General features: G+C 39.3%; 8 protein-coding genes across 12 annotated transcripts; 5 read left to right on the top strand and 3 right to left on the bottom strand.

The window, feature by feature from the left end:
• Positions 1–50,645: 50,645 nt before the first annotated feature.
• Positions 50,646–60,105, top strand: LOC117289018. 2 transcript variants are annotated; one of them, XM_033769920.1, is made up of 3 exons: positions 50,646–50,838; positions 56,441–56,634; positions 58,518–60,105. In XM_033769920.1, exons 1-3 carry the CDS (start codon positions 50,805–50,807, stop codon positions 59,226–59,228), a joined length of 939 nt encoding a protein of 312 aa, XP_033625811.1. In that variant the 5' UTR covers positions 50,646–50,804; the 3' UTR covers positions 59,229–60,105. The 2 variants fall into 2 exon arrangements, with proteins under 2 accessions (XP_033625811.1, XP_033625812.1); XM_033769921.1 differs by lacking the exon at positions 50,646–50,838 and adding an exon at positions 54,027–54,482 and having other exon boundaries at positions 58,518–60,103.
• A 22,390-nt stretch (positions 60,106–82,495) lies between these two features.
• LOC117289272 (U3 small nucleolar RNA-associated protein 4 homolog) lies at positions 82,496–137,072 on the bottom strand. Its single transcript, XM_033770317.1, has 17 exons — positions 136,983–137,072; positions 134,722–134,907; positions 133,653–133,772; positions 132,747–132,812; positions 132,025–132,199; positions 131,639–131,808; positions 127,950–128,187; positions 126,273–126,382; positions 125,319–125,418; positions 124,605–124,669; positions 105,085–105,198; positions 103,082–103,180; positions 102,530–102,685; positions 98,940–99,035; positions 97,011–97,196; positions 86,487–86,588; positions 82,496–83,600 (listed from the first exon to the last, which is right to left on the bottom strand). The coding sequence occupies exons 2-17, from the start codon at positions 134,890–134,892 to the stop codon at positions 83,481–83,483; spliced, it is 2,088 nt and encodes a 695-aa protein (XP_033626208.1). The 5' UTR covers positions 134,893–134,907; positions 136,983–137,072; the 3' UTR covers positions 82,496–83,480.
• Positions 137,073–137,207: 135 nt separating this feature from the next.
• LOC117289523 (chromosome transmission fidelity protein 8 homolog) lies at positions 137,208–139,175 on the top strand. The gene is made up of 3 exons (XM_033770667.1): positions 137,208–137,327; positions 138,065–138,185; positions 138,394–139,175. Exons 1-3 carry the CDS (start codon positions 137,305–137,307, stop codon positions 138,670–138,672), a joined length of 423 nt encoding a protein of 140 aa, XP_033626558.1. The 5' UTR covers positions 137,208–137,304; the 3' UTR covers positions 138,673–139,175.
• A 3,225-nt stretch (positions 139,176–142,400) lies between these two features.
• LOC117289534 lies at positions 142,401–152,442 on the top strand. 2 transcript variants are annotated; one of them, XM_033770677.1, is made up of 6 exons: positions 142,401–142,730; positions 144,593–145,362; positions 146,826–146,921; positions 147,888–148,043; positions 149,921–149,970; positions 150,914–152,442. In XM_033770677.1, exons 2-6 carry the CDS (start codon positions 144,708–144,710, stop codon positions 150,992–150,994), a joined length of 1,038 nt encoding a protein of 345 aa, XP_033626568.1. In that variant the 5' UTR covers positions 142,401–142,730; positions 144,593–144,707; the 3' UTR covers positions 150,995–152,442. The 2 variants fall into 2 exon arrangements, with proteins under 2 accessions (XP_033626568.1, XP_033626569.1); XM_033770678.1 differs by lacking the exon at positions 142,401–142,730 and adding an exon at positions 142,752–142,957.
• Positions 152,443–153,208: 766 nt separating this feature from the next.
• On the top strand, positions 153,209–155,924 carry LOC117288800 (triple QxxK/R motif-containing protein-like). Its single transcript, XM_033769644.1, has 3 exons — positions 153,209–153,287; positions 154,010–154,168; positions 155,622–155,924. The coding sequence occupies exons 2-3, from the start codon at positions 154,022–154,024 to the stop codon at positions 155,706–155,708; spliced, it is 234 nt and encodes a 77-aa protein (XP_033625535.1). The 5' UTR covers positions 153,209–153,287; positions 154,010–154,021; the 3' UTR covers positions 155,709–155,924.
• A 5,024-nt stretch (positions 155,925–160,948) lies between these two features.
• Positions 160,949–173,359, bottom strand: LOC117289131 (UDP-glucuronosyltransferase 2C1-like). Of its 2 annotated transcripts, XM_033770110.1 has the most exons (6): positions 173,218–173,359; positions 170,567–171,032; positions 169,516–170,080; positions 163,815–164,037; positions 162,647–162,872; positions 160,949–161,699 (listed from the first exon to the last, which is right to left on the bottom strand). In XM_033770110.1, the coding sequence occupies exons 2-6, from the start codon at positions 171,007–171,009 to the stop codon at positions 161,423–161,425; spliced, it is 1,734 nt and encodes a 577-aa protein (XP_033626001.1). In that variant the 5' UTR covers positions 171,010–171,032; positions 173,218–173,359; the 3' UTR covers positions 160,949–161,422. The 2 variants fall into 2 exon arrangements, with proteins under 2 accessions (XP_033626001.1, XP_033626000.1); XM_033770109.1 differs by lacking the exon at positions 173,218–173,359 and having other exon boundaries at positions 170,567–171,255.
• A 32-nt stretch (positions 173,360–173,391) lies between these two features.
• LOC117289132 lies at positions 173,392–219,101 on the bottom strand. Of its 2 annotated transcripts, XM_033770111.1 has the most exons (9): positions 218,778–219,101; positions 210,545–210,684; positions 197,707–197,766; positions 187,255–188,264; positions 185,201–185,312; positions 183,450–183,512; positions 182,309–182,442; positions 181,414–181,520; positions 173,392–173,430 (listed from the first exon to the last, which is right to left on the bottom strand). In XM_033770111.1, exons 1-8 carry the CDS (start codon positions 218,896–218,898, stop codon positions 181,415–181,417), a joined length of 1,746 nt encoding a protein of 581 aa, XP_033626002.1. In that variant the 5' UTR covers positions 218,899–219,101; the 3' UTR covers positions 173,392–173,430; position 181,414. The 2 variants fall into 2 exon arrangements, with proteins under 2 accessions (XP_033626002.1, XP_033626003.1); XM_033770112.1 differs by lacking the exons at positions 173,392–173,430; positions 197,707–197,766 and having other exon boundaries at positions 181,316–181,520.
• A 2,787-nt stretch (positions 219,102–221,888) lies between these two features.
• On the top strand, positions 221,889–229,048 carry LOC117288767 (UDP-glucuronosyltransferase 2C1-like). The gene is made up of 6 exons (XM_033769604.1): positions 221,889–221,970; positions 222,947–223,131; positions 223,962–224,734; positions 225,970–226,192; positions 227,296–227,521; positions 228,431–229,048. The coding sequence occupies exons 2-6, from the start codon at positions 222,969–222,971 to the stop codon at positions 228,681–228,683; spliced, it is 1,638 nt and encodes a 545-aa protein (XP_033625495.1). The 5' UTR covers positions 221,889–221,970; positions 222,947–222,968; the 3' UTR covers positions 228,684–229,048.
• Positions 229,049–266,330: the final 37,282 nt, after the last annotated feature.

Below are 266,330 nucleotides of genomic sequence, written 5' to 3' on the forward strand. Positions count from 1 at the left end.
TTTTTAAAAACGGATGGATTTTGTTGTTTAAGTTGTGAAATATTTGCTACGCAAATCTGCACACAAACATTGTATTGGTTAGATGGGACAAACATACTTGTTATGCATTTTGTTATTTATTATTCAAACCTTAGTACTGTATGATTATCAAAACCCTTGAGTCCTGTAATTTAATATCCACTGTTGCCCCTCATTGTGTTACTCCAATTGCAAATAAAAAACATCAAACTGATGTGATTTGATTAAGTATTTCACCAGATCTTAAACATGTTTCTTTACATTTCAGAAAGAGTAACTTGAAAATTGCATATAATTTAACGATATTTGTTTGACTCTACAAACATTGAAATCCATTGTCTGTTTCGATAGAGTGAAATAACGCCTTCTTTAAAAGTTTAATTTTCAATAAATTAATTTACTGACAAAATAATAATCGTTCCATCCTTTGTGATAAATGAAGCAAACTTTACCCGGGCTAAAAATGTAAAATTTGCTTACTCTAATTTATATCACAATCTGTACCTTCCCAATCCAAGGATGGAAACACACAAAACTAAAACATAAAATAAAAGCACAAATTCTTCTAGGTATATTACAATACTTTGAACTTCATATTTATAGGGCTTGTCTTGATATTAAACCAAGCTAAGGATGATCCAAACACAAGACAGAGAGACGAGGGGAAAAAAATAAATAAATAACATAATTGGTTTAAGCTGTCAGAACAGCGTACATGGAAATGTAGGCCATGCTGCAGGGGCACAGTTGAGGGGCCCCATAAATTTGTAGACTGACGTATGTGTAGCACAGGTGTACAGCACTCACTGCACCTATTTTGTGACTTACACTTTACTTAAATTTGTGCAAGAACAGATAATCTGTTGTGATTTACACTGTATTTTTTATAAAGGAGGTCAGAACTTAACCACATTTATAGAAAACATTTTTAGTTTTTAATTTTTATACAAAGTTGAGATTGGGGAGCTGCTCTAAATTCATGGGTAGTCAGGAAACATCCAAGAAATTTTTAGCATAAAAACAGGGTATAATTTTTTTTTTTTTATCCACAATGATTCATAAGTAAATCTCTTTCATGTATTTGGGCAGTTAAAGAGCCGTTAATTGGTAATTGAGCGTTTGAGAGAAACCTATCAAAAAAAAATAAAATAATTTTTTTTTTAAAGATGCTATTTCAGATTTTTTGCCGATTTGACCAAATATTTTTGATTTAAAATTCAATAGGTATTTTGATGGGGGTCGAGAAAGTTACAAGCTTTCATTTGAGCCATTGCTCGAAAAAATCCGCCAATTATTAGTAGCAGTGAAATAAAGTGCTCAAAATTAGTTTTTGTCGGGATCCCGACAATATATCACATGACCAATTCTTATGTGTTTTATAAGAAACGTTTTAAATTTTTGTCATGGTTTCTGACCATTAAAAGTAAAAGGTAAACTTTTTTTCGCTAAAGGGGGTGATGCTCTTTGAAATACCATTCACTCAAACAAATCAAATCTAATTTTTCATGTTTGGGACCAAAAATCTGACATAGCATCTGTAATGTGACTTCTACATAATTTGCACAATGTCTCTTTTGATATCAAATATTCTTTGGTGAAATATTTAAATATATATATTATATTCATACATGTAGTGGTTTTTTCTCTCTCAAAGGAACCTACCGAATATACAGGAATGTTACTCAAAATTGCTGCACAAAATAGTTTTTGGAAAATTTGTGAAATAGTTAATCTGTTTGTCGGTTTATCGTCGGGACTTTTGAAGCTAGAAAACGTTCTGCATTGGACTTGCATTATCTGCTTTCGTAATATACAGTCCAAAACATGTTCCTACTTGTTTTAGAGCACTTTCATGCAGGGCAGCATTCTGAGCTGTGTAACCTGCATCATCTGAAGAATGCTTTTTCTTTACATTCACAACGGATGGTGTAAAGCACCAAACATGAATGTAGTGGCATAGTTTGCAGTCTAAAGGACTTTTGTACTAGCATTGCCAAATCGACTTTCAAATTAGTTAATTACTGATGCATATGATAATTTGTGTGTTGTTGAATTTTCATACTTGTTAGAGCCATTGGACACTTTCATTCAGTAAACAGTATTGTTCAAAGGCCCACACTTCGTGTATCACAACTTGTATAAAATAACAAACCTGCAAAAATTTAGGCTCAATCGGTTATTGGAGTCAATGGAAAATATCAGGAAAACCCACCCTTGTTTCCGCATGTTTCGCCGTGTCATGACATGTGTTAAAATAAATCCGTAATTCTCGATATCGAGAATTGATAATTGTTTTAATGTTTTCTCAAAAAGCAAATAATTTCATGGAATAATATTTCAAGAGAAGTCTTTCACCATTACCTTCTGTAAACCCTGTAAGTTATTTGTAAATCTGTGAACTTTGTTTCCCTTTTTTCTCCAGAAGTGTCCAATGGCTTTAACATTTATGAATAATAATATGGTTCTTTGTTTATGTTTAAAACTTTTAACTATTGGACTAATTCAATCAAGCAGAGAGGATTTCAACCTTATTAACGTGTTCATTTCTCTACTGCGACCACAAATCTGGTCTCAGTTGGCCAGCGGCGTACTACCATTACAAAGTCATAAAATGTGCACATCTCTTTTGACGTGTTTTGATTTCCATGTCACCGTTCCTGGTCAGAATGAGTAAATGTTCACAGTGTTTTAATTTTGTCAGTCAGAGCATTCCATTGAGTTTGAGTGGTGAAAAGAGTATTTTGTAGTTTTGTTTTATTTTATTTATATATGATTACTTAATATTTTTTTAGGGAGATTGGGGGAGGGGGATGGGGTTCCAAAAATATGCTGTATAAAGATGATTTACTGGCACATGGAAAAATTACAGTTCCACATTTTGTAATGTTTAAAGGCAGTGGACACTATTGGTAACTACTCAACATACAGTGTAGCTACTAGCATAAAAACTTACTTGATAAACGAGTAATGGGGAGAGGTTGATAGCACAAAACATTGTGAGAAACGGCTCCCTCTGCAGGAACGTAGTTTTTGAGAAAGAAGTAATTTTCCAATAATTTGATTTTGAGACCTCAGATTAAGAAGTTGAGGTCTCGAAATCAAGCATCTGGAAGCACACAACTTTGTGTAACAAGGGTGTTTTTTCTTTCATTATTATCGTGCAACTCCGATGACCGATTGAGCTCATATTTTCTGCATAAGATGTTGAGATACACCAAGTAGAGGACTGGTCTTTGACAATTACCAATAGGTTCCATCGCTTTAACACTACTTGATCTATTTTGTAACAATAACAATATATAAGTAATTGACGTTCCTACAAAAAAAAAAAACTTAGTTAAATTAATTTTTATTTGTTTTGTTTCTCAGATTCCTTGATTTTAAAACTCTAGGTAAATACCCTGGCAGTACCGAATACTGTGTTGATTCATTGGCGATTTATAATCTTTTGTGTTCCTAAACCCACATGTTATACAAAATAAACGGTCACATTGTTGTTAGCACATTTAAGCACATGTTGTGGTTTTTTGTCACATTCATTTGTAATTCCCGTCGCCCGCGGATTTCATGTATGATTGCATGGTGCAATGATTTCTGGGCTTGTCTTGCAGGGTGTTCATCCGTATTGAAACAGCTGTTGATTCTGAGAACAATGATACTCAAAATATTTGGTTTGCGGTAAACCGCAGAAATGTGGCTGTAAAACCGCAAGAATTTGATTAAGGAGAGAGAGGCCTCTTTCTGGAGGTGAGGGGGGGGTTGCGAGGGGATGCGTGACAGCTCTGAGATGGAGGGAGACAAACATGTGAAGAAGAAGAAGAAAAAAAAAACGGTCTGTAGATTTTCCGATTTCTTTCGTGTTCTGACATGTCTGGGGAGAGGTTAAATGATTATGTGAACATTTGAAAGGCTGAACATGTAGATTGTATGTCATTTGCACAGGGACTGTTTGAATCATGTCAGACTTCAACTTGTTTTTTCCCCATGTGTATTTTTCCCCCACATTATTGTAGTGAATTCTTTGACGTCTTAACTTGATGACTGCATTTGCACATGAGGTTTTAAGGGAGTGTGTGGGTGCGTCTTATGGACACCATGTCTGAATTCGATCGTTTCAGCTTAGCATTTTAAATTCCTGTATTACTGTCTACAACACAAGTAAAAGTGAGCTGTTACCAATCTAATTTTGGAGGTTAGATACATTATTTAAGTATTGTGTTAAACCCTTGTTACAAAACCCGTTTTTCAGGACTTTTGTTTTTGGGATTATGTTGGGTAGGTCACTCTCCCTACATGTACATATGGGATTTGAACCATGGACTGCATTGACATGTATTGAGCCAATAGCACATGCTCCCTTTATATATACATGTAAGTCAGGAATGAGGAAAGCTGAACACATCCCTTGTAGGATTCGAACCCAGAACTTACTTTGCAATTTACACTTTAGGATGTAAATGACAAATGTTGAAACTTATGTGTTTACAGCATTAAACATACTTTATTAAATTCTAGTTAAGAAACCTAGCCCTGCCAAAATGGTATGTAAAGACCAGGGCCCAAATTCATAGAGCTGCTAATCATGAAATATTTCCTAAGCATGAAAATTTTACCTTTACAATTAAAACAGGAAATCCAACCAAATATCCCTGTGATTTTCAGGATAAGCAAACAACAGCTGAATACTAGAAACAAGCAATATGCAATAAATGGACATTTTGGTTGGTAATCCTGTTTTTATCAAGGAAGAAATTTCACGGTAAGCAAATTTTTGTGCTTAGCAGCTCTATGAAATTGGGCCCTGATACTTCAAAAAAATAAAAGCAACAGAGGCAATTACCTCCACGCCTGGCTGTACCCTACTGCTCTAAAGAATGTCCCTGAAAAGTTGTCATGTCTTTTGGTGGAGATATGATATATATAACTATATCAGTATGTTTACTGACGGCTTATATATTGACTTTTTTTATGGAGGGTATGTGATAAATGATTTACAGAAAGGAATGTGAACCTTGAACATTATTTTGTTTGTTCCTGAAAAGAGTTTACCTGCCAGTATTTTTTTTACCCATTGGAAGTTGTTTGAAGAAGGGGGATAGACAACAAATGAAAGTCATTTGATCGTCAGCATTGGCCTAGATTTCATTTCCCCTCCCCCCTGCTTTTTTCCCCTTCAAACGAGAACACTTATTGAATAAGGAAATCCAAGACAGATAACAATATTAGGAAATGAGTTCTTGAACACATGTATTAGATAATAATGATTGTTATCAAGGGGAGACAGTTCAACCAGTCAAGTGTTCAAGGCGGGGTTTGGTTTCTTTCAGGAGAAACAAACGGAGGAGTGGAAGAAACTGGAACGACAAGATTTTCCCTGCTTTTTCTTCCGGAAGAAACAACCGAAAGATAGATAGATAGCTTAGATACATAAATAAAATGGTATTTATTAAACTTTCCTCGCAGCAGAAAGTCTGAATTTCAACAATTGGAAAAGAGAAAACAAAAATTGGAATGGTTAAGCCACATTTTTACATTCTAAAACATTGCACAGAGCAATTAAAATTAACCTAAATCAAATAGGGTGTGGCAATAACTATTTATCATTAGACAAGAAGAGTAGAAGTCGGACGACACAGGAAAGATGAATTTTTTTCCTGCTTTCTTCAGGAACAAAACAACTGGAAGTGTGGAACAGGAATAAGGCAAGATTTCCTTGCTCTCTTCCGGAAGAAACAACCGGAAGAGTAAGAGAAACATTTTTCTTCTAGATCACATTGGTTTTTTTCTTCAGAAATACAACAAAACTACAAAAAATGCTGTATAATTCTCTTGTGACACACGCTTTGAAATTTGAAATTCAAAACAGTAAAGGGACAAGTTGGCAATTACAAATTTCATCTTAGCACTTTTCTCACTAGATAGTTATTTCCCGGGAAATAACTTATTTTCTCTGAAATAATTAACGCAGGATAAAACGTTAGTCCCGGGGAAAAAAAAAACGGTTTTACTTTACCCAACTTTTGCGTCCACTGTGTTGAGACCTCCTCGTGGGCTGACATGTTTACAACATTTCCTGGGGTTTGATCATAAAGTGTGAAACAACCATGCATATTCCTGGGAAAGTACTCCCGGGGGTTACCATCATTGGGAAAGTGAGAACGGTTGCTGAGGTTGCGGTGGGGTTAAAAAAACTCCCTGAATTTTCCCAGGAGTTCAGTTTAACTCCCAGAAAATAGGTATGAAGTAAGAAAAGGGCAATTGTCAGTTGTGTAATTACATGTCTTTGTTCAAAACCACGGGTCTGGTTGGTGAGGAGGGGGGGGGGGGTACTTTAACTGATATTGTTGTATTTTCGTGGCCTTTGATAAGCATTTATATAATTTATTTTCAGAGGATATTAGTTTTAATACTTCCTAGTCCTTGAGAGATATATGTACATGTACATCTAGGTGTTGTTGGTGAATGCTCCAAGTTATCTAGAATCCCAAACAATAAAAATAAATCATGTTATCTATAAATTTGATAGGCCTACTGATTAAAGACAGTGGACACTATTGGTAATTATCAAAGACCAGTCTTCTCACTTAGTGTATCTCATCATATATATATGCATAAAATAACAAACCTGTGGAAATTTGAGCTCAATTGGTTGTCGAAGTTGAGAGATAATAATGAAAGAAAAAACACCCTTGTCACACGTAGTCATGTGTGCTTTCCGATGCTTGATTTTGAGACCTGAAATTCTAAATCTGAGGTCTCAAAATCAAATTTGTGGAAAGTTACTTCTTTCTCGAAAACTAGTCACTTTCAGAGGGAGAAGTTTCTCACAATGTTATACTACCAACCTCTCCCCAATACTCGTTACCAAGTAAGGTTTAATGCTAATTAATGTTTTGAATAATTACCAATAGTGTCCACTGCCTTTAAATTATCAGCCATGATTTGTATTATTCGTGTGGATTTAGGTACTTACAATAAATATTTGAAAAACTTTGGGAAAACTGCTGAAGTCAATGTGGTCCCCTGTCTGTATTGGTAGTTGTGGGCCTGTTGGATGGAAGCAGCTTTTAAGTATTGGTTGTGTAGTTTGTGTTTATTTGTTTGTATACGTACAATCAGACTTGAAACAATGTAGGACCGGTTGTTAAAAGCAGTGAGTGCTGTAATTATTTGCAATGTTAACACACTTGACTGCTCTGCAAAGACTGTGCAAAGGTTGGTGTGTCTGTCATGACTGCTCATTGTGAATGCAGACAACATTATTTAGGGAGAGAGAAAATGGAGGGGGGTCGCAAAAAAATAAATAAATAACAATCTGTGCCTACATGCATTGTGCAACTGCAAGAGCTGTGCCAGTTCATTAGTGTTATATGCATATGTCATGCCCTAGTAGCAGGGGAGTAGTTTGCCTGTATAATAATTCAGTTGGTTACCAGTGTGTGTTGAATACATACCGAGCAGGCCTACAGCACTCAGCACTCTGGCCTACTAGACCTTTGCAATCTGTGACCTTGGTGTTGAGGTCACCGTCTAGACAGCCAACTCTTTTGTTCCGTTTTTTTTTTTTGGCACTTGTCAATGGTTTTTTTTTTTTTTTTACCTACTCCTTTCTTATTGAGAAAGCTTTCTATTCTGTGCCCTGAAACCTTTGAAGCAAAAACATTTATGTACAGACAGTGTACAGACAGTGTACAGACAGTGTACAGACAGTGTACAGACAGTGTACAGACAGTGTACAGACAGTGTACAGACAGTGTACAGACAGTGTACAGACAGTGTACATAAATGTATAATGGTGATCAAGGATTGCACTGGCTGGTTTACCAAAAGAATGGAAATTGTCTGATTTTAATCTTTAATGACAGGCTGAAACAAAGAAAAGAATTTGTTCAACTTTCAGGTGATCTATTAGTTACACAAACAAAACGTGTTCCGGTTGCTAACTCAACAAAGTTGGTGTCTTCATTCATTATATAGGTGCATGAACAAAATATTTGCTGTGACTATTCATTTACATGTAGGCCTACCCGAAATAAAAAACCTGTGAAAATTTGGGCTTTATTGTCCGTTGAGTGAGTCAAGAGAAAAAAAGTGAATACGTTGTCCTAGGTTTTTGGTTGTCCTAATCGAAATCAGCTGTTATGTTTTGTTAAATTAATAATCGCTAAATCATAATAATTGACCATGCCTATGAAGTGCATTTATACTCAGACTCAATTTGCTACAGACACCATTTATAGGCAGTGGACACTATTGGTAATTACTCAAAATAAATATTAGCATAAAACCTTTCTTGGTAACGAGTAATTGGGGGAGGTTGATAATATAAAACATTGTGAGAAACGGCTCCCCCCCTCTGAAGTACAATGTCGTTTTCGAGAACGAAGTTATTTCCCCGAATTTGATTTTGAGACCTCAGATTTAGGATTGAGGTCTCAAAATGCATCTGAAAGCACACAACTTTATGTGACAATGGTGTTTTTCTTTCATTATTATCTCGCAACCTCCACGACCAATTGAGTTCAAATTTTCACAGGTTTGTTATTTTATGCATTTGTTGAGATACACCAAGTGAGAAGACTGAAAGTCTTTGACAATTACTAATAGTGTCCAGTGTCTTTAACACGTAGTAAACAAACATGTTATGCGCTGTTTATAGGTTTTCAGATGCAGTTTTCTCAAGTTTGACTTCATTTCAGAGGAAAATATTTCACAGATTATTTTTTTCTTCTTTCTAGTATGAACTTCATAATCATTTAGCTTTCAGACGAAAATAAACAATAATGCTCATTATCATAACCAAGCTGTCCTTAAACTTAGCCGTGAACATTTCCCTGAATTAGGCCAATTGTATTTTCTGAGGAATCAGTTCATTTTACATACACATTTTACATGCATGTAATATTTTATGCACAGTCACATTTGCATCTCTTTGCCTGAGCTCTCCAGAGAAAGAAATTTGTCATGCAAAATTTCTTGGAAGAGGTTTTACTGTAGGTAGGTGTGCATTGAGACTCGCACGGTTTTCAGGAAACAGACACACAGTTTGCCCATCATAATATATTTACTCATATCTTTTTCTCATTTCTCAGTTTATTGGAAGGCGTAGGTGTTAAAATTGACAATAAGAATTTCTTTCAGTGTTTTTCCTTTTATTGTGGAGGAAATGGATGTTTGGGACTACTTTGTGCGTCATAATAAATACATTTTCTGTCATGTTTTTCTCTTGCCTCAAGAAAATTTAACTAATTCGAACGCAATTTCTTATTGGAAGCTAAAATTAAAAAATGGGAAGTTCTTTGAATTCACTTCCTTTTGTTAAAGGCACTGTACACGTTTGGTTATTGTCAAAGACCAGTGTTCTCACTTGGTGTATCCCATCATTTAAGCATTTAAAATAACAAGCCTGTGAAAATTTGGGCTCAATTGGTCATCGCAGTTGTGAGAAAATTTTGAAAGAAAAAAAAACACACCCTTGTTTGACGAATTTGTGTGGTTTCAGATAAGAATAAAAGACTTTTAGCTAGAAGTCTTTTATTATTTTAGTGAGAAATTACCTCTTTCTCAAAAACTGAGTTACTTCAGAGGGAGTCGTTTCCGACAATGTTTTATACTAGCAACAGCTCTCCAATGCTCGTTACCAAGTCAGTTTTTGAGTTAATATTTGATTTGAGTATCAACCAGACGTGTACCTTCCCTTTAAGGAAACGATTGTATGCTTTTGGGAACACTCTGCGCATCATTATACATCTTGTTTTTCTCATGTCTCAATTTCATGGAAGGGGTAGTTGCTAAAATTGATAAGTTCATATTTCTTTGAATTGACTTCCTTTTTGTTGTTGTTAGGGAACCGGATATGGGACTACTGAGTGCGTACTCATTCACTGTCATGTTTTTCTCACATCTCGAGAGAACAATTTATTTGAACACAATTTCTTGAATGGCCTTGGCCTACATGTTTTAATTTACAAGGTTTTTCTTTGATTTTTTTGGGTGCATATATATTTAAAGGGAAGGTACAGGTTTGGTAATTACTCAAAACAAATATTAACTTAAAAACTGACTTTGAAACAAGCATTGGAGAGCTGTTGATAGTATAAAACTTTGTGGGAAATGACTCCCTCTGAAGTAACGTAGTTTTTGAGAAAATAATCAAAGACTTCTAGCTAGAAGATTTTTATTTTTATCTGAAAGCACACAAATTCGTCTGAACAAGGGTGTTTTTTCTTTCATCATTTTGTCACAACTTCGATGATCAATTGAGCCCAAATTTTCACAGGCTTGTTATATTATGGTTATGAGGGGATACACCAAGTGATAAGACTGGTCTTTGAAAATTACCATACATGTACCTTCCCTTTAAGGGTCATTTGTTCACAAGTTCACAGAGTCGGTGTGACTGGAGATTCTGTTCTGCCGACAAGTTAACTGTGTACAAAAGAGCGCCCTCTTTTGAATCGTCCCTCTTCAGCCCATGTTAATTTCCCAGATGGGGGACAGATTTCCATATGACACCAATCTATCACCACAACATGACCAATCAGAGTGCACTAACTCTCCAAGGTGATTCTTAAAGGAACACGTTGCCTTGGATCGCTCGAGTTGGTCTTTGAAAAGCGTTTGTAACCGTTTGTTATAAAATGCATGTAGAGTACAATGATCCACACAAATTTGCCTCGAAATTGCGTGGTTTTCCTTTTACTTTGCAAACTAACACGGTCGGCCATTTATGGGAGTCAAAAATTTGACTCACATAAATGGCCGACCGTGTTAGTCGACGGGGTAACAGGAAAACCACGCAATTTCGAGTGATACTTGAGTGGATCATTATATTCTACTTTTAAAATATCTTTCTAATCATATGCATTTTATAACAAACGGTTATAAATGCTTTTCAAAGACCATCTCGTCCGATCCAAGGCAACGTGTTCCTTTAATGGTCAGACTATTATTTAAAATTGTTATCACTTTCTGGAAGGTGTTTTTTTGATATCCAAATGATGAGGTATATCAAGCAATGTCCATCATTGTATTACACAGCATTTATTTCACCATGAGGATAAAACGACAGCCACTCTGAGCCCTAATCCCAATAGAACGGGATACAACAACTACATTTAGGTAGCTTAAAGTCACTGAGTTTAGTATACAAACCAACTGCTGGCAGATCAATAATTGCTACCCACTGCCCAACTACACACACCCTTATCTGCATTTCTGTACAGTCTACTGATTGGGACCTTCAGTAGAACATTGTACTACTAGTACTAGCCAGACAAAAATCAACCTCCTTCACACATGATAATACACATGCTCCCAACATGGGTGCTTATCTCTTCAGTACCCTTGCTTTAAAGGCCAAACGTCTAGACGGACTGGCATTCATTTGCATTTAAGTCCAGGTCATGCCACTAGCATTATGCATAATAATTTGGTTGGGGCAGGAGTAGGGGAGCTGCTATATGATTAATCAATATTTTATCAAAATGGTTTTTATGATGATGCTATATTGCTACTGTGGAGTAGTGCTAATGTGGGGTAGACCCCTGTGTATAGGGGGAGGCAGGCAGTGGTGGTGGGGCGTTGTCAGCTGAATCACTTATCATGGGCTTATCACACAAATGTACTAAAGGAACACATTGCCTTGGATCGGTCGAGTTTTTCTTTGAAAAGCGTTTTTAACCGTTTGTTATAAAATGCATTTATGGGTAGAAAGATGCTGTAGAAGTAGAATACAATGATCCACACAAACATGCCTCGAAATTGCACGGTTTTCCTTTTACCTCCACGACTAACAACACTGTCGGCCATTTATGGGAGTGACTCCCATGTAAATGGCCGACCGTGTTAGTTCGCAAAGTAAAAGGAAAACCATGCAATTTCGAGGCAAACTTGTGTGGATCATTGTATTCTACTGTTAAAACATCTTTCCAACTAATAACAAGCGGTACCTAATGCTTTTTATAGACCAGCTTGTCCGATTCCAAGGCAACGTGTTCTTTTAAATCTCGTGCAGTAGTTTGCTGTGTTTTTTTCTAACATAGACACGTATGTGGACTCATGTTGGGTACAGTGCTTTTAAAATGCCTTTGAGAGTTCAAACAAAATGCCTGCTTGCCCTGTTCTCATTAATGGCGTATTCCTCTTGTTTGATTACCTGTGCTAGTTTTGGTTTTTACAAAGGTCTAGCATTTTTATTTGGACCCGGAAAAGGGGCTAATTATTGAAATAAATGTCTGAATGAGTTCATACTCGAGTAAACCTACACAGTTCTATTTGCAGGTGAATTTTTTATGCACAATGTAAGTGAACATGTTGTCATATTCTCTGATATAATACACTGCCATAAATTTGAACCATAAAAATGTGGAGTTCCTGCGTTGAGTAATTAATCACACTCGAATGGGCGCATCAAAATGATCATTCATTTTTTATAGGTTTGTAGAGCTTTGGATGTTATGCTTTAAATATGAGAAGCTCCTTAAAAATGCGGGTTTCCAAAGTAATCATAAAAATGTGGAGTTCCTGTGTTGAGTCCTTTATCACACTTGAATGAGCGCATCAAAAGGTTCATTTATTTTTTTGATAGGTTTGTAGAGCTTTGTATGAATGTTTTAAAGATGCTACATGTATGTCAGATTTTTGGCCCCAAACATTAAACAATAATTTTTTTTTGAGTGAATGGTATTTCAAAGAGTATCACCTGCTCTAACGAAAAAAAGTTTAACTTTGACTTTTAATGGTCAAAACGTTTTCTTATAAAACACATAAGAATTGGTCACGGGATCCCGACTAAAAACTAATTTTGAGCACTTTATTTCACTGCTACTAATTGGCGGACTTTTTCGTGCAATGGCTCAAATGAAAGCTTGTAACTTTCTTGACACCCATCAAATACCTATTGAATTTTAAATCAAAACTTTGGGTCAAATCGGCCAAAAATCTGACATAGCATCTTTAATGATGAGGAACTCCTTATGAATGCGGGTTTGCTAAGATATCATGTGACCTTCGATCTGCTTCATGTATCAACCATGCCAGAAATAAGTTACTAAAGGCCTTTATGGTAATATGTCTTGCTCATGGAAGTGCCATTATGCCACGACACTGAGCCCTAGACCCCTTGAGTCTCGGGCACTAGATCAGCGACCGATTTCTTGAAATGCTAGGATAAATCCTAATTTGACTTGGGACGAGCAACTCTCGTCCTTCCTTTGGATGGGTTCAATGCGTCATAACGTCCATGTTAAAGGCACTACTTAACTCGTCCTAAGTCTTTAGAATAGTCCTTCTAAGTTAGAAAGAGTTTGGTGAAATAATAACAATGGGAGACTTTCTGGGACGATAGAGGGCAGCAGACTTACCGGGTAAATCCATTGTTCTCAGAATTATGCGCATGTTCAGAACTACGTAAACAATGGAAATTTACCCGGTATGTCTGCTGCCACCTAGTGTTGGAAAGTCTCCTATTGTGGCTTCTTATATAGCCCTCATAGAATATCCGTCACTCAGTGACGCTCCTGGCGCTGTAACATAAAGTATTTCCTGCAAGAATGGGACTGTTTTTAATTATGAGACCTTATCCTGATAGCACCATGTTATGTTTTTTCAAGGTGCTGTGGGGCAATTTGCTGCCATTCAGACCAGGACCACCGGGGCGAACCCCTTCTCCTTTCGATAAGTGCACTGGGTTCTTGAACGCGCTACGTAACACATGGAACCAATGGCTTAAACGTCCCATCTGTAGGACGAAGCAAATGGTGAAGTGTCTTGCTTTTAAGCACACAAGTGTCTGGCTGGGGATTCAAACCCACACTCTGCTGATCAGAAACACCTGAGTTTGAATTGGGTGTTCTTAACCGCTCGGTCAAGACACTTTCATAGGCAGCTGATCCACAAGACGACACTCCACATGGGGTAGTCTACCTGTACTGTTTTTATTTGAGCAAGTTATATTTGATTGTCATGTTTTTTAATGTTTGTAGCGGAATAGGAAATGCAATTTATCATCTATTTATACAAGACATTTTTACTGGTACTTTCAAGGAGCCTGTAAATTTTACTGCTACTTCCATGGACTTGTTGCGCAGTCATTAAATGTCTGTCGTGTTGATAATAGTTGGCCTTCTTTCACACAATAGACCACTTGAACTGACGTCACTCGCGCATAACTTACTCTGAGCCCAACGTCTGCCAATTTCGGAGTTTATAACATGCAGGTCAGGATGTGATGTGCGTCTAAGTGCGTGCTTTGCCTAAAAAGAAAAATACAGGATAACAAAACATGTTTGACCATATATAAAATGTGGGCAGTTGAGTTAGCTGAGTGGGCTGTTCCCTGCCTTTCACCTCTGTGGACCCAGGTTCGATTCCTGGATTGGATCCTTGCTTGTGGATTGGGTTTTCAGTCCCTACCTGACTAAGTTGGTTTTCCCTGTTAGGGGTTTTCCATAGAGTTATATATAAGAACTAGAAGGCGCACTGGCCTATATACGCGCCCCGGCATGCACGCAGGCAGCCATTTTCTAAGTTTAACAAACAGGCATTGCTTAGCGTGTGTTTGTGCGGCAATTTTGTAAGTTGACAAAACAGCATCGCGTCGGCATTCAATAAACACAAACTCCAACGTGTACTTCGTATTCGACGCGCGTGCAGAATGGCGCGCATGTTTCCTCACGGTCCCGTCGCGTTTGTGCAAGAAGCATCACCAGTGCACCCTCTAGTTCTTATATATAACTCTATGGGGTTTTCCTACCACATCCTAAACATTTCTTCATTGTCATCTAAAAAAAAAGAGAGATTTGGTTCGAACCAGGGTCCTGGAGGTGGAATGCGAGAAAAGATACCCTTACGCCAACCTCACCACCTTGTTAATAATTTGGTTTAAAACAAAAATATAAAAAAATATTGCCTTTTCTTTCTTTCCAGAATGTTCAGAAACTTTCACCAATGCCCCCGGCACGTTGAACCGACTGATAAATGCCACTAGTCTTTGGTCGACCTGCAAGTTTCACTTCCGCGCCCCGACAGATTCCTCCGTGCTCCTTAGTTTAACTTCCCTGCGGGGCTTCTCGTCCGTAGGATCAGGGGGGCGTTGCCTCCCCAGACTTATCTTCAAGAACGTTGGCCCGTCAGGGACGACCCATCTCCGGACTATTGGCGATAGCCAGGAGAATATTTTGCCCGTTGTTGTGCAATCTTTGGATAACGAACTAAAAGTGGTTTTCAGGGGACATACGTGCAGTCAACAGATGAGTGGCTTTGACGCAACTTTTATTTTCCACACTAAAACCGGTAAGTTTAGTTTTTGTTCACAACAGGAAATATCATTGGAAAAGGTTCTTTTCCAATTTGATATGTTGCATTCGTCAGTTTTCAACGCACATTTGTTGGTAAAGTAAGTAAACTGTATGTACTTTAAATGGACATGGGTCAGGAATATCAGCTGATATTTCAAGAAAGCAATGGGGGACAAAATTGAGGACACCACTCGACAAAGCAAGTAAAGCAAAATATATGGTTCATGTAGATTCTCAATAAGACTTTTTTACTAGCCTCCTCTTTTTTCAAAAAGAGTGAACTGGTTGTCAAAGGGAGAAAGAAACTGTCCACATTTACCCAAATCTGTAGCTTTTGTATTTCTGTCGCTGCACAGATTGATTATTTGACAAAAGAGTTGTCATTGTGACGCCTTCAAACTTCTCAGAATTTTCTCATTAGACTTCCCTGAATCCTCTGACTGTTTACAGCATGGTTTTCTTTACTTGAACTGTTGCAGTTTGCGCGTACACCAAACGTTGTGCTTGCATAATACCTCAGTGAGTCTAACAGTGGTGTGGTGCACATTACGTTAAGTGCACTTGTAACTGTCCATCAAGTAGGGAACAATACCTCTATGCTCTAGATACTGCATTGCGTGGACGTGTTGCACTGTATTTAGAGATACTATTAAAAAATAGATTTTTGTGAGTGAATGGTATTTCAAGGAGTATCACCCGCTCTAACGAAAAAAAAGTTTAGCTTTAACTTTTAATGGTCAGGAACCATGACAAAAATTTAAAACGTTTCTTATAAAACACATAAAATTTGTCACGTGGTATTTTGTCGGGATCTGGACAAAAACAAATTTTGAGCACTTTATTTCACTGCTACTAATAATTGGCAGACTTTTTTGAGCAGTGGCTCAATTGAAAGCTTGTAACTTTCTCGACCATCATCAAAATACCTATTGAATTTTAAATCAAAATGTTTGGGTCAAATCGGCCAAAAATCTGACATAGCATCTTTAAGCAAGTACATGTAGTAATTTCTCCAGTTTGTGTCTTTCCTCTTTTAAAAAAATGTTGGTAAAAAGGTAAATTTGGGGCAATTGTGCTCAGTTTCCAGGCTGGGGGGGGGGGGTCTAAAGCCACCACTGCCTGCCTAAAACCTTCAGCTGAGCCCGAACACTATTGGAACAAATTGCCTACATTGTAGGTACGATGAATGTTCATTTTTGGTTTAATTGTATTTTTATATATTTTTTTAAAATAAAATCTGGAAAGAATTTAGGATTTTTGAGACAGTCATTTTTGATATTTACATTTTGACCATTTAAAAAATTTACACTTAGCAGTCACATGTAGTTATAAAGACGATGCTACATGGCTATAAAAACAGAATCATACTGTTTGTCATGCAATAGCATTTATGATCTTTGGTTTGTTTCTGGACACACTAACAAGATAACAAATAGCAAAACGCATCACACAAAAACGAACCAGTCTATATTTCCTCCCAGCCTCGGTTTGGCTACACTGATTCAAAATAGACTGATGGGTATAGCTGCAACGTGTTCCTTTAAAATAATATATTGGGTAGAAGGTGAAAGTACACGTCGGTGTGGAGGCAGGTCTCTGGCGATATTCACAAGCCTCAAAGTGTGACGTCAGATGTGCAGGCTGGGTAGAAACCGGCATTCTTTTTACAAATCCCTGCCATTGGAAACTGGACACATTTCACCACTAGAGGGATTTGACTTACCTGGCCACAGCCATTATTAATGCATTTGTAGTCGGCATCATATAGTTAATACCCAGGTCTAGCCGTCCTATTCAGTTTCCTCATCTGAAGGTCATGGCTAGTCAGACCCCTTGTTGGTTTAACAAGATGTGCATTCATCATCACTCTATAGCATCCGGGGAACATGACACAGACTGACAACAAGGGGGTATTCATGATGGGGTTAGCCCAGGTCATGTGCTGTAGTCCTACACTTTTTAAAAGCACTGGGGTGGATTTCACAAAGGTAGTCCTAACTTAGGACTAGTCCTAGGCAATGCTAAGAGTCTCTTAATTAATAATAATTGTGGCTTCTCATATAGCACACATGGTGACGCTCCTGGTGCTGAACATACAGTATTTCTTGCCAAATGTGGGACTATGTTTGAATTATGAGACATAATTCTGATAGCAGTATGTAATGCGTTACAAGGTGCCGAGGCGCAATATCCTGCCAATCCGACCAGGAACACCGGGGCGAACCCCTTCTCTTTTCGATAAGTGCACTGGGTTCTTTTACATGCGTTACACTACACATTGGACCAACAGCTTTACGTCCCATCCGGACAAAGCAATGGTTAAGCGTCTTGCTTAAGGACACAAGTGTCACGGCTGGGGATTCAAACCCACACTCTGCTGATCAGAAACACCAGAGTTTGAATTCGGTGCTCTTAACCGCTCAGCCACGACACTTACAAGTTCCACTCTTCCACACTTCCACTCTTTACCAAGTAATGTTTTATGCTAAAAATTATTTTGAGTAATTTCCGATAGCGTCCACTGCCTTTGAATTAATTCTCTTTCAATGAGCTGCACTTTTTTAATTTCCAGCTAGTTCACATCAAAATGTAAATTCTGAAAGGCATTGATAGGATTGTTGTCCATTAATTAATTTATTTATTTTTTAATCCTTACCATTGGCGACTTTTGTTAACTGCACTAATGCCCCCCCCCCCCCTCACCTTGACATATTATTGTTTATTGTGTCATAGTAGCATCCCTTTCTTATTTTACCATGATTGAAATCTCCATTCTCTTGCCAACCATTGCATTCTTAGGTGGCTGGAGTGGCTTTTTTTTTTTTTTTTTTTTTTTTTTTTTTTTTTTGGGGGGGGGGGAGCAGAAAAGTGGTCAATGGTAAAGAGGGGGGGGGGGAGCGGAGAAATATTTTGTTAAAAACTGTGTTCAATGATTAAAAAAACAAAAAGTGCAAACCAACTTTTAATCATGCCAGCACTACACTTTCAGAACTTTAATAACCAATTTTAAAAAAACAAAACAAATTTGAAAAATTAATTGCTTGGTACTGTATGAATGTAACAGATGTTCACAATAAGATGCAATCAATTGAACTTTACAGGGTAACCCATAAGCCAATCATGTTTGACATTTGGTTAGTAGCTTTTGCCCTGCCTTTAAAGGGGGCAGATTTCATATATAATCATTACGTGACATTGTGATCATCATGTACTGGCCCCCATCTCATCCCACCCAACTCCTGTACCTGGACCCCCGCCCCTCACTTACGATACTACTCAGGAAACATGACAAATAAAGACCCCGTAATGTTCTCTCGTGACTGTTCACAGTAATCTGTTACGCAGCCCTTAAAAGTACACCTGAACCCTACCCTCGACGGAGGATGGCCTCTGCTCGGGAGCACCTCTGCTCAGGAGCATCTGTTCCGTCAAAAGGGAAGAGTGGGGGGGGGGTATCATCTTCCCAGGCCTGCGCACATCGCAATCTGACTCATTAAAACCACTGGTGAACATTGCAGCAGCATTGTGTGGCAAAATGATGATCGTTTTTGGAGAGCTATCCAAGAAATGGATTTCTTTTTAGACGAGAGATTTTCATTAAGAGTCATCAATCAGTAACTTTATATATTTTTAATGGTTTTGGTAAACTGCTATGGCCATTATATGGAGCTTATTTGGGGTAACAGGCACTTTCAATGCCATAATTGTCAAAGTATCGTAAGTTATTAAACATTATAGATTGCATCAAGGGTTTACTGGAATGCAAACGTTAATTAGTTCAACGTGAACATTGCACCGGAACACACTCAGAGGATTAAAAACAAAGGGACTGTTCAGTGTTACCTTTTATTGTTCTGTCCAATTTTCACAAATTTTTGGTCTTCTTTTTTAATTTTTATTTATTTATGTTTGACAGATGATGTACATTCGTGTATATTGACAATTTTACCAGACTTGTAATTACTGTGATGCAAACAGCTTTGAACAGCTACTTGAGCGAAAAATGTTAACGAGAAAGCTGTTTATAACGTGTTTGGTTTCAAATATTATCAAATTATGCTCCAACCTGAAGTAAGGTTTTGAAAGATTAGCTAGCTACAGTTCGCCATTGGTGGTTTGGTCAAAATGACTATATTTGACCTCATTTGTGGGATGTTGCTTTGTAATTGAGTGAAACATAGTTCTTTAGTTTCATTAGAAGCCAGAAAGAACCTCTCATTCATTGTGTGTATATGTTTTGTTTTCATAATGTTTCATGTGTAAACCGCTGTGATGTTTTGTGGATCTGGTTTTACACATCTTTTGATGACAGTTTTTATACTTTTGGTTTAACGTTGACAGACCCTGTCCAACTTAAAATCATTGTGCATGTCTGAAGATTTAAAACAAGTAAATTAATAAAAACAAAATAGCGCTATACAAGCCCTGTATATTATTATTATTATTTCACATGGAGATTCGCAGTCAAATCCTACGTACTGTACATGGATTTATAAGTAAAAAATACAACAAGCACTACATGCGAAATTGCAATGTAGATTAAATGCACTATGCATGCAGACAACCGAAAGTACTGGTGACAAACATAACCTTCTTTTTCTACCTCCATGATTGTACCAATCAAAAACATATGGAAAGCTTAAAGGCTGGGGACACTATTGGTAATTACTCAAAACAATTATTAGCATAAAACCTTTCTTGGAAACGAGTAATGGGGAGGGGTTGATAGTATAAAACGTTGTGAGAAACGGCTCCCTCTGAAGTGGAGTAGTTTTCGAGAAAGAAGTAATTTTCCACTAATTTGATCTTGAGACCTCAGATTAAGAACTTGAGGTCACGAAATCAAGCATCTGAAAGCACACAACTTTGGGTGAAAAGGGTGTTTTTTTGTTTCATTCATATCTTGCCACTTTGACGACAAATTGAGCTCAAATGTTCACAGGTTTGTTATTTTATGCATATGTTGAGATACACCAAGTGAAAAGACTGGTCTTTGACAATTACCATTAGGGTCCAGTGTCTTTGAATGCACTGTACGTTTATACAATGAAATTATTGTATCAAATAAAATCATTGGGTCTTTTCCTGCAAGGAGTAGCCTGATACATGATAATGACGACAGTGAATAGCGCCCCCATTTTCCCTTCTCAAACATACAAAAAACAATATGTTTTCATTCAAGCATTAATTTCTGTTTTATTCACCAAATAAAGAAGCCAAGGATTGGAAACTGTTTGGTTTTTAAATGCTTTCTTAACTCTACACACGATTAATGAGATTGACAATTAAAAAAATGTGGGAAATGTAAAACTCCCATTATCAAAACAAAAAAAATAATTGAATGGTATTAAAGGCATGGGTACTTTTGGTAGGTGCTCCAAAAATTAGCATAAATACTGATGGTATAAAGAGCTGTTGATCATACAGCAAAGTTAGAAATGACCCTATTGAAGTTTGGTTATTCTAGAGAAAAAAGTTTTTTTTTTTCCACCCCAAAAATTGAAATTGAGTAAATCTTCAAGGATGAGACCTTTCTTGGGCATCTGACCAAAACTTTTTAACAAAAGTTTTTTTTTTTTTTATCATTATTTTTCTTGCAAGTGTGCTGAGCAATTGAGCCAAGTATTCACAGGTTTTGTTTCATAATAATGGAATCTATGTGTGGTGAAGAGGTTTTCAACTAGTGGGTTAAACCCAACAAGGCCTGGTTCTTGATCATTTTACCGAGACGAAGTCGTATGCGTTATTTATATTGATTTCGAGACCTCAAAATCTAAATCTGAGGTCTCAAAATCGAATCCATGGAAAATAACTTCTTTCTTCGAAAACTTGGTCACTTCAGAAAGAGCCGTTTCTCACAATGTTTTATACTATCAACCTTTCCCCAATTACTCATAATCCAGAAAGGTTTTATGATAATAATTATTTTGAATGAATGAATGAATGAATGAATGCATGAATGAATGAATGAATGAATGAATGAATAAATAAATAAATAAATGAATGAGTATTTACCAATAGTGTCCACTGCCTTTAACACCCAACTGTAATGCCTCTGTAATTACAGGGAACATGGTATCTTGCGTCTGGTTTACAATTTGGTTTGGCCTCGGACTTGTTTCAGAAAATCTATTTTTATAACCAGTCTGAAACTGCTGTAAAACCTATACTCATTATAATCAATGAAATGTTGTTTTTTTTCCAATGGCTGCATGTCATGCCTTTGGGGGAAAAAAATTCAGTGCCATTTGTAGAAAGTGTGGGCGGGCTGTTGTTGATGATACATCACTCATGCGCATTCATGAACATTGTGTATGCCTACATGGGACCTGCACAATACAATGTGATCGTTATGTTGGTGATATTCATTGCATTGCTCATGTGCATTCATGAATACCAGACCATTGTACAGTGTGTAGTAGGCCTACAGTGTACTTGTACATATCAATTGTACGTACATGTACGTACATGTAGGTACATGTTGGTACATGTGCGTATAGTGGTACAGTACATGTATATGCAAGGCCCGGGGAAACATGCTGTGCAGATGGTAACTAACCCTCCTTGAACTATTGAGGGCTCTGCTGAAAATTGTGAAAATTTAATGCATCTTAGCCATTTATATGTGTTTCTGGTCAAACTGTGGATCAGCAATGGATTTGGCTCCCGATATCCCTTGGCAGTTTTTTTTTTTTTTTATAGATCCCTTGCCTTTTTGTTTGAATTCAATGTGGATTTTTTTTTTTTTTTTTTTAAGTAAATATAGACCTTTGGCATCCAGTGCGTAAAACTGTCTGGCAATGTGGGTTGTGCAATAAGCTCAAATTGTTATTGATGTTTGCAAAGTATGCTCAACCTTCTTCTTTGTGGTCGTTTTTTTTTTCCCCTTTTTTTTTTCTGCCCTGAACAGTAAAAGTGTTGTAAAAAATTGGTGTCAACAAACATGTCATTCTTAGTCTGAAAGCTTACTGATTAGGAAGTTTCACTAGAGCAATTTCTTCTGTAATTTATTTCACTCTGAAATATTTGAGAAAATTAGTAAAATCTCCTAACCAAATTTAGTTGATAGCTGAAATTGTGCAAGGTTTTGTCACAATTTTTGTCTTTCTCCAGAAGACGATCAGGGCATACTGAATGAAACGTCGAGTTGAAACCAACGTCTATATCAATTCTTTCTCCTTCATTCACATTTTTTTTTCTTTTTTTTCTCTAAGATGATTTTAAAGACAGTGGACACTATTGGTAATTGTCAAAGACCAGTCTTCTCGCTTTGTGTATTTCAACATACATAAAATAACCAACCTGTGAAAAATTGAGCTCGATTGGTTGTCGGAGTTTTGAAAATTTGAGCTCAAGTTGCGAGAAAATAATAAAAGAAAAAAACACCCTTGTCACGTGAAGTTGTGTGCTTTCAGATGCTTGATTTCGAGACCTCAAATTCTAAACTTGAGGTCTCGAAATCAAATTGGGGGAAAATTACTTCTTTCTCAAAAACTACGTCACTTCAGAGGGAGCCGTTTCTCACAATGTTTTATACTATCAACCTCTCCCCATTACTCGTTACCAAGCGAGGTTTTATGCTGATTATTATTTTGAGTAATTACCAATAGTGACGGCCTTTCCTCCTATGACATTAAGAATGTGGTAGAGATTAGGAGATTAGTACAAGGAGGCAACCGACTACCCCTCCCAGAGTTCAACGTGCCCAGCAACAAACGGCTCACTCTGTGTTTTAGCACACTATATTTTCATTGTTAAAATCAAAGGTCGTTGTCTGAAGGAAACTTGAAGGAGCTTTCTGTATTTTACCATTCAACCTTGTATGTCTAGACAAGTAGAAGGCTGGGTTACGCGATGTTAAATGCATTATGCCTAGGTTAAAAGTCTTATGGTTGCCAGCCTCATCTTTGTAAACATCCCCCGCTGAGTACAAATCCCTGAATGTTTTCTACTTGGAGCTAAGTAATTCCGGTCCAGGTAAAAGGTAATATTTTGTGTGTGTGTTCATTGCATCATTATAGACCAATTATTGCATTTTTTGTTTAGCTGTCCTTGCTCACAACATAACCAATGCAATTTTATTAATAACTTCGGAATAAGACCCGAAAAACAAAGTTAAAGACGAGGTCATTAAGTTGGTTAATTATAATTGTGTATCCAATGGTTAAAGTGTGGTTTTGTATTGTTAGAGTTTGTCATAGAGTTGGATCCCAAGCATGATGTGCACGCAAGGCACGCCTACTATTTCCACCTTTTGGAGAGTCAAAAACTGACTAGAGTGGGACTTGAACCCACATCTAAAACTGAAAAAAAAATTCTCCCTCCTTTAAATTTTTTTTGTTACCCTTGCACTGATGTGTATCTAAAAATCACTTTTTACTTGGTACTTTCCTGAGTTCTGTAAAAAAAAAAAAGGAAGATCCACAGGCAAATCACTGGGGCGGGATTTCAACCCACAGCGTCTATTGCTAGAGCTTACCACTAGATTACTGAGCTCGTCCGATGGCTAGAGGCAGTTTGAATCCTTAAAGAGTGGAGACCGCAATGATTTAATATGGGGACATGTTAACTTTTGCATCTAGGATAAAGAATACAATTTGGTTTTTACTTTTACATTGGCAATTTTTTCGAGGTCTCCTTTCAAACTTATCTGGTTATCTTTGATGTGTAAGAAAATAAATAAATAAACAAACACTGAGACCCTTGTTTCAAAATGTATTTTATGGGGAATGGGCTTAACTTTAAAAGTGGTTATGACATGTGTTTTTTGGTATGTACAAAATATTTAGTTGATTGCTTGGTGCCCTCATTCTCTCGCACTGTCTCTAAAACAGACACAGACTCCCAGGACTCTTGCAATTTGTTTGCTCTCTGTTACCTGCCCTAAAATATCTGAACACTTTGGAGAACTCCTAGTGTCATGGTCAGTTTTGTGTTTTTTATTTCTTGTAATTTATTTGTGACCAAATTGTACATCTCAAAAGTTGTATAAAAAAAAAATTAACAGCGAAAAAAAAAAAAAGAAAAAAAAAAAAGGAGGACACACATACCTGTATGTCTGATATTGCGTAACCCGAAACAAGCTATAAACACCTCTTTGAGAACTGGCTAATTATTGTACATGTATGGGTGGCGCTGTTTGGGTTTCCTTGTAGCGGATGGTGACCGAGTTGTATAGGTACGTCAATATCTGTCTAACCGCACTATCGGAAGTGCCTGGAGAGCCGTGAAACCTCAGCCATTTGTCTTTGTGTGGTTTGCCTCTCATTGGAGTGGTACAAATTCCCATTGGAATGGTACAAATTCCTGGTTACAAAGAATGAGTGGGGGAGGGTGGGGGGGATGTGTGCCTCTTGACTAAGCCAGGGCCCGCTTGATGGTTCCAATGAATTCCCTAGACACTCCTTAGTGGTTTTAAATTCTTTAGGGGCTTACAATTGTGACTTATTCAACATGGTCAAGGTACAATATTGATTTGGGCGATCTTTGAAAATATGACTTGAAGGCAGTGGACACTATTGGTAATTACTCAAAATAATTATGAGCATAAAACCTTACTTGCTAAAGAGTAATGGGGAGAGGTTGATAGTATAAAACGTTGTGAGAAACGGCTCCCTCTGAAGTGACGTAGTTTTCGAGAAAGAAGTAATTTTCCAAGATTTTGATTTCGAAACAAGGGTGTTTTTTTCTTTCATAGTTATCTCGCAACTCCGACGACCAACCGAGCTCAAATTTTCACAGGTTTTTTATTTTATGCGTACGCTAAGATACGCCAAGTGAGAGGACTTGTCTTTGACAATTACCAAAAGTGTCCAGTGTCTTTATTTTTTTCGGCATTAAGTTGGCACTTCTCCATCTATGTACGTCCAATTAACCATTTCCAGAATTTCAAATTGCTTTACCTGAATGTACCTACTTACTAACTTAGTGTAGCTACATAAAACTGGGTGTCTAGTGGCCTCCTTGGAAAACCGTCACCATTCAGGTATATTTCTAGCTAAGTGCTCTGCCTCATCAAGTGGAATGTTGGCATCATCCCGAATTTGCACCTTCCAGTGCAATGGTGGGCGTCCTCGTTGGCGTGGAGTGTTGAAGTCTTAGTAGTAGACCTGGTTGGGTACCCTGTAGGCTGGCATTCTGATTGTACCATTGTTTTCAAAAGTAAAATACATGTACAACTAAAAAATTAATTGCAATCTCATAAATATTTACCATTGTAATATTAGGTCTATAAGTTGTAATTAGAATTTCTCCAATCCAACTCCCCCCCCCCCCAACCTGTCCCTGCCTGAATGCTAAAAATAAATATGAAAAAAACTTTCATACAATTCCTAATCACAATCAAATATTTCAGATAATTAACAACGGCATTAAATAGAAATTCCATTTGGTATGCACGCCCAATCCCCCAGACACTAATCTTCTGGTCAGCCAGTCTGGTATGCTATAATCGATAGGATGAGAACAGCATCTTAAAGGCACCGGCCACTATTGGTAATTACTCAAAATAATTATTAGCATAAAACCTTACTTGGTAACGTGAAATTGGGAGAGGTTGATGGTATAAAAGGATGTGAGAATCGGCTCCCTCTGAAGTAACGTAGTTTTCAAAAAAGAAGAAATTTTCCACAGATTTTATTTTGAAATAAAGCATCTGAAGGCACACAACTTTGTGTGACAAGGGTGTTTTTTCTGCATTATTATCTCGCAACTTTGACGACCAACTCGGCTCATATATGTACAGGTTTGTTATTTTATGCATTTGCATGTTGAGAAACACCAAGCATGCATGCACCAAGTGAGACGAGTTGTCTTTGACAACTACCAATAGTGTCCAGTGCCTTTAAAACACTCATTACGACATCCCGCTAATCGGCTAGAGTTTCCTGCTCTCCCGGTGTGGCAGTGACCCCCACTATCCTCAAACCCAGTCTGGACCACCAGATTATGATGAGCATTTTCCTGGAATACTGTCTGGTTTGTGGTTTGTGTTAGTTTTGTGGGTCAAGTCAAGCGGCTGGCTATTATGTTGAAATCCTAAACAGTGTGGGTACAACTCAACTGTCAGATTAGGCTCATTTCTCCATGGGCTAATGGCGTGATGACACAAGTTAAGGTGTGGGATATAACATTGCAGTATCGTTTTTATTCAGTTTGATTTTTTGTACTCCTATTAAAAAGTGTATTAATAAATAGGATTTGAGGCATTGCATGGTGAGGTATCAATATATATTTGGTTCTACTTGCCAGGTAGAGTTTGTTTTCCTGACAGACTCCTGACGATGACTAGAGCAAGCTAGTCGAAACATTGCGACCAAGTTAAGAACTGACTCCGTGGTACTACAGTTAATGACGATCCTATAAGCTAAAGTAGTAGTCCCAGCCTATTTTCTATGCCATATGCCCGGGTAATAGTTAAAAAAAAGCAGCTTTTAAGAACTGAAAAGTCTCCCGAACCCTGATTGATAAAATGATAGCAATTGAAACTGATTCTTCAGAGACCTTTTCTCAGGAAAAAAAAAGGCTCTGAACGTTAGAGTAGTATTGATGTCAACTGTATGCCGACATCATCAGCACATTACACTGCCTCTCACAGTTCGGCCTACATTCATACTGACAAATCTATAGAAGTTTGAGACCGATTGTCCATCTGGGTCACGAGAGAATAGTGAAAAACCGATTACAAATTTTGCATTGTATCAATGCCAAAACAAAAATGAATACCTGCTCTCTAAACGCGAAATCAGATTATTTATTTCTCATTAAATATGAAATTTCAAACGGAAGCATTTCATGGGATGTTTTCTACTATCACCATCATTAGACCATGTAAGGTTTATTTTAATCTGTGATCAGGGTGCTAAATTAACGGTTGCCCGGTTGCCCGGGGCAACCAAAAAATCATCCGGCAACCTGTGATTGTGTCGCCGTTGCCCGACGGGCAACCTTATGAAAAACAACAATTTAGGCCTAACCTGCTTATATTGTGCCAGCTCCAAAGATCGTTTGAATTTTCCACACACAAAAAATATTTATGATGTTCAACCATTTTTGTATATTCCACGACGTCAACCGGACCGCGAGCCATGTGAGAACTTTCCAGCATCATCATTCACGTATTAAATAATATGCGATGGCACAGCGGGGTTAAAATTGCAGTGCTGTGTGGGGGTAATAGCGGGACAGTAATGCACGTGCGTAGGGTACACGTACAGCATTTACAATTGGAATTCACGTTCTTGTTCTGTCCCAACTATAGAATCACCCTAACTGCAGATATATGGGCCTTTACTTACCATCTTTGCTGTGTAGCAAAACACATAGTTGGGTCATTTCTATAGTTGGGACTGAACGTTTGCACCGCTGATCCTGGTCGCACACGCGCTTTCCAGCAACCGCTGGTGCCGCGCAGTTGTCATGCTGCACAGTGTGCCGCGCGCGGGACCAGCTTGCAAATGATAAACACGATTAAATGGAGGCTGCGGGCACACGCGCTTTCTAGAAATTGCGCTTTTCCGGGGATCACTGGTGCCACACGTGTTATGCTGCACGCGCACATAACAAGCGTGTGGGAACAGCTAGCGAGCATGTGTGAGCGCAGATCCACTCGCTACTTTAATTTGCGTGGTTGACACTGACAGTTCTAATATTTACGAAAGTTGCATGACACAAAGAATAACAATGAGCCTCCTAAAGTTTGGTTTCACGTTGGGTAAAAACCCAAAACATGTAAGAAGTGATACCGACGCTGGTTTTGTCAAGAGTTAGAGTAAGACTTACCTTATCTCTTTTTTTTCGGGCAACCTTTTTTTCTTGTGGGCAACCTATTTTCAGTTGCTGGTTGCCCTGGGGGCAACCAGCAAATTTTCTTAATTTCGTACCCTGGTGATCTTCACGATTTTTGTTTCTTACCAATTCTGTCGCGTTCCTTTAAAGTAGTGTATTGAACTGGAAATAATCATTTTGATAGGCAGTTCTTTGATAGTGCTTTTCACACTAAAGGGGGTCCTGAAGTGTTTTTAACATGTTTTTATGGATGTGTGGAGCTGCTTTCGGGATTATGTGACCCATTCACCCATTTTACAGGTAGCACCTTGTGGTGCTTTAGAAGGTGCTTTGGTGCAAACAAAATGCTGCCACTCATGCCAGAACAGATCAGGGCAATCTTTTTCTTAAAGGCAGTGGACACTATTGGTAATTACACCAGAGTTTGAATTCGGTGCTCTTGACCGCTCGGCCACGGCACTACATGTACCTTTCTTGGTAACGAGTGATAGAGAGAGGTTGATAGCATAAAACATTGTGAGAAACAGCTCCCTCTGAAGTGACATAGTTTTCGAGAAAGAAGGAATTTTCCACAAACTTGATTTCGAGACCTCAGATTTAGAATTTTAAGTCTCGAAATCAAGCATCTGAAGCACACAATTTCGTGTGACTTTGTCTTTTCGTTCATTATTATCTCGCAACATCGGCGACCGATTGAGCTCAAATTTTCACAGGTTTATTATTTTGTGCATATGTTGAGATACACCATATGAGGAGACTGGTCTACGACAATTACCAATAGTGTCCATTGTCTTTAAAGAGGTTGGGTACTTTTTATATAACACAAATATCACAAACATCGCCAGGTTTTATACATTTTAAAACTTATCAGATTTTAAAGATAAGGATGCATGCATCTTTATGAATTAGGGTGTACTGTTCTCGACTGCGCATGCGACAAAGTCTTATTTTACAATAAATTTTGACTTCATTATTGTGGATCATCTTGCAACGAAATGACGTCAGAAAATAGACACGGCATTCTTCAACGCGTGCCTCAAATGAGCTGTAGTTTACCAGTGTAAAATGCGGCGCAAAAATGCGCACAAGGGACTATTGTTACTGCCCGGGAAGTTCAACCTCATTTTGTGGTCCTTTCTCTATGGCTAGACCAAGACACCAAGTTGTTATTTGATGGAAAATTAATTGGTCTCTTTTGTGTATCTTTGAACTTTTTTTATTTTAGCAGCGCATCAATAGAACTCTGATCCATAAGTGCTATATTTAAATTCTATTTTAGTATTATTATTGTAAATAATGTCTGACAGAGTTATCTATATCAGTATAATTATATCAGTTACAATTATTTACTGTTGAGTGTTTTCCTTTTGAAAAAAATTAAATAAAAAAAACCCTGAAAAAACATTTCCTGCACGTTTTCTAAAATTGTTTTTAGACCATTGTTGAATGTGGACTTCAGCACCAGACTATTTCAATCATTTATGTTAGCGGCCTGTTTACAAAACATAAGCCAATGAACCTCTAATCATGGATCACGTGTTGAGGTTTATGTTCCCAGACGGCCATCGCAGCCAGTAATTTGTTGTGGGGGTTTGTTTGGCGTCACACTCATGACACAACAATTTTGTGGAGTAAACACCGGAAGATGTACTTACAGTGATCTTCAAGTATGTATTCAACAATGTACCATGTATTGCTTTTTGTGTTCTAATGATGATCAAAATGTAAACACGCTGATGTGAAAGCAGTGAACTTTCTTGGATTTTGCAGAGCCTCTGATCATGAATGAATTGGCAAAAGATTGGCTGGTTATACTAAATGAAAATGCCAGTTTTGAAGTGACGCGTCATTGTGACAATTTAAATTCTGTGATTTGGTGGCCTGGGTTTCCAGTGATCGAGGTTTGCTGTGACACCATGAACCCCCTTCGAGGTTGTGGCGGCTCTGAGAAGAAGCAGTGGTTTGACAAGTCAACAATGATTCAGCATCCAGCAACAGAGTCCAGCATTCTCCTGTAAAGATGATCAGAACACACTGATTGAAATGTCTTGAGTTGTCAAACCGCTGATTCTGAGAAGATGTTGTCACTGCGAACCTCTCCCACCATGACGCAAAGTTTCAAGTCCTACACAGCATGGTTGGTTATCAGCATCTAGGTCATCAATATTTGTCAGTGTTTTTTTTCCAACACGTTAAAAGCATGTTTTACGCTGATGACACACTAGTCTAAACATTCTCAGCTTCAGGAAACTGTTCTCAGCGTACAGAGTTGCATAATGGACATCAAGCAGTGGTCATGTAGCAATAGTCTCAAGTTAAATGAGAATAAAACGGAACTCCTTCACATCACATCTCTTTTTCGCAACAGAATCCCACTATCTTCTATTCAAATTGATTGTATACCAGTTCATTCTGTTGACAAAGCAAGAAACCTTGGTGTGACATTTGACAAATCTTTTGCCATGGATAAGTTTGTCAATACAAAATGCCGTTCCGCCTCATTTGCGCTACACAAGATCGGTAAAATTCGCCAGTTCATAAAAAAAACAACAGCAGAAAAGCTCATCTATAGATGCTTTTGTAATTTGTCATCTCGATTACTGCAATAGTCTCATCTATGGATTGCCCGACTCACAGCTCAGAAAACTCCAACTCATTCAAAACTCAGCGGCTCGTCTCATCATCCGGTTAAGAAAACGCGATTCAATTACTCCAGCTTTGCAATCTCTCCATTGGCTTCCTATTCATTCTCGCATCATCTTCAAAATTCTCTTTCAAACATTTCAATGCAGTCGTGGAAGTGGACCAACTTATACCTGAAAGGTCTATTAACTCCATACACTCCTACTAGAAACCTCCGTTCTGCTAACAAAGACACCCTCGTTATTCCTAAAGTTACCACCAAAGCATATGGTCAACGTAGTTATCAGTTTGCTGCTCCTCACTTATGGAACAATCTCCCTCTATACATCAAACAAGCCACCACGATCTCAAGTTTCAAGACTCTTCTCAAAACATATCCATTCAAATCATCATATATACATAATTATTCGTTTGTTTCCTCTGAGCGCTTAGAGACTTTCTTTTGGAGGTGTTAGGCGCTATAGGAATGCGGTTGTTATTATTATTATTATTATTGTTATTATTATTATTATTATTATTATTATTATTATTATTATTATTATTATTATTATTATTATTATTATTATTATTATTATTATTATTATTATTATTATTATAAGACTGAATTAAAATCTACTTGATTTTGTAATTGACTTGTTCGAAAGGTACCTCCTTATGACTGAACCACCCCTTTGTCAATAAATGTGTACTCTTTTTTCTTACAATTAACTGTATATTGATTTGCTTCTTTCATTTTTCTCCAGGACAAAAGTCGAAATACCAAGAGCCCTACCCCCTTGTGAGAGATGTCCGCAAGACGTCCGATCTTTATATTATGATAACCACACCAGGTACTGAAGACATTACGAAAACGACTCTACATAGAAATACCACAGAGCCAAGCAGTAAGTAGTCGATCCATTTTCCTTACTCTGTATTCCTTCAAATGGTTTTCTGCAAGATTCATTGACTCCGAGCAGTTATTGCATTTAAAGGCAGGGTGTAATTTGGGTTATTACTCCACAAGTTGATGACTGTTAAAACACGGCACTGAAGAGCTTTTGAAAATATAAAACATTACTAGAAATTACCCTCTATGAATTAGAGTTGTTTGAGAGTAAGAAGTAAGATTTCAGGCTGCAGGTCTTCCCCGGCATCTTAAAACATCCAATTCCATGCAACAAGGGTGTTTTTTCCCCCATTCATCGCTTTCTTGCAACTTCGATGACCAACTGAGCTAATACTGTAAGAGTTTTGTTGTTTTATGCATTTGTTGTGATACACGAAGTGAGGATACTGGTCTTTGACAATTACCGAAAATATACCCTGCCGTTAAGCGAGGAAGCTCTTAGGCGGGAGTTCTTCTTAACAGTCTTCTTTCGGTGGATCTGATGAACAGTACACGCTGGGGATCCAGGGGCCAAGCATGCACTGTGCATCAAATCCACTACCGACCCACATTTGTTGGTCTCCTGGACCTAGCACGGCCCCCTCAAGTTACCATTTTGTCACAGTAGGTTGTAAAAATTGAGCAGTTTCGTCATTCATTCCATCGCATCCATCGGACAATTGTAATGGCTTTCTAAACATTTCTGTTCAGCATTTAGATGCCGACATGTATTTCCGTATGTGTTGGAGTCTTCACATCGGCCCTTTTTTGAACCGCTGCTTCGGCTCCAGATTCGGCTCAGGCTAGCTTGACCCATCCAGCGGTTGTTTTGACAATTGCACAAGCTTTGTGTACGTGCTCAGGGCTTAAGACGAGAGAACGGAGCCAGAAGCCGAATCCTAAAGCCGAAGCCGTGGATTTGAAAAGGACCACAGTTGGTTGATGTATGTCTTGAAAGGCCTTTTATCGGCTCCATTAAAGTTTTGATGTTGGCTGAGGCATGCTGAATTAAACCAGGGTTTTCGGAATGGTTTCTACTTGGTTGTAAAAGCCCAGCTTCGCAATTTGGAACATTGTTGTTTCCTCTTGATGATTTTTTGTTTGCGCGTATGGGCACGCAATTCCCGATATGGTACATGTAGCTTGTGCTTGGTAGAACCCTGGGCTACATGTAGAAAGGTTCAACTCTGGTTTATGTCAACAGCATTTGTCTTTAATCAGAGACGCTTCCTGCATAAAGGTGTCAGACTAAACACAATGGGTCAAGTTGGACAAACTGTTTAAGGTCGGAGCTTGTGTGTTTCCTGGGAAATTGGGACGTTGTCTATTTGTGTTGTACTACATGTACATGTAAATGGATCGATTAGATTGACAGTTTCTGTCCCACTGCCAGCTTTGAAAAAAAAAAAAAAGGGGACATCTCACTACTTGAAGAGTCGGAACTGCTGGTCGAGGGAAGAAGGACACAGAGAAAAAAGAAATATCGCACCGCACATCTGTTGGCAACGAAAATATGTAATGTCCCCCCCCCCCCCCATTGTAATTACTAGTATGTATCGCTGCGCACATAACGTAACTTTATCTCTGGCAATCGGTGTTTGGTAGTCGCGGACACTTCGAGTTTCACATTGGCGCTGCTTCGGTGAAAGAAAATTACGACAATGTGAGCTGTCTTAAAACATTGCCGACTTGATTATTAGTTTTGACTTTTGGAGTTCAAGGAAGGGATTAGTTACCGAACCTGTTCCAAGGTGTAGCTGGTCGGTTTGTTTTTGTTTCTTTTTCAAATGAAAACAAAAACAAACTGGGAATCAAGATTGAATCATTTCTAAATTTTCATAAAGTGCAGTAGGTGGATATCTGTTATCTGTCATCCTGTGTAGTGACTTGACCCAAAAAGAGTGTATCATTTTGGAAGAATAAATTAATGAAGGTTTATAGGATTTGAGGCATTGCATGGTGAGGTATCAATATATATTTGGTATGCGGTAACACCATGTGTGTATTTACTTGCCAGGTAGAGTTTGTTCTTAAAAAACTGTCTTGCTTAATTCTACTACCTCGGAGTAGATTGTTCTTGTGTTGGTCTCTGAGACCAACCCAAGAACTTACTCCGCGGTAGTACAGTTAATTACGATCCTATAAGCTAAAGTAGTAGTCCCAGCCTATTTCTATACCATCCGCCCAGGTAATAGTTTATAAGCAGAAGTCTCCCGAACACCCGAACAATCTGCTCCTCGGTAGTAGAATTAAAGCAAGACAGTTCTCTAAGAACAAACTCTACCTGGCAAGTAGATACACACATGGTGTTACCGCAAACCAAATATATATCAATGAAGGTTGTCCCTCATGAATGTTTAAACTGAAGTTTACGATTAAACAACTTGTAATCAGGAGCACACTGTAAGAAACTTTAACATTTTTAAGACTCTTTTTTAAAGGAGTATGTTGCCTTGGATCGGTCGAGTTGGTCTTTGAAAAGCGTTTCGAACCGTTTATTATAAAATGCATATGATTAGAAAGATAATTTAAAAGTAGAAAAAGAATAAATAAGTTCAAAGGTTGAGTTTGAGTCAATAAACACAATAAATTCTCTGCCGTGTGTCCCCATGAGGACAGACTGGAGTAAAAAGTCATGCTTGTTTAAAGGCAGTGGTCACTATTGGTAATTACTCAAAATAATTATTGGATTAAAACCTTACTTGGTAACGGGTAATGGGGAGAGGTTGATAGTATAAAACATTGTGAAAAACGGCTTCCTCTAAAGTGACGTAGTTTTCGAGAAAGAAGTACTTTTCCACGAATTTGATTTCGAGACCTCAAGTTTAGAAATTGAGGTCTCGAAATCAACCATCCCAAAGCACACAACTTTGTGTGAAAAGGGTGTTTTTTTCTTTTGTTATTTTCTCGCAACTTGAGCTCAAATTTTCACAGGTTGGTTATTTTATGTATATGTTGAGATACACCAAGTGAGAAGACTGGTCTTTGACAATTACCAATAGTGTCCACTGTCTTTAAACAGAAATAGATGCATGTTGAACTGTTCTGGTCACGTGAAGCCCGGTTCATACTTCCTGCGAATGCCAATTTGATGTGAATTTGATGTCACAACTCTTTTTTCGGAGCGATATTCGCATAAGAGTTGAGCACCACTCAACCGCTGTGATATATGTACGTTGCGAATATGTGCCGTCAACATTCATTTGGCATTCGCAGGAAGTATGAACCGGGCTTCAGAACAATTACAAGTTTTGGCCTGTAATTTCTTTTAGCAACAAGCCCTTGGCAGTGGTCTGGTGGACTTTCCTCCCAAATTGGATCCAGTGTTCCATAGTGGGGTTGAAAGAACTAGGTCTTCAAAATCCATGTGACACTAAAGTGTGGTGCAATGATTTGGTGAGGGGGGGGGGAGATGGGAGTGTGGGCTCAGAACAAAACAAATAAAGCAGTGTTTGTGGATTGTCTGGCCGCAATGTAGACATGGCAAGAACATGGCAAAAGTAACCAACACTATTTGCTTTGATCACAGGTGAAGTGAAGCTGTTTGTTGGAAGGGGGGTGTGGCTCAAACCTTTTTATGATGTAATATTATGTACTGTCTGTCTGGCTGTTGTTGATAGGGTACTCATTTGTAAATAAGCTTGAGAACATGTAACGACATGGTGTTGTTTGGATTGGCTGGTAGGGTAGTTATACAGCACATTGCAGTGCCTTGGATGAATGCGGGGCCTTTTCTTCATGTATCACCTTTGTTTGCATGGCTTATAGACCTTTATCGTAAACACACATGTGCATACACATGTATGTGGGCTACTGTCATTGTAATGTGTCACGTTTCCCTGTCCACAGCAGCAGTAATGAACAGTAATTCTCAGTATCCAAAAAGTGGTCAGACTTTTCTGTTTCCTGAGATTGCAGGAGTGCACTAAATTCTTTGTACAAAAATGTACAGAAAATATTTCAACAATTTGATTTGGACACAAATTGCACTTCAAAATAAAATACAGTGGCATTTGACACCGCTTGAATGTCGGGTTAGGGACATTTTAACAATTTTTTATAAGAACTCTACTTGTATCAAATAGAAAATGAGCTGATCACTCAACTGAGTTTCACCTGTGAACCTCACTTTACCAAACTTTGAACACCGTTTAAATGTCTGGTTAGGGACATTTTAACCATTTATATAAGGACTCTACATGTATCAAATGGAAATTGAGCTGCAGATCACTAAAAAACTGGAGCCCCACTTAACCAAACTTTGAACACCAACTAAAATTAGTCCACAAAATTATTTTTAGCTACATGTACAATACAAACAAAGTGAGCATTCTAACCCTGCTGAACAGACATCATTAGCATCTTTCAAGCATTTGAACAATCGGGTCCAAAGGGTTTTTATTTATGTTACAAAACGGTAATCGTGCAATGTCCATGTTGTTTCAGAATGATCTAAAATTAAATCGTCCCAAAGATTAATCAAATATTGCCTTGATGTTTCTGTTAATCATTGTTGTCTGGGAGATCTTGTTATTATTGATTGAATTATTGTCTGTGTACAAAGAACCTCATAAACATTTATTAATTGGACATATTTATTTGAAAAAGAAGCAACAACAAGTTAGAGGTGTGATGTTTTGCCCCTGGCAGAGTCGTTCTCGAAGGGTGAAATGACAACACAACACACATGAAAAGGTAGGCCCTGTATAAGCCCTATGGCACGACCTACTTTTGATCTGTGTAATTGGCAACCCTGTCTTCTACACAGATTAAAAGAGACCCGGAGATCCCATTCACACTACAGCAACTAACCAAGACAAAAGTTATCCCAGCTCCAAAACCGTAACACCGAGATCGGTGGGTTAACTCAGTCCTGGGAAGGGTTTTATAAAATCTTCATAAGGCAGTGGACACTATTGGTAATTACTCAAAGTAATTATTAGCATTAAAACCTTACTTGATAACGAGTAATGGGCAGAGGTTGATAGTAAAAAACATTGTGAGAAACGGCTCCCTCTGAAGTAATGTAGTTTTTCGAGAAAGAAGTTATTTCCCACAAATTTGATTTTGAGACCTCAGAAATAGATTTTCTGAAAGCACACAACTTCGTGTGACGAGGGTGTTTATTTCTTTCATTATTATCTAGCAACTTCTCGGGATTAACAAACCCAAAACTGACTTAATACGGCTAAAAATTGACAGTGCCCAGGACTTAGGGTTAACCAACACAGTAAGGAACTGTGTTAACTTTTCTCTGGGTTAGATATTGTAGTGTGAAAAGTCCCCTTTGACAGTCCACTTAAATCCGGAGAATCTCCAGACAAATTTAACACAGAGATTCACGCAGATTCTCTGAATTAAAGACACCGGACACTGTTGGTAAATGTCTTCTCACTTGGTGTATCTCAACATATGCATAAAATAACAAACTTGTAAAAATTTGAGCGCAATTTGTCGGCGAAGTTGTGAGATAATAAGGAAAGAAAAAACAACATTGTCACACAAAGTTGTGTGCTTTCAGATGCTTGATTTCGGGACCTCAAAATCTAATTTTCTAAGTTGAGGTCTCAAAATCAAATTTAAATAATGTTAGTTAGTGGAAAATTACTTCTCTCCCAAAAACTATGTTACTTCAAAGGGAGCCGTTTCTTACAATGTTTTATACTATCAACAGCTCAACAGGTAATAATTGTTTTTATGGCCTACCAATAGTGTCCAGTGCCCTTAAAGTGTTTCCTTGACACTAGAGATTCTCTGGATTAAAGCGTACTTGTGTGAAAGGGGTTATAAATCAGTCATCTCTTTCCACTTGACCCCATATGTTTGTTTGTTTATATGTAGGTCACGACAAGCCACTAATTATTTTATTTTTTGAATATATACCATTGCTGTTAGTCCTTTTGGTTGGTCCGCAGATCATGTACCAGCAGCTAGTTTTAATATAAATTATAATGTGAACTACTCAACGTTAATTGAACCGACACACATCTACAGTGTTAATTTACATGGTATTAATAAACCACAAAGCTCACAGAGACCTTACAAACTTTGTTATCTCCCTTTTCTCTCCTCCTCCAGTTGCGGGCCTATTTATAGCATAGACCCAGACGTGTTTATCTCGTCTGTGTTGAATGTCAGCACAGGCTTGATACAACACTCATTGCTACCAATCCAATGTCCTTGAACTTTTTAAAGGGGGGGGGGGGACTTGACAATCATGTTTCCACACAAGCTGGTGCAATATAGGACCGAGTGTGACATTCATTTTACCTGTGAGGCCAGCTTTACAAGTGCTAGCTGTTCAACACTACAAAATGATAACCCAATAATATGATAAAACCAAGAAGTTGATGACAACTCCTTAAAAAAAGACAACAAAACCATTTACACAGTAATGCATTTTTGATGAAGTGATGGCAAGCAGAAACGGCTCCCTCTGAAGTAGCATAAATTTTAAAATAGAGGTACTTTCTCACTAAAATCATAAAAGACTTCTAGCTAGAAGTCTTTTATTCCTATCTGAAAGCACACAAATTCGTCCAACTAGGGTGTTTTTTTCTTTCATCATTTTCTCCCAACTCCGATGACCAATTGAGCTCAAATTTTCACAGGTTTGTTATTTTATGCACATATGTGAGATACACCAAGTGAGAAGACTAGTCTTTGACAATTACCAGCCCTACAATGTATGAAAATGGGCCCTTCGCTTTGTTTTGGATGAATGCCTCAATGAATGTTGCTGACGGACTAATGTTGCTGTGTATAATACTTGGGTAGCAGCATTAGACAAAACATAATTGGAATGTTGGGTAACACCAGGTGGTCCAATTACAATAGGGTACAATTGAGTTATGTCACACCTGTTGTACAGCGAAGTTAAAGAGACAAACATTCACGCTAAAAGTCTCAGTCAGCCGTATGTTTGACCGTGTGAGGGTGCTCTAAAATAATACCATAAATTCCGGGGTTATACCACAACTGTTACAAACGCTTTTTATAGACCATCTCGTCTGATCCAAGGCAACGGGTTCCTTTAATGTTTTAATGGATAATTTTCCAATTGGCCACTTAAGAACAACACATCTTTTTGTGTATGTAATTATTTTGTCTAGATGGTTTAGTAGCCATGTATTGTTTCTGTAATTTAACAGATGGTTTATTTGTATTTAATTGTTCCTCTCTGTATTTTACTATTTGCGATTGATCACATTATTTTTGTTTAAAAAAATATGTATATAGCAAGTAGACTCGACAACAAAACTAAGGAATTTTTAGGGGTGTGCACAAAAGAACTTGGGAGTAAAGTTTGGGTTATAGATTGGTTTCTTCACTGTAATCAGGAAACCTAATAAAGAAAGATCTAATTTACAAGTCACGCGACACGTGAAATATTCTACAGTACTTCCCGAGAAAACAAAGAAAAGAAGAAAAAAACGTCACAGCAAAAACTAAAATTCATTGTTCATACACATCACCGATTCCATAAAGTGACAAATCTGCACCAGAGCAAAATTCCCTGTTTGGATTTAAAAAAAAAACTTTATAAAAAAACGCATACGAAGTTGGGCTACATGTATTTTTGAAACCATTAAGAAGATTGCTCACTCTTATTTTGTGTGAAGTTGTATATTACTACTATTATTATTAGTATTATTTTGGACTGGCCTACAGTGTGTGGGTTATATATTAGTCGGAATATTTTCAGAGTACCCTCAATGTATTGGTTCATGGAAGCAGAATCAACAACAGTTCAAGCCGGCTGATCACTCAGCTACAAAGCAAAGGGTTCTTTTTGTGTCATACCTTTGTAGATTTATAAAACAAACCTGCAAGACATCCTTCACAATCACACACTGGCTTTTTTTTAAGCAAATGTGCTGTTGATAAATATCTTAGAACTATGTCTCAATTTCATGTCTAATCTGTGGAGAGATTTGATTTGTCTGCGTCAGGAAGTATTTGTTTGGGTACTACTATACTGTATGACATTGCATAGTTTTAAAATGTTTCAATTTCAAGCTGAAACAAACAAGGAAGCGGCATGAAGGAATGTTTCCCGATTGATAGAGAAATCCTTTCTTGTTTGTGTGTGTTTTTGTTATATTTCTTGTACATGCCAATGTAGATGTAGTCCCTGATTTCGAGACAGTTGATAAATATTCCCCCCGATGTTGAGACTAGCTACACAAGAATGTGTACGCACCGAGACAAAACTATCTCTTGACTCTCTGAGACTCGTATATTTCGGTCACATTCACTTCCTTGTTTTATAGGCTGCTAGAATTCAGCAACCCCCCCCCCCCCCCCCAATATGATAGTAAATGTTTTACACCAATAATAATCAAACGAATAGTTAGTTTTTATAAAGCGTTTTTCACGCCGCGTCCTTCATGTCGCATCCCAAAGCGCTTCACTATAAACTACCCCAGTATACCCCTGGTCACTGGGCCTTAAATCATTCCAAAAACCATCTCAGCTCCATGGGGGGTAATATAGCCTTGTGCAACAAATGCGCTTCTCGGCTAAATCAATTACAAGAACCATCTCTTCCCTCACAGGTACCCAGTTAACCACTGGGTGGAGAGAAGCTTATGGTTGAGTGTCTTGCTTTTAAAAGGACACAAGTGTGTCAACCGGTATTTGAACCCACACTCTGCTGATTAAACACCAGAGCTTGAATCCGGCGCTTTGAACCACTCGGCCACAACACCCCATTATACACTGTACCTCTTTGTTTGTGATGCGAGCAGGCTAAATAAGTCTAGTCCACCCAGGTAGTTTTGTATATGTTTTACAAATAAATTTGAAAAACTGTGCGCACTGTTAAATCACATGATGATTACCACCTTTGGTTCAAAGCTTGAAACACTAGAGATGCGATATTATAATAAAATTTAGAAAAAGGGGTTTAAAGTTTTTTATTGAGAATTTTCCATGGCACATTTAATTTCATCCCTTTTTGATTTTAATTATGAGGAAGGCAGTTGTCAATATTAAATAAGATATATTTTGGTTGAAAAAAAAATAGCGCCCTCTATTGAAAAAAAATAACAACTGCGGTGTCTTTTTGTGCATAATCTAGGCACTGAAGTCACCGCAGCAAATAGTGCGCATGAGTGCTCAACACTTGCGTGTGTGCCCCGATTGGTGTATAGCTTGATCCCATCACATTAGTTTGTCATCACATCCAATGATGGTTGATAACGTTGAAAAGGCTCATTCCCTGGCAAAGGCAATGAACCCAACAATGTGCAGTAATCGTGGAAACATTCTGTGTACTCGATAAGTTTATTGACTTTTCTTTTACATGTGGAGGGGGGGGGGGGTGTCATTAATGCATGTCAGCAACATCTCTTGCAAACAGCAACATCTCTGAATAATTTGAATGACAGTTTGACCTGAATTATTTGAGGTCATCAGACACCCACTGGATGGTCTCACCCCAGTGGCAATCTGGTGACCCCATTAAGACCAAGGTCCAGCTCTAATGCAGTCTGGTCATGTACAATGTACATGTACATTGTCCACAATCTAATCTGTTCCCACTGGGTGATGTACTCAAATCCAGGGGGATAATTGATATAAATACATGTAATGAATGATGAGAGTATACATGGTACATGTCATTGTGATGTAGTTTTAAGAATAATCATGTACTTGAATTAATGATTGAAATGTGCATTCAGGGGAGCACCTACCCCCCCCCCCCAAAAAAAAAAAAAAAAATAAGAGTAATAATAAAGAAATAAAAATAACCCTCCCTAAAGAATTTCGGACTTTTCAATTTGATGGGTGAACTTGGCTCTGTATTTGACACAGTGTATTGGACCATGGAGGTATAGAAATAGATTGGTCCATCATAGATTGGTCTATCATCATAGATTGGTCTATTATCATAGATTGGTCTATCATAATTAAATGTCAACCACACCCCCTCTACCCCTGGCCCCTCTTGTCTGCTTGCCATCACTTCATTAAAAATGCATTACTGTGTAAATGGGTTTTGTTGTCATTGGTGGGCTGAAGAGAGGAGAATAGCAATGCCCACACCAACCCTCCACTCTTCAATCTATAATAATGAGTTATGTGCAATGCCAATACTAATTACCTCCTGTGAACTCAAGGGGGGTGAACATATTGTCAGACAGATTTTCTCTCATGATCCCTAAGTCACTTAGGAACGTCTAGACTTGGGGAAGCTGTATAATTTATATTGTGCAATGCTGGCTAGAGTAAGGCCAGTCTGAAACTTAGTGGTGTTTCTCTTGCATTGGGTTTCCTTGTTTTATTTTTTTATCTGTGAGTGTTTTTCTCCCTTTTTGGGGGGTTCGGTGAGGATATGTTTTTTCCCTGTGGGTTAGCGATCAGTCACTCGTGGTTAACTGGTCATCTATTAGAGCTCTTTGCTATTTAACTGGTGTGTACTCGTGCCATGTACTCCGGATGATTTATACCAGACTTGTCGTTTTATGGAATAGTGGTATGTACTTTGTTTCTTTTAGGTTTTTTTTTTATACTAAGGGGTGGTGGTGGTGGTGGGGGGGGGGGGGGATGGGTCAGGTAATTGGTTTTAGAACATTGCCCATACATGTAAATGTACCATGTATGTTTGTTTTAATGTGGTTTGTAGAAAAAGAAACGCAGCTCAACACAAACCACAATGTAGTTAAAAAACAATTTTGCTACTTTTGTAAAACTAGTAAACCAGAGAGCTCTGTGTCCTTCCTTTTCTATTTTATTGTTTTCAATCAAATAGTTTTACTGATATGATTTTACTGTAAAACATGGGTTTACTATGTTAACTGCATGCCCTGTTGCTTGTGCTAGTGGTTAAGTGGTCTAGAATGCAGGGATGGTGGGTTCGAATCCCACCCAAGTAGTATGCCAGCGGATTTTCTTTTTCATACGCTTAATTGAACTAGTATGACGACAATTGAGTCAGACTAAAGCTTCGGAGTATGTTTGTTTGTTCGTTTGTTTGAATGATCTTCCCATCAAGGGAACTCGGCAAACTCCTAGAAGTACAAGGGATATAAACACCAAGCTGGCAATAGCTAATCTCTCTCTCACAAACATTGGTTTAAGTCTATGATTAAGAATTGCACAAATCAGGAAACTGTGATTCATTAACTAGACGACAATATTTGGTTCTAGTCAGTGTTAAATCAGTGGTTAGCTGGGGGATTCGAACCCAGTAGAAAGAGAATGCGCTCTGAATCAGCATGTGGGAAGGCAGGCTGTAGGAGTTTGGGAGTCTTTTGTAGTGTGCGTTTGGGCTATTGTTTAACAAATCAATCAATGTATCACAGGGAATTAACAAATATAGCGCCAAAAATGCTTTGTTTTTTGTTCAGCGCCTTGTGTGTTCGATTGCAATGGAATTGCGCATTGTCAGAAATTATCATTGTTTTTGGTTTGTAGAATAGGGTAGTCGCGTTGGCGTAGTATTATCTTTCGCGCCTTAAATTTCTGGGATCTCAGTTGAAATCACACCGAGATGAGGGGCACTATGTGGATTGGGTTTCGGTCCCTACCTGACTGCGTGGGTTTTCCCTGGAATAACTCTCTAGGGTTTTTCCTCCCACATCTAAAAAGAAAAACCCTGACACTTTCTTCCTTGTCTTCTCTTCATTGGGTTTCTTTCTCACAATGTTACCATCAACCTCAAGACTTCAAGCCAGAAGTTAGAAGTCTTTACTTAATTTAGTTAGAAAGTACCTCCTTTTCAATCACTACGTTACTTCGGAGGGAGTCGTTTCCCACAATGTTTTATTCTATCAACAGCTCTCCAGTGCTCGTTACCAAGTTGGTTTTATATTTGTTTTGAGTACTTACCAAACGTGTACCTTCCCTTTTATGTGAAAGGGACCCTAGTCTAGTCTTAGTCAGGGTTAAATTTTACCAGGATGTCGGGCCAGTTTTGAGTTTTGTTAAGCCGGAGAAATTTTAGCCCTAAAAAATGTAGTGTAAATGCTCCACTTCATCCGAAGAATCTCTGTGTTCCATTTTTCCTTAGCACGGAGATTCTCCTGGTTAAAGCATAGTGTGAAAGGGGCAAAAGATGTGTCTGACCGACAGGGTTCCTGCAGAGGCCAATGTTGTGTTCTTTGCAGAGAATGTTGGCTATTTCACAAGTAGTAGGAATGATTTAAGGCGCAGCAAATGGGAGTCCGCATACTGTGCTACATTGAGCTTCGGCAAGGGGGGACCCTAGTAGGTTGACATGTTGCTCGCAAGGAAATTTATCTTGTGTTAGGGAAGGTTGGAATTCTTCTTGTTAAATGTTTGCGCCTGTCATAAAAAAAAAAATTGATTGATGGTCTTGTTGTTCAGATATTGATGTTAATGTTCACAGGCACAATGCGTCGTGTCTAAACACCGGGGTGCTATTTTTGTCTCCAGATTTATCTTCGCTCCTTTCGGTTCACCCCGTGTTAAGCTCCCGCAAACGGCACTTGTGGACTGGACATCACCATCGCCTAGTAATTAATTTAAATTAGTGTTTTGTTTGGGGTGAGTGTTGCCCATTGGGCAGAAATGAATAAAAAAGGTCTGCTCATATTTTGATGTGAAAAAAGTACTAAATAAAAACAATTCTGAGGGGGTTGTAAAATGATGACTCCAGTGACTGGAAACAATTTTTTATTTTGTGTTCAGACTGGGTTTCCAGTCATTTTTGTATGAGCAGACAGTCACATGGCCCTAGTGCTTTTTTCTGAGAAGCCTCAGCGAATTGCATTGTATTTATGGATGTTGGCTGGCTGAGGACTCCCCCCCCCCCCCCCCCCCCCTCATTGAAGAGGAAAATAAGGACGCTTGCAATTATTGTACTGTTATTGTATTGTGTAAGTTTCTTCTAGTGCAGTAAGGTCTTGGCATATACTGTTATTGTATTGTGAAAGTTTCTTCTAGTGCAGTAAGGTCTTGGACTGAATGTCTCCCTTGATGAATGAGGTTTTCAACAATGTTTATCTCTATGATATAAATGTAGATGAGTTTTTTAATATGTAAGGAGTGTGCAAAATGGGGTGGGGTGGTGAGCTTTGAAAAATCTCACGCATACATGTAGCTGGCCTCTTGACTTGGCATCTCTGAATAAGCGTTACTGTAATGTAAAGCTCATTGATACGGTTATTGTGAAATGCAATATACAAGAGTTAATATTATTATTATTACTGTTAAGTTGGGAACTCCCTCCCCCCCCCCATCCCTACTTTATCCATTCATTTAAAGGCACTGGACATTATTGGTGATTTATCAAAATAATTGTTGGCATAAAAAAACTGACTGGTTAATGATCAATGGAGTGCTGTTGTTGGTATAATGTATGGTCCCCCCGAAATAACTCAAATTTTGAGAAAGAAGTAATTTTCCCCTAAAATATTTGAATTTGATTTCAAGACCTCAGATTTAGAATTTCAGGTCTCGGAATCGAGCATCTGAAAGCATCCACACAACTTCAAGTGACAAGGGTGTTTTTCTTCCATTGTTATCTCGCAACTTCAACAACAAATTGAGTTCAAATTTTCACAGATTTTATGCATATGTTGGGATACACCCAGTGAGCAGACTGGTCTTTGACAACAACCAAAGGTGTCCAGTGTCTTTTATATTTACTATGGTGTCTTCTCTTAACAGCAGTGGACACTATTGGTAATTGTCAAAGACTAGCCTTCACAGTTGGTGTATCTCAACAGATGCATAAAATAACAAACCTGTGAAAACTTGAGCTCAATCGGTCATCGAACTTGCGAGATAATACTGAAAGAAAAAACACCCTTGTAACACGAAGTTGTGTGCGTTTAGATGGTTGATTTCGAAACATCAAGTTCTAAATCTGAGGTCTCGAAATCACATTCGTGGAAAATTACTTCTTTCTCGAAAACTATGGCACTTCAGAGGGAGCCGTTTCTCACAATATTTTATATTATCAACCTCTCTCCATTACTTGCTACCAATTAAAGGAACACGTTGCCTTGGATCGGACGAGTTGGTCTTTAAAAAGCGTTTGTAACCGTTTTTTATAAAATGCATATGGTTGGAAAGATGTTGAAAAGTAGAATACAACGATCCACACAAGTTTGCCTTGAAATTGCGTGGTTTTCCTTTTACTGCGCGAACTAACGAGGTCGGCCATTTATGGGAGTCAAAAATTTGACTCCCATAAATGGCCGACCGTGTTAGTCGATGAGGTAAAATGAAAACCGTGCAATTTCGAGGCATGTTTGTGTGGATCATTGTATTCTACTTTTACAACATCTTTCTACCCATATGCATTTTATAACAAACGGTTACAAACGCTTTTCAAAGACCAACTCGACCGATCCAAGGCAACGTGTTCCTTTAAGGTTTTATTCTAATAATTATTTTGAGTAATTACCAATAGTGTCCACTGCCTTTCAGTAGGAGGCCTATAATCCTTACGGGTGGTTTTAGGACAAACTAAATAAGTGAGTGTGGATTAGTTCTTTATTCAGCGCCAACTCCCCCCCCCCCCCCCCCCCCTCCACCCCCTCCCCAAATCGTCACCCAATATCATTGTTCAATTTTCAAAGCCGCCTTTTTTGTTGACATGTTAAGAATTGCTTCTGGAAATATCTCGGCTTTTCAGCTTTTCAGCTTTTCAATTCGGATTATAAAAATGATGAAATCTCGATAATGTTGCTTGAATCATAGAAAGCCTATTGTTGAGTGCATTATTCCTGGGTTAAATGTTAGTACATGTGGAGCCATAGGCCTAAATGTAACTTCAGGCTGAAGTCACAACAATACCTCAGTTGTACAGGAGGTTTGAAAATGGTTCACCTTTCCATGACCCTTATTTCCTCCTAGCAAAACAAGTGAACAGCCTACATGTTTATATCCAAAATTGAAATTTAGATTGTGTTGTCGTTGTTTGTAAAACCATTTAGAATTCAGTGAATTAGATTATAACTGTTCAGTTGTGGTATATGAGTACTTGACACAACCTAGCTCTTTCCAAAGTGACCGCAATTCTTTTCGAAGAGGTCTTGATGGGACCGCAGACCTCTTCAGCTCGAGGTGATGATCTAGAACCTTTTATAACAATAATGGCTCTTAAACTGGAAGAGTTGATAAATCATCAACTTTGCCAAATTATAGTGATTTGGGGTTGAACAAAGGCAAATTGACTAAAGCGCGGTTTGAACCACGGCCTCCAGATTAATGGGCCAGTGCTCTACTAACCGAGACATCTTTAGCTCTATTTTTTTCGATCTCCCTACTTTGTCAATATCTTTGTCAGGGCTGGGGGTGCCTGGTGCCTGAGGGATCACACCCACAGTTGAGATACAATCTGGGAAGCGGCAGGGTTCAATTAAAAAATTAAAAAATAAAATATAAATAAAAAACAGCAAATCAGGTTACAGAGTTCTGCCCCATGATTTGTCAAAAGTGTAGGCCATTTTTGACCCAATTTATTTCTGTATGTTTGGCCAAAGCACCCTGAATGAACAAGGTCCGTGGAATGTTTTCTACTTGGCATTAATCTTGGTTTTAAAAGCCCTACATGTATGCTACTCTGCAAAAGTTTTGTGAAGTTATATTACATGTATACATGTACCTATTATTTTCTTGTGTGTGTGTTGGATGAAATAAGCAGTTCAAGTGAAACGGCTGCTCGATATGGTAGCTTGTGCATATCGAAAACTCTGGATTTACAAAGAATTGATCCATTGTGGTCTGGTTGATTGACTCACGCCCTTAGATTGACTTTAGGTAACAGAAAATAGTATATTTTTTTGTCTGCAACCCAAAAGGTCCTCCCTAAATGTAGGTGGTTTCAACGTTCTTTTTTCCTTATTCTCAATAAGTAGACACTGTATTCAGCTGGAACTTTTACAGAGGACTTTAATTGTATCCTTATTGAGAATGGGGATATAAATCAGCTACATTGAAATAAAAAACGGAACAATCTATGACCCTACATTTACCTTTAAACAGCAAACTGACAAAGCTTTGTACGTGCCTTGTTGCACGTACACCAGCCCCAACCCCTCCTGTGAAAGGTTGGTTTGTTACATGTTAACAAAATAAACACATTTTGAAGTCGCTATTTTTTTAAATTTTAAACTTGCTACCATTGCCACATTTTCTGAGGATATTTATCATCTGAAATACCAGGCATGCAACTTTATCAGCTGATTTGTCGATTTTTTTTTTTTTTTTTTTTTTTTCTCAGCTCAGTCTTTGAGAACCAAAACTTGAAATACATGATTGAGAGATCAAGGCCCTTTTCATTTTGCAAAGGGCACTTCAATTTGAAAATCTTCAAGTCTATTAGAGACTATGATTTGTTTTTACCCTTGCAGTACACCGATGTGTCTTAAAGGATTTGGTAACTTTGTTTGTAACACAAAACACGATGACCACAGATTTACATTAAACTTACCATCACGGTTTGAAGGTAATGGTGGTAGAATATTATTTGCTGAGGTGCTGTAGTTGTTGAGAAACTAGTAAAACAATGTCGCAAAAATAGTTTTCGTCTTAGGAGATGAATATTATTTTAGCAGTACTATGTGACCATGAGAATGGGTATTCAAACCATGTAAGTTGAAATGAAAATCGGTGAACGTTGGGTTTTGTGTCATGAGTACAAAAAGTACCCAACCACTTTAAAGGCAGTGGACACTATTGGTAATTACTTACAGTATTGATTACACATGTAGTATACAACCATACTTGATAAAGAGTAAAGGAAAGCTGTCGATTTTATAAAACATTGTGAGAAACGGCTCCCTCTGAAGTGGAGCAGTTTTCGAGCAAGAAGTCATAATTGTACACGAATTTGATTTTGAGACCCCAGGTTTAGTATTTGAGGTCTCAAAATCAAGCATCTGAAAGCACACAAACTTTGTGTGACAAGGGTGATTTTTCATTCACTATTATCTCGCAACTCCAACGTCCGATTGAGCTCAAATTTTCACAGGTTTGTTATTTTATGCATATGTCGAGATACAGCAAGTGAGAAGACTGGTCTTTGACAATTACCAATAGCGTCCAATGTATTTAAGCACTGTACATTCCAAACTTTCTTGAGCAGAGACACTCAGTACTTTCTTGAGCAGAGACCTTATTGAAGTTGCACCAAGGCCAACACTAGGGCAACAGAGGCCACTCTAGCCTTTGTGTAATCCAAGGCCTGACAAACTGAACAACATTGTGCAGTCTTGAGTCTTGAGTTGACTCGCCCAGACACTAAAATCTTTGGCCTCTGGTCTGCAATTTCAGTGTCAATTTTGAGACCATAGAAACAAGGACGAATGCCTCAGAAATTTAAAATATGAAGTTTTGTCAAATATTGTTTAAAATTGTTCTGAAAAGCAAAACTAAACCTGACTGTCAGTTACAATTTTGTACATGTACTAATTTATTCTGGTGCAGGTAACATTATTCTGATATTAAAGGCAGTGCACACTACTGGTTATAACTCAAAATAATTATTAGCATAAAACCTTACTTGTTAAAGAGTAATGGGATAGGTTGGTAGTATAAAACGTGAGAAACGGCTCCCTCTGAAGTGGAGTGGTTTTCGAGAAAGAAGTAATTTTCCACGAATTTGATTTCGAGACCTGAGATTTGAAATTTGAGGTCTCGAACTCAAGCATCTGAACGCACACAACTTTGTGTGACAAGGGTGTTTTTTCTTTCATTAATATCTCCCAACTTCGACGATCGATTGAGCTCAAATTTTCAGTGTCCAGTGTCGTTTAAGCTTCATTTTTTTGGTGCTTAATTAGTTTTTATGATTTGGCATGTAACGGTTCCTGGTGATGTTCAAGTTTGTCTGACCATGACTGCTGTTATGAATGAAACGCATTTATTTGTTCTCTTTTCTTTTCCTCCTCCCCTTTTTTTATTACACAAAATACAATCAATACCTGTGTAGCAAGCAATTAAAAAATCAACTTATTGAAGAAAATGTTTTGCTGGTTGTGTTGTGTTTACTAGTCATTTGGTGCTGTCCTTGTACAGTAGGCTTCCTGAGTGTATCTCTTTAAATCAGAGGCCAAGCCTTTCATGTTTTGTCCCCCCCCCCCCCTGTCCGTTTGCCGTCATAACAGCTTCTTGTGCCCGTTCACCCATGTCTGATGCATTCATGTGAAGAAAGGGCCCCTGTCTGGCAGGATGCACGGGTCCCACGGTCACGCAATGCATTCAGGAACGAGAAAAAAAAATTTACTGGCTGCTATGGTATGCGATATCGGACAGTAGTTGATAATATCATTACCACAACAGAACTAATGGTCTGGATCGGTGGGGTATCGGTTCTCGTTATTTTTATTTTTTCTCTATGGTTAATAGACGACAAATAAAAACCCATTGTACGTGATCATCTCCCAAAAGGATTTGGGTACCTTTTCAAAATTGCCTTAGATTTACATTAAACTTACAGGGTTTGAAGATGATGATAGTGGAAAGCTTCCCTTCAAATTATTACTTACTGAGGTGCTGTAGTTTTTGAGAAATGAGTAAAACAATGTCATGAAAATACGTTTGTAAAATGATTAATAATCTTTGTCTACTGAGATGAAAATAATTTTCATGACATTGTTTTACTAATTTTCCCAAAACTACAGCACCTCAGCACGTAAGGGAAGCTTTCTACTCTCATTATCTTCAAACTGTGTAAGTTTGGTGTAAATCTGTGGACATTGTGTTTTTTGTCCTACAAAAGTTACATACACCCTTTAATATGAGCACTGTGGGGATTTCATTACCTACACATCCTCCTCCTTGTGTCAAATTAGGAAAAAAAAATGTGAATCATGGATAGGTGTCTGTGAATCATGTATTTTTTTATTTTTATTTTTTGGTGGGTTTTTGATGGATGAGGCTCTCCATACAGCCTGTGTGCAAAGCGCACGTGTCCAGACAGAAGATTGTCTGGTTTTGGCAGTGGGATATTTACGCAGTGTCTGTGTATAGAGGTGTATGAACGGTGTACATTTGTATAGAGTGGACAAGCCAGAGCAACACACACTCATAGACAGACGTATATACATAACATTGCACAGTGTGTTATAGTATGCCAGTTATCTGCCAGTGTCACTCCAGGAAGGTGTTATCAGTGGCATTATGACAAATGCTGCATGACGTTGGTTCCCACACAGTGCGCCAGCAGACTGACGTTGGGACTACGGTCTGTCTAGAAGTTCGTCGTTATAATGAACCCTTTGGATTCAATTCTCTGCGCATCAGGTGAAGTATTTTGTTTTGGGCTTGTGCTCGAGTAGGCCTATTGCTTGTTGTCGAGCCAACTGTTAATGTGATTTGCTGACGAGAATCGATTGGTACTGAATATCTAGGTTGCTTGTCTATCGTAACACAACCTCATTGTACGTGAGGTGTTGTTATCGTTAGAAGTCTAGGTATGATGTGAGTGGCTGATAGTCTGGTACTTCATGATGGGTTTCCCGGGATCATTGATGTGTGAATAATAATATTAATAATAGCAATGTAGTCTTGTATAGTTCATGTATCCACCAATTAGGTACTCAATGTGCTTGAACAAAAAGAGACACTTTAAAAAAAAAAAAATGTTTTTTATTATTATGAATTACTACATGTAGGGATTTTCAATGTGCTGGGACACATTGGCAGCCACTGCTAGAGAGGATTAGTGTAAATGGGTTCTTCTCACTGCATTCCATGACACAGAGGACCAATGGATTTACATTCCATCTGAAGGACACCTCATTTAAATGGTCATGGCCGGGACTCATAAAGTACACAATCTGCTGACCAGAAACCCCAACGCTTGAGTCCGGTGTGCTTGCATGACACCGCTTGGCTACGTCATGTTGGTGGACTCCATGGTACATGAATGCTGCCATTTAACATGTACACGTGTCTGAGCTAGAGAGCGAAATCGTTAGAAAATATTTGACAACGAGCCCATCACGTACTTCTGCCTGACTGACTGCTTAGATATCATTTTGGGGTGCACAATGGATTCATTGAAACAATGCGTGTTGTTTTCTGATGATTTTTTTTTTTAATTTAGTTATTTTTTTTTTATATTAAATACCTTACAAATATGAACAACTTAGATTTTGCCTTTTATAATTGTGAACTTTTTACAAACTTTTATTTGTTTGTTCAGGTTTTATGTCCCCATTCCAAATTCCGGTACAGGAATAGAATTGATGACAATTGGATTTGGGTCCCCATAGCTTAAAAAAAAAGAACAGTGGACTCTGCTTTTCATTGTGATGTAAATGATAACGATTATCTTTGCCATTCTGAATGACCCCAATGCCCAATAGGAGACTTTCCAACGCTAGGTGGCAGCAGACATACCGGGTAAATTTCCATTGTTTACGTAGTTCTGAACATGCGCATAATTCTGAGAACAATGGATTTACCCGGTAAGTCTGCTGCCCTCTATCGTCCCAGAAAGTCTCCCATTTTGTAGAGCAACTCGAAGCCTAAAAAGTAGCTACTCGCAACACTACAATGGGAGACTTTCTGGGACGATAGAGGGCAGCAGACTTACCGGGTAAATCCATTGTTCTCAGAATTATGCGCATCTTCAGAACTACGTAAACAATGGAAATTTACCCGGTATGTCTGCTGCCGCCTAGCGTTGGAAAGTCTCCCATTATGCTTGCGAGAATAAGCTGACCAGCCAGTTTACCGTGTCGTAACGCACCATCTTCGATTGATATCCTGTATTGCTTAGCAGAAAATTTTTCATCTAAATTGTTTGCTTAAAGGCAGGTTTACACTTTTGGTAATTGTCAACGACAAGTAGCCTCCATTGGTGTTTCCGAACATATGCAGAAAGTAGCACAGTGAACATTTAGGCTCAATTGGTCGTCAAAGTTGCAAGAAGATAATGAAAGAAAGAACGAATATTCTTGTTGCATACAATTGTGTGCTTTCAGATGCCTACCAAGGCTTGAAGCCCACGATCCAAATTTGGAGGATTAAACAAAATTACCCTTTTTCTCTAAAACTCTACTAATTTTCATTATTGCAGTTTTTAAAGACACTGGACACTATTGGTAATTGTCAAAGACCTGGTCTTATCACCTGGTGTATCTCAACATATGCATAAAATAACAAACCTGTGAAAATTTGAGCTCAATTGGTTGTAGGAGTTGCGAGAAAATAATGAAAGAAAGAACACCCTTGTCACACGAAGTTGTGTGCGTTTAGATGGTTGATTTCGAGACCTCAAATTCTAAATCTGAGGTCTCGAAATCAAATTCGTGAAAAATTACTTTCTCGGAAACTACATGTACGTCACTTCAGAGAGAGCCTGTTTTATACTACCACCCTCTTACTCATTACCAAGTGAGGTTTTATGCTAATAATTATGTTTTAATACTTATACCATTAGTGTCCACTGCCTTTAACTCGCAAAGTAATGCCAAAAGTATACCCTACATGTACATACCTTTGAGCAGCTGTATGAATTTAGGCTTTGCTAATGATTTTTTTCCAAATTGTGACGTATTTTCAAATCATCACCATTATTAAATTACAGTGTACTTCGAGGCAATTTTCACAATGCAGTTTCAGGTTATAAAATAGAAATGGTAAGTGGATCAGAAGAATGAATAACCACATAACTCAATGCTTTAGCAACTCATTCTTAAATAGAGAGAGGGAGAGAGAGAGAGAGGGAGAGATGTCAATGTAACCAAGATAAAAAACTTCAGTGTGAACGGAATGACTAAAATCAACTCATTATGAACAGAGCGCTTTCCTTCGATAAGTTGCATGGTCTGTACAAAAATAGTTTGGGTTGATTTGAGAAATTGTTGCTCTGTTCTACTAAAAGCTTGGATACAGCGCCCTCTTGTTTGTGGAGATGCGTGAGGAACTTGAGGTTCGAAAATAGAGAGAGGGAGAGAGAGAGAGAGGGAGAGATGTCAATGCAACCAAGATAAAAAACTTCAGTGTGAACGGAATGACTAAAATCAACTCATTATGAACAGAGCGCTTTCCTTCGATAAGTTGCATGGTCTGTACAAAAATAGTTTGGGTTGATTTGAGAAATTGTTGCTCTGTTCTACTAAAAGCTTGGATACAGCGCCCTCTTGTTTGTGGAGATGCGTGAGGAACTTGAGGTTCGAGTGGAAAAGCATATAGGGCCGGATGTGGCACCAGCATCAAACATCGATAAGGGTCAGTAATGTCACTTTTGAAGATGGAAGACCTTATTTTCATGTGCTCAAGAGTTGCACCTGTTTGGACCCTATTGGAATGTATACAAAACTGTTGATATAACAACATTGTGCTTCCTATGTAATATTGGATTATACAGACATGTTGATAGTCAGGACAAGTACATGCGTATAAGACACGTTGTTTAATTCCTGTCAAAACACGATAACAGGGAACTGCTTTTCTCGGATGCGCATCACCACATTTTCTCGTCTAGTATTACTAGTTCCTGATGCGATTGTTTTCCCGATACACACAATGCGTTGTACGGTCGTCTATGCCACATCGTAGTTTACAAGAGAGTTGAAGATACACAGGATATATGACAGACGATGTGATTTCTGCCAGCCTCCTGTGACAATCCTGACCAGCTTCCTTGGTCTGGTTTGCCGTTGTCGGTCGATTGGTCGGTGGACCGTCCAGGTCGAGATTTCTTCTGTTTGCAGTGTGACTTTGTTCGGTGAGGATCAGGGAGTGCTGACAATGTTGGGATGGTGAAGTCTCCTGGTAGTTGACACCTCGACTGATTCTGCTGGACATCTTACTTTCTTGTTGTTTTGTTAACTCTTGATGTGGCGGTGGTTACTATTGACAAGACGGCTGTCATCTTAAGGAGTATTCTGCAGTGCTCGTTGGCCAACAACACATTTTCTGAGTGATTTTCTTGGGTGAAGAACTTGTTTTTCCTGTACAATTCTAAACGTCTATTTATTATGCTGGGCTAGTTTGCATTGTAACATTTTATGTTAATATGATTTGTCTAGCGTGTCTAGAAGGTTTTTTTTTTTGCTGTATATTGTCAAACCCTTTTTTTTTTTTCTTGGGGTTTTTCCCGAACTGATGACTTTCCAGGTGAAGAAACTCTTTTTTGTCTGTAATACTGTCAATTCTGTATAATGCAAATTATTTTATTTGTGAGAATTCTAAACCTTTTGTTCTGGTTTGTGAAGTAAATGCAGTTCTTTCAAACTGAAGCCATTTCATGACTGCACATTGTTGTTTAGAATGTGCTATATTGCTACCCGGAACCCTTTTGACAGAAAAGTAAAACCCATTTATTATTCTATGGTGGGGAATGAGTGTAGTTCGAGAGGGGTGGTTGAGAGTTCAATTTTTATTACCCCCGGTGAAAATTGGTTACGCTCTGTAGTGCATGTATACTGGTTGCCGACGCGCAATGGGATTTCGTCAAACCTATTGTTCGCGCAGACAGTTCTGTATTGAAAGCAGGAGCGCCGGGCTTTGTTTCATTAGGCATTGAGGTATTCTCTATTGACTAGTTTGCTTAGAAATGACCTCGCAAGAATTCTGAGATTGGGATGTCAGCTAGACCGCATTTACACTAGATCCAGAAAGGTGGATTGTCATTCTGCATTTTTTTACGACCGCAGATCACGATCCATTGTCGCGTTTACACCAGTATCCGGCTCCGATCACACTTTTGAACAGGCTGTTATTGGCACTGACGTCGCCGCTCCTCGGAAAGAGCTCAAGGGTCACGATTTTAGCGCGCCATATTTTTTTCTAGGTTCTTCGGGTCTGATCCGGCTTTTGGGATCTAGTGTAAACGGGGTCCTAGTCAAGTCTAGGTTTGAATGGGGGGGGGGGGGGGGGGGTGTCGGTCGGGGGTAGGGTGATGATTACTGAACTACTTATAGTCAACATGTTAATCAAGTGAAATGTTGCTGGTTGTTGAGCGTAATTTGTCATCATTATATCCAATGTGAAGTAAGTAAGTAAGGTTTGTGGTGACTCCATGTAAATATCTTAGTAAGTAGTGGTGGGTCTGCGAAGAGCCATTTTGCGGTACTGCTTGACGTTTTGGTCTATGTGCTCCGACCGTCTTCTGGTGAATTATCTAATGTGCACCTAGTCTTGATTGTCATTGTATGATGCTCTCGTCAGTCGATGATTGGACTTCATACATTAATGAGTTGCCAGCATTGTCACTTATGTAAGCGTGTCAGTTTTTCAAACTGCTTTCTCAAGAAGACAATCATAGCATTCTGAGTAGGATTTGAAACTTTGCATGGTGGAAATATGATATAGAAAGGTTTGCGGTAAACTCCATGTAATGACTATCTCTAATGAGTTGGGATGGTTCTGAAAAGAACCGTTTCGATCAGTATGCTCTTATCCGCCTCTTTCCTGCCTCTATTTCCCGCCTTCGTGCATCACCAATCCACCTCCTCAGTACTTATTCATGCTGCATCAGAGTCCAGCATTCTCCAGAAGACGATCAGAGCATACTGATCGAAACGTCGAGTTGAAACCAACGGTTCTTTTCCGAACCACCCCAACTCATTAGAGATAGTCATTACATGGTGTTACCGCAAACCTATCTATATCGTAGCATACTGATTGTGACGTTGAGCTGAAACCAGTGGTTCTTCTCAGAACCACCCCAACTCAAATAGAGATTATTATTACATGGTGTTACCACGAACCTTACTAAATCATATTTCCACTATGCAAGGTTTCACATCCTACATATTGTTGTTAAATCCTTTTTGTTAGAAACAGCTATGAATAAAATTCTTTTTTTTTCTCAATTCATGTAGAGGATAAAAACAAACAATATAATAATTTCTTGTATTTTTTCTTCTCTTTTAACTTGTTTCTGCAGATGACAACAAAAGTGAAGACAACAACAGTAGTATACATCTTTTCTTTCTAGCAATCCTAGCTCCAATAACGCTAATCTGCTTGCTATGCTGTGTAATGTACATACGCCAACGCAGCGATCATCTCCTAATGCCGCCGTTACATCACCGGTCACAGAGACTATCCATGTCTACTCCATCTGATACAACGCCACCAGTAAGTACCCATTTCCTATTTCTCCGCCCCACCCACCATCCCCACACCCCACCTTCCCCAAAGGGGCCAGAACCTCGTCTAAAACTTGCCTAGTTTCGTATTGAGTGCATAGCGCAGAGTAAAAATATCCCATCTTACCAGTGAAATATGTTTGACTAGCGCGGAATTCCCTGCTTCCATGGCACACTGCAGACATACATGTAGCATTAAAACACAACCCAAATGATCAGGGCTGCCGCTTCCACAAAGCAATAAAATTCATTGCTAGAACAACAACAAAAAACATTGCAGGGAGCATTGTACTATTGTTAAAATAACCCTGTATAAGTTTGTGTATTAAAGGCAGTGGACACTATTGGTAATTACTCAAAATAATTATTAGCATAAAACCTTTCTCGATATTGAGTAATGGGGAGCTGTTGATAGTATAAAACATTGTTAGAAGCGGCTCCCTCTGAAGTAACGTAGTTTTCGAGAAAGAAGTCATTTTCCACGAATTTGATTTCGAGACCTCAGATTAGGAAGTTGAGGTCTCGAAATCAAGCGTCTGAGAGCACACAACTTTGTGTGACAAGGGTGTTTTTTTCTTTTTTTTATTATCTCGTAACTTCGAAGACTGATTGAACTCAAATTTTCACAGGTATGTTATTGTATGCATATGTTGAGATACACCAACTGTGAAGGCTAGTCTTTGACAATTACCAATAGTGTTAAGTGTCTTTAAAGGGCATACACACACATTTGTACCTATTTATGCTCCTTTGTCTGACAGATAACATGAATAATTTGAATATTATATGAAACAGCTAGGTTGGGCATTTTTCAGTAGCCTTTACCAGGCAAGTGAAATTTGTATTTGCTAGTGTGCATTTAGCCAGTGTTGAGGGCTAGCACTAAATTGGTTACTACTGAAGCCAGACAGGCATTGCACTATCGGGGAACCGTTCCACCATGATTGCAATCCCCTCTTTGAACCAGGCTTTGCCAGACAGCCATAAATCATAAAACTAACATTTGTTCTTCTTTAGGCACGTTTCAAAAGGATGATGGCTCAGCGATAAAGATTTTCCCACGGCCATTGTTTACAACAATGAGTTTCTTTTTGTTTCACATCGGTCTGTTTTTCTTTCATTTCGCTGTTGTCTTTGCATATTCCCCCCCCCCCCCTGTATTTTTCTAGCAAGCAGCTTCCCACCTCAGTGCCTGTTATTTCCGTCTGATTGGTTATTTTAATTCACAATTTGTTTCCAGTCTATTTTTTGTTGTATTTTCTTTCTCTACTTGTTTTGATTTTTTATGCTCACGGAGAGCGATTTTTAAACCCAAGAATGAAATGATTGCCAACTCGAATTGTGGCCGTTCTGGATGTTGTTGCATCATATTTGTAATAGCCAGTTTGTTTTTTAAATGTTTATTTAGACGATATAAATGGTTAAGAGTGTAAAAGGCAAAATTGCCAGAAGCGCTGTTTGTGATTAAAAAAAAAAACGAAAACAAAAAACATGGAGAGTCATCCATTGTTTTGTTACTATCATACTATGAAGGTGAACAATGCGAGAATCGTTTCTCAGATTCAAATGTTTTAGTTTGAAAAATTATCCCAACCATTTCACTTTGATTTTCTTAAAATAGTTGATACAACCTACAGCTGCAGTTTTGTCACTTTTTTATAAACAACCTGTAAATCCTGCACTTGTGGAAACTTGCTTCTTAACAACCAACAAAACAACTTGTTTCTGCTTGATATTTCATTAGCTCCATCCCCTTTTGAAAGATTCTTCTTTGATTTTGAATTGGTTTTTACTACCATACATTCATGATCTATTGATTGATTTTGTTGTAAGGTATTTTATTAATAATTTTCTCTTGTTTGCTTTTGCCAGATGAGCCAGCTGCCGCTAATGCAAGGCAGGCAATTTTCTAGTGAGCGCCAGCAGGAGATGCTGCGCCAACAGCGAGAGACTGTTTGCCGTCGCAGTGAATCCACGGAGGAGTATCCCTCCACAGTTGTCCATTACGACGAGGAAGCGCAGCCCTTCAGACTCTTCACAGAGGACGCGTGTCGGTCGGGGATTAGAGCCCCACCCAATCGGACTGTCTTTGACAGCATAGATAGTAACCCAAATATGAAAAAAGCACCCAAACTGGACACGAAACAAAGTGCCGTTCATCGAACAGATTCCTCCACACAAGCTGGCTCCCTAAAGGGCAAGTCAGGGTTACAAGTGCTAGATAGTGAGACCAAAACTCCTCTCAAGTTATTAGATCCGGATTCGGAAGGCCCTCCCCCGTATACGGCGGTGATAAAGAAGCAGCACCAACAACAACGTAGACCCTCCTCGGAGGTCATCAATGTGTGTGATACATCTGACCATAGCCACCTTGTGGCCGCTCTAAGCGAACCCAGCATGCAGGGGTCGATTGTGGAGCAGACGTGGCTCCTGCCTCACCGACCGCACGACGCTGCCACACCGCCCTCGACGCTGTCACAGCATCCTCGACCTAGCAGTAGACACTCCCCGCTCCCTCCGCTGCCCAGGAGGGAAAAAGACATCCACAGAAGATGTGAATCCAGTGAGTCTCATATCGCATGACATGGCTGAAACGTAGTTCCCACTACTCCAAGTTCACCCCCCAAGCACCAAGACATGCTAGGAATCTATATGCAGCCTTATTATGTAAAACAAGTAAAACTAAAGGTGCCTGCCACAGGCACGTTGGTATGGCGCTATTCATATTTTAAAAAAAATGTCATGATGAGCAGATTCAACTATTTGGCATTGTGGCGATCATATTTCTGAGGAGGATGGTAAGAGAATCAGAACAAGAGCTCTAGAGAGATCCTTAGCTTGATCCCAACCCCCCTTCCCCCTCCTTGCCCCTTTATCTTTACATCCAGTCATAAATAATCCTGAAACCAAATCAGGACATTGTTAAGACATTAAGTTTTAACTCAAGTTTCCATATCTGGTGAAAATACCTTGTACATGTACATGTAGTTCATTTACTGCATGAGCATTCTGCTCACCTTTAACCATTGCCATTGAAACATAAGAGCAAAGGCTTTTTTTCTTCTTTTTTTTCTTTTTTTTTCTTCTTGCGAACAGGGTATCAAATATTTAATCTTGTAGAGATGTTTGACTCAGCAATAACAACTGGATGGGGTGGCTTTTGTGTGTATTTATATATCCCAACCATCTCAGCTGATGGCAGGTCAGAGTTCATGACCCCTAGCCTAACCCCCTTTAACATTCCAATATAACAATGAGGAAATAAGAGCAAAGTGCACCCAAGCCAGCACAATGAATGTTTGAACTTTTTCCTATCAACGAACATGGGCGATTCACTTAACATGAACGCAGCATTGCCTTTCACAACGATGTACATGGGTACAGGAAGTTTTTTTTCTTTGGGGGGGGGGGGGGGGTGTTAGCCCTCAAACTCTTCACCAAAAATGATTCATTGTGTGTTCATCCCTTTCCAGAAAACTCTTCTTTTTTTTTTCTTTTTTTTTGGGGGGGGGAGGTTAACGGCACTATTAGAACATCAGTCTTAGATTGTAAGAACACCAAACCGGATGTGTAGCTGTTTGGGGGGATTTACTGAGTTATTGGCCGTCTATTTAAATGTCAAAGTGTCTCCCTTCTCCCCCAAAAAACAAAAGCCTCATGTTTTAGAGTGCAACCTTTTTCCTTTGTGTTCGCGGTTCGATCAAAAACTGCCACTTGTTAAAAGAGAAACTACTGAACGACAAAAATAAAACGCAAAACAAACTACCTGTGTATTCCCTTTGCTCATTTATCACTCTGCATTCAAAGGCTAGTGTGCTCCTTTCAACCATGTTTTCAAAAAAAAAGCAAAACAACAACAATAATACCTTGTACCAACCTCTAAAGAACCCAAACCCCGAAACAGATGTCCCAAGTGTTTGTAGATTATTTTTTAATGGTAGCAAATCCAGTTTTTGTACGTATAAATATTTGTCATGCGAAACCATGTGACGATTCAATTCCCATTTGTTTTGAAACCAAATACTACCTAATTACATTTGTATGTTGTTGTTTCTCGGACCTATGATTTTTTTTGTTTTCATCCTCTGTAATTCAGTTGGGAGTAGCATAACAACATCCTTCACATTTTCTCTAGGGCAAAGCGATACAAAACCAAACTTGATACTCCGGGAAAATGTTCCCAATCACCACAGCTGCTAAACGAATCAAACTTCTAGCGTCATTCTCAATGCAAAAACTAGATCTCTAAATTTTAAATTCATCTTACTGTCAAAATGTAGAGCTTCTTTTCCCCCATCTTACTTTCAAGTCCCTTCGGACCTTTCACATGTTTTTGGAAAGGAAGCACCGTGCATCAAATATGAATAAGAGGAAAGAGGGAGAGGAATAGTGTCAGCCAGAGGGTCTGGGTGGCTTTTGGACACCCTGTTTATATAATCGGTCATTGACGTGTGAATTTATTGTAAGTGAACAATTTATACACCCAGTTATAAAATTTCTAACGAAACAACTATAAGGAAATCAAAAAACATCATCACAAAAAATGGCAAATATTTTTTTATTTGAGGGGTCGGATGGGTGGTTTAAGACCCAAAGATGAACTTTTATTACTGTAGGTCATAGCCTATTAGTCTCCAATTTCATAGAGGGTTGATATCGAAAGACCATGTGGGTTTTCTTGCCTTCGTTTCTAGTTAGTGAACTTTGGCTGATTTGTTGCCTCCCCACCCCACCCCCACCTATTACTCCCCTCAACTGTGGTTTATAGCGTCGGTTTTTACATATTAGGGTACCTACTCACAATCTTCAGAGGGTTGCTGTTCTCTGTTGTTTTCCGAGACCAACCCTGGAGTGAGTTTAGCCCTCCAAGGGACGTCATGTTCCAGTCGAGGCTCATGTTGATCTTGTGCCAAACATGAGTGTGGATACCCTGGATCGGCCCCTGCCTGATCCCAGCCCATTAAAGGATCCTTTATTCATCATGGAGATCATAAATTGGGAATTTCACTTATTCCTTTGAGCCATCCCCACAAAATTTTCTTCTTTACTCACCGTCCTAACTTTGGGTAAATCTGTCAGTCGGAATTCATAAATTTATTTCAAATGGATGAAATGTGTTCACCCACGATCCAAGAGTTTGTAGAAACTTGACTATAGTTTAATACCATTCCTTCAAGCTTGATTTCATCTGAATGAAAAAAAAAATGTACTTTGAGAACCAAAATGCCACCTGCCAGTTTGTGTTTTTCTTTACCAGGGTACCCCTTCAAACAATTTAAAGGCCTAAAACCCACCATGCGTTGTGTGTGACGCGCAGTGCGAAGTCCTGATAAATAAAACTACATCCCTATGTACGCAGTATGCTAAACAGACACATGAACTTATGCGCGTTGCTTGGCGTGTGTACTTTCATTTTGACGCATTGCCTGCGACTTGTTAGCGCACAATACGGACAAACACACAGACATCCAGCCCAAGTTTCTTGTGGTGGCTTTAAGCTTAGGAACAATTAGACTCTCATGAATGATGAGATTAAAGTGATGTTTATTTCAGGTTGAGCAACTTTCAGCTCAGTCTTGTCGATCCCCCCCCCCCCCCCCCCCCTTAACAGTGTCAGGGGATTCTAAGGACCCCTCTATACTGACATCAGCACAGCTGCCACATTCATCAGAGCTATCCATGTGGCGATTTACTTTTTTTTTTTCTAAACCCATCTCCCTTTATCTCTTTCCTTTCACTTGCACAACACTCAATTTGCATGTCACTTGGGTCAGTTGCGGCTGGCACCGCTGCCGAAGTGCATGTAGGAATGTAACAGGCCACGTGGAGGCTAATCGAATGATGAACAACCCATTGGTCTTTAGGGGGGCACATTCTTAGTGCTTAACAAAAATTAGCGGGGAACCAGTCAAAAACCAGTGCACCGTGCATAGTATTCTAGTCGGTTATCTCATCTTGCTAAGCACGGTCTGTGCTTCTCAAATGTACACACTAAGCATTGTTTTTTAACAAGTTTTTTTTTTTTTTTTTGGGGGGGGGGGGTAATGCATTTCAGCTTTGCAAGTACATACATGTACAGAGTTGTCTGGCACAGAGTGTGCTAAACAGGGAACTGCTTAAAGTCCAAAATACATACATGCATGTACATGACTGGCTGCCTGATGCTTGTTTTTGCTTCTATTTTAGTGAGCAATTTTCTCAGCTTTCCGGGCTTTGTAACCCCCTCAATGTAAAACAGTCGTGAGATCAAGGGGCATGAGCATGGGGGTCATTGTTTCAGTGGAGAGGTAAAACCAAGGGTTGTACATAAAAGAGTTGATATGCTCTTGATGCAGTGGGGGCTTTCTTGAAGACAGACTGGAGTGTAATGTTTTGTTTAACTTTTTTTATTTCAACTTACATGTACACTAGTATTCCCCCCTCCCCCCCCCCCTCACCTCAATGTAATTTTTGTGAGAGAAAATATTCTGAGAATTGCATACACATGTAAAACAGGGTTTTATAAATAAGCCAAGCATGTTGATTGAATGAAGTCTCCAGTTAAGCCGTGAATTTGGCAATTTAGAGACCTCATGCTCAGGAACCACCAGCACAAAATATAAAGTGGATTTCGGGCTCGACTTAACAAAGAGCTAAGATTGATCCAAAGTGCAAATCAGTCTCAATTGCTAAGTAAAGTGTGATGTCACAATACAAATCACTGTGGTAATACTGACAACTTATCTTAAAGACACTGGACACTTTGGTAATTGTCAAAGACTAGTCTTGTCACTTGGTGTATTTCAACATATGCATAAAATTAACAAACCTGTGAAAATTTGAGCTCAATCGTTTGTTGAAGTTGCGAGATATTAATGAAAGAAAAAAACACCCTTGTCGCACCATGGTCACACAAAGTTCTGTGGTTTCAGATGCTTTCAAAATTTAAATCCGAAGTCTCAAAATCAAATTCGCGGAAAATTACTTCTTTCTCAAAAACTTCGTCACTTCAGAGGGAGCTGTTTCTCACAAAAGGAGCTGTTTCTCCCCATTACTTGTAATCATGAAAGGTTTTTATGCTAATAATTCTTTTGAGTAATTACCAATAGTGTCCACTGTCTGTAAGTGCAAATCTGTCTTAATTGCTAAGCAAAGTGTGATGTCACAATACAAATCGCAACTCATCTTAAGCTGCATCTTAGTGCTTTGTGAAGTCGAGCCGATCTCTCTCTTTTTTGGCTCTCTACTCTCTTGTTCTGATTCGAGTCCTCATCCCAATGTTTCTCCAGTATTTACCATTCCTCTCGGAAAAGAAACCCAACTACAATCGTCATGTGCATCGCTTGAAAGGTCATGAAAAAAACAAATCTGTAGAAAGGTGGAAAACGTAAATCATTGTTGCATGTACAAAAAAATCAAAAAACAAATGTCATATTATCCTGTATGTGTGTGAAACTGCTGTTATTTTTTTTGGTTCACTTTCATGTGCTAGCAATATATATAATTATTTCCCTGAATAAAATGCTGTTGTTTATGTGTATATTAAATATTATAAATACAACATTTCCTTTGGCTTTTTTTTTTTTCCATTTTTTTTTTCATCTTTTTTTTTTTGTCTTCCCCCTTTTTTTTCGGGGTTGTATATCATCAAAGATGGTACTATTATTATGGGAGATAATGTAACTAAAGCTTTGACTGTGCAGAGATTATTTGTTTTGGAATTATTTATATTCATAAAAAGGATCAAAGAATCCACTTCCTGATGAGTTTTGAGCTTGGCACAACTTGGTAACCCCATTGTCCAATTTGTTCCCTCGAAACAAAACAAACAAGTCCCAAAATGTACGCTGTGATATATCTAGCAGAGTCGAGCAAACTTTCAATCAAAGTGTGAGTTAACCCTTATTATGCATAAAGAAGTTGTGAGAATTTCCCGGTTGCACTAAAAATGAAGAGTTGTGTGTTGAAAATTCATGAGGTATACCTCTTGTATATTCATCAAGCCCACCCTTGACCAATGAGAACTGATTATGTAGATTTGGGTGAGGTTTACCTGGTCTGAAAGGACCGCCTTTTCATTCCAATCGAGTGCAAATCGTGTCCCAACAGGTGGCGTTCATACATGTAGGTAATTAATTATTCATGATGTTTCCTCATGTTTATTCATGTCCAGTGAAGAGTCACCAATGTTGATGCCACATGCTCATAATGTAATTAGCATAATTAATGAGGTGTTAAGCCTTTGCCCTATAAAAAGTGCCTGTGATGTTTTTACTCCCATATCGGGAGAGGGCAAAATGATTTTTAAAAATTAAAAAACACTTGTGCCTTTGTGCTGGTATTTTTTCTTTTTTCTTCTCAACTTTATGTGTGGAAATGGAACACATTTCATGAATTTTGTAAGCATTTGGTATATCAAGTGATTTGTAAACGTTGAAGAGTTCTGAAGAGGGGTTCACTTTTGGTAAAATTTATGTTAATTTGTTTAGATAATTTGGAGTATTGATTCGTTTGGTCTTCAAATGCTTTATTACCTCAACTTGGATAGGAATACTTCTGTGGCTGATTAGTACTGGTATTCACTTGGTTATCAGTTAGCCTTCACATTGCAACTGATCAAGTTTGTTGATAATTACCGCTACTGTACGTAGCATCGAACTGATAGTTCTAACTCGTCAAACATGGACAAGTTTGGTGGGAAATTTGAAGTTACATGAAGGTGACTTGAAACATGAAAGCAAAGTTGTTGAAATATTTATCTCATATCCATAGTTGAAGATTTTTACCTTGGAACGATGGACTATCTCAAGTCGAAATGTTCTCGATGCTAAAAGTGTTGGTTCTTTCTGGACATCATTCGGAAATTCCATCGTGTTCTTGTGCAAATGCAGACTTGAGTCTACCAGTCTGTGATAATACATGTAGTTCACATAATGCCAGGGTGCATATCATCCACTCGGTGCTGTAAGGTTTGAGTAAAATTTCATTCTCAAAACAATCAAAAGGACGCTGAGTGAAAAATGCGGACAAGTTTGAAGTATGAATCAAAATCCACATTTTTTTTTTTATTAATCTGAATGTTTCTTTTTGCCAACAAATACTTTGAAGTCCACTCTTGATTGCGTAACCTCCATTTACCAGTAGCTCAAAAATATGCATAAGCAATTTGATGAAATTCTTACGAACTACACTAACAACCTTATAGTTCTGAGCCGACGCTATGACATCGGAGGTGGATTCCATGTTGTCAGTTTTCTTGAGAACCATTTTACATTTTGGTTTCTCCTTGAAACCTTTGACTACAAAGTTGTGATGACTACTTTTGTCATTAGTTTTAATTGTAAAAAAAATGTTACCATTTGTGAACACCTCGTAACAGTCGCTGATTCCGATTTTTGTTTTGTTATTTTAAGGTCATTTTGGGGTTTCAATCTGTTTTCTGTTTTTCCTCACTTTTTGGTGAGATGTCTTTTATTTTTACAGAAAGCAATTCACAAAAAGGTGACAGCTTAAAAGTCAATTTCAAAGACCACAACAGGGAAAAAAAACATTTTTAAGGGGTAAATGGTCAGTTGTTTTGTGTTAATGCTTATTTATGTGTGGTGAATTATTTGCTTTGTTCTGTTTCGGAAGAAAAAAATAATTTTCAAATTTTAACCCTAACTTGACCTCTAAAATAATGGAAACAAATGGAACAGGTGTCTGTAGAAAAAAAGGCCAGTGAGTTGTGATGGAAGTGTATTTGATATAGGATTTGAATTGTACAAATTATATGGCTTACTCCACCATTTCAAGAATAACGCTGCTTTTCATCAGAGGTGAGTTATTGCATAGTCAACCAGAATATTACAAATTACCTATCTTTGTTTCGGTGGTGTTGTTTTGTTGGGGTTTGCGCGTAGAGCGTAACCCACAAGTGTTGAACATTGTTGGGAAACTATCTTCCAACTGATTTGGAGAACCAAAAATAATTAAACTTTTGGAAATGAGATAAATTGACAGCTGATTTTGTTGATGGAGTAAGCCATAGATTTATTAAACTTGTAATAATTGGGGTAGGATTTATCAAATGGCATATTGAGTTTTAGAGAATTGAATATTGAGAATTGGTACTTATATAGGATGCCCTGCTTGTATTTTTTTTTTGTACCACGTGCTGGTAAAGGGGTCAACAGTGAAGGGATCCGGGAAAGCACCCATACCTTATGCGTGTATGCGATAGTCAGTGTATGGTACGGAAACAAAAATTGAGCCCTGCTTTCCTTATATTTATGCACGAGTGAAACTTGCCTCCCAAAACCATCTTTTCGATTCTGATTTTGTACAGCCTTGCATATGTATTGTCAGAAAGGCAAGATCTCATTGTTTATATGTAACATCAAATGCAATTTATACCTTTTTCTTTCTATATCCTCATTTTCAGTTACTCTCCTGCATAAATATCAGGGATGATCTTTTCCTATTTAAAGGCATTGTACACATTTGGTAATTGTCAAAGACCGGTGTTCTCACTTGGTGTATCCCATCATGAGCATAAAATAACAAGCCTGTGAAAATTTGAGCTCAATTTGTCATTGACGTCGCATGATGAAAGAAAAAAACACCCTTGTTGGACGAATTTGTGTGCTTTCATCTAGGAGTAGAAAGACTTCTAGCTAGAAATATTCTAGTGAGAAATTACCTCTTTCTCAAAAACTACGTTATTTCAGAGAGAGTCGTTTCCCACAATGTTGTACGTGTATACTATCAACAGCTCTACAATGCTCGTTACCAAGTCAGTTTTTAAGTTAGTATTGTTTTGAGTAGTTACCAAATGTGTACCTTCACTTTAAGTCTGATTTCTGATTTGCTGTACCTCAGAAAAATCAGGGTTTTTCTTAATTTTATTTAAAAGCCTGAAAAGTCTACGAATGGTGGAGGCTTGTACTCAATGAAATTTCATGCCTTTGTCTAAGGGCCAAATACCATGCCTGATGTATTTAGGTACTTGCTGTGAAAGGGGGGGGGGGGCGGCTTTTTTGCTGTTTCGTCTGAGTAATTGTTGAAGCAGGACTGGAATTTCATCTGTGAGAGAGCAAGGTCTTTTTATCTTTTCATAGTAAAGAACACTTCCATTTGAAAATATTGGACCCTTTTTAATAGGCACCAAGGCCAGAGGCAACAGTGGGCAATGGGCCCAGTGGCGTCGGTGTAATTTTAGGCATAGACCAACGCTGGTTCCATTCTTATGTTGAACAATAAATACCAAAAGGAGGTTATGTTTTAACTTACATGTACGACCTTACCGCACTGATGTGGCATTTTTTAGTGTGTAGGGGTGAGGGCACCAGTGAAAGTGCAATCGTATCAAACTCAATATGCCATCTGATTACAATGGTCTTCCTTTTCCACACACAAAAACAATACTTACTTTTTTTCTCTAATTTCTATTTATTTATGTGACATGTTTCTTTTTATGCTCTCTGCTCAGTGTACAAGTAAGATGGAAACAAATGTATATCAACATGAAGGAAAAAAATGTTGAAAAGAAGAATTTATTATTATATCTATGTGCTGGATTGTAGTCAAAGAAAGTCTTCTTTGTGAAGAAATAAAACTACACACTGCAAAAAATGTTGAATATAATGTTCATCGTGTAACCTTAAATATAAAGTATAAAACAGAAAGAAAAAAATCATTGCAAGAATGTGACATGTTCTTTGGACAATCTGGTTGTTTTGGTTACCCCTAAACCCCGCCCTCGCCTGACCCAAGTTTCATTCTCTTCAGGGAACACACAACCGGCTTAGCACAGTTCTTCAATGCTAAGCTGACTTTGTGTGCTTGCCGACACGATGCTCAAAAGTATCTCGGCATCTTTTTACACATACATCTCAAAATTTTATGGCGTAACAGCTTATCTCATTACTTGCTTTTCTCAAAATGTAACTTTTTTTAGTTGAACTGTTCTGCCATGGAATTGCCACTTGGCTAGGACTACACACACAGTTTTACAAACCTGGGCCCAATTTTAAAGAGCTATTCAAACAGAAAATACTGCTTGACAGCTTTTTGCTCAGCAAAAATAAGGCGGATACCAGTTATAGATTCTACACATGGAACGGTATATAATGTCTTCTGGCTGGTAAGCATAATTTTGTGTTGTGCTGAGTTACTTGTTGTGCAAAATGAATTTGACCATTTACATCACATTATGAAGCAGAGTAACACATGCTTTGTATAAAATAAGGCCCTGGGCCTAACGTCATGGCCGATTACTTTATTCTGGTAAACATTTGGTTGTTGGGCTTAGCTCCTGTTTGTGTTTTAAAGACAGTGGACACTATTGGTAGTTGTCAAAGACCAGTCTTCTCACTTCGTGTATCTCAACATATGCTCAATCGGTCTCCCAAGTTGCGAGATAATAATGAAAGAAAAAAACACCCTTGTCACACGAACTTAAGCATTTTCAGATGCTCGATTTATAGACCTCAAATTCTAAATCTGAGGTCTCGAACATCAAATTCGTGGAAAATTCATTCTTTCTCGAAAACTACATTACTTCAGAGGGAGCCGTTTCTCACAATGTTTTATACTATCGACCTCTCCCCATTACTCGTTACCGAAAAAGGTTTTATGCTGATAATTATTTTGAGTAACTACCAGTAGTGTCCACAGTGTCTTTAAATAGCTCAGTAAAAATGGGCACTTTGATCATTCAGCATGGCAAAGATGAATTGTATTATTTACATCACAATATGAAGCTGAGCCCACATGTGTTCAATGAAATTAGGCCATGTGCCTTGTGTCATGGCTCAATACCTTATTCTGGTTAAGATAATTATGTTGTGGATAATTATGGTGTGTTGCTTAGCTATGGACCCTGGGCCGCAATTTGCTCTGCTTATAATACTTTTAGCACGATCGAACCAATGTGATTTTCCTGATCACTTTTTTGTTCTTTGTTCTAATTCTCTAGACAAAGCTTTTATCTTAAAAAAAACAACTTTGTTTTAGCCTTAAAGGCAGTGGTATACTCACTTAAAATAATTATTAGCATAAAACCTTACTTGGTATTGAGTAATGGGGAGAGGTTGTACAAAACATTGTGATAAACAGCTCCCTCTGAAGTGGAGTAGTACGAGAAAGAAGTAAATTTCCACAATTTGATTTTGATACCTCGGGTTTAGAACTTGAGGTCTCAAAATCAAGTATCTGAAAGCACACAACTTTGTGTGACAAGGTTTGTTTTTTCTTTCATTATTTTCGGACAACTTTGATGACTAATTGAGCTCAAATTTTCATAGGTTTGTAATTTTATGTACATGTTGAGATGCACCAAGTGAGAAGACTGGTCTTTGACAATTACCAATAGTGTCCACTGGCTTTAAGCTTCAGTTCCAAATCAGAATCCATGATGTTGATAATTGCAAAACTGAAATACACTATTTACTTTTGTTGGTGCACCAAAATGGCACCACTCGCAATTGTGGTGTCAATTTGATGTACACCAGCTTTTGGAAAACACCTTCATCCAATAACACAGATTGTACCCCCTGCACTTCGATTGTGTGAGGGTTTATTTAAATGCCTCAAATTTCTGTTGTGTGACAACAAGAAAATTTTGGAAATGTATATTTGCTGCTATGAAATACTTTACAAAGGGCCACCTGCTCAAGGACGTTTGAATGCCCACCCCCCCCCCCCTTCTCTCCACAAAATAAATAAGTTATTGAAGCTTTGCCAAAAAAGTCGCCTGTTGGAATTGTTAATTTTTTTCAATCAATCAAAAACACATCAAAGAAGTGTCCATGCCCTCCCGTACAATTTTTTCTTTTTCAACGTTTGCTTTGGCGCACTCATGACAAAGATCAAAGTCAATATTTAAACTTCGGAATGCTCACACTTTTTTGGGGCAACATTAATTATTTCTCCCCAAATAGATAATGAATGAGCATGACTAATACCATCAACTCACATTTTGTTTGTGTTTTCAACAAATGCTAAAATGTAGCCAATGTTGATTAATATGACTATAAAATCTGTCATGCCAGCATGACAATTGTATTCATTTCTATTTTTAATAATCTGGCCCAGCTGTTAAGATCCATATGTGGAATGATTTATGCGCTTTGTCATAAAAACATGAAACATCACATCGTGATCAAATTAAAGATGCTATGTCAGATTTTTGGCCGATTTTACCCAAAAATTTTGACTTAAAATTCAATAGGTATTTTGATGGGGTTGAGAAAGTTACAAGCCATTGCTCGAAAAAGTCCGCCAATTATTAGTAGCAGTGAAATAAATTGCTCTTAATTAGTTTTTGTTGGGATCCCGACAATATATTACGTGACCAATTCTTATGTGTTTTATAAGAAACGTTTTAATTTTTTAATTTTTTTCATGGTTCCTGACCATTAAAAGTAAGTTAAACTTTTTTTTCGTTAGAGCGGGTATACTCTTTGAAATACCATTCACTCAAAAAAATCGAAATAGCAGGCAAGTTCTTGCTTGTTTTAGGGTTGACTAGACATTTTCTGTACAAACCTCTGTAATTTGCAGGGTCCAAATATAAAGTAAAGGCATTCACTGAATACAACAAAGTCCAGTACAGAGTGGCAAAGTTAACATTCACTGTCATCACTATTTGAATGGCCATTGTCCAATATCGAAACAGTAAAGTTAACATTCACTGTGCAAACCTGTTTGAATGTCCAATGTCCAATATCAAAACAGTAAAGTTAACACTCACTGTGCAAACCTATTTGAATGTCCATTGTCCAATATCGAAACAGCAAAGTTTACATCCACTGTACAAACCTATTTGAATGTCCATTGTCCAATATCCAAACAGCAAAGTTAACATTCACTGTACAAATCTACTTGAATGTCCATTGTCCAATATGAAATAACAAAGTTTACATCCACTGTACAAACCAATTTGAATGTCCAATGTGCAATATCAATTTAACTTCACTGTCATCACTTAGTTTTGTGGTGTCTTTCTTGCAGGCTTTTTGTGTAAATTTTACAATTTATTACGCCCTCATACGATTAACTTTGTTAAAGACACTGGACACTATTGGTAATTGTCAAAGACCAGTCTTCTCACTTGGTGTATCTCAACAAATGCATACCGGTAAAATAACAACAAACCTGTGAAAATTTGAGCTCGATTGGTTGTTGAAGTTGCGAGATGCATAGTTTTTGAGAAATAAGTAATTTCTCACTAAAATATTTGAATTAAGTTCAGCTGAGGTCTTGAATTCAAGCATCGGAAAGCACACAACTAGTGCAACAAAGGTGTTTTTTTCTTCCATTATTCTCTTGCAACTTCTACGACCAATTGAGCTCTTTCACATATATGTTGAGATACCCCAAGTAAGAAGACTGGTCTTTGACAACAACCAAAGGTGTCCAGTGCATTAAAATCGAAGAGGGGCCTGACTATTTGCCCCTCAAGACTCCAGTCGGTCATAATGATTTCAATTGAAGATAAGAAAGATAAATTTGTATAGTCTATTGATAACCACATCACCTTTACTATAAAGTGTAAGAAGGAGCAGTCTGTAACATTTTATAAACAATCCAAAACAGAAGTCTATTGTATTAAGAGACATCACATTTGTGCGCTTCCAGTAGAGGTCACAAGCATTTGTAAACTATGTCAGATCTATAAACTGTATAGTTACGGCAACTTTTGGGTCGTGAAGGAATTCCTTGTGCCAGACAAGACAATAAGCCTAGTGTTGTGACATGCCAGCACAAACATATAGTTAATATTCACACCCCGGACAAAAGTTGGCAAAAGGCACAACAAGTAAAGATCGGTTATGTGCATTTTTAAGAGCTGATGTGGACTCTACATGTGCTACACACATTTGCAGAAGATAATGTTACAAATTTTTTGGATCTGAAGTCAAGTTTTGACTTTTTAAAAAGACATAGTTGTGTACTATTGTTTAGTTACCCTGATCTCATGTTAAGAAAACAATATTACATGTATCTCAAAAACTTTCGGTCCATTTCCTACTGTTTGAAATGCTGTCATATTTGACAGGCCTCTTTACGCTCATACATGTATGTATGTAATGTTAACGAACGGTCTAGACTCAGTTAGTACTCTAAAAAAAAACATGGCTATGGCATCCATTAATGTAAAGTCATTTCTTCGATTTTTCTTTTGGTTTTCCAACACAAGGTCAGCACAGACAAAAAATGCAAGTTCGAAATATTTTGGAGGCTAATGCAAGCTGGATGTCGGCCCTTTTTATTTCATACATCAACAAGTAATGATGTTTCTGGAGGAGTAACCTTTTATTTTATCCATATTATGATCGATGGTAATTTTACTGTCTGGTCACAGAAGAAATCAGACAAACAGTGACTTGAGTTTGTCGCTGGTAAAAATATATCCAACCAGACGACCGGGGTCTGCATAGCGTTCACCCGGCAGTCTATCTCTGGACTGGTCGCTATTTTTATCCCGTTGTCACCGTTGTCCGCTCCTCTTTGAACCCAAATGTTAACTCTCAAGCTGTGTGCATCCCGCGCCCTGCAGCGTTCAGGACGCATCAAGAAATCTTACACAAGACTGCCCCAGGGGGGCGTCTACACATGAAAATTGAATTGCTTGCCGTTGCCTAAAAATGGCTCAGCTGGGGAAATGGAAATTTGATATTGGAAGTCTGGTTTGACAGTGGTATGGGGGACATAATATACCTGTATGTTTTTTTGTTCCACTTCTTTCTTTTGTGTGTTTGGAGTAGAGAGAATAAGTATATTGATGCTTTAGGCAGGGTGTTCTAGAATACACAGTTCATTCATTCAGTTGGACTTTTATGTTGGGTTGATATTGGTTCAAGTTGTAAGGAGTGATGAGTACATCGGATAGGCACGACGAAAGAGTATCGTGTTATCGAAATCAGAAGAGAAAAATCACTCAAGTGTATTTTCATCAGTACCTTTGCACTTCATCCCAAGGCATTAAAGATGAATTCTGAAATAATTCGCATATTTGTCACAATTCCAAACAGATTCATATTTCTTCTTACTTTTGTGATTGAACATCACTTGTTGCTGGTTTATCTGTTCATATAAAACAAATTTGTATAGATTGATTGATCTGTTGCAGGAATTCACATACATGTAGCCCAAGTTCTAAACAACTTGTCCTAATAAGACGTTCTGTAAAATGTGACATATTGACCATGTGACATGTGTGACGTCACATTTTTACAAAAGAACCCCAGAGCCTGGTCACCCTGCAGGCACAATTGGTACACAACCCAAGTGCCCAACACAGAAAATCTTATAATTTATTGAGATTACAGTGTAAATTTTTGTCTACACATTTGATACAGTGAAAGGGGCACATCACAAATCTTGCTAAACTGTTAACTGATCGATCTTGTCTTTGTACCGCAAAATTCAAGTCTCTTTTAAAAACTTATCTCATGTCACAGGTTTTCAATGACTAATTTTGTTGTGTCTGTTTTTCTTTGTGTTGTGTTTTGTTTTTGGTTTTACTGCGCCTTGAACACCCAGCAGGGTGGATATGTGCGCATTACAAGTCTTATTATTATTATTATTTATTATTTAATTTTGATCGCTCATTTGTGTTGAATTTTGTCATATGCCCAATGTATACATGTACATGTACCTTGCCTGCTCCAAAGGGCCTGGAATAGTCGAGGCCTAAAAACTAGGTCACAGGTTTTTGTCAATAGGGTCAAACATACACCTTTGCACGATGTGACGGGGTCCATGGCGTTTTGTACACCCGAGGGGGAAAATGGTTCAAGAGGCAAAGCCAAAGGCGCCATTTGCCACCGATAGTGTACATCAAAACCCACGGATCCCAGTCACATCGTGCAACAATTGTTTTGTTATACATGTACCTTTGCCACATTGTTATTCCTCTTCTCGAAGTTCTGTTGTTATCTTCAAACATTATTACGACAGAGTATTCACAAGAAACAATTCCTCACTGGTCCCTCGAACCCGCAGGTGTTTCGTACACAGCGCTGGAAATCGACCAACACTGGGAACGATCATGGTGATACACCCGTGTACATCACTTTTCATGTTACCCAGCCCCCAAGGCACATAACATGTGTATTTGTTGCACATCACGTGATCGGTTCTCAACCAATCAAACTTCACAGTTTGTTACCGAGGTATAACAAACAAGTTTGAAGTGACCATGTATCTACAAACATTAGGATGCTTCACATGGGTGTAGAGTCAAAGTTATGCATCTATTTGTTGGGTCCAACGGTTAAGAGCACCAAATTCAAACTCTTGTGTTTCTGATCAGCAGAGTTTGGGTTTGAATCCCCAGCCGTGACACTTGTGTCCTGAAGTTAGTAAATGCATGTAAAATAACCCAGTGCACTTACCAAATAGAGAAGGGGTTAACTCCGGTGTTCCTGGCTGTGGCTGCTGTATGCGCCTTAGCACCCTGTAACCCTTATAAGGTGCTATATAATTGTGTCTGAGAATTCATCACTGCAATAACCTATCTTTCTTAAAGTTTGTATCCATGTATACACTCAGCAGTTTGAGTAGGCTTACCATGTTTGGTACATGTAGATGCGTATGCTTGTTTGGAAAAACAAACTGTAACAAGATCGCATGAGGCTACACATGGGTGTAGCGGCATCATTTTGGCTAATATGTACAAGGGGTAAGCCTTGCTGCTCATTTTATTTTGATGTTTCATGTCATTTGAGCCTAAATGACAAGGGGTAAGCCTTGCTGCTCATTCCTTTTGATGTTTCATGTCATTTGAGCCTAAACGACAAGAGGTAAGCCTTGCTGCCCATTCCTATTGTTGTTTCATGTCATTTGAGCCTAAATGACAAGGGGTAAGCCTTGCTGCTCATTCCTTTTGATGTTTCATGTCATTTGAGCCTAAACGACAAGAGGTAAGCCTTGCTGCCCATTCCTATTGTTGTTTCAGGTCATTTGAGCCTAAATGACAAGGGGTAAGCCTTGCTGCTCATTCCTTTTGATGTTTCATGTAATTTGAGCCTAAATGACAAGAGGTAAGCCTTACTGCTCATTCCATTTCATGTTTCATGTCATTTGAGCCTAAATGACAAGGGGTAAGCCTTACTGCTCATTCCTGTTGATGTTTCATGTCATTTGAGCCTAAATGACAAGGGGTAAGCCTTGCTGCTCATTTTATTTTGATGTTTCATGTCATTTGAGCCTAAATGACAAGGGGTAAGCCTTGCTGCTCATTCCTTTTGATGTTTCATGTCATTAGAGCCTAAACGACAAGAGGTAAGCCTTGCTGCCCATTCCTATTGATGTTTCATGTCATTTGAGCCTAAATGACAAGGGGTAAGCCTTGCTGCTCATTCCATTTCATGTTTCATGTCATTTGAGCCTAAATGACAAGGGGGTAAGCCTTGCTGCTCATTCCATTTCATGTTTCATGTCATTTGAGCCTAAATGACAAGAGGTAAGCCTTGCTGCTCATTCCTTTTGATGTTTCATGTCATTAGAGCCTAAACGACAAGAGGTAAGCCTTGCTGCCCATTCCTATTGATGTTTCATGTCATTTGAGCCTAAATGACAAGGGGTAAGCCTTGCTGCTCATTCCATTTCATGTTTCATGTCATTTGAGCCTAAATGACAAGGGGGTAAGCCTTGCTGCTCATTCCATTTCATGTTTCATGTCATTTGAGCCTAAATGACAAAAGGTAAGCCTTGCTACTCATTTCATTTTATGTTTCATGTCATTTGAGCCTAAATGACAAGGGGTAAGCCTTGCTGCTCATTCCTTTTCATGTTTCTAGTCATTTGAGGCTAAATGACAAGGGGTAAGCCTTGCTGCTCGTTCCTTTTAATGTTTCTATGTCATTTGAGCCTAAACGACAAGAGGTAAGCCTTGCTGCCCATTCCTTTTGATGTTTCATGTCATTTGAGCCTAAATGACAAGGGGTAAGCCTTGCTGCTCATTCCTTTTGATGTTTCATGTCATTTGAGCCTAAATGACAAGAGGTAAGCCTTGCTGCTCATTCCATTTCATGTTTCATGTCATTTGAGCCTAAATGACAAGGGGTAAGCCTTACTGCTCATTCCTGTTGATGTTTCATGTCATTTGAGCCTAAATGACAAGGGGTAAGCCTTGCTGCTCATTCCTTTTGATGTTTCATGTCATTTGAGCCTAAACGACAAGAGGTAAGCCTTGCTGCCCATTCCTATTGATGTTTCATGTCATTTGAGCCTAAATGACAAGGGGTAAGCTTGCTGCTCATTCCATTTCATGTTTCATGTCATTTGAGCCTAAATGACAAGGGGTAAGCCTTGCTGCCCATTCCTATTGATGTTTCATGTCATTTGAGCCTAAATGACAAGGGGTAAGCCTTGCTGCTCATTCCTTTTGATGTTTTATGTCATTTGAGCCTAAATGACAAGGGGTAAGCCTTGCTGCTCATTCCTTTTAATGTTTCTATGTCATTTGAGCCTCAATGACAAGGGGTAAGCCTTGCTGCTCATTTCTTTTGATGTTTCATGTCATTTGAGCCTAAATGACAAGGGGTCAGCCTTGCTGCTCATTCCTTTTGATGTTTCATGTCATTTGAGCCTAAATGACAAGGGGTAAGCCTTGCTGCTCGTTCCTTTTGATGTTTCATGTCATTTGAGCCTAAATGACAAGAGGTAAGCCTTGCTGCTCATTCCTTTTGATGTTTCTATGTCATTTGAGCCTAAATGACAAGGGGTAAGCCTCGCTGCTCATTCCTTTTCATGTTTCATGTCATTTGAGCCTAAATGACAAGAGGTAAGCCTTGCTACTCATTCCATTTCATGTTTCATGTCATTTGAGCCTAAATGACAAGGGGGTAAGCCTTGCTGCTCATTCCATTTCAGGTTTCATGTCATTTGAGCCTAAATGACAAGAGGTAAGCCTTGCTGCTCATTCCATTTCATGTTTCATGTCATTTGAGCCTAAACGACAAGAGGTAAGCCTTGCTGCCCATTCCTATTGTTGTTTCATGTCATTTGAGCCTAAATGACAAGGGGTAAGCCTTGCTGCTCATTCCTTTTGATGTTTCATGTCATTTGAGCCTAAATGACAAGGGGTAAGCCTTGCTGCTCATTCCTTTTGATGTTTCATGTCATTTGAGCCTAAATGACAAGAGGTAAGCCTTGCTGCTCATTCCATTTCATGTTTCATGTCATTTGAGCCTAAATGACAAGGGGTAAGCCTTACTGCTCATTCCTGTTGATGTTTCATGTCATTTGAGCCTAAATGACAAGGGGTAAGCCTTGCTGCTCATTCCTTTTGATGTTTCATGTCATTTGAGCCTAAACGACAAGAGGTAAGCCTTGCTGCCCATTCCTATTGATGTTTCATGTCATTTGAGCCTAAATGACAAGGGGTAAGCTTGCTGCTCATTCCATTTCATGTTTCATGTCATTTGAGCCTAAATGACAAGGGGTAAGCCTTGCTGCCCATTCCTATTGATGTTTCTTGTCATGAGCCTAAATGACAAGGGGTAAGCCTTGCTGCTCATTCCTTTTGATGTTTTATGTCATTTGAGCCTAAATGACAAGGGGTAAGCCTTGCTGCTCATTCCTTTTAATGTTTCTATGTCATTTGAGCCTCAATGACAAGGGGTAAGCCTTGCTGCTCATTTCTTTTGATGTTTCATGTCATTTGAGCCTAAATGACAAGGGGTCAGCCTTGCTGCTCATTCCTTTTGATGTTTCATGTCATTTGAGCCTAAATGACAAGGGGTAAGCCTTGCTGCTCATTACTTTTAATGTTTCTATGTCATTTGAGCCTAAATGACAAGAGGTAAGCCTTGCTGCTCATTCCTTTTGATGTTTCATGTCATTTGAGCCTAAATGACAAGGGGTTAGCCTTGCTGCCCATTCCTTTTGATGTTTTATGTCATTTGAGCCTAAATGACAAGGGGTAAGCCTTGCTGCTTATTCCTTTTAATGTTTCATGTCATTCGAGCCTAAATGACAAGAGGTAAGCCTTGCTGCTCATTCCTTTTGATATTTTATGTCATTTGAGCCTAAATGACAAGGGGTAAGCCTTACTGCCCATTCCTATTGATGTTTCATGTCATTTGAGCCTAAATGACAAGGGGTAAAACCTTGCTGCTCATTCCTGTTGATGTTTTATGTCATTTGAGCCTAAATGACAAGGGATAAGCCTTGATGCTCATTCCTTTTGTTTCTATGTCATTTGAGCCTAAATGACAAGGGGTAAGCCTTGCTGCTCATTCCATTTCACGTTTCATGTCATTTGAGCCTAAATGACAAGGGGTAAGCCTTGCTGCCCATTCCTGTTGATGTTTCTATGTCATTTGAGCCTAAACGACAAGAGGTAAGCCTTGCTGCTAATTCCATTTCATGTTTCTTGTCATGAGCCTAAATGACAAGGGGTAAGCCTTGCTGCTCATTCCTTTTAATGTTACATGTCATTTGAGCCTAAACGACAAGGGGTAAGCCTTGCTGCCCATTCCTATTGATGTTTCATGTCATTTGAGCCTAAATGACAAGGGGTAAGTCTTGCTGCTCATTCCTTTTATAGTTTCATGTAATTTGAGCCTAAATGACAAGGGGTAAGCCTTGCTGCTCATTCCTTTTATAGTTTCATGTCATTTGAGCCTGAATGACAAGGGGTAAATCCTTGCTGCTCATTTTATTTTGATGTATCATGGCATTTGAGCCGAAATGACAAGGAGGTAAGCCTTGCTGCCCATTCCTTTTAATGACCCATGTCCTTTGAGCCAAAATGACAAGGGGCAGTGCTTTTAATTAACAGAACAACAATGTCTGAAGGCAGGTTGCCCCATTGTGTTAGGTGCACCAGAGTGGGGAAACCCCAACCATGAACCCAAACTCAAGCCAATAGACAATTAGTCACATGTCAGTTCTATATATTAGACCATGTCTGAAACAGCAAGATAGGCTACAGCTATTGCTAGTCTGATCTGTCTGCTATCGCACGTCTGCCTATTCTTCAACACTGACAGACAGCATCTCAGTGAGTCATATTTCGTCGGTTGTACCACCTAACTGCATCAAATCACACGTTTTTGCAATTTTTTTTGAAAACAAATTGTTGACAAACTCAATGCTGTTAACATTATCAGCAAGTTTCAGTGCCTTATATGTAATAGTTTTGTAATTACACTAATTAGTAAAAGCGATGCATCGCTAGATTTTCCATTTTGTCTTTTCACAAAGTGACCTATCTAGATACGTCGCTCAATGGTTAAACTATGCGCTACAGCGAAGTACCACGTACCACGAAGTGACCTAACTGGATAGGTCTCTATTCCCCATCGGTTTGTACACAGCGCGCTGCAGGCAAAAATGAAATTTTCATTTACACAAAGTGACCTGTCTGTTTAGGAATTTATTACTAATTAAAATAGATTTAGGGATGAAAACACATTGAAAATTCTGTCTGAATAAAGTATTCAGCTTTGTTTTCGTCATAAAATAATACAATAAAGTTGGTAAGCAGACTCCGGAAGAGCAGTTCGAAAAGAACAGCAACTTCAATCGTGATTTTCTCCGAACACATTGTTTAAAATAGTGAACAAGTTAGGTCAGTTCGTGGTAAAAGTGACAATTTGAAGGGAAGCTTTCCACTATCATTATCTTTAAAACCCTGTTAGTAAAATGTTATGTAAGTCTGTGGAAATTTTGAAAAAATATCCAAATCCTGTAACTACAAAGTCGGGGAAAGCCATTGAAAACTACTGATATTAGAGACCTTTGATCTCAAATATGTGACCCGCTACGTGAAAATGAGTCAGATGTTGACAATTTCAAGAATCGAGTTGCATGCATGGCTGGAAAGAACACAGCAGCAGTAATTTGGTATATGTCTCAGCTTTGGGGTGTGTCGCGTTGCCGAGTTACTCCCGTTTGAAATTAGCCAATACATCATTTTTTCTGAAAAACAAATTTCAAGTAAAGTGATGTTTTAAACTACCATTGGGTGCAAAAGGATACAAATTAGACATAAGTATGATAACAAAATTGTTGCATTCATAGCTTTTTTGTCTTAAGGTAAGTGTTCCCAAGGTTAACCATGCATTTCCCGCACCCCCCCCCCCCCCACACACATAAAACTGTCTATAACTCAATAATGCATTGGGCGACATCCGACTCATTTTCACGTAGCGGGTCACATATTTGGTTCAGTTGAGGCATTACTTTGTTCTTCATAGTACATGTATAGATAATATTATGAAGCCATTCAATATTTTAAAATAACAAATATTTAATATTGAATATCATGAATAGCCCTTTACTACATGTAGCATTGATTAATTCTGATTAATTCATACAAACAGTTCAAATAAAATAATCATAGTATTCACAGTGTTAAAAATAGGACATCACTTTCATCAATTGTTCATTTCCAACTAACACATAGACAAGAAAACAACCCATAAATTTTAGACTTCCAATCACATGTAAAAATTGAATGACTTTAAAATTGCCAGATACATTTGTACTAAAAGATCTCAAATCTGAGGGAGAAATATGTCAAGTAATTTTGCCACGGAATTTTCCAAAAGACTGGGTTGTTCTTGTAAATGGCAAAATTTATGCAAATGAAAGCAAGCACTGATTAGGTTATCAAACATGACCTCATAGGGTGAAATCGGAGCTGCCCCCCCTCTCCCTTAACCCCACTTATAAAACAGGGGAGTAAGCCAAAGGGCAGTAGCTTAATTAAATTACTCAATCGTTCCTCTGGATTTTATTGAAGGAAGGTCCTCATGAATGTGCCTAGAATATCAACAATTTTGTCTGCAGTGTTTTCCTGGCAGATGCTAAAGGGATTGTGCATCCATTTTGGAAGATAAAGCCTTGTCGGAATCAATGGCTTTGACAGCGGCTTTGTCTGGAAGCATCAATAGTCCCATTCTTCAATGTTGATGTTGTCAATAGCCAAAGCCGTAGCCAATCTGCTTATTCAGACTTTGCATAACTATTCATTCCAATTGCTTGCTCACGTCGAGTGGTGTCTGCAGGATTTAAAAGTTTGCATGGTGGAAGTGTAACTAAAGCCTGGTTAATACTTCCTGTGAATGCCAAGCGATTTTTGACGTCATCACCAAGTCCGTCAACGCCCTGCTGGAAACCCTATACAAAATTCCTGGCACTTGCTGGCGAGAAGGTGCAGTGCCTCAAAAGATGAGGGATGTCAACATCATCGATCAGGTTAAAAACACAGGAGATGTGAGTTACTGTCAATGTCGTCTCAAGGTTGCTGTACACTGCGTCCGTCACCTGGTTCTTGTAATGTAGCTAGTTCTCTGGGAACTCACATGGGGCACTGCCTCTCGTGGGAGGTGTTTCTCCTTCTAGACTTATACACCGAAGCAGGAAGCAGTACAATGCGTCCATCACCTGGACCTTGGCTACCTGAACCCTTCTCTGGGAACCCACATGGGGCACTGCCTCTCGTGGGAGGTGTTTCTCCTTCTAGACTTACACCGAAGCAGGAAGCAGTACAATGCATCCATCACCTGGATCTTGGCTACCTGAACCCTTCTCTGGGAACCCACATGGGGCACTGCCTCTCGTGGGAGGTGTTTCTCCTTCTAGACTTATACACCGAAGCAGGAAGCAGTACACTGTGTCCATCACCTGGATCTTGGCTAGCTGAACCACTCTCTGGGAACCCACATGGGGCACTGCCTCTCGTGGGAGGTGTTTCTCCTTCTAGACTTACACCGAAGCAGGACACCAGATGGCCCAGTGCTTAAGAGCTCCTGACCTGCATGCCGGACTGAGTCGTCTGGACCAAGATCACTGGGCAGGCTGGAGATGCTATAGCTTTGACTTGATTGATATGTCTTTAAAACACGAATACATCATAAACAATTTAATTTTAATTGTTCCAGAATTTTATTCTTCTATTCATTCCATGTACACAGAAAGGAAAGTGGTACTTTGCCCATGCGTATTTAAAGTTGTGGTACATGTATATTTTTTATCAGGTATCCAGTACATGAATTTGGGTACAGATATTTTTTCTGCCCGGTATCGAGTATGGACTTTGAGTTTGAGTATCTTGCTATCTGAGTATTTTGCTAACCGAGTATGAGTGAGAGCACGAGTATGAATAACATTAAAGCAGTACTGAAGTAACACTCATTTTCGAGTATGAAGTACTTAGTAATGCAACATTGATTGTAACTTATCCTGCATGTAAATACGAGGTCACATTTCATGCAAGCAAATTTTGGAGAAACAAAAAAACAATGCAAATAAAGTATTTTCCCATCATTGAGCATTTCGGTCGATTGCGCCTTTGTGTTTGGTATAGAAAAGCAGCAAAAGAGACAGACTAGCGTTTGAACGGTCGACCAACTGTCTTTGAAATCAACTGTCATGACTACCCAACCAACATTTCACTTAAAAAAGTTTTTCCTTGAAGCGCAACTCATGTACCTTTTGAGATTTTCATTTTCTCTGTTCATCCGAGAATAAAATTTTAATTTGTTTACACATAAATATGGGTGAGCAGTAAAAGGAACCCTGTCCACCTCCAACATTTGTCTTAAAAATTCTCTTAACGCTAATCAAGTTCACTGTTAATTTCACGTTCAAGTATACGCTGAAACTGAACTCTCACATGTTCCCGTTCTCCCTCCCCCCTGCCGAAAGTGCTGTACTATCCACAAAGTTGAAGTGAATAAAATACTATGTACAAACAAACAATCGTTAAATTTCTTCAAATCTTGTGAGCACAAAATATTAAGAATAATAGAACCAGTTTTTTGTGTGAAAATGGGTCCTGAGTTTAACCAAATAAAAACCAAAGCGAAATTCTCTCCAAGCGAGGGCCAACCATTGGCCAAGGATGTAAACTTATGTTCCAAACTTCTTCTCCGGGAGCGTGGATGGTAGATTCTCGTAGATCTCCTCTAGAGGGCGCTCTACAACCACTAACCAGCCTGGTTTGCCAAAGTACCCAGCATGCAGCAATGGCTGTTCAGTAAAGAAGAAGAAAGAAAAAAAACAAGAAAGGTAAAAGAATCATCAGGCATTGCAGTGGGCACATTTAGACGGGTAAATGGGACCCCGATATGTCATGTATAGAACAAGCATGGTTATGAAATGTCGTGGCCGAGCAGTTAAGAGCACCGAATTCAAACTCTGGTGTTTCTGATCAGCAGAGTGTGGGTTCAAATCCCCAGCCATGACACTTGTGTCCTTACGCAAGACACATAACCATTGCTTCGTCCTTCGGATGAGATGTAAAGCCGTTGGTCCCATGTGTTGTGTAAACGCATGTAAAAGAATCCAGTGCACTTATCGAAAAGAGAAGGGATTCGCCCCGGTGTTCCTGGCTGGATTGGCAGCATATTGCGCCACAGCACCTTGTAAACCATTACATGGTGCTTCAGGATTAGGTCTTATACATGTTTATCTCAAAATTTGCCCGACTCCTTGCAGTAATCGTACCTGGCGCTTTGTATCCTTTGGCAAAAGGCGCATTATAAATACGGTTATTACTATTTTATTATTATTTAAATGAGCGTTCTTTTTTAAAACTTTGGCTTGTTTGGCTCTGGCAATAGTGTTCATTTCGCATTGTGCAACACCCACCCGCTCCCCCCCCCCCCCATTCCCACAAAACATTTTTGAAAACGTGAGTCCATGTGAATGTGTAATTTGGATAGAGGTTGGGAGTCAAAGTACCAGGCTTACCTTGGCCCTGATAACCAACACTTCATTTCAAAGGTCTAAAAATAATCTCCAATTCTTTTTTTTGTAAAAGAGGTGGTGAAAAGAACTGTTCAACTATGAGATTAAGGGTAGAAGGACTCAATTGAACTATTTCTGGCTAAAAATATATATTTCTGTGACGCTCTGCTTTTAGAAAGAAGGAGAATGCACTAGTTTCGCGCATGAAAGAAAAGTGTTGAGTGTACCAATAAAAAAAAACATTTTGGAAAGTTTCCAAATTTTAACAAACATGTAGTGTTCTGGTTTACGATTTTAAAGAAGTGTTTGTTCCCGTTTTTTTTTTTCCAGGATTTGTTTTTGTGTTAGGCCAGAACTTAAAGACACTGGACACTATTGGTAACCGTCAAAGACCAGACTTCTCACTTAGTGTATCTCAACATGCACAAAATAACAAACATGTGAAAATTTGAGCTCAATTGGTCGTCAAAGTTGCAAAATAATAATGAAAGAAACAACACCATTGGCACACAAAGTTGTGTGCTTTCAGATGCTTGATTACGAGACCTCAAAATCTAATTCTGATGTCTTGAAATCTAATTCGTGGAAAACTACTTCTTCTAGAAAACTACGTTACTTCAGAGGAAGCCGTTTCTCAAAATATTTTATACTATCAACATATCTCCGCTACACATTACCAAGTAAGTTTTTATGCTAAAAAATATTTTGCTTGATTGTTAATAGTGTCCACTGCCTTTAAAGGTAGGGCCGTTGACTGATGAGTTCCCCAAAAAACTAATTAACACAAACAAATTTCTTTGTGAGAAGCACTGCAGCTGTTGGTAGTATAAACTATTTTGAGAAAGTGTTCCCTTTGAAGTAATAATGGTGTGAATAATATTTCACCCAAACAAACATTTGGATCTGAATAAGGGAATCAATGTGTGGTGAAGAGGTTTTCAACTAGTGGTTTAAACCTGCACTGAGGCCTGGACTTGATAATTTTACCGAGACGAAGTTGACGAAGATCCAACACACTTTAGATTCCCATTCATAAATACCTTTTCGGTAAAAAAACATCAACACTTTTTAGCCAAAAAGTAAAATAAATGCAAAAACTATAACATTTCAATGATTTCTTTCAACACAACAGCCCCTCCAGCTATGAAATGGTTAGGCCCTCGGGTAAACAACTCCTTATAAGGAGATGCTGTGCGCGTATTGCGTGATGTGGCACAACTGTTTCGGCCGTTGCTCTCGACCAACAGGAATGAAGAAACTGTCTTATTATGCACAGGTGTAAGCGCGCATGTCACGCCCATGTTAAATGTATGACACTTTTTACTGGTGTTACATCATCCGTTCAAACAACACCTCGTAATGCCCTCTCTACCAATCAGAATGAATTAACTTAGGTATTTATGAATAATGACTCATGCATGAATCTGAGATCTCTGAGGGTTTGTGTCCGATCGCGATTGCTGCAGGCCAGAGATGCGGTTTGTACCTGCTGTCACCTCGTTAAACGTGGATGGATTCAACGTTTGTGTGGTAGTACCATGACAACTGTTTGCTGTTTTCTCAGCAAGTAGACACTTCATTCAGCTGAAACTTCCATGTGTGACTTTTATGGTACCTTTCTTTATAACTTTGCCCATAGTCAAAGATACATGTAACCACAACAACAAATCCATGACCCTACCTAAGAAAGTTGATTGCCTATTTTCCAACAGTTGAAAATGGCAACATGCACAGCAATGAAGATCTATTTAAAGGCAGTGGACACTATTGGTGATTACTCAAAATAATTATCATCATAAAACCTTTCTTGATTACAAGTAATGGGGAGAGGTTGATGGTATAAAACATTGTGAGAAACAGCTCCCTCTGAAGTGACGTAGTTTTTGAGAAAGAAGTAATTTTCCACGAATTTGATTTCGAGACCTCAAGTTTAGAATTTGAGGTCTCGAAATCAAGCATCAGAAAGCACACAACTTCGTGTGACAATGGTTTTTTTTTTTTTTCATTGTTATCACGCAAATTCTACGACCGATTGAGCTCAAATTTTCACAGGTTTGTTATTTTATGCATATGTTGAGATACACCAACTGTGAAGACTAGTCTTCGACAATTACCAATAGTTTCCACTGTCTTTAAAACAGCAAAAAGATAACGAGCTAGACCAACCTTGTACTTTTGGCAGATGCTAAATCCATGTTGTTGGTTGTCTCCCTGGGGTGGACTGCCCAATCCTCGACTGAACAACTTGTCATATTTTGTCGGAAGTGGCTGGCAAAATGAATAAAAAAAGGAAAAATAATCATTAAAGCGAATTTCACAATTATATAATCAACTCAATAATCTAAACTTAAAGCCACCCATTCTGTGGCTAGTTCAGTCACTCAACTGCCCAACAATGGGGCATGATTGTAAATAGTTTAAAAGCCCTGTCTAAGGCCGTGTCCGAATTGGCGACTTCGGCTACAGCTATGGCTAGGGCGCGCGCGTCTGCTATTCTTCAACACTGACAGACGCGCTGATCTAGCCGTAGCTGTAGCCAAAGTCGCCAATTCGGACACGGCCTAAGCTTGGTCTTGAGATAAATCTCTGAGCGCACAGGGTGTTACATTTCAGAGTCTTTATACATACTCTTTAATCTTTAGCGTGAAACCAGACTTTCTGCTTCATCTCACCCATACACTCTTGATTTGTTGTTGAACACACGAGCCATTCCAACAGCTTTATTCCATGTACATTGTACATGTACAACATCTCTTTTGAACTCCTTGCCTCATGCATGTTTTCCTCTATCCTATAATCTAGACTATATTAGTAATTACTCAAAATAATTATTAGCATAAAACCTTACTTTGTAACGAGTAATGGGGAGAGGTTGATAGTATAAAACATTGTGAGAAACGGCTCCCTCTGAAGTGACGTAGTTTTCCAGAAAGAAGTAATTTTCAATGAATTTGATTTCGAGACCTCAAGTTTAGAATTCGAGATCTCGGAATCAAGCATCTGAAAGCACAGGTGACAAGGGTGTTTTTTTCTTTCATAGTTATCCCGTAACTCGGACGACCGATCGTGCTCAAATTTTCACAGGTTTGTTATTTTATGCATATGTTGAGATACACCAAGTGAGAAGACTGGTCTTTGACAATTACCAATAGTGTCCAGTGTCCTTAAGAGGAATATCAATTCCTAACTTCAGCTCCCCCGAGTTCTTTTCACAATGTTTCTTCTTGAAGCACCATACAAAGAGTGACTTAAACCCTTACTTAGGGCGAACATTCGTGAAACAAAAAAGAAGTTACATGGTAACCTAGAGTTTCGGACACAAGAAGGCTTCGCCATCCCCTTCTTGATTGTGAGCTCACACCCTTCAAGACAGTCAAGAGGAAGATGTACGAAGATGTAGTGTGCGCCTCCGTGTTGGCCTCTCACACTGCTCTCGTTTATTATGGTGTCTTTTTCTGCATTCATTATTAATAAGTATAATATTGTTTGATCATCTAATAGTTTAACTCCTGTGCAACCAGTACGTCAAGTTTAAAGGCTCTTGAGTGGACTTTGACTGATCTGTAGAGGAGGTAACTTTTTGACTTTTGCTGATGGAACTACATGTACTCCATCTCTTCCACACACCCCCACCATTACATCTTGCTTATTCAACCCTGTACACAACTCTATAGCTACTGTTGCCTTGACAAACAACTACTATTCAACAATGGAGCAAGTTGACTTCATGACCATTGTCTTCTTTGTCCTTCTTAATATCCGTAACATGTCTTCTATTCAGTACATGTAGTTCAAAGAGGTCCTCAAAACCCCTTTTTTCACTTGCTTTTCATTAATTTTGTGTTTCTTCCTTGCGCCATGAGCATCACTTGTGGTGGATACCGGCACAGTATAAGTGTTCTTATTATTATTAAAACATCCTGATGTTCACACACACATTCCTGACAAATCACCGATACCACATGGCGATTCATCTTAAAACAACCCAACAAGCCTTCAGGGAACTTTACCTCATCTGCCTCCGACCCCAACTCTTTTTCATGGCCGTCGTCAAATCCAATGCTACTCTCGCCTAATTCCACGATTGCAAACTGACAGTCTCCGGACAGATATCAAAACACTGTTTCAGACACACACACACACCCAACGGGGAGTTTTTTAAAAGAATATGAATGGCAGGCGAACTAAGCACTTTTTTGGTGGTGGATTAGTGCATTTGTGTGAACTTGAATGAGAGAGAGAGAGAGAGACTCTCTAGGGCGTAGTAGGTGGACAAACACCATCCCATACTAACCTCCCTCCTCAGGCTTTTCTAGAATCTAATTCCTGACTCCCCTCTAACCACCTTTCCCCCTCAGTTCTTTGCAGTTTTCTCAACTCATATCCTGTCCTGTCAGAGACACTCTACTCGTTCCTATAACTGAGGGCTAATATTTTGGCCAAGGTATAAGGTTTATTTGATTCGCCTGTCACATTATGTGTTGGGTACTTCAATCCTGTGACAACCCAACCCATACGTGACCTGTCACGTCGAAATGAGCTGAAATGAGCTGTACAAAAATAGTCATAAAGTTGTAAATTTTGAAGAGCCCAACTGTTTCTTAGTGGATTCTGATAGAGGAAGACATGCTCTATCAAGAGATTTTTATTTCATTGATTTTTGGAATGATACATTATTTCAAAAACTGGGTCAAAGGTCACGATAACATATTAAAGATAACAGTGACCTACATTTCAGAAAATTTATTTTTGACAAAAGAACTGATTTGAGCATGCAATTTTCATCATTTTGATACCAAATTTGCATATATGTGATGAGAATTGACATGGTTATGACATATTTTTACCAAAAAGGTGGTATTTTACCCTAAAATGTCAGATTTTAGTGCCCTGACCACATGGTAAGTCCGATCGGGCTAAAAATTGCTGTGCATTCATTGCTCATAAGGACCTACAATCACAGCAATTTTTATCAAAATCGGAAGACATGAGGTAAAAAAGTGCGTTGGTCTGACATGTAATGACCCATATACATGTACACCACAAGAAAGCTCTTGGTCTGCAGAATTCAGATATACCAATATTCAAATTTTCAGCTCATTTTGTGGTGACAGGTCACATATTTTGAGCTCCTATTCAGCATTCATGATGTTCAAAGAGAAGAAGAAGGGAGCGGAGATCATGGCAACATCCATTCAGTTTCCTTGATCAATGAGAGGGATTTTTGAATATCATGATGCACTTTAGTCTGGTCTACAGTTGGACAGATCCAATGATTAAAGAACAAAGCTTAACAAATTTGTGTGACTCAACTTTGTGTGTAACATGAACAAATAAATGCATACATGACACCCACGCTAAAAGCTTTTAGCGCAGATAGACGAGCCTGACAGTAATAAATAAGGAAATGAGGCACAGAATTGTACCCAATCTTCATTTAAGCTCAAATAACGACCCCCACATTTGACGTCAGCTTTGAACCACCGAGTGTGGGTTTAAGAGCTTCAATCAGACAGAAAATTACCAACTACTTCATCAAAATTGCTCAGTAACTTTAACAAAAACGATGGTGATTGTCTTAAACTACGTTGCACTATGATCCATCTGTAAGAACAGACAAATTGTGGTAATCACCAACACTAGAGAATGGAACCCACTTACTTAGTGTAAAGTTGCTACACCAACCAATCATTCTAAACCACCATCAGCTATGAATATCGAGTAGTCTGAGTGGAGCAATGGAGGCCCCTAATTCTAATGTTAACGGCAGAACTAGGATGGACAACGATGTCTGCAAATTAAAGTGCACTGTGATCTATTACAGGGCAGTGGAAGAACGGCCATTGTGACTTGATTCCCAAAATGACTTCTTACTCAACTTCATGGTAGTGTTAATATGGGAATCAATGTGTGGTGAAGAGGTTTTTAACTAGCAGTTTAAACCCGCCAAGGCCTGGTTCTTGATAATTTTACCGAGACGAAGTGGAGGTAAATTACCACGAACCAGGCCTCGGCGAGTTTAAACCACTAGTTGAAAACCGATTCAACACACTTTCCCATTCATAAATACCTTTTCGGTCAAAAGAGTCAACACTTTTTGGTCAAAAAGTAAAATAAATGCAAAAGTTATAATATTGTTCAATGATTTCTTTCAACACAACCGGCCCTCCAGCTATGAAATGGTAAGGCTATCGGTTAGACAACTCTTTATAAGCAGATTGCTGTGCGCGTATCGCGTGATGTGGCACAACTGTTGTTCCAGCCGTTGCTCTCTCGACCAAGAGAAATGAAGAAACTGTCTTATAAGCACAGGTGCAAGCTCGCGTGTTACGCCCATGTTTCAACACTTTTTACTAGTGTTATATCATCCATTCAAACACCCCCATGTGATGCCCTCTCAACCAATCAGAATGGATAAACTGTCTTAGGTTTTTTGAATTATTACTATTCTTGATTATTATTATTAATAATACTTTACTTTTTGACCAATAATATATATTTCTAGTAAGGAAACCAAGGATGCCTCATGAGTGAACCTTATCACTGTAGCTCACAAGCCTGAGGAAACCTATAAACAAGGGTGTTTGCTATGTGAACCAGAAACACAGGGTTTAACCCCTACTCTTCCACAACAAGTGTTCTGGAGTCTTTTACATGCAATACCAAAGCTAGTACATGGTACCTACATGTACATTGGGCTTAAAGCCATTGGACACTTTCGGTAAACAGTATTGTCCAAAGGCCCACGCTTCTTGTATCACAACTAATATATAAAATAACAAAACAGTGAAAATTTAGGCCCAATCGGTCATCGGAGTAGGGAGAAAATAAAGGGAAAACCTTGTTTCCGCACGTTTCGCCGTGTCATGACATGTGTTTAAAATAAATCCGTAATTCTCGATAACGAGTATTGATAATTGTTTTAATGTTTTCTCAAAAAGTAAAGCATTTCATGGAACAATGTTTCAAGAGAAGTCTTTCACCATTACCTGCTGTAAACCCTGTAAGTTACTTGTAAATCTGTGCACTTTTTTTTTTCTGTTCCGAAAGTGTATAATGGCTTTAATGTCCCATATGAAGGACAAAGCAATGACGGTAAAGTGTATCTTGCTTAAGGAGACAAATGCCACGACCGGGACTCAAACCCACACTCTGCTGATCAGAAACACCACAGCTTGAGTCCGGTGCTTTTAACCTCTCGGCCAGGACACGCCACAAGGAAATTACAAATATAAACACTGCCCTCAGTAAAAAAAAAAATAAGTCAGTTAAATAAAGTACCCCCCCCCCACCCTTGAGAAAATTTCAACATGTCCGCCCTAAGTATTCTCTTTCCAACATACTGATTACAATGAAAACAATCAGGTACAAAGTTGATAAACCTTACCTATACCAAAATATTGACAGATTTCAGTAATGAAAAAAAAAGAAACAACTCTTTTATTGCCTTCTACGACATTCCACACTTCCCCGTCTGATCGTAATTCTTTTACGACGACTCTCTACTACAACCAGGCAGAATTCTTGACAAACATAATGTCATGACATCACATTGTGCTATATTACTCATTCACAGTTTCTATGAAATATTTGCCAGCCGCTGGCAACAGACATTTACCATGCTCTGTTTTCAGAATAAGTGCCCCTGGCTTCTCTCAGACCCCCCCCCCCTTCTTATATACAATTCCCTGCTTTTTCACAAATGATACTATTTACACATTTTTCCCCGGCATTCTTCCAGACGCTTTTATTGAGTTTCTAGGACTGGCTCCGTGTTCCAGAACATTCATTGATTTTCGGGGACGAGGCGCACTTACACTTGACCCCCTGCGGTCAATGACCCGCTGAACAGAAATTCCTTTCATTGCTAGCAAGGCCCTGTAGAGTAGCTTAAGTGTTTGTGATTTTTAGCGACCTTTTAGTGTTTACCAAATTTGTGTTAAACTAAGGCTCAAAATGTTAAAATTGTCAACAGAATAAAAAGTTTTACAAACTTCTTTTTGTCGTTTGCAATCATGAAATTATGATTGTAATAAAAACAAATGGGAGCACAAAGGTCAAACTAACGGCACTTGTCAAGTTTAGAAACTGACATAAGACAGACTGTTAGTCCTATGAAAATAGCCTTAAAGGAAAGGTACAGGTTTGGTAATTACTCAAAACAAATACTAACTTAAAAACTGACTCAGTAACGAGCATTGGAGAGCTGTTGATAGTATAAAACATTGTGAGAAACGGCTCCCTCTGAAGTAGCATAGTTTTTGAGAAAGAGGTAATTTCTCACTAAAATAATAAAAGACTTCTAGCCAGAAGGCTTGTTATTTTATGCTTCCCTTTAAGTCATCACCACAGAATCAAGAAAAATATTTTGGAAAGGTCTGCAGTTAAACCTTGCTCGACTGTTCACAGTACTGTCTAGTGTCTATGCTGCAATCATCTTAGTTGAGATGCTCAAGTGCAATATCAATATGGCATTCTGGCAAGGAGCCAGTCTTTTACTTCAAGCTTCGCTTTGGTTACATTGATTAAAACAAGTAGGTCTTTAAAACAGGCATGCAACTGCCCGTTAAAAAAAAAAAGAGGACAATTTTCAAAGGCACAACGCAATGCGGAGCGAGGCAGCCGAAATACCACGGGACATGATACCCACAATGGTACCCTAGAAAATGTTGAGGTTTATTATGCTCTTAGGTGCATTGTTAGCGTGTTCTAGGCTTATTTTACATGATTGTAGTTGTACACTGTTGTTGCCAGGCATATATTAGGCTTTACAAAAAAAAACCGATTTTTTAATTTTTTTTTATATAATTTTTATATATTTTTTATTATTTAGTTTTTACTAAAAACGCGGAATTCCGCGGAAACGCGGAAGAGTTGCATGCATATTAAAAGGAGTGTGTACGTTTGATTAATGGAACCAACTGGATTAAAACAAATTCTATATAGTCGTAGATATACATTGTATACTGTACCATAAAGCTAACCCTGGGAAAATTTCATATCCAAAGGTGGTAGCATTTTTGAGATATTGCAGAGAATCTGGAGCGGTATATGTCCTTTCAGGAAGAATAAACTGCAATTAAAATACCCAATCTGAGAAATGCAACTGTTACTAACGCTTCTCCGATTACATTTTGGAGGGAAAAAAAGGCATATCTTTTCCCTTGGTCGCAGAACTTCTCAAAATGCATTTTACTATCGCAAGCTGCAGTACTTCTGACCAAGCAAGTTTTTGTTACCATTCATTTTATAGAGTCATTACCAAACTTCTACAGACACAATGGTGCAATTTCTTTTAATCTTTGCTAAAACTCATTCAATAGTCTTTAATCAATAAGGACATTGAGTTCCCATAAGATTAAACAGATTTAAGGACACTGGACACTATTGGTAATTGTCAAAGACAAGTCTTCTCACTTGGTGCATAGATTAAACAGATTTAAGGACACTGGACACTATTGGTAATTGTCAAAGACAAGTCTTCTCACTTGGTGCATCTTAACATACAATGTACATGTTGTATGCATAAAATATGTATAAAATATGTGAACATTTGAGCTCAATTGGTCATTGAAGTTGCGAGATAATAAGGAAAGAAAAAACACCCTTGTCACATGAAGTTGTGTGCTTTCAGATGCTTGATTTTGAGACCTCAAATTCTAAATCTGAGGGCTCGAAATCAAATTCGTGGAAAATTACCTCTTTCTCGAAAACCACATTACTTCAGAGGGAGCCGTTTCTCACAACGTGTTAGCTAGTGAGCCGTGCACGCCGTGTTAGCACGGCCAGTTGGGCTGAAAACACGGGCAAAATTTTGATGCACGGCTTGGTTGAAGCATCTGAAGCCGTGCTGCAAAATAATTTCAGTGAAAATTACTGAACTTCTTTTATTATTTTGTTGTTGTGCAGTACCAGATTTCCTTCTTCTTTTTGAATGAACATTTCAACGACGCAACCATAAAACAATCACTCGAAGTTGCCTCGAAAACGCTGACCACATTGCGACCACACAAAACACAACACACAAACCACACATTGCACAAGCACGTGCAAATTACACACAACGCAAGCGAGACTTGCAGACTTCGTTTTAACGGTCAGTCGTCGTCATCGACCGTCATCAGCAGGCAGCATGAACTCCATGCACGCGTGGTATGATAGAGGCGAATTCACACACGTTTTCGTTCAGATTAATTTAGATACCAATCTCATCTCCACGTTCCTACAAACCATCGCGCTCTGGATTTTTCTACTATGACGTCAGTATCGGTAACTGAGTGACACGCGGCGCAGTGCACCTTTTACCGCATACATTCTGCAGTTGCTTTATAGATTGGTTCCGCAGTTTTTCCCAACTCGACGGCGGCAAACATGACGATCTTTTTTCCTTCTAGAAATTCAAGGGCACATCGTTTGTGTTTGTTATAGAGTTTAATTGAAACATCAAGACTTTTTTGGATTTCAATGTTTGCATCTCTTGGGTGTTAATTTAATTTCCGCTCGAAAGGTTCAACAACTGGTTCATGTTTCTTTTCAAATCTCAAGTCGGTTTTGCTTAGACCTCCCAAATTTATTTTTCAATGCAAGTACGTTTTTTGCCCAGTGGAACTACATGTACTTAAATGGCACTGTCTTTCGTAACTGTTTGTTCTTTATTCCCCGCAGACTGTTTACAAATTGCCTTTGACCCAGTTTCAACAATAAACAACCTATAAGACTTAAACGTTATGAAACCTAAACAAATACTAAGGAAAATATTAATTACCATGATCAGTCAGTTTAAATTAAGCAAACAATTATGGTACATCTTGACATTTTGATTGGTTGGAAATACTTGGTGTCAATCATTATTTTACATTAATTAATTGATTTGTTTAAAATAAATACAAAAAACTATTATCAGCTTCTTGACCTAAGGCCTATAGTTCTGAAATCGAATGGATAAGAATGGATACAAAATTAACATTAGTAAATGATAACTCTTAATTTCTTCAATACCTCTTCATTTTTTTTTAGTCTTTAAGCAAAAATTTGTATCAAGAGTAACACATGCCCAAAAATATTTTGTTTACAGCAAACTTGTACTGCATTATTTGTATCGCTTTTAAATCATTTTGGGCTAAATGGGTCCAAGCTCCATGGTCCAAGTAACTGCTTTGAACTGGCCTAATATTGCCCCAGAAACATTACATAATGTGTATTTGTTTAAAGTTCAAATACAAACCTTGTCAAACCATGGAGGTAGAAATAGCTCTATGGTCAAACTGGCATGTGACTAAAGTGACACAAAAACGAAGGATTGACATAATATTGTAAATTGAACAGTGCAAGTCTTTATTGAAAAACACAAATCAAGTAGACTTGGTTGTAACCTGTTTGGAATGATTCATGTGTTATTTGTTGTTTGCATCTTCTTTGTTACAAAGTTTGATCATTATTGCCAACAAGGAGCAAAAATAGTGGACGTCGATCACCTTTACAATATCTATTTACTTGTAACAGAGAAATATTTACTTGTAACAGAGAAATAGGTACCAGAAATGCATCAGAAACCACCAGAGAGCACCTACAGTAGCCAGAGCTTCCAGGGCCCTTAAGGGGGGGGGGGGGCGGGTGAGACAGACTTGGCACTGCGCGCTCGTGTTGTGTGCTACGCACACAATGTTTCTATTTTTTGTAGTGATTTTTGGTTGCACTCCCACTTTTTCAGTTTGCACTCCCACTTTCCAAATTCCTGGCTAAGACACTGGTTTCTCACAATGTTTTATACTATCAACCTCTCCCCATTACTCATTACCAAGAAAGGGTTTATGCTATAATTATTTTGAGTAATTACCAATAGTGTCCTCTGCCTTTAAAACACCAATGATGTACCATCATGAAGTGCTTTTACCAACAAAAAGAATTGCTACGAACAATTCTTCCAAACCAAATGAAGCAACCTGCTTTTAATAAACAACTGTAGTCTGATATACCCGATGGCTTCGTCGTCAGCACTCTCCCCCCCCCCAATTTCATAAATGAGCTGAGCTTCTTAACTTCATAAATTCCATCACGATATGGGATCCCTTATCACACGATTTGTCATGGATTTTGCGCATGTAATGATATAGCCCTAGACTGGGTGGTTAGTTATTGACCAAGACCGAAGTGAAGTCTATGATTTATCATATACTGTACATGCCCCTGAGGTTTCCCTAGCTCTGCCGAGGGGGAAAGGAATTACTTTCATGATTTTTTTTTGTCTTTCACCTAATAGAAGTCAGGTTAGACGCTGTGGGCAAGTGATGTCACTGTTAATGGATCATGAAGGGAAGCCGTCATTTAGAATGTCTTTAAAGGTGACTAGATATGCAAGAATCTGTTCCCTAATTTGTAACTAATTATTTTTCTTCCACTCATCCATACACACATATTCCATGCTTCTCCTGAGGACAATGAGAGCAAACTGTTCAAAATGTCACAAACAAACCAGTAGTTTGGCCACTTGGATACTCCTTTCCAACAGCCAAAATTGGATCTCTCAAGCTCTACTTAAGCAGCATCAACACCGGCAGTCAAGTTTTCTCCTGAAGACGAGCAGCGTATACTGTTTGAAGCGTCAAGACCAAACCGACTCTTTTCAGAGCCAACACCCCCACAAAAAAGGTTTACTCGCAAGTTTACTACTTATTTATGGTTTATTCTTACCTTTTTTTTGTCGATCACATAAAAGGCCTGTGAGTCTTGCAGCAGCATGCGATCTCTGTTCTCTGAGTCAAAGGTCACTGTGGTGATAGGCTCCCGTCGTCCCAGCCAGGCCTCGTGGTGGCCCGCTTTATTGAGTTTCTTGGCCCACGCACTAATCCCCTGTCTGAGGAAATCATACTCTGTGATCTAGAAAACAGTTTCAAAAAAAAGAAATTATCAAAATCTTAAGAGAAGTTGTTATTTGCTTATTTGTTATTGCTACTTCACAGACTATACACTCGGAGTGCATCAAATGTTTAGGATCGCCTTTCTAATAGAATCAAGAGAGCCTCAGAGAGTGGTCAAGTGCACTGGACTCGAGCTCTGGTGTTTCTGATCAGCAGAATGAAGGTCCACTCTGGTCCTCGCGAGGCAGCCCCAGTTAGGGCCTTCACTTAAAGCTAAGTTCCCCCAGTGGCTGCAGAATGCACCCCATCAGTCTCAAGTTACACTTAAAGCTTAGTTCCCCCAGTGGCTGCAGAATGTACCCCATCTGTCTCAAGTTACACTTAAAGCTAAGTTCCCCCAGTGGCTGCAGAATGCACCCAATCGGTCTCAAGTTGCACTTAAAGCTTAGTTCCCCCAGTGGCTGCAGAATGTACCCCATCTGTCTCAAGTTGCACTTAAAGCTTAGTTCCCCCAGTGGCTGCAGAATGTACCCCATCTGTCTCAAGTTGCACTTAAAGCTTAGTTCCCCCAGTGGCTGCAGAATGTACCCCATCTGTCTCAAGTTGCACTTAAAGCTTAGTTCCCCCAGTGGCTGCAGAATGTACCCCATCGATTTCAAGTTACACTTAAAGCTTAGTTCCCCCAGTGGCTGCAGAATGTACCCCATCGGTGTCATAATTAAAACATATAAATATTTCTTTTTGCTCAAGCTGAAGATAGGTATCAAAGTTAGTACTAAAAGGAACTAAGTACTAAATCCACATGTGAGGTGCTGATCTTTACCAGTTTCGAACAAGGTTTCAATGAGGAGTAAAGATCTAAGAAGGATCCCAAAAATCATTCAAAATGGCTGCCCCCCAAAAATCAGAAATAAACAAAAGTCCCCGACAATTTTGTGGGGAACATTTTTATCATTGTGAATTCAGGTGGCAAACAGTGAAGACTTGAGTGTGTCTCTGGTGGGGATGGGGGGGGGGGGGGGGGGGTTGCGGGTTGCGGTTCATTGGAATATCAGTAGATTATCGGGAAGTGTGAGGGTCAATCGAGGAAGAAGAGCCAGTCTCGATTCCTTGCTTACTAAACACAGCCTGGTGAGACGAGGCGTGTGGATTACCACTTGAGCATTACTCATCTTAAAGTGAAGGTACAACAATTTCGTTGGTTTAAATTTTGACAGACTGTTCAGGTTTTGTACGAAATCCAATACTTGATGAACAAAGATGAACAAAGAAACATATTCTAATTGAGTAACAATTACGTCAATGGCTGTAAGTGTCCAGTTCCTTAAGAAGCTTCCTCGAGTTTCCCTCACACAGTGACTAAATTTGTAGGAAATTTGTTTACCTTCAATAACAAAAATCTATATGAAAAAAAAAACAGATTTGGAAAGAATTAAGCCTTTATGAAAATAACACATAAGTCTCAAGAATAAAAAAAATACTTGCAACTTTAAGATCCCATTTTGCCCATCAAAATCTTACAAAAGGACAACCAAACCTACCCAAAAAAAAGCACCCAAAACTTCAGTCACTATTCACTTACATTAATGATATTCAATTCTAGCAAAAAGTTGAAGAAAAAGAAGAAGAGATTTTCTGGAAACGACGTCAACTTAATTCCCAAGTTTCAAAAAATGTCCCTTTAAGGGCGATGAAAGGTGAACAACATGAAATGGGGAAGACGCCACACACACACAATGAGGCTTTGCGGGGACCAACTCACCGTGCGATCCGTGTAGATGATGACTAGAAGCATTGTATGGGGATTAATGGCCATGACGCTAGGTTGGTGGTTATAGCCCGGCAGTCGACACTGCAACTGTAAAATCAACACACGACCATCAGTATTTGATTACTATCTACTGGGGAGACTGGAAGCTAAGTATCAGCAGACATGCCAACCTCTGGGATCACAAACCTGTATTCTGAAACCCAAAAACCTGTATTTTGCATCAAAAACCTGTATTTATTTTTTTTACACGCGTAAACGTAGTTTTAAGCCCCGAGACAGGCAAAATAGAGAAGGTGTGAAGGCCATTAAGTTATCAAACAGCATAATTAAACCAGTTAATTACAACTTGAAGAAAAAAAATAAAAATAAAAAAAAAATAAACAATAAAATAAACAATAAAATAAAATAAAAAATAAAATAAAAAATAAATTAAAAAATAAATTAAAAAATAAATTAAAAAATAAATTAAAAAGTTGGGCAGAGGTTTCCCTACGGGTGGTTAACCTAATGGAACAGGTTTTTGTATGAAAAAAGATATTGATGAATCATATCTTAAAGACATTGATTAATCATATCCTATTTCATATAGAAACCCTTGTCAATTAATTAAATATCATTTTATTTGTCAAAAGAAGACAAGTACAAAACAAAACCAATTTAATTTCAATAAAAAAGACAAAAAAAACCAAATCATCCCAAAAAGTTTCGTTTGTTGTATTTGGGGGCATAGTTCTTAAATTTATCTTATAAAAATCTCGCTTCAGGCGCTCTATATCTTTTGTGTCTTTATTTTGGCAAAAAATTCTTTTGCAAACTCGATTCGGCCGTTCACAAAACGACCGATACCATATAAGGGCATTTGACAACAGCGCCCTCTGTTGTTCAATGAATTGTGTTAGACTGGTTCCCTGTGAAATCGGGACGTCGGATAAACTGGCGTGTAGTATGCAATGCAGGTTTGTGCTACTAGCGTGCGTGCAATGATGGATGCGAGGGAATCTCCGTTGCGCTCGCTCGATGTGTGGTGAAAGTTGAATAAGGAATACCCCTGTGGAATAATAGAGTTCACTGGATAATCATTATCGGCCGTAAGTAGTCGGCCGAAAACTTATTTGTGTCAATAAAAAAACATTGAACTTGAGTTAAAAAAGGGCACGACGGCCAACTGGAATAAAATTGTATTTTTGCGGTGGCGATGCTCAAACTGTATTTTTTACAAAAACCCGTACGACATACGGGAAAAACGTACTAGTTGGCATGTCTGTATCAGGCATCGGGGTATCGGCCGGCCTCTTATCTTGTAAATTAGAATATTTAATCGGAAAACTAACAAGGAAAAAAACCTGCAGTTGCAAAACTTGTTCAGAGATTTTGTAGGAACATCAAAGCATAAGTTTACTGTAATTTCATTCGGTATTAAGATGCTGACTTATAGAGACAGCCATGACCGGACTGGATAGCTAAGTTGGTAGTGTGCTAGTACGTTAATCCTGAGGTCATTAAATTAAGTCACGCTCAAGTCAATTTATATTAATTGTTTAAACCTAAATCATTCATCACTAAGCGTAACAATTAAGACGTTTTTCCAACAGTTGCTTTACCCTTCCCTTCTTAATAATAATATTAATAAAAATAAACTTAGTGGCTTCTTATATAGCGCTCAGGTCCGTCATGCAGTGACGCTCATAGCGCTTCAACATTGTTACCCCTGGTCCCTAGGCCTTATATCATTCCTTAAACCATCTCAGCTCCCTGGGGAGTATACAGCCGGTGCTGCGAGTTACCGCATTCCATGCTTATCATTCACATAAACCATCTCTGCCCTCACAGGTACCAATAAACACATTGTACATGTACACCCGGGTGGAGAGAAGCGTATGGTTACGTGTCTTGCTCAAGGACACAAGTGTCATGACCGGGATTCGGAACAAACACTCTGCTGAACAGAAACACCAGAGCTTAACCGCTCAGCCACGACACTCCCATTTACCCAAATCAAAGTAGATTTGAACCCCACACAATTGCTACTCTTTTTCTAAGTAAACAAAGAGCAGCCAACTTATAATAGTTCTTAAGACCAGAGTACTTTTTCCGATCCATGTAAACATGTCCACTGTTTGCCTTCTAGACACGCTGAGCTGTCCCCAGTGTCTCCCATGAAGAGAGTGCATTAAAAGTCCGTTCAACCAACCCTGTCATGAACTTTTCATGTTTTTGTTTTTAAACTTCAACTTAAAGTACACAATGTAAATGGTCCAGCAATGGAGCTTAACTTTTGTTGGTGGGTCGAAATAAATAACTTGAAAACTCAAAATTCCATTTGTAACTAAACTTATACATTGTACAACAAAAGTATTGACAAGTTTTGCATGTTTGTCAATTTCTTTGTCTGATTAAACTACTTAGATGCATGCTGGACACCTGGACAAGCCATTGAAAACGCCTGAGCTTGGAAAACATTGATCTAAAATATCTGCTTACATTTGTAGTTCAAGTGTTTATTGATTTCAGGAATGGGTGGATAATAAGTTGAGGTATTTTAGACTGCGATTCTTAGAAAGAAATCTGAGAAATTGCACACTCTCCCCCCCCCCCCCCCCCCCCTCAAAACATAAATAAATAAATAATAATAATAGGAGTGTGATTGACAAAAATAAACAATTCTGTCTGCGAAAAAAGAAGAGAAAAAAAACGTTGTCAGGACTAAAATTTGGTCAGAAAAAATCTTGTACATGTACTTGTTACCATCAGAAGTATAGTTACCTACCGGAAACAACTTCTGCTTACAAGTAAGTGGCAGTTATACCAACAAAAAAAGTTGAGCAGCTGAGTAGATTTCCCTTGCGACGCTTAGCAAATAACAGCCTAGTCAGTTCACTGGTAAGCGGAAAAAGTACATAATAGTCCCCCGGAGAGCGCGTCGAGTGGCATATACCACTGGATCTGTTATGTAGCCCCAGGGCTGACAGAGCAGAGAATGTACCGTAAATCACATTATCTCGGGGACTTAAAGAGTTCCTATGTCTGGTGCTCACAACCCCGACCACAAAATATTCCTGACCCCCCCAAAAAAGAAAGGAAAAAGATCCTTTAATTTAAAATGTTGATCCAAGGTAACCTCCAGGGATTGAATTGAAATAGGAGGGGCAGTAACATACTCCCCTGCGGGGTCTTAGAAGTGTATCTCGTATAATCCAGTCACTGACTTACATTGCTGTCTAATGCTTTCATCTTGTACTCAAGTAGGACTCAAACTAAGTGTCAATGATATACGTCGACTTTTAAATAGATCACCGCCCAAAAAGACTGTTAAGAGTTTTAAAACCAATAATATTTCTCAATGGAGATGGCACAGCATTCATTTTTTTGGTAAATTAATTTCATATCTGGAATTATCAAGACCTGATATCGACGGCAGTGTCTTTAAATACCTCCTGAATTGTGTTGTTCAATCAAGTTTGTTTTCCCAAGCAGAAAAAAAAGTGATGAGTATTTTCTTATCAAAATGTCCCTAGGTGGTGTTTTTCTTTATTATACGGCAAACAAACAAGTTCCTGTGATGATATACATGAACAGCGTACCTTTTTGGTTGTGAGGTTATAGACGAGAATGTTTCCTTTGTTGTCTGAGGCTGCAACGAATTTACCATTTGTGCTGACTGTGAGGAGAGCGATGGAGTCCTCCATAGGGGGGAAGGTGTGAAGCAGGTTGGGCTGTATGCTGTCAACTCGTACCACCTACAGATTGTCAAATTAGCATTATAGGCAAGGATATTTAGATATGCAATCAACATTCCACCGAGCAAGACGACCGATTGAGCTGAAATTTTCACAGGTTTGTAATTTTATGCAGAGATACACCAACTGTGAAGACTAGTCTTTGACAATTACCAAGAGTGTCCACTGTCTTTAACATTGTTTAATTATTAAAGCATCCCACCCATTTACTGTTTCATGTTTATAAGCCAGTTACTCTCAATGACAATTTGTTCCACTTTTCTAATATTGATTAATCTCATGGACTGTCCATATGTGCCAGAAGACAAGAGTCGTATTGCAAAATTAATCTACCTTTTTTTCCGCTGCAAATTGAGCCCACTTTGTATTTTGTGAGTTTATCTAATCTGTACTTACTTGCACTGATCCATTCTGTGAGGCTAGGATTAACTGCTCTGAGTCCTGAGTGAATGTCATTAGGTGTGCAGGTTGAAGGCCGGATGGAAGGGCCGGGACCTTTGAGTAAATAAGAATCAAGAAGATATCAGTATAAGCCACAAGGAAAACTGACTGGGTAAATTTTGAAATGATTTTTGGGGTTGAATAAAGAATTCATTAGAGTGGGATTGGAACCCCATCCGGAGGTTGTTGGTTCGAGTCCCACTCTAGTAAATTCTTTGTTCAACCCCAAAAATCAAGAATAAAGAAGGTAGCAAAACATCCATCCTTTGATGAAGGACAATTTTATCAAGAGTTTTTGGATGACTATAGACCATGTGACCTTTGCTTACAATAAGTGTGACCCTGTACATTCTTTGGAAGCTACTGCATTGGTCATATGGGAAAGTTGACATTTTGTGTCAAAATTCCAACATGAATTCAACAATTATGAAAGTAAAAGCTGGACAAGTTTTGAGATGTGCCCCCTTTCAAAAGTTAAAAAGCATTGGAAAGTGCAATCTCTATGAAATACATGATTTTATGTGATCCTCCATTAGGTTGTGTACAACTTGTGCCTGCAGGAAGTCCAGGCTTGGTGGCTCTTTTGTAAACATGTGATGTCACAGGTTACATCGTCTATTGACCCCTTGCACACACGTCACACGCGGCGACTGTGCCACGCTCACCATTGGTTGGCAGTTAGGTCTACGTGTAAACGCCGCGTCGCCGAAAAATGCGCACTTCACTGAATATCGCACAGTGACATTTCCCACCAATATGGCGCATCCAAGATTATTCGATGATGATGACATCAGGTGAATTGGGTCAAGTGCGGATGACTTGTGTGCACAGTAGTCGTACGATGTGACAGTGTGTATACGGGTGGGTCATGCGGTGTGATCGCACGCACCACGCACAGGTTATACGGGTGGGTTTACAGCGGCGTCTTTTCGGAGCGAATAATGCGACTGCCTTGAGCAAGGCTATAGAATCTGGGGCTAATTTCATGGCTCTGCTTACCACTGAATTCTGTGTAAGCGATCACCAATCTTCACTAACAGGGCAAGCACCGAATTTCTGCGATAGCTGTGTAGGCGAAAAAATACCTTCTAGTTTGGACTACGCACGCACACAAGCAGAAATTCCCTGCTAAACCACGAAATACGGTTGACGTAACCGAGGAATGCCCTGATGCTGTTAGCACCGATTCCTTGCCCAAGTAAGCAGAGCCATGAAAATCCATGCTAATCCATGAATTATGCTTGGCGTTAGCACGGAACTCCCTGCTTCGGTAAGCATCGATTCTTTGCCTATGGTAAGCAGAGGCAACCTTGCTTGGTATAGGGACAATCATTCTAAATCAGAGACAATCAGGAGTCGATTTCACAAAGGGTTATAGGACTTTTTAAAACATGTGACTTGTCCTAAGTTAGGACGAGTAACTCTTCCTAACCTCGAGATAAGACTAGTATAAATCTATTCGTGAAATCCACCTCTGAATCCAAAATATATTTTGAGTCTGAGGTTTTCATGCTATGTGATTTTAATAGATTCCTTACTTACATCGGGAACAAAGGAAATTAAATTTTTTGTTTTACCCTTTTTTGTTTTTACTTTTACAATGATGTATGTTATAATTTCCCGAGTTCTGTGAACAAAATCAACCATTTTCAATGGACTGTTTTCTTTAAAAGGACAATAATTACAATAATAACAATAATAATAATTACAAAATTTATAGAGCGCTAAATACGCAAGTTTCTAAGCGCTATAACCAGATTGACTAAACACATGGGTTTTAAGTTGAGATTTAAAAGTGTCTAATGAAGGAGCTGCTTGAATGTGGGTGGGTATATAGCTTGTTGGGGAAAGCTGGAAATGAGCAAATTGAAGACGAGCGAAGGCGTCGGGTAGCTGATGAAAGTGAAGAAGAACGAAGGGCTATGATTGGAGCTATTCCCTTTAAGTATGTGTCTTACCTTGGCCAGGGAGAGTGGGGTATGAGTCAAGTGGAACAGCCGGACTCGATTCACATCTGAATAGGCCAGCCATCTGCCGCAACGGCTTATAGCACTGCAGGCTACGTGCTCGCCCTGTACAGAGAAAGAGAGAGGGGGGGGGGGAGAAAAAGATTGCCAAAGTAAGATGACAAACTCATAATAAAGTAATCATCGTTAAAATCCTATGACAAGCTGTATGATGGAGATGGTTAATAGATAAAATATTTATCCATTACCTAAGAACAAAAAAATCATGTTGAAAATGGAAAATCTCTTCATTAAAGGCAAAGGGTACCATTGGGGGTTTTTTCTGGAGGAAATTTGTTCACTTTCTGTCGTTTTTTTAATGAGCACACCATACAACAAACCAATGATAGGCATCTACTTTGAAATTAGACAACAGTTTTTACAATTCGACAGGGATTTCGTTCTCGTTTCTAAAAAGCTTACTGCAATGGCCGCAATAAAACTGAACAGCAGTGATTTTGTTTTTATTATATTATTATTATTAAGTATTATTTTATATACAGGGTAGCCCTGTTCTCCCTGGGGGCCCTGTAGAAAAGCAATACACAGAACAGGAGATAAACAAATACACATGTATAAAGAACAATCCCCACAAAAGCACCAACAGCCCTCTATACCACCAGGAACAAAACAGAGAGAAAGGGCAACAAAAAGCCAATAATGTAAAATAAATCAATGACTCCGTAAACGCCAGTACCTAGTAGAAGTGAATAAAGTCAAGTTTGGCTCATTACGCAATCTCTCATGCAAACCATTCCATAAAAGGGAACCTTCTAAAGAAATGCTTCTTTTGCCTTTCTCAGTCCTCACTTTAGGCACACACAACCCATTACTCTCTGCATTTCTGGTGGAATAGGTATGCCTTGAAGCCGTACGGGAAAATAAGTCTTGCTGATAAATGGGTAAGTTACCATTGATGGCGTTGTGAACTAACTTGATGTTTTGAAACTTCCATCTATTTTCGATAGAAACACATCTTAATTTTGATAATACAACATCAGTAGGGGTCCGAGGGTCAGCTTGCAGTATAATGCGTCCCATTTTCTTTTGCAGTTTGACAACACTATCTCTGAGGTTGGCATTACAATTTGACCAGGCAGAACTACAATAATCAAAGTGTGGTTGAACTAGGGAGTTAGCGAGCATTCTAGAGCTTTGTTCAGTAAGAAAGGGTCGTAGACGCCTTAATAAAGCAAGCTTAGAATTAATCTTCCTACTAGTAAAATGAATATGATCGTTCCAGTCTATAGATTGATCCAGGTGAATGCCCAAGTATTTAAAACAATTCACACATTCCAGAATGTCATTATTAACTTTGATTTCCATGGGTATGTTAACCATAGCAAGTTTTTGCCTAGTCCCTGCTAACATATACTTAGTTTTGGTAGTGTTCAAAATGAGTCTATTTCTTTTTAACCACACGCTGTACATAATTATAGTGTCGTCAGCATACATCATTACTTGACCTGTAGTTACAGAATTGGGAAGATCGTTTACAAACAAAGTGAATAATTGCGGCCCCAGAATTGAGCCCTGTGGCACACCTAACTGGACGCTGGCTGGTTTAGAAATATCGTTACCTATGCAGACACTTTGAAGTCTGTCCTGTAAGTAGTTGGTGAACCAAGACAGAGCTGAATCAAAGATCCCGTAAGTTGAAAGTTTACTAAGCAGTAGATTGTGGTCGACGGTATCGAAGGCCTTTTTAAGGTCTAAAAAAACAATGCCCGTCAAACGACCCTGATCCATCTGCTTGTACAAGAAGTCAGTGACATAGCACAGCACGGTATTGGTTAAGTGAGCTTTCCTAAAACCAGATTGTTGAACAGCAAGAAGATTATTAGTGACAAGAAACTCATGTAACTGGTTATGGACTACCCTTTCAAGAACCTTCTTTATGACAGGAATGACTGATATTGGCTGATAGTTGTTCATTTGTTCCTTGTCACCTCCCTTGAAAATAACAGTAACTCGGGATTTTTTCCATTCAAGTGGTATTTTACCTGTCCTCAAGGAAAGATTATAAAAACGAGTTAAATGTGAACAAATGACCGGTGAGGCTGCTTTTAACAGCCGAACACTAATGCCATCAAGACCAGTGGCTTTACCATTAGTCATTCCATGTATTTCCTTTTTCACAAACTCTTCGTTGAGTGTTTCAAGAACAAACTGAGATTGAGATAGAGAGTGAGCTTGCCCTACTGTATGATCAATTGATTGAGTTTGACTCGGTGAAGTATTGTTGATGACCGACACACATTGTGGGCCAGCTGTGACAAAAAAAAACAATTAAACTGTTTGCTCTTTAAATACTTCTTTCTCAACAACTACATTCAACAGAAATTTACTAGACTCGAGAACTTTGGCCTTGGTGCTGGTATGGACTTAAAGGCAGTGTATCTCAACATATGCATAAAATAACTTACCTGTGAAAATTTGAGCTCAATCGGTCATCGAAGTTGCGAGATAATAATAAAAGAAAAATAACCCTTGTCACATGAAGTTGTACGTGCGTTTGGATGGTTGACTTTGAGACCTCAAGTTCTAAATCTGAGGTCTCGAAGTCAAATTCGTGGAAAATGACTTCTTTCACGAAAACTATGCCACTTCAGAGGGTGCTGTTTCTCACAATGTTTTATACCATCGACCTCTCCCCATTACTCGTCACCAAGAAAGGTTTTATGCCAATAATTATTTTGAGTAATTACCAATAGTGTCCACTGCCTTTAAAACACAAACAGAAGGGCATTAAAAACCCTTGGAGGAAACATTTCTGAGCTGTAGGTGAAAGGAAAACACAATTTCCCATTGCAAACTATAACAATACGCAATTGTTTTCCAAAGAATAAAACAAAATGTGGTTTGTAATATTTGATATCTGAAACAAAAAAGAGCATCCCCATAAAAGGTGATCCCCTGGCTGCCGCTTCCCAGGCTGTATCGTAATTTGGGTGTTATCCCTGGCTACAGGGTACTTCATGATTGTATTTATGTATGGCTTCTGACTGGTACCCCCTAAACAAAAATATTGACAAAGTAGGGAGAACGCTAACATAGTTGACCTCAGTTGGTAGAATGCCAGCACGTTTCCAGAGGTTGTTGGTTTGAGTCCCACTCTAGTCAATTTTATTCTTCAACCCCAAATCAAACAAAAAAATAAGTCAATCATTTGTTAGTCAAACTACATACATTTACAAGCTAAGTGGTTGTGAGTGGCACCTCTTTGCTACACAATTTGGCGGTCTAAGGTTGACTAGACACCCAAAATAACGTGATGCCTCTGGAATAACCTTGTTTGTCTGGACCCAGTCATTCAATTCATCAAAATTGATTGAAAACATGCAATGGATTATGCTTGATTTTAGACTGGTGAAGAATGGTACTTCACAGAGGCCCCTGGGCCCAATTTCATAGAGCTGCTAAGCACCAAAATTTGCTTAGCATGAAATTTCTTTCTTGATAAAAACGTGATTACCAACAAAATTGCCATTTGATGCATATTGCCCATCACTGGTGTTTAGCTGTTGTGTTGGCTTATCCTGAAAATCACGTGCAAATTTGGTTGGAAATCCTGTTTTTAGGAAGGCCAACATTTTATGCTAAGCAAATTTTGGTGCTTAGCAGCTCTATGAAATTGGGCCCTGGTCAGTGCCTTGGTGCCATTGAAATGCCCTAGTAGAAGTTTACAATTTCCTCATGGGTGCCCTTTAACAAGGAAAAAATACTTTGGTGCCCTCGCCCTTTCAAAGCGGAGCATGTAGGCCTAAGAATTAACCCTAATGCCTAAAAAAAAAAAAAAAGCAATGTTTTTTCAGTGGGAGATACGTGTAGACTACACTGCCAAAAGATTACAATTACACAAAGTCGTGTTTTAATAATAGGAGGTAAGGATGGTAGGGCCTGCAATTACAACGTAACCACAACTAGGTTAACTTCACTTTATTCTTGAAGACGACTTCTGCTAGTAGCACACAACTTTCCACCTTCAAACACTCATGTCAATGAGCATTCTTTGTCTATTCAGAATAGAAATGGAAAAAAGAACACATCCAAAGATGAAATCTATAAAAACATCCCGTCAGTGCCATCATCGGCTGCCAGCTCTAATCAAACACACTCAGCTCATGTTGAAAATGATTGAAATACCGGCGAGGATCTCAAAAATGCTCAAGACATGCCCGGCACGGTTCAACAACCTGTCGAGGGGCCTTTCTTTTCGTCTGCTTTACCAACATCTTGAACGTCACTCATCAGTAAGCATGGATGAAGTACAACCCTCCTTTGCAGATGGATCGAAACCTGGGAGTGGATGAAATTGAAATCCATCCAAGTTCATTCAACCTGGGCCAAGGCGGGGGGAAAACGAAGTAAAAGAAGAAAGACGGACAAAGAAGAAAAAAAAAACGCTGTCTGGGTGTTTGAATGTAAAAGAACGAGCCCCTGAGCAATGTGTATCAGTTCGGGGATCAAGGGTGGTTAGGTTTCAAGGTTTAGCAACGGAACACTACTTGAAAACATGATTAGTCATGTTGGTATGTCGGCAGAATCGATGCAGCGAATAACAGCCATGAGGAAATCCTACACGTCTAATCACCCTCTTGTCTTGTCTAGTGTGTCAGGACGTTTTCGTGATTCGATCCTCGGGATGTTATTTGTTGTCGGCGGAATAAACATTTGCATCATCTCGCGTGCCCCTTTCTCACTCACTTATCTTTTAATCAAATCGGATGAGAAGGCTCTCCACTTCCCAGTCATCAGACTAACTTCGGCTGGAAGAAATTCAGTTTTATGATCCACCCATGAAAACTGAAAACCAGTCTCCTACATGTATTTCACGATGAAATTGTTTTAAAAATGTGACTGTTAAATACCCTTCAGTTGCAATTTTTATTAAAAACAAGAAGCCACATTTCAAATACAGCCTGTAAAACAATTAATTTGTCAGAAGCCATTTTATTGCCTACAGTCTTCTGTTACTGGAAAAAAAAAGTACTTTGTGTGCCTGGAAGAAGGCCATACCGCCAGACGATCTTTTTCCAGGCACACAACAATCTTGTTGTCGGTCACATTCAATGAGACCAAGAGCCACATTCAAATAACGCCATTAATCTAAATTATAAATATACAACTCAAGTAGAGTTAAGTTAATCAGTTTGAGTGCCAGTTTACATTTGTACATGTAGGATGCAAACTGCCTCTAGCCACTGGGCTAAACTTAGTGGTCAAGTAGTAAGACATCTGCTCTAACAATGGACAGGTTGTGGGTTCAATTCCCACCCAGTCACTTGCCTGTTGATTTTGTTAACGTACATGTAACTTGGGAAAGTACTGAGAATACAGTGCTACACACCAGTATAAGGGTGAAAACAAACTTTAAGTACACACTACCCAACTACCCAAATAAGTCTACTACGCAGTACATATTAACAGGCCTTTCATGCGATAAAATTAGCGGGGAATGAACCCCACGAAAAAGCCCACACCAAAACCCCCTAATCAGCACATTAAACACAATTGGTGCACCTTAATCACATTACAAGCTGCAGTGTTTCTCCACACCCCCATGACCCAATGGGCCTTAATTCTTGAGTTCGCCGCTCCCCGTGAATCACTTCATTATAGAATGAAAGTCAATGCCCTCCTTCTTCCACTCCTCCATGACGAGAAGAAGAAAAAACAAAAAATAAAGATAATCCATTCTCCGTCACCTGCCCCAATTATCCTTGCCTGGCTACATTGCACATACCATGAACTTCAGAACGTAGTGTAATACACGCAAGCACACCCGGTCACTCACACACGTTTTTTTTCTTTCTCTGTGTGTATGCGTGGTAATTATTCCATTCACTGCGAGACATTACTTAACATTAAGCTAGGCAGCCAAGCAGCGGCGGGCATGGGTAGGATTCAAAGTGAGTAGTAAGTAAGGAGATTGGTACAGTATGCCTGCCTGCCACTACAGCAGCTAGACTGATACCACATAGTCTGATGGTACACTGTATAAATCACTCCAGTTTGTCTGGGGCGGCGGGTTGAAGGACCCTTGCAATATATTGTGCATCAAAAACCCCGCCGGGAAGTAAGTGTCTAGCAATCTGTTTCTCCTATTAAGCTCGGATCAAAAACTTCTGTTTTCTTCTCCATGCCGTGTTTTTCCCCTCCTTTTTTCTTTTTTCCTTTTACAATACACCCTTCGTGCGAATGATTGATAATTCTGTGGTAGTTGCCTCGCATGGTTAAATGCCTCCACAGATCCCGTGCCTCTTTCAGCGATTGTGCAGACCAATTCGGGGGTTAAATTACACAATTTCTTTTAGATATAACTCTTGCGGAGGGGATAAATCATGTTGCTTGAAAGGAGCTCAGATGACGCATACCAATACCGTGTATTTGTAAATGGTGAATAAAAAAGTTCATATTTCATAGGGGTATAGGGGGTTGATTGTTTTCTGTTCGTATTTTTTTTTCTATTTAAGCAACCAGACAATAAGGGATCAAAGCAGTTTGACCGAGTCTACACTTTACTGTATATTCTAAACAATTTAATTTTAATTTGATTTCAAGATTTAATAGACCAGCCCCCCCCCCACAAAAAAAAGAGAGAGGGCACCAGTTGAAAAAAAAGAACTTGATGAAATGTTGGATGGTAACCTGTCGATGCTAAGCAAGCTTTTCCTGTGTTTAGCAAGATTTTGTACTTACACTTACAGTCATTAGAAATTTTGCTAAACAAGTTTCTCGCTTAGCACCAATGAGCAGGATACCAATCACAAATGCGATATTTTAGGGGGAAGCATCGTTTTGCTGGGCTTAGCTAGTTTGTGTCTCTGAGCAGCTCTATGAAGTGGGTACCAGTGCCTAAATGCAGACAATATTGCTGTTTACAACTTTCTGCTTAGCGACAATGAGCAGGATACTACAACTTTCTGCTTAGCGACAATGAGCAGGATACCGGTCATAAATGGTGCAAGGGAGTGGTGTTTTGGATGATAAACTTAGTCTGGGAAGCACAATTTTGTTGGGGTAACCAGCTATGAAATCAGGCCCAGAATCTAGTGCAAATATGCAATATCATGCACACAATAATGCTCAACAATCACAGTCACATCAGTCAAAAGATGGTTCATGTAACATGGTTTAGCTAACAAGCGAAATGTTTTTATGCCTATGCTTAGTGAAACAAAGGTATCCACGATTGGGACACAAAGTTACTAGTTTCATCCATGTGAAAGCTTTTAAAAGATTGCGCGATTGAGGTAAAATGTTTTCAGTATCGTCATTTTGACTCATGATGTCGCTGACAACCATTCACAGATCTATGGTCTCACAAGTTGAAACCCAAAAAAATATCACCGATGGAAGATCAAACATGGAGGGCATAAAATTTTACATCAACAAATATGCATTATGTTTTTTTATTTGTTCATTCATCGTTTTGTTAAGAATTTGTTTTTTGTTGTTGTTAGTATGAAAATTGTTCTTTTTTACTATAAACCTAAAGTTTACAATAACTTCTACTGTAAATTCACAGGAGACTCTTGTGCTTTATGTACATGTATTTTAAGTAGGATTTGAAACTTTGCATGGTGGAAATAAGATATAGAAGAGTTTGCGGTAACACCATGTAATAACTATCTCTAAATGAGTTGGGGTGGTTCTGAAAAGAACCGTTGGATTAACTCTTTTCAGAACCACCCCAACTCATTACATAGAGATAGTTATTACATGGTGTTACCGCAAACTCTTCTATATTTTATGTATTTTGTATTATTTCTTTACTTTTGTATTTTTGATTTTTTTTTTTAGCCTCAAAACGATTCTGCTAGCACCATCTACAATGTATGACTGGTATCCTGCTCATTGTTGCTAAGCAGAAAGTTGTGAACAGCAATATTGTCTGCATTTTGGCACGTGTACCAACTTCATAGACAGGAGACGCTTGTGCTTTCTGTAATTGTATCATTTCTTTATTTTTGATTATTTTCTTTTTTGGCCTCTAAAAAGACTCTGCTACATGCAGGGTCTAAACGTCAGACCATTCACTATATTTTGTATCAAACTAATTGTGGGATCTGCATTTTTAATTACAAGGGGTTACTTTTATCAGCGGCTCTCATTTCAAAAATATTATGTTCATACACAAAAAATGTATCTGCGAAACACGTAGTAACAAGTTTTTATCACATACAGCTCCAATTCTATGCAGAGTTTAGTCTGGCACCCATGGGCAGTGTTATTGTAAGGTTGATTAATTTCACTAGGAACGTCCACACCCTGCGGGCATCGCCACTCAAACCACTGGCCCCTGTAAATGCTCCAGACTTCTAATGGATTTGCCCTCGTCCCTGCCCAACAATGAGGGCGCTCTACAAAAAGCGTGTGGGTCTCTCGGGGGTGTCTTTCATTGCTGGGTGTCGTCGGAAGAACCAGGCCTGTGTGTTTTTTTTTGGAAAGGGCAAGGACGTCGATGCATTTTCTCCTTGGTAAAGGGCACCTTATAAGGAAATTGTAAATTTCTACTGCAGCATTTCAAGGGCACCAAGGCATTGACCAGGGGGCATCCTGTAAAGCCATTGAAACTGTTTCACAAGATATCGAATCATATTTTCAAAACTGACAATGGTTCAAAAGACCGAAGAAGTTTAACAGAATATCCCCTAAAATATATAGACAAAATGAACAAAATTGACAAAAGAACATTGTTTTTGTACTTTGCAGAAAAATGCAACGAGTATCATAATTTTGTAAAAAGAATATTTTTAGTTTGATTTTTAACGCGTAGGTAACTAATACTCCATGACAAATTGACATTTTATGCGAAACCTAAAACAGCTTTTCGGTCTGCTGATTTCGTGAGTCACATTGTTACCTCTAGTCATAATACCGCCAGCAAATAACCCTACCCACTACTCTTCAAAACACAATCACTTCGCCCATATGGTTATCAGCATTTCCATATCTGGCTATATGCGTTTATAAATACCCAACGTCTGGGTAGCCAGACATAAAGGGGGAAAATTGCTGTTTAATCTCTGAGCGATAGCCAGACTATAGGAGCTGTTTATTATGCAGCAGACAAGGGAAGTATGGGGCACACAAACACACGCACGCACACCCCTTATTCATTGAGGTTACCCATATATCGGTCACTGAAGAACGTTGCCCTAGGTTGTCGTTAATGACCAATCACGATTGCCCGCTGTGTCGTCCAGACAGGTGTGAACTAAATTATGGGTAGAAAACATGCCTGCTTCCACTCAGCCGTACAGTTGTGCGCTGACAAATACCCACGCTACGTAAGACTGTCAGGGACTCTATATAAAGCCGAACGCCAGAAGCCTCGGGCCACCACATTTCAAGTCAATTGTCGGCTTGAGCTTAATGTGGTTATTTCTAGATTCCAGCTAAACGTGAATGGATTTTTGGTGTTATGCGACAAGAAGTCACAGGGCTTGTGTTGTGCAATGTGGTATAATTTGGGGGTTTAAAGGGGCTGTGCTGACAAAAATAAATTGAGGTGTAAAAATATACATGTCTCTACTTGATGCACAAAAACAAATTCTGCTAAAATACATGTATATACCTGTACTGCATTACAAGAAGTGGTGTCTATAAGCTTGTAACAGCTATCTGAAATCTAATTTAAAATTAAAAAAACTTTAAGAAATTGACTTTGAAGTCAAGTCTGCTTTTTAGTTCCCCATTAAATAAAAAATACTAGACACCTTAAAGAGCCAATAAAGGATTATCTCAATATGTCAACTATTACCTTTTTATGGACATCACAGATACCGGTTAATAACCATTTTACTCTCCAAATTTGCATTTAGTAATAAATAACTAAAGTAAAAAATGCACCCGGCCGCGCGGCTTTTTCAGCCGAGTGTCAAAAACGGTTTATCTATTATAATGACCCTGGACACCAGTGACGAATTTCCCCTATTGGTTTTGAACACAGTTCTCCAGCTTTGGCATTTCCACACCAAATAGCCGCCCATGACGTCACGATTCCTTTGTCGCGCGGGTTTGTTTGACCCAACATTTTTCAGAAATTTGGCTTGGAGCTTTCTGGAGAAAAACCCATTTTTACCATGTTTTAACGTGAGGTAAGAGACTCGTCATATTTTTTATGTTTCGTGGATGGACTGCAGCTGTTAGAAAACTGTAACATCTATATATTTAAGATCATCCTTTATTGGCTGTTTAAAATACATGTGTCATGCTCTTGTATTTTGAGCACAATTCCTGCTTTTATTAAAGGAAACTTAATTTATCTTTGGTTCTTACCGCTCAATTGTTTTTATCCAGACGCACATAATATGTAAATATAGCTATATGCCTATACAATAAAGCTAACCTTGATGAGAATTTCATCGAAATGGTTGCGTTTTTAAGATTGCGCCGAAAAACTGGAGCGTAATGTCCACGCAGGCAGAATGATCCATAATACACAATCAGTAACTTTAAAGGCAGTGTACACTATTGGTAATTGTCAAAGACTAGCCTTCACAGTTGGTGTATCTCAACATGTATGCGTAAAATAACAAACCTGTGAAAATTTGAGCTCAATCGGTCATCGAACTTGCGCGATAATAATGAAAGAAAAAAAAAACCCTGTCACACGAAGTTGTGTGCGTTTAGATGGTTGATTTCGAGACCTCAAGTTCTAAATCTGAGGTCTCGAAATCAAATTCGTGGAAAATTACTTCTTTCTCGAAAACTATGGCACTTCAGAGGGAGCCGTTTCTCACAATGTTTTATACCATCAACCTCTCCCCATTACTCGTCACCAAGAGAGGTTCTATGCTAATGATTATTTTGAGTAATTACCAATAGTGTCCACTGCCTTTAACATTAATATTTCTCAGACTCAAAATTTGGGAGATAAAAACAGGCATTTTTTTTAACAACATTACTTTGAAGTAAAATGTTTTTCTTGCTTTGTATTTACTTTTGAATTTATATTATTTATTTGACATACTGTATGTTTGTATTTGTAATTGTTTAATGGCCAAATAAAGAATAAGAATAAGAATTTAAAAAGGTATGACTAAAAAACTTTTTGTTTAACACCAACCGACATTCAAGTACATGAATGAGTGAAAAGTAAATGGAAACATACTCTCAAATAAACAACAGATGGTCCGATTGCCTACGTGCCAAAACGACATATCGAAAGTCAAAATGAACAATAACTTCAAGCGATAGAACATGTTTGAAACAGTTCTATAAACATCTTTTGTGAGAAGCTGCAGTGAGTCAGCAATCTTAGTTTCATTCTATTGCTACTACAGCATATTATATTATGTATCAGAGCAAATACAGATTGGATTGCGCATACTTTTTTGTGCATAGTGCTGAATAAAGTGTCGGAAACACAATACAAACAGCATATGTAGAGCAAATCCAAACGCGCTTGTGCATAAGTAAGCATACATTGAAAACACAATCTTTACAAATTGAAAGGTACACATGTAGGACGTACAGTTTAATGAACTACTTGCAGTCATAACCCGCAAGTGGTTAAACTTTGTTGAACCCACTCTCGATGAATTTATACAAATTCGCAATTGACCCAATTCACCCAACATCATCACTCTTCATTAATCTCAGCATTGAGTTCAAGGCTGTGCATTACTGAACATAACCGCAGCCAGCCGTATGCGACGCGACGCGACCCTACCGCCATTTTGACTTGGAACAACAGCAGACCATGCTCTATTCAGGCAGTGCTAGCTCTGTGAACTGCCCCCTCTCTCCAACCCCCACCAGACACCCCTTGCATCTACACACAGCTGGCACCCATAGTCCTTGCCCTTACGAGCTCGTGCCGAGGAACGTCGGTTCAACTCTGTGTGTAATCGTTAGGCATGTGAGGGGGCAAGGGCTTGGGGAACAAGCACTGCGTGAGAGCATGTTGGTGCATTTAGAGTCTGTCAGGCGGCGGCTGAGGCTGCTTGGCATTCGACCGACTAGGGTTGTGTTTAGTAAGCAAAGCTATCCCACAGCCTTGAAACCAAGGGTCAATAAATCTTGGTCGCCCCCTTTTGGGAGTCGGGTTCCCAATGTGTGGATGAATCAGTGCGAATTCCAACTTGACCCAATTCAACCTAGAGTCATCACCCACGATAAATCTCTGCTGCGCCATTTTAGGTCACATTTGTTAAAGCACAGATGCAGATTTAAAGCAACATGCGCGCAGTCCAATCACCAAGAGGAAACACTATAAATAACTACACATGTGTAACCGCCTTGGCCCACCATAGGTTCGAATCTGTATAGGTAGGCCTAGGCCCAAAATTACATATGAATTTCCCCTTCACAAAATGTTGGCTTTCTGAACTGGTGCGTGACCTGTGACCAGCCGCATAATGCCCTCTATTTGTACATGTAGTTCTACTATTTGAAGTTATAAACCACACCGTCAACTGATTGGCATTAAACTTGAAAACAAAAAATTGTGGTCGAATACTTTACGAGAGCAGGGTTTGAACCAATGACCTCCGGTTTAATGGGACGCCTATTTATATTATCTAACTTTATGGCGTAGTCGGACGTGTACTATATCTTTGTATTTGAATCATGAAATGGCAAACAACAGTCACACAGTAGTTGTACATGTACATGTATGTGACTTGTGAAGCGCCACTACGTCAAGAACGCACCGCATTACAATAGGCATATAAAGGAGAATCCTGGCCACCAATTAATTCCACTGACCCAGTTAAAGACCAAATAATACAGTTTGATGACTCCACAATTTTATAAAACATTTCCCATGTGGCTGTCGTACAAGTTTGTTGAACTCAGTTGAGTTGCGTATGCATCAGTGACTCTCTACAAGGAGACAAATCATTGGACGAAAGCTGTTCTTTGTGCGTACAAAAATGTGTGCGGGACCTCAGCGTCCCTGCAGCAAGGGGGTCTTCTATTATTGATTCTTAAAATAACTAGGGGTAAGATACATACATCGTTTGTGTAGGTCTCGACATTTCATGAGAAGTAGACCATGTCGAATTTAAGCAACTGTTGGCTCATACAGCTATTGGTCAAAACGAACTTTGGACTTTATTCAATAAAAGTTTATAGGTTCAATTACAGCGTTATTTCTACAACTAACTCAAAGTCTGGAGAAATGAACTTTTAACCCCCCCCCCCCTAAAAAAAACTTTAAAAACTAACAAAAAACAACAACGACTTCAACCTTTTCATAAACCATTTACTTTAGTGATAAATTGATCAAATATGGACACATTACATGTAGGTGTTTACTCGCTTTTACAAACCCACCCAGGGGTATACTACTACTGCCTCTGATTTCTTTTAACATGACCATAATGACCTGGTAGTGAAAATATGTTTCTCAAGAAGCTTTATTCTTTCGGAAGCTGCTGTAAGCTTCTAAACCAAATGATGTAACTGCCTTTTTTTTTTAAGAGTGATTACCAAAAGTACACTTTCCCTTTAAAGCCATTATCTTTCGGTACAGAAAAAAAAGTTCACAGATTTACAAATAACTTTACAGGGTTTACAGAAGGTAATGGTGAAAGACTTCTCTTGAAATTCTGTTCCATGAAATGCTTTACTTTTTGAGAAAACATTATAACAGTATATAAATTCTCGATAGCGAGAATTACAGATTTATTTTAAACACATGTCATGACACGGCGAAACGCGCGGAAACAAGATTGGGTTTTTCCGTTATTTTCTCCCGACTCCGATGACCGATTGAGCCTAAATTTTCACAGGTTTGTTATTTTATATATAAGTTGTGATACACGAAGTGTGGGACTTGGACAATACTGTTTACCGAAAGTGTATAATGGCTTTAAAGGACTGCAGGGATAAACAACATCAATCTTGTGTTAGATGGATCAGCGTGGATACATGAATCATTGACTCCTGATCCAAACAACATGGTAAACAACATGAATGTTCCATGATTGATACAAACATCTGCTTCCTATTTACCGGGGAAAAAAAGAGTTCAAGGTCTCCCCCTCAGAGAGTCAATGGTTTCTGGTGAAAACCCCCGCCGTCTCCCACAATTGGGACAGACAGCCATCACCGGTTTCATCTAGCCATCAAATTCTTGCTGTGTTTTTAAATTAAGTTGAGACAGGGCTCCATCCCAAAGCAAACATGTATTTCTTCTCTCCTCTCGGAGAAAATTGGGTTTAAAATGGTGGAGCTTTCAGAGAGAAATAACAAATTGAACGAGGGGGTAAATTGAGCTCTCGGGCATTCTGAGTTCAAGCTCAAGTCACAAGTTCAAATGTTTTTTTTTTTGTTCTACCGTAATTTTGTTAGTGTTCAAAGTGTTAAAGAAACATTCCAACCACATTAACAACACGGCACACAATCCCTGCAAGTTCATGTGAGTTCGTCCACATGTTTTTTTTTTCTTTTCCTACTCGAGACTCAAGATGTAGTGTGGAGTTACAAGAATGAATTTTTGGAAGGGATTTATAAAAATGAATATTTGCTTGAAGTCGGTTCTGTCAACATATTTTAAAATAAACTGAATCAAATGTATATTTTGTTTAAATGGTGAAATAAAGTCGGATGAAGCAAAAGTCCGCAGGGTGGCCGAAAAAAACAAAAACAGGGACAGTTCAAAAGTCATTCCAAGCATTTATAAATGTCAATCTTCAACTGTACGCCAAATTGGAAAGGTTTGGTGTGCATACACGTCACTGACTTGAAATTGTTTTAAAGATTCATAAAAACTAGTTTTTCTTGAGATAATACTGATTATGTCAGGACTGCATTAACGTCACAAGGCAATTTTTAAATGCAACTTGGAGGCAACCAACTGAGAACTGAATACAAAGGGAACACCTCCCAACCACAAGAGTCATTATTTTAACAATGTCTTTCCATCCACAGGAAAGTTTACATGTAAACGAGAATGTCCTTTCTTTTTGGAGACTGTCTTGAACCAGTGGCCAGTAAATCGCCCAAGGTGACATGGCCCTAACTGCCACATTTCTTTCAAAATCCTTCTAAGGAAGTTGTCTACCTTCACTCATTAAAAACACATCTGAAAGGCTGCACACATCTAAAGCCATTCTGAGGTCGACCTACGATTTTCTTACGCTCGCAACAAACCATCGGCAGCGCTCAGACGAAATATGCTCAGGTCACAACAGCGACGACCGTTTCCGAAATCTGATAATTTTAAGACAATCTTGTCTTAAAAATTATCGCAGTTACGCTTGGGTCCTAAAAAATCACAGACTGAAAAGTTCCCAATGGTCTTAGCACAGGCCAGTGTGATCCTGAAGAGTCAGCCGCCAACTGTTTTTTGTTGGCACACGGTCGGTCTAACTAAAAGGTTAGTACACAACAGGGATGTTCCTCTGCTGGTAGTATCTTCATACCTCTCTGTTAAAGGAACGTCACAGAATTGTTAAGAAAACAAAATCGTGAAGATCACAGATTTACATCAAACTTGCATGGTCTAATGATGATGATAGTAGAAAACACCCAGTGAAATATTTCTTCCTAAAATGTGATTTGATGGGATATAAATCATATAACTTTGCTTTTGGAGTTTATTGCTCGGTGATCGTTTGATTAATTTGTTTGTTTGCATCAATGGGTGCGTTCAATTAGCTTCCCTGGGTCGACCCCGCAGTGCTCACTCGGGTGAGCCCCTGACAAGAGGTAATTGAACAATCACACTCACCCTCTCTTGGTGACGGCATGCACCTCAGGTCACCCCAAGTGACCCACTCCACAAGCAGGGCACTGGGGGCTGACCCGGACGAGCCCCGTCAAAGCTATTCGAACATACCAAGGCAGACCTGGGTCGACGCAGGGAAGCTAAACAAACGCACCCAATGTCGTGTAAAATGTGTAATCGGTTTTTCACTATTTTTTCGTGACCCAGATGGCTTATCGATCTCAAAAAGCTACAGGTTTGTCAGTTTATATGTATATATGGTGGATTACTTGAAGTGCTTAAACAGCCAGCAACTGTTTTGTTAGCAAAAACAATTCTGTAATGTTCCTTTAAATATGTCCAAAGAAGAACTAATGTATTACAAGCCAATAGAATCTATTGATGAAAGATCCTGCGAAGTAGTCACCTCTACATGTATATCAAGAGATTATGTACCCATCAACATTCAGGGTGTTACATTTTGGGGGACTTTACCCATTCTCTACCAGTCTTCTCACCAGTCTTCTCACTTGCTGTATCTCCACATATGCATACAATAACAAACCTGTGAACATTTGAGCTCAATTGATCGTCGAAGTTGCTAGATAATAATAAAAGAAAAAACACCCTTATCACACAAAGTTGTGTGCTTTCAGATGCTTGATTTCAAGACCTCAAATTCTAAACTTGAGGTCTCAAAATCAAATTCGTGTAAAACAACGTCACTTCAGAGGGAGCCGTTTCCCACACTGTTTTATACTATCAACCTCTCCCCATTACTTGTTACCAAATAATGTTTTATGCTAATAATTATTTTGAGTAAATACCAAAAGTGTCACTGCCTTTAAGCAATAGTCCACTCTGATCTCTACGTTACTCCACGCCAAGCACCTGCACAAGAAGATACCCCTTCCTCACCAGAAAAGGTTTCCCCTGACTCACCCGCTCCCTAAAACCCTGAGGGATTTTAAATCAACCTGTGAAACTCATCTCCCGAACACCTTCACTCTTGGACAGAATCTGTGTCAAACTGGCGAGACCCAGGTATTAAACTTGATTGTTTCATATGGCGCTGCAAACATCTGGCACTGCCGATCAAAAACACCTTGCTCCGATAAACCACATTTTCCAGTACTGAGTATGCAGTGCTCACACACATCGGTGTATGGGTAAGGACCAAGATTGATATTCTTTATCCCCGATGCAAATTTAACATCTCTTACACATTTTCCTTGTTAAGAAAATCGCTTCTGAGATACTGGCGTGAGGTAAACCCCTTGACAAAAAAAGGGATCCTTGTTGTCCCCTTGAAATCATAAGACAGCAGCGGCAATAATATGAATTATTACGGCAAAAATACGAATATAAATTGGCACATGGCACTATTAATGTATTCCTCCGACAGCGTTGTCAAATAGTAATAATATTATCATACATGTATGCTTTAGGATCAACATTGAAATGGTGTCTAACACACACATTTCCCTCTTGCATGGGCTGAGCCAATCATTAGTGTTCGTGCTCAATGCAGCATTAACATGTTGGTCACTTTGCAACTTAAATCACAAATGTTAAAGGTCTGTGATTCAATCAGACACGTCGAGTCAATCGACTCATCGAATCCAGTTAGCCCTTGGCCTACAAGGCGACAGTGTCATGGGCAGATAAAATGTTTTTGCCAGTTATGTTCATTTTCTTTTATTGCTCTAAGCAACTTGCACAATATAGTGCAATAATTAGTCATTATTTTACTAATTGGCGTATCGGCAAAGCCCTACCATTATCGTTAAACCACGGAGTCCTCTACAAGATAATTATTAAAATAATTTGCAAGGCTGATTGGCCACTTTAAAGGAACAATACATTATTGGTTTTGCTACAAAATATTCGCTGGCAGTTTAAGCACTTGATGTTATCCACCACGTACATAAACTGACAAACCTGGAGAAGGTTGAGAGTGATCAGCCAACTGGGTTAGGAGAAAATAGTGAAAAACCGATTACACATTTTGCATGACATCGATGCAAAACAAAAAATGAATAAAGCGCTCAATGAGTGTCAATGTTTTTACTGTATGCGAGCATTTGAATTACCCTTTTTGGGATCTAATCAAGATTATTGTATTGTACTGTATTGAGCGATAAACTCCAAACGTGAAACTAGATAAGTTGTCTCTCATCAAATATGACATTCCAGACAGAAAGGTTTTCTACCATCATCATCATCAGACCGTGTAAGTTTTATGTAAATCTGTGATCTTCACGATTTTGTTTCCTACCAATTCTGTAACAATCCTTTAAGGTGAGGGCTACACCTAACTGATTTTTGCTGTAAACCTGAATCAACCGTCACCAGGTGCACGTTGCCACCGACTCCTGGCTCTGAAACAGGGTTACCCCTTTACAGTCCGTAACATCCACTAAGAGCCTAGCTGATAGAGCAACATGTATCACCTTCCCAACAGGGTTACCCCTTTACGGTCCGTAACATCCACTAAGAGCCTAGCTGATAGAGCAACATGTATCACCTTCCCAACAGGGTTACCCCTTTACGGTCCGTAACATCCACTAAGAGCCTAGCTGATAGAGCAACATGTATCACCTTCCCAACAGGGTTACCCCTTTACGGTCCGTAACATCCACTAAGAGCCTAGCTGATAGAGCAACATGTATCACCTTCCCAACAGGGTTACCCCTTTACGGTCCGTAACATCCACTAAGAGCCTAGCTGATAGAGCAACATGTATCACCTTCCCAACTTTTCACCAACAAATGATGGCAAAGTGCCTTACTCAAAGGGCACAAGTGTCATGACCAGAACTCAAACCCACACTCTGCTACTGACAACAACACAGCTTGAATCGTTGCCTTGGATCGGTCAAGTTGGTCTGTGAAAAGCGTATGTAACCGTTTGTTTTAAAATGCATATGGTTAGAAAGATGATTAAAAAGTATAATACAATGATCCACACACATTTGCCCCGAAATTGCGTGGTTTTCCGTTTACTTTGCGAACTAACACGGTCGGCTATTTATGGGAGTCAAAAATTTGACGACCGTGTTGGTCGACGAGGTAAAATGAAAAACACGCAATTTCGATTGATACTTGTGTGGATCATTATATTCTACTTTTAAAATATTTTTCTAATCATATGCATTCTATAACAAACGGTTACATACGCTTTTCAAAGACCAACTCGACCAATCCAAGGCAACTTGTTCCTTTAAAGGGATGCTGCAGTGAATTAAAATAAAACAGTTAATTTTGCTGTCATTTATTTCTGATATATGTATTGAACCTCAATAAAATGTGTTTTATTTTTTCCCCCCGACATATCTCACTTGCGTAATTAGCGAATAAGTCATGCCCCCCCCCCCTTTTGTGGATTGTTACCGCCCCCTACCATCGACGTCACGTCGGGAATTCAAACATATCGTCGGCAAAAAGAGTCTGGTCCCTAACTACACGCGCCTAGGTACCAGGCCACACAGTGCACCCGCTCTATATGCACGCAGCCAGGGGGCCCGACGGCTCGGGTTCCTGACATAACGTCACGTTTATGCCCCTTTTAGGGGCGGGTTCCCCTAATCTCTTGAAAACCATTTTTAAAATACTTGCGCATTTAAAAAAAAAAAATATTCAAAAAAATTTCAGGTTTAAAAAGTCATGTTTAATCGTTTAAATTATAAAAAAAAACACTGCAGCCACCCTTTAAGTTCGATGCACTTACTGAGTAAAAGTAGCAAAATATTACAAGCACATTATACTAAAAATTCTGATTTTTGAGAAAAAATAAGAAACAGTACCTTAGCCTTGAGCTCCAGCAGTTTGAGCTGTCTATCCGACAATGGCAGTGACTCTCCATCTGTTCCTAGAGGGAGAAAATGCAACATACATTGTAGAACTTAATATAAAGCTCTCCAAAGAGTGAACACCTTGAAAAAATACAAGTCAATGACTTTGTGTAGTTCTGACACATACAGATTGAGCTGAAAGTTTTAATATACCTCATCACAATAATATACAAATATAACATGGTTTGAGGGTGACTAGTCGATATTAGCTCCCCGAGGTACAAACTAGTTCCCGAGGCGAAGCCGAGGGAAATAGTTTGTCAACTTCCAATACCGTGGGGAGCTCATCGACTAGTCACCTGAAATAAACCATGTTATATTTGTTATACTATACTTCATACATATTCAGTTACCGGAACATGAGTTTTGAGCAAGAGAAAATGATGACTTTGAAACAAAATGCACATGATAAGTTTGTTCATGTGTTGGATGTCGCTTAGAAGACCAGAATCCTTACTTAAATGACCAAATCTGTGAAACTTTGGGCTCAATTGGGCATCCAAGTTGGAGGAAAAAACCACATGTTCTACTCTGAGACCATCACAAAAAAATTTGCTTCCCTGAATGTTTCCTTACTGAAATCTTTTGTTGATTTTAAATTGATTCCCTTTTTAAGTGAGCCCCATGCGAGAAAATGGGCCTTGAGTTTAAATTAAAGGGCAGTACCTTCTGTTGTAAGTGTTGAGCCAAGCTTCCATACTTCAAGATGGAGTGGGAACTGGAAGAGCAGTAACTGTGCATCTGGGGCACTGCAAACGCGAGATTTCTGTCCGACAGAGATAAGATAAAAATGTAAGAAATGGGGCAGTGCGACAATGCTTCTCTTAAAGGCAGGGCCGTAGATTGGTTATTGTAAGCATAAAGATTAAGTCACATGTGAAAAGTTCAGCTGAATAGAGTGTCTACTGTACTTGCTGAAAAAACAGCAACAACTGTCCAGGGGTGGATCTCACAAAGAGTTACTCGTTCCAACTTAGGACTAGCCACACATTTTGTATATCTCCTAAGCTAAGGCTAGTCCCAACTCTTTGTGTATTCGACCCCTGCTATTTTCACATAACGTCAAATCCATCCACATTTGGCTATAGCGTTCGCAAACAAACACAACCATCAGAAATCTGAGAAACCCTTCATGCATGAATCTTTCTCAGATTCAAACATTTACTAACCCCCTTTCTTCATCTCCATCTTCAGTGTTACACCAGTATACCTGTTTATGTGTATTGTGTTGTCATAATTTAGCTTTCGAGAAGGAATCTGCTAGGGTTGAAACGGCAGGCCATTCCGTTAACAGTGAATTGTAAAACAACATGCAAATATTAATAATTTTGGTTTTTACCCATACACCGATGTGTGAATTGCACTGTATACTCGGTACTTCCCCGAGTCCTGTGAAAAATATCACAGGCAAGTTACTCAGGTGGGATTCGAACCCTAGACCCTTGCAATTCTAGAGCAGTGTCTTACCAACTAGACTACCGAGGTTGCCCAATAGCTAGAGGCAGTTCGAATCCTATATTTTGGCAGCGGGTATCGCAACAGTATAAGAGATAAAATGTATTAAGACACCAATGTGTGTTCGCACTGTATACTCAGTACTGCTAATACTCAGCTACTCACACTGGGGTATGCGGGAAGCAGCCTTTTAAACTGTGGTGTCTGTTGCTTCTTGAACTTCTGATGAGAGGCATCAACCTCTATGGGACTCACCATCAGGTTGGTGTCTACACCTAGACATACAAACAACAATCAAATAAGTTGCAGGGTCGTAGAGTAACCTGGAAACTAAATGTTTGTGGTAACACTAAGTGAATTCTCTCTCATAGAGTTGTGGCATTTAAAACAGAATAATAAATTAGCAGACCTGCAATCGATTTCACAAAACGCTAGGATTAATCCTTTCTCAAGTAACCCGTCCTAACATAGGATGGGTTCAATGCGTCCTACGTCTTTGGATACGGAACTTTAACTTGTCCTAAGTCCTAGGATTAATCTTAAGTTATGAAGACTTTGGTGAAATCGATGGCTGATACTTCAGGGAGGCAACGAAAGGTGATTGCCTCAATGCCCCCTGGAAATTGCCATTACCAAAGAAAAAATGCCTTGGTGCCCTTGCACTTTCAAAAGACGAAGCATACAGGCCCGGAGTGGTTCTTACACAGTGCACATCCTAGTGGCTAGATCGAGGTGCTTGACAGCGTTATTGTCCCTGTTCATCAGGCATACTTAGAGCAGACTTAAAACTTTCTCAATACCCTGGGGAGCATACATGTACAACACCAAGCTGCTTACATGTATATTACTTATTTAAAGGCAGTGGACACTATTGGTAATTACTCAAAATAACTATTGTCATAAACCCTTTCTTGATTACGAGTAATGGGGAGAGGTTGTTAGTATAAAACATTGTGAGAAACAGCTCCCTCTGAAGTGGCGTAGTTTTTGAGAAAGAGGTTAGTTTCAACGAACAATTGCTTCTCTTAATCTCGAGGTCACAGGTTTAAAGGCACTGTACACGTTTGGTAATTGTCAAAGATCAAAGGTTTCACTTGGTGTATCCCATCATAAGCATAAAATAACAAGCCTTTGGAAATTTGGGCTCAATTGGTCATCAAAGTTGCGCGAAAAATGATGAAAGAAAAAACACCCTTGTTGGACGAATTTGTGTGTTTTCAGATAGGAATAAAAGACTTGTAGCTAGAAGTCTTTTATTATGTTAGTGAGAAATTACCTCTTTCTCAAAAACTACTTTACTTCAGAGGGAGTCATTTCCAACAATGTTATCTTCAAGTACGCGCTAATCATCCAGTCAGATTGGCAGAATGGAGTGGTGATAAAAACCTATATTGCACAGCTAATATCTCTACCATGCGTCTTGTGTGTTCTATGTCACGCGCCAAGTTTGCTTGAAGATAAATACGTTATCACATGCGCGCTCGTGGAAATACAGAAAATATAGCGCGTCTGCGTCCCATATCCAACTCAGCCTTCGGCCTCGTTGGATATGGTACGCAGAAGCGCTATATTTTACCGTATTCCACTCGCGCTTGTGTGATCAACAGCTCTCCAATTCTTGTTACCACGTCAGTTTTTTAAGTTAATATTTGATTTGAGTAATTACCAACTATGTACCTTCCCTTCAAGTCTCACTGTAGTCATAAATTCTGTAGTAATAAGGTTTTTTTCTGAGTCACATTTACAGGGTGCTCTGCCTTCTTTTACCAATACTTCTTGCAAATCTTTTTCAACTTTTCTCCCGCTCAGAGATAGCTAAGTGTGATAGTTAATCAAACTCACCCCCGGATACCACATTGTCTCCGCAGAACACCAACGCCTTGATGTCGTGGGTGTGGCCCACTTTATGCCCTCTCTCACTGATGTTGCGTGACCGCACCCATGTCAAGGACTCTCCACTCCCATCCTTGTCAACAAGGTGGAATTGTGAGATGACGGGTTCGACTCCTGCTGTACAGACAGACTTCTCATCGTCGCTGACACACAGCGTCTGAACGTCAGCTTTGTGGCTTAGGAAACTCTGGGGGTAATTAACAAACAACATAAATATAATAATACTAGGCATTTATAAAGCGCATTATTTCCGAAGGTTACAATGCGCTCAGGCAGTAATTCCAAAGAGGAAACAACGACTCAGCACCGCATGGGCAGTTTGGAACCTTAAAATGACAAAAAAAATTGAAAACGTTCACTGGTAAAACACAGCAGAATAAAAGCAACCTTACTGCATTGCATGCATTCAAACCAGGAAAAACAGAACCCACTCTGGTTGTGGCGAGGCAGGCGCAGTGCGAACACCAAACACTTATGAACCTTTTCAGTCACTGTGGTTTGTGGGGGAGTAAAATCACACGATTGCATTCAACTTTACTCAGTCCCTCAAGTGGTTTCATCCACAATAATAAACCATTTGGAACAAACCTCATTCATATTACTAATACTTTGGTCACAGTGGTCCAGTGGTTAGACTGCACGACTTACATTTACAAGGTTGTGGGTTCCAATCCCCCAAGGTAACCTTTGATTTAACAATGACTAGAATATGTGTTTTGGTCAAGGTAGTGGTCCAGTGGTAAGACCGCAGGACTTGCAATCACAAGGTTGTGGATTCCAATCCCCCAAGGTGGTGGTCCAGTGGTTAGACCGCAGGACTTGCAATCACAAGGTGGTGGGTTCCCATTCCCCAAGCTAACCTTTGATTTCACAATGACTAGAATATGTGTTTTGGTCAAGGTAGTGGGCCAGTGGTAAGACCGCAGGACTTGCAATCACAAGGTTGTGGGTTCCCATTCCCCAAGGTGGTGGTCCAGTGGTTAGACCGCAGGACTTGCAATCACAAGGTTGTGGGTTCCCATTCCCCAAGTTAACCTTTGATTTCACAATGACTAGAATATGTGTTTTGGTCAAGGTGGTGGTCCAGTGGTTAGACCCCAGGACTTGCAATCACAAGGTTGTGGGTTCCCATTCCCCAAGCTAACCTTTGATTTCACAATGACCAGAATAAGTGTTTTGGTCAAGGTGGTGGTCCAGTGGTTAGACCGCAGGACTTGCAACCACAAGGTTGTGGGTTCCCATTCCCCCAAGGTAACCTTTGATTTCACAATGACTAGAATATGTGTTTTGGTCAAGGTGGTGGTCCAGTGGTTAGACCGCACGACTTGCAATCACAAGGTTGTGGGTTCCCATTCCCCAAGCTAACCTTTGATTTCACAATGACTAGAATAAGTGTTTTGGTCAAGGTGGTGGTCCAGTGGTTAGACCGCAGGACTTGCAATCACAAGGTTGTGGGTTCCCATTCCCCAAGCTAACCTTTGATTTCACAATGACTAGAATGTGTTTTAGTCAAGGTGGTGGTCCAGTGGTTAGACCGCAGGACTTGCAATCACAAGGTTGTGGGTTCCCATTCCCCAAGCTTACCTTTGATTTCACAATGACTAGAATATGTGTTTTGGTCAAGGTGGTGGTCCAGTGGTTAGACCGCACGACTTGCAATCACAAGGTTGTGGGTTCCCATTCCCCAAGCTAACCTTTGATTTCACAATGACTAGAATAAGTGTTTTGGTCAAGGTAGTGGTCCAGTGGTAAGACCGCAGGACTTGCAATCACAAGGTTGTGGGTTCCCATTCCCCAAGCTAACCTTTGATTTCACAATGACTAGAATATGTGTTTTAGTCAAGGTGGTGGTCCAGTGGTTAGACCCCAGGACTTGCAATCACAAGGTTGTGGGTTCTCATTCCCCAAGCTAACCTTTGATTTCACAATGACTAGAATATGTGTTTTGGTCAAGGTAGTGGTCCAGTGGTTAGACCGCAGGACTTGCAATCACAAGGTTGTGGGTTCCCATTCCCCAAGCTAACCTTTGATTTCACAATGACTAGAATATGTGTTTTAGTCAAGGTGGTGGTCCAGTGGTTAGACCCCAGGACTTGCAATCACAAGGTTGTGGGTTCCAATCCCCCAAGGTAACCTTTGATTTCATAATGACTAGAATAAGTATTGTTGTCTAGTTACTGAATCGCAATGTCTTGATTTGTACAATTCAGCATCATATGTATATACTGAATGGTCTGTACACGTTTGATAGTGACTGATTATGAATGCCAATAAAAACCTACGTGGTTAGAAGTAAAGCAGCCTTACATTGTATAATGCATTTTGAGAAAAATTTCACTTAAAAGTACCCAAAATTTGAATCTGAGAAGATAAACATGGGCGGGAAGATTTGTTACAGGGCTCGAATTTCGGGAAAAAATCCACAAGACCGCAGGGCTTGTTGCTCAGAATTTTTACTGGACCGGAAGATTTTTTACAAGACCAAAATTTTATTAGGAAAAAAAAAGTTACCACGATAGAACAGCAGGCCTTTTTCATCCTTTAGGAGGCTTTTTTTTGCTGTGAAACCCAATCAATAAAGTTCCATATACCTACTTCACGTCATTCTCGCCGCCTCAAAAAAAAGAATTCCGATTTGACAGGCAAATCACCAACAAAACACTGCAACGTGCAGCATTCATAAAAAGATCGTCATAAAAAGATGGACCAAAAATTTGACAGCAGTAGTCAGAGGCTCATCACTGTTGGTAGCCATACTTAGCAAGACGTTTGGCAACAAGACCTTACTTTTAATCCATGCAACACAGGGATGTGTGGTATTGCAACCAGACCTTCTTAATGCAAATTCAACACTCCTTTGTAAGGTATCAGACTTTACACATGGTCAGTGGTAAACAAACAATGCTGTACTAAGGTGTGCCGCCGCGCCGGGTACCAACACATCACTTCCTCGTCCCCGCTCGCTCACTCCCCGGGTGCATAAACATAAATGGTTTGAGACTAGATGTACAAGGTGTGGGCATGAGTAAACTGAATGGAAAACTTGTATGCAGCCTGCCTGATGCACGTGAAAAAAGGACGGATTGACGTTCCGCAGGCGTGCTCAGAACACTGATTTGACGACAAGTAAAACAAAAATTTTTATTTTAAATGAGATTGAAATACATTTTGTAATGAAAGATAATATATTTCATATAATTATTTGTAATAGTAACTATATTAGTATGCTTAAAAAAAACACAAGACCGCCGGACTTGTTCGGCATAAAGTTTACTGGACCGAAGCTAAAATCACTGGCCTCGGGCCTGCGGTCCAGCGTGAAATTCGAGCCCTGTGTTAGATTGTGTATTCATGTAAGGATAATTCTTCCAGCGTGGACATACTCGATTTGGCGATATTTAAAAAAGGCAACCACCTTTTAAAATGAAATTTTCTCAGATTAATTGTATTGTTTATATAGGATTAAAACAATCAAACGGTTCCAAATACCAAAGGAACATATTGCCTTTAAACCAATGTTTGTATGAGAGAGATTGGCTGGTGCCAGCTTGGTGATTATATCCCTCTGTGGGAGTTTGCTGAGTTCCCTCGACGGGAAGATCGTCTCAGCAAACAAACACACAAACAAACAAACAAACCTTGATCAATGTTCCCATTCTGCCGTTCCAGAACTGTGTCTTCCCTGTGGAGTCACAGCTGATGATAGTGTAGTTACTGGTGATAGCAACCTTCCATACAATTGTATCTGGTGGTGCTAATCTATTACGGATTGAAACCTTAGGCATACTGATTCTCTGCACAGAATGACCTGCAAGGAAAATCACAGAATACATGAAACAATTGATAATTTTTTGGGGGGGATAAAACGGATACTGCTATGCTGATTGAAGTTGTACTTTTGCCCAACATGAAATCCTTTTTCCCCGGGAATGCTTCTTTATTATTATTATTATTTTTTTTTTTTGGGGGGGGGGTTAGGGGGGGGGGAATCCAATAAAAGAACTACAACCATCACTTTACTTACCAGTCGTAACATTCCATATCCTTATTGTATTGATTGACCCAGTGACAATGACCTCATCTGACCTGTGCCATGCCAACGAGATAACACGCCCTTCCTCAGGGTCAAGAGATCGGTCATAGATCACGCCTTCCCCAAGTATTTCAAACAGTCTGACGCAGCCATCTTCGGAACCAGTCTACAAAATATTGGTGGAATAAAGAAAACAAACAAGCTAACTAAAACTGGAACAAACCCTAAAGCAGAGACGTCCACAGTTGCTGGGCGACACTGTTTGCGTACAGATGATCAACCCATATCGCACCTGATCTTCTGAATCCTCCTGGCGAACATCCAGATTGCGGCAGGAGGAAAATGAGCTACCCAGACACCATCACCAGATAATAAATAGTAATAATAATACACAAACATTTCTATGAACGAAGAACAGGGTGCTCAACAAAGAAGAGGAACAAAAGAACAGTGAATCACGGAAACAAATGAGTTTTCAATTTCCGCTTGAATACAGACAAAGACGGCGCTTCACGAAGACTGATCGGAAGTTCATTCCAAAGACGAGCCGCGGTAGATACACTAATCTCAATCAAGTTGAGACCCATCAACTCATGAGGGATAAAGCGACCTGGTACCATATCATCAAAGCTTCTTTTACTATTCCATCCAAGGACGAAGGATGATGATTTAACTGTATCTTTCTCTTTTTAACACAATGTTATGTCACTCACCGCTAAATGAGTTCCTGCATGATTTTGCTGCATACACCAGAAAGCACTTCCATACATCACAGACTTCTGAAAGACAAATTAACAAATAAAAACAAAGTTATAATGGTTGCTACTTTTAATGATGGGTTAATATGAAACCAAAGATGTTAATTACGCATCAGGGATAAAGAATTACATTGTATTTTTACCCTTAAAGGAAGACCTACAGCTTTATGTCCCATCAAAAAGACAAAGAAAATAAGTGGTAAAGTTTCTTGCTAAAGAACACAAGTCTCTTGATCAGGCAAACCTGGGGTTTGAACCCACACTTTGTAAACAAAAAAAACATTAATATGGTGCACTTGACACTTGGCTATGACAAAATAATATTCTCCATTTTGTGGCTTGTTACCTTTATGAAACCAAATTGTTTAAGACAATGAACTTTAAGGATCCTTGTATGAGTGGACACTATTGGTAATTGTCAAAGACCAGTCTTCTGACTTGGTGTATCTCAACATATGCATAAAATAACAAACATGTGAACACTTGAGCTCAATGGTCATCGAAGTTGCAAGATAATAGTGAAAGAAAAAACACCCTGGTCACACGAAGCTGTGTGCTTTCAGATGTTTGATTTCGCGACCTCAAATTCTAAATCTGAGGTCTCGAAATCAAATTTGTGGAAAATTACTTCTTTCTCGAAAACAACATTACTTCAGAGGGCGACGTTTCTCACAATGTTTTAAACCATCAACCTCTCCCCATTACTCTTAATCAAGAAAGGTTTTATGCCAATAATTTGTTTGAGTAATTACCAATAGTGTCTACTGCCTTAAAAGGGAACGTACTCCTTTAGTGTTTAGAACAGTTCAATTGTTTTAATCCTGTATAAATGAAGATACATTCAACCAAACTCCAGCTTACTTTTGCAGAGCATCTCATCAGGTCATACTCAGTAACATCTCCCTGTAGCCCTGCAGAGAACAGCCTCCCATTCACCCACGCTAAGGAATCAACCCTCCTCTTCTCAGATCCTGGAATAACCTAAGAGTGAGTAAAGAAATATTCATAAATACCTCAGACAGTTTCAATATTCCTATTGGTGGAGAGCGCGTCACGAGGGAGTGTATAAACCTTTGATAATGACCAGTACAAAATGGTGAAACATGGGCTTGACACGCGAGCTTGCACCTGGGCTTATAAGACAGTTTCTTCATTCCTATTGGTCGAGAGCAACGGCTGAAACAGTTGTGCCACATCACGCGATACGCGCGACGCGCACAGCATCTCCTTTTAAGGAGTTGTTTAAACGAGGGCCTTACCGTTTCATAGCTAGAGGGGTGATGTGTTGAAAGAAATCATTAAACAATTATAATTTATTACCTGTTGACCAAAAAGTGTTGATGTTTTTTGACCGAAAAGGTATTTATGAATGGGAATCAAAGTGTGTTGAGTCGGTTTTCAACTAGTGGTTTAAACCCGCCGAGGTCTGGTTCTTAAAAATTTACCTCGACTTCGTCTCAATAAAGACGAATAGTGTCCACTGCCTTTAAGTTAAAGTATTTCCAAATTGTTCGGAAAGAAAGCATGGATAAGTGTGTTTTAAGTTTTGGCTAAAAATGTAGTCAGACTGCCGACACAATGAAAAAGGCAGGCGAAATGCCGCTACAAAATAGCTGAATTCTGGGTAACAGCTGCTGTATACTATTTAATCTGAAGATCGAACTTTGGTCAATATGTACTAGCAAATGATTTTAAGGCACATTCAAATGATGGCTCGTGTTCTTCGTAAGTAATTTTTCAAGACTTTTTGTTCCTTGACAATTTTACCCACAATTTTACCCACGCACTTGCCGTTATTGTCCAGGTGTTTTCTTTTTTGAACGAGTGCATATGGTATTTGGAGAATTTTGGACGGGTGGGCAGAACCGCTTGTGGAAAACCCTGCTGTTGTCTACTAAAAAAGTATGCAGCCTGGTTTTTTTACACAAACCTTTTCCTGATACCATTTATCCTTTATGCTCCATATCTCCACAGATCCGTCCTCCCTTCCAACAGCCAGTCTGTCACACGATGACTTACTGGATCTATCACACGCGATGCACTGAATAGCACTGGGTGTGTAGTCAAAGAACTTGACGTGGTGAACGCGAAATTCTCCCATGGCTTCTGGTTAAACCTGCAGCAAATAATCCAACAATTGTTTAGTTTTTTAAACAATTTGTGTTCTTTCTCACTCACTCAAGTTAATCTTTGCATCAACAATCCTTTAAAACAACCAGAGCAGGATAGGTCTTATTCATATCATATTTAAAAAAATAATATAAAAACGGCAAGACTAGCTGTATCTGTAGACAACTGCAACAAAATCCTCACAGCATATATATTTATTTATATATTTATATATTTATAAGTTACAGGTGTGGTGTGGCAAGTGGACAAAATAATTGGTGAGCTCCCCTTATGAACATGGTCTTTTGGATTTTATCTAGCCTAGTCTTGAATGAGTCTATTGAAGGAGCTTCTTTTATACATACTGGTAGGAGCTTTTATTCACTGTCTTTCCAAGAACTATGAAATGCGCAGCAGCAACTTAATCCAAGGTGAAAACAACAGGGGGAAAATTAGTATCAACATTTTGTCAATCTTAAAGCCATTATACACTTTCGGAAAAGAAAAAAAAGAAAAGTTCACAGATTTACAAATAACTTACAGGGTTTACAGAAGGTAATGGTGAAAGACTTCTCTTGAAATATTAATCCATGAAATGCTTTACTTTTTGAAAAAACATTAAAACAATTATCAATTCTCGATAGGGAGAATTACGGAATTATTTTAAACACGTCATGACAAGGCGAAGCGTGCGAAAACAAGGGTGGGTTTTATCGTTATTTTCTTCAGACTCCGATGACTGATTGAGCCCAAATTTTCACAGGTTGGTTATTTTATATATAAGTTGTGATACACGAAGTGTGGGCCTTTGGACAATACTTTTTACTGAAAGTGTCCAATGGCTTTAAAAATAAATTTAAAGGTTTCTATTTGAAATTTCACCTGTCAGACAAACAATATATTATTTTCAAAGTGATGGTGGTGGTGAGCTTTGAAAAATCTCACGCATAGCTGGCCTCTGGACTTGGCATCTCTGGGGTGGTATGCGTGGTCATACCCAGGGCACCTCCGGGCGTTATGCGGGCTAAAGGGTTAACTAGTATTTTGCTATTAAAAGTGTTTACATTTAACGTGACATGTTCTAGGGCGCCGCCATGCTTTAATGATTCTCCTCCCTGTTGGACGTGAGAAGTCAGGGCACCAGGCAAATCTCGCAAGTCATGAATATCCAAGAGGTAATGTCACGTGACGCGGTATGGCTACGCTGATTTATCAATTTGTGTGGTGTACAAAGTAAATATGAATATGTATGAGGTAACGTTCCGCGGTGGTAGTTTCCAGCAGATACATTGCATCACTACGTCACCTTATGGATATTCATGACTTGCAAGATTTGACGGGCGCCCACGATCAACAGGGAGGAGAATCATTAAAACATGGCGGCGCCCTAGTACATGTCACGTTAAATGTAATTTTTGTACACGATTTTTTGGACCAATTTTCAAATCATCACATCTGGACAAAGTCATCATTTAGTAAGCCCTGTTATGTGTCATAGTAATTCCACAACTGTAAGTAAGGAATAAAATGAGGTATGTTGGAGTAGTATAGGACTTTTTTAAATGGGAGAAATTTGCAATCAAACTACCACGCATTTTGCGTCTTTGAAAACTTAGCGTTTAAGACATGTATCGAAGGTGGGCTGTAATGGTGACAGTGATGAGACCGATGTTAAAAGCGGAGCCATTAACAGCTCAACAAGGTGGGCTACCCTACACATACGTTACTTTATAATAATAACCACTTGACTCTTCGAGGTGGTTTTGCTTGTTGCCAAGTTTGTTAAGTCAAAATTAAAACGCCGGTGCCGAGTTTGTATGGTGCCGAAATTCTTGGTGCCTGAGATTATTTCTATGAAAAAATGGTGGTGCCACATACGAAAAGTTATTCTTGCAAGGTGCCGAGTTTGCAAGGTGCCGAGTTTGTAGGTGCCGAGATTTAACTTTAAAACTTTCTTTAATTAATAATCTTTCTATCTTATTAATATATACACTAAAATGATGTAGAATATCTCCATCAAAACAAAAACTCCTTTTTAATTTACTCACTTCAACAAAATGTTATTTTAAAGATCATACTTACGGCGGAATATCACCGGCGTGAAGAATTACCACATGCCACAGTCAGCGGTCAACATGTGTGTTACTATCTCTAAGCGTCCATCCAACGGGTTCTCTGATTGGCGTACCAGATAAAATGAGGTGAAATCTGTCCAATAGTATCACTCGTCTTTGCCACCATTTTCTTACAATTTATTAAGGGAATCTGAACTCTTGGTGGCGCTGTCACCACAACAAATTATTTTCGCGCGAAACGTTTAACAGAAGTGTCTTCGAGTTTTTTGGCACAAAATTATAACATTTGTTTGTGCACCGAACTAAATATCCATGCTTCATTCAGTAAGATGGTTCAACTGGTCGTGAAAGTGTAAGTACGCTGAGCAAGTTTTGTTTTAACTTATTTATAATAACTAACAAATTAACTTTGCGGAATAGACACGAATTTTTGCAATATTTTTATTGGAAAACACATGATGAAGAAACACTCCCTCCTGACTTTTTAGTTTTACCTCGAACTATTTCGGTTTCATCCGGCTATCGTCTCCCGTAACGCTATCGTCTCCCGTAACGATAGCCGGACGAAACCGAAATAGTTCTTTTATGATTTACAAAACCCACCATCATTAGTTGCATGATTGGTAAACATTCCGTGCAGCCGCTTGTGCTAGGAAGTACCTTGTATATCCATTGTGTTTTCCTCTGAAGAATTAATTTTAAATAAATAAAATAAAAATTTAAAATAAATCGTTCCAATCCACTCCGTATCCTTCTCCTTGGCCCCAGCACGCCTGATATCAAAATCTTTCGCTTTTTGAAGAAGAAAAAAACATATCCAACGATCTGCATCATGAAACATTTATATGTGGCTAGACCCGTGCTAGGGTAGTACTATCTATCGTATCAGTTATATATTTTTTCAAACATTTTAACCACGGGCACAACTACAATTCTGCAATTTTACCACTCAGTACACTCCTTCCCCTTGAGCTTCTGTGATTTATGAATAACCACTGAGCAGTGCTGAGCCAGTGAGAGAGTGTGGCACTACTGACACTGTGCCAGTGACCCAACTATTATTATTAACTTTGTTTTATTTTTGAAAAGAGCTGAATCAGAGGGCAGCATTCCAGAATGGATGTTACTCGAGATGCAAGGGCATCTGGAATCCCCAGGTGAGGAACAACTCGCAGGAAACTTCATCGGTGATCTTCATTTCAACAAGAAGGTATAAAGACACTAGAGGTGTATTGTTTTATTTTTGCTTTTTACCCATACAACAGTGATTGTTGTGTGTATCAATATTTTGGTTGCATGTGCCATGGGAAATTAACTGTTCTTGTTAATACAATTATCTTGAGTAATTACCAATGGTGTCAAGTGCCTTTAATATATTAGAATATTCCATTGATCCCATATATTCATATCATTTGCAGGGAATTCCAATTATTATCATTGGACATCACATTTTATACGGCAAAGTGGCAAACCTGGATAAGCCCTACATTGTCCTCATCAAAAACAGTAAATCCACAACAAGTGACCCTTCCGTCTCGGACTCTGGAGACCTTAATGACTCTGTTGCCATGGATACGGACAATCCCAAGGATGAGGACTCTGACGGGATTTATTACAAAGTGTCTGCGGCCATCAAGAGGAAGATTGTGTTTAAGACCCGACCCAAGCCAATCATCACGTACGTCCCAAAGAAATGAGTTAAAAAGTCGAGGACAAGGTTGGACTAAAAAAACAAAAACCATTAGCGTTTGCTAACTTCGTTCAGATGAACTTCCCATCACATGGCTGGAATTTCATTTTGTAAAGGGCAAGGCCATTTTTGTTTTGTAAAGGGCAGTTCCATTTGAAAGACTGTGGGAAAGATTGGATAGGGCACCAAGGTGAAGACCAGGGGCAACAGAGGCTTTTGTGGCCTTGGTGTTACTCCAGGCCTGCCAACCTTGCTCAGTCCATCATCCAGGGGCAACACTGATTGGAACTGGTCTATTCTGAAATCGGAAAAATATTACCTTTAAGGAACGTTACAGAATTGGTAAAGAAAACAAAATCGTGAAGATCACAGATTTACATCAAACTTACACGGTCTAATGATGATGATAGTAGAAACATCCCTGGAGTGGAAATATTTTGTGCCTGAAATGTAATATTTGATGAGAAATAAATAATTTAACTTTGCGTTTGAAGTATACCGCTCACTGAGCGTTTTATTCACTTTTTTGTTTGCATCAGTGTCATGCAAAATGTGTAATCAGTGATTCACTATTTTCTCGTGACGCCGCTCGATCTCAAACTTCTACAGGTCTGCCAGTTTATGTATATGGTGGATTACATAAAGTGCTTACACTGCCAGCAGTTCTGTAATGTTCCTTTAACCTGAGCAGTGTCCTGGGCGGATTAAATCCAATTTAAGGACTTGTATTGCCTAATGGCAGGGCCATGTTATTTATAAGTATTGGCTACAACACACCACACAACTTTAAAATTACCCTTTTCAAAGTTGAGGCCAAAGAGACCAAAGTTAAACTTTGGGAAGTCAGGTTTGAAATTGTTTGCAGTAATCCTCATATATTCATCAACAAATTTGTTTGGTCAGTTTCGAAGCCAAATTTTTAACACATGTTCAATTTGTTATAGATTACAACAAAAATTAATGTCAGTCACACAGATGTATTCAAGACTAATGAAATTGTGTCATTATCTTCCCAAAAAATAAATGACGTGCCTAAAATGACCTTATGATGATAAAAGTTTACCAACATTTTATCAATCAAACGAAAATTTATTTCCAATTGAAATAGTTTTTTTAGGGCCTGATATAAATAAAATAAACATGTTAACTTCATTTGTTGGTAGTGACTCTGCTTCTTTATATAATTGTATTTTTTTTTTGTATTATTATTTAATATTTCTGTCACTGAAACTAAGGATACCTCCTCATAAGGGAACTTAAAGGCAGTGGACACTATTGATAATTACTCAAAATAAATATTAGCATAAAACCTTACTTGGTGATGAGGAATGGGGAGAGGTTGATGGTATAAAACATTGTGAGAAACGGCTCCCTATGAAGTGACGTAGTTTTCGAGAAAGAAGTAAATTTCCACGAATTTTATTTCGAGACCGAAATCAACCATCTATAAACGCACACAACTTCGTAAACAAAGGTGTTTTTTTCTTTCATTATTGTCTCGCAAGTTTGATGACCGATTGAGCTCAAATTTTCACATGTTTGTTATTTTATGCATATGTTGAGATACACCAACTGTAAAGGCTAGACTTTGACAATTACCAATAGTGTCCACTGTCTTTAATCACTTTACCTATCAAGGCTGAGGAAACCGGTAAACAAGGGTGCATGCTATGTGAACCAGGGTTAACCCCCATTCTCCACAATAAAGTACTCTGGGTTCTTTTAAGCCGGCCTCAGGTCGACCTTGCGTCAACGATAAACAGTCAGCGATTGACTTTTCAGGAACACACTGCACCTGAGCCAAGACCATCGGGATTTTTTCAGTCGGCGAGTGTTTACGACCGTTTACGACCTGAGCGTAACTGCGATGATTTGAAAGACAATCTGAAACAGTCAACGCTCGACAAAATTAACAGTCGCAAGAATAGAACAATATTTCACCTTGAACGACGTGATCCCGACGGTCGGGAACCAATCGCAGGCGCACGATTTCTCAGTCGTTGTGACCTGGACATATTTTGTCTACGCGGTTCCGACGGTTTGTTGCGGGCGCAAGAAAATTGTAGGTCGACCTGAGGCCGGCTTAATGTGCACTAATTTCATACATCAGAGGCGAAACCAGCAGGGGACGGAAGTGGGAGGGGTGGGGGGGGGGGAGGTTGCATGGGCTTTAAACCACACCTTTTCACAATCAGAACTCTTGCACAGTCCAGCCCCAATGAGATCAAGCTTTGAATAATGTCATCAGTTAGTAAGGGAATAAAAGGGTAGCGACGAGTTAGTTATGCACACCCACGTGACGCGCTCTCCACCAATGGGAGTAGAGAAACTGTCTGGGGTATTTATGAATGTTGTATTTGACCCCTGTTAAAACCAATCTTTATAAAATAGACAGCGTGCGCAATATCTGATTTTCCAGCGTTACCTTTTCTGGGGGGTTGATGTTGGGCCAGTGTTCTGCATTACTCACAGAAGTAAATGTTTGAACCCCAACCATCAGCTCCTAATAGTAAACTCAACTTTTTAATAGTTTTGGTATGGGGGACTTCGCTTTTGTTTTCATAAACTTGATAGAAACTGGGTGCCATTAGAAAAACAGACGGCCACTCGAAACATCAATGCAAACCAAACAGGATATGTTGACACGAGCTTGATATCTTGCCAACTATTCCACTTTCACAGAACCGATATGTATGGGCGACTTCCTTCATGCAAGACTACAGAACATTGTTATACTGGCCGTATTACACCGCTGGGTTGGATGAGTGCCAGTCCATGGTCCATGTTCCATGCATGTGCCTCACATTGTGTCATGTCTTGTAAAACTTAATACATAAACAAACAAACATGTGTTGACAAGGCCTACTTGAAGCCCAAAGTCTGTATTTTGTGCCTACTGTGATAGAACCTTTCTCTGTGACAGTATAATTCTATAATCCTAATCCATACGAGTAGGCATATAATGTAAAGTGACTTGAAACACCGTATGTGGACTAACACACTCCACACAGTGTTTTTGACAGGGTTGGAGGACAACATGATTAAATGCTGTTTGATACCCTCTTTTTGTGTACAAGCAGATTGGCACATGGAAACTTTTTGTTAAGGAACTTATTTCATATCTTATTTTTGTTGTGTGCTAAGGGTTAGTTTCACAGTAGACAATAGCAGTTCACAGGTTAGCAACACTGAGCAACCCCTGCAGCAATTGCCTTGGATCGGTCGAGTTGGTTCCTGGAAACCGTTTGTTCTGAAATGCATAATGGAGACGATCAGAAATATTATTTAAAGTTTCGTATAATGTTTCATACAATTCATACAAGTATCACTCGAAATTGCACTTCCTTTTACGTCGCTACTTCCATGCTAACACGGTCGGCTACTCAACATTTTGGTTCCACAAAATGGCCGACGCGTGTTTCTTCGCGCGTAAAAGGAAAATCGTGCAATTTCGAGACATGTTTGTGTGTATCATTATATATTTTACTTTTAAGATATTTGTCTAACCATATACATTTCATAACAAATGGTTTCAAACGCTTTCCAAAGACCAACTCGCCCGCTCCAGGGCAACGTGTTCCTTTAAGCCTTTGTGAAACACACTTCGATTGCGTGTGCGTACACGACAAACACAATACTGCGCTGCGCACGTGGTAGCTTGCGGTAAAACCTGACCCCGCGCTATATTTACATACAATGTTAACCAGCTGTTTATCGTATCACTGACAGAAATTCAATGCGTCCACGCTGTAAGGAAAACCCGTGACATTGTAAACAAATACTGAAATCTGAATCGAAAACACAATGACAGTACGCCTACTTGATGTAGTTAATATAAAAACATATTTCGAAATAGATAGAGGACGTTGACCATTACAGTCGGCCGAACAACGGACTTTCTGGCAGGAGTCGGGTGTTTTACCTTATCAACACTTTATAGACAAAAGACTCGGTTATTATTTGTTCAACCTTCCACCGTTGCAAGGTTCAGCGGCCCTGTCAAACCCCTACGGAGAAAGATAGCGACCCAAGGCAGACAATGCAGGGTTAAGTGTTTCCACGAAGGTAGGTTGGTCCATGGTTTTTCTTTCGCGCTTAGTGCCAAAATAAGAATTTATCGTCATGTGGTAATTTTAGAAGTGGAGCATTTTTGTGTGTGCAATCTTTCTAACTACGCTCATTATGAGTTCTGTAACGTGCAGTAGTCAAGTCGAGTGAGTCGTGGAAGGCTGAAGCTGATCTAACACACATCACAGTTAGTGTTCATTGTTAAAGGCAGTGATGGACACAAGGTAATTACTCAAAATAATTATTATTATTACACAAGAATTGTCAGTCTTTTGTATGACTTCAGACTTTTTAAAAGTCTACCTGGTAATAAAAATGCTGTACTTTTTGTCCAAGTTAAATAAGACATGCTCTTTGATCTACTTTTCTTGCACTAAGGATATTGTTCCCAAAGCTCCTTGCAATCTAGAACTCCAAAGGGTGATCAGAAGATTGAAATGCCATCATTTCAATGTATCCCCTAATATTTGAATCACAGTTTCAGACTTTTTTGTTGGCAATGACTCTCATCCCTGCTTGGTGACAAGCAATTGGAAGAGGTTGGTAGTAGAAAACCTTGTGAGAAACGGCTCCCTCTGAAGTAATTTTCAACAAATTTGATTTCGAGACCTCAAGTTTAGAATTTGAGGTCTCGAAATCAAGCATCTGAAAGCACACAACTTCGTGTGACCAGGGATTTTTTTCTTTCATTGTTATCTCGCAACTTCGATGACCAATCGAGCTCAAGTTTTCACAGATTTGTTACTTATGCATATGTTGAGATACACCAAGTGAGAAAATTTGTCTAATGTAATGTCTTTTTAAACATTGATGTAACGTTTTGAGGATTAACAGTGTCATTATTTAATGTGAGTAGGCCATTACCAACATGGGTTTATTACCCAATATTGACAAAATAACAAGATTCACATTGCTAGGTACATATCGTCTGCACATTTAATTTATTTTTCACCTCCGACCGCATCGTCAATGGACGTCGTTTATGTTTACACAAATCCCGGATTAAAGGGCCATCCAAGCGTCAAAAGTTTTCTGGTTTTGTTTATATAGGGGGAAGGTGCAATCGCACAGTCCAAGCATTAGCATTAATTAGACCTTTCGTGCAAATCTTCGAACATTGGCACGCGCGAGTTTGTTATCCATCTTAAGGATTAATTTATTTTCCACAATATCTAAACATATCGATTTCATGATATCACCAAACTCATCTTATCTTTTTCTAGGATTAATCTTAGGACTTTAACGACGAGTTAAGTTCCGTATCGTAGAAATTAGGACGCACTGAACCCATTATAAGTTATGATGAATTACTCGACGTCCTAAAATCATATAGACGAAATAGGATTAATCCTAGCGTTTCGTGAAATCGGTTAGATGTGTGCTGAATTCAACTTGACGATGCTTGAGACCAAAGTGGTCAAAACAGTATTTACACAAAAGTGCTAAACGCGAGAAAACTTTGTTTTGGGCAATATTTTTTTTTTTGCGCCTTTAGATTTTTTGTTCTCCATATGGCCTACGTAGGTGGGTATCAGGAAAGATTAATTTGTAATATTTCTTTCAGATACAACAACTAATTACGCCCCCCGCCCTTCACGATCAATGCTTTGAATATTAGCGTCCTTTGTTTTTGTTGATTGTTTGTTGTACGAAGACGAAGACTGTATAGATGGTATAATTGACTATACAACAACTTTATAAATATACTTGTTTAACCACAACAAATGTTAAATAAAAAATTTTAAAAAATGGTGGAAGTCCCACGCTACGGTTTCAAAATGTATATTACAAGAAGCCAACAACTATATCTGTGCTTTGTCTGGCAGCGTCCCTAAATCCGAGTTTTGATCTGTTAACAGGCACCTATAGGTTCTACGGAAAGAATAATGCAAATGAGTCGTCCACTTGACCCATCAAAGATATTGTTGTTGTTTACCAGAAGTTTCACTTAAACAGCGGTTGTTTCCTGCTAGCATGAGAATGACGTTCAAACGGGGAGTCGTTGGTGGTCTAATGACTGTGACGGCATTTGTTGGTCTTTATTTGGGATTTTTCAACCACCCACCGCCTTCCGACACACTGGAGGCGAATGCGCACCATCACGGCGAAACGGGCGGGAAAGTGGGCCCGCCCAAATTTGCAGATTTCGGCCCTCCGCCGAAACAGTCCGACGGATTCATCCGAAGTATCCAATTGCACAATAACACGGCGAAGCGGACCAATGGCAAAGCCTCGCGGAACCACCCTGCTGTTCAGGCTGCTGATAGGCCTATATTAGCTGTCACTGCGGGGGTTCAACATGCTGACAACGGTGGGAAAGACAACCCAGAGACCGTATTGGGCGATACCAAGAAAGTCGACTTTGATTTGTCGAAACAAGATGACGAAAAAGTCGAAGTGAAAAATGACATCGCATCTGGGGAAACGTCATCTGAAACTAAACATGTCGCTGTTGTCAACGACGTCAACGACCAACCAAACGCAAAGGAAGATGAAGTCAAAAGTGAGGCCATTAAGAAAGATGGCAAGGCATTAGCCGTTAGAGACCACAAAATTCCAAAGATTGATTGGGACCTGTGGATGAAGGATAACGGTTTTGTAGACATCGGAACTCTTTGGGGGTATTGTGGTAAGTTCAAAATGTATCACATTCAACGTATTTATTGTATACAAAGAATTATAAACTTCCGGGTTGACCCGGATCCGGGTTCCGTGGGACATAAACGCATTGTTTTCTGGGTCAGTATGACCCGGGAGTCTGTGCCAAAAGGTCAATCTAAAGATGCAGAATCTATGATGACTTTCCATTTAAAAAAAAACACACCAATCTATGATGACTTTCCATTTAAAAAAAAAAACCCACCATTTTCTAGGTCAGCCTGTCTCGGATATAGGACACGAAATCTGGGTCAATATTCGAAGTCAACTTTGAGAAACACTGATTAAACCAAACTCTAAAATCTTCCGGTCAGAATTTCCGTCTGACCGGGAGTGTCTTTTCTGCATTTTGCAATGCTATCAACGTAACGGTGTTAAACCTCGTTTATAGCTTCTTTATTATTATAGGTATATTTCCAGGATAGAGGCACAATGCCTTCATATATAGTCTCTCAACGTTTTGCAGAATGGAAAGGATATCTAAATCCATTTTATGACTTGGTCATGCCAGAAAAATCGGATTGACCTGTAGTTATTGAGGTGATTATAACAAAACAAAAATTGCCTCTTGAAACGCTCCGCCATTTTGTAGAGTCAAAACATGTGGTTCAAATATAGAAACTGTACAAAGCACACTTTTTCGACATATATTTTTGTGAATCATATAATTTAGTCTTCTTTTAAAATAATTATCCAATATATGTTCATTTCATACCAACGTTTTTGTACTACATCACAAAGCGCCCAAATCCGAAGGCAAAGTCACTATAAAGATAGCTTTGAGACTATTTTTAAAAGAACAGTATTTCCAGCCAACGTGGCAATTCCTGTTAGTATTACCTAAAAGTCAACAAGTGTGCCATACAATGTTTGAACAATACAACAATAGTAAAAAGATAACATTTATTCTGGCTAGCCTTACGGTGGTTAACGTGTTTAACCCCAGGTCAGAGTACAAAGGTTAACGATTGGTCTCTCCAGTTGATTGTTGACATAATAAATACAAGTATTGCAGCATATAAGAATGATCTAAAATTAAATATTAATGAAACGAATCGGTGGTTAGTTCTTGCCAATTCGTTATCTTTGTTATTTTTGTAAAATGTATTCGCTGACCTCCAAATATTGAAGACGTTTTTAGGGGCTTATTAATGGGAGCTTTGAAAAAAAAAAATAAGCACAAACAAACAAACAAACAAACAAACAAACCAACAAGCAACCACCCACACCACAAGAACACACTGATAGGTGCAACTACACACATGTGTATAATAACCTTGTGCTTACGAATGATAAAAATGTGTATGGAACTTCGTAAAAACAATTATGTGGAAGTCCCCTCCCCCCCCCCCACCCCCTCTCTCTATTGTTGTGTTGTTATTGGTCCTTTGAAAAAAAACACGGCTCTGTCTTTGGTTGTTATTCTTTATACAGATGATTCTGACCCACCGGTGATCGGGAAAGTCTTACTCATGAAAGACGAGGACAGGGGAGGACTGAAGATTGTGGTTGTTATGAACACCACATTCGGTAAGAAGTAATTGCATTGATTGCGAATCACGTAACTGTTATGTGTACAAAGAATAACCTTTGTAATCCAGGTAATTTTGCTGTGCGGCGAGATACGAACGAGATCATAATGAGTAATTTAACATTTTTGTGTCACTTTTTCCACGTCAATTCAAGAGTTGTGACATGGTTGTTTCTTTCTTATTTCGGTAAGCATAATTTTGTTTTGCTGAGCTGGTCTGTGGGCTCTGTGGGCATCTCTATGCAGTTGGGCCCATCTACTATTCTAATTGTGTAGTTCTGAGCATGCACCTATAAGCCACTTCGGAATGTCAGTGGCGCATGTCTGTTAACTGCTGACAACGCATTTTGTCTATCTCCCGTAACCTTTTGACAATACCCGCTGGTATTGTTAAAAGGTTATTGGAGATAGACAAAAATAATGCGTTGTCAGCAGTAACAGCCGACATTCCGAAGTGGCTTATTACATCCCTATTATTACAATACAGATATGCTTGTTGCATTGGCTGTCACACCTGAGGCCGTGAGGTCAAGCAATGGGAGACTTTCTGGGACGATAGAGGGCAGCAGACTTACCGGGTAAATCCATTGTTCTCAGAATTATGCGCATGTTCAGAACTACGTAAACAATGGAAATTTACCCGGTATGTCTGCTGCCGCCTAGCGTTGGAAAGTCTCCTATTGAAACGTGCACGCGTGACACACCACGCAAACTCTCAGCCAATGAATGGTATGCACTAACCCTAGTGAGGGCGCTGTTTGGTTCTTGTGACGTCCCATGCACCTGGTTTATAAATAAAGGGATACTTTCCAACGCTAGGTGGCAGCAGACTTACCGGGTAAATTTCCATTGTTTACGTAGTTCTGAGCATGCGCATAATTCTGAGAACAATGGCTTTACCCGGTAAGTCTGCTGCCACCTATCGTCCTAGAAAGTTTCCTGATGTATTTCATTGTGTTTTCTAGATGAGCCAGTGGAGTACGGCTCCATCTTTGTATCTGTGATGTATGGAGAAATGAGCTTCTATGAGAAGGACATGGATATCTGCACGCTGTATGACGACGATGAGCCAGACCCGGACGAGGAGAGAGACACATTTTTTGACTGCCCAATGGAAGAAGGTTTGTTTTTACCACATTGTAGCATTATTTACACATAGTGTGTGTGTGGGTGTGTAGAGAAGTGACATTGAACTTTGTTAGTGGGATTTTTGGCAAAGTGGTTCCCCTAAATTAAGTTCTTTACTTAATAAAATGATGCAAGGCGAACCAGAGTAATGCTTTGTGTTCCACTGGCCCCATGTGCATAGTGTGGGTCAGGGAGCAGCGATACAGCGTTGACGACAGACCTACTTGTAAATTGTTGTCATACCAAGCAAGTATCGGCACCTGACACAATATTCCTGTTGTCTCAAGAAACCCATGCGCACACACGCAATGCGTACATCTTCAATCATTTGAATGCTGCACTTTATAAGGAAGATTGATTGAATGAGCACAGAGATTGAAATTATTCGGATCAAAAACAGAAAGAACAAAACAAATACACACAGTTTTTTTTTAAATTATTGTAAGGATGATTCCCACGTTTATCTCTAGACCCCCCCCCCCCCCCCCCACCCTGTTGACCATTACATCATCTCACTTCTAGGTAATGATGTCACCAATCTTATGTTATTTATGTGTGACATCATTTCTAAATTAAGAGTTCCCCCACTACCACCAAAATCCTATATAACATCTGCCAAACATTCACTCTGGGCCTCGAGTATTCCTTAAAGCCATTATACACTTTCGGTAAACAGTATTGTCCAAGTCCCACACTTCGTGTATCACAACTTATATAAAATAACAATCCTGTGGAAATTTAGGCTCAACCGGACATCGGAGTCGGGAGAAAATAACGGGAAAACCCACTCCTGTTTTCGTGCGTTTCGCCGTGTCATGACATGTATTAATAACAAATCCGCAATTCTCGCTAACGATAATTTATATTGTTTTACCGTTTTCTCAAAAAGTAAAGCATTTCATGGACTAATATTTCAAGAGAAGTCTTTCACCATTACCTTCTGTAAACCCTGTAAATTATTTGTAAATCTGTGAACTTTTTTTTTCCTGTACCGCAAGGGTCCAATGGCTTTAAACTTTCTCTAAAATCTCCAAACTACGAGCTAGGTCCAACACCTCTGTTTCAATTGTATTGCTATAGTCAACTTGTTAATAAACCAAGACCAGACCCAGACGATTGTTTCAAGTGTTTTCTTCAGTCGTCGTCACCACTGTATACTCAAGTCCGCTCGGAACACGTTTCTTCTTCAAGTAATGGTTAACCAGAGTCCTGCATATTATCATATAAATCTCTGCGTTACAAAATTAAGTAAAATAAGCCTAAAGGGGTAAAATTTGAAGCAAGACAAGTTATCAAAAGAACCCATTCTAGTCTACCAGACTACCTGGCAAGTAGATACACAATCACACCTCACCATTCAATGCCTCAAATCCCATAATCCTGAAGTAGCACACAAGACAGAAAAGCTGCATAAAATAATCAAAGGATATAGCACCAAAAAGCCTGTATCTCAGACTTATTTCGAGTGGGTCCATCGGGGTTTGGGGTCCATCGGGGTTTGGGGTCCATTAAATAAAGGGTTTCCAGTGCCGTATTTTCCCGCTCCTACTGGTACGAAAAATACTCGCATCGTTACTTTTGTTTAAACATCTCCGTTTCGAAGATCAAGTCCACAGGAAAAGCACACGAGTTTGCGGTTATACATAATGTTAAACATAATGTTTGAGCGGGAACTTTGTTATCATTACCGAAAACATAAAACAACTATATAGACTTTGATCCCCCAATGAATGCACTTTTGTTTTATGAATTAATAGGAATTTGTTTATGTTTGTAACAAAAGGCCCGCAACAACTTCTCAACACGTGCGTTAAAAAAATGTGTTTTAAATTAACACAAATTAATTATTATTGTATTTTTGTTGTTGCAGGAAACAAGTACTACATAAAGGAACTCCATGTTCCATTTTTCGTTCCCAGTGTGAGTTTTTTCTTTCTTTCAGTATTCTCCCTTTTAAGTAGGCTACTAACAAAAATAATATCCCCGTTTTAACATAAAAGTGCACAATAGTCCACTTGGGTGTTATAATAAGACCCTGCGATTTGACAACTGGGAATACTTTGGGAATACTTATCTCTAAGTATATTAATTTTGGTTTTTACCCATACACCGATGTGTGTTAGTACTGTATACTCGGTATTACCTGAGTCCTGTGAACTCGGGGAAAGTACTGAATATACAGTGCTAACACACATCGGTGTATGGGTAAAAACCAAAATTAATATTCTTTATCCCCGATGCAAATTTAACATCTATTTTATCTCTAAGTATTGGTCATAATTATATCGAGAGATAATCTACCTGATAGAATCCCACATAGGGTGCGTTCGTTTAGCTCGACCCCGGTGTGTGGCGGTTTTATTTTCCAGGACGAACGTGGGTAATTATCTGCACAAGATAGTCCTGGAAAAACAAAACGCCACACACCGGGGTAGACCCGGGGAAGCTAAACGAATGCACCCATAGTCTTTCATGATCTAGAGATTGTACAAATGTTTTTCAAAAGTCCTGGGGCAAACCCACGGATTATTGCCACGGTTGGAGTCAGGTGTCTCTAACAATATTATTTGTTGCACTATCGGACCAGTCTATGGTGTATACAATCCAGCGGGTAAACCACCTTGTCCTGGCCCCTCAAACTTTAAATTATGTTTTTCAAGGGTATTCTCAATTCAGGGGAAATGGGGTTTTAATTAAATTCATGCGCGGTGTAATTTTAATTTAAAAGTTTTAGGAAGTTGATTTGAAACTGGCAGCTCACGCATTGAACAAAATTAACAATGTTATCCCCCTTTAAGATTCTAATCATTTGTTTTAAAGGTCATGAAATTTGATAATGTCTTTGTTTGCTTTCTTGTTGCAGGGCCATTTTAGGGCGAAAGCAAAACTAACAGACCAGGCGGGTACAACCGTCCTCTGTGCGTCGGCTGATATGACGTTATGAGCGAATGGAAACTGTGATTAAATTTCAGAACAAACAAACTTCTCAACAGAGAGACATCGTCCAGCCTTCTCCATGCATCACCATAACTTACAAAAGTAAAATCATTACATGTACAACGTCATAAACATTAATATAATCTGTCTGTTTAGATCATTATGATTCTGAATGATCTTTAGGGGAACAAAATTTGATGATGAATGAGTGGACGAAAAGTGCAAAATGTAGAAATAGCTCTGTGAAGTTTAGATTGTTGGTGATTTATGTGCAATGAAGAGGGGTATAACTGTACAATGGAAACATCAATAAATGATATTTTGTTTGTAACAGTGCAGTAAATATTTTAAGAAAAGGGGAACATTACAAACCAGATGGGTCTTTTTCTCGCGTATGTCGCGAACAAAACTTTTCAGGAAAGCTGTAAAGCCGCCACTCTCTATAGTGGCCTCGTCCACTTCCATCAGCCCAGGGATGCCATTTTGGTGGTTTAAACAGGAGGCAGGTTGTGATGGAGTAGAACAAGTGATGAGTGAGGATTTTTGATCTTTGAAGATCTAGGTTCATGATAATATTTCAAAGTAAATTCCGTGTGATAGTTACGAGGTATATAGCCTATATGTAAGTTCATTCCCACGCATTATGCAATGCAGAAAATAATATTGTACATTGTGGTGTTCGATTATGTGGTATCTGCCCCTTCCTGTAGACCTTTATTATGGTGCGGCCATCTTGATTTTCGCCCATAAAACTCTGTGTTACCAGACCGAGGCTGGAAGGAAAAATAGTCTGGTTCCTTCTTGTGCGATGACTGTTAGCATTCATAACTGGTACCTGATACAGGGAACAATACCAAGATGGTGGCTGCATGATACGGGTCGATTGGTCTTCAATTTGCTCTGGAAATCTCATGAAAAGAGGAAAAGAGTGTGTTCAAGCACCGAGGAATAATTTATTCCTCCGGGCCACATAGTTATGATATGGATCCCTCTGGGTGTCTCTGTCATTATTGACAAAATGAGAGAAAGTAATTTAATTTGAAGTCTGTGAAGTTATGAATGGTATAGCCACTGAGTGTTGCCCAAGTTTACCATTAAGTATTACCGACTGTGTCTTACGATGGTTCTACAGTCTGTGCGGGGTGTTAATTTCATGGACACTAAGAAATGCAAGTGATTGCAGTTTCATTTAACACCTAAATGTTTGTTATAGTGTTGTATTTTGTCTGAATTTGTACTTTTGTAATGTATTTTGTTACGAATGAATGATAATGAGTGGCCTTAAAGGCAGTGGACGCTATTATTGGTAATAACTTAAAATAATTGTGATAATAAAACCTTACTTGATTAATTTCATTATGAGTAGTGGGAAGAGGCTGTAAGAATAAAACATTGTCATGATCTCGAGAAACGGCTCCCTCTGAAGTAACGTGAGTTTTGGAGAAACAAGTATTTTTCCACGAATTTGATTTCAAGACCACAGATTTAGAACTCTTTGAGGTCTTGAAATCAAGGATCTGAAAGCACGCAACTTCGTGTGACAAGGGTGTTTTTTTCTTGCATTATTATCTCGCAACTTCGATGACCGATTGTGCTCAAATTTACACAGCTTTGTTATTTTATGCATATGTTGAGATACACTAACTGTGAACAATGCTAGCTCTCTGACCTTGAGCTGGACCGCCTACAGAACCCCTTTAATTACACAGAAGTTGTGTACATGGTACAATTGACAAGTCGGCATGTAACTATCCGTGCGCTCAAACTGAACTCTTGATCAATTGTTACAATAATCGGAAGGGCCCCCCTTATCTTTGCATTTTTATAACCCTGTTTTATCGGACTCAGAATAAACGACAATGGACTTTTTATCCCGGTGTTATATTTGTTGTGAGTTTTTCCAGGGACTGAATATAGATACGACGATAATTTTAGGTTTACGCAATCGTTGGGGGGGGGGGGGGGGGTGCTGCGTGAGGGATGATTCCCAAGTTGCATGATCTGACACGTTACGACTTGAGAATGATCAAAGTTGTTTGGTGAGTTTTGGTGCTTATACTGTCTATTCGCTCGAATCACCTTTTGAAAAGAGGAATTTCACAGAAGTAATGTTTTATTGGGTATGGTTTGTATTGCGTGCAATGCACCCCACGCTGAAACTACAACGCCCCACCCATCTATCTGCATGAGCCATCAACTCTCGAGGGCGCCCTTTCGCGTGTTTACGTTTTTGTCGCCTGTGTGATGTCGACGTGTACGCCGGTTTTGGAAAGCTTTGGAAAGCTTTGGAACGGAAGAAGGTATGTCGTCTGCTCAGTTTAGATTTTAAAAAAGACTTTTTTTAAAGAAGTATAAATGATGTGATCGTACTATTACCCAAATTCCTCGCTAGTCCCTACTGAATGTTTACAATACAAATACATATAAAACTTCACTTACTTACTATTAATTAGATAGAAAGAAGCATTAGAAGTTAATACAACAATATTTTTATGAGCATAGAGATAACATAGCAGAAATCATTGCGTTTTGGTATACGCCCACAAATTTCATTTGCTTAGCAATATAGCACAGATACTTTTTGCTCAGCAGAAATTGGTTACCAGCAAAGGTACTGTGTCATTGTCTGACTCTGTACTGGTTCACCGTAGTGCTAAGTAAATGACTATTTGATGAAATTAAGAAAAAAAGTCAAATTTAAGTTGAATCGAATGTACACCACTACTCAGTCTTAAAACAACAGTTGAATCTGTTATAGATAGTAGGTAGGGTTATTTTAGTACACTGTTTTGTGCGATGGACCACATGTTAAAGCTGCGTCATTGAATTGATTTATGAAAGTGCTAGGAAACCTGGCGTGGAGGGCGCTCAAATTAATCTTTATATTAATTTGAGCGCCCTCTACGTTGTTATAACAAAGGAATTGACTATGGGAAATTCATAAGAACCGACAATTAACAGGGGCATTTTCGCACCTGTCACATCATATGATGAAAATGCAAACTATTTGATTTCTTCCTAGGCCTCATTCACCATGGGGAAGAAAGATGCAAAGAAGAGTAACCTTTCTGTTGACCAGTACCGGAAGAATATCGGCAAGCAGGACTACAAAAAAAGCAAGAAGGATCTGCACCGGTCAAAGCGAGAGGCGGATCGACGGAAGACTAACACTGTCTTCAGGGTAAGAGTTGGATGATGTCTTTCAAGCTCAATAACGCCCATTGAGTGTGTACAGATTTGAATAATGGATTAGCACCAGGCTATCTCAATGAACTTATTTCACAATACATTCCTCAACGCAGCCTCAGATCATCAAACAAGTGTCTTATTGTGACACCAAGGACACACACCTCTTATGGTAATAGGGCTTTTTCATCTGCAGCACCAACCCTCTGGATTACTCTACCAATAGCCATTCGCACAGCTTCTTCATTAGACACATTTAAATTGCAACTAAAAACCTATTTGTTTCCTAAGTCACGGTAATTAGGCACTCTTTTGATCCTTTTCTTTGTATAAACTTCTTTGTTTCGGTTTATTTTCCTCTCCAGCGCCTAGGATTAGTTTTCTGATAGATGGCGCTATATAAATGCTTACTATTATGATTTATTATTATATTATGAATAATAATAATCATAGTGCCAGTGGCTTCTTATATAGTGCTCACATCCGTCACTGTAGTGACGCTCATAGCTCTTCAACATTCACTATTAATTTCCCCCTCCTCCTGAATGATAACATTTGCAAATCTTTTTTCAAAAAACAATTTGCACCAAATCTTAGTAGTAGTTAGTAAATAACTTCACAAATAAATTCCTACCTAGCATGTTTCAAAACCAATTACGTCAGAAGAATAGGCTGGCTCCTTATATATTATCAGCACAATTGATGTTGGAGGACACTGGGAGTCCATGTTGGATCCTGAACAAAACAAGTTGAAGGATAAATCAAGTTTAGGGAATTATTTGTTTTCTCAATTGGCCTTTTTTGTCACGTACCCCCTCTGAACCCATGTCTTCTCATTGCAAACGAGATTTAAAAAATAATACACAAATGAATGGTTCTAGATGAGCACAGCAACAATCATGGGTTCCTTTTTTGTTGCAAAGACGCCAAATGATCAACACTTAAATATTGAGTACATATTTAAATAATTGAGTATGAAACTCAATACAGCTATACTTGACAAACTTTTAAAGCACTTTGTATTTATCATTGATGTCACATTCACACATGTATACATACAGTATTAGCGCCCTCTAGAGTTCAACCCCTCACTCATGTACCTTGTTAACTCGATTAAAACTTCCAAAGTTCATGAGATAAGCTGATCCCCTTTCTCTCTCTAAATGCCAGCAGGATGCATTACAATTGACATAGTGATTATATACAAATAAAATTAAGATATCTGCTACATCAGTGGTTTTCAAACTCTTGTCCATGAAAAGGACACAGAAAATGTGTTAATATGATTGTGGACATACTGGGCACATATTAAATGCCCCTCCAACTATGTATTTCACCATTATTTCTTTGCCCCCCCCCCCACCCCTCAATTGAATGTGTCTGGTAACGCCAGTGCTTTCACACCATTCATAGCTTTAAATCTGAACTGTTTTTTGTTTTCTTTGAAGGACTCCATGCTCGTCTTGCTTGCACTGTGTGCCGTGATGTGCCTCGTTTACATGTTCTTCTATCTTCAGATGCCTTCAGAGTCATGATTGATAGGAACCCCCTCCAGCTCTTCGAGCAGTGTACAATTATACAGGAATGCAAGAACTTTGGGGGTAAAAAGGGTGTGGTTATGGAATAGGCGACACCCTCCTAAGTGGATACCCCCTTTCAGCACTACCATCTCCTGAGCTACCCACACCCCTTGGAGGTACAAAATGTGTTCCATAGAGTACAAAACCAGATCCAGACAAAATTATGTTGGGGGAGGGGGTTGGGGTGGGGGAGGGGGTGTGGGTGTGTGGGGGGGGGGATAGCAGAATCAGCGACCATTAAGTACACTGTAGCAGTGGTTTAGCTATAGGGGTGGAGGGGTGAGGGGTCATGAGTCCATGAAACTTTCCAGTGGCCTCCAGGTGCCCTACAAACAATCTAGATACTTGTAATGAGCCTAAAAGGAAGTGCGAAAATGGCCCCCTCCCCCACTGATGAGCCCCCCCCCCCCCTGTGCTCACGAGGGGTAAAAAACCTGGCTTCACCACTGCACTGTAAGCATTTGTTTCAAACCTTCTTGATCATGCACACTTATCTGCTGTAGCATATGAAACATTAGCTTAAAGACCTGGACACCTTTGGTAATTGTCAAAGTCTTTTACTTCTCATTTGGTGTATCTCAACATATGCACAAAACAACAAACCTGTGAAAATTTGAACTCAATTGGTCGTCAAAGTTGCTAGATTATAATGGAAGCATCAAAAATCCAATATAAATGTAGAATACAATAAAACTATACTGTGCTAATTTCACTTCAAAAGGTTGTAGCGTTGTTGAGATATCGCCAAAAATCCGGAGCGTTTTTAGCACACAGGAATGATAAATAATAAATTTGTTGTGCATCATAGGCTGCCTAGAAGTAGTATTTTTATGTTGAACCGTCCATAAGTCCTATCAGTGCCTTTATACAGTGCCTTAAATGCCTAACGAGTCTTTACAAATATTGTGAAACTCTTTACCGAGCTCAAATGTTGCCTTGGATCGGTCGAGTTGGTCTTTGAAAAGCGTTTGTAACCGTTTGTTATAAAATGCATATGGTTAGAAAGATGTTGTAAAAGTAGAATACAATGATCCACACAAACATGCCTCGAAATTGCACGGTTTTCCTTTTACCTCGTCGACTAACACAGTCGGCCATTTATGGGAGTCAAATTTTTGACTCTCATGAATGGCCGACCGTGTTAGTTCGCAAAGTAAAAGGAAAACCACGCAATTTCGAGGCAAATTTGTGTGGATCATTGTATTCTACTTTTAAAACATCTTTCCAATCATATGCATTTTATAACAAACTGTTACAAACCCTTTTTATAGACCAACTCGTCCGATCCAAGGCAATGTGTGCCTTTAAGTTGGGGAAAAGGTAATGGCCATGTGTGTGTCCCACTTTGTACCAATGTCATGTGATCAGTGAATGATTCCTAAAGGCGAATGCGTGGGACCATGTTTAAAAGACACTGGACACTACTGGTAATTGTCACAGACCATGTCTTCTCAACATATGCATTCAATAACAAACCTGTGAAAATTTGCGAGATAATAATGAAAGAAAAAGCATCATTGTCACACGAAGTTGTGTGCTTTCAGATGCTTGATTTCGAGACCTCAAAATCTAAATCTGAGGTCTCGAAAACAAATTCGTGTAAAATTACTTCTTTCTTGAAAACAACGTCACTTCAGAGGGAGCTGTTTCTCACAATGTTTTGTACTATCAACCTCTCCCCATTACTCGTTACCAAGTAAGGTTTTATGCTTATAATTATTTTGAGTAATTACCAATAGTGTCCACTGCCTTTAAACAGAACTTTACCACACAGTCAGCCATTTTTCTTACTTTCCTCCACGCTATACAAATGCATTCGAAGTGCCTCGGAAGATTGTAATAGAGTAAACAAAATTATGTAGGCCTATACATGAATATTTCGTATTATTGGTCACAATATTTTTTCTATTTGCAGATCTTACATACAATTGAGTAAAACTCGATAAAAATTGGCTTTATAATGTAAACTAAACCATTTTGATCAGTGTCAAGAGAATTTAACATTTGAAGATCAACTTGAATAAAATTGACATTGTTCTTTTTTATCGAAAGGTGAACGAGTGCATGTGTATTAATTAAGTTTAATTTTAAACTCAATAATAAATTGTTTCATTATATTAAATCTCTCACATTATGACCAGTGTCACGCTACGCAAAAATGCAGAGTTTCAAAAAATCTCTAATCACTAATTCAAAAATCGAAGGGGTAGTATTTCCGATCATTTAAGTAAAAATACATGGAAGAAAACTTCAAAAGTTTGAAAAAATAATAACCGAACAAAAAATAACGTGGATAAATTGTAAAAATTGTAAAGCCTGAGTGATTTAGTTGGTTTTTGAAACTGGTCGATTAGTTTTATCCTGTATACAATGTGGGCGTACCATACGTAGCAAAGTTTTGAAAATTTAATCTCAAACGTTGGTAGAGTTTTAAGATAACGCCGAAAATCCAGAGTGGTTCTGTCCACGCATTGTATGTAATTGAAATACACAATCTGAGTAACGTATCTGACAGTGACGTTTCTCAGATTCAAATTTTGAGGGAAAACATTTCAATAATGATATAATTTTCCATAACCACATGACTTCGAAGTGCAAATTGTTCTCAAAATACTATCCAAAGATGCTGTTTGTAAGTTTGTATTGTCATGAATGAGTGATTTTTTTTGCCGAACGTATACCCAGCCTTCCCCTTAATCGATGCCAGGACAAATCCTGTATCCATATCTCTTTAAAGGAACCAATCTGAGGAGGTTAGAGGGAAGGTACACGTTTAGTAATAACTCAAAACAAACCGACTTGGTAACGGGCATTGGAGAGCTGTTGACAATAACATATTGTGGGAAACCCACTCCCTCTGAAGTACCGTAATTTTTGGGAAAGAGGTAATTTCTCACTAAAGTAAGGTTAAGACTTCTAGCTAGAAGTATTTTATTTTTTATCTAAAAGCACACAAATTCGTCCAGTAAGCGCCGGGTGTTTTTTCTTTCATCATTTTCTCGTAACTTCGATGACTAATTGAGCCCAACTTTTCACATCAGGCTTGTATGGTAATGATGGGATGCACCAAGTGAGAACAGTGGTCTTTGACAATTACCAAACGTGTACAGTGCCTAAATTGAAAGTTTGCACTAAATGATGAATTTAAAAACACCAGAATATGAAACACGGTTGAATGTTTTGCGAGCAGCCATTGGCCGTCCATGCGAACCAACACGGTGTGTTCATCATTCAACAATTGACATGTCTATTCACGTGTTTTTAAACATTCCGCCATCAAACGACGAAAAGAGACGTGTTGATTTTTGCTTCGTTTTAGTCTGTTTTAAAATCTATGTAATATTTGAAAGTCTTTAAGGGGTGCTATAACTTATACTTAACTCACCTTGTTCATTTTTCAGGAACTTTGTCCACCACATTGGCTATAAAATGTGGATCAACTGAAGGGAAAACTGTCAGGAGTCTTTCGTAGTCAGCCATTTTGTCTCGCTCTCTCTAGCCCTCCCAAGAGGGCGCTCGCATGCAGTACGACTCTGATTAATTTGCATTTCAGATTCGCATGGGAATGCATAAATGAAGATACACACACATTTGTATTGGTCCCCAAATTGCAGCTCTGTTAAAAATTAACGTTTGTTGGAAGTGTTTTGTTGTGCTTTGAACGATTTAGAAAAGACGGTTGGGGTCGAAGGAGTTCTGAAAGTTGCCACCGTAACTTGAAGTATCATACGTTATCGACCCTCATATGTTTTTTGAACCCCAACTTTGATTCCCGTTTACCGCGAGATTGTGCAAGCTGCACCGGTGATAGAAGCTTCTGAATATTCAATAAAATACCAACCAATGAAAGGTGTGAAAACATAATATATGACGTTGCTCGCAATGCATAGCACTGTTAATGGCGGACTGTCTCTCGCAACGTAAAACCAAAACTTTGAAAATGTTATTGTTAAACAATTTTGATAGATGATTTGAAAAAAACATTCAGTTTTTGATTGTGAACAATTTTCCTGTTATCCTGCTGAAAACACATGACACCAGGATAGTGGCAATATAAAAAAGAAGAAAAAAAAAAATACCATGCAGAATCACCAACAACCCCATAGTAAACAACACGATAGTTCGATTGAGGGAACCATTATTAGGGCACAACAAATTAAACTCTACAAACAAATGATTTTGACCAAGATTCCGGGTCCCAGTGTATCATGACTAATTTGTGGGTCTGGCTGACACGGAGACTGGTTTAAAGTCGGATTCTGGGTCAACTGTACCCTTTCTATCCATGTCATGTTAACACAGATTCCGGGTCATGTCCAATCCTCGTGGGTCAGTGAGGGAAGTCGGCTCAAAAAGTAGGGGACAAAAAGAAAAGAAAAAAAAGAAGTAAAACAACCACAACAACAACAACAACATAAACAACAACACCAACAACAACACCAAAGAACGATCATGACACAAAAACAAAAACGGATGACAACCAAAAACGTTTATAAAAAAAAAAAAAGGTTCTACGTGCTGTTTGTAAAGTTGTGTTTATTAATGTGCAGGTGGTAATAATATTATATCACTCTAAAGTAAATAATCAAATGTAAACATTTCACAGATACAAGAGAAACACTATAGCATTGCTGCCTGCCCGCACAATTTTATCCCAAATATTACCACGACATAACCGATAATAAAATATGAAAACATTGAACCACTAGTAATAATCGCCTGGGCAGGTCGACAAACATAATTATGCGAAAGTTTCGAAAATTTATTTAATGAGCTTACATTCTCCTGGTACTGTGTTTTTAATTGCGGAAAGTAAGAACAAAGGCGGGCGCTATAAAAACAAAACCACTCTCCAATGCGTTATAACATCCGGTGTGGCAGGATATTCCGTTTAAAGGATTTGGGTACCTTTTCAAAATGTCCATAGATTTACATTAAACTTACATGGTTTGGAGATAATGATAGTGGAAAGCTTCCTTTCAAATATTACTCACCGAGGTGATGTAGTTTTTTTTTTTTTTTTTAGAAATGAGTAAAACAATGTCATGAAAATACGTCTGTAAATGGTTAAAATAATTTTCGTCTCATGAGACGAAAATGATTTTCATGACATTGTTTTACTCATTTCCCCAAAACTACAGGGAAGCTTTCTACTATCATCATCTTCAAGGTGTGTAAGTTAAGTGTAAATCTGTGGACATTGTGTTTTTTGTCCTACAAAAGTTACATAGACCCTAAACAGAGATCCCCCTTCTTAAAAAAAACCAAACTGCGCTGGTTGGCGTTGATGGCCCAATGTTTGCAAAACGATAAGAGAAGAAAACAGGGGACAGCCCTGAAAATAACCTTACATAAAGTGTGATTAAATGTACAGTATATACACAGTTTTACAATTCAATCAATTATAAAATAAAGGAAGAAAAGGGACTTTGGTGCCGCCCAAAATGAAAATAACATTGGTTGCGCCGTTGGGCCCTGAAGGAAAATTTTGAAGCATAACCTATGGTAAATATACATGCTGAAACACCATCTTTTTAAAGTCAACGCTTGGTTATGGCGATTGTAACAAATAACCAGTGATTTGCCAGTCATTAACCAACAGCCAATTCAGCCAAAACAGTTTTTTTTTTTATAGTTACGATCGCCAACAATGCACACGGTCCTGGTTTCTACCTTGAAGCGGTTCTGCTACATGGGCGTGCACAACCGAGACAACACTTTGGCAGCAACCATACAAACACGATCGTTATCACAAGAACAATGCCCATGACATCCAATAAGCATAGTTCGTACCAGGCGAGTTTTTCTATCTGAGTCCTGAGGTGATCTGTACCGTGTTCTATAGCATACTCTATCCAGAAGAGTGTGCGATTCATTGGGAGACCCTGGCCGGTATTCTCCATGTCATGCATCTTTCTTGAAGCTATCTTAGCATTCTCCAGGTAGCTGTTGTTAGGAGGAAACGAAGTAGATTGTATATAAGATTCTCTTTAAATGCACACTTTTGGTAATTACTAAAAAGTAATTGTTAGCATGAAAACTATAGAGAGTTGTTTATAGTATAACAAATTGTTAGAAACGGCTCCCTAATATAAGTGACGTAGTTTCTGAGAAAGAAGTCATTTCTCACTAAAAATATTTGAATTGACCTCATTCTCAGCTGAGTTCAAAAATAAAATAAACAAATTGTTTTAATGCAAGTCGCCAGACACAAAAGACCCGATGGCCACTTCAAGGTGTGGGCTACAATTTTTTTCCAGAGGCCGTTATAGGGCTGAAGCAGGGTTACCCCCTTTACAGTCCAAACGGATGTAGGTTTGGGTATCATCAATCCAAAGCCTGGCCGGTAGCACAGAAAGCACTACCTCCCCAATTTTACGTAGCAAGTGTCACGGATTCGAACCCACACTCTGCTGATCAAACACCAGAGCTTGAATCCGGTGCTCGAACCGCTCGGCCATGACACGCCACAGGTCGAAAGCACAAAACGTGTTTTTTTTCCCATTATTCCCTCGCAACTTCGACGACCAATGGAAGACTTTGAGGCGCTAGGTGGCAGCAGAAGTTTCCATTGTTTACAGAGTTCTGCATGCGGACATGACCGGGAACAATGGATTTTACCTGGTAAGTCTGCTGCCACCAAGCGTCCTGAAAGTCTCCCATTGAGTTAAATTTTTCACAGGTTTGTTATTGTGTGCATTATGTTGAGACTACACCAAGTAAGAAGACTTGTCTTTGACATTACCAAAGGTTTTCATGAAGCTTTATATTTCGCTCTATGGCTGGAATGGAGTAAAATCAAGATGGCGACACAGTGATAAAGGTCTGTATAGCTCATAGAGTTATATATAAGTCTATGATATAGCTAGAGGAGGCAATCAAAGAATACTTACGAAGAATTGTCCACGACTTCTCGGATGCCTTGGTACAATACTTCCGATGTTAAGCCAATGGGCCCTCTGGGGAAATAGTGAGCCATGCCGATAACCTTGAGACGGACTAGGTCATCGATCTGATCAGTAAACAGCGGTAGGCCCAGGATGGGGACCCCGTAGTACATGGCCTCGTAACCTCCATTCAAGCCACCATGGTATATCAACAAGCGTGTCTTCTCGTGAGCTGTGTGTGGAAAGGACAGTCATTTTGTGAGTACGGATTATAAAAGTTGTTCTCTGACGACTTCGCAAAAGTCCACTCTCTCCAAAACTCCATCGTCACAATTGACCCGGAATCCAGGTCCCCGGGCGTGTCCGGGGGCATTTCTTACTCAATCTGGCTTGATGTTATTTTCCATAATTTGGTTGAGTTTTGGACATCCCATTCGGATTCCAGGTGACTTTAACACAGACTCCGGCCGGGTCAAACTGATCCAGAGGCGGGTCAGGCACCCTGGGAACCGGAATTCCGGACAGTTTGCACACACCTTTTGAAACGTTGTGAATAAAAACAAGGGTAATTTTAGAGCCAGCATGTCTTGGTCAAAGGTCACCAAAAGCTCACTAAAGTTCTTTCGGTGCCACTGTTATGATCACTATGGTATACTTTCGGGTTAGAATTGATTCCAGATTCAAACTAGTCCGAATTCCGGGTCGCGGGGGGAGGGGGGGGGGGGGGGTGGTGATCCAGTTATAAGCCCTAAAGGCAGTGGAAACTATAAGTAATTACTCAAAGTAATTATCAGCATAAAACCTCAGAGTAATGGGGAGAGGTTGATAAAATAAGACATTGTGAGAAATGGCTCCCTCTGAAGTGACGTAGTTTTCGAGAAAGAAGTAATTTTCCACGAATTTGATTTCGGGACCTCAAGTTTAGAATTGAGGTCTCCAAATCAAGCATCTGAAAACACTCAACTTTGTGTCACAAGGGCGTTTTTCTTTCACAGGTTCACAGTTTTGTTATTTTATGCGTATGTTGAGATACACCAAGTGAGCAAGTGAGAAGACTGGTCTTTGACAATTACCAATAGTGTCCAGTGTCTTTAAGTCACCAACAGTCACCAAACGTAATTTCGGACTTTAGTTCTCTACATCAAAATTTATAATAAACATCTAACAAACTTACCGATTAAATCTTGCTGGGAGATCCATCTGACTAACATGGTGTTGTTTCCTAATGTGTGTGGTTTTTCCTCGCCGAGGTACTTCCACACAACCCGCTGAGGGATACGGGCCAGTGCCGCTCCGATCATATTGGCCATCTCCATATTCATGACATGAAGGAGCGTACTGACTGAGAACACAGCGACACCATGCTCACCTGACCCCTGAACAAACTCTTCTAGCTCCTACATGGTGTGAAAAGTACGAAGTAATAAGTAAACTTAAAGACACTGGACACAATGGGAGACTTTGAGGCGCTAGGTGGCAGCAGACTTACCAGAAAATTGCCATTGTTTACGTAGTTCTGAGCATGCGCACATGACCGAGAACAATGGATTTTACCTGGTAAGTCTGCTGCCACCAAGCGTCCCAAAAGTCTCCCATTGGTAATTGTCAAAGATCAGTCTTCTCACTTGGTGTATCTTAACATATGCATAAAATAACAAACCTGTGAAAATTTGAGCTCATTTGGTCGACGAAGTTGCGAGATAATAATAAAAGAAAAAAAAAACCACCCTTGTAACACAAAGTTGTGTGCTTTCAGATGCTTGATTTCACGACCTCAAATTCTAAATCTCGAAATACAATTCGCTGAAAATTACTTCTTTCTGGAAAACTTCGTCACTTCAGAGGGAGCCGTTTCTCACAATGTTTTATACTATCAATCTCTCCCCATTACCTGTGTTACCAAGTAAGGTTTTATGATAATAATTATTTTGAGGAATAACCAATACTAAATAAATAACTAGGAATTAATATTTTCCTAGCCAACACTCTACCAAACGAGATTTACACTTGGTTATACCCGCAAGTATACTAGTATAGTTAATTATCCACTGTAAAGACCGGAAAAGAATAGAGGCATTCCCCCAACAATGTCAAATGACCATTACACTGGGCACCCATTGGTACGACCGTATAACCAAGCTCGCCATCATTGATCATCTACCGTAGTTCTCTTAAATGCAAAGGAGTAAAAAAGCACTCTTTGAAGAGCCATATACAACGGACAACTCTTTTTCGAGTGGTCACCACTCTTTTAGATTGAAGGTTACATCTTTTTTGAGTGATTTCTCACTCTCTCTTGGAGTGAAACCCCTCTAAAAGAGTGCAATAACCACCACTCTTTCTAAAGAGCCATATGACGGACAACTCGAATAGTAAAGAGTGGTGGTGGTTTCACTCTTTTTTCATTTAGAGAGTTCACTACCGCAGAGAGGCCCTTTTCAGCTGTATTGCCAACCTATATAGGACAACACCTCGGTAAAGAAGGCACTGAACACGTCCATAACATTAGGCGGCCATATTGCGTGTTTACCGTGGATTTGCATCAATGACGTCACAATTTGTGACGTCATTTATTTTCGTGCGGTAAGCACCGGAAGTTTTGTCTTTTCGTGTGCTTACGGTTAGCAGCGCTATGAATTATAAATCGCACAGTAAGAATTATAATTATAAATCGGCCGCTAAGAAGCGCTATGAAATTGGGCCCTGGTTATACCCATCCTACTCAAAATTATTTATTATCGGCGATAATATTTTATGCATAATGAATGGTACGTGTGCAACCTTGACCCAAATGGGAGAGAGGCCGGGTTTGCGGGTGGGTTGCGGGCCAGGTTTTGGTGCCGCAAGAGATTCGTGCCGCACGTCAACGTTGCTTTCAGCGCACATGTTTTCGTAAATCATCAGCCGTGCTTTCATACCAAACCTTGCGTCCGTTCATCTTCTGTTACAAAATTATTTGGAATAAATTGAAGTTTGAACCCAACCGTAGGTGGTTGCAAATAAAATTAACCTTAATTACCTTGAAATACGAAGAAAATAAAAAAAATGCGTACCCCCTTATAATATGATCACTGGACCGAAAAAAGGCAGCGCGTACATTTGCAGCCCGATTCATACACAGGCACCAGGGAGTTTTTCTTACACAAACAGACACGTTATACTTGCATTGGTACCTGGATCCATATTATATAGAATTACAATAATTTGAACGGTTCCATCCAAACACTAAAGGTACACCTTCCCTTTAATTAAGTTGTTGTATGGGATTCGTTCCAGCACGTGGCTAATAAGCTATGGAGTTTTTGTTCTTGTTCAGCAGTCCCGGTCTTGACACGTGTGTCCTTTATATAGGCAGTGGACACTATTGGTAATTACTCAAAACAATTGTTAGCATAAAACCTTACCTGGTAACGAGTTATGGGAAGCTGTTGATAGTTTAAAACATTTTAAGAACGGTCTTAAAGTAACGTTGTTTTTGAGAAAGAAGTAATTTTTCACGAATTTGATTTCGAGACATCAGAATGAGATTTTAAAACAAGTATCTGAAAGCACACAACTTCGTGTGACAAGGGTGTTTTTTCTTTCATTATTATCTCGCAACTTCGACGACCAACTGAGCTTAAATTTTCACAGGTTTCCATTTCTGCTTTTTATGTTGAGCTACACCAACTGAGAAGACTGGTCTTTCATTTAAATTGAATTAAATTTAAATTAAATTAGTACTCATTAGAGCACAAAAAAAAAAAAAAAAATGGAAAACCAGAATTAGGCAACAAGACTATAAAAATAATGTGAATAGGTGAATACAGGACATAATAGAACTAGGCGCAATTATTAAGGAGGAACTGTTTAAGCTTACTTTTAATCATACTCAAGGAAGTGGCATTAGTGAGAGGAGTGTTCAAAGAGTTCCAGAGTTTAGGACCTTGGTATTTAATACTATTGTGAGAAAGAAGGGTCCTGGTAAAGAGAGTGTGATAGTGGGAAGCTTGACGGGTACAATGAGTATGGATGGACTGATTAAGGGTGAACATGGAATCAAGGCAGGAGGGTAAACAGTTGTGAGCCAGTTGAAACATGACTGTACCCAGAGGGAAAGAATAGATGTCATTCAATTTCAGAGACCGGTACTTGGTGAATAGGGGATCAGTGTGAGCAAGATAAGACGAATTGCTAACAACACGAATGGCCCTTTTTTGTAGAAGGAACAGTCTATTTAACACAGAATGAGACGCATTACCCCCAAGCTAAAATACCATAACTAATGTGAGATAAGACAAGGGTGTTATACAAGGTAATTAAAATATACTCAGGGAGATAAAACTTAAGTCTATTGATGACACCAACATTTCTAGAAATAGTTTTACACAGAGAGTCAACATGTGGTTTCCAGGAAAGCTTGTGATCTATGTGCAAGCCAAAAATGTTAGTACAGTCAACTTGATTAATATTAATACTATCAATATAAATATCTCTAGGTATAACATTAGACACATTACTAAAAAGCATACAGTTGGTTTTTTAATGTTTAAAGACAGTTTGTTAGATTTTATCCAATTACTTACAAAAGCAAGTTCAAAGTTAACTGTAGCAATAAGAGTGTCTAAGTGAGAATGACTACAAAATAAATTAGAGTCATCAGCAAATAGTATGAAGGAGAGGACATCTGAGGATTTAGCAATATCATTGATATAGATCAAGAAGAGAAGTGGTCCCAGAATAGAGCCCTGTGGAACACCACATGTAATTGAGCGGGTGGTGGATGAGTGCCCCCGCCCCCCCCCCCCCCCCCACAGTGACATACTGCTTTCTGTTGGAAAGGTAGCTTGTAAACTACTCTAGGGATCTTCCTCGAATACCGTAATGATTGAGTTTTTGAAGCAAAATGCTATGGTCAAGAGTGTCGAAGGCTTTCGAAAAATCGAGGAAAATCCCTAGAGTGTGTTCAGAATTGTCAATTGCAGTGACGACTTTGTCAATCAGGTGGATGACTGCGTGGGTAGTAGAATGTTTGGCCCGAAAACTTGTCATCCTGTTAAATTATTGATGTAAAGTTTGTCCTTGTTTTTGTGTTTTTTGTTTTTTTGTTTTGTTTATCTGTTTCATGTTCATCTCTTAATTATTGCTTAGTATTTATTTAGCGCCTACGTACTGTATTGTGTTTGTTTACTTTTGAAACTGATTGTTATGCTTTATTGCTTTCGTTAGGGGGTCCATACTCGACAAGCTTTGCTTTTTATGGGCCCCCCTCCAACTCCATCACCTTGTGCTCTGTATGTTGTTTTGCTTGTTTTCCGTAATTTATATTTTGTCTTTGCTTGTAAATGTAGTATTATAGTATTACTTCATGTATTATCATTATTCCATTTGCTTGTAAAACATAGTTCATTATTCACTGCTAATTGTTTTGTTTATTTGTTTGGATTTGGAAATAAAGTGAATTGAATTGAAAAAAGTCTTTGACAATAATTATCAAAGGTGTCCAGTGTCTTTAAAGCAAGACTACCCATTATTGCTGCGTCCTTCGGATGGGACGTAACGCTTCTGGTCCCGTGTGTTATGTATTAAATGTACGTAGTACGCCTCTCTTAGTATTTGTGCATTAGGTACGTCACAACTAACTCAAACCGAGGCGATGGGCGCAGCCACTGCAAGTGATGGGGGACGTGCGCCCATAGCCTCATTTTGGGTAAGAATATGACATCATGCATACATAGAGAGGCGTATACACATGCAACGATCGTAGGTAGCTCGTGGTAATAGACCCTTCCCATGAAATATGTATTGCACATAGCGCGTGCGCACTAACGTTTTGGTTGGCAAATTGAGGGAACATCGCGTGTTTTGTAGTCTGGTTCCCTGACCAAAGATTCCTTGACTTCTCTTCTTAAAAATCTTAGGTCAGGTATCACCCACGGTTAAAAATAGAGCATGACGCAACTTGTCAGGGTCGGGGGTCATCTCCAGGGAAACCATGTCTGCACGTACTACTAGTTGCGATAACGTAACCCTCCTCCCAACGGCGGCCAGACCGGAGGGTTACGAGATTATTTTGATCGTCAATTAATTAAAATCTGGTTCAACACGTTTAATTTCGACAGCTAGTCACCAGATTTTCCCCCATTTTCACCACTGCAAAAAATCATGAAACTTAATCCTCAATCAATGTCTAATGAACACTCACAAGTCAAAACACCTTTGAAAAAATATTTTTGAAGAAAAAGGACAAAAACTTACCAGATCCCGGAGCGATTTCACAGGTTTATATATTTTGAACTTGTCGCATCGCTTTGCAAACGCTTTATTTAGGCACAACGCCTGCATTGGCCGTAACCGGCATAAAAACTCCTGGATCTACGGCCGACAGGACTGACATTACGAGTCCGTACCGAACATCAACGATACTGTCCGAATGTTAACGACAACACGTTCGGAACATTCCGGATAACTTCGAAAGAGGAGGAATTCCTCCTTTTTGGTCACGTGATTTTGGGTGATACCGGACCCTAAATTCGACAGAGCCTAGTCGGAAATTTTTGGGTCTGGGAACCAGACTACGTGTTTTGTACACGGGTAATGGGTGCGTCACGCAGACGCGATTGCGCGTCTGCTTATGCACAACTCTATGGCGTTTGCCAATCAACAGGGTCTGTACGCATGCGTGAATGTAATTAGAATATTTCATGGGAAGGGTACATTGCGACTGCACACACACACACTGGGATCGAGGGTGTGTGTACCGTCCCCGTAACTGCACCGCGCTCAAACTGCACCGCGCTTAACAATTACCGTCTTGACTTCAAGACACTAATTCGGACACGGCCTGAGACCCCCACCCTTCTCTCCATGTCCCCCTCCCTAAACATTGTTTTTACCTGAGATAGTGGCTTCGGAGGTGCGATCGTTAGCCCTCCGATCATGATCACGTTCGGCGTGACTGGCCTCGGGAACTCCAAGAGGAAATCCCAGTTGTAGAGGAAGAGTTCCGACCGGGAGATAATCTCCTTCGTCCCGATCCCCGGGCTGAGGCCAAGCCTATTTTTCTCCTTGTCCATCGCACCAAGCATCATGTAATCGTAAGTGAGAAGTGAGAACCCGTGCATGATGACGTTCTTGACCCTCTGGGTGAAGCTCATCGTGTCTGAGTAGTACGTCAAAAACTCCGGGACGTATGATAACGGGCTGGGCTGGTTGTACCATCGACTGTAGCGAGTGCCCAAGTAGCCGCCATTGATAGTGTTGATGAACGGTACTTTGAGTATATCGTGGGCAATTATGCTACACCATGGCGTCATGACCTCACACAAAACCATGTCAAATTTTAAAGCACGGAGCTCGTCAAAGTCAGTGTTCAAGAACATATCCCACATTGTGACATTCGTGGCTTCTGAAATGCGCTGGAACTCGTTTTCAATGAAACCCAGCCTCATTTTAACATACCTGAATTTGAAGAAGAATCAAAATATAAGGAGTGATTCAGGATCTCGGTAACGAGAGGTTTGAAGGTGAGGTTGAAAACGTGTGCCTTGTTTAACTTTTTATCATTCAAGATAAAGATAGATAGATAACATGTCTACAAAAAAAAACTGAACAAAATACAATTATCATGTTAAGCAAGACAATTGTTCGTCTTGTATTTCCATTGTGACGTCATTTGAATTCATGATTAGCATGCGTTTTCAAGAAGCCTATACGGTTTGCCGCGCTATAGAAATGGAAACTCGCTCAGCAAGCACATTATCAGTTGTAAAGCATCTTAAAGAAAATGCCCCGGGGCTTAGCTTACCAGTTGGTTAAATAATCGAACAGATTTGCTGTTTGTTTGTTTGTTTTCTCCCTTTAATGTATAACACGAATCCATCACAGTTCATAATGAACATTATTCCTGTCATAAATCTATAAGAACTAAGAAAAGGTGATGCTTACCAAGTGAAGGAACCAAGTTCTCCCGATAGACTTTTTTTCGTCCAATACTCGAAAAACTCCTCTACAAGTTCACTTGGAAAGTCGGTTTCGAATGTTCTGAAGTTGATGGACGCTCGGTCTTGGTCAGTTACCCAATACAAACGGTCCTTGATTGTTAGCCAGGTAACGTCATGCCCCCTCGCAGCCAACGCCCTTGCCGTTAGGCGTTGGATGTGGGTGTGACTGCCGTCCATTAAGCAATCGATGATCAGTATGCGTCGGTTAATATGCCGGCCGCCGTGTTTTGAGCCCTCTCCACGGGCCGCGTTGGACCACACCTTGTGGTCCAGCGAATCGGAGATTTCACTGTCGAAGTTACCAACGGAAGGTTGGTAATAACTCTGCCTTGGAGGTTCACTCAAACCGCTTTGAATCGTCGGATTCATTGACTCATTTGTGTCCATGGTTGTTTCATCATCATCAATACCTTGCCCGGAGCACAGGTATTTTGAAATCAGAAAAAGGAAAAGGACCAACAATCCAAAACGGGTTTTGTCTCCCATGGTTTCTTTTAGTGTGCTCTGATCTTTCTTGGCAATGAAAATAACTTAGTGCATGTTGTAGTGCACGTGGGAGTGCACGTTGGAGTTGGTTGGTTGCAGTTGGTTGCCTCCAAGTTACATGTAGAATTTGCCGCGTGTGCCAATAATCTACACCTACCGGTTGGCAAAAATGAGGGCTGATGATTGTGTGAAGCTTATACGCGTTTTCGGTTAACCTAGTCCACATCTCTATGGCGTTTTGGAAGAAACTATAAATATATTACAGTAAACTTGCGGGTACAGCCATGTGTAAACCTCTCCTTATTAAAAATTCGGGCCCAATGGTTTCAGTTGGCATGTGAATATGATTTGCATATTTCATGGGAAAGGTTAAATACACGGCTTGAGGTATACTGTATTCTAATGGGGCTAGACAATTACGGCGAAGACGTTATCGTACTACCAGTAGAACTAACTAAACGATAATGTATAGGTTATTAAATTAAACTGCGCCAATAAAGTATCTAAACACTTACAAATGGTCAGATATATCGGAACCTGAAACAGTATGCCAAAAAATAATTATTCATTTCGAGTCACCGTTAATTTCTGCACATTTTGACACATCTTGTGTTGCGCTACGATGTTGTTTGGTGGATTTACGGGCACTTGAGTGGCTTAAGGTCGAATTTCAAAAGTTGCAAAAGCCCCTTTAAAGCTATCTACTATCATAATCTTCAAACTGTGTAAGTTTAATGTAAATCTGTTGACATTTTGTTTTTGTTAGGAAAAAGTACATAAAATACCCTTTAAAGGCAGTGGACACTATGAATTACTCAAAATACTTATCAGCATAAATCCTCACTTGTTAACCATTTAAAACATTGTTAGAAACGGCTTCCTCTGAAGTGACGTAGTTTTCGAGAAAGAAGTAATTTTCCACTAATTTGATTTCGAGACCTCAAGTTTAGAATTTGAGGTATTGATTTCGAGATCTCAAATTCTAAATCTGGGGTTTCGAAATCAAACTTGTAGAAAGCTACTTCTTTCTCGAAAACTACTCCACTTCAGAGGGAGCCGTTTCTCACAATGTTTTATACTACCAACCTCTCCCCATTACTCGTTACCAAGTAAGGTTTTTTGAGTAATTACCAATAGTGTCCACTGCCTTTAACCTGATCGCCAAAACTCGGGCGAAATGTTCACGCCGGAAGAATGGTCACTAATAGGAACACGCAATCTAATAATAAGCGAAACTATGGCTAATATTTAATTTGTTGGGGATAACAGGTGGAACCGTTTTCCATAACTGTAGCACTTCGAAGTGAATTAATGTTTCTCAATATGCATAATATGAGAAGCATTTTTCCATGTTCAGCGCCCTAGAGCATGTTTACATGATTAGGGCGCTATACAAGTTTTGGTATTATTATTATTTTATTATTAAGCGTTACCGCGGTCGCTCCTTACACTCAATTTGTTTGGGGATGCTTCTCAAGATGCGTCATCCTATCCAAGGCTGTTTTAATTTAAACCACGTAGGTTTCAAACGCTTTTCAAAGACCAACTCGACCAACTCGTACTTTAACCACGTAGGTTTGGAACGCTTTACAAAGACCAACTCGTCCGATCCAAGGCAACGTGTTCCTTTAATATCCTGGAAGCCGACACGCCTCATCAGCTCTCAAACTGAATTAAATTGATGTAATCCTGCCAGTATGTTTCTGCATCCTATGTATCAGTGCACTGTGTCTGAAAACTTTAAAGGAACACGTTGCCTTGGATCAGTCGAGTTGGTCTTTGAAAAGCGTTCTGTAACCGTTTGTTATAAAATGCATATTAGTAGAAAGATGTTGTAAAAGTAGAATACAATGATCTACACAAATATGCCTCGAAATTGTGTGGTTTTCTTTTTACCTCGTCGACAAACACGGTCGGCCATTTATGGGAGTCAAATTGTTGATTCCCATAAATGGCCGACCGGGTTAGTTCGCGACGTAAAAGGAAAGCCGTGCAATTTTGAGTGATACTTGTGTGGATCATTATATTCTACTTTTCAACCATATATATTTTATAACGTAGGTTTCAAACGCTTTTCAAAGACCAACTCGACCAACTCGTACTTCTTACCACGTAGGTTTGGAACGCTTTACAAAGACCAACTCGTCCGATCCAAGGCAACGTGTTTCTTGAATATCCCGGAAGCCGACACGCCTCATCAGCTCTCAAACTGAATTAAATTGATGTAATACTGCCAGTATGTTTCTGCATCCTTTGTACCAGTGCACTGTGTCTGAAAGCTTTAAAACGTTGAAAACTGGCAGTATTTATGACGCCTTATTTCTGCAGGTAGACAACAATCAAACTATATTAGGTTCAAAAGGCACTGTGCACTTTTACTTTGGTAATTGTCAAAGACCAGTATTCACACTTGGTGTATCCCAACATGTGCATAAAATAACAAGTCTGTGAAAATTGTGACTCAATGTTGGTCATCGAAGATCCAATAGAACAGTAAAAGAAAAATCATCCTAGTTTTTTAGTTGAACAAATTTGTGTGCTTTCATGTGCCTAGAAATGGCTTCAGGCCTGTTCAGATTAAAATATTATTTGGGTTACAATTGTTCTCTTTCTCAAAACTACGTTACTTCAGAGGGAGCCGTTTCACACAATGTGTATAATTACCAACAGCTCTCCATTATAAGATTTTATACGTAAGATTTTGTGCTAACAATTATTTTGAATAATTACCAACATTCTCCAGAGCATTTAAATGGATTTGTGCTCGTTTTGCTAATTCGATTAAGCAAATCTTATGTTATGGAATTGTGTCCAAGGAGGCCCTATGTCAGTTATTCAAAAGGAAATTTTCCCAGCGGAAATTCGGACTAGGGTTTCACAACACCAAGCTTTAAAAATGTATTGGTTCGGGTTAAACATGATCAACTTGGTATCCCATTTCAATTTGTCATAACTAAATACTGAGGCGTAGTCATACGTTAGTTTAAAGACACTGGACACTATTGGTAATTGTCAAAGACCAGTCTTCTCACTAAGTGAGTCTCAACATATGCATAAAATAACAAACCTGTGAAAAGTTGAGCTCAAATGGTAGTCGAAGTTGCGAGATAATAATGGAAAAAAAAAACCACCCTTGTCACACGAAGTTGTGTGCTTTCAGATGCTTGATTTCGAGACCCTCAAATTCTAAGTCCGAGGTCTCGAAATCAAATTCATGGAAAATTACTTCTTTCTCGAAAACTACGTCACTTCAGAGGGCTAGGGAGCTGTGTGTTATACTTTCAACCTCTCACCCATTGCTCGTTACCAAGTAAGGTTTTATGCCAGTTATTATTGTGAGTAACTGGCAGTAGTGTCCAGTGCCTTTATATGCAAGTTTAAGTCAAACTAACTGTAATCAAACTTTTTCATAAGACTCTTCTATTGATGAAAATGTAAATAGTTTTTACTAATCTATACTCAACTAGGCCTAGTTCAACTTCAAAATTACTGAAGAGGATAACATAATGTGCAACATTTCCGAAAACATTTACCAACAAACAATTACTTGTGGTTGCAAACTGATCAAAACATCGTTGCAAGCACTGTAACATATAATGCTCATGTTTTTATTTAATTTTTATGTATGTTAAATTTTACGTTTTTACGTCTATTAAATATTTGGTATCCTTAGTTTATTAGCACACATGCAAAAAGAATGTTACGTTTTTAAACGTGCATGAACTAAAGTAACAATACGTTTCAACGTATGTATGAATTTAACAATACGTTTTTAAACATACAAGTGTTAACGTAATAAAACGTTTTTAAATGTACCCGTATTAACGCAACACTAGATTTTTAAACGTACATGTGCTTCCAAATATTACGTTTTAAACGTACATGTATTGATTAACGTAATTGTTACGCTTTTAAACGTTCACGTATTAACGTAATAATTATTAACGTAATAATACGTTTATAACGGTATCAGCCGCTGAGCTTTTTGAGATTTCATTTCACTGAAATGCGATCACTTCGGTAAGGAAGTTCAAACTTTAACAAATACAAACAATGAGTGCTACAAATGATCGATTCATACATGTCTATTTAATGGCTGCTTTCAACGTGATACATACATTACTAAAATATCATTGCTCCAAAAATATGTTAATTCTTATATTTGCATACAAATCATATTATATAAATTCAATACAACCGAAAGAAATATCTTTTATGTACAGTTATTGCACCCTTTAAATAGAAAAAAACTTGAAACAGTCTATGAGGAAAGAGCAGTATGAAAATCAAAGTGGCAGAATAGCGCCCTCTATTGATAATATGCTCTCCAAGGAAATCACCTAATATTTTTTTATGCTGAAGACACGTTAGAGTTTATGTTAACTCATGTTGGAGTGCCATCCCTCCCAACAAAACTGATGTCCGTCCTCCATTGGGTTCCCCCATTTTAAATCTTGTTTTCTTTTGTTAGACTAAACATTACCAGAATCGAATGTTACAGCTATAATCTTTGATGTGACAATTTAAATGAAAAGGGGCTTGAATAAGAGAAAAGAAACGGAAACACATTTAAAATTGGCCAAAGCCCCCTCTCTAAAAAATTAAATAAAAAATGGTGCAACCCCCTGTGCCTCCCCAAATTTACCCTCAATAATTCGGTGCTGGTTGTTGATGTCATTCGGGTTGCTAAAAATTAAAATTTGTTCTTCAAAAATAAAATCCTAATAATTCTGTATTTTTGGAGAGGGAAGTGACCTTGAGAGGGAAGTGACCTTGAGAAGGAAATGGCCAGAAAGGCAAGTGACCATGGGAGAGGGAAAGGACCTTAGGTGGCAGTGATCATTGCAGAGGGGAGTGACCTTAGAGAGGGAAGTGACCTTGGAGAGGGGAGTGACCTTGGTGAGGGGAGCGACCTTGGTGAGGGGAGCGACCTTAGAGAGCAAAGTAACCTTGGAGAGGGGAGTGACCTTAGAGAGGGAAGTGACCTTGAAAAGGTAAGTGACCTTTGAGAGGAAAGTGATCTTAAGAAAGGGAAATGACCCTAAAAAGGAAAGTGACATTTGGAGAGGTAAGCGACCTTACAGAGAAATGTGACCTTTGGAAAGGGAAGTGTCCTTGGAGAGCAAAGTGACCTTGTTAGTTGTATTTCAAAATTGTAATTAAATTATAATGGAAGATCATAGAAGAACAATGACATTACGAATGTAAACTTCAAAAGTATAATATGATATAATTATTAATTTATCTATGTAATACTGTTTCAATACAAATATTAAAATCATTGCTGGTAAATTAGTGTATTTTGTGCCAGAAATACGTTTGTATCAGCAAAACATCAGTCTTCTCAGTTTACATTAATTGTTTCTTAGCAACAAGTTTGATTGGCAAGAATGATTTCATGTCAAATGTTGGTTAAGTCAGATCTTTCAAAAGTACATTTTTGTTGCCTCTTTGTTGCCTCTTTGCCTTGTTGCCTCAACCTTGGCTACCTTTTTTTAATATAGTTTATATCAAAATGTGACCATACAAGATCTTATAGTTTATATCAAAATGTGACCATACAAGATCTTGAACAAACCAGAGCACTTCTGAATAGGGTGGTCCAGCCTACACATTATGTGTTCCCTTCGTTCAATCACTTCTGTTTTTTAGACAACTACCGTTTTAGAAAAATATAATCAGCCCGAAACCATTAGAACGGGATTCCTGACTGTGTTCACTTTTATCACGATGTCACCATCTTGGTCGTGTTCACTATTTCCAACAACAGTAATGAATGCTAACATTCATTGCGCATGGCACCAGACTAATATGATGTCCAGCCTCAGTTTGGTTACATTGAGAACAAACTCTACCAGGCAAGTAGATACACTCATGGTGTTACCGCAAACCAAACATATATTGATACCTCACCATGATTCAAATCCTATATACACCTACATATATACCCCTCAAAACTCCTTTCAAGAATTCCTGGGATTCTAAGAACACAATGAAGGCACACCAGGAGCGAATACCCCATCACATATCCAGCACCAAATGAAATTGGGAAAAAAATAATAGAAAAGGACTATCTTTGTTCCCCAAACACAAAGGTCTTCTGCTTTTAGGACGAACAAGTGAAAAAGGTTAAATAACAGATGTTAAATTTGCATCAGGGATAAAGAATATTATTTTTTTTGTTTTTCCATATACTGATGTGTTTTAGCACTGTATACTCAGTACTTTCCAGAGTCCTGTGACAAAAGTATCAAAGGCATATTGCTTGGGTGGGATTCAAACCTATGACCCTTGCAATTCTAGAGCAGAGTCTTACCAACTAGAAAAAAAGGTTAGTAGGATTTGAAACTTTGCATGGTGAAAATACGATATGGAAAGGTTTGTGGTAACACTATGTAATGTTATAACACACCTCTTGCTTGTTCTGTATTCTGGTTGGCTGAAACACTGTCACGTGGGATGAACTAATATACACATATTGACTGGCACCGAGGTAATACGTCTATTCCCACGAGGGACTTTGAGTGACCAGAAGAGCGACCTATTTCCCGATGCTGAAGGGCGAGGGAAATAGGCCCTCTTCTGGTCACTCACAGGCCCGAGGGGGAATAGACGTACACAAGTTACCGAATTATGCCAGTCAATATGTATTTTGTAACACAGCTCGGTCTTAAATGTCAAATAAGAACAGAAAAGGGAGTTTTGTAGTTGTTGTTCACGGTTCAAGCCAAGAGAGGGCACTGTTACCGCGGGCACTATATTCAAAGACTATTGCCCGCTCTGGTACTATTCCCGCAAAACACTAGCCTATATTAGTTCATCCAACGTGACCGTGTTTCAGCCAACCAGAATACAGAACGAGCAAGAGGTGTGTTATAATATAGTCTAGTGATCGCGCGCGCGTGTTTTGCGGGAACTAGTACCTGAGGGGGCACAAGTCTTTGAAAATAGTGCCCGGCTACAGCGCCCTCTCTTGACTTGAACGTGAACTGTAACTACAAAACTTCCTTTCTATTCCAGAGGTCTGTTCTTATTTGACATTTAAGACCGAGCTGTGTTTATAAAACACATATTGACTGGCAAAATCTGGTAACTAGTGTACGTCTATTCCCCCTCGGGCCTGTGAGTGACCAGAAGAGGGGCCTGTTTCCCTCGGCCTCGGGGAAATAGGCCCCTCTTTTGGTCACTCAAAAGTCCCTCTGTGGAATAGACGTACACTAGTTACCTAATTGCCAGTCAATATGTGTATAATAATCAATGAATGAGTTGGGGTGGTTCTAAAAAGAACCGTTGGTTTCAACGTGACATTTCAAACAGTATGCTCTGAAAGGTCATAGATTGAGGGGGCTGTTGTTGGAAGAAACTGAATGTGATTGTTGAAAAAAAGAAAAAAGAAAAACAAAAAAAGTTCTACATGCCATGGAACAAATAGGAAGTAGGAACACATAACTTGGAATGCTCTTAAAAACTACTTCAATGAAAACAAAAGTGTATGTTCAATGTAGATTTCCTTCTTTAAAATTATTTTCTTGTTATAAAAAATCCACGAAAGAATAAAGAAATAGAGAATAAGCCATTTGCAAGTGAAATGTGAATGGTTATAGTGGTTAGGAGCAAGTTCCATCTAGTTGACTATTGTCGACCATTGAGCAATCTAGCCTGTTACCCAGGATGTATGTCTTGGATTGGTAACCATGGACCGTTGACAAAATGGTCACTGATCGAACTGGCCCCACGGTTTTTACAGACAACCTCCAGATTGGCAAAGCCTGGGCTTAAATTAAAAAAACACTATGATGCATCCTAAGATGTCATTTATACACTATATAGTGATTTGTATCGTGACATCACACTTTGCTGGGCAATTCGAATGATACACAGCTGAAGATCAATCTTAGCCCTTTGATGAATTGATCCCACATGCAGTTTTGATCCCACGTACCATCCACATTTATTCAGAGTTGTGTATTGGTGTTTGCCGTGTCTTACGGAATTTATGCAATACCTTGCCACAAACCATGTGATGTAGCAACACCGACTTCAATCGAACAAAGTCTCGGAAATTTAAAATTATGCGATCACTTGTGACTGAGCAAGTCAGGGAACCAGACTCGCAAATGGTGTATTGTAACAGTACCCCCGTCCCAAGTTCTCTGTTCTACTCCTGCATCTATCATTTCAATACAAAGTGTGCCAGTCCAGGGGTCGATTTCACAATTTCTAACTTAGGACTAGTGGCACATTTACCATGAAAATATCTGTCAAAAGACAGGGACTGGCTACAGACCTACATGTATGGTGGGAAAGAGGTTTTAACACTGATCCTAATCATACACCAACAAGATTAATATGATTAAGTTGATAATGAATTTAACTCTCAAATTGCAGACCACGGGCAGACAGCAGTGCGGTGATCTTCAAATTTTCTGAAGGTGTTCCTGGCTGTGGCATGTATGTGCCGTAGCACCTTGTAAATCTTTCAGAAGGTGCTAACCAGTTGGGTCGCCAAAATCATCACTGCAATTACCTATGTTTCTGAAAGTTTGTATATACTCAGCGCCTTGAGTACCTTGTTTGGTAGATACATGCGCTATACAAGACTTCGATATTATTATAATTATTATTAATATATTCAAACGTATGGCTAAACCTGAATAAGGACGAGTAACTCGTCCTAACTCGAGATAAGAGTAGTCTTTAATAAGTAGTCTCTTTGAAATCCTCACCTGGAAGCGGTCGTCAGGCCTTGTGACGTTAGGCAATCTCTCATAAAAAAAAAAAAAATTAAAAAAAATAGTTTGATTTTCCCTATCAGAAATGTTGGCACACTTTGCGTAGATCCAGAATCCAAACAAATTTAAATTACTCCCAATATTAATACTGTACATCTCTAACTACTGTTTGCATTAAATTAAGTAGATACCTACATCTGTGCTTCTAATACTTGAGCAATGCTTTCGACTGCGAGGCTTTTCGTCACTCTCATTTTGGGCAAACCTTAATTGTCTTTACTTTACATAGCCAAAGCGCATAGAGGACTCATCTTATACGGGTGTACATGTACCTCATGTACAAGCTGAACCTCAGGAGGTCCTTAGGAAGGATCTGTACACCACTAGAAAACTTTCTTTAGGTAACAAAAAGTTTGTTCAAATATTTACAGTGTCGTGTCATTTGTATAGAATTATCGTACGTTTACATGCTATTTGACACCTTGAATGGTGAGCATAGCAACCAGTAGCCATGGGTAACATCATTGTATAAGGTTTCAACTGACTATTCGTTTCCTGTGTAATCATCAACACATGCCAAGACTTGGCTAAAGTTGCTGATTTTAACAAAATTTCCCGTCTAGAAAAAAAAAATCTGAAAGAACATAAAAATATATACCAGGAAAATTGTATGTAGATGCTTTGTTGAGATCAAGGCCCGATTTCATGGCTCTGCTTATGCTAGGCAAAGAATCGGCACTCCACGTACTCCACGTTACTAGGCATTCTTTGCTTACACAGCTAGTGCAGACAATCGGCCCTAATGTTTCAAGTCAAGAATTGAGGTTATACTTTGACCTCTTTGTTGAGTGGTAGAAGGTCTACTCTTGCGGGTTTATGTGGCCACTCACTGTTTGTTACCAGCCACTTGCGGCTGCTAAGATATCTATCAAGGATTACCCATGGGTGTAATGCCTTTAAAAGCAGTGGACACTATTGGTAATTACTCAAAATAATTATCAGCATTAAAACCTCACTTGGTAACGAGTAATGGGGAGAGATTGATAGTATAATACATTGTGAGAAGTGGCTCCCACTGAGGTGAAGCTGTTTTGAGAAAGAAGTAATTTTCCACAAATTTGATTTCGAGACCTCAAGTTTACAACTTAAGGTCTCGAAGTCAAGCATCTGGAAGCACACAAATTTGTGTGACAAGGGTGTTTTTTTTTCTTTCATGGTTATCTCGCAACTTCGAGGACCGATGAGCTCAAATTTTGACAGGTTTGTTATTTTATGCATACTTATGTTGAGTGCACAAAGTGAGAAGACTGGTCTTTGACAATTACCAATAGTGTCCAGCCGCCGATTTCACAAAACTCTCACTAACTTAAGATTAATCTTAGGACTTAGGACGAGTCCCAACCCTGCACTGTAGCATGCAGACCTTAAGATTAATCCTAAGTTAGGAAGAGTTACTCGTCCTAACTCGAGATAAGACGAGTCCTAACTCTTTGTGAAATCGGCTGCAGGGTCTTTAAGAACCACCTCCTGAGGGCCAGAATTTAGCGAGCCCCTGATTCTATTACTGCTGTACCTCATAATGCTGTGCCGAAAGACTTGGGCATTTCTTCTGATACACGATCAATGCAGGCAAGGGTCTCCGCAAGAAGCTTCAGGGCCTCTACTCCACCTGCCATTTGTCTGGAAAAAAACCCCCAAGTGAAACCAGTTTACTTTAGTTCTATGTGTTGTGTTTTAATTTGTAGCCTTTGAGTCAAGACTCTGCAAGGGTCAAAACTTAATTGGTTTACACTGGTACCATACATGCATATCTTTTTAACTGGTAATAAGCAGTTTGCAATAGCTTATTTTATTTTCTCAAACAAAAGATTTGTTTAACTGAAATATTACAAAAATCTGATCAGAAACTACGAAATTGTAAGGCATAAGAGCACACCAAAAATGTTCACTAATTGGGTAGCATTAATCCCAGCAAAAAAAATCTCGTAAATAAAGTTTGTTAAAAGCAGTGGACACTGTTGGTAATAACTCAAAATGATTATTAGCATAAAACCTTACTTGGCAATGAGTAATAGGGAGAGGTTGATAACATTGTGAGAAACGGCTCCCTCTGAAATGACTTGGTTTTCGAGAAAGAAGTAATTTTCCACGAATTTGATTTAGAGACCTCAGAATCAGATTTTGAGGTCTCGAAATCAATCATCTGATCATCGCACACAACTTTGTGTGACAAGGGTGTTTTTCCTTTGTAGTTATCTCGCAACACAGACGACCAATTATCATTGAGCTCAAATTTTCACAGGTTTATTATTTTGTGCATATATGTTAAACCAAGTGAGAAGACTGGTTTTTGACAATTTAGTCTTTAAAACTAAAAACATGTATCCAATCAGAAACTCTGAAGACATAAGGAAATAAAAGCTCAAAGAAAAGCAACACACCAGATATAAAAATCAATTTCTACATACTTGATGGTTGCTTCTGCCTCCTTGGCGGCCGTTGCAAGCTTGATGGAGGAAGAGTGAGCTTTATCTTTCAGCTCTTTCAGTGCAGTTCCTTCTTCTAGTTTCTTGTTCTTGCTGGAGAGGGCGTTTATCTCTGACTGTACATCAATAAACGGTTACATAGAAAGCATGGGTTATCAGTTTATAGGCGTTGTAGTCTACACTAGCATTGGCTGAGACTGAGACCGAGACCAGACGTCGGTTTCACAAAACTCTTCCTAACTTAAGACTAATCTTAGGACTTAGGACGAGTTCCAACCCTGCACTGTAGCATGCAGACCATAAGATTAATCCTACATGTAAGTTAAGACGAGTTACTCGTCCTAACTCGAGATAAGACGAGTCCCAGACTCCTAACTCTTTGTGAAATCGATGGCTGGGCCCAGTAGACCGATCCATTTAAATTTTATGCTCCGCCACAATGCACACAACGCACGTGTGCGCAAGAACACCTGAGCCTCTTCAATGCCTTTCTGCACAACTCTGCTGCGCGCGCAAACATACGGGCACGCATGTCGGACTTGATTTGGCGGACCTTCGTTGCGTTGTGATTGGTCAATATGCAATGCAAATGGGGGTCGAGCTTAATGGATCGGTCTATTTCAAAGGGTAAAGAATAAGACCGCCAGCTTTAATACCACTTTACCTTTTAAAACTATCATGCTTAATTGTGCTTAGCAGAACAATGTTAAGCAATATTTTTTGCCTAGCAGCTGTATTAAATTGGGCCCAGGGGCCGATTTAACAAATCTTTCTAATACAATTCAGTTCACTATGGTGACACTGAAAATTTGTTTTAAAATTTCCATTGCACGACGATTGCACGACCGAATGTAAACCTGCCTTTAGGGGGGCATTTTTACTATTGCAGGTGCGCACTCCACGTTACTAAAAATTATATGCCTTCACAGCTAGCGCAGAAATTCAGCACTTGCACGTAAGGAGAATGGTGATCGTAAGCCCAGAATTCAGCGGTAAGCTGAGCACATTTAAATTGGGCACTGCACACATGCGGTCTAATCTTCTAAAAACTGCTTACAAAGAACAGTTGTGCTTGGGGAAATAATTGGAACAACATTAATATGGAACAACTTGCATTAAATACCTTGAAACTTTTTATTTCAGATTTGAGCTTTGTGATTGTAGTTTCTGCAGTGACAGCTCTTTCCTGTAAACAAAAAGGAAAAAGAAAAACAACATGTATTATAAGGAGTGGGAAAATCTTGGAAAAAATATCCGGACAAGTTCCTATCAGAGCTATAATTGAGATGAGCTCTTACAAACAAGACAGAAGAGTTCTTAAAACTAAACATGATAAGTTCTTAGAACTAAGCATGATGAGTTCTTAGTACTTAGCATGATGAGTTCTTACACAAACTAAGCACATTGGTTCTTTCAACAACTAAGCATGATTTGTTATCAGAAGTTAAAGCATGATGAGTTCTTACAAGAACTAAGCATGATGAGTTCTTACAAGAACTAGGCATGATGAGTTCTTACAAGAACTAAGCACAATGAGTACTTACAAGAACTAAGCATGATGAGTTCTTACAAAAACTAAGCACAATGAGTTCTTACAAAAACTAAGCATGATGAGTTCTTACAAAAACTAAACATGATGAGTTCTTACAAGAACTAAGCATGATGAGTACTTACATGAACTAAGCCTGATGAGTTCTTGCAAGAACTAAGCATGATGAGTACTTACATGAACTAAGCCTGATGAGTTCTTGCAAGAACTAAGCATGATGAGTACTTACAAGAACTAAGCATGATGAGTTCTTGCAAGAACTAAGCATGATGAGTTCTTTCAAGAACTAAGCATGATGAGTTCTTACATGAACTAAGCCTGATGAGTTCTTTCAAGAACTAAGCATGATGAGTACTTACAAGAACTAAGCATGATGAGTTCTTGCAAGAACTAAGCCAATGAGTTCTTGCAAGAACTAAGCATGATGAGTACTTACAAGAACTAAGCCTGATGAGTTCTTTCAAGAACTAAGCATGATGAGTTCTTACAAGAACTATGCCTGATGAGTTCTTTCAAGAACTAAGCATGATGAGTTCTTACATGAACTAAGCCTGATGAGTTCTTTCAAGAACTAAGCATCATGAGTTCTTACAAGAACTAAGCATGATGAGTTCTTTCAAGAACTAAGCATGATGAGTTCTTACATGAACTAAGCCTGATGAGTTCTTTCAAGAACTAAGCATCATGAGTTCTTACAAGAACTAAGCCTGATGAGTTCTTTCAAGAACTAAGCATCATGAGTTCCTACAAGAACTTGGCATCATGAGTTCTTATCAGTTGTAAGCATGATTATTTCTTATCAGAACTAAGCATCAAATGCTAATGCTGAAAATTCTTTGTATGCAATAGATCTTTATCATGCTGCCTCCATCTTGGTCATGTTCCTTCTATCCAATAACAATAATGAATGCTAATAATCATTTTGCAAATAGGAACCAGACTGTTTTGTTCGATTGGGACAATTCAAGATGGCTGAATCACGATAAAGGCATAGAGTTATAATATAAGAACTAGAGGGCGCACTGGTGATGCTTCTGGCACAAACGCGACGGGTCTGCAAGGAGACACGCGGGGGCCATTCTGTACGCGCTTTGAATATGAAGCGCACGTTGGAGTTTGTGTTTATATTGAACGCTACGCGATGCTGTTTTGTCAGCTTACAAAATGGTCACACAAACACAGGCTGTGCGTTGCCTGTTTCGTCAACTTAAAAAATGGCCGCCTACGCGCTTGCGAGGTCGTGTATACAGGCCAGTGCGCCTTCTTGTTCTTTATAACTCTATGGATAAAGGTCTATTATCTGTGAGGATCGTTTGTATAGTTACCGTTGTTCTCTTAAGGTTTGCCTCTACATGATGCACCATGGTCTCCAGGGTCTTAGCATCCTCTGCTTCACGCTCTCTAAGTCTCCTCAGCTCAACCTCCATTCCTTCAATCCTGAGATGACGAGAGAGAATAATCGGAAATAAAATACAATTGTTATTTATATTTAAGCCATTGGACACTTTCTGAACAGAATTTTTTTTTAAAGTTCACAGATTTACAAATAACTAAAAGGGTTTACAGAAGGTAATGGTGAAAACTTCCCCAAACAAATGCTTTACTTTTTGAGAAAACATTAAAACAATTATCCATTCTCGATATTGAGAATAACAGATTTATTTTAAACGCATGTCATGACACGACGAAACGTGCTTAAACAAGGGTGGGTTTTCCTGTTATGTTCTCCCGACTCCAATGACTGATTGGGCCTAAATTTTCATAGATTTGTAATTGAAGGTATAAGTTGTGATACACGAATTGTTGGCCTTTGGACAATATCGTTTACCGATGTTGTGCGATTGTTTTAAACAAGCGAATTCCAAGTCCTGTTGCCTTGGCGTGTCATGTCCTAGCGGTTAAGAGCACTGGATTAAAACTCTGGTGTTTCTGATTAACAGAGTGTGGGTTTGAGTCCCAGTCTTGACACCTGTGTCCTTATAAAGACACTGGACACTGTTGGTAAATTGTCAAAGACCAGTCTTCTCAGTGGGTATATCTCAACATACACATAAAAAAACAAACCTGTGAAAATTTGACCTCAATCGGTTGTCGAAGTTGCAAGATAATACTGAAAGAAAAAACACCCTTGTCACACGAAGTTGTGTGCTTTCAGATGCTTGATTTCGAGACCTCAAATTCTAAATTTGAGGTCTCAAATCAAATTCGGAGAAAATTACTTCTTTCTCGAAAACTAGGTTACTTCAGAGGGAGCCGTTTCTCACAGTGTTTTATACTATCAACAGCTCCACATTACTTGTTACCAAATAAGGTTTTATGCTAATAATTATTTTGAGTAAATACCAATAGTGTCCACTGCTTTTAAGCAATACACTTAACCATATAATGCTTCTTCGGGATGGGTTGTAAAGCCGTTGGTCCCGTGTGTTGTGTAATGCACGTAAAAGAACCCAGTGCACTTATCAAAGAGAACAGGTTCGCCTCGTTAAGTCTGGTTTGATTGGCAGCATATTGCGCCACAGCACCTTGTTAACCATTAAATGGTGCTATGTAAAAGGAGTAAATGTAGGTCTCATAATTCAAATGTAGTCCCGCACACCTTGCAGGAAAATACTGAATGTACCTTGAAGTGCCTTGAGCATCACCGTTTGACGGAACGCACGCTTTATAATATGTAGAAGCCACCATAATTGTTATTAAAAAAAAAAAAAAAAAAAAGGCTACATACATGGCTACAACTTGAACTGATTAAAACTGAGAAAAAGTAGCTAGACACAACATAATTATGCCTAATGAATAGGGTTGCCAGCCAAAATACATAGTCTCATGTTAGATATGTGACCGGTATCCTGGTCATTCCAGCAATAACGTTTTTTTTTTTTACAGCGGCTGTTTTGTGATGGCCAGATATGTCAGAACTACATAGTTTGTGATTTTTTTTGCTGACAGCTCGGCGGCTGAGAAAGAGGTATCACCCAAATATTAAAAGACTCTAGGCCTGAAGCCTTTACTACATGTAGGCATCTGAAAGCACAACAAGGGTGCTCTTATCTTTCCTTTCCTCTTGCAATTTCGATGACCAATTGAGTCAAAATTTTCACAAATTGGTCATTTCATGCATGCTGTAATGTATGTTGGGATTCACTAAGTATGACAATTACCAAAGGTGTCCAGGGGTGGATTTCATAAAGAGTTACATGTAAGACTAGTCTTATCTCGAGTTAGGAAGAGGTACTCGCCAAACGTTTCTTATTTCTCCTAGGACTAGTCCTAAGTTAGGTCCTAAGTTAGGACTAGTCCTAACTCTTTGTGAAATCAACCCCTGCTACTTTAAAGAAAGTGGTTGGTTGTTTCTGCTACTATAACTAAAGTATCTTACTTTTTTGCATCTTTCTCAACAGCCTTCTTAGCATCGACAAGTTCCTGTCTCAGATGTTTGTTATTGCCCCTCAATCTGATCACCTCGGCCGTTAAATCCTCAACGCCTTCAGGGATGGATTTGGCATCCTCATTCACCATGGGAAATGCCTCATAAGTATTCTCGCCGTTTTCTTTTGAGACAAAATCACAGGACTTGTTAACAGGTGTTGGCCCATTTTCTTTGTATATGCCCTTACGCAGATTGTGGACATTTTCAGCGGCCACCGCATGGACAATCTCCGGGACGGACTTGGTAGTTTCCTTACTGGGAGGTTCTGGGATCTTCTTGGGGAGTTTCTTCCTATGGCCGTGGGATTGGGCCCTGGCGCGTTCCCTGCCTGGTTTCGGTCCAAGAGACTCTTCGACTTCTGTTCCATTCACCGTAAAATGTGGTACTGTCAAGGAGGGCGACAAGGAAGTAGGGGACAGCTGCTCATCAGAATGATTGGTCCCATCCATGTAATCCACCACCAGCTGGCTCTTGGTGTTCCCTGCCTTGTTGGCGGCTGCTGGCTTCTGCTTCCTCGGGCAGTGGCCATGAGTGTGAGCCCTGGCTCGTTCCCGTCCGTGTTTGCGATCGACAGGCTTAGGGGGACCGTTGCTCATGTTGGTGCCCGTGTTGCTCCGGATGGTGATCTCCCCGCCTTCTTGATCATCGTCCTTGGTGGCGTAATCGTAAATGAAGTCTACAAACTCAGCGCCTTTTGCTGCGCTGTCCACAACGGTGGCTGTTATGGGTGTGACCTTCACAGGATTGCTTGTAGATGTTGCCACAGTATCGTAGTCGGGGTGAGATCCATGAGGTGGGATTGCTGGTACAGGATTGATTGCGCTTTGAGCTGAGCGATGAGCTTTTCCTCGAGAGCGGCTTGGGATGCCGCTGCTCGTTGCTCGTCGCTGAGAGGTCTTACCGTCAGATTGGCTGCTCCCCTGCGAGACCTGACTTGTCTGGTTCCCCATATCCACATACTGCAAGGACAAAAAACAAGAACAGAAAACAAAAAGTACCGGTGAGAACTAGGTAAACACACAGGACATTGATCATCCAGCCGCAGTTTACTTTCTGATTTTGTACCATCCAAGTTTAGAAACCGCTTTGGAAATGTGTCTCAGAGCTACAAACGTCCTATGTTGACACCTTATGTACATGACGTGCAGCACTCTTTACAAAACTACCCTGTCTGCCATTTTGAGAGTCAAAATGTACAAAAAGAAATTTAATAAACAAAATTGCAGAAATGTTACAGACTGACATTCTGCCATTTTGTGAGTTTGAGGTTGTTGTATACCCATACATGCTAAAGCTTGCCCAGCTAGTCTGAAGATTTCACAATGAACACAAGCACATGCTAGCATATCTGGACAATGCGTGCGAATTGGATGCTGCTAACGTGCAAGTTAATACAATACACCCCCTTCCACAAAAAGTTAACTTTTTTTCATACAGAGATGTTAAATTTGCATAGGGGTATGGAATATTAATTTTGGTTTTTCCCATACACCAATGTGTGTTAGCAAATATCACAGGCATGTTTCTCGGGTGGGATTCGAACCCACGACCCTTACAATTCTAGAGCAGTGTCTTACCAACTAGACTACCGAGATTGCCCGGTACATTAGCTAGAGGCAGTTTGAATCCTATGTTTTGGCAGCCTATTTTCATACAAACCACTAAAATAAAACCATTTAATGCTCCAGTTTTCAAAGTAGGTATTTTAAAACCAATTACAACTCGGGTCCTTTCACCAAACAATAAACAATTTGAGTCAAGACTTCCCCAAAGCTTTGGAAAAATCCTAGGAATAGCCCTGGAGAATCACACAAGACCAGGCACATCATTCTCACACAGTTGTCTTTCAAATAACTTATCCATTCCAAAGAAAATGGTGTGGGAATACGCTCATATTTTTTAGCCATTGGACACTTTCTGAACAGAACAACAATTAAAAGTTCACAGATTAACAAATAACTTACAGGGTGTACAGAAGGTAATGGTGAAAGACTTCCCTTGAAATATTTTTCCATGAAATGCTTAACTTTGTGAGAAATAACAGATTTGTTTTAAACACATGTTATGACACGGCGAAACTTGTGGAAACAAGGGTGGTTTTCCCATTATTTTCTCCAGACTCCGATGACCGCTTGAGCCTAAATTTCACAGCTTTGTTATTTTATATATAGGCCTAAGTTTTGATACACGAAGTGTGGGCCTTTGGACAATACTGTTGACCGACACTATTGGTAATTACTCAAAATAATTGTTAGCATGAAAACTTACAAGCAATGGAGAGCTGTTGATAGCATAAAACTTTGTGAGAAACGGCTCCCTTTGAAGTAACTTAGTTTTTGAGAAAGAAGTAATTTTCCACTCAAATATTGGAATTTGAAATCAAGCATCTGAAAGCACACAACTTTGTGTGACAAGGGTGTTTTCTTCCATTATCTCCTCGCAACTTGAGTTCAAATTTTCACAGGTTTGTTTTTTTGTGCATATGAGATGACTGGTCCAATTACCAAAGGTGTCCAGTGCCCTTAACTGGTGATTTATTGACATTTGACAATCGCATTATGACAGCTTAAAGAGAAGATACATTTGAAAACCACTCCCATAATTTGGCAATAAATAAGTACAGCAGCTTTCTATAGTATAAAGTACTTTGAGAATAATTTTACTTGAAGTTATGTTATTATGAATACAAAATTGTTAATTTTTTTATTGCCCCAAAGTTGAATTTGAGAAACATTTCTGTCAGAAACAGCGGGAAGGTACATGTATGTGTAATCTCACGTGGCTCAAAGCAACTTGGCCAGAATTGTAGTTTTTCTAAATCAATATCCAACAAAGTTACAGTGAGGTCAACTTCACACTTATGACTAAATAACAACTACACACAAAATAAACAACAATAAATAGTCAAATAAGTTTTGAGTGATTTCGTTCAAGTTGATCTTTAACAGATTTTTTTGTCAATTATAACAACTCACCCATAAAGTGTCTGATATATCCTGCCCTTAGAGTATTGTCCCACAAAGTATACCGTACTACATGTATATTATCTTGAAGGTCTGACACGTATAGTACCTACACTGGGAGATATGAATCAGCCGGCCATATGCCGATGACACACAAACTTCTGATGACAAGTGACGTTGTTTAGAGGGACAACGGGATTGTGGGGACAGGGGGGGGGGGGGGTTCAAAGGAAGAGTTTGTTAAAGGGGAGGGTTTTTATGCTAAAAAGCCAGGGGCTGAGTGCAAATGTCTTTTTTACTAGATGTTAATTTTGCATCAGGGTGAAGAAAGTATTTGGTTTTTGCCCTTAAAGGCAGTGGACACTATTGGTAATTGTCAAAATAATTATTAGCATAAAACCTTACTTGGAAGCGATTAATGGACAGAGGTTGATGATATAAAACATTGTGAGAAACGGCTCCCTCTGAAGTGCCATAGTTTTTGAGAAACAGTGATTTTCCACGAATTTGATTTTGAGACCTCAAGTTTGGAATTTGAGGTCTCGAAATCAACCATCTAAATGCACACAACTTCGTGTGACAAGGGTGTTTTTTTCTTTCACTATTATCTCGCAAGTTCGCTGACCAATTGAGCTCAAATTTTCACAGGTTTGTTATTTTATTCATATGTTGAGATACATGTACATGTACACCAACTGTGAAGGCTAGTCTTTGACAATAACCAATAGTGTCCACTGCCTTTAAACAATATAATTCCTTGACATTATTCAATCATCTGCACGCTTTGTGCAATGTCCACTCTGTGCACATTTTACTCCCTAGCATGCCTAGTCTTGCTTACAGTGGCCTCTGTTGAAACCACAGCCTCAGCTAGGGAACCAACCTAAGACTCTATATGCATGTTTGAAGTCACAGACCAATATTAAACGATCGTTTCGTTTTCAAAATAACTAGTTAAGCCTAAGCCAGAGCCTTAGCCAGAGCCAATCCAAAACCTAATCCCGAGAACAATCCAGAGCCTAATCCTGAGCCAAAGTGGCAGCCTAAAGCAAGAACTTAATCCTGAGCCCAAGTGGAAGCCTAAGCCGGAACCTAATCCAGAACCTAATCCTGCGCCCAAGTGGAAGCCTAAGCCGGAACTTAATCCAGAACCTAATCCTGCGCCCAAGTTGAAGCCTAAGCCGGAATCCAATCCAGATCCTAATCCTGACCCCAAGTTGAAGCCTAAGCTGGAACCCAATCCAGAACCTAATCCTGAGCCCAACTGGAAGCCTAAGCCAGAACTCAATCAAGAGCCTAATCCTGAGCCCAACTGGAAGCCTAAGCCAGAACCCAATCAAGAGCCTAATCCTGAACCCAACTGGAAGCCTAAGCCAGAACCCAATCCAGAACTTAATCCTGAGCCAGAGCCCAAGTTGAAGCCTAAGCCAGAACCCAAGACAGAGACACAAGGCCAAGTCACACAAGGCCCCGATAACAAGAACGAAATCGTAAACGATACAAATGCACGCCCCTGATTGGTTTAAATGCTCCAAGCAGAGTATGCCCACGCTCATTCAACCAATCGAGGGCGTGCATTTTTATTGTTTAAATCGTTTTCGTTCTCGTTATTGTGGCCTGTTTGACTTGGCCTTAAACCAGAGCCCAAGACAGAGCCTACCACTGAACCTTAGCCAGCTCCCAGCCCATAGCCTCAGCCAGACCCTAAAGCCACCACCCCAGCCAGCACCGGCCTGAGCCACAGCCTCAGACAGATCCAAAGCCCAAGTCAGAGTCAAGCCATGTTTTGAAAAAAAAGCCTGAATCTCTTCTATTGTTTTGAAGCCTGTTGAAGTTTACTTAAACATCTCTCATGCCCCATTAATTCAATATTGCCTGAATTTTGTTCACCTTGTAGAAAAAGAAAAAGAAAACAAAAACATGCACAATATAGAAATGTGTAACAATTTTAGAAGCTTGCTTTAGAGAAAACACTCTGATAAAAATTGTGAGCAACTTTAAGTAATATTTTTGAGGTTGGATTTACACAAGTTCCCCAAGCATGAGGGCAGGACAAGTTTTAACAAATCCAAGAAACCTCACCAGGCAGCCCTGATACTTCGCAACGGCAACGCAGCAATTGCCGTCGTTGCCCCTACCAACTTTGTAGCAATGCCCTTCAAAAACCTGGCTTTTCCCGGCAATGCTTGCCGTACCCTTTCCTCATCATTGCCACCGTGCCCTTCGCAAGTTTTTATGATTTTAAATTTGTGCACATTGTGTTGGTGCCCTAAATTTTTACAGAAAGCAAAAGTATCAGGGCTGCACAGGCAATGGGTGCAATTCCCTCACTGCCTTGTCGATGCTTTGGGGCCCCTTGATGTACATGTTTGTAGGAGAAAACATTCTCCTTTTCTTCCCCTTAAAATAACAAAGCATTCGACCAGCTGTTACACTTAATTTGGCTGAGTGTCTTGGTTTTCAGGCTTTGACAAGTTTTGGGAGATTACATCCCCCAAAAATGGATATAACTGGTAAGATTTGTTCTTGCTATTTTGTTTTAAACTGCAATTTGTGCTTTAATTTCATGGAACAGGTCATTGAAAGGTCTATTATTTTTTTCTTCTCTTTGAAAACTTCAGCAAAATGGGTGGTCATAATAAACCCCTGCCTACTAAGATTGGGCATATCGTATCAAGTACCCCCTAATTTCCGGAAGTTTTTGTGGTAAAATTCTACTTTATTAAACAGAAATTACTGGCATAATGTATCTCATGAGAATTGGTGCCTGATATCCAATTTATAAAAAGTAAGCAATCAGAAAGTTTGTTCACATCATTACAAATCATGCGTCAAACCTGGTAGAGCTTTGGGGTGTTAATCCTAGTGGACGATTCCTGAGATTAAACACAAACCTCTCCTTTAAGATGTTGAATCGACAAGGGATATCATGGCCGCCATTATATCATTAGCAATCCTGTGAGTCATTTCCTTCTACTTTAACCTGTCTGCTTACAGACTGTTCTGCAAACTCTTCCTTCTCTCAGTGTTCAAGGCAGTGCCCCCCCTCCTGATTTTTCAAACATTTTTTTTTGGAGTGTACTCTCTTCAAATCTGAAGAATCATTGGGTTACAATAACAAAACTAAATTAACAAAAACACAAATTGAATTGGGTCTTCCAAAATTGTTGGTCTTGAATTTTGAATGAGACTTTAATTTCAATCGCCTGCTTGCAACAACCGACTGTTTGGGGACACTAGATGGCAGCAGACGAATGGCACTGCAGTTATCCATCGTTCTCAGACTATAGACGATGTGACCTATGTTTACAAAAACTCTCTCTGTTGACAGAACACTGTATACGTCATGTTTCGCCGTGCAAAAGACGCGTAGTATGGTAAGATTGCATTACACTTTCTAGCTGGCTGCCAAAACATTAAGGTTATGCCCTGCGGTATGCCCGCGAATCATATTATGGTTTTCGAGTGACGTCATGAGGTTGCATCATCTATAGACCTTTTTTTTACGATGTCACAGCCAACCCAGGTTGGAAAACCATGGAAAGCTAGGAATGCAAATCAAAAACAGATCTCTACTATTTGTAACAGGTTGCAAAAATATTCAAACATTGTGTTGATTTTGTTGAAAAAACAAAACAACTAATCATGGGAGGTATTTTATTAAATTTAACTCGCGAATTTGGTTCAAACATCTGTTAAAACGATCGCCCGAGTGTTTAAAAACATTAGGTCGTCCATGCCAACTAAGGCTGTTTGTTTATCAATAAAAAAGGTCTATACACAGGCTAAGAACTTTACAATGGAATCTTACCTAATAAGTCTGCTGCCACCCAGTGTTCTAAGTCTGCCATTGCACAAAGACAGGTAGTCTAAACATTTCGGTGCTGCTAAAGAGTGTGTAGATAGATTCAGAACTCATACTCCACGACAACCCACTTACATGTGTGTCATAGGCTATGCATATCAACTTGACTAGAGTTTAGATGTCTTAGTGGGTCTGACAGTATCTCAGATGGAATAATAGAGGATTTGTGCTTAGTGCAACCAGGGAACTTTAACTGAAACTAAATGATTTGTTGTTGTCTTGTACAATCATGTACAGTGCCGTGTCAGGGCCTAGTGGTATGACCACCGGACTCAAGTTCTGGTGTTCAGCAGAATGTGGGTTTGAGAGTCTTGACACCCGTGTCCTTCACCAAGACACTTAACCACGAAGCTTCCTCTTTTGGATGGGACATAATGTCGTTGGTCCCGTGTGTTGTTTCACGCAAGTAAAGACCCAAATGCAGTTAAGGAAAAGCGGGGTTTGCCCCAATGTTCTTGGCCTGCTTGGCAGCAATTTGGTGCTATAAAAGGATTAGGTCTCATAACTCAAACGTAGTGCCACATCTTGCACAAAATACTGTACGTTTCCATCACTGAATGACGGGTATGCGTAGTATATTTAATACATGTAAGAAGCCACTGGTATTATTGTTTGTATTACATGTACCCGTACATTAATAGCACTGGACACCTTTGGTAATTGTCAAAGACCAGAATTCTCACTTTAACTGTATCCATGGAGGTAGAAATAGATTTATATTTCTACCTCCATGCTGTATCCCAACACATAGGCCCTATGCAATAACAAATCTGTGAACATTTTGCCTCAATTGGTCATCGAAGTTGCAACAGAATAATGAAAGACGAAACACCCTTGTTGCACAAATGTATGTGCTTTCAGGTGTCTAAAACAACACTAAAGCATTTGAATGTTTGATTGAGACTTTCTAAAAAGCTATGTTACTTCACAGGGAGCCATTTCTCACAATATTTTATACTATCAACAGCTCTCCATTGCTTGTTAAGTTTTAAGGCTAACATTTATATTGAGTAATTACCATTAGTGTCCAGTGCCTTTAAGAGGGGGGAAGATAAGGTCGGCTTATGCTACAAAGCTGTACAGTAGTGGAGACCAAAATCTTGCCTCTTGTCAGTGATGTAATGGATTCAGAAATAGAACAGCTCAACACTAAAACTAGAGTGTTTTTCATTCAAGCGCCAAGCTTTGCACAGTTCCCTGCCCCCCCCCCCCTCAGCAATAGGGGTTTGTGTTCTACGAAAAATGGCACCTCTTGTCAGTGATGTAATGGTTCATAAATAGAACAGCTCACCACTAGCTAGACTAGCTAGAGTGTTTTTCATTCAAGCGCCAAGCTTTGCCCAGTTCCCTGCCCCCCCCCCCCCTCAGCAATAGGGGTTTGTGTTCTACGAAAAATGGCACCTCTTGTCAGTGATGTAATGGTTCATAAATAGAACAGCTCACCACTAGCTAGACTAGCTAGAGTGTTTTTCATTCAAGCGCCAAGCTATCCCCGGTTTCATCCAGCCAACTCCCCCCCCCCTGCTATACACACCCTCTCAGTTAGCAATAAGAGTTTGTCCTACAAAAAATCACGCCTCTTTGCAGTGACGAAATGGTTTCAGAAATAGAACAGCTCACTACTAGCTAGTTTTTTCATCAATGCGCCAAGCATTGCCCATGTGCCCCCCCCCCCCCCGCCTCAGCAATAGGGGTTTGTGCCATACTAAAAACCACGCCTCTTTTCACTGACGTAATGGTTTCAGAAATAGAACAGCTCGCTACTAGCCAACCCCCCCCCCCCCCCCCCCCACACACACACCCTCCCAGCAGTAGGGGTTTGTGTCCTACGCAAGCGTGCCATACAAGCTCGTGGCACAAGCCAGTACGACATTATTACTGCTTTCCTTAGATTAGTCGCCGATGGGGAAGTCGCATTGGCACTCCGCCGAGGAAGTTATGCATTTATACTGCAACGTATGTCTTTGGTTCAAAACTTCTATTTTAAATGCTAGAGCAGAAAAAAGCAAACTGGAGACTTTTGAAATGCCAGGTAGCAGACTTACCAGGAAAAATCCACGGCTCTCAGAAATATGCGCATGCCTAGATTTATGTAAACACAGGAATATCACCCAGTTATTCTGTCACCAATTGTTCTTAAAGGGAAGGTACATGTTTGGTGATTACTCAAAACAAATATTAACTTAAAAACTGACTTAGCAACGAGCATTGGAGAGCTGTTGACAGTTTGAAACATTGTGGGAAACGACTCACTCTGAAGTAACGCAGTTTTTGAGAAGGAGGTAATTTCTCACTAAAATAATACTAGACTACCAGCTAGAAGTATTTTATTCCTATATGTGAAAGCACACAAATCCGTCCAGCAAGGGTGTTTTTTCTTTCATCTATTTCTCGCAACTTCGATGACCAATTGAGCCCAAATTTTCACAGGCTTGTTATTTTATGCTCATGAAAGTTTCCTGCGCTGCCTTTGAATAGACCTTCAGCATGTTGCCACCATTCGGTCAGGTTCCCTGTATCCAGTAGCAGCAATGAAAAGAGCAACTATAAATATTAATAGTAAACTTGCGGGTACAACCATGGGTAAGACTCTCTTGAAGGAGTGGTGGCTTTGAAAAGAGCTGGTTTGGTCTCGACCAAATGAATGCTACTATTCATTGCAATTAGGTGTCAGGGGATTCTTTCAGTGATTATCTGGTGATGTAATTATTTCTCATTTTGAAGATTCAACTTTTTTGTTCACAGAACTTGAGGCTGAACCAATTTATATTATTTACCCTGATGCAACCTTAACATCTATTCATAAATACCTCAGACAGTTTCACTATTCCTATTGGTGGAGAGCATGTCACGCGGGTGTGTATAAACCTTTGTTAATGACCAGTAAAAAGTGTTGAAACATGGGCATGACCCGCCGAGGCCTGGTTCTTGATAATTTACCTTGTCTCTGTAAAATTATCAAGATCAGGCCTTGTTAGATGAAAACCTCTTCACCACACCTACCCCAACTGCCTCTAGCTACCAGGCAAACTTGATGGTCTATTTAGTTAGACATACTCCTAAATGGCAAAGGTCAAAGGCTTGAATCCCTTCCAAGTAATATGCCTGTGAAATTTGTTCATAGGACTCTAGAACGTATCGGTAAGGGTAAAAGCAAATTATATAAGTTCAAGACACTGGACACTTTTGGTTATTGTCAAAGACTAGTCTTCTCACTTGGTGTAGCTCAACATAGTGCATACAATAACAAACCTGTGAAAATTTAAGCTCAATTGGTCATGGGGGTTGCGAGATAACTACATGTATGAAAGGAAAAACACCTGTGTTACACAAAGTTGTTTGCTTAAGATGCTTGATTTTGAGACCTCAAAATCTTATCTGAGGTCTCGAAAACAACTTCTTTGACAGTTACTCCTTTCTCAAAAACTACATCACTTCAGAGGGAGCTTTATCACAATGTTTTATGCTATCCACCTCTCCCCTTTACTGGTTACCAAGTAAAGTTTTATGCTAATAATTATTTTGAGTAATAACCAATAGTGTCCACTGTCTTTAAAATATACATGAACTTACATCACCACTGAAAATATCATGCAGATGTTTGGTAGATTCCTTCTCTTCACACCCATCATGCTTTGAAGGGTTAAAGATGCAGCATGCAAATCCAATATAAACAGAGAAAGAAAACATGACAATGAATTCAATGCTAAGGTTTAGGATTAAAATAAAAATAAACAAATGAACAATCTTGTCACCTTGTTATGTGAATATGTGTTGCTCTGTGGTGGTTTTAGTTTTTTGTGTCATTAGAAATTCTGAGATGAATAGTTGAAAAACGTTCAAGGGAGCTTTCACATGCCTTCTGGCTTGAACAAATGCATCAGTAATATAAATAAATTATCTGTTTGTGATTATTGTTTTAGTTTAAATATTGTTTTAGACATTTATATTTCCCATCTCATTTTTATTCGCCAGTTCGCTTTGATGAACACAATGACACGGAAAACTCTTACGCGGCACACAGAATGACTTTTTAAACTGGTCTTGAAGTTTCTGTGCGTGTTCGTGGTGGTCATAAATATGTACCATGTGTGTTGAGAGACAGTGGAGTGGATTGTGTGTACACAGACAACTGTTTAATGGAATCCATGCGGTCATGGTCATGCCATGGGGTGTGGTGTGGTGGCGGTTCAGAGCACCAGACTCAAGCTATGGTGTTGCTGATCGCCAGAGTTTAGGTTTGAGTCCCGGTCATGACACTTGTGTCCTGAATACCCCCATTAAAAACCAAACTCTTTCTCACTATATTCTTAAAAAAATTAGCCTAACAGACTGTGTGCGAACGGAATGGACGCGGTAGCAACTTTTTACGGTCTGTATTTAAACTTCATGATAAGGGGCTCGAACAGGTTTGACCATGATGGCGCACCAGAACTCTCAGCCTACTTAAACTTTTTCAGGCGACCGTCCCGTCTTGCGTTAAAAAATGAGAAGGGTCAACTACGGACAAATTGGTGTACTTGGATCGTACTTTGGATTTGCCAGAGGTGGCGCAGCCGGGCGTCATTTGGATGTACATGTGCACACATACCGGGTCCGTTTGTAGCATGTCATCACGTTTCCCTCTACCAAACTCATGACCAGAATATAAGTGACTAGGGTCTCGTTATAGACATCTCCAGCCAAAGCTAAACGATCCAGCCAGATCAAACCAGTTTTACACTTTTTTTTAGGCCGAGTTTGGACATTTTAAGAACTCCGAATTACAGGAAAAAAATTACTGAGGCATTTAAATATGCCCATTAGGTGTGATTATGTTTTCAGTATTATGGTGTGGTGGCCCTTGCAAAAGGCACTGCAAATAGTAATAGGAATAACTCTGTCCTTGGATTTGTACCTAATGCCATTTTCAAAGACCTGTTCCTTTCAAATGCCAGCATAAATTGTGATGATTACATTGCATACTGCAATGTCACTTGGCTTTTAAAGGGACACGTTGCCTTGGATTGGTCGAGTTGGTCCATGAAAAGAGTTTGAAACTGATTGTTATAAAATCCACACGGTTAGAAAGATGTTTTAAAGGCAGTGGACACTATTGGTAATTACTCAAAATAATTATTAGCATAAAACCTTTCTTGGTGACAAGTTATGGGGGGAGGTATAAAACATCGTGAGAAACGGCTCCCTCTGATGAAGTGCCATAGTTTTCGAGAAAGAAGTAATTTTCATCGAATTTGATTTCGAGACCTCAGATTTAGAACTTGAGGTCTCGAAATCAACCATCTAAACGCACACAACTTCGTGTGACAAGGGTGTTTTTTTCTTTCATTATTATCTCGCAAGTTTGATGACCGATTGAGCTCAAAATTTCACAGGTTTGTTATTTTATGCATATGTTGAAATACACAAACTGTAAAGGCTAGTTTTTGACAATTACCAAAAAGTAGAATATTAATGATCCACACAAATGTGCCTCGAAATTGCATGGTGTTGAGTCAAGTTTTTTACTCCATAAAATGGCCGACCGTGTTAGTTCGCAAAGTTTTAAACAATCGGTTTCAAACGCTTTTAATGGACCGACTCGACCGATCCAAGGCAACTTGTCTCTTTAATCTCTCTAGCTTCCTGCAACTGTTTCATTATCTTTCAGAAACACAAACGTATAACAAACAAAGGAGCCATGAAAAACTTTCATGCATAAATACCTCAGACAGTTTTGTTATTCCTACTGGTGGAAAGCGCGGCACGTTTTTTTTTTTAAACCTTTGATAATGACCAGTAAAAAGTGTTGAACCTGGTTCTTAATAATTTACCTCAACTTGTCTCGGTAAAATTATCAAGAACCAGGCCTCGGCGGGTTTAAACCACTAGTTGAAAACCTCTTCACCACACATTGATTCCCTTTTTGATATTGAATGTTTCAAAAATATGGGTGAAAATATTGATTTTAATGTTGAAACAACTCATTAAATGCACTGGACGCTACTGGTAATTGTAAGACCATACTTGGTGTATCCCAACATAGGCATAAAATAACAAGCCTGTCAAATTTTGAGCTCAATTGGTCATCGAAGTTGCTACAAAATGATGAAAGAAAAAAACACCCTTGTTGAACGAATTTGTGTGCTTTCAGATAAGAATAAAAGACTTCTGGCTAGAAGTCTTTTACTATTTTAATGAGAAATTACCTCTTTCTCAAAATCTATGCTACTTCAAACGGAGCCGTTTCCACGATGTTTTATACTATCAACAGCTCTCCAATGCTTGTTACCAAGTCAGTTTTCTTTTTCATTGAACTGATTACCCTGCATCTCTACCTTAGTTTTAGTTTGTATAATTTGTATAATTTCTTGCTTGTACAGCGCCATGAGCGTCATGCTTGATGGACCTGAGGGCTCTACAAGAGTATTATCAAACGTGTACCTTTCCTTTAAGTCCTGTGAATAAATCTGACCAAACAAACCAACAGTACAAATGGTACAGGTACCTGCAAACTTAACCAACTTCCTTTCAAGGGCTTGTCATGCTACATGAATCACAGACATTTTAAAATCTTTATTGTGGTTTTCTAAAACGCTAAACTAACAAATTGTGGTTTGTATATTCAAAACGATTTCATGCAAAATGATTGTCTAAAAAGGACATTGTCCAATAATTGATCTTACAACAAAGTTTAAAGGGTATATTACTAAACCGTAGTGGAAACTGACAGAGGACAGGGTATCATTTTTGGGTGTACAAATCGTGTCATCAGTCCAACCAAGGTCATATTATTTTATGCTTTTCTGTGAAATTGAGTTAGATACAAAAGGTGCTTCACTTTTGTCTGAATAAACTGTAAAAGTAATGACTTTGTCACTAAAGGTAATTATCAATAAATTATTCCATTGATTGTTAAGGTGTTCCGAGCAAATTGCAACATTGTTGACCTGAGAAATATTATGTTATTCCCGGGGTTTGTGAAGCAGGTTCCTTTAGGAGTTTCAATAAAAGGTAATGGCAATGTAGACTCAGTAAATCGAGACCCATGCCCAAAGCTTTACAAAGGCAATAGAAGCAATTGCCTCCATGCCCCTGGCCTTGGTGCCCCTTGAAAAGCTTCAAAAGAAATGAACAATTTCCTCACAGAGTTAGTGCCTTGTACAAAGGAGTAAAACTGCCTCTACAAACCCGGCCAAAATGCTTAGGTCACCCTTTCCTGTATTATGTACAACATTTCCCTGTGCACTTTCTAAACATTTGTCCCCCGCCCCCCCCCCCACTCAATGTTGACCGTAACTTGGAACACAGTCGACAATTGGAACCAATATTGAAAGGGGGCAGGGGGGCCCAATGAGATATGGCTGGGATTGTAGGTGCCACTGCCCTTTCAAAAACAAACCATCAGGCCTGAAGGCCTTCTTATTGTTTTTCCATTGTAATGCTTGAGTTTCTTCAGCAAAACCACCATTGTTTTTTTATTTTACGAATGAAATGGGAGAACATCCTCGCCCATCCTTCACTGTTTCTTATAGACTTTGCATATATAAGTTCCTTAAGGAGCACATTGGCCAGTCTTTAGAGGCGCCCCTATGGAGTCATTTTGTACCTCCCTTTTTAAATTTGTGTTGTCCTTGGGCTCCATTAGTTAACGGAAATGAGCACACAGAGTCCGTTCCTACATCAGAGAGCTTCTTTGGATCTCAGACCCACACTTCGTAAGACTACAAGAGCACACACAGACTACGCCAACATTAAAAAAAAACACCCAAGACTGGAACAAAAACAAGCTTCAAACTGAAATGAAGCTGATCCCTTATCGCAAGCGGGAAAAACACAATCATAAGAGATGAGTCACCTGCTTTGAGCAGGGGGACCTAGGCTTGGCTTTATCACACTGTACTTGCCCGTACCAGGTTGGCACAATTCACACCCAATGATACGTGGAGAGATGCTGGAGCTGTTTGGCTACATTTTCAAACAGAACATTTGGCTACATTTTCAAACTGCACATTTGGCTTCATTTCCAAATACTATGCCCAGCGATTCCTCACCGTTACACATGTTATAGAGAACGAACGTCACCCCATGAAACAACCTCTACTTATTTTTAAACAACACCTGGTTCCAGATATCAAGGCTCAAATTTTTTTGGGATATCCACATGACAGCAGGGCATGTGTAGCTCGAAATAAGAGAATAAAAGGGTAGCGACGAGTTCTTCAACGGCCGGTTAAAGCCAGCAGGGTCGGCGGCCATGTTGTAAAGGCCCAAGCCAAAGGCAAGGGCCTTTATCGTACGAAAAGTCCCTGCAAGGTTTTAAACAGACGTTTAAGAACGAGTCACTACTCTTTTATTCCCTTTTTGTTAAAAACGTTAAAAAAATACAATTATAGACACTTTAACAATTGAAAATTCAAAGTTTGAAACATTTTTTTCAAAAACTTTGTGAAGAATCTGTTTGATGCACGTGGGTACGCTTAGATTACGTGCTGTTACTATAGCTATGAATTGCGCTCCGCGAGACAATCTTGCACGCCCGACACGCGAAAGCCAGCTGGTTATAAACACTGGTCATTATCAAAGGTTTATACACCCCCACGTGACAGGCTTTCCACCAATAGAAATAGCGAAACTGTCTGAGGTACTATGAATTTGTATTTAAAGTTCAGAATCAAAATGAGTTGAACAAGCACTCAGGAAAGATCTATTTAATTTGTGTTTATGTGGACGAGAATTCATAAATATCCCAGACAGTTTCTCTACTCCTATTGGTGGAGAGCGCGTCACGTGGGGCTGTTTAAACAGTTGATAATGACCAGTGTTTATGACCAGCTGGCTTCCGCGTGTCAGGCATGCAAGATTATCACGCACAGTTTATAGCTATTAGTAACAGCGCGTAATCTATTTCTAAGTAAGCACACACGCGTGTACACACAACCCACACGCAACAGACTCTTCACCTATGTTTTTGTCCATGCAGTGTTGGTTTCGAGCCCCGATTACTGAGATAGAAGACTTACAATAAAGGTAGCCTACTCTGTACAAAATTGTGCAAAGGAAGGTGGCAACTTACACTGAGTTTCTTAAAGACACTGGACACTATTGGTAATTGTCAAAGACCAGTATTCTCACTTGATGTATCTCAACATATGCAGAAAATAACAAACCTTTGAAAATTTGAGCTTGATTGGTCGACAAAGTTGAGAGATAACTATGAAAGAAAAAAAACACCCTTGTCAAATGAAGTTGTGTGCTTTCATATGCTTGATTTTGAGACCTCAAATTCTAAAGTTGAGGTCCACTGCCTTTCAACGGGCTGCTATAAGGTAATCTCCAACTGTCCTTAAATTGATTTTTTGTTCTTAATTTCAATTAGCAGATTAATTGCCAAATCCAATGATAAGGTTCGTAAGGAAAGGCCACCTTCATACAACATTGTTATTAATCCTACAGTTTCTGACAGTTTTGTTTTGCCACAATTTTATACTTCATTTCTGTAATAAGATCTGTGGGGAAAGCCAGCTATAAATGGCATCAAAGTTTATGACCAAGGCCCAGCATCATAGAGCTGCAGCTGATAAGTGAAAACGCAGAGTTGAGCACAAAAATAATGCTTACCAGAATAAGGTTATTAGTCAACTACAATGTCACAATTATGCATATTTTTTGTTACTGGTATCATTGCTTAGTTTTTCTGAGCACAACACTTTTCCTGCTTAAAGGCGTTTTATATTATACCCATTGGATTCGAAACCATTCGATGTGAATATTTCATTTCAAAAGATGTTTGCGTTTTTGAGATATCACCAACAATCCGGAGTGAATCTGTCCACATAGAAAGAATAACCCCTCTCAGGAATACACAATCTGAGAAACATTACTGACAGTAACGCTTCTCAGATTCAATTTTCAGAGTATCAAAACTAATATTTTTTAACCATTTGGTGCACAGATTAATTGTACTGTTCTGTAAAACAAAACACATTAATCCATTGTTTTCTCATTCTTTTTTCAATAGCACCCCCTGTTGAAGATCACATCAAATGAAAGCTCAACAATCGCTCTAAACAACTGAATGAGGGCTTTATAAATAGGTTGTTGTACAAGTTTTGACGGTTTTTTTAAATCCAATTTGAAACAAGTTTTGGTGGTGGCTAGCGACCACCCTTTGCACCAAAGAGTTAACATAACAAGATTCCTTAAAGGGAAATGCTTCTCGAATGCTTTAATCGAAAGCTGCTGTAAGCTTTTTACCCAAAGTTGTCATAAATTTTAACAGGGTTCTATGGAGGGCGGAAAGTGGACATCTGCTTTTCTGGTATCAGAAATGCAGAAAAGCAGATTTTATGGTTGTTTTACATGAATTTTTCTCCTTTTCTACTTTTCTGCTACCAGAAAAGCAGATTGAACGTTTTGTGAAAATGCATTTTCTACGTTTCTACTTTTTTGTTACCAGAAAAGCAGGTTTTACCTTTTCTCCTAATGCTGGCGGACGAAAAGTAGCCATTTGCATGTCTGCTACCAGAATAGTACAAAAGCAGATTTAACGTTTTATGAAAATGCAATTTTCTATTTCTCTTCCTTTCAGCCACCTGAAAAGCAGATTTTACTCGGGCGGCCGAAAAGTGGCCATCTCCTTTTCTCCTTTCAGATACCGAAAAATCATATTTTACCTAGAGGTGGCCGAAAAGTGGCCATTTACTTTTTTCGTTCCAACGACCGCCCGTGAATGTTTCAGTTTATTGAACAAGTCCAAACGTGTCACCTGTTTCATTTGACTCGGGAAACTGTATGACTGACCGTGTTTTTTGTAAGGAAATAATCCTTGAAGTCTATTTTGGATGGTAGCCGTGAAACCACCGCCAGAGTATTTCCTTTGAGATGCCGCGCCGCCTGCAAGTTCATCACAAAAGTAGGCCATACTTTTCATGTATTATTGCTGGCTGCAATACAGGTAGAATTATAAACTAGTATCACACTCCACTGAATGACAATAACATTTTGAGAGAGGATTTTCTTTGAAGTTTTATGGTTTGCAAAAATTTAAACCCCCGCCCCCCCCTCAAAAAAAACACAAAAGTGGAACCTGGAATAATTTCATGCATTTAATTGTTTCTCAGATTTCTGAGGGTTGGTGTCAGTTCAAGGGTCTGGGTACTTTCTGTAGGACTAGGACACAAACACAATGTCCACGGATTTACATTAAACTCACACAGTTTGAAACCAGTGATGGTAGAAAGCTTCCCTTCAAATACTAATTGCTGAGGTGCTGTAGTGTTTTAAGAAATGAGTAAAACAAGGTCACAAAAATCATTTATTTCCGTCTCAGTTTTAGCAAGCAAAACGAATAATTACCAGTTGTGGTATAATTGCCTTTTAACTGGTTAATGAGTTTTACGTTGCTAAAACAATTTTCGTCTCACTGAGACGAAAGATGTTTTTTTTACATTCATAAAAAACTAAAGCAACTAAGCAAGTAATATTTTAAGGGAAGCTTTCTACCATCATATATCTTCAAACCTTGTATATAAAGTTTATTCATAAATACCTCAGACAGTTTCGCTATTCCTATTGGTCGAGAACAACGGCTGAAACAGTTGTGCCACTTCACGCGATACGCGCGACGCGCACAGCATCCCCTTATAAGGAGTTGTTTACCCGAGGGAGGCGGAGGGCCATACCATTTCATAGCTGGAGGGGTGTTGTGTTGAAAGAAATCATTTAACAATTATAATTTTTGCATTTATTTTACTTTTTGACCAAAAAGTGTTGACGTTTTTTGACCGAAAAGGTATTTATGAATTTACGAATTTGGGAATCAAAGTATGTTGAATCGGTTTTCAACTCGTGGTTTAAACCCGCCGAGGCCTGGTTCTTGATAATTTACCTCGAACCTTCGTCTCGGTAAAATTATCAAGAACCATGCCTCGTTGGGATTAAACCACCAGTTGAAAACCTCTTCACCACACATTGATTTCCTTAATGAAAATCAGTTGACATTGTGTTTTTGTGTCCTACAAAGATTACCCAAATCCCTTCAAGGTACTTGACACTATTGGTAATTACTCAACAAAATTGTGAGTATAAAAACTTCCTTAGTAACGAGCACTAGAGAGCTGTTGATAGAATAAAACATAGTGAGAAACGGCTCTCTCTGAAGTAACGTAGTTTTTGAGAAAGAAATAATTTCTCACTAAAATATTTTAATTGAATTCGAGACCTCCGGTGAGATGTCGAATTCTTGGCATCCTGTAAGTACACAACTTGTGGGTCAAGGGTGTTTTTCCCCCATTATTTTCTCGCAACTTTGATGACCAATTGAGTTCAAATTTTCACAGGTTCATTATTGTATGCATAGATATTGTTGAACACCAGGTGAGAAGACAGTGGTACCTGTATGACAATACCAAAGGTGTCCAGTACCCTTTAAAAGCTTCTGTTGTTCACAGTTTACAGTCACTTTTGTTGGTGACAGTCTGTTTTTAATAACAGTCTGAAAAAAATGTTGAAATTTGCAAGGCAGGTAACACAATACTACATTTGATAACCCTGGTTCAACCTGGTCTTGTCAACCCTAGTCATGCTTAAAACCTCCCTAGATAGTCCCAGCAGGAAACAGTCCCAGCCATGCCAGCTGTTCTAAACAGATCAATGAGTTGGAGTTGAGGCTCAGGAGCCTTGATCCACCTTAATCTTCCAAAAATTACAATAGGATCCATATTGCCTCGAACCTCCAATATCAACAAATATGAGCTTATAAATGTATGGTTCCTACTGCCTAAATCCTCTAAAAATCTACAAATAAGAGTTTATGTAGAGTCCCCCCTTCCTCATCCTCCCAAATCAACCAATATGAGTTTATGTAGGATCCCTACTGCCTAAAATCCTTACAAATCAACAAATATCAGTTTATGTAGGACCCCTATTGCCTAAATCCTTCAAACTTTGACTAAATCAACCAGTATGAGTTTATGTACGTGTAGGACCCCTATTGCCTAAATCCTTCAAACTTTGACAAATCAACCAGTATGAGTTTATGTAGAGTCCCCCCTTCCTCATCCTCCCAAATCAACCCATATGAGTTTATATAGGACCCCTACTGCCTCAATACTCCAGAATCACCCAATATGAGTTTATGTAGGATCCCTACTGCCCCAGTCCACCAAAATCAGCCAGTATGAGTTTATGTAGGACCCCTACTGCCTCAATACTCCAGAATCAACCGATATGAGTTTATGTGGTCCCCCCTTCCTCATCCTCCCAAATCAACCCATATGAGTTTATATAGGACCCCTACTGCCTCAATACTCCAGAATCACCCAATATGAGTTTATGTAGGATCCCTACTGCCCCAGTCCACCAAAATCAGCCAGTATGAGTTTATGTAGGACCCCTACTGCCTCAATACTCCAGAATCAACCGATATGAGTTTATGTGGTCCCTACTGCCTCAATACTCCAAAATCAGCCAATATGAGTTTATGTAGGATCCCTACTGCCTCAATACTCCAAAATCAGCCAGTAGGAGTTTATGTAGGATCCCTACTGCCCCAGTCCACCAAAATCAGCCAGTATGAGTTTATGTAGGATCCCTACTGCCCCAGTCCACCAAAATCAGCCAGTATGAGTTTATGTAGGATCCCTACTGCCCCAGTTCACCAAAATCAGCCAGTATGAGTTTATGTAGGATCCCTACTGCCCCAGTCCACCAAAATCAACCAATATGAGTTTATGTGGTCCCTACTGCCTCAATACTCCAAAATCAGCCAATATGAGTTTATGTAGGACCCCTACTGCCTCAATACTCCAGAATCACCCAATATGAGTTTATGTAGGATCCCTACTACCTCAATACTCTAGAATCAGCCAGTATGAGTTTATGTAGGATCCCTACTGCCTCAATCCTCCAAAATCAACGCATATGAGTTTAGAATAACAGTCAAACAGGTCCCAATTGTTTGAAATCATCCAAACCCTCAAATGGCTGGCATTATTCTTTAGGAAAGTGAGGGGTTTTAGGCAGCAAGATGCAACAGATGTTAAATGTTGTCTGTTTTTCGGGGATCAATTTGCAGAATTTGTTATTGCTTTGACAGCAGAGTTTGACTTTGTTGAACATGTTGAATGAGACGTCACAGGACCTTGCAAAAGTAAATGCATGCATAATGGAGAAAGATGTGACATGCATGAGTCATTCTCGCATCGGTCAAATTTTGTAACGCTGTTTACCAACAAGCAAAAATTCCCATGGGAATAATAATAATCTTAATAATAGACCGTTTTTATATAGCTCTTTTCACGCCCGAGGGGTGTCTCAAAGCGCTTCCAACATTATTACCCCTGGTCACTGGGCCTTAAATCATTCCTTAAACCATCTCAGCTCCCTGGGGAGTATGCAGCCTGTGCCCAATATGCGCTACTCGGCTAAACCAATCACAAGAACCATCTCTGCCCTCACAAGTACCCATTTACCTCTGGGTGGATAGAAGCAGTTATAGTTAAGTGTCTTCAGGGCTGTATGCTTCGTTTTTGAAAGGGCAAGGGCACCAAGGCATTTTCTTCTTGGTAAAGGGCACCCTATAGTGATGAAAATTCCAAATTTGTACTGGAGCATTTGAAGGGCACCAAGGCAATGACAAGGGGCAACGGAGGCAATCGCCTTCATTGCCTCCGTGAAGTACCAGGCCTGTGTCTTGCTCAGGCACACAAGTGTCATGAGCGGGATTCGACCCCACACTCTGCTGAACAGAAGCATCAGAGCTTGAGTTCGGTGCTCTTACCCACTCGGCCACGACACCCCAATGATAACCGCTGTCCTGTTCACAATATGATCGCTTTAACCCTGGTTTGCCTCGGCAAATGGGCATTCAATAGAGACACATTGTGATCGTTGAGTACAAAAAGTCACCAAATCACAGGATCACGAAAATTCAAATACTTGCCAAGCACAGAACAATCTTGCTTTCCAGAAACAGGTTAGCAGCCAACATTCAATTACATTTTTGCAACGGATGCCTCACTAATTTGTTGCTTAGCAAACAAATGTGGTAATAAGGTCAATTCTGCCATGCCCTCTTCTTTTATCTTTGATTAAATTGGTTTCCTGAACTGTAATATCAACATAAGGGGATCAGATTGGCTCAGTGGTTTCTTTCCGTGCCTTTCACCTCTGTGGGCCCTGTTTAGAATCCCACCTCAGACTGGAGCCTTGTATGTGGATTGGGTTTTCAGTCCCGAGGTACAGTGTACCTCAATGAAAGGAGGTTCTCCATTGTAATATCAACATAAGGGGATCAGATTGGCTCAGTGGTTTCTTTCTTTGTCTTTCACCTCTGTGGGCCCTGTTTAGAATCCCACCTCATCCCGCCTTGTATGTGGATTGGGTTTTCAGTCCTGAGGTACAGTGTACCTCAATGAAAGGAGGTTCTCCATTGTAATATCAACATAAGGGGATCAGATTGGCTCAGTGGTTTCTTTCTTTGTCTTTCACCTCTGTGGGCCCTGTTTAGAATCCCACCTCATCCCGCCTTGTATGTGGATTGGGTTTTCAGTCCCGAGGTACAGTGTACCTCAATGAAAGGAGGTTCTCCATTGTAATATCAACATAAGGGGATCAGATTGGCTCAGTGGTTTCTTTCTTTGTCTTTCACCTCTGTGGGCCCTGTTTAGAATCCCACCTCATCCCGCCTTGTATGTGGATTGGGTTTTCAATCCCGAGGTACAGTGTACCTCAATGAAAGGAGGTTCTCCATTGGGTTTCATCCCACATCTAAAACTGAACGATTGTCCTCATTTACTCTTAATCTTGTTAGCCCCTTGAAGGCTAAACTATTCCGGAATGCTGTGGACTGAGTATGTTGTAAGCCGTGGTATGCAGTCTGTGGTAGGTACAGCTGTGGGCAAACAAACGTTGCTATGCAGTCATGCGTGTAAGCCAGGCATTGAGGCCTGATAATACTAGTGTTAAGGGGTTAAAGACACTGGACATTATTGGTAAATGTCAAAGACCAGTCTTCTCACCTGGTGTATCTCAACATATGCATAAAATAACAAACCTGTGAAAATTTGAGCTCAATTGGTTGTCGAAGTTGCGAGATAATAATGAAAGAAAAAACAAGCTTGTCAAACGAAGCTGTGTGGTTTCATCAGATACTTGATATCGAGACCTCAAAATCAATTCTGAGGTATGGCAATCAAATTTGTGGAAACTTACTTCTTTCTCAAAAACTATTACTTCAGAGGGAGCCGTTGCTCACAAAGTTTTATACTATCAACAGCTCTCCATTGCTTTCTACCAAGTAAATTTTTACGATAACAATTCTTTTGAGTAATTACCAATAGTGTCCACTGCCTTTAATGGCGCTAATTGTGCTCTAGGGTATGTAACAATCAAAATAAAATGAAATCAAAATAAAGTAAAAATGAATTACCACTTCGTTTTGACTGGCTGTCGGCTGGTCTACGCTGTCCTCCTTGGATGTGTAGTAAACAGCTTTCCTCTTGTCCTTCCTGACAAACTCTTTGAAGGAAAAGGGATTATTTGGATCTACCTCTTTTTCTCCTGATTGATCTGAGGAAAACAACAACAAAAACAACAACAAATACATTTAAAGGCAGTGGACACTATTGGTAATTACTCAAAATTATTATTAGCATAAAACCTTACTTGGTGTTACGAGTAGTGGGGAGCTATTGATAGTATAACATTGTGGGAAACGGCTCCCTCTGAAGTAAAGTAGTTTTTGAAAAAGAAGTAATTTTCCACGAATTTGAGGTCTCAAAATCAAGCATATGAAAGCACACAACTTCATGTGACCGGGACGTTTTTTCTTTCATTATTATCTCGCAACTTCGATAACCGATTGAGCTCAAACTTTCACAGGTTTGTTATTTTATGCATACCTGTATGTTGAGATAATAATAACTGTTTTTATAACGAGATACACCAAGTGAGAAGACTGGTCTTTGACAAGTACCCATAGTGTCCAGTGTCTTTAATAGAATGATAAAAATGCATCCGGTCTCTTTTACCAAGTTGGTTTTTTTACAATGCCCATATTTTTATATATTTTTTATTATGATCTTTCAAAGTTTTTATTACAGGTACGGTTCTCATATTTTTATACTGTAAGCCTTGTTTGATTAAAATCAATATATTCGTCCTTTTATTTTGTCTGTTTCTTAAATTGTAGCACCAGGAGATTAACTTGACAGTAATTTAGTATACTTTCTGTGTTACATTTTAATAATTGTTTTAATGAATGACTGTTGTATGTGCCAATAACTAAATTTCTGTATATTTTTGATGTGGACAATAAAACATTTTAATTCTAACTCTAATTCTATTTTAGATTGTTTATGCATGTTTTCTTTATCGTTCCTTGTTGCATTTTTACCTGTGAAATTAATAAATAATAAATGAAAATGAAAATTTATATAAAATAAAATACAGTTATAGAGGGGCCTAGTTGTTTCAGCTAATAACCTTGCGTCAACCGAAAACAGTCGGCAAACGACTTTTCAGGATCACACGGCGCCTGAGCTAAACCCATCGGGAAAATTTCAGTCGGCAAATACTTACGACCCGAGCGTAACCGCGATGATTTTAAGACAATCTGAAACAGTCACCTCTCAAAGAAATTAACAGTCGGAAGAGTAGAACAACTTCAACATTTACGACGTGATCCCGACGGTGAGCAACCAATCGCAGGCGCAACGATTGCCGGCAGTTTGTTGCCGGCGCAAGAAAATTGTAGGTCGACCTGAGGCCGGCCTTAAAGTGCCACTGTTGTGGGGAAGTGAGGTATGGTTTGGTTGTCTCCAGAAAAAAAAATGGTACCGGTAGTAGGCAGGTTAACCTACAACAAACCTGAAATTAAACAACGGTCATGGCCTTAGCTGGTGCTCCTTCACAAGTTTTCCACAGACCGTACCCTTGGCAAAATGAAAATGGCCTTGTCCTTAAGGGTGAACAAAATGAACAGCTAACCAACTGCAACGACACAAAATCAGCTGGGCAATTAGTGATCAAACCGTCGTTCCTCGATGGGCAACCTTATAAAAATAAGAATTTATTTTAGGCCTACCCTACTTCAGCCTAGCTACCATGCAGCGCGCCATATTGATACCACTCGTCACTAGCCCCGTGAAGGGATGTACTGAGAAACAACGCTGATTGGCTCATGAAATTAGTTATGCATTAGATGTAAATTGCACGCACGCATTTTAAGATATTTTCATGTTGATCACGCCTGCCTTTTTTATGGCACGAAAACTATTTTAAAAAAGAAAAACAAAACCATTCTTTAAAACGAAAGACATCTAACGGATTGATTACAGGCGCTCGTTAAAATGTGCTAGTTAGATTCTAGCACATTTTACTGAACAAATTCCATGAGTTATAATCAAGCAAGGCATGCTGGGAAAAAACGGTGTGGTGAGATGGATCACCCCTGGTAACCAGGTTGACCCTGCTGGTTATTGTGTCCGCTCCGAAGATCATCTCAATTTCCCACATAAAGCTTTATGAAAATATGAATCTATTGTTGGGATGGAATGCTGACACCAATCAGTATAGTCAAACACGTGCATGACGACTATGCGAACACATAATTTCCCGTAACCGCTGGTGCCGCATAATTTTTATGCTGCACATTTCGCCAGTCAAATACAGAGTTTTGTACAAAAGTGTGTACAATACGGTACCTACTGCTTTCACTGCAAGAAATATGCACAGTAACCCCAACTCGGCACTTTTAAACATTTAAGGACAACTCTGTCCCATCATCAGCAATTGTGCCACTGCAGGGATTGGATGACTAGTTCAACCTTCTTCCTGTGGGTCATCTGGGCAATGATCCAAACATTTTATTGGTATTGTCATTTTCCCAAGCTGAACCACACAGGCGATAGGCGCCCATCATTCTCTCGTGAGTTCTGAGCTCCAAATCTGTGGGTCGAGCCTTGCCCCCCTAAATTTAAAGATTATGTTTGTCGAACCAGTAAATCATGGTGCGTCGCGGCCGAGTATGCCATGTATGCAATGGCAAATGCCTGCAGTTTCCGTGCACAAGCGAGACAAAGACTTGTGCGTACATGTAAGGTTTGAGATTTTGAAGATTTTTTTGAGATTTTTAAAATTGACAAATCGGTCTGAACTGACTGTATCTTTGATTTTAGTTGGGGTTGAACAAAAAACCTTACAAGAGCGAGGTCTGAACAAACAACCCCAAGACTAATGTTATATGTGTTGAGCTCTACCAGGTGAGCTAACTAGGGCAATTGAACTGGGCCCAAATTACTTTTCAAAACTCATTCCCCAAAAAGTACAAAGTAAACAAAACTTGGAAACATAAAGTGAGAGAAGTATGCTTTTCTCATCTCGAATGCTATTATAATTTGTATAATAACATTATACCTTCAATTTTAAAGGCCCAAGGAAATTCCAACTTACTTTACAAGGCAAATTACACAGAAGTCTGACAGAGGACACTCGCAGGAAACACTTTTTTGTTAAAGTGTGTCTGTATCAGAAGAAAAATAGTCTCCGTTTTCCATAACTTAATGTTTATGGATATATTCTTATACAAACTTTACTCATACACATAAACATAACAAACATGCTCATTCCTGATTACAGATCAATTGAGTCATTCCTACAATTTGGGTATCATTTCCTAATCAAACCACCACCTGTGCTTTGCGATTATGGCCCACCGCAAGCAGCCTGTATTAAGTAAACTCCTCCCCCTCCTTTCGTTGCCAACACCCTCCTGTCTCACAACTTTTTACACAAAAACTGCATGCAAAGCCCAAAACATTGACCTCCACAAACCTCGTTTGTTGCTGCCCTCCCGCAGCGACTTGCTGGTGCTTTTTGGCGATTTTTTAATCCTGAACTTGTACAGTGAAGTCATGTCGGACCAACATGCAACAGGCTAAATCCAGGGAACAGGCAAGCGAGCGTATGATACTGGTGAGTGATCGAGCATTGTACATAGTGACTAGCCGCGCTCGCACATAGTCTCAAGAAGAATTCCAGAAGCAGTGTATAACATACAGTATAATCTCATGGACTATATTACGTCAAAGCGCCTGTAGTGTAGTGCACCCTCACACAGTAGCAGACGCTTGTAGATCTACTCATTCAAATTGAACTCCCCGGGACACGGCGGAAAAGAAAAAAAAAGCGGCGTAGAGAGAGTGGCTAGGAGGGGTGTGAGCAAGCTGTAGTGAGTCGTTCTCATTAATTATGCAGTAAACGTTTGACTCTCGCAGGATATTGGGGGACAAAGACTACACAGGAAGCCAGCACATGCAAGAATTAGTATGACTGTGAGAGGGGGGGGGGTAGTGGAGTTTGTGCTAGGTTTGGCCTTTCAGACTAAACAGGAGTCATGAGGATGTTGGTAATTCCTGCCCTCTCTCCCCCCCCCACACCCAATCTCAAACTGTTGGTTTGAGCATCAACTATTATGTATTAAGTCTATTGAACAAACTGCCGAACAATTTACAGTGTTATATTTCCTTACTCTGGATAGTGCACTGAAGTTTTACACTACAGAACAAATTTCTCTGTAGTACAATTTACAAGTACACTTAGCTTCCTTGGACCGTTTATGAAACTCGCAATTTAAAAGGTAGGTGACATGGGCTTGGGTTTTGTTGAATTGTGCACAGCTACATTCATGGGTACACTTGGCCATTTTACGCACAAGAGCCTGAAAGTTATGCAAGTTACTCAGTCATTGGACAAAAGAGAAAAATTCTTTGTGCAGATTACTGAAGTGATTTGTTTTGTTGACACCAACTTTCGTCATTATATTTAGGTTACGCTTATTGTGTCCAAGTATGGATCAATCACCATGGCTGAACATACAACAAACTACAGTTTACGCTACTGGATTGTTCGGGAGATTAAAGACACTCTAAAACAAGACCAAGAGGTGCAGTGAGACAAGAAACTAGACCTGCAACGAGACCAGAAACCAGACCTGCAACGAGACCAGAAACCAGACCTGCAGCGAGACCAGAAACCAGACCTGCACTGAGACCAGAAACCAGACCTGCAACGAGACCAGAAACCAGACCTGCAACGAGACCAGAAACCAGACCTGCAACGAGACCAGAAAACAGACCTGCAACGAGACCAGAAACCAGACCTGCAACGAGACCAGAAAACAGACCTGCAACGAGACCAGAAAACAGACCTGCACTGAGACCAGAAACCAGACCTGCAACGAGACCAGAAACAAGACCTGCAACGAGACCAGAAACCAGACCTGCAACGAGACCAGAAACCAGACCTGCACTGAGACCAGAAACCAGACCTGCACTGAGACCAGAAACCAGACCTGCAACGAGACCAGAAAACAGACCTGCAACGAGACCAGAAACCAGACCTGCAACGAGACCAGAAACCAGACCTGCAACGAGACCTGCAACGAGACCAGAAACCAGACCTGCAACGAGACCAGAAACCAGACCTGCAACGAGACCAGAAACCAGACCTGCAACGAGACCAGAAACCAGACCTTCACTGAGACCAGAAACCAGACCTGCAACGAGACCAGAAAACAGACCTGCACTGAGACCAGAAGCCAGACCTGCAACGAGACCAGAAAACAGACCTGCAACAAGACCAGAAACCAGACCTGCAACAAGACCAGAAACCAGACCTGCAACGAGACCAGAAACCAGACCTGCAACGAGACCAGAAACCAGACCTGCAACGAGACCAGAAACCAGACCTGCACTGAGACCAGAAACCAGACCTGCACTGAGACCAGAAACCAGACCTGCAACGAGACCAGAAAACAGACCTGCAACGAGACCAGAAACCAGACCTGCAACGAGACCAGAAAACAGACCTGCAACAAGACCAGAAACCAGACCTGCAACGAGACCAGAAACCAGACCTGCAACGAGACCAGAAACCAGACCTGCACTGAGACCAGAAACCAGACCTGCACTGAGACCAGAAACCAGACCTGCAACGAGACCAGAAACCAGACCTGCAACGAGACCAGAAACCAGACCTGCAACGAGACCAGAAAACAGACCTGCAACGAGACCAGAAACCAGACCTGCAACGAGACCTGCAACGAGACCAGAAACCAGACCTGCACTGAGACCAGAAACCAGACCTGCACTGAGACCAGAAACCAGACCTGCAAGGAGACCAGAAACCAGACCTGCAACAAGACCAGAAACCAGACCTGCCTGGAGTCAATTTTGTTTGGGCACTAATGTACGGGGCGCAATATAAATTTTAAGTATTATTATTTTGATTATTATCCTTATTGATAAAGATAAAGTCAACTACCATTTGTAGGACCAAGACTGAATGCAGAATGTTATGTTTGTTTGTTTTGTGAGTGTGTGTGTGAGTATTTTTTCAGGGTGGGGTGTGTGCGGAGGCTGGAGAGGAAACAAAATATGAAGTTTTGAGTTTGTTATCATGAATCAGGATAACCTGTTTTTGAATGTGCCCAACCAAAGAAATCAGAGGTTAAGTATCCTCGGAAAAGGCGAGTCACACAATACTCTGGCTACTACAGGCCAATTCCTTAGGAATAGGAGAAGCATGAGTGACGGTCACTGACAGCAAATACCTTGTGTTTTGCGTGTTTTTGATTTTGTATTTAGATTTAGCCAAACTGTATTTTGTTTTTCATAACACAATGCCAGCATAAACCAAACTGTTCTGGAACAGGACGTACTGGACACTAGTTCCCCAAGGATAACAAGTGGTGTGCATGAGTTTTTGGGAGTGTTTCTTTTAGGGTTATTAGCAAAAATTCCAAAATGCTGACCTACCAAAAATTGAGAAGAAATCTGAAGTTTAGTTGTATGACAATGTATCTGATTTAATTTTCAAGAGGCTGAGAGACTTCTTAATTTTTTTGAGTATTTTTGAATTTTTAGCATTTACCATTGTTTGCTGTAGGAGTTGTGCACCCTTACCTGGTAGGTCTGCTGCCCTCTAGTGGCAGAGCTTTCAAAAAGTCTCCCATTCACTTACACAGACTCGAGCCTGATCCTAGTCACAGTGAACCACAAGAAAGCCTCAGACATACGACGTACTATGTAGATAATTTGAATGCCCTCCTACTATACGACATAAAAGATAATTTGGATGCCCTTTTTTGGGGGTTCAGCAAACTTGGCTTTAAAATGTTTACAGATCCTGGCTAATACCTGCTGTAAAGGGCTGATCCTTATTATATTTCTAGTGGCATGACAACCAAGGTCGCCTGTTAACTTAATCACTGTAGCTCGCAAGTGTTGAGGAAACCTGTAAACAAGGGTGCTTGCTACATATCTGAACCAGAAACACCAGGGTTAACCACATTGTTTGAGGCCAAGTGTTCTGGGTCGTCGGCAGGAGGGTTACTAGTTCATATCATACTTCCCGGTGGTTCTAAAACCCCTCGACCCATGACCCCTCGACTTTTGTGTAATGTTTTTCTCTGTACACCGAAATTGCCACTGTTCACAATCTCGGCCAATCACGCACACAATTTTGTATCATGACGTCGACTACACTTCATACATAACCATCCTCCCATCCGCACAATCTATCACACAGCGTACGAGACACACCATACACATGTGGTAAGCACGAAGCAGATTGCGCGTGATTGGCTGAGATCGAGACCTATGGCAATTTTGATGTACAGAAAAAACCCCCACGCAATTACCAGGCGTATCTCTTGGCCGACCTGAGCCCGAATAAAGATTAAATATATCCCAAATGGGAACCTGCGTTTACCGCCCCCAGTTTACTGCCCCAGCGTTTACCGTCCCGTCATGTGTACTACTTGTTCTATGCGTAGCTCGAGGTTGGAGACCCCGACCGACCAAATGGCCCACACGTGTTTACTGTTAATTGGGGTTGTTGTCTCCCATACCCCTGGCCACACAGGGCCTACTGCTTGTACCGCCCGTACGGCCAAGGAGAGCAGGACCGGTGTGCACGTGACGCGCACCGGTGTGCACGTCACGTGCGGAGTTAATACTCCCATTTTACGCCAAGTGGCCTCATTAAACCTGGAGAAAATATGCAGACCATTTCTTTTCAAAATTTGGTGTTGGCACAAAGTGTTACATTGGAAGGAAGTTGCGTCGCCTATTCTTTTTTTTTATCACACACTGTGAATTCTAAATTGGGAAAAGAATTCTTACTCGGCCGTTTATGAATTCGCAAGTGAGACACGCTTCGAAATCGGGGCAGACCTTGAAGGGTCGTGGGTCGAGGGGGTTTTAGAACAACCCCAGACTTCCTGACTCTGCTGAGAATGCAAACTTGCCACAAATTTGTATGGTCACAGCCCTGTTCTTGTTGCGAATATCATGTTGCAGGAAAAGAGCACATTTCAACTGATGTGACGTAAAAATTTGTAATCGTATCGCATGAAAAGTATGAACCAGGCTTTAATTAACATGTTCCGCTCATTTTACTACCACGACTGGCATATTGGATGATTGGCAAGTTAAAATCAAACTAAAAAATTTACCATTTTGATTTTGCCCAATCTCTAATCAGTATCACGGTCACCACAATATATATTTTTCTGTGACAATTTTATTTCATTAACTACGTCCTGAAGTGGAAGAAGATGAGGTTATAATTATTATTAAATTATCCTTGGCTTTACCTACCACTACCAATCAAACCATCTCCACCACGTCCGGCACGTCCATCGGTGACATCGTCAGGAAACAACCCAGTGACGACACTGACAGCAGAGTCAGAGTCAGACAGCCCAGGCATGAGTCCCATGACATTTACAGAACTTTTATCGGTAGCCGTCGATGTCAAAACCTTCGGCGTTTCCTTCTTTTCCGTTTGCCGACGATCTCCACATTTGGCTTCTTCTTTCCCAGCAGACTCAGTTTCATGAGAGCAGTCTTCATTTTCTGAACAGGTCTTCTTCTTCAAGAAAGCCTCAAATGAAAACGGGTTGCCGTCCGAGTCGCTGTCATCCTCGGAAGCCGCCATGTTGTTTTGATCAGGTCAAAGGTCATAAGTTTCCCAGCACCCATCCGATTTGCGTCAACCTGCCACTTTGGTCCAATCATTGAGTTGGGGGGGGGGGGGGGGTCGGGTTACGTCGTGCAAAACGTAAATTAAGTATATTAATTTATACTTTTACGAATGCACCTTCCTATTTATTATACATAACTCAAAGAAACCCAAACCCTCCAAATGTATTTAGTTTGCAAGCAGTCCATCAATACTGTACCCCACCCCAACCCTCTCTCCCTTATTTAGGGGTATAGAGAGTCGATGCTTTTTAAAATTTCGACTGCAGCAATCAAAGTAGATCTGACAAAAGTTTCCGTCAAAACTACCCGATTCGAATTATAAATAATTCCATTCTAAATAAGAGTGGTACAAAAGTCAAAGGAATGGAATGCCTACAATTATATCGAGCAACATTAATTTGTATACCGTTTTAATGAATCTAATTCAAAGGGGGAGGACACCTCGCTTATAGGGGCCTATAAGATTGGTAAAGAGTCAATAAATGGTAGTATTCAATTGACGTTTTTATTTGAAAGCTAGGGGAGGTAAATGAGTTGCAGCTTTAAAGACGGTATGGGTACTTTTTCACGAGACACAATAATGTCCAGAACACGGCTTATGACCGCACGAGTCGATGGCTACGGCTACACCACAGATCGCAATGAATGTCATGCATTGGAAATAAAATATGTAGGACGTTCAGCCATTGGACACTTTCGGTAAACAGTATTATATAACACCCAAGCAGATCCTTGCCATTTGATTGGAGGATTGTCCGTCACGTGATAGCAAATAAAAGTACCAATACACGCTGAGTCACTCACCGTGCTTTTTCGTTCCATCCGAAAAGTACCATTGCACGCTGCCAGCGTGCATGCAATGGTACTTTTTGGATGGAACGAAAAAGCTGAGTAAAAACATCACTGCGTGCGCGTGTCTTTGGTAACGCAGCAGTGTTACTGCAAGGCATATTAGTAAAATTACTAGCATTCGGCTTCTACAATTAAAAATTGTAGGCCTACGCTTTGTTTGTTTTGAAAGTTGTATCTTTCAATCAAAATGACAAAGATCTACTTGGATGTTATATAAAACAAATAATGAATGTTTTTCATTCGTGCAATGGTGCGAAAAATGTTCATTCGTTGAAAGCTGGAATGTTCCATTCAACTCGGCTCCGCCTCGTTGAATAGAACATTTTATATAACACCCAAGCCGATCCTTGCCATTTGATTGGAGGATTGTCCGTCACGTGATAGCAAATAAAAGTACCATTGCACGCTGAGTCACTCACCGTGCTTTTTCGTTCCATCCGAAAAGTACCATTGCACGCTGCCAGCGTGCAATGGTACTTTTCGGATGGAACGAAAAAGCTGAGTAAAAACATCACTGCGTGCGCGTCTTTGTAACGCAGCAGTGTTACTGCAAGGAATAATATTAGTAAAATTACTAATACTACTAGCATTCGGATTATACTATCAAAAATTGTAGGCCTACGCTTTGTTTGTTTTGAAAGTTGTGTCTTTCAATCAAAATGACAAAGATCTACTTGGATGTTATATAAAACAAATAATGAATGTTTTTCATTCGTGCAATGGTGCGAATAATATGTTCATTCGTTGAAAGCTGGAATGTTCCATTCAACTCGGCTCCGCCTCGTTGAATAGAACATTCCATCTTTCAACTCATGAACATATTCGCACCATTGCACTCATAAACATTCATTATGTGTATACCATCTTTCAACTCATGAACATATTCGCACCATTGCACTCATAAACATTCATTATGTGTATATTGTCCAAGGCCCACACTTCGGGTATGTTTCACAACTTCTATATAACAAACCTGTGAAAATTTAGGCTCAATCGGTCATCGGCTTCGGGAGAAAATAACGGGAAAACCCTCGTTTCCGCACGTTTCCTTCCTCGTGTCAGCATATGACATGTTCAAAATCAATCGAGAATTGATATTGTTTTAATATTTTCTCAAAAAGTAAAGCACTTCATGGAATAATATTTCAAGAAAAGTCTTTCACCATTACCTTCTGTAAACCCTGTAAGTTATTTGTAAATCTGTGAACTTGTTTTTTTCTGTACCGAAAGTGTGGCTTTAACGACAGTCGTTGCCGTAGCTATTTTGGATACAAATTGAACTAATAAAGCAACGCTTTCATAGTGCTCTCAAAGTTTTATGTTGGTAAACGCACTGGACTCTATGGTAACCACTCAAAATACTGCATTAAATTGAGGTACTTTTCTCACTCAAATATTGAAACACTTCAGGCCTGGGTGAGCCCTTAACAACCTTCCTAAAAACACACAAATTTGTGCAACAAGTGTGTTTTCTCTTACATTTTTCTCCCGCAACTTCGATGATCAACAATTTTATATTCAATTTGTTCTTTAAATATTTTGGTTTTTTTATAAAAAATTGTTGTGTATTTTGTGTGTGTTTTCTGCATATTTGTGTATCACTTTGTAAACATTGTATTTATATTGATGGAGGAATTGGAAATTGTACTGAACTGAACTGATTTGACAATATTTACCAAAGTTGTTATGTTAAGCTTATACGGGCACAATCATAATAGTTATTGGCAGGAACGGAATTCGAACGGAAATGGTATCATCGTTCATAATCAATTCTTTGAACATTTTGCTGGTATGATTTTTATGAACAATGTTAACGACATGCAGTACAAAGTGCGGCCTCATTTCTGGTTGAAAACGAGCAGGCGTAAACCGCTCAGAGCTTAACTAAAAGCTGGCAATTTATTAGAGTTGCAATCTGTAGAAGACAGAGCTGCTAAAGAGTTTTCGAAGACAGGTAAGCATCTTATATCGTTTGTTATCTGTCGCCATTTATTGCCAAATCCACAGCTTTACCTGTGGCGGAACTAATAACCTAGTCATTGTATATTGGTGATGTGTTTGCGAGAATGCGAGTATAGCTTGCGATGGATTTCTATTTGTATGACAGAGTCGTTTTTTTTTTATATCGTTAGATGTACATAAATATAAAGGTTATACGTAACTGATGGGGCACTGAACTCCTTTTTATTGTCTCGTAATTTTGTCACTATCGGTTAACTTTTTATAGATAATGACAAAAGTACTGGGTCTAGGTTATATTTGGGATTATTCGTCAAATCAAGTGACTACCAATTTTATATCACACGTGCATTGAAACGTGTCCTATCCGGAAGACAAACTAATTAGAGTATGACCCGTATCTTGGTAGAGGAAGCAAAGAGTGGTTGTTTATAACCGACTTCTTGACAACGCCACGCCATTGATCTCTACTATATTTTCAATATAGTTGAGATAAATGGTTTTGGCGACCCCAACCAGAAACATTGGTCATCGGTTGAGCTTTTTCGCGCGTTCGGTTGAGCGCAGTGACGATGCTGTTCAGACCAACCGGTAACCGACTTGTTGAGTCGGTTGGGCTTTGTTTGGGGTCGCCAAAACGCACTCTAGGAGTTATCATCGAGCAAGGCATGCTGGGAAAAAATGGTGCAGTGAGATCGATCACCCCTGGGAACGAGGTTGGGCTTGAGGATCCGTTCTAACACCTGAAACCCTGGGCGCGTATACCCCAAACACGCGCAGTTATTAAAATAATCGGCGGGGCCAAGCTAGCCTGGATGAGCCGACGAATCCAAAGCCAAACCCAGTTGTTTCGAAGAGGGCCTCATATTCGCAGAGAGTATGAACCAGATTTTCAGGCTCTATAGTCTGATGGGTTGTGCTATAAAAGCTTTAGAATTAAAAATCTAAAATACTGTTGTCATTTTGTTCAGGACGGATAATAGGATAGCAGTTATGACCGGAAGTCAATCCCCATGCACTTTGCCTTGGGGTCAGCGATTACTTCTCTTTGTCATGGTGATGACCTGCATCAATATTCCATGCGCTGAAAGCAAGAACATCTTGATAGTGGATTCATTGATAGGCGGGAGTCATTACCAGTTACTCACCCTCATAGGTAAGAGTCTACAGGTATACACATTCAAACCCGGAACCTATGAACGAAAGTGGACAATGGAGTCCACGGCTGGGAATGGTCCACAGTTGGAAAAAGTGTAAAAATGGGAGCTGTTGTAAAACAAAATTAGTGCATAAACAAAAGAGGGACGATATAGGAGGTCCACGGTTGCAGGCGTATACAAGTTTCACACAATGTTTTATGTTACAAACAGCTCGCCTTTGCTTTTCACAAAGTCGTTTTTTTGCTAACATTGATTTTGCGTAATAACAAATAGTGTCCAGTGCCTTTAAGGTACGCAGGATGATGAGGTCGTTTTGTGTTTACAAAGACAACCGTGTGGCTAAACCATAGACAGTTACAGCAACTTTTATAGTGAAAATTCACGAACACACCTACTATTTCAAAGAGTGGTGACTGCAAAAGGGCCGAAGATATCCTTTTGGGGATAGATTTTGTTTGTTTGCCCCCCCCCCCCCCCCCCCGCTTTGGCCCCAGTGAGGGCACTTTTTGACCTCTGGAAAGGCGCCTTATAATTATGGCCTCATCAGGGAAGGCGCTTTTTTTGAGAGTGCAATGTCATATCCAATGGGAGACTTTAAGGCGCTAGGCGGGGCAGCAGACTTACCAGGAAATTTTCATTGTTTACGTAGTTCTGAGCGTGCGCACATGACCGAGAACAATGGATTTTACCTGGTAAGTCTGCTGCCACCAAGCGTCCCAAAAGTCTCCAATATGCACTGATCCATCAGATTGTACACTGTATATAATAGAGTTGAGTAGGTCTATGCAAGGACCTGTATCAAACATGTTACTTTTTGTCTTGAAAGGCAAAGATCTGGCTGAGAAAGGTCACAACATAACAGTGCTTCTTGGTGATTGTATGCTGTCCGTAACTGACCCATCGAAGCACAAAGACATTTTCCATTTTGAAATGTATGACTGTCAGGTGACGACGGAAGAGGTGTTGGCCATCTCTAACCTTTTTGGGAAGTTGAGTCTCACCGGAGAGTTGTCGTCCTTTACATGGTATGTGAAGCTTGGGCTGGGAATCTCCAACGATCCAGATATCGCGTTGATAAACAAATTTTTCACTTGCGGAACCAGAATGTTTGCGGCGATGAAAGATACCCATCACGATCGCCTGAAGGCGACCAACTTTGACTTGGTAGTTTGTGACAATTTCAGCCCGTGGTGTTCCGTTCTTGCGCACGATATTTTGGATCGTCCGTATGTCAACGTGGCCAACGGGGGCTTTCTCGGCACCCGGTACAGTCGCTGGGGGAACACACCATCACCCATGAGCTACGTTCCGGAGTACATCACCCACTTCACGGACTCAATGACGTTCCTTCAACGCCTTAGGAATCACCTCATGCACTTACTTTCACTGCTTGTGTACGATGTCATGAATCTTTCCACAACAAACAAGGTCAGAGGACTGTGGGGAAATCAGACGAGCCTTTCCACGCGGGAGATCATGGGGGCGTCCTCTCTATACATTATGAATTGGGACTTTCATTTGGAGTACCCTCGACCCATGCAGCAAAACGTAGTGCTCTGCGGAGGGATGTCCGTGACCGAAGCTAAACCTCTTTCCCAGGTAAGCTCTAGGTAACAAGGTTGTAATAATAATAATAATAATAACGAAGTCTTATATAGCGCACGTATATACAAACTTTCAAAAAGATATGTTATTGCAGTGATGAATTTTGAGACCCAATTAGTTAGCACCTAATAATGGTTTACAAGGTGCTACGGCGCATACAGCAGCCGCAGCCAGGAACACCGGGGCGAACCCCTTCTCTTTTCGATAAGTGCACTGGGTTCTTTTACATGCGTTACACAACACATGGGACCAACGGCTTTGCGTCCCATCCGAAGGACGAAGCAATGGTTAAGTGACTTATATAATAGAGTTGAGTAGATGCAAGGACCTGTATCAAACATGTTACTTTTTCTCTTGAAAGGCAAAGATCTGGCTGAGAAAGGTCACAACATAACAGTGCTTCTTGCACAAGTGTCACGGCTTGGGATTCGAACCCACACACTGCTGATCAGAAACACCAGAGTTTGAATTCGGTGATCTTAACCGCTCGGCCACGACACTTCCACGTGTAGTCTGTTTCTAAGCCTTGAGTAAGGTGATCCCTTTGCAGCACATAATTTTGCTATATGGGATGGTGCAGAGTGGCGTCACAGCCGTAAGGTGCAAGTGAACAAAGTTGATGAAACTCCAACTAAACTAGAGTCCCCTGTTTTATCCATAAGAAGTCCCCGCGATCAACTAAAGCATAATTAGGCCTAATAGTTGAGGCCTTTTTTCTACCTTCCACCCAGGAAGTAGTACAAAAGCAGGACAGTTCTTCTCAGAACTGAGAAGTTTTTCGAAATCCGAAAATCTACTCCCCGGTAGTAGAATATAAAGCAAGACAAGTTCTCTAAAGATCTAACATAATAATCCACATAGCAAGTATATACACACAGATACACAATGGTAATACCGCAAACCAAACATACATAAAACTGAAAATTTGAACTCAATTTGTCGTCGAAGTTGCGAGATGATAATGAAAGAAAAAACACCCTTGTCACACGAAGTTGTGTGTTTTTTTCGGGACCTCAAAACAAGTTACGTTGGTCTTGAAATCTTATTCGTAAAAAGCCACTTCTTTCTAGAAAACCACGTTCCTTCAGAGGGAGCCGTTTCTCACAATGTTTTAAGCTATCAACAGACTCGTAAACCATAAGGTTTTATGCGAATAATTTTTTTTGTTTTAATTACCAATAGTGCCCACTGCCTTTACTAATCAATGTCTTTATGTCGTCGTTTCCAAGGAATTTGAAACATTCGTGCAAGGATCGGGGGATGAGGGCGTTCTTGTGTTTTCTGTAAGCACCCTCGTCAACATCATGGACGACAAAATGGCCGACATGATCGCTGGTGCCCTGGCAAGGCTACCCTTTCGTGTCATTTGGAAATACATGTCCGAACGGCGACCCGCTACGTTGGGTAACAACACGATGTTAGCTAGTTGGATTCCTCAGAATGACTTATTGGGTAAGTTCAACTGTAAGCCTACCTTGGGTGTGTTTGATTAGCTTTCCCAGGTTGATCCCAATGCGCTCGTCGTCCGAGTGAGCCCCTGACATGAACTAATCGAACGCAAACTTCCCCCAGTGTATTAGTACCAATGCAACTTGGGACAACCGACCGGAACTACTTTATTTGTGTCCGAACTCCGAAATTGTTCGTGTATTTTATTTTGTTTTTAGTGTGCAACTGTAACGGTAAATAATTGTACAATAATCTACAGTAATACAAAAGTACTGGTCTTCGAATAAAACAGTACAAACTACTCACAAAGTTGCTGATTTTAGGATTAAAATAAATGTCAAACCGTGTGAAAATGACCCGCTGACAGACAAAGTAGTGGCCATTTAGAATTATTTTGTCGTGACGTCATGCACCTCGGTCTGCCACAAGTAGTGCACTTGGGGCTGACCTGGCTGAGCCCCGCAAATGACGTCAAAGCTATTCGAACGCACCGGGGGTCAACCTGGGTCGACCCGGGGAAGCTTATTAACGCACCCATTGGAGGCCCTCCGAGGCAAAACGCCATTTCAGAAGCACTATAACATTAAACACAGTAGGCCTACATGTCTCTATAACAAGTCAAACAAAAATCCGGACAGAATTGACCCGGATCCAGGTCCCTTGGAGGCCGGACCCATTTCTGGCTTATTATCACCCGGATAAACAGTTGTCATCTTACTGTAAAAAGCTGTGAGACTCCACCTATTTTTTTGTTAAGTATCTTTTGTGTATGTTTTGCATTGTATGCTATGAGAGTTTATAAGGGGGGGGGGAGGGTGCCTCCATATGGTGGAGTAAGCCATGGGTGTCAACGAATCTCCTTGGTGGCTGTGACGGTGACTTCGTTGGTGACAGGTGTTGCAAACATGAGCAGCATTTTGGATGAGTCTCTGGTTATTTGCTTCTTTATTAGAGTCGCTTATGGTATTTGTCTTACAGGTTGAATGTGGTTGTCTGCTGTGGATACCTCACTTTAATTAGCCTTGCGTGGAACGGGTTTGTCTTGACATTTACTAAAGGCTTTCTGCATGCATTCCCCTTTTTACTTTCTCTTCCTATCAACACAGGACATAACAAGACAAGACTGTTTGTGTTCCACGGAGGGGTGAACGGGGCCTACGAGGCCATCTTTCACGGAGTACCAGTGGTTGGCATACCTCTATTTGCAGATCAGGTGGACAACATGCTCCGTCTACGCAGTCGCGGTATGGCAGAGTATTTCGAAGGCAGCATCCAGGAGGTTACGACCGATGGGCTTTACGAGAAGATCATGAAGGTGGCTACAAACCCAAGGTACTATAGTGGGGAACTTTTGGGACGCTTGGTGGCGGCAGACTTGCCGCGTAACAAAATCTACTGTTTTCAGTAATGTGCACATGCTCATAAACTACGTAAGCAATGGAATTCTATCTGTAAGTCTGCTGCCACCTTGCGTTCCAAAGTTTCATATCGAATTATAATCAAAGATGTTTCAGCATGAAGTACGAATCAAATTTCTTAAAGCCATTATACACTTTCGGTAAACAGTTGTCCAAGTCCCACACTTCGTGTATCACAACTAATAATATAATTACAAACCTGTGAAAATTTAGGTTCAATCGGTCATCGGAGTCGGGAGAAATTAACGGGAAAACCCATTCTTGTTTCCGCGCGTTTCGCCGTGTCATGACATGTGTTTAAAATAAATCCGTAATTCTCGCTAACGAGAATTTATATTGTTTTAATGTTTTCTCAAAAAGTAAAGCATTTCATGGAGCAATATTTCAAGAGAAGTCTTTCACCATTACCTTCTGTAAACCCTGTAAATTATTTGTGAATTTTTTGTTTTTGTCTGTACCGAAAGTGTATAATGGCTTTAAGGCCTACTGTAAGCAAAAACACCATAAAACCAACAGTAAAATGACACTTACAAAAAGGGGTTATCCTCGAAAATAATTAGCGTTGTGGCCAACACTCTACTTCTTCACCTCCGAGGCTTTTACACATCCCAAAACGTTGTAAGTTGGTAACAACACAAACACATACATGTATATCTAAAGGAATCCGCGGGGGGGGGGGGGGGGGGGGGCGTCAAAAGTGTGTTCATTAATACGGGTGGTTCAACTTGTCCAAGTCGGTGAAAGTTACAAGACCAAACTTATGTGCCAAGCAAAAACAAGAAACGATTTATAAATCCATTTTCTTTCAAATTTGACTTGACAGCTACAAGGAAAACGCCGAATGTGCATCAGCAAGATTCAGGAGTCAATCACAGAGCCCTCGAGAGCGAGCTGGGTTTTGGATTGAGCACGTGATGGCGCATGGAGGCGAACACCTCCACTCTAACCGCGGTGACATGGCATGGGTTCAGTTGAATCTACTTGATATAGCTGCTGCACTTATCGCAGTAAGTGTTGCACTCGTGTTGATGTTGCGTTACTGGTGTACCGCACTTTCGAAAGAAGTTGAGCTGTAGGTGTTTAGTGGTGAGATGATCTTGGGAGGCTTCGGGCTTTGTCGAAAAAGTTCGGATTTCTCTGGCATGGCAATCACACAGCTAACTAATTCTCAAATTATTGGTAGGCTGATCATCTGACGCCACACTATAATGACACTCATGAATAACGCCATCAGATACCGGTTTTGCGCTCCTGGCAGGATCCTGCCAGAGGCACCTTTAATAATAATAATAATCGTATATATAACCCGCCTTAAAAAGGATACAAAGCGTCAGGTGTTTTTACTGCAAGGTATTAGAGTTAGACCTTATCCTTAGCACCATGTAATGGTTGGTTTACAAGGTGCGTTTGGCGCATTATGCTGCCAATCCAGCCAGGAACACCGGGGCGAACCCCTTCCCTTTTCGATAAGAGCACTGGGTTCTTTTACATGCGTTTACACAACACACGGGACCAACGGCTTTACATCCCACCTCTGACCGCGCATCCAATTCTGTCGTTGTTCTGCTGCATGGACATGGAAATGGAAGGGTGTGTGCTGGTTTTCTGTACTCCTGTGTAGAGTATATGTATTCGATTTGATTTGAAATAGTTTATGAAAAAAGACCATTGCATCCAAAGGCTGAATTGCAGTAAAATTACAAAGTGATAACAAAAATACTAATTTCTCTAAGTTAAAAAAAAAACAAAAAAAACAATCAGAATTTTGTTAATGGCAGTGGAAACTATTGGTAGTTACCCAAAGTAATGTTTAGCATAAACCTTATTTGGTAACGAGTAATGGGGAGAGGTTGGTTGTATAGAACGTCGTGAGAAACGGCTCTCTCTGAAGTGACGTAGTTTTCGAGAAAGAAGTAATTTCCACGAATTAGATTTCGAGACCTCAAAATGAGATTTAAAAAATGGAAAATCAAGCATCTGAAAGGCTCGCCCCAGGGAAGCTAAACGAACGTACCCTCAGCACAACGGAACCATCTCAATACAGTTGGTTCGTTCGATTAGCTTTCCTGGCCGGGTCGACCCCGCGGTGCTGAAAGGCTCGACCCAGGGAAGCTAAACGAACGTACCCTCAGCACAACGGAACCATCTCAATACAGTTGGTTCGTTCGATTAGCTTTCCTGGCCGGGTCGACCCCGCGGTGCTGAAAGGCTCGACCCAGGGAAGCTAAACGAACGTACCCTCAGCACAACGGAACCATCTCAATACAGTTGGTTCGTTCGATTAGCTTTCCTGGCCGGGTCGACCCCGCGGTGCTCACTCGGTTAACCAACGAAAACACTCGCCCTCTTGTATTATTTACATCTATATTTATTTAATTTTTCGGGAATAAAAAGTACAATAAAGCACATTAATTAGGTTAAAAACATTAAAAAAAACAGCAGAGAGGAAGTTAGTGACGCAGTGACGTCATGCACCTCGGGTCACTCCCAAGTGACCCACTCCACACGCAGGGCACTGGGAGCTGACCCGGGTGAGCCCCTGGAATGACGTCAAAACTATTCGAACGCACCGGGGCAGACCGGGGTCGACCCAAACGAACGCACCCGATATGGACAGCTTATCGTCACTATAATGTTTATCCAATTAAACCATTGGGTTTGTAAGACCGGTGCCTGTCTCTCGGATAAGACGGGGACCAGTCTACTAAACGAGATGTTTGTATACCTATCAGTAGGCTTACCTGTGATTTCATTGAAAAATGTTGTGATGTAATCTTGTATTTCGGGCTTGAATTATAGTTTGATATCCTGTTTGATAAAATGCCGATTTATAGGTTATTTTTGTGTGTAAAATAACAATAATTGTAAAGATTGTTTTGTTGTCGTGGCAATTTGTAGCAATTGACAAATTTGTGTGTCGTGCATAAGACCAAACAATCTAGTGTTATGATATGTATTATAAATCTGGAATTAACCATGTATTTATTAAAGGGATAAAACTTACAAAGTGTAAAAAATAATCACGTACTTCTTGATGTGTCCCTTCATGTTTTTGCTGTCATTCCAATCAGAAATAAAGCCCTACATTCGTTTAAGGGATTAACTGCAATATTCATAGTTAAAGTATTTATTTAAAATATTCAATTCAACACGAGGGGTCTAGGTCTACAGTTAAATAAGTCTATCTTTGACAATTTTGTTTACTCAAAATACAAAGCGCCACCTAGAGTTGTCTTTGAAGTCAATGGCGATGCGCGAAAGTTTGCGTTTCTGCTGCAACAACAGTATCTAGGCCTTTATGACGCCCAAACGAGAATATACGTGTTACTAAGCTCACAATATAATTACAACAACATAAGCACTGTTTCCGAAAGATGAACTAAAGTTTTGAAATTAAAGTCAGTTTTTTCCCTTTTAATCTAAGGCACTTTTTTTTTTTCTCCAGAAGCTATGGTGGTGGTGGGTGAGGTGGAGGGGTTTCTTCATGCTCGGCATTTTGAGAAACCAGTCGATGGTGAAAGAATCCAATTGACAAGCAAGAATTCGTCGAAGCAAAAAGCAAAAACTTTATAAAGACACCTCAAAACTTGGATCTGGGGACACACACACACAAACAAAATCTCCTGTTATACGGGGCTATCTAAACGCCTTAAATTATGTTGAGGCGTTAGAAGGCTGTGCTGGACAGTTTGGAAGCAAAAAGCAAAAACTTTATAAAGAAACCTCAAAACTTGGATCTGGGGACACACACACACAAACAAAATCTCCTGTTATACGGGGCTATCTAAACGCCTTAAACTATGTTGAGGCGTTAGAAGGCTGTGCTGGACAGTCTTTCGGTGAATGTGTGTGAGTGGAAACCATTACCCCTTGTTGTGATTTGACGACGTGGCGCTGGGTTTAGGCAGATTGAAGAGTGGGGCCGTTTCATTGGGATTGTGTCCACACTGCCCCCACTATTTGCGGGAGGAAGATCATTCAAAAAGAGGGCGCTATCACACGAAACTAGTGAACATACTAGTCATTGACAATTACCTAACGTTGCCTTTATTGGACACTCTCTGTAAAATCTCACCAGCATTACCACTTCAAATACTGCAAGAGAAAATATTTCCCCCACCCCCCCCCCCAAAAAAAAAAAACCAAAAACACACAGACTGTTATAGTGTAGGCCTACGTGACCCACAGAAAAGTCGGCCAACCTATTTCACATGAACTTGTCCCCCGTTCTGTAGACCAAGTCTCTCGTTCCTTCAAATCCTGCCACTGCCTCGTAGAATATTGATTCGAAAACTGCTGTTTAAAAAAATCCAACCGTTCACCAAGAAGACATTCCTACCGACTGACCCAGTTGAAGATGCACGTATAGGGTGACTCCATAATAAAGTGTCAGTGTTGATTTGAGTGTGATGAGTCGATAACCGGCCGTGAGCTTTGAAGGATTTCTCTGGGACGGGACTTTATCATTCCACCAAGAAATAAGTAAACATCATCATCGGGGGAGTGGACCCCATCACTCCTGAGGACCACTCTCGATCGTTACGCTCGAAGCCGAGCACGAGTGCGGGCATGATTTTTAATTCCATGTCTATACTTGAATTAGTCAACACCAATGAGATCTAAGGAAAGTTCCGGCATTCCCTTTTTTTGTATAGATATTTTCTTCTTCTTCTTCAAATACTTGGGGTGCATTCGTTGACATTGCAAAATGTGGATTATCGACAAAATGGTTTTTCCACCACGTACGTGATGTGTCATGAAATCTGTAAGTCGTACACGCCTGGGCCATTACTAATGAGTGCACAAAATCATTACTTCGGAGTGAAACGTTTTTGTAAACTTTCAACGCCATACAGTCTGCTTAAATCCACGATAACTCTGTATGCACCACAATTAAGCATAGCCATGTCCGATCATGTTCGACAAGGATGGTCATGTTCAGAGCCATAAGTTGCGACATACAGTGACCACTTATTTCAGGGCCTATATCATCCAAAATACCTCAAGTTGGAAGTCAACCAACCCCAAGTCACAATTGGGCAACTTTAAAACAAAAATGTATCCCTTTTCATGGGCTCTCAAATCTGTCTAAAGAAGAATATTTGGAGGGCCTACAAAGTATTAATGGAGGCCGACTGTTTTGTCATTGGCGGGATGCACCCGAGGGAATGCGTGCATGTGTAAACACCTCCCAGATAAGAACACAACTTGATGACTCAGAGGTCTAAATCAATCACACTCGTGGACCAGCAATTAAGAACATCGAAATCAAACTCTGGTCTTTCTGATCAGCAGAGTGTGTGTTCGAGCCCAGTCGTGACACTAAGCAAGGCACCTAACCACTGCGTCGTCCTTCGAAAGGGACATAAAACCGTTGATCCCGTGTGTTGTGTATTACGCACGTAAAATAACCCAGTGCACTTATCGAAAAGAGAAGGGGTTCACCCAGGTGTTCCTGGTTTTAATGGTTGCATATTGCTACACAGCACCTTGTTAACCATTACACGGTGCTAAACGCAATCACAACACCTTGCAGGAAAATACTGAATGTTACAGCGCCTTGAGCGTCACTGAGGGACGCTCAACGCGCGCTATATAAGAGTCAACTGTTAATGTTAAAGGCAGTGGACACTATTGGTAATTGTCAAAGTCTAGCATTCACAGTTGGTGTATCTCAACATATGCATAAAATAACAAACCTGTGAAAATTTGAGCTCAATCGATCATCAAACTTGCGAGATAATAATGAAAGAAAAAAACACCCTTGTCACACGAAGTTGTGTGGTTTTAGATGGTTGATTTTGAGACCTCAAGTTCTAAATCTGAGGTCTCGAAATCAAATTCGTGGAAAATTACTTTTTTTTCGAAAACTATGGCACTTCAGAGGGAGCCGTTTCTCACAATGTTTCATACCATCAACCTCTCCCCATTACTCGTCACCAAGAAAGTTTTTATGCTAATAATTATTTTGAGTAACTACCAATAGTGTCCACTGCTTTTAAAGGAACACGTTGCCTTGGATCGGTCGAGTTGGTCTTTGAAAAGTGTTTGTAACCGTTTGTAATAAAATGCATATGATTAGAAAGATATTTTAAAAGTAGAATATAATGATCCACACAAATTTTCCTCGATATTGCGTGGTGTTCCTTTAACTTGGCGACCTAACACAGTCGGCCATTTATGGGAGTTCATAAATGGCCGACCGTGTTAGTCGAAGAGGTAAAAGGAAAACCACGCAATTTCAAGTCATCCTTGTGTGGATCATTATTCCCTAATCTTTAAATGTCTTTCTAATCAAATGCATTTTATAACCAACGGTTACAGACGCTTTTCAAAGACCAACTCGACCGATCCAAGGCAACGTGTTCCTTTATAATTGAGATACAATCGTGCTAGGTTTTGATTCAAATACATGTACATGCATGACACCTTACCTCGCAATGTATCATCGCCAGCATGAGTTTCTTTGGCCAACTAGGAGCACATGTAGGTGTATCGCGCCATGCACGAACTGCTCAACTTCTAGTAGATTTAGTCATTGGAATCAAGTCACCTAGAAGAAATAATATTGAAAAATATTAAAATTTTGGCGGCCTTTTTGAAAAATCCAAGATTGCCGTAATTTTTACGTCTGCGCAAATGGTTACGTCGGTTTTCTGATTTGAAAAATGTATAGACTTGCTACCCCCCCCCCCCAAGAAAAAAAAAACCTCAACGAAATCTTTACCCACATCAGGCCACCTCACACAGTGATAGCATTCCTTATGCACCAAACTGTCTCCTGTATATTATATCTTAAACAAACCAATAACAACAATTAAAGGGAAGGTACACGTTTGGTAATTGTCAAAGACCAGTTTGCTCACCATGTTTCCCATCATAATCATAAAATAACAAGCCTGTGATAATTTGGGCTCAATTGGTCATCGAAGTTAAGAGAAAATGATGAAAGAGAAAAACACCCTTGTTGGACGAAATTGTGTGCTTTCAGATAAGAATAAAAAGTATTTTATTATTTAGTGAGAAATTACCTCTTTCTCAAAAACTACGTTACTTCATATAGGGAGTCGTTTCCCACAATGTTTTATACCATCAACAGCTCTCCAATGCTTGTTACCAAGTCAGTTTTTTAAGTTAATATTTATTTTGAGTAATTACCAAACGTGTACCTTCCCTTTAAATAACAGATCTAAAATAACATTCGATGACATAAGTGCGGACATTGTGGGGTCAAGGTTGTCGGACTCTAAACACGATAATCCTTTTACAAAATGGATTAACTGCACGGCGGGTGTTTTGATGACTTAACATTCAAAAGGAAAACCTACCCCGACCTTGACTCCCACAGCAAAAACTTATACAAAAATGAACTGACTGAGAATAATTAAATCATGGTGATTACTTTCATTTTTAATTTCACGGCGCCATTCGTTCATATTAACGCTTCGATCCCCGCTCAGATACTTTACATCGTCTAGTGGATAGTATTTGTGATTGATTTTAACTATACAGAGTGCATTCGATCTACGCACTTTAAAAAGGAAAAGGCAGAAAATAATATCGCTGATGAAAATATGGTTTCAATACAATTAACCGAATCGTGTAAAGTGCCGTAACGGGGGATGGTTCTCCGGACCTTGTATAATAAACAATTATTTTTAACAACTTTGTTTTCTTCTAGGAAACATGACTCACATCTGCGAAAACATCAACCTCTATCAAAATAGGAAAACAAAGAATGAATAAATAATTTGTAAATTAAAATGAATATATAATTTATTTTAGATGTTCATTGCCCCCCCCATTAATAAAGCTTTCGAAAACAGATTAATTTGATCACGTCTTTTTAACGTTAAGCCAATTTCAACAGTAATCGGATGTTTGTTTTCACAAAAACTGAATTGAATAGAATGGTTTAATCGTCAAGTATATAAAAAACATGAAATTAAAGATCCTTATATATAGCAACATATAATATACTTGCACAAGTTATACCACAATTACACATAAAACAATAACCTTAATAAAAACTCATTCAAAAAAATAAAAATAAACATGCACGAGTAATTGCACAGGAGATGCTAGAAAAATAAAATAAAAAGAAGTAAAAGACAGTACATATGGCTGGACGCAATGTCTATGGATAGCAATAGCTAAATTTGAATTCTTAAACCTGTTTGTCTTTAGCAACTTTTCCAAACGGAGAAAAGCAACTTTTCCAGACGAAGGTTATTATTGGCGATGCACTTTGTGCGTGGGAATAACAGTTCCGGGGGGGGGGGGGGGGGGGTGACACTGTGGGTGGGAAAGAAATAGTACAGGTGTGCAATTGTGAGTAGAGATTTTGTAGCAGTCATTGTATGTATTACAGGATACTATCCTTGGGCTCGAATATTTTGAAAACGGAGTGTTCAATTTCTAATACATTCTTTTTGACATATTATAAACTTGACACAGAGCCTAACATGATTTGTGCCGACCACTATATTGAACAGTTGTACAGCTTCGACGCAAAAGAAAAAAGTACATCTGGATTGTTGAAATTATTCACTGATGTAGTCTTTGTCTTGGCTTCGGCCATCTTGTGCTAATTGTTATTTTCCGTTGTGACCAAAACGAGTCTATATGAGGAAATTGATAGCCTTCAGCCTTGCTTTCACTGAGGGTTTGCCTTAATTGCTCACTAAGGCAACACGAAATGCCTCCATCGGTTTGAAGGAATAGACCAAATAAAAATTGAAGTTTTAACTGTTTGCACGAAAGGGCCTTGACGTCTACGATCGACTGGTGAACTTTTTTAGACTACTTGCCCTACAACCTCGTCTTCCCTTGTATATTTTCGTGCTATTACCGATAAATTCATGTTTCATCACGAAGTCAACATGCACGAAGCAGGTCCTGTGTGTGTACTAATTGTTCGCAGAAATCTCAACTTATGGGTATGGGTTATAGATCGGTAAAAACTCAAACAATTTATGACCTAAAAACACACTTTTTGAGAGTCACTGCAGCTGTTGATCGTACAGAGAGAGAGAATTGCCTTCGAAACTATGGTATGGATAATTATCACCCAAAAACATTTGAGTCCAAGTAACGATTCATGCACGAATCACTTCTCAGATTTCTGGAGGGGTTTGGTGGCCGTCCGCAAATGCTGCAGTCATAAATTTCAGCGAATGTTGTGAAGACGGTAATTCGCCATCGACATCGTAAGCATTGATAAACCATTGGTACTGTCGGTAAAGCGTGCGTATTATGAGTTAGATATTGGTAAGGAGAGGTTTAGGGACGACTGAGAACATTATTCACTATCAAATCGCAACATTTGGGCGAATTCATCGCGAGTTTCAAATATTCATATTCGCCCAAGTGTTGGAGTAGCATAATAGATGCCTCTGTTACCTCGCTAAACGTTGGTGGATTCAACGCTCTTGTGAAAATAGCTGACATTTTCACACGCAACGGCTATTGTACTTTCATTCAGCAACGTGTTGGTAAAACCAATATATGACCATACCTTTATTACATCTCAAGACGAACTCGCAGTGTACACTTTTCTTTCAAACAAATCTCAATCGATTATTAAGGCAGTGGACACCATTGGTAATTACTCAAAATAATTATTAGCATAAAACCTTTCTTGGTAACGAGTAATGGGGAGAGGTTGATAGTATCAAACATTGTGAGAAACGTCTCCCTCATAAGTAATGTAGTTTTCGAGAAAGAAGTAATTTTCCACGAATTTGATTCCGAGACCTCAGACTATTAATTTGAGGTCTCGAAATCAAACATCTGAAAGCACACAACTTCGTGTGACAAGGGTGTTGTTTCTTTCATTATTATCTCGCAACTTCGACGACCGATTGAGCTCAAATTTTTACAGGTTTGCTATTTTATCCATAATATGTTGAGATACACCAAGTGAGAGAAATAGTGTCCAGTGTCTTTAACGTGAATTTTGAACTTTGTTTGTTTGCTTTTGACAAGAGTAATGCTCTTCTTGATAGTTGTAATATCATTACTATAGAACTGAGAAGTCTCTCGAATTAATTTTTTCCCGCAACTTCATCAACAATAATTTCTGAAAAGAATCTTCGGTCCCTCAAGTTGCGAATGGAAGGGAAATTAATGTACACGTTTATTTAAACAGTCGGTTATTGGTTCGTGCTGCATAAGCAAGCGGCAGTAATCCGCAGCAAAATTAAACTAGATGCGAGAAAAGTTTCAAAGCACGAACATTTAAGGCTGGGTACACGTACTTTTGGTATTTGTGAAAAATGCTTACGTCAAGCTTATTTCACGGGTTAGCAGGGAATTTTAGCTTATGCGGATGCGTAGGCCCACTCCACGTAACTATAGTATCCTATGTATATTTGTTTGCGGTAACACCGTGTGTGTATCTATACTTGCCAGGTAGAGTTGTTCTTAGAGAACTGTCTTGCTTTATTCTACTGCCGCGGAGTAGATAATCGGAGGTTCGGGAGACTTCTCAGTTCTGAAAAGAACTGTCCTGCTTTTTAACTTTTACCAGGGCGGATGGTATAGAAATTAGACTGGACTACTACTTTAGCTTATAGGATCGTAATTAACTGTAAAGCCGCGGAGTCAGTTCTGAATTGGTCTCAACGTTTCGACTAGCTTGCTCTATATTGATACCTCACCATGCAATGCCTCAAATCCTATATAGGGTGCGTTCGTTTAGCTTCCCTTGGTCTATCCCGGTGTGTGGTGTTTTCTTTTTCCAGGACGAACGTGTGCAGATAATTACCCACAATCGTCCTGGAAAAAAATCCCGCTACACACCGGGGTCGACCCAGGGAAGCTAAACGAACGCACCCATAGTATCCTTTACGCTTACACAGCTTGCGCAGAAAGTCGGCGATGCATGCTCTGCGGAGAATGGTAACCGAGTGGCCTATGGCATAGCCATTTTTTATTAATAAATACAATACTCACAGCCTCCAAACAAGCTCCGTTTTCATATCACACGTTTGAATAGTGTTTTGAAAATCTTTATAGAATACTTGTGCAATTTTGACAGTTACAGACGCGATTTCGACTCAGTAAACTGCGGCTACTTGGTAGTGACCGCGTGGCGGGAGGAACGATCGCCTGAATGACTCGTTGCTGTGAACGGCCCCACGGCCCCCTCGGCGTGGCCCCGTGGCAATCTACTTCGGACTCTTCTTGAAGGGTCTATGCAACTTTTTGTAGGACAAAAACACAAGCACCAGAATTTGTACAACCCGCATGGTGTTTTTTAATACAACTTTCCTCTAACAACTTCGATGACGAACTGAGTCATAATTTTCACAGATTGTCACAGATTTTCACAACATATGTTGCTTATGTTGTGATACACGAAGTGAGAAGGCTGGTCTTTGACAAATAGCAAAGTTGTCTAGTGCATTTAAATGACCAATTGATCCAAACTTTTCACAAGTTTGTTATTTTATGCTTGCGTTTGGATACACAAAGTGAGGATACTGGTCTTTGACAATTACCAAAAGCATCCCTGCCTTCAAACTTTGTGGTTTTCTCTATTATTTGATGACGTCAACTTAAGGACGCGAAAAAACTCTCAAAAACCAAAAACACACTGAACCCAGAGTGCCATATATTGCCGAAGAGGCAGTTGCTCGTTCATATCTTTAAAGCATTACAATTGTAATGGCTCAGAATCTGTAAAATGTTTGGTCTAATCTTTGAGTTTTGAAAGCTTGTGAGTTTGGACAGTGAGGGGCAAAACAAGAAGGCGTTAAAGGCAGTGGACACTATTGGTAAATATTCAAAATAACTATTAGCATAAAACCGTACTTGGTAACGAGTAATGGGGAGAGGTTGATGGTATAAAACATTGTGAGAAACGGCTCCCTCTGAAGTTACATAGTTTTCGAGAAAGAAGTGATTTTCCACGCATTTGATTTCGAGACCTCAGATTTAGAATTTGAGGTCTCGAAATCAACCATCTAAACGCACACAACTTCGAGTGGCAAGTTTGTTTTTCTTTCATTATTATCTCGCAACTTCGATGACCAATTGAGCTCAAATTTTCACAGGTTTTTTATTTTATGCATATGTTGAGATACACCAAAAATAGAATGGTCTTTGACAATTACCACTAGTGTCCAGTGTCTTTAAAGACTCAATTCTGATCAAGACGAGAAGAAAATCTTTTGAACAGAGTGCAGTGGCGTCATCAGGAAAAAGTTATAAAAAAAAGACATGGCTCCAACCATACAAAACAAAATAATTTTCTCGAGTTTCAATTTGACATTTCTATTTTGTCTATACAATCCCTTTATGTCTGGCACACTCTACATGAAATGACTTTAGCATAGCCGTAAGGGTAAAGACATAGGCTCTGTCGGCAAACTTAGGATTTTTGTCGGCAACAATTTTTGTCGTTGAGCTCTACTGTTTGGTTTGTCCCCGGAGGGGTAGTGTCTCTGAACTCAACGGCCACACAGTGCATTGAGAATACTTATTGCACTATTTTTTTTCTACCAAAAAAGGCAATTTCAAAAAGACGAATTTTGGTTTCGAGGTTAGTTTCGATTTTTAATTTGGAGGGATGTTTGGAGCTATCGTCAGGATCAAAGCATGTCTGATGGGAACCATGTCTCTCACCCAGGTATAGTTTTGTACCATTTGGAAAAGGCTCTCTATAAATACGGTAATTATTGTTATTATTATTATGATTGTTATTATTATTATAAACAGTCATCTGATCGGGTCATCTGATCACGGTTTTGTGTGCACTTTGGTGAGAAAAAAAAAGTATTTAACTCCAAAAGTCAGCCCAGACAAAGACTGGGTCTGAATTCCTTTACCAGATTTTGAACCCTTGTGTCGAAAGAACAAAGCTTCAATACCACTGGTGTAAACCAATACCACAGTAGCAGTTGAAGTTTCAACCCGTCAAGCGATTAAATTCCCACTGAGATGCTTTATAAAGCCTTTGATAACCTCTACCTCCTCAACCATACTGCAAATAGACACTAGGTCAATTTTTCACTGTCACAGGAAAACACCGTTATTTCGTAAGGTGATCTTCAAAGTTTGAAATTTGAGTTCCAATGGATTTCCCCTGACACCCCGGCAGTAGTTTACACCATTATCGGGGGTGCAGATGAAATTGGTAAATAGTTTTCAAAGCGATCGCCCGGAAGGAATTTGCAACATTTTGCCAGAGGGGGAAAAATCGTGGTGTTTTTCAAAGATATATTTACGGCGACTTTGTATGTAGGTCATGCTTGCACTGTATCGGATGACTTCTCTGATATAGAAAAGGCGCGAAATAGGATAGTCTCATGTAAAACTCTGTTATAAATTGATATTTATACACCCATAAAGGAGAGTCATAATAATCAATGAAACTTGCTTCAAAATAGACTGAGGTATTCTTTCATGAAAAGATGGTTGTGGCTCGCCGAGAAATCTAAGATCGGTAGAGTTGTTCGTTGCGCGAGGGGTCCTTTTTGTTGAGGAATGTATTTCGAGGGTGTAAACGTACTGTGAAACCACACAATTGATAGGTGTGTCTTTTGAGTTTGAAATGGGAAGGCTTGGGAGTAAGAGTGAGACTTGGCTCCGAGGCTTTATCAGGTCACACTGCCCACGATTGATACCGTGCAACGGCCAGATTTGTCGGTTGAACTCGCTTCATGATGACTGCATATTCTCAACATGCGATAGCATTGCATTTTTGCTGGGGTCTAACTTTGTGTAGCCTAAAAGATTGGAGGTTGAAAGAAACTTTCCCGATGCAGGCATTATATTTTGCTGATTGAATCCGGTCTTAAAACGGCAAACCAAAATAAAATAATGAACAATAGTTATATAAATTTGAATCACATTATTACTTTCTATCAACATTATGGGCTGAAAGAAATTTCACAGTACATTCGTTGCACAATGAGGAATCTGCCTGTGAAAATAGTACAGACTTACATTATTTGGTTTTAGCTACTTTGTCCAACTATGCTGCTCATTGATTCTTCTTAAAGCAATTGGACACTTTCGGTAAACAGTATTGTAAACTTCGTGTATCGCAACTTCTATATATTACAAACCTGTGCAAATTTAGTAGGCTCAATCGGCCATGCATCGGAGTCGGGAGAAAATAACGGGAAAACCCACCCTTGTTTCCGCACGTTTCGCCGTATCATGACATGTGTTTAAAATAAATCCGTAAACCTAAAAATGTTTTAATGTTTTCCCAAAAAGTAAAGCATTTCATGGAACAATATTTCAAGAGAAGTCTTTCACCATTACCTTCTGTAAACCCTGTAAGTTGTTTATAAATCAGTGAACTTTTATTTGTTTTTCTGTACCGAAAGTGTTTAATGCCGACTTTCCCCTAAAAACCTTTACATTTAAGACCTAATGTAAATTACAATGTTCGTCTTGAAAATGGAAACGTCGGCAAAACATCACGAGTGGGTGCTATCAAACGGCTCAAAATAAGCCAAAATTTAAAAGGGGAAAATGGAACAGGAGAAACATACGTTAACGTTAAGTTTCTTTTGTGGCACGATTTTGAGGTCGAAAACAACAAACTTAAAGTCGGATTTGTAACTTTGCATGGCGGAGAAAACTAAGAGCGATTTGCGGTGAGTGTCTCTTTTTTTTAGTTGTGTTAGTTCTGTCTGAAGCCACCGGTTGAGTAGTTAACACTATTGGTAATTACTCAAAATAATTATTAGCATAAAACCTAACTTGGTAACGAGTAATGGGGAGAGGATGATAGTAAAAAACATTGTGAGAAACGGATCCCCCTGAAGAGACGTAGTTTTCGAGAAGAAGTTATTTTCAACGAATTTGATTTCGAGACCTCAGATTTCACAGCTACCACTGTCCTACGCCGGGTAGTTTTTGCTAGAGGTATGGCGAACAGTCCTTTGCTGCTCCTCAAGAAAATCCTTTAAGATGAAATTAAATCGGCAATTATTACTCTCTGTACTATACTGTAATACAATGATAATATTGTTGCCCCCCTTCTCGGGCAGAATATTCTTAAGACAAAAACACGTTTGCTACACAGACAATCGCGAATTTCACAGTCAAGTCACGATTTCTGCAAACCACTTCTACCTCTTGCTTCACGGCAATTTTTCTCTTGGCGGCATGAACACAATGTTAGGCCCTTAGCTCAGACAGAAAACCCACTTGCATTTTGTTTGATCGAAGTGGCTCTAGAAACCTTGTCGATGGGGTCACCACGTTCTTTTGAAAAACATTTCGTTTGCAGAGACTAACATCATCGCCACAATAACATTTTTGTTTGAGCGCGGATGTACAAACCACCAATAAACACACTCCGTTTGTAGAAGCAAAACAGTCGGGGTATTTCACCCCGAAACAATTGACCGAGTTGTTGTAAGAGATTTGATGTCTGGTGGCGGGAATATTCACATCTCAGTTTGTGCAGTGTGTATCTTCACGTATAGATCATGCTCTTGATGGTGCTAAACAAACTAGATTGCCACGTTCATGCAGACCACGCCTAAGGATGGACGGGAAACTTGAACTTTAAAGGGAATATTTTCCTCTCTGAGCAAAGGTAGGTAAATATTGTTGTTTTTTAATTTTTGTATGTACTGGATGTAGTGATGCATGTTGAAAATGTTTGAACTACAGAGGGCGCAATGCACATGATGCTCCAAGATTTAATGTGAACGACCTTTTTTTTTTTTTACCAAACTACAAAATAAGTATGTTGTGATTATGCCCTTACTTGTTCGATGCAAAAAATGTATACTTATAAAAAAGAAGGAACACTTTTAAAAATTACTGAAAATAAATATAAGCATAAAAACCTTACTTGGTAACGAGTAATGGGGAGAGGTTGTTAGTGTAATACATTGTGAGAAACGACTCCCTCTAAAGTGTCATAGTTTTCGATAAAGAAGTCATTTTCCACTAATTAGATTTCGAGACATCAGATTTAGAATGTGAGGTTTTGAAATCAAGCATCTGAATACACACAGCTTCGTGTGGCAAGAGTTTTTTCTTCTTTCATCATTCTCGCAACTTCGACGACTAATTTTTCGCAGATTGGTTATTTATTGCATATGTTGAGATACACCAAGTGAGAAGAGTGGTCTTTGACAATTACTTATAGTGCATAGTGTCTTTAATGATAGTCGAATGTTTCAGATACAGGGATCAGGCAATGCTGAGGGATAGCCTACTGGGACAGGTATATAGTTAAACACACATATAGGTTGCGTTTAACTGTGAATCTCCAGAACCATGGAGGCCATGTGAAACGACACGAGGTCAAAGGTGGTTATGGACATGAGCTCAACGGCAGATCTCTGGCCTATAACTCACGAACTTCTAACATCGGGGCCCAATAACATGGCTCTGCTAACCGTATAGACACAGAATCTGCGCTAACGGAAGCAGGGAAATGTGTGATTACGACAAGCGTATTTAACTGGTTAGCGGCGAATTTGGGCTTCTCTGCGCATGCATACTGTACTCCGCGTTCCTTAGGCATTCTACGCTTATAAGACTAGAGCAGAAATTCGACGCTTGCAAGTAAGCAGGGAATCGTGATCGTAATGCTACTCTCACACTTGTGCGAATATCTTGCGAATATGAATGTTTGAAATTCGCGATGAACTCGCCCAATATTATTGTTGCGATTTGAAAGTAAATATGTTCTCGGTCGTCCTTAAACCTCTCCTTACCAATATCTTACGCATGAAACGCACGCTTTACCAACAGTACCAATGGCTTACCAAATGCTTACGCCAATCGATGGCGAATTACCGTCTTCACAACATTCGCTGAATGTACGGAAGTGCTTCGTATTGCCCTCTGCTCTGCTCACTTGCGAATATCGATGCGAAAGGAGGGTCGTGACGGGCAATGCACGTCAAATTCGCTTCGCATTCGCATTCGCAGGAAGTATGAACCGGGCTTATGGGGGGGGGGGGGGGGGGGGGGGTATGGAATTATTGTACCCTATGATAGGCAGCGCCACTTTATTTTCTTATCGACAATGCCATGTCTGTCAAAGACTGTCAGCAGTCCCTTAAGGCCAAGAGCAGATGACGAACAAAAAATCTTCGACAAAAATCACCCCAAAGACGACGAGTAAACAGTTAGAAGAAGATGGGGCAGGAAAAGGAAATATTATGCTATCGACTGTTAGTCCTGAACAAACATTTAACACGCTGCAGGCCACCCAGAAACGAGTCCCGTGTAGTAGATTTCTTCCATTAGGGTCGTCAGTGCATAAACCACTATGTTCACGTCAAGCTTGATTTTTTCCCTTTATTGTTCTACCCTTTAATCTCTACGGAACACCATACAAGTGTACCCAAAATCTTTAAATTGGTTTGAAATTTGCTTAAGGTTATGTGATATGCGGTAATTTCATTCGATAGATAATATTTGTACAGCGGTGTATTGTTTCACTCGACGTGCATGGACATATTTTGTTTTGTCCTTCTTCGTCACTGTTAGCGTTTTGTATTTCCCCTTTCTGTCGCGTGTTTTACATACAGACGTGGACGTTTTTACAGTAATGCAACATCGCCCTGGGACAGCCTAGTTCTTTTAACGGGCCTGAGTGGTTTTCTTTTGCTGTACTTTGATAATGTTTATGTAGACTATATAAAGGTTGGATATTATGTTCAGAGTTTATAGCCCCACGACACTTTTTAGCAATCGACTGCTAAAGGTCGCCTGCCTTTATTATATGTTGTTTGGAGAGTCATTTAAATTCAATTCAAGTCAAATCAACATTTATAACGCAATACATACATAACTATCAAAATCCTCAAATGTCATACACAAATCGACTAGGTAACGTTTTGTTTTAGTGCAGCTCACTTATTTGATGGAATAAATCGACCTGCCTTGACAATTGACAATGACAGCCATTTTTAAAATATTGAAATTGTTCGATCTTCTGCATTTGTGTGTGTAGGTATAAAAAGGATAATAAATGTTGGTGCTATCCAGTCCAGTGACACTTGTAATTAGAAAAATGTATTTGTGTATCCAAAACATATTGTAACTATTCCACTTGTGTTCTTATAATTGGAAAGTGTTGGGGGAAACAGTTCAACCGAAGAAGTGTGGCGTTTTTTTGAACAGATGAGTCGTTTATGAACGGGTTTTCTTTTTCAAAGTTTATTTTTGCAGATCCTTTGGTTAGCAATAATTAGTTTTCGGAAGACGTGGGTTGATTCGGGGAATCAGGATTTTTTTTGGTCACACCTTGAAAGGATGTATTGGTTGAGATAGCCCTTCAGCCAAATATATTATATATTTATTTATTTATTTATTATAAATCTTTAGACATACACAATAGTTACAAGTTGTACAGGGGCTGTCAAGGTTAAAACAAAAAATTAAAAACTTTCATCAAAAGATGTGTAAAACCAGACCCCTCCCAACGATAGAAATATAATTATACAATTTAAAAGGGAGAGTGCACTGAAACATTTAAAAATCACACAAAAGAAAACATGACATCCACCGACCGTGTGCCACTTCCTATTCTCCCGAAATATTTCCCCTATATCTGCTGCCCCAGAAGAAGTTGTCTAACATCTTAGTTTGAGTTTTCTTGTTAAGGGAAGGTACATGTTTGGTAATTGTCAAAGACAAGTGTTCTCACTTGGTGTATCCCATCATAAGCATAAAATAACAAGCCTGTGAAAATTTTGGCTCAATTGGTCATCGAAGTTGCGAGTAAATTATGAAAGAAAAAACACCCTTGTTGGACGAATTTGTGTGCTTTCATATAAGAATAAAAGACATCTAACTAGAAGTCTTTTATTATTTGGGTGAGAAATTACGTCTTTCTAAAAAACTGCATATTTCAGAGAGAGTCGTTTCCCACAATGTTTTATACTATCAACAGCTCTCCAATGCTCATTTACCAAGTCAGTTTTTAAGTTAATTTTTGTTATGAGTAATTACCAAACGTGTACATTCCCTTTAAATGCTTTACTGAAATAAACAATCAGACTTTTATGAGGGAGCTATGTTGAAACCCCATTTTGCGAAACAAGTCCAAATTTGTGCAAAACTACGTTACTTCAGAGGGAGCCATTTCTCACAATGTTGTTACTATCAACAGCTCTCCATTGCTCGCTACCAAGTCAGTTTTCATGTTTTCATGCTAACAATTATTTTGAGTAATTTTTATCCAGAGATACTCTCTTGCAATATCCCTTTTCAAATTATGTTTGAGCGCCTGTGGACTTCTTTCCGAAGGTGCGTTGCATTATTATAAACAAACATAATATTATAATGTTGTTATTAGTGTGTCCATAAAGCCTAGGTTCGAGAACATTAACTAGAGTGAATGACAAATCCTTTCCAAAATGGCCGCATTCGTCAGAAAGGTTTTGTTTTTCTGGATACTTCTGCAGTTACTCGATACAGAATGACAACTGGGCACAATCTGCCGAGGTGTCATTATAGTAAACCCATTTGGCTTAATAATCAAGCAATGCTTCCGTGATCATCAACATTGTGTTTGGAAACATTCACAAACAACAGGTAAATTAATTGCTTGTCATATCACCATATTGAGCCATTGTCCTGGATGAACTACCCCCCCCCATTGATTCTCACGTCTGTCATTATTACGACCAGTCATTACCGTACCGCTCAAGCACGCGAATGTCCGTCGGCAAAATTACTCTCAAAACATACGTTTATTATTTTTTAGTTCACACTATGTTTAAGTGGAACTAGAGATTTCTGTCTGTGGAATGTTCATAATTCCATAACATGTGTTATTGTAAAGTGAAAGTAAGATACCATTGGGATTTGTTTAAAGAAAACCAAGAGAACAACAATTTTCAACTAAATTAAATTAAAAAATGGTTGATTAAAACATGTCTCGCAGTTGAAAAACTGAATTGCACATGTCAACATCATGTTAAAAAAAATTACATCAAAGTAGAAATTAACAAAGAAGAAGATATTAAACAAGACATTATTACTATATACATAGAAATTATGTAATTATACATAGTACAGTGAAATAGCAAAATCGCTACACAGTTTGTCTTTACGATTTTCGAGGGGTTCAAGTTTGCACACACTTAAAGCCATTGGACACTTTCGGTAAACAGTGTTGTCCAAAGGCCCACACTTCGTGTATCACAACTTATATAATAAGAAACCTCAGAAAATTTAGGCTCAATCGGTCATCTGAGTCGGGAGAAAATAACGGGAAAACCCACTCTTGTTTCCGCACGTCTCGCCGTGTCATGACAAATGTTTAAAATAAATCCGTAAGTCTCGCTTTCGAGAATTGATAATGTTTTAATGTTTTCTCAAAAAGTAAAGCATTTCATGGAGTAATATTTCAAGAGAAGTCTTTCACCATTACCTTCTGTAAACCCTGTAAATTATTTGTAAATCTGTGATGTTTTTTTTCTGTGCCGAAAGTGTATAACGGCTTTAATTGTATTAAGTTTTCCTTATTACAAGTTACTATATGTTTTCTGAACAATGTTATTATAATGTATTGGTTGATGTTGACGTGAATAAAATGTATCCGAAATGAAATGAAAAGATAGGATTATCGAACGAGTTGCAGCCGACTTTACACGAAGCTTCCGTGTGCATGCATACCGTACTACTCTGGACCCCAAGTCACGCACCAGTCCTTAATTACCCCAGATAAAAAGAGGATGCAGTAGATATAATGCAATATCAAAGTGGGAAAAAACGTTCCACAGCAAATTTGATTAGGTCTCAGTCTTTGTGAAACACAATGACATAGGAAGTTTAAATATAATCCTAGCTTAGACTTCTAGCTGTGTAAAGGGAGCATCTGCGGCCGAGGGGTAATGGCAACTGTTATAGAAACCCAATATGGCTTCACAGCGTGGGAGATCCGTTAGAAAAAAAAGGCCAACAAGATTCGATTTCGCGCGTTTTTTCTTCTATCGTCCCCGTCTGCACGTCTGCACAACAACGGCGACCGTGCGTGCACGGACGGCACGTGGGGACAATTTCACCATTGGCCCCCCCGTACAGTGGACGTACTTCTCCATTAACAATAAATTGGAACCGACATGTTTATCTCTAAATAGCTAACTTGATATCATTATTATTATTATTGATTCAGTAGCCAAGACTGAATCTGAAAGCTTGAATGGATCGGTGATGACCAGGCAGCTCGCAAAATGCCAGTTTGGTCTGTTTTTCTTTTCCCCGACGCTCCATGATAATCACACACACACACACAAAAAGGCACAATTTGTTTTACGCGGGGAAACTGTGATTGAATTGGAGTGAACTAAAGTGATTATGAGTGGTTTATGAATAGGCAATGTGGTCTTGATTAACTGTTCTGTAGGCTAGTGGGATTCAAGCAGCGTGCAATCATTAATCATCTACGTAATAACATTAGAGATAATGTCACCACACAAAGAGCGTAATGCCAATGACGCCACATCATCACCACCAGACTGGCTTCCGAGGAATTGGTGGGTAATTACAACGGAGACTGACATACATGGGGAAGTTCTGAAGTACACATTTAATCTCTACCTAGACTTTTAAGAGAGAGAAGGGAATATAGTGGAAATATTGGGGGAATTGCCCCTTCGACGATACAAGCTTATTGAAATTTGACAGTCATGAAAAGCTTGTGGTTGCTTTTACTCTACTATAGGCCCTACACATTTTCAAAGGACAACAAATCTGCTATTCCCTTTAGGCAAATATCTTTCTCAAGACATGCCATACTCTGACTGCGTGCCAAATTTCATGCTTGTACCATCAAAGGCACAATCCCATCACTTTCTATATCATTGAGTAGATGGTATACAACATTGTGAGAAACGGCTCTAAGTAACGCAGTTTTCAAGAAAGAAGTAATTTTCCACGAATTTGATTACGAGTCGTCAATTGATTTTGAGATCTCGAAATCAAGCATCTGAAAGCACACAATTTTCTGTGTTTTTTCTTTCACTATTATATCTCGCAACTTCGACGACCAATTGAGCTCAAACGTTCACAGGTTTGTTATTTTATGCATGTGTTGAGATACACCAAATAAGAAGACTGGTCTTTGACAATTACCCAAGGTGTTCAGTGTCTTTAATAGGTAAATATTATTTTGTTCTTGGTAATGTGCTCATCCTCATCAGATCAATGCAGACAAAAAAAAAACCTACCCTAGTATGTCTGATTCCTAGCGGTCCAAATTGTTTAGCCACTACATTCAATTTAAAGATGCTATGTCCAGGTTTTGGCCCTAAACATTAAAAAATAAGATTGTTTTGAGTAAATGGTATTTCAAAGAGTATCACCCGCTCTAACGACAAAAAGTTAAACTTTTGTTTTCTTTTTTCTTTCGAGTGGAGCTCTTAGACTCCGTTCATTCATCACCAGTGAAAAGTAAGTAGCAAACAACTTCAATTAACACATACTGTTAGAACAATACTTTAAGGATACAAGAGGTTAGTTAAAAGACAATGAACAAAGGTGATATTACATACCAAACAACAAGAACATCAAAACACGATAAAAAGCAAATTTTTGCAAGAAAAACGTTAAACTTAAAACGAACGTAAAGGACAGTGACTGGGAAGATGAAATTTGATTTAAATCCAAACGTAAATTTTGGAGTCTGGTCTTTATTGAGAACACACAGAGATTTGTACAATTTGCTAAAACTACTTGTTCTGAGTCTATTCCTCTCCCTTTATAGTAAAAATGATCTGAGGGCTTCTTTGTAGATCTTGATGGTATTATTTGTGGACAATTTGTCCTCATTGAAGACCAGATCACACCGGGTTCTCCAAATAACATTGATCATAACGCTGACAATATTATCATTAGATACAAATGACAAATTCATACACAAAATTATAATACAATCGCTTAAACAAAAGCAACGGCAGCCAGTTTGTTTTCTAATTAAAGATTCTATGTATAACCAGGGTTGAACCATCTTGTACAATATAAAAAAAAAGGTTCGACCGTTTCTGTGTCGGACTTACAGAAAGGACATTCTACTATATTTGTGATTTTCATTCGATAAAGTTTATCTCGGGTTGGGATAATCCTGTGGTAAAGTCTGAAAAGTATGTCTTTGTCTTTGGCGTCCATAATATTGTTCATATTTAATTTGGTCCAGATATTTGCCAGATATTTGCCAGATATTAACTTTTACTTTTAATGGTCAGGACCCATGACACAAATTTAAAACGTTTCTTATAAACCACATAAGAACTGGTCACGTGATATATTGTCGGGATCCCGACAAAAACTAATTTTGAGCACTTCATTTCACTGCTACTATTAATTTGCGGACTTTTTCGAGCAATGGCTCAAATAAAAGCTTGTAACTTTCTCGACCCCAATTGAATTTTAAATAATTTTTCGGGTCAAATCGGCAAATAATCTAACATAGCATCTTTAATTGTCGTAACTGTTATTGATTCCCAAATGATGTGCAACGTGGTCTTTGAAAACCCAAGTAAGTGAAGTTGAACAAACAGCAGGTAAACCCACATTACACAAATCACACAATATACGACTGTTTGTCAAAACGTCGTCAATAAACGAGTCTAGGCACATTGAGTACGGTGGAGATTTTAAACTTGATAAGTCAATTGAAATAGAAATAACATCCACAGAACGCATTTTAGAAAATGATTTGCATTCAATACAAAACAATTTACCCTCAAGCATTGTAAAATGTCTTTACATACTTTAAAGGCATTTGACACTATTGGTAATTACTCAAAATATATATTTTCATAAAACCTTTCCTAATTGGGAGAGGTTGGTAGTATAAAACATTGTGAGAAAGGGCTTCCTCTGAAGTGACATAGTTTTCGAGAAAGAAGTAATTTTACACGAATTTGATTTCGAGACCTCAGATTTAGAACTTGAGGTCTTGAAATCAACCATCTTAACGCACATAACTTCGTGTGACAAGGGTGTTTTTTCTTTCATTATTATGTCGCAAATTCAATGACCTATTGAGCTCAAATTTTCACAGGTTTGTTATTTCATGCATATTTATGTTGAGATACACCAACTCTGAAGGCTAGTCTTTGACAATTACCAGTAGTGTCCACTGCCTTTAAACTAGTATAGTTGTGCTTTTATCTACGGCTATTTCGCATTGAATTTTATTTTAAATACGCACGTCTCTCAGTTAGAATATCTCAGCAGACCTTGACACAATAATCAATAATGTTTCATTGGTATGATAATCTGTCGATCCTTTGTAACTCGGACCGTGTAGGCTATATAATATATGTGGTAAAGTTCATGGCACTTAATGCAGGAAGCATTAAAAGTGCAGGTTAAATTAATTAAACAATAATAATACCGGTAGTTTTTAAACGCGTCATAATCACGGTGTATTATTGCTGAACTTAAGCTTAGAAATCTACATGCTTCAATGATCTCATTTTATCTATTAGTATTTGTTTGTGAATTTACAAACCCCGCATTTCAAGACACTGGAAACTATTGGTAATAGTAACAGACCAGTCATCTTAATCTCAAGCTCAATATAATATGCACATAATAACAAACCTTTGAAAATTTGAGCTCAATTGGTCGTTAATGTTGCGAGATAAAAATGAAAGAAAAAACACGAAGCTGCGTGGTTTCAGATGCTTGATTTTGAGACCCCAAAATCTAATTCTGAGGTCTTGAAATCAAATTCGTGGAAAGTTACTTCTTTCTCACAATGTTTTATATAACCACTCCCCATAACTCGTTACCAAGTTTATTTTAAGTAATTACCAATAGTGTCCACTGCCTTTGATTGTCATGTTGACCACCTGGTTTCTATATACAATAACAAATAAGTGAATAATTTATTAGTTCACGTACAAAAATGGCGGTGTAGTCACCTCGCAACCTCGGTCTGGTATCAATGAATCGTAAAAGCCAAAATAAAAAAGTGGCCGTGTTCATAATAATACATCTGGAATACCAAATAGCTTGTTTTGTTCCGAAATGTTTTCTTTTTTTGAGTACGCTCATAAAAGCGCCGTCTAATAATAAGTGGATTCCTTCGTAAAATAAGAGCGTGCTATTAATACGCCTCGATGATTGATTGTTTTCGCTCAAAGGGATGGGCTATTGGAGTTAAAAATAGCCGGCAACATTTGGTGTGTTCTTTCAAGGTTACCGCGTGCCATTGTTTCCTTGCCTTATTATAATGACGCATTTTGCCTGATCTAAACTATAAGATCATTAAAGGCAGTCAACCTACCCCTGATCCATATTACCTTGTTTAAAGGGTCTATGTGTTTTTTTGTCCCTCAAAAATGTCCACAGATTACATTAAACTTACACAGTTTGAAGATAATGATAGTAGAAAGCTTCCCTGCAATATTACTTGCTGAGGTAGGATATAGTTTTTGAGAAATGAACTAAACAATGTCATGAAAATAATTTTCGTCTCACTGATCATGAGATGCAAATTATTTTAGCATGTTAAAATTGATTTTCATGACATTGTTTTACTCATTTCTCAAAAACTAAAGCACCTCAGCATGTAATATTTTCAGGGAAGCTTTCTACTATCATTATCTTCAAACTGTGTAAAGGTAATGACAATCTGTGGACTTTAAAAGCATCCCCTCCATGGCTATCACATAAATACATATCAGGTTTTGATCGAAAGAAACATATTAAAGCCAGTGGACACTATTGATAATTGTCAAAGACTAGCCTTCACAGTTGGTGTATCTCAAAATATGCATCAAATAACTAACCTGTGCAAATTTGAGCTCAATCGGTCATCGAAGTTGCGAGATAATAATGAAAGAAAAATAACCCTTGTCACACGAAGTTGTGTGCGTTTAGATGGTTGATTTCGAGACCTCAAGTTCTCAATCTGAGGTCTCGAAATCAAATTCGTGGAAAATTACTTCTTTCTCGCAAACTATTGCACTTCAGAGGGAGCCGTTTTTCACAATTTTGTATACCATCAACCTCTCCCCATTACTCGTCACCAAAAAAGGTTTTATGCCAATAATTATTTTGAGTAATTACCAATAGTGTCCACTGCCTTTTAAGGCACATCATTACAGATTTGGTTTCTGCTAACAAAACAGTTGCTGGCAATGAAGCACTTATTGTAATCCACCATATAGAAGTTTGAGATCGATTGGCCACGAGAGAATAGCGAACAACCGAATACCAATTTTTTATTGCATTTATGCCATAATAAAATGAATAAGACGCTCACTGAGCGATATTACTCCAAACGCGAAGTTAGATTATTTATTTCTCATCAAATATGACATTTCAGACAGAAATATTTCAAGGGAGGTTTTCAACTATCATCATCATCATTAGACCGTGTAAGTTGTATGTAAACCTGTGTTCTTCACGATTTTTGTTTCATACCAATTCTTTAAAATGAAGATGAGGCAAACGAGCCTAAAAAAAACCAAAAACGTTTTGTTAAAAAAATATATGAAAACAGTATACGATATAATAAGAGAAACGAATACAAAGAGACGCGTCTAGACGAGCTGAAAAGGACAATTTAAAAATTCTACGTAACCGACGACTACGGAATTTTGTCGTCCAAATTAACACGAGCTTCTATTATCAAGGTTCGGTTGGGCATAGAGGTTCCATTATGCCATTGTGGTACTCAGTCAACGAATCATTATTGATATGACAATTCATTACGCGAAACGTCAACATCGCGGAAAACGAATGTACATCAGAGTTTAGCCGGGTTGCTGCCTTGCTGATACCGACGGCCATTTCATGTTTCTCTGATCCCGCCAGTCGGAGATTGTATACTCGTTTACTTCTTATTAAGCCATTTGAGAATAGGTGGACACAGCACTATGAGCCATTTCAAAATCACAGCTTCGGCTTTGGATTCGGCTTCAGGCTCCGTTCTCTCGTCTGAAGCCCTGAGCACGTATACACGAAGTACGCTCAAATATCAAAAACAGTCGCGGGGCCAAGCTAGCCTGAGCCAAATATGGTGGCTTAGCCGTGAAACGGGCCAATAACACAAAACATATAAGTTTTGGGTAAAGTTGTCTTAAGACCCTCAAACCAAACAGTGCAATACTGGAGCGTCCTCCATACCTCAACAAGGTTAGTCTAGTCTTCTTTCGTTTTGTTTGATGTGTTTCTCATTGTGGGTAAATTTGTGTTTAGACCCTCAAACCAAACAGTGCAATACTGGAGCGTCCTCCATACCCCAACAAGGCTAGTCTAGTCTTCTTTCGTTTTGTTTGATGTGTTTCTCATTGTGGGTAAATTTGTCTTTAGACCCTCAAACCAAACAGTGCAATACTGGAGCGTCCTCCATACCTCAACGAGGCTAGTCTAGTCTTCTTTCGTTTTGTTTGATGTGTTTCTCATTGTGGGTAAATTTGTGTTTAGACCCTCAAACCAAACAGTGCAATACTGGAGCGTCCTCCATACCCCAACAAGGTTAGTCTAGTCTTCTTTCGTTTTGTTTGATGTGTTTCTCATTGTGGGTAAAGTTGTCTTTAGACCCTCAAACCAAACAGTGCAATACTGGAGCGTCCTCCATACCTCAACTAGTCTAGTCTAGTCTTCTTTCGTTTTGTTTGATGTGTTTCTCATTGTGGGTAAATTTGTGTTTAGACCCTCAACTCAAACAGTGCAATACTGGAGCGTCCTCCATACCTCAACGAGGCTAGTCTAGTCTTCTTTCGTTTTGTTTGATGTGTTTCTCATTGTGGGTAAATTTGTGTTTAGACCCTCAACTCAAACAGTGCAATACTGGAGCGTCCTCCATACCTCAACGAGGCTAGTCTAGTCTTCTTTCGTTTTGTTTGATGTGTTTCTCATTGTGGGTAAATTTGTGTTTAGACCCTCAACTCAAACAGTGCAATACTGGAGCGTCCTCCATACCTCAACGAGGCTAGTCTAGTCTTCTTTCGTTTTGTTTGATGTGTTTCTCATTGTGGGTAAATTTGTGTTTAGACCCTCAACTCAAACAGTGCAATACTGGAGCGTCCTCCATACCTCAACGAGGCTAGTCTAGTCTTCTTTCGTTTTGTTTGATGTGTTTCTCATTGTGGGTAAATTTGTCTTTAGACCCTCAAACCAAACAGTGCAATACTGGAGCGTCCTCCATACCTCAACGAGGCTAGTCTAGTCTTCTTTCGTTTTGTTTGATGTGTTTCTCATTGTGGGTAAATTTGTGTTTAGACCCTCAACTCAAACAGTGCAATACTGGAGCGTCCTCCATACCTCAACTAGTCTAGTCTAGTCTTCTTTCGTTTTGTTTGATGTGTTTCTCATTGTGGGTAAATTTGTGTTTAGACCCTCAAACCAAACAGTGCAATACTGGAGCGTCCTCCATACCCCAACAAGGCTAGTCTAGTCTTCTTTCGTTTTGTTTGATGTGTTTCTCATTGTGGGTAAATTTGTCTTTAGACCCTCAAACCAAACAGTGCAATACTGGAGCGTCCTCCATACCCAAACAAGGCTAGTCTAGTCTTCTTTCGTTTTGTTTGATGTGTTTCTCATTGTGGGTAAATTTGTGTTTAGACCCTCAACTCAAACAGTGCAATACTGGAGCGTCCTCCACACCTCAACGAGGCTAGTCTAGTCTTCTTTCGTTTTGTTTGATGTGTTTCTCATTGTGGGTAAATTTGTCACTTGACCCTCAAACCAAACAGTGCAATACAGGAGCGTCCTCCATACCTCAACAAGGCTAGTCTAGTCTTCTTTCGTTTTGTTTGATGTGTTTCTCATTGTGTGAATATTATATATAGAAAATGTAACCAACGAGAAGTACACTATTTAATCTCCCAAGTAGTACATCCACCCCTCACACGTAGCCCTTTTATGACCTATTTTACCCATATCCTCGGGATGGCTTTTAGCGAGAAATAAAATGCAATCTTATTTAGAACAAAAGAGACATACTGTTTCCAGACCTAGTAAATACGGCACAAAATCGACCACTCGGTGCCCACACAATTAATTGTAACTTCAATTCACTCCATAGTACAGTACAGTGCACTTGTTACGCTATCTACAGTTCCCCTTCCTCATCCACACCAATTCGCATCGTGCATTAGTTTAGACATTCCCCTCCAGGCCTTCCATGTTCACACCAAATAGACCCTTTTTGCGACGTGATAACGTACAGCAGTTTTGAGGTGACGGTGAACTAACAGACTCAGAGCAACCCCCCTCGCCGAGCCGATATGTGTTTCCTCGGTGCGGCTTTCCGGCTGTTTTGACGTGTTCGCATTTCGCCTGGGGAGGGTTTTACGGCGCTCGGGGAAAAAGCCGGGTACCTCGTTGTTTTAATACGAGGCGAAAGTCCTTTGGAATTGAAATTGCTCTCACCATGTTCATTTGGTGAACGGTTTTCACCCCGACATAGTAGCAACATTATAATTTGCGGATTGTACTGGGGTATTTGAGTTATAGCCAGATTCTAACCCGCTACAATGGTGAACGATTCTAGAGTAACCAATGTTTCACATTCTGTGTTGTAAATGCATTAGGCCGTACTAGCTAACCCCTATAACGTAGACTTAAGGTCTACTATTGTAATTCCGGTGTGAACCTTTGATTCGGCCTTGTGGTAGGAGCACTTAACAGTGGACTGGCGCTTGAAATCGCATTTTCAAACGCACACAAAAGAGGAGCCAAGCTCACGAAATTTGTGCCGCCATTTCGTTGGGGATACATCCATGGGGAGACGGCGCGGCGTTTTACGGATGAAACCGAGCGGCAATTCATAGGCTGCGGCATTCATTTCACGGTCGATTTACCGCCATCATACTTCATAGCACACTAATAAGATGTTACAATTGCAGATGAAGTCGGATTTGACAGTGTGAACCCATTTCACCTAAATTGCAAATGCACTTCCCACTTGTTTTTCCCGATAATTGGAAATAACTCAGGTGCCAAAACTGTTCACATTTCAATATGGCCGACTTCATACCGGCGAGGATTTGTTCATCAACTTCCACCACAATGGATCCAGACATATCATTTGGGAATGTGACTATATGCCATTTATATTAATTTCAAACCTTTGTAGTTTGGTTATTTAATTGGTTCTTTTGAATTTAATCGATTGATGATTTGATTTGAAACCTAGAACGGCTGCCTTAATCATTTTCGACAACTTGTTCGATACGGAAAGGTTTGCGGTAACACTTTGTAATGACTATCTCTAAAGAACAGTTGTTTTTAACTCGACGTTTCGATCGGTATGCTATGATCGTCTTCCGGAGGGAAGCATTAATGGTTGACCATCACCTTTGCCATGATACAACTACACGAATAGCAAAGAACGATACATCATGTCTCTCAGAAGAGTAAAGTAATCTTTTAGTCTCTAGTTTTCAACATCGTTCATGTTAAACTTTCACAACATTCTGTGGCTCGTATTTGTTTTGCCGTGGATTCAATGCAAGCTGTTTATATTATACAACCCTAATTTTAATAGTGCGATACGGTGTAGGAAGGTGATGAGATCGTGCATTTGTTGAAATTGAACAACTCTTTTTGACTCTTGAATGCTGATTCAAAGTGCATTCATTTTCAATACTAAAACGAATGAGCCAGGAGGTAAAATGAATGGATTTTTGTTGAAATTGACCGGGAAAACTTATATTAAAAATAAAAACAAAAAATAATAAGTCTTATTAAGCGCTGGTATCTAGAAACAAAAAATCACTGCTCTATAAAGATGTCCAATGGGAAAATTAATAACATCGAAGTCTTAAAATTATAGCGCTCGTGTCTACCAAATAAGGTACTCAAGGCGCTGAGCATATATAAACTTTCAGAAAGATAGGTAATTGCAGTGATGAACTTTGAGACCAAATTATTTAGCACCTTGTATGGGTTTACAAGGTGCTACGGCACATACAGCAGCCACAGCCAGGAACACCGGGGTTCTTTAACATGCGTTACATAACACATGGGACCATCGGCTTTACGTCTCATCCGAAGGACGAAGCAATGCTCTGCTGATCAGAAACACCAGAGTTTGAATTCGACGCTCTAACCGCTCGGCCACGACACTTCCATGGTAATGGTAAGCTTGGCTGAAGTATAAAGAGGTTAGTCTTGAGATTGGATTTGAATAAAGAAATGTCAGGTTGGATCTAAGGGTAAGAGGCAAGCCGTTCCAAAGGCTTGTTGATACAAGCATGGAATTTTTCACACAGTCAGAGTATGTCACGAGAAATATATTTGTGCTACAGAGCCAAGACAGGTTTGTCCTTTGAACAAATTATTCAAAGAAGAACGAGCAATTTTGAATCTTTTCAAAATGGCTGCAATTGCTTTTTATTCTACCACGTATTTATTTTTACAACGGGCAAATATGCGATGGCTTTATGGCCATCTTCACTCTGATTGAGAGAAAAAAATCGGATCTCGTATTATAAAAAGTCTAGGAATGATAAGGAACGATAACAAGCAAAGACACTCATTACAAACAAGTAAAGTTATTCCACCTCCATGCTTTTAACTGAAAGCCATATTCCTTTCCCATGACACGCTCTCAGTAGTCGATTTCGGTTCAGTAACGAATGGACACAAATTATTGCAGACATTAAATAACAAATCAACCATCATTATGAAGTTGGAATCGACAACCTTATGTCAATTGCCGGCAGCCGATATATTATATATAATCGTAGCGTTAAATGTAATTATAAAAAGCCACAATGTAACAAATGAACATCACGGGACATTGACCAATGTCTCCAATGGACGACAAAGTAAAGAATTTTCAATTATCCAAAAAAAAAAAAAAATTGCAATCTGGAAGCTCACGCGATATTTTTCTCATTAAAGGCACAGGACACACTTTGTAATTGTCAAATACCACTATTCTTACTTATTGTATCCCAACATGCATACAATATTTACAAATCTGTGAAGTAAATTCGGACTTAAAGCAGTGGACACTATTGGTAATTGTCAAGAACCAGTCTTCGCATTTCGTGTATCTCAACATAATGCATAAAATAACAAACCTGTGAAAATTTGAGCCCAATTGGTCGTTGAAGTTGCGAGATAACTTTGGAGGAAAACAAACCTAGTCACACAAAATTGTGTGCTTTCAGTTGTTTGATTTCGAGACCTCAAATTCTAAATCTAAGGTCTCGATATCAAATTCGCGGAAAATTACTTCTTTCTCGAAAGCTACGTCATTTCAGAGGGAGCCGTTTCTCACTATGTTTTATACTATCAACCTCTCCCCATAACTTGTTACTAAGTTAGGTTTTATGCTAATATTTACCAAGTAAGGTTTTTATTATTTTGAGTATTACCAATAGTGGCCACTGCCTTTAAAGACACTGGACACTATTGGTATTGTCAAAGACCAGTGTCCTCACGTGGTGTGGCACGGAATCACATCCGATTTGAAACAGCCGTCGTATATCCTAAACGCGTATGAAGAGACAATGATGCAATTCCAGGCATCCACATAATATTGAGAGTAAGGTGGCAGCTAAGTGTGATGCGCATCTTCAGGCGTGGCGATCTTTTTGAGCTTGCTCTGATAGTGAGTTAAGTCCATTAGTTGATGTTGTCTTCCCATTTTGGCTTTTAATTGTATCCATTGACTCTTCTCACGCCATTTTGCCTTCTATTAGATTATTGCCCCTAATTTATCAACACCTTCCATGACCACATGATCGAAATAGCAGAGACTTCTCCAGCATGATGCGATTGAGGCGTTTTTATTAAGTGACTACTCTTTATCTTAATAATAGTAACTCTTACATAGCGCATTTCACAACAACCGTATCAATGCTCTGTGCATTCAGTGCCCTGGTCAAAGGGCCAATAATATCCCTGAATAACGTTTCTCAGCTCCATGGGGAATATACAAGCTGGGCAACCGTTTTACAGTGCTCGAAAGGCTTTTTCATTCACATTGTCAACCTATACCCTCGCAGGTACCCACTTATATCCCTGATGGGTGAAGAGAAGCAATTATAGTAAAGTATCTTGCTCAAGGACACAAGTTGCACAGCCGGGATTCGAACCACAGTCTGGTGACTTAGCACGAGCACTTGAATTTGATGTTCTTAACCACTCGACCATGACACTAATTTACACTAAAAAATGACACTCAAACACCTCTATTCGTCCAACATCCCTATGTTCCGAAACCCCAATGTGTTCCGATAGTTTCGCTTCTGGCATTTGCTCTTCCAGGAACTGCTATTATATATAGATGTTCCAGCTTGAAACTTAAAGGCAGTAAACACTATTAATTGTCAAAGACCAGTCTTCTCATTTGGTGTATCTCAACATATGCATAACATAACAAACCTGTGAAAATTTGAGCTCGATTGGTAGTCGAAGTTGCGAGATAATAATGAAAGAAAAAACACCCTTTCACACGAAGTTGTGTGCTTTCAGATGCTTGATTTCGAGACCTCTAATTATAAATCTGAGGACTCGAAATCAAATTCGTGGAAAATTACTTATTTCTCGAAAACTACTTCACTTCAGAGGCATCCGTTTTTTACAATGATTTGTACTATCAACAGCTCCCCATTACTCGTTACCAAGTAAGGTTTTATGCTAATAAATATACCAATAGTAATTAATTACCAATAGTGTCCACTGCCTTTAAGACAAAACCGTTCATTATTTAGACATAAGAGAACACTATTCTATATTAAGGTCATACAAGTACCAAACGTACACAAGAATTTAATATCACGGGTGTCAATCAGGGGGGGGGGACTTAGGGGGACATGTCCCCCATCTTTTGGAGGGTGGAGGGCACAGTATCAAACGTCCCCCCATCTTATTGGTCAAAATGAAATTGAGGTTTAGCTGCACTTTACGCGAGCAAATACGTGAACGGAAACGTCAGCAAATAATTATCGTGCACGTCAGGTACGTACATGAAATAAGCGTAAAGTGGTGACGTCACATAGAAACAACACAATTTGTTGACGTTTATGTTCACGTGGTTGGTCGCGTAACGTGCAGCTAAACATTCATAAAAACCGGTAAACAAATATTGATTGCTTCCCCCGATATTTTTGATTATCTTTTAAACTGTTTTAGTTTTAATATACTAAAAACACGGACCTTCTATAATGTTTCATGTTGGTGTTGTGGATCTAGGAACACAAGAAATCCACATAATGTAGGGACTTAAAACACTTTTTTATTTTTATTTTTTTACTGTACACGTCCACACGGTGTTATTTGCAGTGTTAAAGAGCTTGATTTTCCTTTAAATAGCACAACAAAATGTCCACACAGATTGTGTGTTTAAGGCTATGCTCATTTCCCGATACATTTTGGAGACCCAGGACAGAACACACAAAAAAGGAAAATGTAAAATAACTACATAGGGGTGTTCTATGGAATGCGTGTACAAATAAAGTATATTATTTTGTGAAACTGCATAGTGCAAGGACAAAAGAGAGAACAAAAGAATGCTTCACGAGGATTCATCTTTGAGAATCTGGGTGGTGAAACGGTTTGGCAATTAAATTACCATGCCAAAACCATATTATGTTGTACAGCTATAACCTAATTTGGTGTTACATTGGTCGCTCCCTTAATGGGTTGGTCTGATTAAACTATGGGTGATTAATCTAAAGCGTGTCATTCTTAAAGGCATTGGTAATTACTCAAAATAATTATCAGCATAAAACCTCACTTGTATGGGGAGAGGTTGATGGTTGAAAACATTGTGAGAAACGTGGACGCAGTTTTCGAGAAAGACGAAATTTGATTTCGAGACCTCAAGTTTAAAATTTGAAGTCTCGAAATCAAGCATCTGAAAGCACACAACTTCGTGTGACAAGTTTTTTGCATTATATATCATTCATATCTCGCAACTTCGACGACCAATTAAGCTAAAACTTTCCCAGGTTTGTCATTTTATGCATCTGTTTAGATACACCAAGTGAGAAGACTGGTCTTTGACAATTACCAATAGTGTCCACTGTCTTTAATACATCATGCAGGCAGTGTCTATAGCGTCACATTCTAACAAACAGCACATCCACACACATTGATAGTGACACAGCCTACCAACACAATAATAACCTCGTTGTTTGTGTTAAATATTTTAACTGCAAGAGCAGTAACGACGTAGGCCTTTGCAACTTTCGATTTTTCTAAAACAAACCCCACTGAAGAAATGTAATGACACCTTTCAATTGAGTTTCACGTACATCTTCTCGCTTACCATTTAAATAGACTAGCGCCCTCTATTGATATCAATCCCGGGGCGTTGGATGATTAAAGTGGCTGAGCTTGTGCCTTAGCCAAACCTGTGGCTCCACAAAACAGTGCACGTTTGCATTACTTTCTAAGAGGCGATTAGTAAACTATAAACAAGCACAATTCCTGAAATGTTTGGCTGAATAAGTGTCAGTATTATAGATAATAATTTCCGATCCGGATATTGGTTGATTATTATGACAGGAAATTTTCCAATTGCTTGATTAATGAACACGTTTTGAGTTATCGTAAATCATTCTCCAAAATGGTAGAAGAAATGCTTTCTTAATAAATTTTATTTATGGGACGGGTAACAAAATCTCGGCATGCTTCAATGGTTGCAAAGTAAACATCAATAAAATACGGCCGTACATCACCATTCGTGATGTCTTGAAAATAATTAATGAATAAAAGGATCATTTGAAACGTAAATAGCTTCATAGTACTTTGTCATCTCTAAAGGAAAGCGCGTGACAAAAATGATAGCCTACGACTGTTTCCAGACCTGAACTGTCGTCAATCCGAAGAACAACATTGAAATGAAACTGACGTCTTCAACTCTAAAATAACTATCAAGTTATAAACCACAATGGAAACTGACAGGGTAAACTTGAAAATAATTCTTGGGTTGCACAACGAAAGAAATAATACAGAAAAGGTACCCCATCCCCCCATTAACAGTAAATATGATAATGAATATGATGTTATTTTGTATTTTAAATAATAATGATTTTACAATGGCTTTGTAATATTTCATATAATTCGATTATTATTAGTTATTAAAAATGTCCCTTTGTAGCTCAACGACTGAATTACACAGTGTGATGATGAACAATAAACATTAAAAAACAATAAAACGCAAAATCGGACTGGAAACTTAATTTCAGGGCAATAACAAAAAATGGATGGCACACAAAATCAGTACCAACAAAAACAAGACGCAGACTTCACGAAAATCATTTAAGTTAGTCCACTGGATGTTTACTAAGCAATTACCATAACCATTTCGAGATGCGGTGGGCACACTACCATAATAACACTAAAGGTTCGAGTACATTTGTCTGTATACACTTGAACAAAACAGTGCACTCCTACGGCCATCACACTTCAACAATTCTAACAGCCGTCTTTATAAATTATGACCTCTGTGACCCGAGTTTCTATTCGGGTCAAAACCAAACGATGACCATACCTTTGAAGGAAAGCTTCAGTTTCTGCTATTAGTTTTTTCATCCTACTTTTAATTTTCATTACTTCTTGTTCAGCGCTTGGAAACTTGGTATTAAGCGCTATAAATGCATGTTGATATTATTATTGATTAATAATTCACATTAATAAATGGCATTTATTTGTTCAATCATTATTTACATGCCTTTAATTTAAAAAAAGGTGGATTGATTTGTCAAGAACTATCGAAATATACGCATTGAAAGTAGGAGCCCAGATGCCATCATGCGTTATGTCAAAGGTCAGGGGTTAATTTCAGAGAATTTCTTATCTGAGAGTCTTGGTTTGTAAGTTAGGGTCCACCATTTGCAAAATCAGCCACACAAAATTAATCCTGTTAACATTTTCTGAGCCAGTGTGTACACATTTCAACATGACAGAAGAATATTGTAACTGAAAGGGAGAAATTGGCGGCTCGATTTTAAACTAGTCTATCCCAGCGATTTCATTAGCCTACAGAGCCCGAGTCCCAACATCAAGGCACGTCACGCTAGGAAACAGAGCACTCAACATTATGACAATTATGCTCTCGAATTAGATGACTTGAATTGAGACTAGTTGCTTAGTCACACCTGGTGACGAGAGATATGGAGATAGATCTCCGCACTCATATCAAACTCATCACGGCCGCTTTTCGCCACACGCCGCCACCGCGTTTTATTGCAAAGCCTTCCTACTTCTCAAAATGGTCTGTCCCAAAATGTGACAACCGCGTGGCAACTTCACCATCATTTGGAGGCGCGGGGCCATTTGCTGAGTACTTACTGTGTGGATGAGCTCGTGTAGTGACTGAGCTATGCTGCAAGCCGACAACGAGCGCTGGAATTACTGCCTCTACATCTCGGCTAGCTAGGTCCGTACCGCGGATGATCAGCCTGGGTTGCCATGTATCATAGGAACCCGATGCTGGTAGTGGATTGCTTCCTTGCATGCAGTGAGTTGTAATCACTGTGATTGCCGCAACCGACCGTGAACGAGTGAGAAATAAAAACTATGTTGATACTCATGATTACTTAAGTGTGGTTATCAACGAACCTCGATGGAATGACTTCTGAGAAAAAGGGAATCTTTATTATGATGTCAATATAAAAAGTTCTTATTTGAGGCGAATGCTGATTTTGGACTCGTAGTCATCGCTAGGTGGCGTTAAGGAAAACCATGACACACCCATACATACTAGACTCAAGAGTGGAAATCAGTTGCAGTTCTACATTGTCTTGAAAGAAAGTCTTCTATATTTCAAGACGAAAGTTTACTTGCTTCACAGAGTTTTTAGTGCAACCCTTTCGCAGCAACTTTGTTTTTCTTTCGGACAGGGGATATTTATTTTGTCTTAAGGATCTCGCCCCCGATGACAGTGGAGATAAAATACCTGAGAAGGTAGGTCATTATTCAATGCAAAGCTTATTATACCCCTAACAAAACACAAGCTGTATTCTTAAAGACCCTGGACACTATTAGTTATTGTCAAAGATCAGTCTCCTCACTTGGTGTATCACAACATATGCATCAAATAACAAACCTGTGAAAATTTTAGCTCACTTGGTCGTCAAAGTTGCGAGATAATATTGAAAGAATAAAGACCCTTGTCACATGTAGTTGTGTGCTTTTAGATGCTTGATTTCGGGACCTCAAAATCTAATTCTGAGGTCTCGAAATCAAATTCGTGGAAAATTACTTATTTCTCAAAAAACTACGTTTACTTTAGAGAGAGCCGTTTCTCACAATGTTTTATACTATCAACAGCTCTCCATTACTCGTTACCAAGTACGATTTTATGCTAAACATAATTTTGAGTAACTACCAAAAGTGTCCACTGCCTTTAGTGGCGATTCGATGAAGCACTTTCCTCAGAATATCTCATGAGGCCTGCGTTAATTTGAAAGAGAGAGGTGGTTAAGTGTCAGCTGCGTGATTGAGCAGTCGAAGAACGTAAGCCGATTCCAGGATTAGATCATGACGCGTCTATATTAAGAGAACAAGAAAGGAAAGGGGGAAAAAGGATCTGCGATTCTTCTTGCGAGAATGAATGAAATATGAATATTTCATAACAGAAATGAAGGATAGGCGCTGATGCTATAACAAGCATTATGGAGATAATTATGATGTATTTTAAGTGGTTGGAACGTTTTATTACTCGCGAGAAAAAAACCCTCTGTTTTTGTTAATCCCCTTGAATAGAAACATTGTAAAACATTGAATACGGACTTTTGTTTAAATTGAACGTGTTGCAAAAACTGATTAAAATGATGGATGGTATTCAGTAA

The sequence above is a fragment of the Asterias rubens genome, chromosome 4 (assembly GCF_902459465.1).
Source record: "Asterias rubens chromosome 4, eAstRub1.3, whole genome shotgun sequence".
NCBI lineage: Eukaryota > Metazoa > Echinodermata > Asteroidea > Forcipulatida > Asteriidae > Asterias > Asterias rubens.

Excerpts from the sequence above, each read along its gene's own strand:
- LOC117289018 (XM_033769920.1), top strand. The coding sequence starts at position 50,805 with ATGAACCCTTTGGATTCAATTCTCTGCGCATCAG. Across the intron at positions 50,839-56,440 it reads TTCAATTCTCTGCGCATCAG|ATGACAACAAAAGTGAAGAC; the intron begins GTGAAGTATTTT and ends TTGTTTCTGCAG. Across the intron at positions 56,635-58,517 it reads CATCTGATACAACGCCACCA|ATGAGCCAGCTGCCGCTAAT; the intron begins GTAAGTACCCAT and ends TGCTTTTGCCAG.
- LOC117289272 (XM_033770317.1), bottom strand. The coding sequence starts at position 134,892 with ATGGGAGAATTTCGCGTTCACCACGTCAAGTTCTTTGACTACACACCC. Across the intron at positions 132,813-133,652 it reads TGATGAGATGCTCTGCAAAA|AAGTCTGTGATGTATGGAAG; the intron begins GTAAGCTGGAGT and ends TTTGTCTTTCAG. Across the intron at positions 131,809-132,024 it reads GATATGGAATGTTACGACTG|GTCATTCTGTGCAGAGAATC; the intron begins GTAAGTAAAGTG and ends TTTTCCTTGCAG.
- LOC117289523 (XM_033770667.1), top strand. The coding sequence starts at position 137,305 with ATGGTTCAACTGGTCGTGAAAGT. Across the intron at positions 137,328-138,064 it reads GTTCAACTGGTCGTGAAAGT|AGCTGAATCAGAGGGCAGCA; the intron begins GTAAGTACGCTG and ends ATTTTTGAAAAG. Across the intron at positions 138,186-138,393 it reads ATCTTCATTTCAACAAGAAG|GGAATTCCAATTATTATCAT; the intron begins GTATAAAGACAC and ends TATCATTTGCAG.
- LOC117289534 (XM_033770677.1), top strand. The coding sequence starts at position 144,708 with ATGAGAATGACGTTCAAACGGGGAGTCGTTGGTGGTCTAATGACTGTG. Across the intron at positions 148,044-149,920 it reads TGACTGCCCAATGGAAGAAG|GAAACAAGTACTACATAAAG; the intron begins GTTTGTTTTTAC and ends TTGTTGTTGCAG. Across the intron at positions 149,971-150,913 it reads TTCCATTTTTCGTTCCCAGT|GGCCATTTTAGGGCGAAAGC; the intron begins GTGAGTTTTTTC and ends TTCTTGTTGCAG.
- LOC117288800 (XM_033769644.1), top strand. The coding sequence starts at position 154,022 with ATGGGGAAGAAAGATGCAAAGAAGAGTAACCTTTCTGTTGACCAGTAC. Across the intron at positions 154,169-155,621 it reads AGACTAACACTGTCTTCAGG|GACTCCATGCTCGTCTTGCT; the intron begins GTAAGAGTTGGA and ends TTTTCTTTGAAG.
- LOC117289131 (XM_033770109.1), bottom strand. The coding sequence starts at position 171,108 with ATGGGAGACAAAACCCGTTTTGGATTGTTGGTCCTTTTCCTTTTTCTG. Across the intron at positions 164,038-169,515 it reads CTCCGAAGCCACTATCTCAG|GAGCTAGAAGAGTTTGTTCA; the intron begins GTAAAAACAATG and ends CACACCATGTAG. Across the intron at positions 161,700-162,646 it reads GAAGTCGTGGACAATTCTTC|CTACCTGGAGAATGCTAAGA; the intron begins GTAAGTATTCTT and ends TCCTAACAACAG.
- LOC117289132 (XM_033770111.1), bottom strand. The coding sequence starts at position 218,898 with ATGGGACTCATGCCTGGGCTGTCTGACTCTGACTCTGCTGTCAGTGTC. Across the intron at positions 188,265-197,706 it reads ATGATATTTTCAGTGGTGAT|TATGTGGATATGGGGAACCA; the intron begins GTAAGTTCATGT and ends TTGTCCTTGCAG. Across the intron at positions 185,313-187,254 it reads GTTGAGAAAGATGCAAAAAA|GATTGAAGGAATGGAGGTTG; the intron begins GTAAGATACTTT and ends TCGTCATCTCAG.
- LOC117288767 (XM_033769604.1), top strand. The coding sequence starts at position 222,969 with ATGACCGGAAGTCAATCCCCATGCACTTTGCCTTGGGGTCAGCGATTA. Across the intron at positions 226,193-227,295 it reads TCCTCAGAATGACTTATTGG|GACATAACAAGACAAGACTG; the intron begins GTAAGTTCAACT and ends CTATCAACACAG. Across the intron at positions 227,522-228,430 it reads AAGGTGGCTACAAACCCAAG|CTACAAGGAAAACGCCGAAT; the intron begins GTACTATAGTGG and ends TTGACTTGACAG.